This window comes from Lithobates pipiens, unplaced genomic scaffold, assembly GCF_037356315.1.
Source record: "Lithobates pipiens isolate NorthernLeopardFrog02 unplaced genomic scaffold, aLitPip1_a1.2 Scaffold_1, whole genome shotgun sequence".
Lineage (NCBI taxonomy): Eukaryota > Metazoa > Chordata > Amphibia > Anura > Ranidae > Lithobates > Lithobates pipiens.
Window position 1 is genome coordinate 100,463,410 of NW_027507685.1, and position 288,358 is coordinate 100,751,767.

At 46.7% G+C, this 288,358-nt stretch overlaps 2 long non-coding RNA genes across 2 annotated transcripts in view; one reads left to right on the plus strand and one right to left on the minus strand.

Annotated features, from left to right (window-relative positions):
• LOC143988270 (uncharacterized) overlaps positions 1 to 6,817 on the plus strand; it is an 89,938-nt gene extending 83,121 nt beyond the window's left edge. Inside the window, exons 2-3 of the long non-coding RNA XR_013276810.1 lie at positions 4,248 to 4,367; positions 6,592 to 6,817. This is a non-coding gene — a long non-coding RNA (uncharacterized LOC143988270). The remainder of the gene's footprint in view (positions 1 to 4,247; positions 4,368 to 6,591) is intronic.
• Positions 6,818 to 72,854: 66,037 nt separating this feature from the next.
• Positions 72,855 to 180,355, minus strand: LOC143958524 (uncharacterized). Its single transcript, XR_013270138.1, has 3 exons — positions 180,156 to 180,355; positions 106,782 to 106,830; positions 72,855 to 73,194 (listed from the first exon to the last, which is right to left on the minus strand). It is a non-coding gene; the product is annotated as an uncharacterized LOC143958524 (long non-coding RNA).
• Between the last annotated feature and the right edge of the window lie 108,003 nt (positions 180,356 to 288,358).

Consider the following 288,358-nt stretch of genomic DNA (forward strand, 5'->3'; position numbering starts at 1 on the left):
CCGTCTGTGAAACTTGGACAAAAGATATAAAGTATCACAGTTTGGTTAAAGGCTAGGTTCACATTGCTGCAATGTACGAGATCAAATGTGATTTGCACCGCACTGCAGTGCAAATCACATGTGATCTCTGTGTGATGCGATTTCAGCCATACATATAGTATGGCTGAATTCGCATCGCATCCGGCCCAAACTTGTACATGGGCCTTTTTTTAGTCCAAAGCCGAATCGGATCACATGGGTCTTCACACCATGTGGTCCGATTCCTGTCCGAGTTTAAAGATTGCACTGTGAAATGAGAACTAATTTGGAGGTGTCAATAAAACTTTACACTGATACTCCCAGCAGGTCACATAGGGCAGTGCGAACTGCGCATGCGATGCGTGAAACCACAGTAGATTTGCAGCGTTCGCACATCGCAGCAGTCTGAACACAGCCTAACTAAAAAAAAGTCATTTTAAGGATGTATTAAACTAGGATCTTGTAATAACCAGCTAATAATTGTACACCACTTCAAACCAATGTTTCATATTCAAATTTCTGAACTCAAATATCACTATGCTTAAAAGTATCTTTTTTTTTTTTTTTTTTTCATTCTCATATGGAAACAAAGACTCAGACAAGAGGCGGAGCAGCCCAGGACCCCCCGACCTCGCCAGCCTGATTGGGCACTTAGCCCCAGCCCCGCGTCGGTATTGGAGCTGCCCAGCCCAGTGTCCGAGAGGGAGCAGCCAAGCTCGGTATTCTCCGCTGGACCAAGCTCCGTAGCTCCACTGGATGAGCCGAGCCCAGGGCTAGATGTGGAGGAGGAAGAGCTGGTGGAGTTACACACCCCACAAAGTGAGTGTCTGACAACCCAGCTTAAGGTAAACAATTAATGGCTGTATATTTTAACCAATTTTTTATCTACACATGTTTTTAGGTGATGATCTGGTTGTGGTAGGAGAAGCCGCGGAGCCATTTTCAGCGGACAGTGCCCAGAGGCTAATTGGTGACATCATGGCCTGGAATGGGCAGATTGACCGGATGGAGAACCAGATTCTCAACATCCAAAGAGAACTGGTCACTATGAGGCAGGGAATGAAGAACATGATCGATGTTTTAGGGAGAATCTAAGCCCCTTTTCCCTAAAACCCAATCGATCATGTTCTTCATTCCCTTGGAAAAACGTTTTTAATGTTTTAAAAACAGAGTTTTTAGAGGCCAAATTTTGAAGATGCACACGGTGTGTCAACATGTGCTATGTGCCATCAGAGGATCACAATGGACGCATTTGGTGTTTGCAAACTTCCTCATTCTAGTATGTGAGAGGAAGGGATTGCACACACCAAACACGTCCATTGATCACTCATGATGGTACATAGCACATGTTGACATTACCAATTTTTGGTGTGCATCTTCAAAATTTGGCTTTACCCCTTGTTTTCTGTAAATAGTTAAAAATTTGATTTTATGTATTTTTTTATAATTTTATTGTATATATATATATATATATATATATATACATATATATAGATATATCTATATATTTATATGTTTCCAAAAAAAAAAAAAAAAAATTACAAAAAAAAAATCTAAAAAAGAGGCACTGGTTGGAATGTGCACTATTAAAAATTCCAAAAAAAAGATGTGTGTGTGTGTGTGTGTGTCTACTTCTTTCAATACTCAATACCAGTTTGGGAAGTCATTTTGTGTTTTCTGTCACAAAGGGCCTTATTTCCTATTGTCAAAAACCACTTTGCTATACAAATGCACTAGGACAGGAATATGCAATTAGTGGAAATCCAGCTGTTGCAGAACTACAAGTCCCATGAAGCATAGCAAGACTGACAGCCACAAGCATGAGACCCAGAGGCATGATTGACTTGTAGTTTTGCACCAGCTGGAGGTTGGCCAATTGCATATCCCTGAATTAGGACAATGTAGGAGACAAGCAACGTGAAAAGCAAACAAGAACCAAACTTAAAAATTTGAACAGACAATACATATTTCACGAAAAATACATTTTTATTGGTCAGCTGGCATTGGAATAGCCCCCCTACCATTAAAATAGCTGACATAGCGGTCACGCAGCTCACGTGCTGTTTGGGGGGCTAAGCCAGGAAGGGCATGATCCAGCCCTGTCAGTTCTGGAAATATTAGTCCGGCCTCAGGCCCAATAGGCTGCAGGTACTGGTTACCTGAAAATGTACGTAGAAAATTGTGCAGAATGCAGCAGCACAGAATCACATAGTTCAGTTTATATTCTGCAAGGTTGATCGCTGTCAGTAACAGACGGAACCGGCTGGCCATAATGCCAAAGGCACTCTCCACAACCCTTCTTGCTCTGGCCAGCCGGTAATTAAAAACCCTCCTCTCCGGGGTGAGGGTCCTTTGGGGGAAGGGTTTCATAAGATGTTCACTCAGACCGAACGCTTCATCAGCCAGAAACACAAACGGTAGACCCTCCACATTCTCGGCATCTGGTGGCAAGTCCAGGCCACCAGTGATAAGACGGTGTCAGAACTCGGTCTGCCTAAAGACTCCTCCGTCAGACATCCGGCCGTTCTTCCCCACATCCACATAAAGAAAGTCACATTGTGCCGACACCACCGCCATTAGCAACACACTATGGAACCCCTTATAATTCCAATAGTAGGACCCCGAATGGGGTGGGGGCACAATCCTCACATGTTTCCCGTCGATCGCCCCTCCGCAGTTGGGAAAGTCCCAACGGGCAGCGAATTGGGAAGCCACAGTCTGCCATTCCTGTGGCGTGGAAGGACACTGGGGAGTCAAACACAGGGAAAAAAAAAATAGTCATTAAATAAAAACAATTCATAACAACTAAAACACCAAGCCCCAATATAGCACGAACTCATTCCCGAGTACGTCCACTCTCCATGGCTTTGAAACGGTCGGCTGGACAGACAAGCTCAACTGAACGCACTGAAGAACAGCCAGACCTATGAAGAACGACCTGAAACCCAGAAACGAGCGGACCAGAAGCGCCTAATAACAGGTACAACTGATCCACGCGTACCGAAAGACAGATATAAACCTCACAGGTAGACTGCGCCGCAGTGAACGGACAAATTAAGCTGAAGTCTGAAAAGCGCGAATCATCTCTAACCAAACTTCTACTAACGCAAAGTCAGCGGAAGGAGCCCAAAGGGTGCTTTGCTGTGTCTTGGACTTCCTATTTCTAGTCCCGTCGTACGTGACGTACGTCATCGCGCACGCTTTCAGCGGACTGTTCGTTCATCGTGTGTGGTCAAGTCCGTTCATGCTAATTTTGAGCGGACTGTTTGTCAAACTGTTTGACGAACAAAGTTGGGCGAACAGTCCGCCCGTGTGTACGCGGCCTGAGAGTAATCTGAGAGGTATGTATCAAATTCAGTCTATAAATGCTGTAATCTGTGGAACCTTTAAGTGAAACTTTTTATGTGTATTAAGCTTTAAGTACCATATCTTGGTATAAGGATATTTTGAAGAACATTCCTCAAGACTTTTATAGAAAACACAAGGATTACTAATAGTTTACAAACGTCTTATGTCCATTTTTGCTCTGTATATGATTATCAACTACTGGAAACCTAGTTTCTGCTAAGACCTTTGTACTTACTGAAGCCGTTCCTCAAACTAGCCTGGTTACATAGTAGGTAGAGTAGATCTCTGTGGCCTGGGTCGGAAAGGTTGCCACAAGTTATATTCCTAATTGGTTGTCGTGCAACAAAATCATACGTTGCTATAATATAAAGGTACAAAAAGTCTTGGTAAAACCAACTGGAATTGGATTAGATGGGTGTTCACACCTATGCGATCCGATTCCTGTACCATTTCACAGCGCGCACTGCGAAACTGATCTGGGGTGTCATTAACTTTGACACCCACAGAGGATCGCTGGTTCTCCCATTGTGTGAAACCAGCCTCACAGCAAGGGAGTCTCCCCGCTGTCAAAATAAAATGAGAGCGGGGAGGGTTCCTGCATCCACATAGTGTGTGGATGGAGGAATCTGATTCTTTATATATTTTTTTTCCATTTAAGCTGCTGATTTAACAGAACCATTGACAGCTTTGGACATTCAGGGGTAAGTGACCCTGAAACACATTGAAGCCAGGTTTAACTAGAACAACCATACAGCAAGCATTTTAGGTTCATAGTGAATGTCTGTATTGCATGAGATGGTTTAGATTAGACCTCAGATTTCATTATCTCCAAATACACAGGCATGACTCTAATGTAAATGTTCTTTTCCATGACTACTTAGAAGGCCACAAACACTCAAAGTAAGATGGGAAGGCCACAAACACTCGAAGCAAGATGGGAAGGCCACGAACACTCAAAGCAAGATGGAATCCCTTTTCTTTTCCTGCAGTATTGGCATATGGTGGGTACCATGGCTTGGGTTAGCCACACAATTTTGTGGACCCAAAAAGAATACTTGGTTATGCAGGGTTAGGAAGTAGAGAGAATCTATAGCTCAATCATCTTTTGTTATGAGTTTTCATTATAACTCATTGCTTGGGTTTAACTACTCAATTTTGTGGACCCAAAAATGAACATACTTGGTTTTCTTGCTTTGCTGAGTTAGGAAGGAGATGGTCTATAGCGGAGTTTCGCCACTCAGCGGACCCAAAGCTTTACTAAATATTTCACCACTATAGTCTATAGCTAAGTAATGAATTTTTATCATAGTTCTTAAGTAGCAGATTGGAGGCAGCTAATAACAGAGACGGTTTGGAAGGAAAAGGTAGTATATGTAAGGAGAGGGAATTTTAGGGAATTCAAACGAATGTGGAAACCATGGTTGGATAGGCTGGGACACCCAGCATAAGGGATGAGGATGGGGGGGAGGAGGGAGAGAGAGAGTTTTAGCAAAAGGTGTTAAGAAGACAGAGATACTAGGAGAACTACGATCACAGTCTGTGCATGAGGGACCCTTTGTTTTTTTCCTGTTATGTCCTTGAAGGGGAGGGGGTGGGGGGGGAGAGAGAATTGTCAATTTGTAAAATTGAGTATTTAAATGTATAAAGTTTGTTTATGGAAAAATTATTATGAAAATAAATAAAGATTATGTAAATTAAAAAAAAATAGTTCTTAAGTTTTGGGTTCAGAGGTTCTTGTTCAGTCTGAAGTCTCTTGCTCCTTGGTTGTGGGTTATTGTGGCGTTCAGGGGCTTTGATGGAGTAGGACAGGGCTATGCAACACTGCTTCACCCGAGTCTCTGCTTCATTAACTCGCATCTTCTGCTTTACCCTGAAGGTCTCCAGTTTCAAGGAGTTTGTTTCTGCAGGGCTGAGCAGGGATGTCACTCTGATCCCTCTTGGGAATGTCTACAGGGAGCCCCCGCTCTCTGGAAGTAAAGGGTCATCCGTTGTAAGACTGTCTTAAATTCCTATTGTGAGCTGTAGTTGGGCATCTGGACTGGTTGTCAGGCTGTCCTGTAGTAGCGGGCTTGGGGACTGAGTCAATCTCAGTCCTTGCTGGATTGGGGGAGGAGAAGGCCGGGGCTAGTGTGTATTCAGTCTCCTTATCCACTACTCCCGGTGCATCCTGGCATTTGGTCTAGAAGCTTAATTATGGCTTACAGTGAGAATGGTGGATTCTCTTATAACTGTTCATCCTTTCCTCCTGGAAATACGGAGTCTTGCTTTTGGAATGATTCTTAGTTTTTCTTGGTTGGAATATGAGGGCACCATATTACAGTCAACAAACTCCTCGGCCAGGCCAAAATCAACGCTCCCTATTCTTGGGTCAGGCTTAAGGTATGGAGTCGGGATGTCTTATCCCCTAAGGGGAAAAGATATGACAAATATCGTTCCCACGCAATAATAGGTTTAATCTTCCCGAGTTTCGTTTATTGCAATAAGTTTGCAAGTTCACGCCAGTCTGAAAGTACTTGTGTATTGTCTTGAGTATTGGCGTTGGGAAGCTAGTTGTTGGGTAATTTGGACAGGGTATAATCCCCAATCCTCATTAAATTGGTAGGTACAATGGCGGGTGTGGTGATGTGACTCGTGTACATCTTGCGGCATGTATGCGTTCCTTGATTATCTGATAGCGAGCAGAATGTAGATAGGACCCCCTCCCAAAGCCCACTGTAGCTTTGTTTGTATAGAAATCTGGTAATTCCCCACTTGCTGCTCATTAATACTCACCTTGGAGCAGTGTAGAATGTGGTTGCAAATGATTTTCCATTGATTGCAGGCTTGGTGGTCCCAACAGAGCAGCGCTCGTATGTAATCCACTTAGTAAATTGTTTCTTTACTAGTAGAGTGGTGATATGAAATGCAAATGATGTGTATTGAAGCTCACTTGAGCATTGTTTGTATAAAATGCCATTCATTCCCCTTTGCTGCTCATTCATATGCCCACCCTGGAGCAGTGTAGAATGCATTGCAAATGATTTCTCCCCTTGTGCATATGCTCTTTGTGGTCCCAACAGAGCTGAGTTTATAGGCAATGCACATAGTGATTTGGCTGCTTTACTGGAGCAGTCTTGTTTTATATAAAAGATAATTTGGCTGCCAGAGTGGAATTATGCTTTAAGGATTGCTTATCGATGTCTCATCTCTAACCCTTTATCACTTCTCTTTTTTTTTTTTTTTTAGCTCCTGCCTACGTTTAAGTTTGCTTAACTGGACTTCCAGCAGGGTTGATGTGCCAGCAAGGTCGAGATGAACTGCAATCAACCCAAAGACTTCCTTCCCAATTTTGATCTGTTATGCACATGAAGATGGAGCCTCTTTCTGATCACTTTAAGGAATGTTCTCTACTGTTTATAATATGGAATCATACATGGCTAAAAAAAAGTTGACCTGATTTTCAAACCTAAAATGTCTTCCCAGCTTTTCGTGTTTAATCCAAATTGCACTAGTCGGTATTGTTTGTACTTGTTTGCTGAATGTTGTGTTTCACCTGTCACCCTGCCCAAGCCTGTGGGGGTTGAACTTGGATGGGGAATTATGGGATGCCCAGGAGTTTTCAGTGCCACTTGCTTGGGACCTCTATATATACCCAAGTCTTCTCTCCAGCACAAACTTGCTTAAGACCTCTTATGCCTCACTCCTCCAGTATTTCACTTGCTGCAGACCATTACCCCTCCAGACTAGCATCGCATTGGTTAGGCCTGACACTAACTAGGTCTCGAACTGCCTTGTGGGCATGGACCTTGGGCCCCCTGTAGTGTAGAAATAGTTTAGGTGCTAACTGTCCTCTGCTCAACTACCAATCCCAGATGACTCTCAAGGCCCTTCCAGCCAGCCTGGCTGCAGTGACCTCTTTCCACTGCCCATCCCTCTTGTCTGGTTTTGCACCCATCTGAAACGGCATTCTCCCCAGTCCTGCCGACTGTGCTCCACTCACCAACCCTCCTTCCTGCGACCACTTGTCCTCCATGGAGTCTCTTAGCAGTGCTCTCTCCTGCTGTCTTCTCCTTCCTCTATCTAAAGCATAAAAAACAGTAAACACTGCGCTATCCCAAAATTAACAAAAAAAGCTGCTAACACGCCAAAAGGATATTTAAAGGTGAAAACATATAAATTCAATATAATAGTGTAGCGCTGGAAATTTAAACGAAGTGACCTTGTCTGCCACTAGGGATGAGCTTCGTGTTCGAGTCGAACATACGTTCGACTCGAACATCGACTGTTCGCCCGTTCGGCGAAGTCCGAACGTTTTGGTACGTTCGCGCCAAATTCGTGTGGCGCTTACGGCCCACAATGCACTGCGATGGCGCAGTGCATTGCTGGCTCATGATTGGCCAAGCATGCACTGTGACCCCGCATGCTTGGCCAATCACAGCGCCGGCAGCGAGGAGAGCCATGATTGGGCACAGGCAGGATGCCTGTGGCCAATCATAGCTCAGGCTGTGTAGTGCACGCCCCACACTATATAAGGCCCTCAGCGCGGCGGCCTTGTGTAGTGTGTTGGCATCTGAAGCAGTGGGTGTTCTGTGTACCTTCAACACAGTACACACCGATCGTTTTCGGCCGATTTTCGATCTTGCTGTTGTGTAGTGGTTGTTGTCTGTGTGCCCTGACCGCAGTATACACCGCTATATTCACCTCACCTATATAGCTAGTGATCTATCTTTTATAATAGAGCTTGCAGTCAGTAGTGTTAGGAGCTTGTGCGTGCTGTCTGTGTGCTCTGTACCCAGTACATAACGCTATATCCACCTTCATAGCTCTTCTCTATTTGAGCCCACTTGCCATCTGCAGGAGTTATTGGAAGTTGTGTGTGCTTCCAGCACAGCACAGTATACATCTGTATATACCCCTTTATCTCTGGTGTTCTATAATAAAGGCATCTGCAGGAGTAAGTGGGTGTTCTGTGTACCTTTAACACAGTACACACCGATCGTTTTCGGACGATTTTCGATCTTGCTGTTGTGTAGTGGTTGTTGTCTGCTTGCCCTGACCGCAGTATACACCGCTATATTCACCTCACCTATATAGCTAGTAATCTATCTTTTATAATAGAGCTTGCAGTCAGTAGTGTTAGGAGCTTGTGCGTGCTGTCTGCGTGCTCTGTACCCAGTACATAACGCTATATCCACCTACATAGCTCTTCTCTATTTGAGTCCACTTGCCATCTGCAGGAGTTATTGGAAGTTGTGTGTGCCTCCAGCACAGCACAGTATACATCTGTATATACCCCTTTATCTCTGGTGTTCTATAATAAAGGCATCTGCAGGAGTTAGTGGGTGTTGTGTACCTCTAGCACAATATACACTACCCAACTGCTTTTTTACCCAACTCCCTTCAGGCCATTACCATGTCTGGAAGGCCAGCAAGGAGAGGCAGACAGGCGTGAGCCGATAAAAGAGGGCAAGCAGGCTCTGTGTCTAGAGACAACAGTGCTGGTCGTGGACGCGGTGCATTGTCATCAGCACGTGGCCATGGGACGCGCTTGTCCTTCTTTTCGGCAGCTGGACATGTAGAGCCGCAACATGCCAACGACTTGGTAGAGTGGATGACCAAGCCCTCTTCATCCTCCTCATCCTCTCTCACCCAGTCTCGGGGTACTAGCAAAGCAGCTGCCAACGCATCGTCTTCCCTCCTCTCAATGTCATCATCAGTGACTCCTTCCCTAGACCCACCACGTCCTCCTGAGGAGTCTCCTGAACTCTTTGAGCACAGTGTTGGGTACATGCTCCAGGAGGATGCCCAGTGTTTTGTAGCCTCTGATGATGACACTCAGCTAGAGGAAGGCAGTAGCGTGAATGCAGAGAGAGGGGATGCTCAAGAAGGACAGCAATCTGGCAGTCATGTTCCACAAGCTGCAGCATACTGCCAGGTTTGCTACAGCGATGAAGAGGGAGGGGATGATGAGGGCACTGACTCCACATGGGTGCCTGGTAGGAGAGAGGAGGAGGAGGAGGCACATGTCCAACGAGGTAGGATGCCCTCCGGGGGCCAGCTTAGGGGCAGCACACCGACTGAATCACACCGCAGAGCTCCGCCTGTGCAGGGCGCTGCCTCTGCACGTTATTCGAAAAGTTCTTTGGTGTGGGCCTTTTTTGAGATGAGTGCATCAGATCGCACCGCTGCTATTTGCAACATATGTCTCAAGCGTATTTCGCGTGGCCAAAACATCAGCCGCTTGGGCACCACATGCTTGACCAGACATATGTTGACCTGCCATGCAGCTCGTTGGCAAGCGTACCTCAAAGACCCACACCAAAGAACAAAGCGGCCCTCTCCTTGCTCCTCAACAGCTGGCATCTCCAACCCCACTAGACCTTCAGTCCTCTCTGAAACCTGCTCTGAGATGAATGAAGGTGTAGAATTAGGTGTGTCACAGCCAAGTGCTTCCGGGCACTCTGCTAGCAGTACACCCACGTCCGATTATAGCAGGCAAATGTCCCTGCCCCAGCTGCTGGACCGGCGAAAGAAGTTCACTCCCAGCCATCCACATGCCCAGCGGTTGAATGCTAGCTTGGCTAAATTGCTAGCACTTCAACTGCTGCCTTTTCAGTTGGTAGACTCGGCCCCCTTCCGTGAGTTTGAACAATGTGCGGTTCCTCAGTGGCAGGTCCACAAATGCCACTTTTTCTCACGGAAGGCGATTCCGGCTCTCTACCGGCATGTGGAAGGCAATGTCCTTGCCTCGCTGGACAGGGCGGTCAGCGGTAAGGTGCATATTACCGCTGACTCATGGTCCAGCAGGCATGGACAGGGACGTTACCTGTCTTTCACGGCCCATTGGGTCACTCTTCCGGCAGCTGGGAAGGATGCAGGACAAGGTGCAGTAGTGTTGGAGGTTGTTCCGCCACCACGCCTCCAAAATGCTACTATTGGTTGTGACACACCTCTCTCCTCCACCCCCTCCTCTTCTTCTTCCTCCATGGCCTCTTCCAGTGCTCTGTCCTCAGAACCAGCGGTGCTCCGTAGGCGTTCCAGGGGCTACGCAAGTACGCAGGCAAAACGATGCCATGCCGTGCTTGCGCTGGTTTGTTTGGGGGACAGGAGCCACACTGGGGCGGATGTTTTGTCAGCTCTGCAGGGGCAGGCCGAGAGGTGGTTGACGCCACGCCAGCTTAAGCCAGGAATGGTGGTTTGCGACAATGGCACCAACCTCCTCCCTGCCCTCCGACAGGGACAACTGACCCATGTGCCCTGTGTAGCTCACGTCCTTAACCTGGTGGTGCAGCGGTTCTTGGGCAGGTACCCCGGCTTACAGGATGTCCTGAAGCAGGCCAGGAAAGTCTGTGTGCATTTCCGCCGATCATTTAATGCCTGTGCTCGGCTGGCTGAGCTCCAAAAGGAGTTGAACCTGCCCAAGAACCGCCTTATATGTGACATGCCCACCAGGTGGAACTCAAAGTTGGCCATGCTGCAGCGGCTGCACACGCAGCAGAGGGCCATCAATGAGTACCTGTGCGACTACGGCACCAGGACAGGGTCAGGGGAGCTTGGTTTTTTCTCACCACGCCAGTGGGGCATGATCAGGGATGCATGCACTGTCCTGTCACCGTTTGAGGAGGCCACAAGGATGGTGAGCAGTGGCAGTGCATGCATCAGTGACACTGTACCTCTTTTCCACCTCTTGGAGCATACGCTGCGTGGAATAATGGACAGGGCACTTGAGGCAGAACAGAGGCAGGAAGAGGAGGACTTCCTTGCCTCTCAAGGCCCCCTTTATCCAGACAGTGTTCCTGCTGTGCCACCCATCACACAGGAAGAGGATGAGGAGGAGGAAGAGGAGGAGGAGAATTATTGTGTCAGCATGGAGGTGGAGGCTGGCACTCAACATCATCAGCAGCAGCAGCAGTCTTGTAGGGATGATTTACAGTCCCAAGAAACACGTGGACTTGTAGGTGGCTGGGAGGAGGTAGCTGCGGATCATGTTGTCCTTAGTGACCCAGAGGACTCCGGACCGAATGCCTCAGCTAACCTACGCTGCATGGCCTCCCTGATCCTGCAAAGCCTGCGGAAGGATCCTCGTATTCTTCGGATCAAGGAGAGGGACCATTACTGGCTGGCCACTCTCCTTGATCCACTGTACAAGGGTAAGGTTGCCGACCTTATCTTGCCATCGCAGAGGGAGCAGAGGATGAGACATCTCCGGGAGGCCTTGCAGAAAGGTCTGTGCAACGCGTTCCCAGAGACTGGGAGGTTACAAACTCCTGGTCCTGGACAACGTGTTGCTGAGGCATCGGTCAGAAGGAGCGGTGGAGAAGGTGGCCGTCTGACTGATGCTTTCAGACAATTTTTTAGTCCGCAGCCCCAAGGTATGATTGGTTCCAGCAACCATCGCCAGCGTCTGATTTACATGGTGCAGGAATACCTAGGGGCAAGGTCAGACTTGGACACCTTTCCCACCGAAAATTCTCTGGCTTACTGGGTCTTGAGGATGGATCACTGGCCAGAGCTTGCACAGTATGCAATTGAGCTACTGGCCTGTCCTGCATCCAGCGTTCTTTCGGAACGCACCTTCAGTGCTGCTGGTGGCTTTGTTACCGATCACAGGGTGCGCCTGTCCACCGAATCAGTTGATCAACTGACCTTCATCAAGATGAATCAGTCTTGGATCACCCACAGCTACCAAGCACCTGAAGCTGATGTAACCGAATAATTTTTTTTGAAATATCACATCCCTTCAAGACTGCCTATGCTGATGCTGAGTGACTGTCCTGTTATGTTGATTGTCTATCCTCTTCCTCCTCCGCTGATATGTTGGAAGAACATTTCTGGTTCTGGGTGATGCCATCAGCCCAATTTTTCTGCCCCTGTTTAACAGGGGCGTTTAATTACAATTTTTAATGCAATGCTTTGCAGCAGGGCTAATTCCTGCACTAAAACTACAGTATATGGGCGAGGTTGCAGTGTGGTGGCACCAGCACCAGTGCCTAAGGCCCAATTTTTCTGCCCCTGTTTAACAGGGGCGTTTAATTACAATTTTCGATGCAATGCTTTGAAGCCGGGCTAATTCCTGCACTAAAACTAGAGTATATGGGAGAGGTTGCAGTGTCGTGGCACCAGCACCAGTGCCTAAGGCCCAATTTTTCTGCCCCTGTTTAACAGGGACATGTAATTACAATTCTTGATATAATATTTCACAGGAGGGCCCATTCCTGCGCCCACCCAGAGTAACTATGAGGACTTATAGTGTTGTGGCACCAGCACCACAACCACCAAAGGTCAATTTTTCTACCACTGTTCAACAATGGCATGTAATTACAATTCTTGATATAATCGTTCACAGCAGGGTGCTCCAGCGCCCACCAAGAGTCACTTTGAGGGCTTACAATGTTGTGGCAAAACCAACACCTTGTTCCGCCATTTCTGCAGAGCATATAGGGCAGGCCCCTACTTTCAAACATCCAACTTACAAACATCTCCTACTTGCAAATGGAAGGAGACAACAGCAAGTGAGATGAAAAAAGATGTACGACAAAACAAATTATACAGGGGTGATAACCCTTCCCTATGTTTTCCAAAAAGCTTAAAAATCATTTTTTTGACTGGAGCTACACTTTAAAAATGTACCAGTTGAAAATTACAAACAGATTCAACTTAACACAACAAACCTACACAGTCCCTGTCTTGTTTGCACCGCCTGTATACTGCTGTTCTGAGTATATAGGGCCTGGGGGCCACACGCATGTCCTTTTTTTAATATGGGTACGGGGTTTCCCTTAATAAGCGTACAAGACCCAAAGGGACTGGTAATGGGCAGGGAGGGTTACCCATGCCATTTTTCTCAATGATTTTCAACCATATTGCAGGAACCAGATATAACATTAAAACCGCAAGCAGTTTTAAATAATGTTATTTCCGTTAAATGTCATTTTGTGCAGGGACTGTTCTAAACACGGGAAACACGTGGCACTTCACAGGCATACTACAGACACCCCCCAGGCACCATATTTAAAGGAATATTTCACACTTTTTTTCACTTTAATCGTCATTAAAATCAGTGCTCCCGCCAAAATGGCCATTTTTAAAAACATTTTAGGCATTGACCCATGTCCCCTGGGGCAGGAGCCAGGTCCCCAAACCCTTTTTAGGACAGCATCTTGCATATGAGCCATTAAAATTAGCACTTTTAATTTCGAACGATTGAGTCCCATAGACTTCAATGGGGTTCTAAAGTTCGTACGAATTTGGGGTCCGTTCGAAAGTTCTGGTGCGAACCGAACCGGGGGGTGTTCGGCTCATCCCTAATCAGGAGTAGTTCAACGTCTAAAACCAAACTAGTAATTCCAGGCGGAATCCCCAAAGGGTCCAAAGAAATAGCAGGAATTGCATGAAAGTAACCTATAACGCCCTTAATACCACTTTCAAAAAGGATCCTTTTGCCTCATAAACCCTCTGAGATATTGGCTGAGAAGAATGTCCAGAAGCCTTACCAGCATGCTTCTGATGTTTGCTCATTTTAGATGGCAGCTTTGTTGGCAATTAATAAGGAAAGAGGACTTTGGGCAGGTTCTGGGAGCTGGAACTCCTGAGACAGTTCTGGTAGGAGGTGGGTATGGGGTGGAACCAAGGGACAGTGCTCAGAGGAGCGTGGGGAGCAGAGATGGGGCTGACCTGAAAGTGGGGAGAGCCTGCACCTATTTTGAGTTTTGGTTTTGTGTGATTGTTTTTTTCCAAATAATTTTCATTGAAGAGTACAAAACAGAAAAATAAAGATTAACATACTCTGGCCCAGTCCAGGCCAAGTTGCGATGGGTTACAACATACAAATCAAATATTGTGAGCTATGTATCGAGCTAGTACAATACAAACTAAATTAACAAAGTAAGAGTCCACATCTTTGTAATCATATCAGCAAGCATAGACATGTGTCACAAAAAATATATCGCAACTTAGGCTGACCTTACATAAACCGTATCGACCCTATTTACTAGAGGGTGGTTTAAAAGCTTAATAAAATAAGAGAGAAGAAAGAGCAAGTAAAAGAATAGGAATAAGAAAGGGAATAGGGAGTTCAAAGAGTGAGGTTTGAGAAGTTGGACTCGAGAGAACAGGGGTGAGATATGGGTGTCCCCACATAGACCTATGCTTCACCCAATGACTTTTCTCGCGGTGGCGAGCCAAGCAGACCAGTTTAGCAGATATTTCTTTCTAGAACCGTCCCTAAATGCTATGATTTTCTCGTATTCTGAGATAACATTCACCTTCATAATCACTTCCGAGATGTTCGGGATATCTTTTGATTTCCAATTACATACAATCAGTGTTCTGGCTGCGAAAATGATATGCATTGCTATAGTTCTCATAGATACCGGGTAATCGGAGATACCAATACTTAGTAATGCTTTTTCAGGGGAGGGCCTGGTCTTAACGCCTATGATTTTAGCAATTAAATGAAATACCTCAGTCCAGAAGTTCCGCAGGCGCGGACACTGCCACCACATATGTAGCAGCGTCCCCACCTGGCCACAACCCCTCCAACACTCGCTGGACTTCTCGTCTGAAAATTTAGCAATAATATAAGGAGTAAAATGCCATCTCGCTGTAATCTTCGCAGCCAGTTCCTCATAGTTTGAACATCTAGAGAACCTGGCATTGTTACTAAAGGCCTGTAACCATTGTTGCTCAGTGAATTTCTGACCCATGTCTTTTTCCCATTTCTCCAAATGGCCGAACCGGGAAAAAGAGGACTTATCATTAAGTAGGTTGTACATAATAGAAATGCCCTTCCGTCTAGGTTTGGACGAGTTTAGGAAATCCCACACTTCTGCAACAAATTGAGTGCCGGACATTCCCTTTTCCCGGAACCAAGACCGGAATTGGCAATATGTCAAAAACTCGGTCTGGGGTATGTTGTACTTGTTTTGAATGACCTGGAATGGCATGAAGCGATTAGCCTCTATAAGGTCCTGCACATTAGAAATCCCGCTTTTACGCCACACATTTAGGGAAATGTTCGGAATCAACCAAGGGATAGACTCTAAGGGGATAGGAACCAAGGTGAAAGTGCACGCACAATGGCATGAAGTAAGAAGGTCCTTCCAGGCTCGCAAAGAAGCCTTCATGGTAGGATGGTCAGTATGGATGTGGAATTGATCGCAGTTAAAGGCTATCAAAAGGGAACAAAGCGACCCATGAGGTATCTCTGCCAATTCTAGTTGACACCAAGGTTTTGGTTCCTGGGTGGAAAACCATTCCTGGAGCTGGTCCAAGACTGCTGCTGTGGCGTAGTCCCGTAACACAGGCACGCCTAGGCCCCCCACATTTTTCTTTTTACTTTGTAGGGTGGCAGGAAATCTAGCTCTCTTCCCCGCCCAAATGAAAGTTACCACTTGCTTCTGTAGGGCCTTAAAGAAGTGATCTGGGATTGGAATTGGGAGTGCCCTGAACATATAAGTTAGCTTGGGGAGTAGCAGCATTTTGTATGCCGCTAAACGCCCATGCCACGAGATATAATATTTTTTAAGTCTATTGATGTCAGATTGGAGTGACTCTAATAAAGGGGGGAAGTTAGCCTGAAATAACCGATCCGTTGTAGGAGTTAAATTAGTGCCTAGATATTTTATGGAGTCGGAGGCCCACGGGTATGGGAGAGCATCTCGAATACGTGCTTTAAGACTATCATTTATACCGATTCCTAGGATGCATGACTTCTGCTCATTTATTTTGTAATAGGAAGCTTCCCCAAATTTCACAATGATATCGTGCGCTGTCATGACAGATTTGAGGGGATCGGAGAGCGTCAAAATGACATCATCCGCAAACAGTGATAGTTTGTGTTGCGTTGCCTGGGACATGATGCCCTGCACATCCATATGTTGTCTAATTGTTTCGGCAAAGGGCTCCATTACTAGAGCAAATATAATGGGAGAGAGTGGGCAACCTTGTCTAGTGCCATTGGATATATGAAATTGTTTAGAAAACATACCCTCGGTATACACGTAGGCAGACGGAGAAGAGTACAGTGCTAGTATGGCCTGGTGAATCTGACCCGCCAAGCCAAACTGCTGGAGAACCTTGGTCAAATATCCCCAGTGAATCCTATCGAAGGCCTTCTCTGCATCCAAGGAAAGGAGCAGAGACCCGGCGCCTTGTTATGGGGCATACTGCATATAATTTTTTTGATTTCTGGGATCGTGCAGGGAGAGTTTAGCGTCTCCAAATCGCTTTGGGGGATTTTTGGGAGATTAAGCGTCCGTAAAAACTCAGAGATCGATCTATCGGAAGGTTGGAATGTGTCCGGGTCATTTTTAAGGTTATACAGAGACTCGTAATAGTCGCTGAAGGCATCCGCAATTTCTTTAGGATTATGCACTATACGCTTCGTGATAGGGTTAACCATGCAACCTATCTTTTTTTGTGCTATCCTTTCACGAAGCTGGTCCGCCAGCAGTTTCCCTGCCTTGTTGCTATATCTGTAGCTTTGAGCTTTGAGGAAACGAAGGCGGTTCTCCTGCTGGGAGACCAACATTGCACGCAGCTCTTGTCTAGTAGTGAACAGGTCTTCTCTAGTTTTTTGAGTAGTATATTGTTTGTTTACTGACTCTAAGTTCTTTATTTTCTCCAATAAACCATTGAGCCGTTCCGTCCTTTGCCTCTTAACCTTAGCGCTTAGTTGAATTAATATTCCCCTCATAAACGCTTTATGCGCATTCCAGAGGGTGAAGGGGTCCGACACCGACGGAGCACTACTTTGAAAAAATTCCGACATTACTGTCTTTAAATATTTTGTATTCTCAGGTTGGGAAATGATGGATACCTCATTTCGCCACCTGTTTGCTCTCATGACAGCGTCTCGCCCCCCCACCCGAACCGAGATAGGCGCATGATCTGACCACGTTATGGTATGAATCTCAGATTTCACAATTTTCTGCAGCAAAAATTTGTCAACATGGATTCTATCAATACGCGAGTAGGAGTGGTGTACATTTGAGAAAAAAGTATAGTCTCTTTCTGACGCGTGCTGACACCGCCAGACGTCAAAAAGGTCCACCGCAGAGAAGAGTTTGGATAAGTTTGGCCTACGGGACTTTCGGTTTTGTGGGTTAGAAATATCCAACTCACTGTGCATGATTGCATTGAAGTCCCCACACATAACAACATGACCCTTTTGCATGGAAGCTACCTTTTGCAGAATTTTCTGCAGAAAGCCACGTTGGTTGGAGTTTGGAAGATATACATTTATCAGGGTGTATGTTACTCTGGCAATCTCACAAACTAGAATAATGTACCTGCCCGATTGATCCAAATAGGAGTCTATGAGACTGAAGTGAATGGAATTCTTAATCGCGATGGCCACACCGGCTTTCTTCTTTGGACCGTTGGCCATGAATACCTGCGGAAACTTGCGGTTAGTGAAGGAAGGGTGATTCCCTGCCATAAAGTGGGACTCCTGAAAGCACATTATGTCACATTTCAGTCTAGCTGCTTCCTTCCACGCAATTTGGCATTTAAATGGGCTATTAAGCCCCTTGACATTGAGGGACGAAATTGTGAAAGCCATATTGATAACTGAACAGTTCAGACTCCAACTCTTGCCAGGACAGGTGGGGCCCTCCTATGAGAGGATACAGACAGGAGATCCACTAGTAAATCTGTAGCTGTAAGTGGGAAGGTTCAAACCTGTGCTCTCGGTCAACGTATAAGCAACACCACAGTTAGGTACTGTGGTAGTGTAGTAGCTGAGTAGGTTGAAATAACAAAAAATGAAAAGAAAATGAAAGAAAAAAGAAAGAAAAAGATGGCGATTCTCCACAGAATCTGTACTGGCGATATATCGCTAGAACCTGGGGGTAAAGGCGGATTTCTTTGAAATCTACAATTAGTAACGGAAAAAAAAACACGCTACTAATGTCAAATACAAAAAACAATCAAAAAAAAAAAAACCAGCAGACCGTTTCTCGAACTGGAAGGCGATTTTAGTATGTCTGTCATGTTAAATACTCAGTTCGTTTCAGCATCTGAGCTCGTACGGGTAGAGAGAGGTGATCCCCTCCTGATGGGGCCTGTGTTCGGTGGTAGTAGAAGTTGCCATTCTTCTAGTAACTGGATACCTTCTGCGACTCTAGCCACTATGTGCGACTTCCCTTCGTACGTAATGAGGAGTTTCGCTGGGTACAGCCACCTATATGGGATTCGGTGGTTATTCAATGGTTTAGTTATAGTGGCAAGTTGTCTACGCTGCTGCATAGTGTAAGCCGAGAGGTCGGCGAAGAAGGATAATTCTTTAAATTCGGTAGGTAATTCCTCCCTTTTCCTGGTTGCACGCATGAATCTCTCTTTGATGTGGTAGAAGTGTATCCGAACGATCGTATCCCTAGGTAGGTGCGCCGGAACACTCTATGGTCTAGGCAGTCTGTGAATACGATCTACCACCAACTCCTCTACTGATGATTCTGGGAGTGCAGCTTTCATCAAGTTGAGAAAAAATTCTCTCAGCTCCTGCGGTAAGATTGACTCTGGTATCCCACAAATTCTTACGTTGTTGCGCCTTGAGCGGTCCTCGAGGTCCGCTAATTTCGCTTTAATGGCCATCATATCCTCATCTCTGTCGTTGTGTGCGTCCACAAGCTCATTAAAGGTTTGGGCAAATTCCCCCATTTTTGTTTCAACATGAGAGACTCTGTTAGTGACTGCCTGCACTTCTGATTTAAATTGCTGAGTAATGGCCATAATGTCTGCATGCAATGTGGAGCGCAATGACACTAACATGTCCTTTAAGGTGGTATCCATCACTGGTTGATTTAACGTGGGAAACTCAGTTATAGAGTCCTGCAGCTCTCTTGTGTCATCCAAGGATGAATTGAAAGCACGCACCTCCTCTGTATCTGTCCCGTGTACCTCCTTCCTCGGTTTGCTTTTTGCTGGGCTTGTGGATGCAGAGGTGGATATAGAGTGCGACGCGGACACCGCTGCTTGTGGATCGCCCTGGTCTGAGTGCCGGTCCGACCATGTTCGATGCTGCTGCGGGCCTCGTGCGCGGCCGCCATCTTGGACAGGGAGCTGGCGCTGCTGGACAAAAAAATCCAGCATTTTGCCCGGTTTCATATGGCCTTTTCTCTTCTTAGAAGGCATCCTGAATGGTTCCCGCAGGTGCTGGGATGATTTGATGCTAAAAACGAGGGCTGCCGTCGCTGTAAATCGCCTTACCAGCTCGGATCACGGCGGAGCTACTCTTTCAAGCGTCCATCTGCTCCGCTCGTCGGCCACGCCCCCTTGTGTGATTGTTTTAAGAATATTTCAGAAATATTACAATGCTGTGAAAAGTATTTGCCCCCTCTCTGTTTTGTTTTTGTTTTTTTGCATATTTGTCACACTTAAATGAATCAGATCATCAAACAAATTTTATTATTACTCAAAGATAACCCAAGTAAATACAAAATTTAGTTTTTAAATGATGGTTTCATTTATTAAGGCAAAAAATCTGTCCATACTTTCCTGGCTTTATGTGAAAAAGTAATTTCCCTCTAAACCTATTAATTGTTGTGCTATCCTTGGCAGCAACAACTGCAATCAAGCATTTGCGATAACTGGCAATTAGTCATGGACGAACTTCCAACGGAACATTTCGTGAATGCGAACCGCGAACGTGGCCAAAAGTTTGCAAACCATAAGGGTTGCGGCGGACCCCATTGACTTTAATGGCAGGCAAACCTTAAAAACCTCCAGATCATATTTTCAGCCACAAAATACTTACTAGCTGTGCACACATAGTCCCACAACATGGACACTGACATATCAAAAGTATTAAGTGAATCTGGGATTGACAACGACAAGCATTCTTTTTTTATCTATGAAATTTTTCAGGAGAGCATGAAGGCCATGGAGGAGAGGCAAGGTCAGACCAGGCTATGAAGGGGGTGCAGGAGATGATCAGTGTCACAGTCAGGGTAGCGCAGTCCTGTGCCAGTGTCCCAGTGTGCCAACCTGTGCTTGAGTCCCTCCCTCTGCCCGGCCCTTACCCCGACCTATGCAGGGCTCCACTGCGGTGGTCCAGAGGTGCCAGTCCAGTGCTGATCTTCAGCCATGGTGCTGGCACTGCCTGCTAATTGGCTTCTCCGCTGCTATCTCCCTCACTGTCTGAAACCAGCACCGCGATAGAGACTGAGCACTGACACCAGCACCGTGATAGAGAGCACTGACATCAGCACCGAGATAGAGAGCACTGACACCAGCACCATGATAGAAAGCACTGAGACCACACCAGCACCATGATAGAGAGCACGGGCATATAGTACGTTGTGCTTTTTTGTACAAGGAAGTGAGCCAAAGGTAGAAAAAAGGTCCGTGTGCTAGATTATATAAATCGTTTATAGAGTTATGCATATACATGGTCTACTTGTCACATGTGTTGAATTCCTCCGAGATCTATGCCTCATTAATTTTTATAAATGTGAGGTAGTCAACACTGTCGTGAGCTAGGCGAGTGCGCTTATCGGTCACGATTCCCCCTGCTGCGCTGAACGTCATTTCGGACAGGACACTGGATGAGGGGCAAGCCAACAGTTCCATTGCAAATTGGGCAAGCTCTGGCCAGAGGTCAAGCCTGCCCACCCAGTAGTCCAGGGGTTTATCACTTCTCAGAGGGTCCACATCGGCCGTTAACTCGATGTAGTCGGACACCTGTCAGTCTAGGCATTCCCTGATGCTGGATCCAGATGAGACCTGTCGATGGGTCGGCTGAAAGAATGATCTCATATCAGAAGTGACCAACACATCTTCAAACCGCCATCTTCTTGCAGGTGCTGTTGGATTGGTACCCGCAACTTTTTCTCTGGGAGTGGGAATTCCTCTGCCAGCACACGCAAAAGCAGAATGCAGCATTTCTCTAAGCAAGGCCTGTAAGTGCTCCATTCTGACAGCCCTCTGTGATGGTGGTAACATTTCCACCATTTTGTGTTTGCACCGGGGGTCTAAGTACGTTGCCACCCAGTACTGGTCCTTGACCTTTATGCTGTTTATACGGGGGTCCCTGTTAAAACACTAGAGCATGAAGGCCCCCATTTGCACTAAACTGGAAGCGGTGTGGTAGCCTGGCTCCTGCTCATCATCCAGGATAATGTCATCCTCCTCGTTCTCCTCTCCCCATCCACGCACAACAACAGGGATCCCAGAAAGGTTTAAAGCATGCTCTTCTTGCTCCTCCTCATCCACCTCGGCACCATCCTCCTCTGACTCCTCTTCAGACTCCTGTTGTTGACTTGTCTCAGATAGAGTAGGCCCCCTGGGAATTCATCCAGTATTGTGACTTCCTCATCTTCCTGCTCCTCCACAGCTTGATCAATGACATGACGCAATGCACGCTCCATAAAGAAGGCATAAGGTATGATGTCACTGATGGCGCCATGGCTGCGACTGACCAGTTTGGTGATCTCATCAAATGGCCACAGAAGTGTGCATGCGTCGCGCACGAGCAGCCACTGGTGCGGTGAAAAAAAACCAAGCTCCCCAGAACCTGTTCTGCCGCCGAGTTTGTACAGGTAGTCGTTAACTGCACGTTTCTGCTGGAGCAGCCTATTAAGCATATAGAAGGTTGAGTTCCATCACGTCGGGCAATCGCAAATAAGACATCTGACCGGCAGATTGTGTTGCCGCTGAATGTCAGCAAGGTGAGCCATGGCCGTGTAAGATCTTCTGAAATGGGCCGAGATTTTCCTTGCCTGCCGCAAGATGTCCTGGACCCCAGGGTATTTGACAATGAATCGCTGCACAACCAAGTTTAAGACGTGTGCCATGCATGGCACGTGTGTAATTTTGCCCTGTTTCAATGCACTAAGCAGATTGGCACCATTGTCACACACCACTTTACCAACTGTCAAATTGAGCGGTGTTAGACACTGATCTGCCTGTGAAAGCAAAACTGAAAGGAGTGCAGGGCCAGTGTAGATCTTGGCTTCCAGGCACAACAGACGCAGCACAGCATGGCAACATCTCACCTGGCATGTCGAATAGGTTCTGGGGATCTTGGGCGGCGCAGCGGAAGAGACGCTAGCAGCGGAAAAGGAGGAGTCAGCCGAGGAGGAGAGGGAGGATGGAGTAGGAGGAGGAGAAGAAGAGCCAGGCCTGCATGCAATCCGTGGCGGTAATACCAAATCTACACGGGTGCCACGGGTTACATGCTTGACGGCTGTCAGAAGGTTCACCCAGTGGACAGTAAAAGTTATATACCTTCCCTGCCCGTGTTTGCTAGACCACATGTCTGTGGTCAGATGTATCTGGGCACCGACACTGTGTGCCAGAGATACATTCACTTGCCGCTGAACATGGCCATATAGCTCTGGGATGCCCTTCTGTGAGAAATACTTCCTTCCTGGGACCTTTCATTGTGGTGTTCCAATGGCCACAAATTTTTGAAAGGCCTCCGAGTCCACCAGTTTATATGGCAGTAGTTGGTGGGCTATCAGTTCTGACAAGCCAGTGGTCAACTGTTGGGCAAGAGGGTTATCCGTCGTCATAATTTTTTTACGCTCGAACATTTGGCCCATGGAAGCCTGCCTTTTTCCAGAAAAACGTGAGGACGGCATGATGGAAGGTGGAGTGGAGGACAATTGTGAGGAGAGAGAGAAGGAGAAGTAGAAGAGGCTGGATGGTGAGAGCCTGGAGTGTGGCTTTGTGGGTTCCGTTGCTCCCACTGGGCTCGGTGATGGCATCCTGATCCCTAGGGGAGTGTTGGGCATACCGCGACTTATGCGTTGACTGCAAAGGCTGCAGATGGCAACACCATTGTCAGCAGCAGACACGTTAAAAAATGCCCACACTGCGGAGCCATGTGCCGGAGTCCTGGGAGTGCCAGATGTGACTGTACTGACTGTTGATGCCTCGCTCCTGATACATTAGCAGTCTGCTTTGTCCCTCCTGTGCAATGTAAGTTCCGCCTGCTTCTCCTCCCTATCTGCTGGTCCATATCTCCCTCTGAACTCCCCTCCTCTTCCTCTCTTGTGGGCACCCACGTGACATCACTAGACACGTCATCATCAATGTCAACTTCCCCACCGCTATAATTAGAGATCTCGGAGTAGGCAGCAACACCAGGGACCAAACTCCTCCTTGGGCTGATCTGGGTACTGTCGCCAGACTGCTGAGTGGCGGTTGTTGCTACCTCCTCTTCCTTATCCAATGCCAAGAGTGGCTGCACATCGGAAATGTCTTGTGATGGATCAGAAAATAATTCCTGTGACTCAAGCGGAGGGTATATGGTGGTGTTGGTGGTAGTGTCTTTGGGGGTGCACACAGCAGAGAGTGAAGAAGAGGGTGCAGATCGAGAGGATGAGGAGGGTGCAGAAGAGTAAGCCGCTCAACCAAGTCTCGTGCGTCCTTTGACGTAATCGCACGCACCTTCTGCAATTTGCCACTGCCCTACCCCTACCACCCCTGCGGAAGGGCCTGCCTCTTCCTCTGCCTGTCATTTTTTAAATGACCCTGTAACAAAAGTCTCTAGAGAAGTGCAGTATGTATGTGGAAGAAGGTATATAACACCCCGCTTCAATCTGTCGCTTTGGGGGGCCACTGGTCTATCACACCAGTTATAATATTTTTTTCTAATTGCGTTTGTCACTCTTTGTAGTATCGCTGCAGAAACGCTCAGCAGTCACAATGCTGCACAGTGGAAATGCACTATACTATGCTTTATATATTTGAAAGTATTTTGTACGTATATTACACCCCTATATACTACACACCAAATAGTACACCTATACCAGTCCTTAAAAGGACCTTTGTGGACCTAATAGTAGCTAGCTAGTAGCTAGTGAATTGCAGACTGTCCCTGCTCCAAACACCAAACTGTCCCTCCCTACACTGAGAAAAGACAGCTGCAGAATCGATCAGAACTCAGCAGCACAGCAGTGCAGTATAATATGTTTTCTATATTTGAAAGAAAGTATATTATACGTGTATTATAACCCTATATACTGTACACCTATACCAGTCCTTAAAAGGACCTTTGTGGATCTAGTAGCTAGTGAATTGCAGACTGTCCCTGCTCCAAACACCAAACTGTCCCTCCCTACACTGATAAAAGACAGCTGCAGAATTGGTCAGCACTCAGCAGCACAGCAGTGCACCATAATATACTTTCTATATTTGAAAGAAAGTATATTATAAGTGTATTACAACCCTATATACTGTACACCTATACCAGTCCTCAAAAGGAATTTTGTGGACCTAATAGTAATAGCTAGTGATTAGACTGACTGTCCCTGCTCCACAAAGAATCCTTTCCCTACACTGACAAAAGACAGAATGTAAAAAGGCTGCCAGAGCAGGTCTATTTATAAGGTAGGTGGTATGTCCAATTGTCCATGTGCTGAAATGTCTCAATTGGCTGTCCTGTACCCCATGATGGATTTGTCAAAGTTCTTCACAATGTAAACGCATATGTCCGCCCTGAACAGCGACAGAAGTCCGCCGGTTTGGCGAATCGCGAACGAGCAAAGTTCGCCATGAACCGACCGCCGGGCGAACCGCAAGGCCATCTCTACTGGCATTGAGTCTTTCATATTGCTGTGGAGTAATTTTGGCCCACTTTTTGCAGAATTGTTTTCATTCAACCACATTGGAGGGTTTTCCAGTATGAACGGCCTGTGTAAGTTCATGATACACCATCTCAATTGGATTTATGTACGGGCTTTGATTAGGCCACTCCAAAACCCAAATTTAGCCTTGTTTGAACCATTTGGAGGTGGACTTGCTGTTATGTTTCGGATCGTTGTCCTGCTGCATAACCCAAGTGCACTTGAGCTGGAGGTCACAAACTGATGGCTGGACATTCCCCTTTAGTATTTTCTGGTAGAACTCAGAATTCATGGTTCCCTCAATTATGGTACCTCTGAGTGTCATGAACTTTTTGTATTGGGCGCTCCTTAAATACCCACCCTAAGGCATGGAAATCAATGAGAATCTCTCTGTGTATGGCCAGTTTTAAGCACAGCAGGGTAGGAAGGTGCTATTTGTATTTTGCCCCCCCCCCCCACCCCCCAAAAAAAATACAAAGGCTTTGCGTGGGGGAGCGGATGCAGATACAAAATGGAAATGCATAAATTAATTTGGTATGCCTGTGTTAGGTGTGCTAAGTTCTTGGTATTGTGCAACAAAGTATGTCAAAGGAAAAATGAAAACAGAACTACGCAAATGAGTAATAACGATGAGTAATAATGATGAATAATAATAATTATAGCCTGTCCTTCTGATAGGAACATGTAAACTTATAAAGAACAAATACAAATAACGAAGAATGAGACTTTTCTGGTGCCTGGATACAATTTCCTCTCCACCTTAAAGTGCAATAACATTTAATTTAGTCATTTGTACTTCTGCAATTTTAGAAAGTTGCATCAAAAACTCTTCATTATTACATACATAATGGATATTTTTTACAGGTGCAGCTCATAAAATTTGAATATCATCAAAAAGTTAATTTGTTTCAGTGATTCAATTCAAAAATTGAAACTTGTATATTATATATAGATTCATTACGTGGAGAGCATTTCCTCCTTTTAATTTTGATGATTATTGCTTACAGCTAGTGAAAACCCAAAATTCAATCTCTCAGAAAATTTGAATATTACATAAGATACTTTTATTACATAAAAATCCAGAAATGTTGGCTTAGTAAAAAGTATGTCCGTGTACAGTATAATATGCACTCAACACTTGGTCAGGGCTCCTTTCTGCATCAATGCAACGTGGCACAGAGGCGATCAACCTGTGGCACTTCTGAGGGGATATGGAAGACCAGGTTGCTTGAATGGAGGCCTTCAACTCGTCTGCATTGTTGGGTCTGGTGTTTCTCATCTTCCTGTTGACAATACCCCACAGATTCCCTATGGGGTTTGGGTCAGGTGCATTTGCTGGCCAATCAAGCACAGTGATCCCATGATCATGTGACCAGGTGTTGGTACTTTTGGCGGTGTGGGCAGGTGCCAAGTCCTGCCGGAAAATGAAATCAGCATCTCCATAAAGCTGGTCAACACAGAAAAGCATGAAGTGTTCTAGAATTTCCTGCTAAAGGGTTGCGTTGACTTTGGACTTTGGAAAACAGAGTGGATCAACACCAGAAGATGACATGGCTCCTCAAATGATCAGAATGTGGAACTTCACACTGGACCTCATGCAACTTGGCAGGCAGAATAGTCAGCTCATGCATGTGCCTGGGCACCCATAGGACCTTTGCATGCACCTTGGAACGTCAACTGTGTTATGGCCAGTATTTCCCTCACAAATAGATCCTTCTGTGACAATAGATCCCCCAGCAGCCTGCAACAATAGACCTGGGGATACCCTTTGTGATTACATACTATACATTCAATGCTGGAAGTGCCACAACTCCATTCCCCCATGTGACAGACAAAACTGGGGCAGAGGCTTTTGGAGAGAACTCGGGGCAAGCCTCCTAACCATAGATTACTGCCCATGGAGAGAGCAGATCATCCTCTAATGATGGACAACAATATGATGACCGCTGAGGTTTGGATTTATTCCCTGAATAAGGACAAGAAATCTCCCCTTGTGAAATGGATGAAATGGTCAGAGGGAATATGGTGTCCTTCCTGCAGAGTGGGTGGGAGAGGCTCCTTCACTTGGGACGGAAATATTTATCAACAAGATCCCTCAAGAGATCTATGAAAATAACTGAATTCCACTTTATCAGGCTGTTGGAAGTTGTTTTGTCTTCTGGTGACTCGTCTAGTGGACAAATTACACAAGTTTGTGTCTTTCTCATTGTGTGCCTCCTGGGTGTGAATTCCCATTGTTAATTGAGTTAATTAAGTCACCTATTGTTTCTGTCTGTTGGCTAATTTGGCTAAAGCCTCATACACACTCTTATGCCGCGTACACAAAATCGGAAATTCCGGCCAGAAAAATACAGATGAGAGCAAAATGCGACCGTGTGTATGCTCCATCGGAATTTAGCTGTCCGAATTTCCGCCAGCCAAAAATTGATAGCATGTTCTCAATTTTCCAGACGGAAAAACTTTCTATTGGTAATTCCGATCGTGTGTATGCAATTCCGACATGCCAAAAATCACGCATGCTCAGATTCAACTACGAGACAGAAGCTTTTGGCTACTGGCTATTGAACTTCTTCCCTTTTCTAGTCCCGTCGTACCTATTGTACGTCACTGCGTTATAAACGATCGGAATTTGATGTGACCATGTGTAGGCAAGACAGCTTGAGCCAAATTTCGTAGGGAAAACCATCAGAGCTTTTTCCGACGAAATTTCGATCGTGTGTACGCGGCATTCGATTTTCGGATGAAGGAACGTACGTCTGTTTTTTGTGGCATGCTAGTCTCGTGTCGAAAGTGAAGAGGTTACTCACAATATGAAAATTTTCGCACAACAGAATACAATGCCAGAAGTGACGTAATGTGTTGGATAGTTTTGTATGTATTCATAAGGTTATGAGCATGCATAGTCCTGCTCTTAAAAAAAATTTTGAACAAAAACCCTACTAATGAAATGCTGACGAAAAAGCGAAATCGGCTGTCGAAAAGCATCATACTAACGATCTGAAAATCGACAGACAGCTCATCTTACAAATTTTTCCATCCGACTTTCATATTGTGTGTACGGCCCTTAATGCTTGGAGTGACTGACCTACTTTTCAAGTATACACACTATATTACCAAAAGTATTGGAACACCTGCCTTTACATGAACTTTAATGGCATCCCAGTCTTAGTCCGTAGGATTCAATATTGAGTTGGCCCATCCTTTACAGCTATAACAACTTAAACTCTTCTGGGAAGGCCGTCCACAAGGTTTAGGAGTGTTTCTATGGGGATGTTTGACCATTCTTCCAGAAGAGCATTTGTGAGGTAAGGCACTGATGTTGGAGGAGAAGACCTGGCTCGCAGTCTCCGCTCTCATTCATCCTAAAGGTGTTCTATCGGGTTGAGGTCAGGACTTGCTCATCCATGTCTTTATGGACCTTGCTTTGTGCACTGGTCCATATCATTTGATGGAGGGGAGGATTATGGTGTGGGGTTGTTTTGCAGGGGTTGGGATTGGCACCTTAGTTCCAGTGAAGGGAACTCTAAGGCCCCTTTCACACTGAACTGCCAACTGCTTTCGAAGAGCTTTTCAGGCGCTTCTGAAGAGCTTTCCGTAAATTTCAATGGAGAGGGGCGTTTTTTCACCGCCCTGCCAGCCCACTGCCCCAGTGTGAATGCATTCATTGATTTTAATGGAAACAGTTTTTCGTGAGATTTTCAGGTGCTTTTTTTTTTTTTTTTTTTAGCAAGAAAGCGTCTGAAAAGCGCCTCAGTGTGAAAGGTGTCTTAAGGCGTCAGTATATCAAGACATTTTGGACAATTTCATGCCCCCAACTTTGTGCGAACAGTTAGGGGATGGCCCCTTCCAGTTCCAACATGACTGCTCACCGGTGCACAAAGCAAGGTCCATAAAGACATGGGCTGAGTGACCTCAACCCGATAGAACACCTTTAGGATGAATGAAAGCAGCGACTGCGAGACAGAACTTCGAATCCAACATCAATGCCTGACCTCACAAATGTGCTTCTGGAAGAATGGTCAAACATTCCCATTGGCACAGTTCTAAACCTTGTGGACAGCCTTCCCAGAAGGGTTGAAGCTGTTATAGCTGCAAAGGGTGGACCAACTCAATATTGAACCTACGGACTAAGACTGGGATGCCATCGAAGTTCATGTGCGTGTAAAGGCAGGAGTCCCAATACTTTTGACAATATAATGTAATCAATGTACTTCACCTTTCCTTTCAGTGGTCATACGTTTATGACTAGATAGTTAAATACATTAAACTTTTGGCTGCAAAACCCAGAAAGGGCATTATTGTTACATTTTCCCACGGGAGGGTTGTGATCTATGCTTTAAAATTTACTTTCCAGGAAAGAGCAAATTGGTCATCTCCGGTGGCCTGAAGCCTGAAGATGACCTTCCAATAGCTCCAGGAGTCGGGAAGTGAAGTTATTTTCCATAAGAGTTATACAGTGAGGCCCGGAACGAACAAAAAGAGAAACAAAATAGTGCAGGGCCGGGCATGACTATGTGGAATAGGGAGACAACAAAGGGTTAAAAAGTGTGAGAGGTCTTAAGGGGGAGGATTTAAGAAATAAAGGAATCTGAGGGGGAGGAGAGTTTATTTAAAGGGGAGGCGGGGACTTCCGGGAACAGTCAGTGAGAGAGACAGAAGGAGGCCGTTTTACACGTGCTGCTCCTCTGTCAGAGCTTTACGGAGGTCGCTTTTATCACGGCGCGGTGGCGGGCTGCAGCGGCAAGCGGGGGGATAGAGTGGCGTCCAAGCGGCGGTGCAGTATGGGGATCGTGCGGAGGGGGCAGCGCCACGGAGGGAGGGTCGTTTCTGCGCTCGGAGGCCCGGTACACAAGGCATTTCTCGCCCCTGCTCCTCTCCCCCAGCGGCGAGCAGCGCTACCTCGGTGCCCCCCCCTCTTTAGCGGTCCATCGACCCCACCGGCGAGGAGCACACGGGGGTTTAGCCCCCATGAGGTACGGAAAAAATCCTTGTCACTGGGGGAGCGAGGGGGGTGGAGCTGTGGGCTGTAATGGCGCCCGTTCCCTGGCAGCGTGCGTAGGCCGGTGGAGATTGCGTTCCCCCCCTTCAACAGTGCCAGCCAGGGGCGAGAGCCAGCGGGGGAGGTGCTGGGTTACTCTGCGGCTCCACGGGGCCTGTGGGAAGCGCAGAATGGAGGAGGACGGCGGGGCGGCCCACCTGGAGATAGGCAAGCGTGGGGCATGTGCTGCGGTGGACGGATCCACCGAAAGGGAGAGGCCCACTGTGCAGCTGGGAATCTACGGCCCCCAGGCATGCTGCACCTGGGAGGCTGCTTCCACCTATGGGCCCAGCTCATGAGGTGAGGTCGGGGGAGGAACGGTCCAGTTTGGAGGAAGAGGAGCAGCCTTGGGATCTCGCATCGTTGGAGTGGCAGGAGCAGCGGCTGTGGGACCCTACCCGTCAGCTAGGTAAGATGGTACATTGTCTCACGTCGAGTTTATTGATGCTCTTTGTCAGTTGCTGGAAGTGGGGAAATGGGGGTGCTATGCTGCGGGCACGTACGGATGCAGCGGTTGTCCCCGGGGCGTCAGGCATTTTCGCCTGGCACTTTTGGGACAGTGGGGAAACTGCACAGTTGTTGGGGGGTTGGTAGGACCTGTTTGGGGGCCCCCGCGGGTAACCCCATGGGTTGCCGGGGGAAAAGAGCATACGGGGCGTGGGCCCCCCCCCTCGGCCTTGACAAGGCCCCCTGCCAGGCATCCTGGTGGGCAGGCTGGTGCAATGTGAGGGGTGCAGGGGGGGCCCGGGTAGGTTATGATTGCAGAGGCCACGTAGGGGGTTTCCCTATGCTCCGAGGGGCTGTTGGGAGCCCATTTACGGCGGGGATTCGGATCCAGCGCGGTGGGGGTGAGTATGGGGAGTTCTTCTCTTGCTGCACCTTGGAGATTTTGGGACGTTGTGCCTTGGCTGCAGGCGTTTGCTATGTTGGCGAGCGAGCGGTCAAGGGACAACAGGCACGTTGCTCGGCTCTTGCCGGTTACACTGCGGCCATTGGGGGGGGGCACATTAGGTTTCGGAGGGGGTCCGCTGGGCTGAACTATGGTACTTCCTTTACACAGGAGGGGGGTGGTTCGTCGATCTCTCTGGTGGGATGGCGGGATATCGGCCTATGTGGGCGCTTGGGGTTTTAGGCGTGGGACCCCCCGAGGCAGTTTTTCTTCAAGGGGGTGGGGGCTGGGGAGACACCCGCCTCGGTATTTCTATGGGAGCTACGGTGGATTGGGGGGTTACGGCTGTTCTAGGCAGGAGGGCATCTGCTGTGGGGGTTCTTATCCCCTGTCCCGGTGTTTTTCAGAGAAGTTGCGTGTGTCGAGGAGTTGCGAACAAGGGGGATGGTGACGGTGGGGAGAAGGGGAAGTATGCAGCCTTTTCCAACATAGGTACCCTGATTGGGGGGGGCGGCTAGGCTGTTGGCTGATGGGTGTGTAGAAGATTTCTTGGGCTGCCGTGTTCCCTGGCGGGGGTGCCGTTTATGGTGCAGTATTTACGGTCTGCTCCGAAACAAATCTGGGGCCCTGGTTATGATAATAAAAAAATAAAAATAAAACGAAAATAATATGGTGGGATTTGGTTTGTTCACCAATGGGGGTGGTCCCTGAGGAGGAATCAAAGGAGGTTCGTCTTATGCCCCAATTCTCGTTTCCCAGCTGGGATTCGGTTACTGTGGCGAGGGACACCGAAGCTGGTACGGCGTCTGATTCTTCCTTGACGTTGCTGACAGGTGGGTTAGCGCTATGAGACAGGAACATTCGGGGCTTAGCCTGACATCGAGGTAGCTTTTCATTGTTCTTCGGGGATGCTGGGGCAGGGGACCGTTACAGGAAAGGAGGTCTGGCCAGGGGTTGCTCCATGCCTTGCAAGCAGTTTCATACGTTAGTCACGGGGGAGTGGGTGGTTGAGAATATGTTGGGCCTGTTTCCGTCATCCGCTATTGGATGCCTTTCTGGGTGTGGGGATACCGACCTCGAAAGGGGGGTGCGATTCTCCTGTCTATGTTACGGCACTTTGCAGGTGGGTTCGGCGTGCCATGGGTGGCGGTTATATATACTGAGGGTTCGAGGGCAGATATTAATTTTCTGGGGCATCAGGGTTGCCCCGGATCCTCGAGTGGAGGTGGTCGGGATTGAGATTCGGGGATGTCGGGTCAGCGGGGTTTGATTGGGGTTATTACAGTCTTTACTGGGCGGGTTTTACTTTTGCAGGTCGCAGCAGTCCGCGTGCGGGGATTTCTGCCGACGGCTGTCGGTGGCAACAGCTAGGGTGCAGGCCCAGGCCCGATTTATAAGGTTTTTCTAAGGAATACAAAGGGGACCGGACTGTTGGGCGCACGTGTGGGAGGAGTATCAGGGGCGATCGATTTGGGCTGGACCGGGGAGTAAGCTGATATTGATTGGTTTGCAGGGTCCAGGCTATGGAGTTGTGGGGGAGACGTGTAGGAACTTGAAGAGTGGGTGGCAGTTTGGCACTGTGTGCGGTACAGGTTGTCTACAGCATACCCACGTCCTAACAGGTGGTGGTACGGTTGCTGCACCATTTCGTATGGGCATTGCATGCAGTTGACCACTGTTATGTATGCTGTACGCCTCCTGGGAAGTGTCCATACTCGGTTTGATTTCCTGTCTCGGTTTTAGTGGGCCGAGTTCGGGAGCTAGCTCCATCTGCAGAGCAGGGGGGGTCCCCGGGGTGTGAGTGGGTCGGCCGGGTGGCTTGCAACGCGGTAAGGAGTGCGTGGATGGTTTTTGTATGGCTTGCTGGGGGCTGTGTTGGTTGGGTCGGAGGTCAGACTGTGGGTGGGGTATTTCCTTCCATGCACATGAAGGTATGGGGGGGCGGTGTCCGCCGTTAGGCGGCAAATGGCTGGTTTGGCTTTGTTAATCCACTCTCGGGGGGCCAGATGGACGTCACGGATGGAGTGTTGGGAGCCACACGGGTTTACAGGGCTTCAGTGGTGTCACAAGCATGTGGACCCTTGGCTGCCATTTGCTTTGCGTTCTTTGGGACATGGGGGCCATTGGGGTTCCATGTGTTTCTTGACTTAAGGGATACATTTTTATACAGCTGTTTTACATAGCGTTTTTGGCGCCATTCGAGTGGGGGGGGGGGGTGTTGGTGGGCCCCTGCAGGCGGAGTAGAGGGTTTTTTTTTTACGGCTCTAGAGGTGGATACCGGGGAGGGTAGTGGTTACGTTGTGCAGGTCTAGGTCAGACCGGAGGGAAAGGGATGAGTGTGCAGCTGTTTACGTTGCCTGGTTCCCAGGTTTGCCCTGGGAGGGTGGTGATGGACTCTTTGAGTGTTCAGTTTGTAGGGGGGTGGGCCATTATAGTTGCGCAAGGGGGGTTCCGGTGTATCCACGTTCCAGTCGTGGTAGTTTATCGGAAAAGCCTTAGGGCGGTGGGGTTGGACTGTATGGGCGACCACAGGGGTGCCAGGGGTGGGGCTGAATGAGGTGGCGGTAATGAGGATTGCACGGTGAGAAGGTAGGTATTTCCGCACTGGCGTTTGCCTACATATTGTTACACACTTGGGAGTGGGCGTGGTACGGGGTTGGAGGTAGCTATCTAATAGTTGGCTTTGCTTTAGTTGTGGAATGTGTTCCATGTTGGTGTTACCCTGGTTTTGTCCATTTCTGTCCTTTCAGATGAAGTGCAAATCTGCCTTGTCTGGATATAGGGGCATCTCTATGTCTGTGGGTGCTACATTTGTTTGTCGTGCTGTCCTTTCAGATGAAGTGCACATACGCCTTGTCTGGATGTGGGGGCATCCCTATGTCTGTTGGTGCTACCCTTGTTTGTCGTACTGCCCTTTCAGATGCAGTGCACATACGCCTGGTCTGGTTATGGCGGCATCCCTATGTCTGTTGGTGCTACCCCTTTGTTTGTCGTTCTGTCCTTTCAGATGAAGTGCGCATACGCCTTGTCTGGATATGGCGGCATCCCTAGGTCTGTTGGTGCTACCCTGTTGTTTGTCGTTCTGTCCTTTCAGATGAAGTGCACATACGCCTTGTCTGGTCGTGGGGGCATCCCTGTGTCTTTGGTGATACCCTTGTTTGTTGTTCTGTCCTTTCAGATGAAGTGCGCATACGCCTTGTCTGGATATTGAGGCATCCCTAGGTTGTTGGGGGGCCAGGTGGGCGGAGGATAGATCAGATGGCAGGCGGCTGGGTGTTTCTCGGGTGGAGGTGTGTATCCACTGGATGGGGACCCCTGGGATGGTGTGGAACAGGGTGGTACCGGAGGTGCAACATTAAGCTTGGCTCGGTCAGGCAACTGGGCGTTCTGGTTCTCCGGGTGGGAGAGGATGTTTAGGGGTCAGTCTCATCGGGGGGGTAAGCTCGACTGTTAAGTCAGAAGGTGGCACTCCGGTCACCCTTTCCCTGCCGGGTTCATGGGTGGTCCAACATTGTTGCCCGGACTACAAGATTTGGGCATTATCAGTGGCAAAGTATAATAAAGCCTGTATGTGGTGTAAAAGGTTGTGGGTGAGTGGTTTCATGTAAGGGGGTTTGGGCTGTTATACACATTGAGTTGGAGCCTGAGGTGGGTATGTTTTCCGGGGGGCGAGGGGATTCACCTCTCAGCTGGGGGTATTGACCGGTGGGCGCTGGGTCTTTAGGAGGAGATTCAGCGGGCCCTGCGGGTGTGGAGGGGCCCTTAAGGGTAAGGGGTTATCCTTGCGGGCTGTGGCGGTGTCTTTGGTCTTTGATGGTGGCAAAATCATACGTGATGGAAGTGGTGGGGGGCTCATCGGTAGTATGTGCCCCTCTGGTTTATTCCAGTGGAACGGTGTCTGCTGGAATACGGTAATGGTTGCACTGCGGGAAGGGGGTTGTCTCCAAACTGATCATTCGGCTGGAGGCCTGTTATGGTGAAAAAGGTCCCGCAGTGTAGTGGTGGAAAGTGTTAAGTTTGGGGTACCATCATTGACCAATAGACTGTGATTTAAAAAGTTGTCGTTACAAAGGTTATATGATAAAATCTGAAAATATTTAACATTTGGTTAATAATAAAAAGGCTGCTATGGCCATTTTTATACTCCAAACTCCTGTGTGGTCTCATTATTTTATGGGGGGTAAAAGAAAAGGGGATTGGGGTAGTATGTGTGGTCCAAGGACAGTAAAAGAAGGTTGGGGATATCTAGACTACACTAGTCATGAGCTACAGGATATGTTTTAATATACTCATTAGCTGCACCAAAGCCCAACGCAATGTTACATCACTTTGTTTTTAGACACATTCTAAGTTCAGGTTTATGCACATAATATTTTTTCTTCTCTTGGCATGTAACCAATCATACGTTAGTCATGTTGTTTTAGCCTGAGTGAGGAAGAACTCTACAGACCATAAAAAGATTAGGTGTGAACTTTTATGATTAACCACCTGAATACCATTCCTTAATTCCCTTTCATTACCAGGTCATCTATCAGTTTTCAGTCTTGTCATCGTTTGACTAACAATTACTGAGTCATGCAACACTATACACAAATACACTCACTGGCCACTTGCTAGTACCAGGTTGGACCCCCTTTGGCCTTCATCCTTTGTGGAATAGATACAACAAGGTGTTGGAAACGTTCCTCAGAGATTTTGGTCCATAGTGACATGATGGCATGATGGCATGATGACATGATTGCTGCAGATTTGTCAGCTGGACATCAATGATGCCAATCTCCCACATCCCAAAGATGCTCTATTGGGATGATATGTGGTGAGTGTGGAGGCCATTGGAGGACAGTGACCTCATTGTCCAGTGGTGAGATGATTGGAGCTCTGTGACATGGTGCATTATCCTGCTGGAAGGAGCCATCAGAAGATGGGAACACTGTAGTCATAAAGGGATGGGCATGGTCAGCAACAGTACTCAGGTAGGCCGTGGTGTTTAAACCATGCTCAATTGGTACTAAGGGGCCCAAAGTGTGCCAAGAAAATATCCCCCACACCATTACACACCCACCACCACCAGCCTGAACTGGTGATACAAGAAGGCAGGATGGATCCATGCTTTTGTGTTGTTTACACCAAATTCTGACCCTACCATCTGAATGTCGCAACTGAAATCGAGAGAAGGAAGTGTCACCAGCACACCAGGATCTCCAAAGTTGGGTCCAAAATTTGAATCACTTAGTATCAAAAAAATAAATACAAGCAACGTTTTAGAGCCACGCAGGACCCCTTCATCAGGCATGGGGGTCCTGCATGGCTCTGAAACGTTGCTTCTATTTATTTTTTTGATGCTATGTGATTAAAATTTTGGACCCGATTTTGGAGATCCTGGTGTGCTGGTGACACTTCCTTCTCATGATTGCAGTCAGTTCCATCTGTTGGTCATTTCAGCACCCAATTTAAGACACAGCCGTTTTTGCATGTACATGTGCATTGGGAGTACTGCATTAGAGCAACTGAAATCGAGGCTCATCAGACCATGCAACGCTTTTTACGATCTTCTATTGTTCAAGTTTGGTGAGCCTGTGCAAGGATACGGCGTGTGGACTGGTGCGAGGTTGAGGCTAACTTATACATGTTAACCACATAGAAAAATTGCCACGCAACCCTATCCAGTCTAAGTATCCTGTGCGAATTGTGGCCTCAGTTTCCTGTTCTTAGATGACAGGAGTGGCACCCGCTGTGGTCTTCTGCTGCTGTAGCCCATTTTTTTCAAGGTTGGATGTGTTGTGAGTTCAGAGATGGTATTCTGCATACCTTGGGTGTAACGAGTGGTTATTTGAGTTACTGTTGCTTTTCTATCATCTGGAACCAGTCTGCCCATTGGACCTCCGACATCAACAAGGCATTTTCCTCCACACAACTGCTGCTCACTGGATATGTCCTCTTTTTCCCCACCATCCTCTGTAAACCCAAGAGATGGTTATGCGTGAGAATCCCAGAAATACTCAGACCAGGTCTGGCACCAACAACCATGCCGTGTTCAAAGTCACTTAAAGCGGGAGTCCACCGGGACTCCACATTTTTTTCTTTTTTTAAAAGCCAGCAGCTACAAATACTGCAGCTGCTGACTTTTAAAATAGTGACACTTACCTGTCCAGCGCGCCCGCGATGTCGGCACCCGAAGCCGATCGCTAGGTCGTCTGTCAGGTCCTGCCGCCGCCATCTTGGGTATGGGAATCAGGAAATGGAGCCTTTCGGCTTCATTTCCCGGTTCCCTACTGCGCATGCGCGAATTGCGCTGCGCAATAAGGACGCTCCCCGCTGCCTCTGGGAGCTGTGTGTTTCCCAGCAGGCAGCGGGGCACTTGCGGGAAGGGGCGGGCACTTGCGGAAAGGGGCGTAAGTTATGCCCCTTTCCGCAGAGAGCTGTCCCGGAAGTGGGTGCAGTTACCTGGATTATCCAGGTAACTGCACCCCCCTCCCCCCTGAAAGGTGCCGATTGTGGCACCGGAGGGGGGGAGGGTTCCGATGAGCGGAAGGTCCACTTTAGGGTGGACCTCCGCTTTAAATCCCCTTTCTTCCCCATTCTGATGTTCTGTTTGAACTTCAGCAAGTCGCCTTCACCACGTTTAGGATTTTGGTGGGCCTTTTTTATGGAAATAAATAAAAGGAAAGAGCAAACAATTTTTCTGTAAAAACAAATTAAATATTTTAAACAAACCGCTCATTCACCCCCTGTATACGCAAGAGAACCCATTTAAATTAGCCCTTTATTTTTTTTTTTACAATTCGTTTTAAAAAATGTTTATTTGTTGCAATTTTTAAAACTTTTTAATTACTTTTTTTTTTTCAAAGTGCTTTTGGGTGGGGGAGGAAGCAGTGGGCAGTGTCTGTAGTTTTTTATTTATATTTTACATTTAATATTCATTTATTTTAAAATGAAGCGGTGCACAGCAATTTTTTTTTAATATTATAAACTATATATTTTGCTATTAAATTATATTTCTAATCATATGAAATTAATAACAAGAGTCCCCCTTTACATCAGAGTCCGCAGAGTTCCCTTTCACTGTAAGGGGGGACTCTGCAGACTCTGGTGGAAAGGAGAACTCTGGGGAATCTGACATAAGGGATCCTCTGGGAACCCGGATTTAAGGAGGAAAACTGAGAACTCTGATGTATGGAGAGGAAACACTGTGGCCTCTGGTGTAAAGGGGAAATCTGATGTAAGGGGTGCTCTGAGAACCCTGATATACCTTAATGTACTCTCTCAGAGTCAGGAGAGAGAAGGGGGGAGACTTCAGTCACAGACTGGGATGGATGGTGAGCTCACTCACCCCTTGGCAATCAGTACCTCTCATCCAGATGTATCTGAGGCTGCTGGACTTCAAATTTCCAGCCCCCACTTTCCTTTTCTGAAGTACAGCACCAGGGATTGGAGTGTGGGCAGACACAGAGGGGTAGGGGGTGGGGGTGAGAGGTGCAGATCGACCCCTCTCTCCTCTCCTGTCTGTGTGTGTGTTTGGGGGGTTGTTAGTGCTGGCTTTGGGCAGCGTGAAACAATGTAACAGTCACTCTCAGGTTAGACAACTGCAGCCAGCAACCCTGCTGGGAATCCATAGTCCAGTCTGAATAATGTGTCCGGGTTTCAGGCAGCTTGAAACCCGGACACATGGTTCCAAACCCGAACTGTCAGGGTGAATCCTGGACAGGTGGCAACCCTACATCACGGGCACCCTGGACAGGTAAGTGTGCTTATGTGCTTTGTGAAAAGTCAGCAGCTATAGGGTTTCAAATGTTTATTACCTCTGTAAGAACATTTAATTTGAAACCTATCATGAGCCTTGATTGGCCCAGCTACACAGTCCCGTCACCAGTAGTGGGAGGAGCTTGATAGGGCTAGCACCTCATTGGCTGGAATTTCATTTCCCATGCTTCAGTTTGGTGAACTCATTTATTCAGGCATGTTTTCTGGTTTCTAAATAAATAAAATAAATAAATAAAATAAATAAAATAAAACTCCTACGTACCAGCTACACTTTCCCAGCTGCTAGCAAAAACAAAGTGAAAAATTGCCTCCTTCTCAATATATAAATAATTGCTTTGCTATTGAAATACTTGAAAAAACATATAACCTGTGATAACGTCCCAAGCGTTTGTAGCACCCTCTACTAGAGATGGCCTTGCGGTTCACCCGGCGATCGGTTTGTGGCGAATTTTGGTCGTTCGCAATTCGCCAAACCGGCAGACTTCTGGCGCTGTTCGCGTGGCAGACATATGCGTTTACATTGTGAAGAACTTTGACCAATGACACATCCATCATGGGGTATAGGACAGCCAATTGAGACATTTCAGCACATGGAGAATTGGACATTCCCCCTACCTTATAAATAGACCTGATCTGGCAGCCATTTTACATTCTGTCTTTTATCAGTGTAGGGAAAGGACACTGTGTGGAGCAGGGACAGTCAGTTTAATCACTAGCTAGCTATTACTATTAGGTCCACAAAAGTCCTTTTAAGGACTGGTATAGGTGTATAGTATATAGGGTTGTAATACACCTATAATATACTTTCTTTCAAATATAGAAAGTATATTATGGTGCACCGCTGACTGCTGTGCAGCTGAGTGCTGACCAATTTTGCAGCTGTCTTTTATCAGTGTAGGGACTGAGGGACAGTTTGGTGTTTTGGAGCAGGGACAGTCTGCAAATCACTAGCTACTAGGTCCACAAAGGTCCTATTTAGGACTGGTATAGGTGTATAGTATATACTGTAGGGTTGTACACATATAATATACTTTCTTTCAAATATAGAAAGCATATTATAGTGCACTGCACTGCTGTGCTGCTGACCGATTCTGCAGCTGTCGTTTCTCAGTGTAGGGAGGGACAGTTTGGTGTTTGGAGCAGGGACAGTCTGCAATTCACTAGCTACTAGCTAGCTACTATTAGATCCACAAAGGTCCTTTTAAAGACTGATATAGGTGTACTATTTGGTGTGCAGTATATAGGGGTGTAATACATGTGCAGCATTGTGACTGCTGAGTGGTTCAGCAGTGATACTACAAAGAGTGACAAACGCAATTAAAAAAAAAGTATTATAACTGGTGTGATAGACCAGTGGCCCCCCAAAACGACAGATTGAAGCTGGGTGTTATATAGCTTCTTCCACATACATACTGCACTTCTCTAGAGACTTTTGTTACAGGGTCATTTAAATAATGATAGGCAGAAGAAGAGGCAGGCCCTTCCGCAGGGGTGGTAGGGGTAGGGCAGGAGCAACAGGTTTGAGCCAAAGTGGGAAATTGCAGAAAGTGCGTTTGATTACGTCAAAGGACGCACCAGACTTGGTTGAGTGGCTCACTCAGCCTTACTCTTCTGCACCCTCCTCATCCTCTCGATCTGCACACTCTTCTTCACTCTCTGCTGTGTGCACTCCCAAAGACACTACCACCAACACCACCACCACCACCATATACCCTCCGCTTGAGTCACAGGAATTATTTTCCGATCCATCACAAGACATTGCTGATGCACAGCCACTCTTGGCATTGGATCAGGAAGAGGAGGTAGCAACAACCGCCACTCAGCAGTCTGACGACAGTACCCAGTTCAGCCCAAGGAGAAGGTTGGTCCCCGGTGTTGCTGCCTACTCCGAGATCTCTAATTATAGCGGGGGGGAAGGTGACGTCGATGATGACGTGTCTAGTGATGTCAGGTGGGTGCCCACAAGAGAGGAAGAGGAGGGGAGTTCAGAGGGAGATATGGACCAGCAGATAGGGAGGAGAAGCAGGTGGAACTTACATTGCACAGGAGGGACAACCCAGACTGCTAATGTATCAGGAGCGAGGCATCAACCATGTACGGTCACATCTGGCGCTCCCAGGACGCCGGCATATGGCTCTGCAGTGTGGGCTTTTTTTAACGTGTCCACTGCTGACAATAGTGTTGCTGTCTGCAATCTTTTGCAGTCAAAGCATACGTCGCGGTAACTTACTTACTTACCTAGGGACGACTGCCTTAAGAAGGCACATGAGCTTCCATCACCGAGCCCAGTGGGAGTATCGGAACCCACAAAGCCACACTCCAGGCTCTCACCGTCCAGCCTCGTCTTCTACTTCTCCTTCTCCTCTCTCCTCACAATTGTCCTACACTCCACCTTTCATCATGCTGTCCTCAAGTTTTTCTGGAAAAAGGCAGGCTTCCGCAGGCCAAATGTTCGAGCGTAAAAAAATGATGACGCCAGATAACCCTCTTGCCCAAAGGTTGACCGCTGGCTTGTCAGAACTTATAGCCCACCAACTACTGCCATATAAACTGGTGGACTCAGAGGCCTTTCGAAAATTTGTGGCCATTGGAACACCACAATGGAAGGTCCCAGGAAGGAAGTATTTCTCACAGAAGGGCATCCCAGAGCTATATGGCACATTTAGCAGCAAGTGAATGTATCTCTGGCACACAGTGTCGGTGCCAAGATACATCTGACCACAGACACATGGTCTAGCAAACACGGGCAGGGAAGGTATATAACTTTTACTGCCCACTGGGTGAACCTTCTGACGGCCGTCAAGCATGTAACCCGTAGCACCCGTGTAGATTTGGTTTTACCGCCACGGATTGCATGCAGGCCTGCCTCTTCTTCTCCTCCTCCTACTCCATCCTCCACCCTCTCCTCCTCGGCTGACTCCTCCTTTTCTGCTGCTAGCGTCTCTTCCGCTGCGCCGCCCAATATCCCCAGAACCTATTCGACATGCCAGGTGAGACGTTGCCATGCTGTGCTGCGTCTGTTGTGCCTGGAAGCCAAGAGCCACACTGGCCCTGCACTCCTTTCAGCTTTGCATTCACAGGCAGATCAGTGGCTAACACCGCTCAATTTGACAGTTGGTAAAGTAGTGTGTGACAACGGTGCCAATCTGCTTAGCACATTGAAACAGGGCAAAATTACACATGTGCCATGCATGGCACACGTCTTAAACTTGGTCGTGCAGGGATTCGTTGTCAAATACCCTGGGGTCTAGGACATCTTGTGGCAGGCAAGGAAAATCTTGGCATATTTCAGAAGGCCATGGCTCGCCTTGCTGATATTCAGCGGCAACACAATCTGCCAGTCAGACGTCTTATTTGTGATTGCCCGACGCAATGGAACTCAACCTTCTATATGCTTGATAGGCTGCTCCAGCAGAAATGTGCAGTTAATGACTACCTGTACGAACCCTGCGGCAGAACAGCTTCTGGGGAGCTTTCTATTTTTTCACCACGCCAGTGGCTGCTCATGCGCGACGCATGCAGACTTCTGCAGCCATTTGATGTCAAACTGGTCAGTAGCAGCCATGGCGCTATCAGTGACATCGTACCTTATGCCTTCTTTATGGAGCGTGCATTGCGTTGTGTCATTGATCAAGCCATGGAGGAGCCGGAGCAGGAAGATGAGGAAGTCACAATGCTGGATGAATTCCCGGGGGGGCTACTCTATCTGAGACAAGTCAACAACAGGAGTCTGAAGAGGAGTCAGAGGAGGATGGTGCCGGGGCGGATGAGGAGGAGCAAGGACAGCATGCTTTAAACCTTTCTGGGATCCCTGTTGTTGTGCGTGGATGGGGAGAGGAGAGCGAGGAGGACGACATTATCCTGGATGATGAGCAGGAGCCAGGCCACCACGCCGCTTCCAGTTTAGTACAAATGGGGGCCTTCATGCTCCAGTGTTTTAACCGGGACCCCCGTATAAGAAGCATAAAGGTCAAGGACCAGTACTGGGTGGCAATGTACTTAGACCCCCGGTACAAACACAAAATGGCGGAAATGTTACCACCATCACAGGGGGCTGTCAGAATGGAGCACTTACAGACCTTGCTTAGAGAAATGCTGCATTCTGCTTTTGCGTACGCTGGCAGAGGAGGAATTCCCACTCCCAGAGAAAAAGTTGCGGGTACCAATCCAACAGCACCTGCAAGAAGAGGGCGGTTTGAAGATGTGTTGGTGACTTCTGATATGAGGCCATTCTTTCAGCCGACCCATCGACAGGTGTCATCCGGATCCAGCATCAGGGAACGCCTAGACCGACAGGTGTCTGACTACATCGGGTTAACGGCCGATGTGGATGCTCTGAGGAGTGATGAACCCCTGGACTACTGGTTGGGCAGGCTTGACCTCTGGCCAGAGCTTGCCCAATTTGCACTGGAACTGTTGGCTTGCCCCTCATCCAGTGTCCTGTCAGAAGGGACGTTCAGCGCAGCAGGGGGTTTTGTGACCGATAAGCGCACTCGCCTAGCTCACAACAGTGTTGACTACCTCACATTTATAAAAATGAATGAGGCATGGATCTCGGCAGAATTCAACACATGTGACCAGTAGACCATGTATATGCATAACTCCATAAATTATTTATTTAATCTAGCACATGGACCTTTTTTCTACCTTTGGCTCACTTCCTTGTACAAAAAAAGCACACCGTACTATATGCCCATACCCTCCTGTTTGAAGAGGTTGAGCGGTGCCATATTTTTGGGTCCTGCAGCAAGTTGTTGGTATCAGTGCTGGTGTCAGTGCTCTCTATCTCGGTGCTGGTATGGTGTCAGTGCTCTCTATCTCTGTGCTGGTGTCAGTGCTCTCTCTCTATCTCGGTGCTGGTGTCAATGCTCTCTATCACGGTGCTTGTGTCAATGCTCTCTATCTCGGTGCTGGTGTCAGTGCTCTCTATCTCGGTGCTGGTGTCAGTGCTCTCTATCTCGGTGCTGGTGTCAGTGCTCTCTATCTTGGTGCTGGTGTCAGTACTCTCTATCTCTGTGCTGGTGTGGTCTCAGTGCTCTCTATCACGGTGCTGGTGTCGCTACTCTCACGGTGCTGGTGTCAGTGCTCTCTGTCTCGGTGCTGGTGTGGTCTCAGTGCTCTCTATCATGGTGCTGGTGTCAGTGCTCTCACAGTGCTGGTGTCAGTGCTCTCTATCACGGTGCTGGTGTCAGTGCTCTCTGTCTCGGTGCTGGTGTCAGTGCTCTCTATCTCAGTGCTGGTGTGGTCTCAGTGCTCTCTATCACGGTGCTGGTGTCAGTGTTCTCACGATGCTGGTGTCAGTGCTCTCAAGGGAGATAGCAGCAGAGAAGCTAATCAGCAGGCAGTGCCAGCACCATGGCTGATGATCAGCACTGGACTGGCACCTCTGGACCACCGCAGTGGAGCCCTGCATAGGTGGGGGTAAGGGCCGGGCAGAGGGATGGGCTCAAGCACAGGTTGGCACACTGGGACACTGGCACAGGACTGCGCTGCCCTGACTGTGGCACTGATCATCTCCTGCACCCCCTTCATAGCCTGCCCTGACCTTGCCTCTCCTCCATGGCCTTCATGTGCTCCTGCATTGTCAAAATTTCTTATATAAAAAAGAATGCTTGTCGTTGTCGATCCCAGATTCACTTAATACTTTTGTTATGTCAGTGTCCATGTTGTGGGACTATGTGTGCACAGCTAGTAAGTAGGAGGAGGGAAAGAGAGGTGGAGCTTTCTCAGGTGTCTCAGGGAGCCCTGACCAATCCCCATTTAGGATTGTCAGGGGGGCAGGCCTCCTTGATATATTTCCAGGGTCCGCCCAGCTAGGGAGGAGTTTCGGGTGGAATAACTAAGGATGGAGTGCCAGTAGGTTTGCCACCTTTTCTTCAAGCCAAAGCCGAACACTTTTGCTTGCAGCATAGGGCAATTTCTTTCTTTTGCAGTAAACACTATAGGATTATAAAAGATGCCAAACCTGCCCCCAAACGGCTGACATGCAGCAGCTATATTTGTGTATGACTATGTCGGTTACTTGGGGAGCCACAGCCTGGTCAGGTGGACTGAAACCTGGACACATGATTCAAAACTCAAACTGTCCGAGTGAATCCTGGACAGGTGGCAAGTGTTAGGCTGTTGGGACCTTTGAGGGCAGTCTGGAGGACGGGTATGACCTAGGGCCTGGGACTTCGGTCCAGGAAGGATCCCTTCAAGAAGGATCTGGACAGGAGGCACATAGAGGAGTCAGAGAGGACAGCAGGAGCTAGTACTGCTGGGCAAGTGTTCTGGAGGGAACCACCAGAGTGTGTGTGGCCAGGAGGGCCAGTGAGTGACTGGCACAGTCGGGAAGACTGGGGAAGCACATCTAGGGTTGTCACCTCTTCTTTAAGCCGAACCCAAGCACTGTATCGGCCTGGGACACCTTTTGGGTGCCCCAAGGAGATTAGTAATGCGCTGTGCATAGCGCACCACAGTGAACAATGGGTGCTGCCAAATTGCACTTGCTGACATCATCACCCTGCCCCCCGTGATGCCGAACCTGACCTCAGACAGCCAACCGCAGCTCCCGGGATGGCAACAGTTTTGTGTGTGACTATCTTGGTTACATGGGAAGCCACAGCCGGTCTGAATAATGTGTCCGGGCTTACTGGAGTAACCAAGTGTATATTGCTGTCCCAACTGACTGATGTACAATCAACCAATTGCTTGTTCTACTGGGCGTCCCATATTTTCCCATCCCTATGCAAGTTCAAATTCCTCAATAAAAATACAAAAAAAAAAAAAACAAGCACATGGACTGTTCATTGTCTCCAAGCTGGTTGGGAAGTGAATGCCGGTGTGGGCAGGGTGATACAACTTTCAGCAGCCCCTACTGGGGTACCGCTACACGTTCATGTGACAACAAAGTCTCTCAATATTTATTATCAAAGTCCATTCTCCACCAAACGTATACGAAGTGTTGATATGTCAAAGTGGATATTCAAACATTCTTACACGTAGACATTTTTCAAAAGTGTATGCAATGCTCCAAATAAAAGAAATTACTCTCATGACCAAAAGTGCAAAGGTAACACTTTCACCATCCACTCCTTTTGGACACACTCTCACTTTGCAAACCCGATCCTCAAAACAGAGATCAAATGGCGCCTTCTTAAATTTAGACCTTCTAGGTAGGTAGGTGCTAGAGATAGACCGTGGTTGGGATAGGTACATTTAGGCAGGCCTGGCTGGCAGCTTTGATCTGATCTGGGCTGCGAGTGGCTCAGGGTAGTGCTGAGGTGACTCACAGGTGGCATCAATGGGACCTCCTACTTCTTTCTAGAATGTTCCAGTGTTTTTCTAGAAAGAGAGGCTGGAGGGGGAGGTGGAGCCACCTGGGGTATTCTAAGGAGCCCTGACCAATCCCCAATCTTGGGTTGGCGGGGGGCAGGCCTGCTTAAATACCCAGCGTCATCCCAGCTGTAAAGGAATTGTTCGGATGGAAGAGATGGAGTGCTAGGCTGTCGCGGGCCTTGGAACTTCCCAGTCTGGGGGGGTGACCTTGGGTCCGGGCTTGGTTGTGAACGGGGCCCTCCGCAAAATCTTTGAGGTGTCCTGGACAGGAGGAGCAAGAGAAGACAGCAAGAGATAGTACTGCAAGTCTTCAGGGAGAGGAACAACTGGTCGCAGCCAGGAGGGCTGGTAAGTGACATGCACAGGCCTGAGAGGACTGGGAGAATGCAGTCTAGGATGGGTGCAGAACCAGAGAAGTGGACTGTGGTGTCATGGGCAGTGAAGAAGGGCAACTGCAGCCAGGAGGGCTAGCAGGACTTGAAGATGGGTTACTGGGCTCAGTAGCCGCATGTAGGACAGCTAGCATAGGAACATTCTGATTTTTGCTACACTATATGGGGCCGCAGTCTCTGCCTGCAAAGATCAATTGTTAAAACCTGGCTGAGACAGTGTCAGGCCTACCCACTTTGTGCTAGCTGTGCCTGAAACGTCCAAGAGTGAACATTAGAGAGGAAGCAATGTGCAGGTGGAGAAATGGAGTGTATATACTGGAGTGTATATAGTTGTCCCAAGCAAGTTCTTCTAATTTTAGTGCGTATCCCATACTTCTCTTACCCCAACCAAGTGCAATCCCCTCAAATAATACATAAAACAAAGTACATGGACTGTTCTATGTCTCGGAGTATCTGAGAGGTGAATGCTGGGCTGGGCAGGGTGACAGGTGGACCACAATATTCAGGAGCTCCTACGGGGGTACCTCTACATAAATATCATCCAGGTGGATGATAGGTGGACCAAACTCTGCACTCTCAACCAGCTCCTCAGGTCCTTCCCTTAATGTTCCCCTATGGATCAGTGGTATGGAAATTCAATGCTACTCTGCTGTCAGTTCCAGTAATGTCTCCTCTCTATTTCCTCCTGACTCAGTGGGAAGTCGATCAATGTTCCCCAATGGATCGGTGGTGTGAAAATTCAATGCTCCTTTGTTGCCAGTTGCAGCAATGTTTCCTCTCTACTTCCTCGGCCAACGTTCAACCAATGGATCAGTGCTAGAGAAATTCAATGTATCTCTGCTATTAGTTCCAGCAATGTTTGCTCTCTACTGTGTTCAAACTCAGTCAGTAAGTTGGTCAATGTTTCCCAATCGATCGGTTATATAGAAATTCAATGCTTCTCTGCTGTCAGGTCCAGCAATGTTTTCTCTCTGCTTCCCCCTGACTCAGTTGTAAGTCAGTTAATGTTCACCAATAGATCGGTTGTATGGAAATTCAATGCTCCTCTGATGCCAGTTCCAGCAATGTCTCCTCTCAACTTGCTCCCCACTTGCTGACCAGTTGAAAGTTGGTCAATGTTCAGCAGTGAATTGGTGGTATGGAAGTTCAATGCTTCTCTGCAGCCATACCAGCAATGTCTCCTCTCTACTTCCTCCAGACTCAGTCGGAAGTAGAGAGGAGACATTACTGGAACTGACAGAAGAGGAGCATTGAATTTTGGTACCACTAATTCATAGGGGAACATTGAACTCCCAACTCAGTATGAATTTGGTCAATGTTTCCCAATGGACCGGCCATATGGAAATTCAATGCTCCTCTGCTGCCAATTTCAGCAATGTCTCCTCTCTACTTCCTCCCCACTCAGTTGGAAGTCGGTCAATGTTCCGCAATGAATTGGTGGTATGGAAGTTCAATGCTTCTCTGCTGCCATACCAGCAATATCTCCTCTTTACTTATTCCAGACTCAGTCGGAAGTAGAGAGGAGACATTACTGGAACTGGCAGAAGAGGAGCATTGAATTTTGATAACACTAATTCTTAGGGGAACATTGACTGTTTAAGAGAAGAACCTGGGGAGCTGGTTGAGCGTGCAGATTTTGGTCCACCTACATTGGCCTGGATGATTTTTAACAAAGCACAGTTCCAAGCTCCCTTACATTAGAGTTCCCCTTATATCAGATTCCCCATCATAGCCCCCTTTACACCAGAGTCCTCATTACATTGAAATTCCCCCTTACATCAGAGTCCATCTTACATTGGATTTGGCAAGTGAGCTGTAAAATAAAATATATTTTTACAAGTTGGGGTTTACTTTAAAATTCAAAGTAAACTCAAGTCCACCATTACATCAGAATACCCATCAAAGTCTTCCATTACACCAGAGCCCCCCTCCCCCTTACATCAGTGTCCCCTTCAAAGTTCTCCCTTGTATCAGAGTTTACAAGGGCAGAGAAAATCTAGCAGGGGGGCCAAAATTGCAATCCTGACCTTAATTCTACTTGGAACTTACACTTTCAGATATTTTTGAAAACAGTAATTTAGAGGAACTTTGAGAGGCTGTGATAATGGTGGAATGTGACGCTCACCCACCCTTTTCATCACAGGGCTTCTGGAATTACTCAATAGTCTGGTTGCATTTATCTTGTATGCAACTTCCCGTTGGCGAGGATATCTATGTAGGCAACCACTGCAGAGGAAGGAACGTACAAGCTGGTATTCTGTGTGTATAGATGGGATACACTGAGATGACTCAAGAGTCGTCGTTCAGATTTCCCGTAACTGTTCGTGTCCTGACATTTTTTTGCTTTCTGTTGTTAAAACAAATGTAATTTCTAAGATTTCTGTAATGAATAAAAAATTTTAGATTAGAGAATGCGGAAAAAATCCTCAAAATACTTTCCTCAAAAATGTCCATTTTGCAATAAAGTTTTTAGGGAAATAAAAAAACAAACATGGCGATTGCGAGTTTTTGGTTGGCTCTAATTTTTTTTGTGAAATAATAAAAAAAAAAAAGATGGTGGTTGTGTGTTTTTGGTTGGCTCCCATTTTTTTTTGTGGGAAAGACCAAGACTTGACCCAAATCCAGAGTTCAGACAATCAGTCCCATAATGTGACAATGACAACACAAAGTTGGAAATCAAGTGGTTATAAATTCCCCTGCCCAACTTTACTGCATGTAAAGCTATTTGCAATCACTTACTTGTAGGTGGCTTTAATAATGTCACAAACTGCGCTGTTTAGGAGATATTGCAGATATCTGTTTCAGTCACGTCACTCACGCATGTGCATTTTGTCCCTCGTTTTACAGCACACTCAACAAGATGTCAGTCTATTCATCTACCCTGTTTCCCCGAAAATAAGACCTAGTGTGATTGTCAGTGATGGCTGCAATATAAGCCCTACCCCCAAATAAGCCCTAGTTAAATATAAACAAAGAAAATGCGGCGCACATAACAAAAAATATAAACGCATTTAAAGTAACGCATTCATGTGTAAACGTCCAAAACAGGTACTGAAAGTTCAGTGAATCCACAACAGATCTCCCTCCACCTCATTCAGCAGATATAAGGATAGTAGGGGTCCCATCACCATCACCCAACACGACAGACCCTTACCATCAGTGCAACGATAATGCACAAAATGAGGACAGACATTACAATTTGGTACAAGAGGAATCAGAGGGCCTGGCTCGTTAGAGCTTACAATCTAAAAAGGAAGAGTCAGTTGATACACAAGGTAATAGCTGTGGGGGATGAGCTGATGGAGGAAGTAAAACAGTGTTGGTTAGAAGTAGGATATGCTGCTTTGAAGAGAAGGGTTTTCAGGGGACGTCTAAAGATGGATAGATTAGGGGACAGTCAGACAGATTGGGGTAGGGAGTTCCAAAAGTTGGGAGAAGCTCTGGAGAAATTCTGGAGGGGAGCATGGGAGGAGGTGGCAATGGAGCTAGAGAGCAAGGAGGTCTTGAGATGACCGAAGAGAGCGGCTTGGTTGGTATTTTGGGACTAGGTTAGTGATGTAGCTGGGGGCAGAGTTATGGATGGCTTTGCAACTTATTGTTAGTACTTTGAATTTTATTCGTTGGGTGAGTGGAAGCCAGTGGAGGGATTGGCAGACAGGGGTAAAGGACACCAAATGGTTGGTAAGGTGGATGAGTCTGGCAGCGGCATTCACTTTGGACTGAAGGGGGATAGTCTATGTAGAGTCTATGTAGTCTATGTAGCAGAGCTTCACGGCATCACAATCCCACGAGATCCTGGTGGTCTTGAAACACTCCATGTGACCAGCTACATCACAGGGGGTTGTGAACAAGGACATTCATGTTTAACACTGGGGGGAAATTTGTGTGTGTGCTCTTATTGGCTTGACGTTGCCATGGTAATGGTCTACTAAAATGAGGCTTGGTTACTCTTTGCTGAGCAAGCCCGAGATTCCGGCTTGTCCTGGGAGAAAAGGGCGGAATTATAGATGAGGCTGGAATTGGAAGGCAACCACAAACATGGCGGCGGCTTAGGCAGGAACAGAGAAAAAATAAACCAAGCTGCAGAAACAGTAAGAAAGATCCTAAAATTATTTGTGGTGCCTGTCTGTTGATTCTCTAGGGGGGGTCTCGATCCCATATCCACCATCGGGGATATCGGGGTAGGTATTGGCATGTATGGAATTCACCAGTAATGGGGAGGTGCTCATAGCGATGCCATGCTTTCACTATCATCAACTGTATTCTTATACATATTTAGCACTTTCTTTGTCTTTTCTATTTTGGAATCTACATATTTGTACAATAATAACACCATTTCTCCTGAAGAAGCCAATGTTTTGGCAAAACTAGTCGGGATCTGTAACTTATATTGGCCATCCACATTCTGGCCTGTTTTCTTCTTATGTATATTTTCCTGTCTTGTAAATAAAATTTAAATCTTTTTATGTAGTCTCTGTAACGACTATCTTTCTTCTTTATCACCACTTTCCCCTTCTCCATTCTTTCTCAAATCCTTTATTGATATTTGGGATGAGGCGCCTTACATTTTGAGGAATTTACAGCCATACTCCATTTTATCCTAGAATGCTAATTCTTATCCTGCTGATTTTATAAATGTTATACTTGGTGGCCATATGATTACTGGGAATATTTTTGAATATTTGAATATTAAATATTGAATATTTTTATTCATCATGTATCACCCTCTATTTCCCCCTTTCTGTGTTCTTATTAATTTCTTATTATCATTCATTCTTTTTTCCCCCTTTTTTCAGTTATATAGTATATCCCCCACTGGATCTAAATTTCTCTTATATCTGAAACGCCCCCCACCCCATGCTTTGAAATTATTCATTTTAAGTGAGTACTTATTTTTTATTCTTATTTTTTCTTTATTTTTATTTTTTGCGTCATCATCTTGGGACCTCATTGCCATCTAGTTGCCAGACCCCCTTTTTTTATATGGTAAACTTTATAAATATACTTTATATATATTTTATATACTTATTTTTCCTCCCTTTTGTTAATTTTTTGACCCATTCGCAGTCGGGTCACTGTGTGTCTTCTGATGCGGCACATGGGAGGTCTGGTGCGGTAGGTTCACCTTCCTCAGGGGTGGGCATTGGCAAGAGATGTATACCTTTATATTCTATGACTTATGTTTTGTATATTTTGTGCTTATTTCATTCACTTTTGTATTTCTGTAGAGTTTTATGTATTTCGTATATCCCCTGATGAAGCTAATAGGCGAAACATGTCGGGCTAATATACGAAAAGGCAACCTATTCGCCAAAACCACCTTCACTATGAAATTTTGATTATCTGTGAACAAAGTGGCCCTGTTCTGTTTTAACTTTATTCTCATTTAAATAAAGGGTTTCTATTATTATCTGTAAGCACCACAACAATCCCCCTTCTCCCTCTTCACTCTATTAATTAATTTAGATGAACTTTGAGAGGCTGTGATAATTGTGGAACCCGTATCATCACAGGGCTTCTGGAAGGACTCAACAGTCTGGCTGAATTTATCTTGTATGCAACTTCCCGTTGACGGGGATATCTATGAAGGGAACCACTGCAGAGGAGGGAACGTGCAAGCTGGTGTTCTCCGTGTATAGATGGGATACACCGAGATGACTCAAGAGTTGTTCAGATTTCCTGTAACAGTTTGTGTTGTGACATGTTTTACTTTCTGTTCTTAAAACAAATGCCATTCCTAAGATTTCTGTCATGAATTACAACTTTTGATTAGGGAATGTCGCAAATCTTTCACTTTTATATTTTTCCGCAAAAAAAACTTTCCTCAAAAATGTCCATTATGCAATAAAGTTTTTAGGGAAATGAAAAGAAACAAACATGGCGTTTGTGTGTTTTTTTCTGTTTCTGAATTTGGTAGGTAGGAGAAAGGTGGAATTCTTTGAATCAGCACTGAAGGTGAGTCAAAAAGACCTGGGGTGGTATGTTGTATCAGTAAAAAAATGATCACTTTATGGTGATGGTAGATTAGTATTTCTCAACCAGGGGTCCATGAGACTCTAGGGTTTCTCCAGAGGTTGCTAGGGGTTCCATGGAGCTCTAGGGTTCCTCCAGAGGTTTCTGGGGGTTCTGTGAAACTTAATGGTTCCTCCAGAGGTGGTTACTTGTATGCGTTCCTGCCAATGATCACCAATGTAAGTGGGTTTTTCCTCCACAGACCACTAATCAAAGGGTACAAAACAGATTATAGCGCGCACATTCAAAAAATCATTAAAAACACCTGAACATATTCGAAGAAAAAAAAATACAGGGGTTTGGTCACACTATATGATAAGCCCACTTACTATGACAAAGTACCCCGAATTAGTGGGTCCTAACCAAGTAATAGAGTAAAAGATCCTGCGTCTCAATCATGGGAGCCAAACTCCTCTATGGAGGGGTGCTCCAGCCCCAAAAAAAACAACATCAGGCTACTTTGTCGCAGTAAGTGGGCTTAGCAGTATATGACCATATAGTGTGACCAAACCCCCGTATTTTTTTTTATATGTTCAGGTGTTTTTAACTGGCCAGATAAACGTAATTCTTGAATGTGTGCGCTATAATCTGTTTTGTACTGTTTGATGGTCTTGTAGCAGCACCATCTTGAATCTAAACGCATTCTAGGGTGTGCCCCCCCAGTATGTTTTTGCACTCATCTAAGGGGCCCCGTCTTTACTGACCACCAATTTAATGGAATACTTCATTGACCATCAGTGTACGTTGACCAACAATGTACGGGGGCATTTCACTGACCACCAGTGTAAATGGACACATTGACCACCATTGGAAATGGGCACCACACTGACCACCAATGTAAAGTGGCACAATGCTGACCACCAGTATCAATGGGCACATCCCTGACCACCAATGTAAGGGGGCACTTTTCCAATGGCCACCAATGTAAGGTGGCACTTTGATGGTGACCATCAATGGGAAGGAGCACTACAGTTTTTGAGTCTGCACTTCCTTTCCTGCCATTACTATTATTTGTAATGAAAATCATTATGTCATACAGAGCCGCCCTGGGCGTTAATTACACAAAGTATGCCACATTCCTATACTTTTGCCTGAAGCAGGGGCTTTGCCCATGAAGCATGTAAACTATTACCTGTATTTAAAGCATCCATTGCAACTTGGATTTTTATGTTTTTACGCATCTTTTTGCCAATTACCTTTTGTAAGTACAAGATAGAGTTTATATTTATTACATTCTTAAAGCTAAACTGCAGGCAAACAGCTAGAAACACAGATTTAGGTGCTGTTCCATAAGCTATAGCCTCGAGATTTATAAAGCCCTGCCACAGAGCATAGAACAGGACAGTACAAATACCCCTAAAATGACTCTTTTTTGAGAAGTAGACAATCTGAGGTATTTAGAAAGAGGAATAGTGATTTTTTTTTTTTTAAGTTGCATTTTTTTGTCCAAATTTTTTTGAAAATTGAGAAATTCAATAAAATAGTTTTATTAAATTTTTTTCAATTTTTGTTTAAAACACTGGCATTACAGGGTCGTCATATGACTGGTGTGGTGGTGATCAGGGACACTGACTGATGGCAGTATGTAAAAAAAAAAAAAAAAAAAAAATATATATATATATATATATATATATCCAATGGTTGTCGCCACACAAAAATCAGGGATGAAAAATGGGCCTAGGTGCACAGCAAATACTGTAGTACATATAAACCAAAAAAGAGAGCGGCACTCGCATGATGGTGGTTTGATTCAACATTTTTGCGCGAGGCACAAGCTCCTGAAGAAGACGAGCTTGGGCCTCGTCGAAACGCCAAATTAAACTGTTATTGTCTGTTCACTTTTCAACACCCGCGAGTGACACTCTCTCTTTTTGGTTTATATATATATCTAATGTTTTAAATGAAATCGCCATTGTGCATTCACTTTTCGAGACCCACGAGTGACGCTCTTTTATATAAATATAAAATAAATATAAATATAATAATAAATATATTTATTTATTTATTTAAAATGTATATAATGTTTTATTATTGGTATATACATATATATATATATATATATATATATATATATATATATATATATATAGATATATATATATATATAGATATATATATATATAGATATATATATATATTTTTATTAAAATTAATATAATGTTTTATTCAATTTTTTAAAACACTTTATCTTTTATTTTAACGTTTGTTATCCTTTTTTTTTTTTTGGGCATCTTGTCATCAGAGTAGTTCCATAGTGACACTGTACTACTACTGGGTTTTGTTTTGTATCTTTTATTATTAATGTTATTGCTTATACAATGATGATCAGGGTATAAGCAATAATTTCAGCTGTCATGAATGGGTTAACATTCAGGAACAGCTTGCCTATGGTTGTGATCTGTGATTGGCTACAGCTATTAACATGGTACAGGTAGCCAAGTACCATGTGATAGTTGTGGACCAATCCCAGATCACAACGGTAAGCAAGCTTATGAATGGAAATCAAATCCTAACAGTTTGTTTACATTGTTATCATGTGATCACTATGACCAATCATACGGTACCCAGTAATTATAATCTGCGGGACACAGCGGTCACAGGAGCAGAGCTGCACACCACTAACCCGCGACAGGCTGGGCGACGTAAATGTACTGCATGTGGGCTGTAAGTGGTTAAATAAAGCCGACTATCATGATAAGCAAGTCTGGATATTTTCAACTGAAATTAGAAAAAATAAAATAAAATAACGCTTAGGTATAATTTGAATGAAAATAAAGGTAACCAAAAATTCTAATAAAATTCTTAGCCCTTGTACACACGGTCGGAGATTCCGACGGAATGTGTCCTATTGGACCGTTTTGGCAGATATTACGACTGTGTGTGGTCTCCATTGGACTGTTTCCGTCGGAATATCCGATGGACCAACTTTTCCAACTTGCCGGTAAAATTTTCCGACAAAATGCTCCGATCGGACATACTCCGATCATGTGTAGCCTACTCCGACGGACAAAGTGCCACGCATGCTCAGATCAAATTCCTAGACCAAAGCTATTGGCTACTAGCCTGAACGTAGTCCCGTCGTAATGAAATAACGTCATCACGTTCTGTACAATCGGATTTTCCGACAACTTTGTCCGACCGTGTGTATGCAACAGTTTCGGACAAAATCCGTCGGACAAAATCCAACGGATTTGGTTGTGAGAATGTCCGAACGTGTGTACAAGGGCTTAGAAAAGAAAATAATGAATAATTTGAATGAAAATAATGGTAACCAAAAATCCTTGTAAAATTCTTAGAAAAGAAAATAATGTATAATTAGAATGAAAATAATGGTAACCAAAAATTCTAATAAAATACTTAGAAAAGAAAATAATGTATAATTTGAATGAAAATAATGGTAACCAAAAATTCTAATAAAATTCTTAGAAAAGAAAATAATGGTAACCAGGCATTATGAATAAAAAAACGATAATGACATAGAACTATAAATTAAATATCATAAAATATAAAAAAATACAATAAAAAATGGTAATCAGGTACTATTTTAATGAAAACAGAATAAAAAAAAAAAAAAGACTAAAAACAACTTTTAAATAGTTGTAAACATGTTCAGGTTTATAAAATAATTTAGTGATTGGGTTTACAATTACTAAATAAAAATAGCTTCAAACAAATATCGAGAAATGTTCTTATAAATAGATAGATTAAAAAAAACAAACAAACACACAAATCTTTTTTTTTAATATATTAACACAGGATCGATCTATAATAGGTCGGTGTTCAAATAAATAACAGATATAATTATTTACATGTGTGACATACAAAATGAATGAGGTCAATTTAAATGAGCTGTAAGAGGTCCATGAATAAAATATTTGCCTTTACGGATATGACAAACATCAAAGATTAAGGACAAAAATGGCTGACATTGGCTGGCAAGCATTAAGGACAAAAATATGTGTACTTCCAATATCGTCATCGCCACCTAGTGGCCATAATGTGTTTTTGTCCCTAGAAATACCCCTATCAGGGGAAAAAAAAGTACTGTGACCACTAGATGGCACTGGCAATCTTGAAACTGCACATATTGGAGGAAGTACAGCAATTTTATTTTTGAATGTGTGTTTTTCACATCCATACAACAAATGCTTTATACATAGACCCCTTAGTGACACCGACTAGTTTGACCATGTGTAGCAAGGCCCATATTTCATGGAGCACCTTGCAGTGTTTAAAATATTGCATCGTTTTAGAATGATTATTTTCAAATTTTATTGAACAAAAAATGTATGATGACAACAAATAAATTTTTTTTTATGGCCAGTAGTATGAAAACAGGCAAATAAACTATAACTGTGTAGCTTTTATCAAGTTGCCTATTTGCTTAGGGCACTAAACCCTTCTATGGATTTTCTTAAAGAATATATCCAGCCAAAATGTTTTTGAAGTTCTGAATGAAGTTGAGATGTATACTATATGGTCAAAAGTAGCCCCTACGAATGATGGAGTTCAGGTGTTTACAGCGACAGCTACTCTTAATACTACAGCATACAAAGACATTGTAGACAATTGTGGTCTTCAGGCCTTGTGGTAACAGTTTGGTGGTGGCCCTTTTCTGTTCCAGCATGACTATGCCTGTGTACAAAGCCAGCTACATAAAGACGTGGTTTACTCAGGTTGGTGTGGAGGAACTTGAGTGGCCTTCAAAGATCTCTGACCTCAACCCCACTTAACACTTTGTGGGATTGGAATGCCAATTGCGAGCATTCAAGGAACTTGATCAGCCTTTAAATATCCCTGGTCTTAACCCTGCTAAATATTTTTGGGACTGGAATGCCAATTGTGAGCCAAAAAACTTGATCGGCCTTTAAAGATCCCTGGTCTTAACCCTACTAAATATTTTAGGGACTGGAATGCCAATTGTGAGCCAAGTAACTCGATGGGCATTTAAAGATCCGTGATCTTAACCCTACTAAATATTTTTGGGACTGGAATGCCAATTGTGAGCCAAGGAACTTGATGGGCCTTTAAAGATCCCTGGTCTTAACCCTACTAAATATTTTTGGGACTGGAATGCCAATTGTGAGCAAAGGAACTTGATCAGCCATTAAAGATCCCTGGTCTTAACCCTGCTAAATATTTTTGGGACTGGAATTGCAATTGTGAGCCAAAGAACTTCATTTGGCCTTTAAAGATCCCTGATCTTAACCTTGCTAAATATTTTTGGGACTGCAATGCCAATTGTGAGTAAAGGAGCTTGAGTGACCTTCACAGATCCCTAATCTCAACCCTACTTAAGTATGGAGTTCAGGTGTTTACAGTGACAGCTACTCTTAATATTACAGCATACAAATACATTGTACCTTGTGGTAACAGTTTGGTGGTGGCCCTTTTCTGTTCCAGCATGACTATGCCTGTGTACAAAGCCAGCTACATAAAGACATGGTTTACTCAGGTTCGTGTGGGGGAACTTGAGTGGCCTTCAAAGATCTTTGACCTCAACCCTACTTAACACTTTGTGGGATTGGAATGCCAATTGCATGGGATTAGAATGCCAATTTGCCAGCCAAAGGACTTGAGTGGCCTTCAAAGATCCCTAATCTCAATCCTACTTAACACAGGATTACAGAGCAGATTGGAGCTGTCTTCTCATCCCACCAGGCCACCAGCACAAATAGGTAAACAATAAACCTCTGACATAGGTTTTAACCCTTCATCATGCTGTTGTAATTATGTAAAAACAAGATTATATTTGGATATTGATTTAATTACAATTTCTGCAGTGAAAATCGCTACCAATTGCATAACTCTCCAAGTTATTATTTAAAGCAATGGCCCGATCTTCATAAACCCTGAATAAAACGTTAAGTGGGGTTAGAATTTCAATTTTCGTTTACAATTTAAAATTTTTTGTTTAAAATTCTAAACAGAAATGAAAGATACTTAAACTTATCCTACAATAAAAATACAGTTCAAACAGATAATGATCAGGCAATCAATAAATAGAAAAAATAATATATACATATATATATATATATATATATATATATATATATATATATATATATATATATATATATATATATATATATATATATATATATATATATATATATATATATATACAAAAAAAGTTGTTATTGTATCAAACTATTTAATGAATGTTTTGCCCATCCATATAGAGAAGGGTGACCGGTGACTAAAGGAGTGCCATGACAAAAACAATTGTAGTTGTAGTTGGGTTGGAATCCAGAACTGAAACTATAGAACAGGGGTCACCAAACTGTCCCCCCCCCTGTGGGCTGGATGTGGCCCTTTGCTTGCCCTTATCCAGCCCCGCCCTTGGGGCCCTATTCATCCCACTGATACCAATGATGGGGCACTATTCCTCCCACTGATACCAATGATAGGACACTATTCCTCCCACTGATACCAATGATAGGACACTATTCCTCCCACTGATACCAATGATAGGACACTATTCCTCCCACTGATACCAATGATGGGGTACTATTCCTCCCACTGACATCAATGATTGGACACTATTTCCTCCCACTGATACCAATGATGGGGCATTATTCCTCCCACTGACATCAATGATGGGACACTATTCCTCCCTCTGATGCCAATGATGGGGCACTATTCCTCCCACTGATACCAATGATGGGACACTATTCCTACCACTGATACCAATGATGGGGCACTATTCCTCCCACTGATACCAATGATAGGGCACTATTCCTCCCACTGACATCAATGATTGGACACTATTCCTCCCACTGATACCAATGATGGGACACTATTCCTCCCACTGATACCAATGACGGGGCACAATTTCTCCCACTGATACCAATGATGGGACACTATTCCTCTCACTGATACCAATGATGGGGCACTATTCCTCCCACTGATACCAATGATGGGACACTATTCCTCCCACTGACACCAATGATGGGACACTATTCCTCCTACTGGTGCCAATGACGGGGCACTATTCCTCCCACTGATACCAATAATGGGGCACTATTCCTCCCACTGACATCAGTGATTGGACACTATTCTTCGCACTGATTCCAATGATGGGGCACTATTCCTTCCACTGACATCAATGATTGGACACTATTCCTCCCTCTGATGCCAATGATGGGGCACTATTCCTCCCACTGATACCAATGATGGGGCACTATTTCTCCTACTAGTACCAATGATGGGACACTAGTCCTCCCACTGATACCAATGATGGGGCACTATTCCTCCCACTGACATCAATGATGGGGCACTATTCCTCCCACTGACATCAATGATTGGGCACTATTCCTCCCACTGATACCAATGATGGGGCATTATTCCTCCCACTGATACCAATGATGGGGCACTATTTCTCCCACTAATACCAATAATGGAGCACTATTCCTCCCACTGATACCAATGATGGTACACTATTCCTCCTACTGGTGCCAATGACAGGGCACTGTTCCTCCCACTGATACCAATGATGGGGCACTATTCCTCCTACTGGTGCCAATGACGGGACACTATTCCTCCCACTGATACCAATGATGGGGCACTATTCCTCCCACTGATACCAATGAAGGGGCACTATTCCTCCCACTGATACCAATGTTGGGGCACTATTATTAATTATTGTTTACTCCTACCGATGCCAGAGCATTTTCTAACCCCACTGATCCCCCTAAAGTTTGAAGGTCAGCAAACTGGCCCTTTTTTTTAGAAAGTCTGGAGACCCCTGCTATAGAGGAACTAACAGTAGATGGCTATATAAAAAAAGAAGGCTTTACAAGGGGACTTTTTTCTAATTTTTGTTTACTTGCTGTGTTGCACAAATCCCAGCCGCTGGGTTACCAGTATTTCTAACATGCTGACTGCCAGTATGCCAGTATGAATGAATTTTTCTCAACCTAAGAGCAGCTTTAATGCCCATCTCTGAGCAAAACTGGAACTCCCCCCCCCCATGCCTCCTGCTGACCTCACTCCAACTCATTCACAAAATAAGAACTAAAAAAAATCCTAAGCACTTATTAACTTCCCTAAATACACCCTATTGTGACCTTTTGCGACTCCTCGTCTGGAATTGCAGAAAGACCGGTGACTACCAATGCACCCTAAGCCCATGGCCAATTGGTCTTGTGGTCACCGGAGTTTCTAGGACCCTGTGAGGACCCCACCAATGGACCCACATGACCAAGAAGGTGGTCAACCAAAGAAGAACCCTCCCATTTCGCTTTTCACAATAGAGAAGAATTGAAACCCAGTGTGTAATGTGACCCCCGGATTGAACTTTTTTTGGGCCATTCAGATATTTTCCTTAATAACTGGTGATTAGCTACAATTTCAATGACCTGTGTGTCACCTATCCAGAGTATTTTGAATGCGTTATTCTAATAGATCAAATCTAAAAGAAAAATACCAAACGCTCCAAAGACATCCTGGTAGGTTAATTAGATAGATCCTGTCTAAAATTGGCCCTTGTATGTATGAATGTAATGGTGCCCCTGATGACCTCATATGTGACGAAACATTGTTAGACCATTAAAAAAATAAAAAAAAATAAAAATAAAAAGAATCTGAAAAAAGTAAAAAAAACTATAAAAAAGTTACAATTATATTATTAGAATTAATATAACAAACCTATTTAATTGGCCCTTGTATATATGCATGTAATGGTGCCCTTGATGACGTCATATGTAACTAAACTTCACCGGCCATTAAAAAAACAAATAAAAAAATGTTTTAAGAAAAAAAAAAACTGTAAAAAAGTTGTAATTATATTATTATAATTAATATAACGAACCTATTTAATTGGCCCTTGTATGTATGAATGTAATGGTGCCCCTGATGACGTCATATGTAATGAAACACAGTTGGCCGCTAAAAAAAACAAATAAATAAAAATAAAAAGAATCTATAAAAAAGTTTTAAAAAAACTGTAAAAAAGTTGCAATGATATTATTAGAATTAATATAACAAATCTATTTAATTGGCCCTTGTATGTATGAATGTAATGGTGCCCCTGATGACATCATATGTGACGGAACGTCGTCAGCGATTAAAAAAATATATATATATATATATATATATATATATATATATATATATATATATATTTCCCCCCTCAAGAACATGTCCCAACATTATTATTTTTTTTTTTAAATCTTGCTCCTGTAGTGAGAAATAGCTTTTATTACTCCATGTGATGTCAGCCTCAGGCTTGTAACATTTCTGCAAGGGCAGCTTCTGGGAGCTCTATTCCTATTCATGTAGGCAAACCCCCAGAACTATATCTCCCAAGAGTTCCTGGGCAGGTTCTTGTCAGGAAAAACGTTTTTTTTTTTTTTCAAGGAAATAAACCAATGTATGCATGTGGACAGAGAGAGGTGGTGTTCTGTAGTCCAGCAGGCAGGACTGACTAAGCCGGTTGGGATTTCAGTGCAGCAGAGGAATAGCAATAGATATTTTTCTGTTTTTGCAGCTTTTTTCAAAAGTAATTTTTTTTAGCCCCGACTTTACAGAAGAATTTCATGATTTTTTTTTCCTCATGCAGTGGGGCTGTACTCGCTCTCCATGGGTTAACTGCTCGTTTTTCTCTAGGGGGTAAGGAGAACTGAGAAATAGTCACCTAATCTGCCGATCCCCCAAGCAAAAGACCGGTCCCTGACGCTCCTGCCCCACCCTGCATTCTAGCGGTCTTGGAAATGGACTGTTCCTGATTTTTTCACGCACATGGACCAGCCCTGGATTTGAGGATGGCAGGAATAGTCCACCGCTAGACATGGGGAAGCGATGTTTTCTGGATGATCGAAGGATCAGGTAAGTTTGGCCTTTTGGTGCACCCCTGGACAAAAGGAGCAGTTAACCCATTCAGTCTCAGGAATAAAAAAAATTAATGAAGTCAGGGCCATTTTTAACACAGGGCAAAAGGGGCAGCTGCCCCAGGTCCGGTCATTGTTGTGGGGCCCAAAACATCTGCCTCTTTTGCCCTGCACTGCCCCCCAAATAGTTGATAAGTGGAGTCGGAAGGGCCCAAGAATATGTTTGCTCAGGGTCCAATAAATATTAAAGACGGCCCTGACACTGCCATCTTTATCACAGGGCAAAAGGGGCAGCTGCCTTGGGCCCAGTCATTGTTGTGGGGCCCAAAACAGCTGCCTCTTGAGCCCCTGCACTGCCCCCAAAATAGTTGATAAGTGGATTTGAGAGGGCCCAAGAATATGTTTACCAAGGTCCAATAAATATTAAAGATGGGCCTGACAGGGCCATCTTTATCACAGGGCAAAAAAGGCAGTAGCCCCGAGCCAAGTCATTGTTGTGGGGCCAAAAACAGCTGCCCTTTGAGCCCTGCACTGCCCCTAAATAGTTGATATATGCATTTGGGAGAGCCCAAGAATATGTTTTCCAGGGTCCAATAAATATTAAAGATGGCCCTGACACTGCCATCTTTATCACAGGGCAAAAGGGGCAGCTGCCCCATAGCCATAGCTGCCTCTTGAGCCCTGCACTGGCCTAAAATAGTTGATAATTTTCTTGTTAAAAAAAAAAAAATAGTTGATAAGTGGATTTGGAAGGGCCCAAGAATATGTCTGCCAGGATCCAATAAATATTAAAGACGACCCTGATGGGGCCACCTTTAACACAGGGCAAAAGGGGCAGCTTCCCCGGGCCCAGTCATTGTTGTGGAGCCCAAAACAGTTGCCTCTTGAGCCCTGCACTGCCCCCAAATAGTTGATAAGTGGAGTCGGAAGGGCTCAAGAATATGTTTGCTCAGGGTCCAATAAATATTAAAGATTGTGCTGACAGAGCCATCTTTAACACAGGGCAAAAGGGGCAGCTGCCCCGGGCCTGGTCATTGTTATGGGACCAAAAACAGCTGCCTCTTGAGCCCTGCACTGCCCCCAAATATTTGATGAGTGGAGTCGGAAGGGCTCAAGAATATGTTTGCTCAGGGTCCAATAAATATTAAAGACGGCCCTGTCACTGCCATCTTTATCACAGGGCAAAATGGGTAGCTGCCTCGGGCCCAGTCATTGTTGTGGGCCCAAAACTGCTGCTTCTTGAGCCCCTGCACTGCCCCCAAAATAGTTGATAAGTGGATTCGAGAGGGCCCAAGAATATGTTTACCAAGGTCCAATAAATATAAAAGATAGATCTGACAGGGCCCACAAAATAGTCAATAAGTGCAGTCGGGATAGTTTGCTTAGGGCTCAATCAATATTAAAGACGGCCTGAAGTTCTACTTTATACTTTTTTTCAGGGTTTATTATAAAACTTAAAGTCTAAATATAATTTTTACTTTATGAATCATCCAATATCTTAAATGCCCCGAACACACTGCTGTCCACCGACAGGCCATCATCGCTGAGCCAGTGTGGGTGGCTCGTATGGACTGAGATGTTGTCATAAGCTTTGAGTTTGATCTGGAGGCTGAAGTGTTGGTTGGTGAACATCTTACATGGATTGGTTTCGTTTGGTTTTGTATCGTTTTGCCTCCATAGAGTCTGCATCGTTAGGTGTTCTTCTTTTCCGTTCAAAACCAGGTAAGTCCTTAAGTCTTCATTTTTCTCTAAACATTCCCGGACAACAAATTGGAGCTGGCAGTTGACGAAATACAGACCTTTAGTCAAAATAGTAAGCTTTCCATCTTGGTACTTCATTCCTTTGCTGGACCTGTCGTTTTTCCATAACAAGGTGGAAGATGCGCCGGGCCACACTAAAGAGCATAAGAAATAAAAAAATTTATAAAAATAAATAAAAAATCACAAATCAAGATGTAGCTACTGGGCAAAATTTGAATTGTCACATGCATCTTCCACTAAGTCTCCATTTATAAATATAGATCCAAGACATGCGCAATTCGTTTTGTTCCAAATTTGTTTTTTATTGAATTTTTGACAAATGTGTTCAGAAATATCCAAATTAACGAAAACCAGTTTAACAAATTTTTTCTGAATATTCGAAAATTTGTCAAATCGAAAATGAAAAAATGTGTAAATTTGCAAATTTGGAAAATCGGAAATTCAAAAATCTGAAAATTTGAAAATCGAATATGAAGATTCAAAAGAACGAAAATCCAGCGCAGCGATCGGTGGTGTGATGAGTGACTCTGATGGAGGCTCTTTACCACATGATCCGCTGTGACCAATCACAGCTGATCACGGTGTAAACAGGAAAAGCCATGTATCTGCTTTTCCTCTCTGCGCACTGACAGACACGAGTAAAGGAGAGCCGATCGGCTGCTCTCCTGACGGGGGGTGGAGGGGTCTGCACTAATTGATTATCAGTGCAGCCCCCCCGAGGATGCCCACCCAGGACCACCGGGGATGCCCACCCATGACCACCAGGTAAGCCCACTAGAGCCCACCAGGGATGGCAGTCATTGCCTATTAAGGATGGCAATTGTGCCCATAAGTGATGCCTGCCAGCGCCTCTGATCAGTGCCACCTATCAGTGCTGCATATAAGTGCATCCTCATCAGTGTCACCTCATCCGTGCCACCTCATCAGTGCCACCTCATCCAATCGGCTGCTTTCCTGACAGGGGGGGTCTGCACTGATTGATTATCAGTGCAGCCCCCCCCCCAGGATGCCCACCCAGGACCACCAGGGATGCCCACCCATGACCACCAGGTAAGCCCACTAAAGCCCACCAGGGATGGCAGTCATTGGCTATTAGGGATGTCGCTCGTGCCCATCAGTGATGCCTGCCAGCACCTCTGATCAGTGCCACCTATCAGTGCCCATCAGTGCTGCATATAAGTGCCACATCATCTATGCCACCTCATCAGTGCCACCTCATCCGATTGGCTGCTTTCCTGACAGGGGGGGTCTGTACTGATTGATTATCAGTGCAGCCCCCCCCCCCCCCGAGGATGCCCACCAAGGACCACCAGGGATGCCCACCCATGACCACCAGGTAAGCCCACTAGAGCCCACCAGGGATGACAGTCATTGCCTATTAGGGGTGACTCGCGTGCCCATCAGTGATGCCTGCCAGTGCCTCTGATCAGTGACACCTATCAGTGCCCATCAGTGCTGCATATAAGTGCCACCCCATTAGTGCCACTTCATCCGTGCCACCTCATTCGTGCCCAGTTATGTAATCAGAGTCTCAGCTATAATGCACTGCAGGACATGGTCACACAATGACATCATCAAGTACAATGGAGGGCCATCAGCACTGCATTTTACAGGAGGACAGCGAGGGACCACTCAGAAGCCAAAGTGGAGGAGACTGCCGGAGACAGCCAAAGTGTTTCCTCCATCTATCCAACCAATCCCTCAAAGCCTCATCTATAAACTTCTGGACATGGTCACACAATGACGACATCAAGTGGAGGAGAGTGCCGGAGACAGTCAAAGGGATTCCTCCATCTATCCAAGCAATCCTCAAAGCCTCGTCTATAAACTACTTGACTTGGTCCCACAATGACATCATCAAGTACAATGGAGGGCCTTCAGCACTGCATTTTATACGAGGACATTGAGGGACCACCCAGAAGCCAAAGTGGAGGAGAGTGCCGGAGACAGCCGAAGGGATTCCTCCATCTATCCTACCAACCCTCAAAGCCTCATCTATAAACTTCTGGACATGGTCCAATAATGACGCAATCAGGTGGAGGAGAGTGCCGAAGCCTGGTGCAGTGCTCCCTCCAGTTCTGTAACCAGCCCCTGAGAGCCTCATCTATAAGGCAAGGCAGGACGTGTTCACACAATGACATCACTGCAAGAGTATTTTTTTTGTAATTTCTTGATTTGAGCAAATCTAAATGCCCGGTACTTACGTTTGAGCTGCGCATGCGCTGTCGTCTGGTAGAGAGGCGCTGTACTGTTACCTGAAATGCAACAAAGATTTGTAAATCAGACGGAAGCAAACTCACAAATAAAAATAAAGAAATGCTGAACTAAATCTAGAAGGCAACCCAAAAAAATGTGATCCATGTACATTTCACCTTGTTTTATCCCTTTACCGATCCTGGGGGTACAGAATACACGATGACCTGTCCAGAAATGTCAAGAAATGGTGTCAGCCCTGCCCAGTTATGTTTTGTTAATCACTTCCCACCCATATGACATCCTGGACTTAAAGTGGTGATATCTTTCTTTTCAGCTGGAGGTTCCCTACAATGTAAAAGCCATCCTAGCAGCTGATTAGGATCTAGCATTGAGGGAGGGGTCTTTTGTTGCTAACTGCTGGAGGGTCTATTGATGGTGGCTGCTGGGGGGTTGTTGCTGGTGGGGGATCAATTGCTACTGATGGGGTATTTTTTTATTGGTGGTCTATTGATGCGGGGGGGGGGGGAGTCTATTGTTACTGGGATGGACCTGCTGTTGAAAAAAGGATCTATTGTTGCTGACTGCTCTGAGATCTATTGTTGCTGTTGGGGTATATATTGTTGCTAGTAGGGTATATTATTGTGGGGGAGGGGGCTATTGTTTGCTGGTGGTGGATCTATTGTTGCTGGTAGGGTATTTTATTGTGGGGGGGGGGGTCTATTGATGCTGGTGAGAGGTCTATTGTTGCTGGTGGAAGATCTATTGTTGGTGGTGGGGGATCTATAGTTGCTGGTGGGAGATCTATTGTTGCTGGTGGAAGGTCTATTGTTGCTGTTAGGGTATATTGTTGTGGTAGGGGGGTCTACTGTCCCTGGTGGGAGATCTATTGTTGCTGGTAGGATATATTGTTGTGGCTGGGGGTCTTTTGTTGATGGGAAGATCTATTGTTGATGGTGGGGGATCTCTGTTGCTGGTGGGAGATATATCGATTCTGGTGGGAAAACCATTGTTGATGGTGGGGGATCTATAGTAGCTGGTGGGAGATCCATTGTTCATGGTGGGGGATCTATAGTTGCTGGTGGGTGGTCTATTGTTGCTGGTGGGATGTCTTTTGTTGCTGGTAGGATATATTGTTGTGGTAGGGGGTCAATTGTTGCTGGTGGGAGGTCTATTGTTGCTGGTAGGGTATATTGTTGTGGGAGGGGGGTCTATTGTTTCTGGGGAGGTCTATTTTTGCTGGTGGGGATCTATTGTTGTTGTGGGGGACTATTGTAGCTGGTATGGTATATTGTTGTGGGAGGTCTATTGTTGCAGGGGAGGTCTATTGTTGCTGGTGGGTGATATGTTGTTGCTGGTGGGGGATCTATTGTTGCTGGTGAGAGATCTATTGTTGCTAGTGGGAGGTCTATTGTTGCTTGTGGGAGGTCTATTGTTGCTGGTGGGAGGTCTATTGTTGCTGGTAGGATATATGGATATATTGTTGTGGGGGGTCTAGTGTTGCTGGTGGGAGATCTATTGTTGCTGGTAGGGGATCTATTGTTGCTGGTAGGGTATATTATTGTTGGGGGTCTATTGTTGCTGGTGGGGGATCTATTGTTGCTGGTAGGGTATATTATTGTTGGGGGGGTCTATTGTTGCTGGGGAGATATATTGTTGATGGTGGGGGATATATAGTTGCTGGTGGGAGATCTATTGTTGCTGGTAGGGGATCTATTGTTGCTAGTAGGGTATATTGTTGTGGAAGGGGGGTCTATTGTTGATGGGGAGGTCTATTTTTGCTGGTGGGAGATCTATTGTTGTTGTGGGGGACTATTGTAGCTGGTATGGTTTATTGTTGTGGGGGGTCTATTGTTGCAGGGGAGGTCTATTGTTGCTGGTGGGGGATATATTGTTGCTGGTGGGGGATCTATTGTTGCTGGTGAGAGATCTATTGTTGCTAGTAGGGTATATTATTGTGGGGGGAGGGGCTATTGTTGCTGGTGGGAGGTCTATTGTTGCTGGTGGGAGGTCTATTGTTGCTGGTAGGATATATGGATATATTGTTGTGGGGGGGGGGGGGGTCTATTGTTGCTGGTGGAAGATCTATTGTTGCTGGTAGGGGATCTATTATTGCTGGTAGGGTATATTGTTGCTGGTGGGGGATCTATTGTTGCTGGTGGGGGATCTATTGTTGCTGGTAGGGTATATTGTTGTTGGGGGGGGGGTCTATTGTTGCTGGGGAGATATATTGTTGATGGTGGGGATCTATAGTTGCTGGTGGGAGATCTATTGTTGCTGGTAGGGGATATATTGTTGCTAGTAGGGCATATTGTTGTTTGGGGGGTCTATTGTTGCTGGTGGGGGAATATATTGTTGCTGGTAGGGTATATTGTTGTTGGGGGTTCTATTGTTGCTGGTGGGGGATATATTGTTGCTGGTAGGGTATATTGTTGTGGGGGGTCTATTGTTGAATGTGGGGGATCTGTTGGTGCTGGTAGGGTATATTGTTGTGGGGGGGTCTATTTTTGATGGTGGGGGATCTATTGTTGCTGGTGGGGATCTATTGTTGCTGGTTGGGTATTTGTTGTAGGGGGTCTATTGTTGCTGGTGGAGGAATCTATTGTTGCTGGTAGGGTATATTGTTGTGGGGGATCTATTGTTACTGGTGGGGGATATATTGTTGCTGGTGGGGGATCTATTGTTGCTGGGGAGATCTATTGCAGCTGCAGGGGATCTGCTTTACTGCTTTTCTTGTTATCATTAACAGATTTTCACACAAGGATAGGCGGGTCTGTATTCTCTAAAGGGGGCGGTACTAGTAGGTGGGTAGGGGGCGGAGCCAAGGGATGGTGCACAGAGGTGGCAGAGACAAGGGGTGTCTCTGAAAGGGAAGACGTCATCCACTTATTCCCGGAGAAGAAAGTCCAGGTTATAAACAGGCTTCTGTTGCCGTCTAATCACCGGTCAAAGCGATCTGTGGTCGGATTGCTTTTCAGAGGCAGGACACTGATAGACAATGGTGTAAATGTAGCCTTAATAATAACCTTCTGTAAGACACTGAGCGCCGTATCCGGCACCTCCAATACCACCTCCCATCGCTCTGTACCCACCCCATGGCGGGGATCATTGTTCACTGTTCTGAGGGATGTTATATGACCAGAACTCGGGGGCGTGCAACGCGCCAATCGGTGGTGCGGTGAGTCGGTTGAATACACTGCATCTCTGATCCCGATAAACAGCCTATGACGGAGGCTCTTTACCATGTGATCAGCTGTGTCCAATTACAGCTGATCACAGTGCAAATAGGTGTAAATAGTGCCCATTAAAGGAGCCTGTCAGTGCCCATCAGTGGCGGTTGGTGCTCACAATTTTCTTTCAGGGGGGGAGGGGGGTTCGCAAACAAACTGAAAAATTCTGAAAAAACCCCCCATCGATCGCAGCCTCACTGTGCCCATCAAACGCAGCCAGTGTGCCCCATCAAATACACCTACTGTGCCCCTCTTATGCAGCCACTGTGCCCATCAACTGCGGCCACTGTGCCCATCAAACGCAGCCATTGTGCCCATCAAATGCAGCCAGTGTGCCCCATAAAATACACTTACTGTGCCCATCAAATGCAACCACTGTGCCCATCAAACACAACCTCTGTGCCCATCAATTGCCAGCACTGTGTCCATCAAATGCAGCCACTGTGCCCAAACGCAGCCAGTGTGCCCCATCAAATACACCTACTGTGCCCGTCTTATGCAGCCACTGTCCCCATCAATTGCCACCACTGTGCCCATCAAATGCAGCCGCTGTGCCCATCAAATGCAGCCACTGTGCCATATCAAATGCTCCCACTGCCTCATCAGTCCGCATCAGTGCGCATCAGTGCTGCCTTATCAGTGCCCATCAGTGCCACCTCATCAGTGCCCATCAGTGCCGCCTCATCAGTTCGCATCAGTGCCGCCTCATCAGTGCTCATCAGTGCCACCTTATCAGTGCCCATCAGTGCCACCTCATCAGTGCCCATCAGTGCCGCCTCATCAGCGCCCATCATTGCTGCCTATCAGAGCCCATCAGAGCCCATCGGTGCCGCTTCATCAGTGCGTATCAGTGTCGCCTCATCAGCGCCCATCAGTGCCGCCTCACTAGTGCCGCCTCATCAGTGTGCATCAGTACCACTTCATCAGTGCCCATCAGTGCCGCCTCATCAGTGCGCATCAGTGCCACCTCATCAGTGCGCATCAGTGCCACCTCATCAGTGCTGCCTCATCAGTGCCCATCAGTGCTGCCTCATCAGTGCCCATCAGTGCCGCCTCATCAGTGTCGCCTCATCAGTGTCACTTTATCAGTGCCCATCAGTGCTGCCTCATCAGTGCGCATCAGTGCCACCTCATCAGTGCACATCAGTGCTGCCTCATCAGTGCAGCATCATCAGTGCCCATCAGTGCCGCCTCATCAATGCCCATCAGTGCCGCCTCATCCGTGGCCATCGGTACCGCCTCATCAGTGCCCATCAGTGCCACCTCATCAGTGTGCATCATTGCCACCTCATCAGTGCCGCCTCATCAGTGCCCATCAGTGCCACCTCACCAGTGCCCATCAGTGCCGCTTCATCAGTGCCGCCTCATCAGTGCCGCCTCATTAGTGCCACCTCATCAGTGTGCATTAGTGCCACCTCATCAGTGCCCATCAGTGCTGCCTCATCAGTGCCCATCAGTGCGCATCAGTGCCACCTCATCAGCGCCCATCAGTGAAGGAGAAAAATCATTTATTTACAAAAAAATTTAACAGGAACCAAGAAAAATGTTTCATTTTTTTCAGAATTCAGAATTTTTTCATTTGTTTAGCAAAAAATAACCCCCCCCCCCTCCCCCGGGGTGATTAATTATCACTAAAAGAAAGCTCTGTTTGTGAGAAAACAATGATACAAATGTCATCTGCATGACCGCGTAATTGTCATTCAAAATATGATAGCAATGAAAGATGAAAATTGGTGCCGGGGCAGGAAGAGGGGTAAAGTGCCCGGTATTGAAGGGGTTACAATGAATGTTCTGCTGGACTTTCCTATATAAGGTTTTCTATCTGTCCGATATCTCAGGGTCTGTGCTGATCCAACATTTAGGTATTGTGTCACTTCACTCTTCCGTTCCATGTGAACGCCATCAGGAAAAAGAACCATTAGAAACTAACAAGCGTCTATTACCTGTAATGAACATCGCCCTCTGCTGGACGCAGATGGGGAAGCACAGAGATTTTTTTTTTTTTTTTTGCAGGAAACTAATTGTTTTCTTTTTTGTTTTGTTTTTTGCAGGAAACTGTTTTTTGTTTTTGTTTTTTGCAGGAAACTGTAATTTTTTTTTTTTTTTTACAGGAAATGGTAATCTTTTTTTTCTTTTTGCAGGGAACTTTAATAATTTTATTTTATTTTTTTGCAGGAAACTGTAATTGTTTTTATTATTATTATTTTTTGCAGGAAACTGTAATTTTTTTTTTCACAGGAAACTGTAATTGTTTATTTTCTTTTTGCAGGAAACTGTAATAGTTTTTTTTTTCTTTTTGTAGGAAACTGTAATTGATTTTTTTTTTTTTGCAGGAAAATAAAAAAAAAAATTATTTTTTTTGCAGTAAACTCTAATTGTTTTTATTTTTAATTTTTTGCAGGAAACGGTAACAGTTTTTTTTTTTTGCAGGAAACTGTTTTTTTTTTTGCAGGAAACTAATTGTTTTTATTTTTTATTTTTGCGGGAAACTAATTGCTTTATTGTTTTTTTCAGGAAACTGTAATTTTTTATTTTTTTTTGCAGGAAACTGTAATTGTTTTTTTTTTCTTTAGCAGGAAACTGTAATTGTTTTTTTTTTTGCAGGAAACTGATTGTTTTTTTATTTTGTTTTTGTTTTTTGCAGGAAACTGTAATTGTTTTTTTTTTTTGCTTTTGTCATCTATGAAAAGATCTGTAAGGTGAAGCAGGAAGCCATTAGTCCTCCTCCGATATTTGGCTGGCAGAAACAAAACAAATTGGTAATTTCAGCTAGCTGCTGAAATACTGTAAATGAACTCGGTGGCCTTGTGCATGGCGCACAAGGCCACCAAGTTCATTTACAGTATTTCAGCAGCTAGCTGAATTACTTTTGCACACATGTAAAAATCTTAATTTTTTGGAAATAAAATTACTTAACCCCCCCAGATCATTATATATTATCGGCCCTGTAGAATGAAAATGGTGATAATTTTTATGTCACATACTATTTGCGCGACTGTTTATTAAACTCAAATTTTCAGGAAAAAAAATATATAATAATATCAATTTCAGTGCAAAAACACTCAATATAAGACCCATTTTTTGGTTAAAAATATAAAAAATGGCATTGCATCGAATAAATAGATACTAAACATTCCGTTAAGCAGTCTTTAAGTTGCGTGCACCTGCAATATCTCCAACAACTGTAAATATTATTTTTACCATTATGGGTTTTGTTTTTTTTGTCCATTTTATTTTATTTTTGTTCATTTCAGTGTCGCAAAAACCCCCAAAAATTTGTAAAATTGAAAAAAAAATTTTTTCTCATTTTTGTTTTTTTGCGACACTGAAATAAACAAAAATAAAATAAAATGGACAAAAACCCCCCATAATAGTAAAAATAATATTTACATTGAATTTTTTTTTTCTGTGTGTGAATGAGTAGTGGTACTCATTCATTTGAACGGGGGGGGGGGGGGGGCAGAATCTAATATCTGTGGCCTAATAAGGTCCAGGACTTCTCAGACTGCATTCTCAGATATGGGTCTGGTGTGCTTTTTTTTTTCTTTTTCTTCTTTTTTTTTGCAGGGTTCTGCCTTAAAATCCATACAGACCCAAAGAGGGTCCCACAATAAAAGGAAGTGCCGGAGCAAAAACTTTCATGCCTGGAACGCCACGGATTATTTAATGAAAGCTGCTGATTTTAAAATACTGAAAAAAAGTTTTTGAAAACACATTACCATTGCCATGGGTTATATGAGATTTTAGTCATTGGGATTAGATTCCTTTTAAAGATATATGTTTTTCAAAATCATAATACAGATACTTGCCAAACATGGTCCATATGGAGCCCTCATGAAAATTTGGCAGACCTGGAGAAAAAAAAAAATCAAAGTAAATTTAATTAATTAATAAATAAATAAATAAATCTAAGAAAAAAAAATGTTATTACATTTTTTTTTTTTACTGCCCACTAAAAAAAAAAAAAGAAAAATAATTCCACATGGATAATGATATATAGACTAAGGACATTAAAAAATACGGATTGACAGATATTGTAAAAAATATGTAGCATATTGAATACCCGAATTATTATTATTATCATACAGGATTTATAATATTATTATTATTATAATACAGGATTTATATAGCGCCAACAGGTAGCGCAGTGCAAAACATGAGGGCAGACATTACAATTACAATAAAATTCAATACAGGATATTGTCAAGGGGTACAGAAAACAGTGAGGCCTCTATTCACACGGGTTCTTCCAGAAAGAGAAAAAAAAAATGGAAAATTTTGGGAATGCAAATTTTGTAGCAAAGAGCAAAATGCAGGTTCTTCTAGTAAGATTAGAAAAAATAATTGTAAACTTTGGGAATGCCAATCTTTTAGCAAAGAGAAAAATGCAGGTTCTTCCAATAAGATTAAAAAAAAATAGTACATTTTGGGAATGCAAATTTTGTAGCAAAGAGCAAAATGCAGGTTCTTCCAGTATGATTAGAAAAAAAAAATAGTAAATTTTGGGAATGCCAATTTTTTAGCAAAGAGAAAAATGCAGGTTCTTCCAATAAGATAAAAAAAAAAAAAAAGTACATTCTGGGAATGCAAATTTTGTAGCAAAGAACAAAAGAGCAAAATGCAGGTTCTTCCAGTAAGATAAAAAAATAAAAAAATTTAAATTTTGGGAATGCCAATTTTGTAGCAAAGAGCAAGATGCATGTTTTTTCAAAATGTTTAAAAAAATAAATTTGGCACATTTTGGGAATGCAAATTTTTTATTTATATTCCCAAAATTTGGCAAATTTTCCTTTTTAAATTTGAGGATGCTCCTTGGCACCTTACAAGGCAAAATTAAAATTAAAAAGAAAAAAGGTAAAACATTTTTTGTGCAATTATATTTTTTAGCAGATTTTTTTATCTTTTTTTTATATTTTATTATTTTAATCACAATTAGTTACAAAAATATATTTTTCCTCGTAAGTTAGGGCACGACCAGTTGACGCTTCTCCTCTGACTCTTTTCCTAGCCGTTGCCTTTGCTAAGCCGCCTAATATGAGCCTTTCGCCGCCCGCTCAAGATCCTACTCTACTCCCAAGGTAAGGACCTACGTCCAGGTAAGTCTAAAAAAAAAAAAAAAAGAGTGCACTGAGGATGGTACTTTTTGTATTTCAGTCCTGTACGCCAGAAGACGTCTAAGAGGACCTCAAGGCGATATGAAGATGACGACGACTCTAGTCACAGTAGAGACAGGTCGCCCAGACGTGGGAATTACAGAAGTGGCAGGAAAGCTTCGGCCAAGAAGCGCCGTCATTTGCGCTCCCCGAGACCTAGACCCACTAGATGTCAGGCCTGTGGAGGCACCCCACTTCCGCACAAACTGATTTGTCGAAATTGCCTTAGAGACTAGAGAGTCTGAGGGCCTGTAAGTGGCGGATCTCCTTAAAAAGGCAGTAAAGGACTCCCTTGCGGAATTGGTTGCTACAATGCCGACGCAACAACCAGCATCCCCTCCTCAGGAGCCGATGGCTGAGGCCTCCATTCCCGGGCCATCCACGAGTGGAATTTTTCGTCCGATGCCTGCATCTTCCTCTAAGCATCAAGATGAGATGGCCATTTCAGAGGAATCTTCTTATGACCTAGATGCCTCCGGCTTTGCCTTCGCCATGGTCCAGATCTCCTTCTTCCCTCTTATGGAAGAGATCAAGGAAGTGATCGAGAAAGAATGGGGGAGGACAGAAAAGAAATTTTCCACCAATCGCTTGGGAAAATTATACCCTCTCTCTGAGGCGGATTCCGCAATGCTGGAGGGCTCTCCAGTGGTCAATGCCGCAGTGGTAAGGCTGGCAAAGAATGTCACTTTCCCCCTGGAAGATTCAACTTCCTTCAAGGACCCTCTGGACAGAAGGATGGACCTTGACCTTAAGAAGGCTTATCAGATGGCAGGCAATGCCTGTAAACCTGCAATAGCCCTGACATCAGTGTCTAACGCATTACGCGTCTGGACGGATAATATAGAGTCGGCAATCCAACAGGACATCCCAAAGGAAGATATAATCAAGGCCTTAGATGAGCTGAAGCTCTCAGCGGACTTTATTGGGGAGGCCGCCATTGACTTAATTCGTTGCTCCGCAAGGGCAATGCTCCATTCAGTAATGGCCAAACGGGCCCTGTGGTTGAAACCGTGGGCAGCGGACATTGCCTCGAAGCAGAACTGGTGCAAGATACCTTTTGACGGTAAAGCCTTGTTTGGGGAAAAGCTAGACAAGGCCATCTCTCGGGTCACTGGCGGAAAATCAGGCCTACTTCCCCAAGACAGGCGATCCAGACGCTTCAGGTCATTCGCACCCAGGTTCCAATACTCCAAAAATAAGGACTACTGACAGTCCAGGCAAGGGGAAGGCTTCAGGCACAATTGGAAAAGCACACAGTCTACGTTTCTCAAGACCCGGAGACAGAGGCCAGTGCCTACCCCACAGGATTCAACAAAATCCTTTTGACACCAGGCCAGCCCAAGTGATCCCTGTTGGGGCCAGGTTAAAACAGTTCTCAAAGATCTGGGAACAAAAGTGCAGGGATCCTTGGGTAGTTGCCACGGTCAAACACGGCCATTTCTGGTCTTTTCTAGACAAACCTCCCAAGGACTTTTTCTCCCCAATAAGGGTATCAAGGTCCCCTCAAAAAGCGAAAGCGCTAAAGCGATTTCTTCTCTCCCTGCAGGAGCAACGAGCAGTAGTTCCAGTGCCTCCATCCGAGAGATTTTCGGGTTTTTACTCCACCCTGTTTCTAGTCCCCAAGAGAAACGGAGGGTGGAGACCCGTGATAGACCTAAAAAGACTAAATCGCTATATTTTTCTAGAAAAATTCAAGATGGAGTCACTACAGACGATTATTCGTGTAGTCCAACCAGGGGACTGGATGTTGTCAATAGACCTGCAGGACGCATACCTGCATATACCCATACTCCCTCCATTCCAGAAGTATCTGAGATTCGCGGTGGGGCAGGTACATCTCCAATTTCAGAGCCTTCCATTTGGCCTCTGCACTTCACCAAGAGTCTTCACAAAGACCCTGATTGCCATCATAGCCCCTCTGAGAGAACTGGGGCTTCGGGTATATCACTACCTGGACGACCTTCTACTCCTGGCGAAGGACCCAGCCCAGTTAGTGGAGCACAGGAGCATCCTCTTGACAACACTAACGGAATTCGGATGGAAGATAAACCAGGAGAAAAGTCACCTTTCTCCAATCCAGGAGATGGTCTATTTGGGAGCTCTGTTTAACACAAAGAATGGAACAGTGTCTCTCCCACCGCAGAAGGCATCTTCCATTATTCAACAAATGAAGAAAGTGAGCACGAGATCCTACCTGACAGCCTCAAACTGCTTGAGCCTGATAGATCGGATGTCGTCATGTATCCCTATGGTCCCCTGGGCCCACTGGCATTTGAGACATTTTCAGCTGGAGTTCCTAAGACTGTGGAACAGACGATATCTATCCCAACCCATACACCTGACGACCCTGATGCTCAGGAGTCTACATTGGTGGATGAAGAAACAGACGCTTCTGAAATCACGCCCGCTAGGGCATGTCGACTGGATCATAATTACTACCGATACCAGTGCAGCTGGTTGGGGAGCACATTCCAACCAGACCTCAGTACAAGGAAGATGGTCCTTCCATGCAGCAGGCATGGTGTCGAATGTCCTGGAGCTCAGAGCAGCCTACCTTGCACTACTAGCCCTAGAGTTCGAGATTTCGGGGAAACCAGTTCTCCTCAGGATGGACAACAAGGCCGCGGTATCCTATGTGCACCGACAAGGGGGGACGCGCAGCAGGTCCCTCCTGAACGAGGTGGAACCCATATTCCTCTGGGCGGAAAGGAATTTGAAGGACCTAAGGGCAGTCTATCTGCCCGGTCATCTCAACTCAAGGGCAGACAGCCTTTCCCGCAGGTTCGCGGATACCAACGTGTGGTGCCTACACCCGGAAATCTTCAACTGGATAGTGAACCAGTGGGGTCCCCTCGAGCTAGACCTCTTTGCGACAGCATTCAACACCAAGCTTCCAAGGTTTATCTCGAAGTTTCCTCACCCCCAGACGGAGGCAACAGATGCCCTCTCAGCCCCTTGGGCATGCAATCGGGCCTATGCCTTCCCTCCGCGGCCCCTCATTCCGAGATTCCTGTCAAGACTTGTGAGGGAAACATCAACGGTGATAGCGGTCCTACCATATTAGCCAAAAAGGCCTTGGTTCCCCACGGCACCCGACCTCCAGTCAAGGTTTCAATAATACCTCTCCTCCTGTCGCAAGGATGTCACACCCATCCAGATCCCCGCAGGCTGGACCTTCACATCTGGCAGCTGAAAAGAAAAGGTTCCAATCCCTAGGGTGCTCCGACAAAGTGATCGCAACCCTGCTCAAAGCAAGAAAACCGTCCACGAACGACATATACGATAAAGTGTGGAACAAGTTCAGGGCCTTCATGCTTGACAGAAGCTGTGATCCAGGTTCCCCATCATCCTCTCAAATTGTTGAGTTCTTGCAGACAGGCCTGGACCTAGGTCTTGCATTAGGTACATTAAAGGTGCATGTATCAGCGATCTCAGCAGCAACCAGTAGAAGATGGGCAGAGGATCCATTGTTAATCCAGTTCTTCAAAGCTGTCAGAAAGATCCGACCACCAACCAAACAATCTTTTCCCACTTGGGACCTTGCCGTCATCCTGGAGTCCTTGGCCAATCCACCCTTTGCCCCTTCGGACTCGGCATCGCTCTGGAATCTAACCTTGAAGTTAGCCTTCCTGATAGCTATAACCTCTGGCAGACGAGTTTCGGAAGCTCCAAGCTTTAGGAGCAGATCACGATCACATTATATTTTACCCAGACAGAGTGGAACTCAGAACAGTACGAGGGTTTATTCCCAAGGTCGCATCATCCTTGAACATGTAGGAACCTTGGGCACTCCCAACATTTTCAGAACAGGACTCCGGTTCTCTTCATGAGCTAGACATCGCCTCCACTTTGAAATGCTATCTGCAGGCCACAGCATCATTCCGGGCTTCCATCAGACTGTTTATAATTCCCTGGGGTAAAAACAAAGAAAAGGAGGCATCAGCTAGAACGATTGCCTCATGGATCATTAAACTCATCCACAAGGTGTACAGGACGAAGGGACTGGATCCCCCTTCGGCGGTCAGGGCGCACTCCACCAGAGCGGTTTCTGCTTCTTGGGCGGCAAGAGCGAATGTGTCGATCGAAACTATTTGTCGGGCAGCGACTTGGTCGTCCCAACATACATTTCTGAAACATTACAGGGTGGACCCAGAAGCTCTCTCTTCGGTGGAGTTTGGCAGACAGGCAGTCACTTCGGCCTTCGCTTCTTCTAAATAATAATTTCTTTAAAATAAACCTCTAAGCATTATCCCACCCATCTCAGCTAGTTATTTGTCACAGGTATGCTGCCATGGAGGCACCAGGAAAACAGAAAATTGTACCATACTTACCGTAATTTTCTTTTCTTGGTGCCTATCCATGGCAGCATACAATCCCACCCTCGGTATTCTATATTACGGAGAATGCGGGGGCTGTACTAACCTTTTCTTTTATAATATTCACTAGTCCTGAGGGAGGAGCCAAGGCGGAGCTTGTCACAGGTATGCTGCCATGGATAGGCACCAGGAAAAGAAAATTACGGTAAGTATGGTACAATTTTCTGTTTTCCTGACAGACTTCATGGCAGCCTACATGGGGTTTAATCCCGCCCCCTCATACCTCATAGGACCCCTTCTCCCATAAATCTTTTATCTGGGCCAGAGACCGTGCTCCTTTTTTGTCCTCCTCCTAGGATCAAGAGGAAGTCTTACCTTTTCATGAAGTTTTCCTTAACTTCTTGAGATTCACTTTATAGCCGAATGACGGCTACAGAGCGGACCTGCTTTGCCGGGACGACATCTATTGACGTCGTCCCGTGCACGAGCGGCCTGCGCGCCCTGTGATCAGTGAGTCTTTGAGACTCGCCTGATCACGGATTGGAGCAAGGGGTCGATCCCGACCCCTTACCACGTGATCAGCTGTCAGCCAATGACAGCTGATCATGTGATCACAACACAGCCGGTAATCGGCTATTTTTCCTCCTCACGCTGATAGCGCGAGGAGAAAAAAAAAGCCGATCACCGGCGGCCGTGATCGGGACATCAGTCCCGATCACAGTGAGCTGGGGACATCTCATTAGTGCCCACCTGCCCCCTGCCAGTGCCACCAAAAATATGCCAAAAAGTGCCACCCATCAGTGCCCATAGTGCCACCCATCAGTGCCCACAGTGCCACCTATCAGTGCCCACAGTGCCACCTATCAGTGCCCACAATATGCCTCGCACACACAGTGCTGCACCTCAGTGCCACATATCTGTGCCCATCAGTGTTATGTACTAGTGCTCATCAGTGCCGCCCATCAGTGCCCAGCAGTGCCACCTATCAGTGCCACCTATCAGTGCCCATCAGTCCCATCTATCAGTGGTATCTCTCAGTGCCCATCCGTGCCACCCATCCATGCCATCTTATCTGTGCTCATCTTTGCCTATCTGTGCCCATCAGTACTGCCTTATTTGTGCCTATCGGTGCCACCTTATCTGTGCCTATTAGTGCCGCCTTATCTGTGCCTATTAGTGCCGTCTTAACTGTGCCTATCAGTGCCCACCAGCGCCACCTTTCAGTGCCCACCAGCGCCGCCTATCAGTGCCCACCAGTGCCGCCTCATCAGCGAATTTCAACGAAGGAGAAAAATTACCTGTTTGCAAAATTTTATAACAAACTATTAAACATGATTTTTTATTTTGCATCTTTTTTTGTTTGTTTAGCAAAAAATAAAGCTTCCAGCTGTAATTAAATACCACCAAAAGAAAGCTCTATTTGTGGGAAAAAAATGATAAAAATTTCATTTGGGTACAGTATTGTATGGCCGCACAACTGTCATTCAAAGTGCATCAGCGCTCAAAGCTGAAAATTGGTCTGGGCAGGAGGGGGGCTTAAGTGCCCAGTAAGCAAGTGGTTAATCCAGGCCTGGCGGTGTGCACGGCAATACATTAGTGGTTAGCGGCGATCCTCTCTGAAGTCCAGCAATCCTAGTTATTAGCAGGTGAAAGTGGGCGATATGATGCGATGCCATGAAGATCTTACTAACCTGGCCATTGGCAGGGAAGCAGCAATATAGCCAAACGTCCCAGCTATTAGCGGGAGGCCTTGTAAACGCCCCTGTCCAGCGGTGGGTTGAGCGAGCAGCTTCCCAGTCTCAGGTTCTGGTCTGGATCATGCGGTAATGTCCAAAGATATTTGTTTCAGTTTCAAACTGCCTTGGCATGGATCTGTCACCGCCCTCCTGTGGCCAACCCTTGCGCTGCAGGTAGGATTTCGTTATTTTCTGCCTGTGATGCTTGGGTTCCAAGCATCACAAAGTCCCAAGTCTCAACCTTCCTTTAAAATTGACCTGATACTGGGATGGAGGCGCTAACCCATACCTCATTTCCCAAACCGTTCCTTCTAGTGATGCTTGGGTTTGCTCATTCAGGAGCTCTTAACCCTTTCTTTTTCACTCAGCCCTTCTAGGTCTGGACACCAAAGCACAGCAAAGACTGTCCTAGGTCTCAACGTCGTCACTCCTCTTCAAGTTCCCTTTAGATCTAGGCACCACAGAGAGGAGTCTAAAACCACCTTTGGGCGACACTCTCACTGTCTCTCCAGCCGCTCTGTGAAGAAAGCCTGCTGGGTATGCAGGGATCAAGGTTCCTGAAGGCCAATCGCTCAGCGAGCGATGCTTTTCTAAAGCTGCAAGAGAAAGAGAGGGTGGAGACCAACAAGTGGAAGCACTGTTTAGAAAGGTGTTCCATGAAGTGAATAAAGCGTACTCTGGTCATACCCATAACCCTGCTGACGACACTATGTCAGTCCCTATTAGGAATCATCTTGAGGCTCCATGCCAATGATTCTCAACCAGGGTTCCTCCAGAGGTTGCTAGGGGTTCCTTCAGCATTGGGACATTTATGTCTCTCAGATAAGCTTCCAACGACACCATTGATCTTTTTAGCTATCTGTAAGGAGGTAATTTTTCCCAATGACCACAAGTGTAAGGACCATTCTTCCCATTGACCATCACACTTCACAGCCTAGCCATTCCTCAATTAAAGCCTCGGACAATGTGATGGAGGTAGATGACCCTGGTGCAGGTTTTGAATTTGCCCTAGTACCACAGCTGGTCAAAGCTGCCAAAGAAGCTTTGAGATGGGAAGAGCCAGTGGAGGCACCCTCCAACCAGAGGAAATAGTTTTCTTAAACACCTCAAAAAAAGAACGCCCCAATTTCCTCTTTTTGTGTGTACTCGGCGCAATAGTTACCGTTGAATGGGGTGTCATTGAAAGGAAGAATTGCCTATTAACAAAGGTCTCAAAAATGTACCCATTTAAAAGCAAGGATGTAAAACACTTGGAGTTGGCTCCTCTCATTGACACAGCCCTAATGAGGTTGGTGAGGCACGTCACACTCCCATTGGAGGATACTGTTTCCTTTAGGGATGGCTCTTTCTAAAGTGCTGGAAGTCTGGGTGGATGACGTAGATGCTTCTCTGAGTGGCCAGGAGCTCACCTATTCATGAGCTAAGGCTGGAGGTGGCTTTTCTGGGTGCGGCTTCCCTAGACATAATTCGCCTGGTTGCTCAGATCATGCTGTCATCTGTCGCGGCTAAGCGTGCCTTGTGGCCAGAAGAGAAACAGCTCAGGCAAGGTTCAGATAGAGCAAGGGATGTTCGCCGCTAGAGGCCTGGCCGTGAGTCCAGGAAGACCTGGAAGAAAAAACAGCCTTCAGGCCAGAAGTTTTCAAAAGGGTCATCTTCTGGTGGACAAGAAGCCCCTAAGTCTTTATGATATTGCACCTGCCCAGACAGAGCGAGTCGGCATCCTTGCCTCTCTTGGAAGAGAAAAAGCTCATTCTCCTGTCTTATGCAGACTCTCTTGTGGCTCAAGGCACTGCAATTCCAGTTCCAGCGGAGTAAAGGTTTCAAGGGGTCCACTCGCCTCTCTTCATGGTGTTGAAGGAAAACATCTCCTGGAAGCCAGTTGTAGAGCTAACCCACTTGAATTATTTTATCAAGAAGTTCAAGATGGAGACACTACTCACGATCAGTCAAGCAATCCAACCAGGCAATTGGCTTGTGTCTATAGACCTGAAGGATGCATACTTCCGTGTTCCGATAGCGTCAGAATTCCCGAAATACTTTTGCTTTACTGTCGATCAAATCCATATGCAGTTCATCTGTCTCCCCTTTGGGCTTAGGACATTGCCTTGTGTGTTTTTAAAACTATTGTTGGCTGTTGTGGCTCTGATCAGGACCAGAGGTATCTGTCTGTATCACTATCTAGATGACCTGCTGTTGTTATCTCGGGACAGGGAGCAGTTGCTAATCCACAGATCCCGAGTCATCTCCACTCTACTCGAGTTTGGTTGGCTTCTGATTCTGGAAAAGAGCCACCTGGATCCTACGCAGTCCCTGGTATTCCTTGGTGCACACTTCAACACTATCAAGAGCACCATCTTGTTACCCCTGGAAAAATCCCAGTGACCTGGGACAGAGTTCGGCTTGCAATGTTGTCCTCTCAAAGATCGTTGGCACCATGGTGGCAACAACACCCATGGTAAAGTGGGCTTCGTGGAAAATGCTGCCCTTACAAAAGGGCTTCCTCCAGCAGTGGAACCCAGGGCTTCAGGATCACTCTATCCGAATAACCTCATCCATGTGGGAGAGCTTTCCTTGGTGGCTACAAAAGAGGAACTTCCTCAATTGTCACTCCATAGAGGCGATTCAGTTCGCATTGTGCGCTATATAAGTATTTCATTCATTCATTCATTCCATTGCACCTGTGTCGTGGGTCACCATCACTATAGATGCCAACAACAGGGGCTGGGGTGCTCTCTGCCTGACAGAAGTAGCCCAAGGCATATGGAATTTTCCCTCTCACAGGATAGTCTCCAAAGTTCTGGAACTCCGGGCAGCGTTCTGCACTTCTGCAGGCCTTTCACCACTTAACAGCAGGAGCCTCAGTCCTCCTAAGACTGGACAACACGATGGCAGTTGCATACATCAAGAGACAGGGGGGTACTCGCAGTCTCTCCCTGTCGAAGGAAGTAGAGCCCATCATGATCTGGGCCCAGAAAAATCAGGCCAACCTGAAAGCTGGAGTCCGGAACGTTCAGGCAGATTTTCTGTCAAGAGTTTCTCTGGACGAGTGGACTTTCCCCCCCCCAAAGTCTTCAGGTGGGTCCTGTCCCTGGGAGTCATAGACTTGTTTGCCTCCCTGTGCAACTTCAGACTAGAGAGATAGTACACGAAGTGTCGGTGTCCCCAGGCTTTCGGGTAGATGCTGTGACAGACCCTTGGCGGTTCCATAGGGCCTATGCCTTTCCCCCGGTTCCTATCATTCTCTGGTTTCTGCCGAGGCTCAGAATGGAAGAAGTAGAGATAGCAGCGTACTGGCCAAACAGGCCATGGTTTACACTGCTGATGCAACTCAACTTCCGGGATCCAGTTCCTCTACCCTCCAGATCAGATCTCCTATCACAAGGGGCAATTCTACATCCATGCCCCGCCCATCTACATCTGATGATCTGGTTCTTGAGAGGGGAAGATTGGAGGCCCTAGGCCAGTGATGGTGAACCTTGGCACTCCAGATGTTTTAGAACTACATTTCCCATGATGCTCAGGCACTCTGCAGTGTAGTTGAGCATCATGGGAAATGTAGTTCCAAAATATCTGGAGTGCCAAGGTTCGCCATCACTGCCCTAGGCTGTCCAAGTAGGGCCAGCTCCACATTATTAAATGCCAGAAGAGCAGGCACCAACAGGGTCTACCCAAAGGATTTGGAAAAAGTTTGCAGACTACAGCTCTTCCACTACAGGTTCTTATAATAACCCAAAGATACAGGATATCCTGGGCATCCTACAATCGGTCTTGGATCTCTCATTGTCAGTCAGCTCGCTGCGAGTCCAAGTCTCTGCATTCTCTGCATTTGCGGGTGTTTTTCCTGGGCTAGACATCCTCTTACTCAGTCGTTTTTAAGAGAGGCAATAAGGCTCAGACCAAAACAAGTTTCTCTAATTGGGATCTTCCCCTTGTCCTGGATTTTTTTTCAGGTAGAGAGTTGGAACATGAAGATCAGTCCTCTATCAAATGACTCTCTCTAAAAGTTGCCTTCTTGGTGGCTATAACATCGGCCAAGAGGGTCTCTGAAATCAGCTCTCTGCAATTTATTTTTCTTTCTTTTTCATGATTGAGTAGTTTTAATTCCTATATTGGGTTCAAACTCCAAAGGGGCATCTGTGTTTCATGACAATCAGGAGATTGCTCTTCCAACATTCAGATCTACCGAGGATTCCAGTTTTCATCCCTTAGATGTTGGAAAAGCTCTGAGTCAGTATCTTGAAGCTACAGCTTCTTTCCGTCAGACTGACCACCTATTCGTTCCTTTTTCATGGGAAAAATAAGGGAAGGCGTGCCTCTTCCAGATCTAGCACAGCATGGATTGTTCAGGTCATTCGATGGGCTTACAAAGCCAAGGGCTTGGCGCCTCCAGAAGCGGTGACTGCTCACTCAAGTTCACTCTAGAAGTGTGTCTTCATCATTGGCGGCGTCACGTCACGTGGCTCCAGAAGTTATTTGCAAGGCGGCTTTGTGGTCTTCAATGAACATGTTCATGGCGCACTACTGCACAGAGCCAGCCTCGTTATCTTCTGTTAAATTTGGTTTACGTATCTTGTCTGTTGATGGTGCCAATTAAACCTTTTTTCTTTTGTCCAGCACTCTGCCCACCCGGGTGTGTATGGCTATTTATTTCCCACACATAGGATGCCATGGAGTCTGTCAGGAAGACGGACAATTTATATCAAATACTTACTGTAATTTTCCTTTCCTGATGGACTCCGTGGCAGCACGAGTTCCCTCCCAGTGTCTGAAGTAGGCTAAATTATGGAACACGGCCTCTTGCCCGGAGCAAAGATTTATGGGAGAGGGGTCCTATGAGGTATGATGGGGTGGGATTAACCCACACGTATGCTGCCATGGAGTCCATCAGGAAAGGAAAATTACGGTAAGTGTTTGATAGAAATTTTCAGTTGTATATCCTTATTTTTACTTTTAGCACATCTCTATATTTTCACATATAGACACGACACATACGGGAAGAAAACCACACAGGGCAAGTTTTGGACTTTAAAACCAGATTTGTGGTTAGAGTTCATCACCGGTGTACCCCACTTGTAAGTACACAATGGGGGTTTATTTACTAAAGTTGGAAAGTGCAAAATCAGTCTCACTTCTGTATAGAAACCAAACCAAAGCAAATATAAGCAAATATAAATACAATACAATATAAAGCTAATATTATTATTAACAATATTATTATTATTGTTCTTCTTCTTCTTCTTATTATTATTATTATTAATCAACAATAATAATGCTCATAATAATGCAACATATTTATATTATTATTATGATTATTATGAATATTTTTATAAATAATAATAATATAATTAATAAAAATTAATAATTATTATTATTATGAATAATAATAATAATAATAATAAGAAGAAGAATATAATTATTGTTAATAATAATATTATTATTATTATTATCATTATTATTAACAATAATTATATTCTTCTTCTTATTATTATTATTATTAATAATAATAATAATAATATCAATTTAAAACAAATACATTCATAAGACTCCAAAGACATGCAGGTAGGTTAATTGTCTTCTTTCCAAAATTGGCCCTAGTATATGAATGGGGACCTTGGATTGTTGGCTCCTTGAGGGTAGGGACTAGGGATGAGCTTTGTGTTGGAGTCGAACGTATGTTCGACTTGAACATTGGCTGTTCGCACGTTTGGCGAATACCGAACGTTATGAGCCGTTTGTGCAAAATTCGTGTGGCGCTCACGGCCCACAATGCACTGCGCCATCACAGTGCATTGCTGGCTCATGATTGGCCAAGCATGCACTGTGACCCCACATGCTTGGCCAATCACAGCGCCAGCAGTGAAGAGAGCAAGATGCCTATGGCCAATTACAGCTCAGAGGGGTTTAGTACACGCCCCACACTATATACACAGCACAGTGGCCTAGTGTAGTGTGTTCCGGCATGCAGGAAAAGAGCTAGATAGGCAGGGACAGTGTGTTCTTTTCTCAGGCATCTGCAGGAGTTAGTGGGTGTTGTGTGCCTCCAGCGCAGTATACACCTGTATCTACCCTTTATTGCTGGTGTTCTCTCATACAGGCATCTGCAGTAGTCAGTGGGTGTTGTGTGCCTACAGCACAGCACAGTATACACCTGCATCTACCCTTTATTGTTGGTGTTCTCTCATAAAGGCATCTGCAGTAGTTAGTGGGTGTTGTGTGCCTACAGCATAGCACAGTATTTACCTGTATCTACCCTTTATTGCTGGTGTTCTCTCATACAGGCATCTGCAGTAGTTAGTGGGTGTTGTGTGCCTTCAGCACAGTATACACCTGTATCTACCCTTTATTGCTGGTGTTTTATCATACAGGCATCTGCAGTAGTTAGTGGGTGATGTGTGCCTCCAGCACAGCACAGTATACACCTGTATCTACCCTTTATTGCTGGTGTTCTCTCATAAATGTATCTGCAGTAGTTAGTGGGTGTTGTGTGCCTACAGCACAGCACAGTATACACTTGTATCTGCCCTTTATTGCAGATGTTCTCTCATAAAGGCATCTGCAGTAGTTAGTGGGTGTTGTGTGCCTACAGCACAGCACAGTATACACCTGTATCTGCCCTTTATTGCTGGTGTTCTCTCATTCAGGCATCTGCAGTAGTTAGTAGGTGTTGTGTGCCTCCAGCACAGCACAGTATACACCTGTATCTACCCTTTATTGCTGGTGTTCTCTCATATAGGCATCTGCAGTAGTTAGTGGGTGTTGTGTGCCTCCAGCACAGTATACATCTGTATCTACCCTTTATTGCTGGTGTTCTCTCATACAGGCATCTGCAGTAGTTAGTGGGTGTTGTGTGCCTCCAGCACAGCACAGTATACACCTGTATCTACCCTTTATTGCTGGTGTTCTCTCATATAGGCATCTGCAGTAGTTAGTAGGTGTTGTGTGCCTCCAGCACACAACAGTATACACCTGTATCTACCCTTTATTGCTGGTGTTCTCTCATATAGACATCTGCAGTAGCTGGTGGGTGTTGTGTGCCTTCAGCACAGTATACACCTGTATCTACCCTTTATTGCTGGTGTTTTATCATACAGGCATCTGCAGTAGTTAGTGGGTGTTGTGTGCCTCCAGCACAGCACAGTATACACCTGTATCTACCCTTTATTGCTGGTGTTCTCTCATAAATGTATCTGCAGTAGTTAGTGGGTGTTGTGTGCCCACAGCACAGCACAGTATACACTTGTATCTGCCCTTTATTGCAGATGTTCTGTCATAAAGGCATCTGCAGTAGTTAGTGGGTGTTGTGTGCCTACAGCACAGCACAGTATACACCTGTATCTGCCCTTTATTGCTGGTGTTCTCTCATTCAGGCATCTGCAGTAGTTAGTAGGTGTTGTGTGCCTCCAGCACAGCACAGTATACACCTGTATCTACCCTTTATTGCTGGTGTTCTCTCATATAGGCATCTGCAGTAGTTAGTGGGTGTTGTGTGCCTCCAGCACAGTATACATCTGTATCTACCCTTTATTGCTGGTGTTCTCTCATACAGGCATCTGCAGTAGTTAGTGGGTGTTGTGTGCCTCCAGCACAGCACAGTATACACCTGTATCTACCCTTTATTGCTGGTGTTCTCTCATATAGGCATCTGCAGTAGTTAGTAGGTGTTGTGTGCCTCCAGCACACAACAGTATACACCTGTATCTACCCTTTATTGCTGGTGTTCTCTCATATAGACATCTGCAGTAGTTAGTGGGTGTTGTGTGCCTAAAGCACAGCACAGTATAAACCTGTATCTACCCTTTATTGCTGGTGTTCTATCATACAGGCATCTGCAGTAGTTAGTGGGTGTTGTGTGCCTCCAGCACAGCACAGTATACACCTGTATATACCCTTTATTGCTGGTGTTCTCTCATAAATGCTTCTGCAGTAATTAGTGGGTGTTGTGTGCCTACAGCACAGCACAGTATGCACCTGTGTCTGCCCTTTATTGCTGGTGTTCTCTCATATAGGCATCTGCAGTAGTTAGTGGGTGTTGTGTGCCTACAGCACAGCACAGTATACACCTGTATATACCCTTTATTGCTGGTGTTCTCTCATATAGGCATCTGCAGTAGTTAGTAGGTGTTGTGTGCCTCCAGCACAGCAAGTATACACCTGTATCTACCCTTTATTGCTGGTGTTTTCTCATACAGGCATCTGCAGGAGTTAGTGGGTGTTGTGTGCCTACAGCACAGCACAGTATAAACCTGTATCTACCCTTTATTGATGGTGTTTTTTCATACAGGCATCTGCAGTAGTTAGTAGGTGTTGTGTGCCTCCAGCACAGCACAGTATACACCTGTATCTGTCCTTTATTGCTGGTGTTCTCTCATAAAGACATCTGCAGTAGTTAGTGGGTGTTGTGTGCCTACAGCACAGTATACACCTGTATCTACCCTTTATTGCTGGTGTTCTCTCATGCAGGCATCTGCAGTAGTTAGTGGGTGTTGTGTGCCTCCAGCACAGCACAGTATACACCTGTATCTACCCTTTATTGTTGGTGTTCTCTAATACAGGCATATGTAGGAGTTAGTGGGTGTTGTGTGCCTACAGCACAGCACAGTGTAAACCTGTATCTACCCTTTATTGCTGGTGTTCTCTCATACAGACATCTGCAGTAGTTAGTGGGTGTTGTGTGCCTCCAGAACAGCACAGTATATACCTGTATCTACCCCTTATTGCTGGTGTTCTCTCATAAAGGCATCTGCAGTAGTTAGTGGGTGTTGTGTGCCTCCAGCACAGTATACACCTGTATCTACCCTTTATTGCTGGTTTTCTCTCATACAGGCATCTGCAGTAGTTAGTGGGTGTTGTGTGCCTCCAGCACAGCACAGTATACACCTGTATCTACCCTTTATTGCTGGTGTTCTCTCATATAGGCATCTGCAGTAGTTAGAAGGTGTTGTGTGCCTCCAGCACACAACAGTATACACCTGTATCTACCCTTTATTGCTGGTGTTCTCTCATATAGGCATCTGCAGTAGTTAGTGGGTGTTGTGTGCCTAAAGCACAGCACAGCAGAGTATACACCTGTATCTACACTTTATTGCTGGTGTTTTCTCATACAGGCATCTGCAGTAGTTAGTGGGTGTTGTGTGCCTAAAGCACAGCACAGTATAAACCTGTATCTACCCTTTATTGCTGGTGTTCTATCATACAGGCATCTGCAGTAGTTAGTGGGTGTTGTGTGCCTCCAGCACAGCACAGAATACACCTGTATCTACCCTTTATTGCTGGTGTTCTCTCATAAATGCTTCTGCAGTAATTAGTGGGTGTTGTGTGCCTACAGCACAGCACAGTATGCACCTGTATCTGCCCTTTATTGCTGGTGTTCTCTCATAAAGGCATCTGCAGTAGTTAGTGGGTGTTGTGTGCCTACAGCGCAGCACAGTATACACCTGTATATACCCTTTATTGCTGGTGTTCTCTCATATAGGCATCTGCAGTAGTTAGTAGGTGTTGTGTGCCTCCAGCACAGCAAGTATACACCTGTATCTACCCTTTATTGCTGGTGTTTTCTCATACAGGCATCTGCAGGAGTTAGTAGGTGTTGTGTGCCTACAGCACAGCACAGTATCAACCTGTATCTACCCTTTATTGCTGGTGTTTTCTCATACAGGCATCTGCAGTAGTTAGTAGGTGTTGTGTGCCTCCAGCACAGCACAGTATACACCTGTATCTGCCCTTTATTGCTGGTGTTCTCTCATAAAGGCATCTGCAGTAGTTAGTGGGTGTTGTGTGCTTATAGCACAGTATACACCTGTAGCTACCCTTTATTGCTGGTGTTCTCTCATGCAGGCATCTGCAGTAGTTAGTGGGTGTTGTGTGCCTCCAGCACAGCACAGTATACACCTGTATCTACCCTTTATTGCTGGTGTTCTCTAATACAGGCATCTGTAGGAGTTAGTGGGTGTTGTGTGCCTACAGCACAGCACAGTGTAAACCTGTATCTACCCTTTATTGCTGGTGTTCTCTCATACAGACATCTGCAGTAGTTAGTGGGTGTTGTGTGCCTACAGCACAGCACAGTATAAACCTGTATCTACCCCTTATTGCGGGTGTTCTCTCATAAAGGCATCTGCAGTAGTTAGTGGGTGTTGTGTGCCTACAGCACAGCACAGTATACACCTGTATCTACCCTTTATTGCTGGTGTTCTCTCATAAAGGCATCTGCAGTAGTTAGTGGGTGTTGTGTACCTAAAGCACAGCACACTATACACCTGTATCTACCCTTTATTGCTGGTGTTCTCTCATAAAGGCATCTGCAGGAGTTAGTGGGTGTTGTGTGCCTACAGCACAGTATACACCTGTATCTACCCTTTATTGTTGGTGTTCTCTCATACAGGCATCTGTAGTAGTTAGTGGGTGTTGTGTGGCTTCAGCAAAGTATACACCTGTATCTACCCTTTATTGCTGGTGTTCTCTCATACAGGCATCTGCAGGAGTTAGTGGGTGTTGTGTGCCTCCAGCACAATATACACTACCCAATTGCTGGTTTTCCCATCTCCCTGCAGCCCATTAATATGTCTGGAAGGCCAAAAGGAGAGGCAGACAGTCACGAGCCAATAAAAGAGGGCAAGCAGGCTGTGTGTCTAGAGACAACAGTGCTCGTCGTGGACGCGGTGCATCGTCATCAGCACGTGGCCATTGTCCTTGACGTGTTGAGCTGCATCATGCCGAAGACTTGGTAGAGTGGATGATCAAGCCCTCTTCATCCTCCTCATCCTCTCTCACCCAGGCTCAGTGTACTCGCAAAGCAGCTGCCAACACGTCCTCTTCCCTCGTCTCAATGTCATCATCAGTCACTCCTTCCCTAGACTCACCATGTCCTCCTGTGGAGTCCCCCGAACTGTTTGAGCACAGTGTTGGGTACATGCTCCAGGAGGATGCCCAGCGTTTTGAAGGCTCTGATGATGATACCCAGCTAGAGGAAGGCAGTAGCGTGAGCGCAGAGAGAGGGGATGCTCAAGAAGGACAGCAATCTGGCAGTCATGTTCCACCAGCTGTAGCATGCTGCCAGGTTTGCTCCAGTGATGAAGAGGGCGGGGATGAAGAGTTCACTGACTCCATGTGGGTGCCTGATAGGAGAGAGGAGGAGGAGGAGGGGAAGGAGACACATCTCCAATGAGGCAGGATGCCCTCAGTGGGCCAGCTTAGGGGCAGCACACGACTGAATCACACAGCAGAGCACCGTCTGTGCAGGCCACTGCCTCTGCGTGTTATTCAAAAAGTTCTTTGGTGTGGGCCTTTTTTGAGACGAGTGCATCAGATCGCACCTCTGCTATTTGCAACATATGTCTCAATCGTATCTTGCATAGCCAAAACATCAGCCGCTTGGGCACCACATGCTTGACCAGACATATGTACACCCACGTCCGATTGTAGCAGGCATATTTCCCTGCCCCAGCTGATCAAAAGAAGTTCACTCCCAGCCATCCACATGCCCAGCGGCTGAATGCTACCTTGGCTAAATTGCTAGCACTTCAACTGCTGCCTTTTCAGTTGGTAGACTTGGCTCCCTTCCGTGAGTTTGTGCAATGTGCGGTTCCTCAGTGGCAGGTCCCCAAACACCACTTTCTCCAAAAGGTGTTGAACCTGCCCAAGAACCGCTTATATGTGACATGCCCACCAGGTGAAACTCAACGTTGGCCATGCTGCAGCGGCTGCACACGCAGCAGAGGGCCATCAATGAGTACCTGTGCGACTACAGCAAAAGGACAGGGTCAGGGGAGCTCTGTTTTTTCTTACCACCCCAGTGGGGCATGATCAGGGATGCATGCACTGTCCTGTCACCATTTGAGGAGGCCAAGAGGATGGTGAGCAGTGACAGTGCATGCATCAGTGACACTGTACCTCTTGTCCACCTCTTGGAGCATACGCTGCATGGAATAATGGAGAGGACACTTGAGGCACAACAGAGGCAGGAAGAGGAGGACTTTCTTGCCTCTCAAGGCCCCCTTTATCCAGACAGTGTTCCTGCTGTCCCACCCATCACACAGGAAGAGGACGAGGAGGAGGAGGCTTGTGTCAGCATGGAGGTGGAGCCTGGCACTCAGCAGCAGCAGCAGCAGCAACAGTCTTTTAGGGATGATTTCCAGTCCCAAGAAACACGTGGACTTGTACGTGGCTGGGAGGAGGTGGCTGCGGATCATGTTGTCCTTAGTGACCCAGAGGACTCCGGACTGAATGCCTCAGATAACCTACGCTGCATGGCCTCCCTGATCCTGCAAAGCCTGCGGAAGGATCCTCGTATTCTTCGGATAAAGGAGGGGGACCATTACTGGCTGGCCACTCTCCTTGATCCATGGTACAAGGGTAAGGTTGCGGGCTTTATCTTGCCATCGCAGAGGGAGCAGAGGATGAGACATCTCCGGGAGGCCTTGCAGAAAGGTCTGTGCAACGCGTTCCCAGAGACTGAGAGGTTACAAACTCCTTGTCCTGGACAACGTGTTGCTGAGGCTTCGGTCAGTCACAGAAGGAGTGGTGGAGAAGGTGGCCATCTGACTGATGCGTTCAGACAATTTTTTAGACCGCAGCCCCAAGGTATGATCGGTTCCAGCAACCATCGCCAGCGTCTGATTTACATGGTGACTTGGACACCTTTCCCACCGAAAATCCTCTGGCTTACTGGGTCTTGAGGATGGATCACTGACCAGAGCTTGCACAGTATGTAATTGAGCTACTGGCCTGTCCTGCATCCAACGTTTTTTCGGAACGCACCTTCAGTGCTGCTGGTGGCTTTGTAACCGATCACAGGGTGCACCTGTCCACCGACTTGGTTGATTGACTGACCTTCATAAAGATGAATCAGTCTTGGATCACCACCAGCTACCAAGCACCTGAAGCTGATGTAACCGAATAATTTTTTTTTGAAATGTCAGATCCCTTCAAGACTGCCCATGCTGATGCTGAGTGACTGTCCTATAATGTTGACTGACTATCCTCTTTCTCCTCAATGATCCCGCTGATATCTTGGAAGAACATTTTTGGTTCTGGGTGATGCCACCAGCCCAATTTTTCAGCCCAGGTTTAAAAGGGGCGTGTAATTACAATTTTTGATGCAATGCTTTGCAGCAGGGCTCATTCCTGCACTCCAAATAGAGTATATGGGAGAGGTTGCAGTGTTGTGGCACCAGCACCAGTGCCTAAGGCCCCATTTTTCAGCCCCTGTTTAACAGGGGCATGCAATCAGGGCCGTCTTTAATATAAATTGAACCCTGGGCAAAAATTTTCTTGGGCCCCCCCCCCCACCCCCATGCAATTTCCCTTTCCACCTAATCTGAGACATACAATAACTAGCAGCTTGACTTAAGATCAGTTTTCCGTATCAGATCAGGCAGCAATTGCGATTGGTTGCCAGCAGTTACAGCATATCATTACTGCTTACTGACTAGTTGCTGGAGGTTACAGCACACATTACGGCTCACTGATTAGTTGCTAGAGGTTACAGCACATCACCTCCTCACAGCAGGGAAGCATGATATACATAGGAATGCCGCCTTTATTTACATATCAATGCCACCAGTCGCAGCTATTTACTCAGTATTGTCACCGCTATTTACATAGGAATGCTGGTTATTTACATGTAAACACAGGGTCTGCAGGTGAGTCATCTGCACAAAACAATAGGGCAGAGCTGGGCAGCATTAGTACCAGCAATTCACACTGAGATATTGGGACACAGCACAGGAATAAAACTTCAAGTGACAAGGGAATTTAAACCTGGATAGTTGGCAAGTATGAGGCAGCTGTTTTGGGCCCCACAGCAATGACAGGGCCCAGGGCAGCTGCCCCCTTTGCCCTGCCTTAAAGACGGCCCTGCATGTAATACAATTTTTGATGCAATGCTTTGCAGCAGGGCTCATTCCTGCACTCCAACTAGAGTATCTGGGAAAGATTGCAGTGTCGTGGCACCAGTAAGCAGTGCCTAAGGCCCAATTTTTCAGCCCCTGTTTAACAGCATCATGTAATTACAATTCTTGATATAATATTTCACTGCAGGGCCCGTTTCTGCGCCCACTGAGAGTAACTGTGAGGACTTATAGTGTTGTGGCACCAGCACCACCACCACAACCACCAAAGGCCCAAATTTTCTACCACTGTTGAACAATGGCATGTAATTACAATTCTTGATATAATTGTTCACAGCAGGGTGCTCCAGCTCCCACCAAGAGTCACTTTGAGGGCTTACAGTGTTGTGGCAACACCAACACCTTAGGCCCCCATTCCTGCAGAGCATATAGGGCAGGCCCCTACTTTCATACATCCAAGTTACAAACGTCTCCTACTTGCGAATGGAAGGAGACAACAGGAAGTGAGATGAAAAAAGACGAATGACAAACAAAAATTATACAGGGGTGATAACCCTTCCCTATGTTTTCCAAAAAGCTTAAAAATAGATTTTTTGACTGGAGTTACACTTTAAAAATGTACCAGTTCAAAAATTACAAACAGATTCTACTTAACACAACAAACCTACATAGTCCCTGTCTTGTTTGCACTGCCTGTATACTGCTGTTCTCAGTATATAGGGCCTGGGGGTCGCACGCCTTTCCTTTTTTTTTTTGGTAATGGGCAGGGGGGCTACCCATGCCATTTTTCTCAATGATTTTCATCCGTATTGCCGGAACCAGACATTACATTAAAACCGCAAGCAGTTTTAAATTACTTTTTTCCGTTAAATGTCATTTTGTGCAGGGACTGTTCTAAACACGCGAAAAATGTGGCACTTCACAGGCATACTGTAGACACCACCCAGGCACAATGTTTAAAGGAATGTTGCACTTTTTTTTTCAAAAAGTGGACCTTCCGCCAGGGGCGTAACTATAGGGGGTGCAGCAGTCGCGACCGCAACCGGGCCCTGTGATACAGGGGGCCCATGCAGCCCCCTCTACATATGGCCGGCAGCAGTATAGGCAGCTAGGGGTACCAGTGCACCGTGCACACGGGTGACTAGCAGAGCTCCATGCTCAACTATCGCACTGGCTGCTCATTTAGTTGTGCATTCCCCGCATGACCTGTGTCCTCAGCCGGCTCCTCAGAGTACCTCTCTCCTGCTCCATGCATTGCCGCTCAGTCCGATGTCTGTTCTCCCCAACCAGAGTCATCCTCCCTCCCCTAACTTCATCTGCCCTGGAGAAAAGGACCTCATCTCTTCTGGGGACGGTTGCCCCATCCTGCCTAGGGACAGTCCCCCAATGGGGCACCTAAAAATTAAAAAAATAATAATAAAAAAAACTACTGATACCAGTGGTGGAACTACAGGGCTCACAAAGGTCATACCTGTGACCATGCCCTGGAGTTCCACCGCCGGACTCTGAGGGAAGGGCCCTGGCTGGGGTTCAGGGGGGCCCTTCATGGTTTCTTGCATCGGGGCCCTGAAGGTTCTAGTTACGCCACTGCCTTCCGCTCATTGGAACCCTCCCCCCCTCCGGCGCCACAATTGGCACCTTTCAGGGGGGAGGGGGGTGCAGGTACCTGTACAGTACAGGTATCTGCACCCACTTCCGGTGTAGATTCTGCAGAAGGTACGCCCCTTTCCGCAGGTCCCTCGCTGCCTGCTGGGAAACACACGGATCCCAGAGACAGCGGGGACCATCCTTATTGCGCAGCGCGACTCGCGCATGCGCAGTAGGGAACCGGGAAATTAAGCCCAAAGGCTCCACTTCCTGATTCCCATACCCAAGATGGCGGCAGCAGCACCCGAGAGACGATCGAGACATCGGCTTCGGGTGCCGACATCGCGGGCGCGCTGGGCGGGTAAGTGTCATTATTTTAAAAGTCAGCAGCTGCAGTATTTGTAGCTGCTGGCTTTAAAAAAAAAAAAACGGCGGACTCCCGGTGGACTCCCGCTTTAAAATCAGTTCTCCCGAAAAAACTGCAGTTTTTTAAAACATTTTAGGCATTGACCCATGTCCCCTAGGGAAGGAGCCTGGTCCCCAAACCCTTTTTAGGACAAGATCTTGCATATTAGCCATTAAAATTAGCATTTTTTATTTCGAACGTTCGAGACCCATAGACTTCAATGGGGTTCTAAAGTTTGTACAAATTTTTGGTCCGTTCGAAAGTTCTGGGGGGGGGGGGGGGGGGTTTGGCTCATCCCTAGTAGGGATGTGAGTGTGCAATGTACAGGGATAGGGACAATTGTAGACACTCACTCAGATTGAACTGGATGGACTGGTGTCTTTATTCAACCTTACTAACTATGTAACTATGCATAACAAATGCTACGAAAAAGTGAATTATTATTTATAATTATAAACAAATTAAAGCTAATATTATTATTATTAACAATATTATTATTAATTTTGTTATTATTATTGTTGTTGTTCTTCTTCTTCGTCTTCTTAATAATAATAATAATAATAATATTAACACAAATAATATAATTATTATTATAAATAATAATAATAATAATAATAATTTTATCAGTAATAAAAAAATATATATAATATATACATAATAAGAAAAAGATGAACAACTAAAAACAGAAACATCAAAAACATTCAGACCAGATGGACCACTTCATCTTTTTTTTTTCAGGGGTCCTTCTTATATGTTGTGGTGTAAATTTGGGTCATGATTGGAAAATCCCCTTCTGCATATTCATCATTGTTGCGGTGTGACACTGTACATGCCACCAAACATAGGTGATCTCCCCAACAGTAGGAACACGCAGACTCGAGAAATAATTCTGCTGACAAAGATGTTGCCTTCTTTACAGAACCTTCTTCTGCAGAGGTGGAGATTCTCGATGAGCCAAACTAAACCAAAATGTTGAGCAAAGTGAAAAGAGCAGTGGGTGGTAGCAATCCATAAATCACATTGGATGATATTTATGAGTAACATCAGTCCTTGCTTTCACCACCTCTCCGTTTCCTCATACCGTGACTGCTGGTGGTGATGCTGCAATTCAATGGTACAAGGACTAAAAAAAAGAAGGGGGAGTGGGGGTGCCCCATCATGTTTCTGCACTTGCATTTTTCTTTTATTGTTCCTTTTGAACTGTTTGTTAGTCATCTGAGACCAACTTTCATTTCTCGTTTTCTTTCTTCTTCTTTTTTGTCAAATCAGTTCACTAAATATTCCAAACACCCATTAAATATATATAAAAAAATATATAGAACTACAAGCACAGATAACATTTACAGTGCCTTGAAAAACAGTTGTACTGTGAAGCCCTCAGAGGCTTTTTAGAGAACCTTAGTGAACAAACAGCATTGTGAAGGCCAAGGAACACACCAGACAGGTCAGGGATGAAGGTGTGGAGAAGTATAAAGCAGGGTTAGGTTATAAAAAAAAAATCTCCCAAGCTTTGATCATCTTACGGAGCTCTGTTCAATCCATCATCCGAAAATGGAAAGAGTATGGGACAACTGCAAACCTACCAAGACATGGCCGTACACCTAAACTGACCGGCCAGGCAAGGAGAGCATTCATCAGAGATGCAACCAAGAGGTCCATGGGAACTCTGGAGGAGCTGCAGAGATCCACAGCTCAGGCAGGAGAATCTGTTCACAGGACAACTATTAGTCGTGCTCTCCACAAATCTGCCCTTTATGGAAGAGTGACAAGAAGAAAGACATTGGTGAAACAAAGCCATACGAAGTCCTGTTTGTAGTTTGTGAGAAGCCTTGTGGGGGACACTGCAAACATGTGGAAGAAGGTGCTCTGGTCAGATGAGACCAAAATTGAACTTCTTGGCCTAAAAGCAAAACTCTATGTGCGGCGGGAAATCTAACACTGCACATCACCCTGAGACACCAACCCCACCGTGAAACATGGTGGTGGCGGCAACATGTGGTGGGGATGCTTTTCTTCAGCAAGGACAGGGAAGCTGGTCAGAGTTGATGGGAAGATGGATGGGGCCAAATACAGGACAATCTTAGAATAAAACCTGTTAGGGCCTGCAAAAGAATTGAGACTGGGGCGGAGGTTCACCTTCCAGCAGGACAATGACCCTAAACATACAGCCAGAGTTACAATGGAATGGTTTAGATCAAAGTATATTCATGTGTTAGAATGGCCCAGTCACCGTCCAGACCTAAATCCAATTGAGAATCTGTGGCAAGACTTGAAAATTGCTGATCACAGACACTCTCCATCCAATCTGACAGAGCTTGAGACGTTTTGCAAAGAAGAAAGGGCAAAAATGTCCCTCTCTAGATGTGCAAAGCTGGTAGAGACATCCTCAAAAAGACTTGCAGCCATAATTGCTGTGAAAGGTGGTTCTACAAAGTATTGACTCCGGTGAAATGGTTTTCAAAATATTTTACAAATAAATATGTGAAAAGTCTGGGGGGGGGGGGGGGGCATTTGTATGCCCCCCCCCCCCCCCCAATATTTATTTGTAAAATATTTTGAAAACCATTTATCATTTTCCTTCCACTTCACAATTATGTGCCATTTTGTGTTGGCCTATCAGATACAATCCCAATAAAATACATTTACGTTTTAGGTTGTAACGTGACAAAATATGGGGAATTTCAAGGGGTATGAATATTTTTTCAAGGCACTGTTGTAATTGTACCTTCACTTCTACAATAGTACCCTAACCCAGCCTTTCTCAATTTTTAAACCACAATAGAACCCTTGAAATAATCTTTTGGTCTCAGGGAACCCCTGCTAAAAAAAATTCTTTATCTACATCTCATGATACAATAATGTGATGGTCATTGGAAGAATGCTTCTTATATGGTGGTCATTGGGAGCCACCCCGCCTTACAGATGTCTACAAAGATCATTAGTTGTTATTGGTCATTGGAAATTGATCATTGGCCAAGGAACCCCTAGCAAACCTCTGGAGGAACCGTAGGGTTCCATGAAACCCCTAGTCGAGAGAGGCTACCCTATAGCAGAAACCCTGGAAATGTAGCTCTGTATTTGGCCCACTGACTTTCAAAATAACAGTTTTTTTCCCCAGACCTAGTTCACACTGCCCTGAAAAATTCCACAACCGAAAATCTAGAATTTTGATGTATCATTTTATTTATTTGGAATAATCTTTTCCCCATGAAATTTCTTAGCAATTCCTGTAAATGTATATCCAACTATGACAGTGCTTAGACCCTGTCACTGTGTTAGTATGATTAGTGATCACCTAGGGCAGTGATTCTCAACCAGGGTTCCGTAGAACCCTAGGGTTCTTCAAGAGGTTGCTAGGGGTTCCTTCAGCATTGGGCCATTTCTACCTCTCAGATAAATTCCCACCAACACCATTGATTTTTTTAGCTATCTGTAAGGAGGTAATTCTTTCCAATGACCACAAGTGTAAGGACCATTCTTCCCACTGACCATCACACTAATGTATCATGAGTTGCATATTTCTGATTTTTTAGCAGGGGTTCCCCCGAGACTGGAGAACTTTTTCAAGGGTTCCTCTGTGTTGAAAAGGTTGAGAAAGGCTGACCTAGGGCTCTTATGGATGCAGGCTGAAAAATGTCGGTTCTGAGTAGGGAAAACTGTCTTATCAGTTTTCTCTTGGTTTTGTAACCCCCAGATTGAATTCTGGAGTCCAGAGGCTTGAAAGAGCTTTGGGGGGATAGAAACATCTAACCCTGGGTCCAAGCTTTACTGGAGACTAGAAGGCTGTGCTTGCAGGTGGACACAGCCCTCTTAACCAAGGGCCTGACAGTAGTTCAGGGCCCCACTTGGGAGACAGGAGGTCCCCTACCCAGAGGCCAGGGAGTGGGCCAAGAGCTTTGGAAGGGACCCTGTTTTACTGGAAACCAGCAGGCTGTGTGCAAGTGCACACAGCCCTTATAACTAAGGGTCTGACATTGGTTTACATCAGAGGCTCCCCCCTCACATCAGAGACCCAACTTCACTTCAGAGGTGCTCTTCCTGTCAGAGGTCCCCCTTTACGACAGAGCCCCCATCACAACAAAGTCCCCCCAACAAATCAGAGGCCCAACACCACCACAGAGACCTCATATCATAGAGTCAGAGGTCCTTTTTACATCAGCGTCCTCCCTTCAGCTCAAAGTCCCCCGTCACATCAGAGATCCCCCTTCCCGCCACAGTCCCCTATCTGTTTAGAGTTTCCCTCTTCACATCAGAGTCCCTCATCACATCAAATTCCTCCTTATACATTAGAGGCTCCCCAACATCTCAGAGCCCTCTCCATACATGATAATCCCCAATAACATCAGTATACCCCCCCATGACAGAGTTTTCCATCACCATAGAGTCCAGGGCAACCTGGGTCTTGTTGTCACAGCACCCAGGGGAAACTCAAAATCCCCACTATAAATAAGAGGCCCAACACCACCACAGAAAACCCCTATCATAGAGTCAGAGGTCCCTTTTACAGCAACATCCACCCTTCAGAACAAAGTCCCTCATCAATTTAAAGTCCCCCTTATACATTAGAGGCCCCCACCAACAGAGTTCCCCTATCGCAGAGTCAGAGGCCCCTATCATATCAAAGTCCCCCCTTGACATCAGAGTGCCCTGTTCTGTTAGAGGTCCCCCCTTCATGTCAGAGTGCCCCATCATCTCAAAGTCCCTCCATACACTAGAGGCTCCCCCATAGCCACAGAGACCCCATCATAGAGTCAGAGACCCCCCCCATTACATTAGAGTCCACCCTTCACGTCACAGTCCCCCATCCATTCTTAGGTCCCCTCTTCACATCAGAGTCCATCATCACATCAAATTATACATTGGAGACTCCCCAACACCACAGAGCCCAACCTCTCCATACATCATTGTACCCCCATGACAGTGTCCCCCATCACCATAGAGTCCCCTGATTGCAGAGCCCTCATCCACCTTCGATACAGGGCAAATTGGGTCTTATTCTTGCAGCACCCAGGAGAAACTCAAGAATCAGTGATCTACACTGCCAGCCTAAATTTGGATGACTTCAGAGTGCCCCATTCTGTTGCGCCATCACGTCAAAGTTTCTTCCTACATTAGAGGATCTTCCATCGCCACCAGAGACCCCCATCACAGAGTGAGAGACCCCCCCCAGTCACATCAGAATCCCTCATCACATCAAATTCCTTCTTATACATTAGAGACTCCCCAACACCACAGTCCCCCCCATACATGAGAACCCCCAATCACATCAGTGTATCCTTATGACAAAGTCCCCCATCACCATGGAGTCCCCTCATCACAGAGCCCTTGCATCCATATTTGATCCAGGGCAAACTGGATCTTGTTCTCGCAGCACCCAGAGGAGACTCAAATGGAACCTTAGTCGAGAATCAGTGATCTACACTACTGGCATACCTTTGGATGACAATCATAATATAAAAAATGACCAAAAAAAACAGGGTTCCCACGCCAACAGGGCCCCTAAAAAAATGGGTAGCACCTGGTCTTCTGTACAGGGCCCAGGCCACATACCCTATATTGCCAAAAGTATTGGGACACCTGCCTTTACACGTACATGAACTTTAATGGCATCTCAGTCTTAGTCCGTAGAGTTGGCCCACCCTTTTGCAGCTATAACATCTTCAACTCTTCTGGGAAGGCTGTCCACAAGGTTTAGGAGTGTGTCTATGGGAATATTTGACCATTCTTCCAGACAAGCATTTGTGAGGTCAGGCACTGATGTTGGACCAGAAGGCCTGGCTCACAGGCTCCTCTCTAATTCATCCCAAAGGTATTCTATTGAGTTGAGGTCAGGACTTTGTGTAGGCCAGTCAAGTTCCTCCACCCCAAACTCGCTCATCCTTGTCTTTATGGACCTGCTTTGTGCACTGGTCCAAATCATTTAGTAGAGGGGGGATTATGGTGTTGGGTTGTTTTTCAGGTTTTGGACTTGGCCCCTTACTTCCAGTGAAGGGAACTCTTAAGGCATCAGCACATGAACTTTAATGGCATCCCAGTCTTAGTCCATAGGGTTCAATATTGAGTTGGCCCACCCTTTTGCAGATATAACAGCTTCAACTCTTCTGGGAAGGCCATCCACAAGGTTTAGGAGTGTGTCTATGGGAATGTTTGACCATTCTTCCAGAAGAGCATTTGTGAGGTCAGGCACTGATATTGTACGAGAAGGCCTGGCTCGCAGTCTCCTCTCTAATTCATCCCAAAGGTGTTCTATCGGGTTGAGGTCAGGACAGTCAAGTTCCTCCACCCCAAACTCACTCATTCATGTGCTTTATGGACCTTGCTTTGTGCACTTGTGTGCGGTCATGTTGGAACAGGAAGGGGCCATCCCCAAACCAAAATAAAGGGCTTATTCTCACGGGTATTCTGGTTGAATGAATGAGTTGTTTGTTAATGCGGCTCGAGCCACCTGTTAGGCTTGGTTCACTGTTCCTATCAGCTAGGCCGTACGGGGGCCCCCATAATTTCTAAGAGCAGCCCTGAGTGCCAACAACCCACTTTCTCAAAGAGTAACCACTTGAGGACAGAGCAAGGATAGCGGCTATTCATTCCAAAGCTGCCCCAGTACTATTTTCATTTTTGGCCTTGGTGGTTTATGCTGGTCCCAGTAGCTTTCTCCAGCACCCAGTACATACAGTCACCCTGCTGTTAACATGTACGGAAGCTTGTGGTTTTGATTGTAAAGACATGGAAAGAGCAAAAATGACGCAGATGATGAAATATTTAAAATAATTCATCTTACGTGTATTAAATAAATAATTAATGACTTCAGGACACAAGCAGCGTTACTGTGAAGCGGCAATAAAGGAAGTTGGCCAAAGTTTCTGTACATCACCAGCCTGAATTGGGGGAAGTGAAACTGGAAGCTGGCACGGTGCCTTAAACACATGGTCGCACCAAACTTACTTTCAGACGGCAGCTGATGAAGGGGCCTCCCCCTGAGTGTCGAAGATCTGGCAGCACCACTAAGGTTGTTCCCTTTGTAGTAGAGACATCAACCACATCTATTATATTCAACTCATCTGAAGGTTTTGGAGTTAAAGTGGTAAAGGCTCAAGGGTTCTTACCAAGGGAAAAAGGTTTCTGTTTGCAGCAGCCCCCCCCTTACCTTATACTTACCTGAGCCCCAAATCAATTCAACAATGTGCATGAGAGTAGCAGCTCTCTTCCTCCTCATTGGAGGACAGCAGTGGGAGCCATTGGCCCTCACTTCATCCCCTTCCCCTTATCTCCTCCCCCTCCTCTCCATAACTCCCTCTTATCAACTTATCTCCCCCTCCTCATCTCCATAACCCCCCTCATCTCTTCCCCCTCCTTCTTATCTCATCCTGTTACCCAGGGGTCAAGTCCTGGGGAAAAAAGTGTGGGAACTCCCACCCAAGATCCACTCCCCCACCAAAAAGAAAAAAATAAAATAAGATCATATGCACGAACACTTCAAAAATGGTATTTTTCATCCAACTTTCGTATTGTGTGTATGAAGCTTAACTGTTAGTACATAAAAAAAATCCTCAATAAACATAAATACGGTAATTCTCTGAATCAGCATTCATTCAGTGCTTCCAGGCAAATGTGAACATCATGTTCTGATCTTTATTGGGTAATTTTGTTTTGTATATAGAGTGTTTATGTGGGGAGTTTACACTTTTCATTGAACAGAGTTTGGATAACACAGGGTTAAACGGAAAGGTCATAAATTAACTGCACATTATCTGGACAGAATGCTTAGGGAGATAGTGATGTGTTCCTGCTTAGGAGATGTATGTTAGCTTGGGGGGCTACAAACTCTGCAGGGCTCCAACACACACTCGCTGCTATTCCAACCCTTCACATATTTCCACATAAACTTCCCTCCTGGCATTAAACTTTGTATTGTGCTCAGCTTACCACCCCAAACTGATGTTCCTCCCTCAGCTCACCTCTCTCCCTGCATGTCCTGTGAGCGGAATAGCTGATCTACCTGTCAGCTAGCTGTGATTGACAGGTGGATCGAAGCGGAAGCTGTCATGGGGCCCCCTACTGGCAATGCCTGAATGGTCAGGTGTGCGGCACTTACTATTGCGAGCTGCTGGTGTAGCACCTGCCCACAGCTCGCTAATGGGAACTGAGTTCCTGTTGTGGAAAAAGTACAGGAACTCCGTTCCCAATGCGTTCCCGCAGGACTTGAGCACTGCTGTTACCCCTCATTTTCTTCCCATCCTCCTCATCTCCTCCCTCCCGCCTCACCTCCATACCCCCTCTTCCTCATCACCTCATCTCCTCCCCTTTCTCATCTTAATAACTTCTCCCCTTCATTTCCATCTCCTCCCCCTTCTCCTCTACATAACCCCTCCCTGTCATCACCTCATTCCCCTCCCCATCTCCAGAACCCCTCCCCCTCATCACCTCATCTCCTTCCCCCTCCTCATCTCCATAACCCCTCTTCTGCATCACCTCATCTCCTCCCCCTTATCATTTCCATAACCCCTCTTCCACATCACCTCATCTCCTCCTCTTTCTCATCCCAATAACTCCCCCCCCCTCATTTCCTTCCCCTCCCCTTAATCTTCTCCCCCTTCTCCTCCCCATAACCCCTCCCTCTCATCACTTTATCTCATCTCCCTCCTCATCTCCATAACTCCTCCCTGTGATCACCTCATCCCCTCTCCATCTCCATAACCTCTCTCCCTCATCATCTCATCTCCTCCCCCTCTCCTCATCTCCATAACCCTTCTTCCGCATCACCTCATCTCCTACCCTTTCTACTTCCATAACTTCTTCCTCTCTCCTTAATCTCCTCCCCCTTCTCCTCTCCATAGCCCCCATATCTCCTCCCTCCCTCCCTATCTCCATAACCCCCTCTTCCCCATCTCCTCCCCTTTCTCATCTCCATAATTCCTCCCCTTCACCTCCTCTTAATCTCCTCCACCTACTCCTCTCCATAACCCCCTCATCTCCACCCTCCCTCCTCATCTCCATAACACTTCTTCCTCATCTCCTCCCCTTTTTTTTGTCTCCATAACCCCTCCCCCTCATTTCCCCTTCCCTCCACTTAATCTCCTCCCTCTTCTCCTCTCCATAACCCCTCCCCCTCATCACCTCATCTCCTTCCCCATCTCGATAACCCCTTCCCCTCATCACCTCCCCCCTCCTCATCTTCATAACTCCTCCCCCTCAGTCCTTCACCTCCCCTCAATCTTCTCTCCCTTCACCTCTCCATAACCCTCTCATCTCTCTCCTCCCTCCCTCCTCATCTCCATAACCCCTTCCCCTCATCACCGCCCCCACCTCATCTCCATAACTCCTCGCCCTCATTTCCTTCATCCCCTCAGTCTTTTCCCCCCTTATCTCCATAACCCCCTCATCTCCTACCTCATCTCCATAAACCCTTCCCCTCATCACCTCCCCCCCCCTCCTCATCTCCATGTCCTCATTTCCTACACCTCCCCTCAATCTTCCCCCCTTCTCATCGCCATAACCTTCTCATCTCCTCCCTCCTTCCTCATCTCCATAACCCCTTCCCCTCATTTTCTCCCCCCTTCTCCTCTCCATAACTCCTCGTCCTCATTTCCTTCACCTCCCCTCAATCTCCCCCTTTCTTCTCTCCATAACCCCTTTCCCTCATCACCTCACCCCCCTCCCCTTCCTCATCTCCATAACTTCATAACTCCTTCCCTTCCTCTGAATCTCCTCTCCCCTCCTTATCTCCACAACTCCCCCATGGAACACAGCCTACGCATTTCCAGGTCAAAAGGGGGTCTGCCCTGGAAACATGCAAGCTGTGCCCCAATGCGCATGTGCACTTCCTGTGCACCATATTGGAAACGCGTAAGCTGTGATCTGTGCGCATGTGCACTTCCTGCGCATCTGTTGGATATGATAGGTGGACTTGTTTGTTATTATGCCAAATTGTTAATAGTTTCATAGTTAGTAAGGTTGAATAAAGACACCAATCCATCCAGTTCAACCTTAGTGAGTGTCTACAATTATCCCTATCCCTGCACACTCACATTGGTCCCTACCCTCAAGGAGCCCACAATCCAAGGTCCCCATTCACATACTAGGCCAATTTTGGACAGAAGGCAATTAACCTGCAATTTGCCTGCATTTCTTTGGAGTGTGGGAGGAAACCGGAGTACCCGGAGGAAACCCATGCAGGCACAGGGAGAACATGCAAACTCCAGGCAGGTACTGTTGTGGTTGGGATTTGAGCCAGCGACCCTTCTTACTGCTAGGTGAGAGTGCTAACCACTACACCACTGTGCCACTCATAGTGAAAACTATTTATTAAAAGAAACCAAAAGAATGGACACAAATATCGATTTCCTTGCCCTGGGCTATAAAACGAGCATGAAAAAAAAAAAAAAAAACAACTTACCCTGTCTTTGTGTTTGATGTTTGGCTTCAGCTGATTTTTCGTTGGATTTCTGAAAAACAGCAGATTAGAGTCATTAGTGTATTAGTTATTACATTGCAGCTTACCAGTTCTTAGATGTGATGGCTGCAGTAGTTTTCTTTTTTAGCCTTTCTTTCTTTAATTCTTTTAAAGTCCAACTCTATCAAAAAACATTGTATTTTAGGTCTCTAGGGATAGCATAGAAATAGTCAGGTGGGTGGAATGAAATCATTTGCACAGGGCTGCATATATGTAGCCCCTTGGTGTTAAGGCCCACCCGCCGAGAGGCTGCATATATGCGTACTGTTGGCGCCAAGTGGTCAAATAACCTCTGCCTGATCCAAGATGGTTGCAAGATTACAACATGGGGCAGCAGCATCCAATCAGATCACTTCCCGAGTGACCCAGAAGACCATAGAGGAATCCTGTTCATCTTGACCTTCCCTCCAACTGCAGTGCCGCTGTGGAATAGTGCCACCTGCAGTGGAGAAAGTAGATTGCACCTACCTGAAAAACATAGCCCAGCCCAAATCAGTGGAAGGTCCCATTGGGTTTGAAGGAAAGGAACTTTTTTTTTTTGGGTGGAGTCAGCAGAGAAGTGGTCGTTGTTAAAATGGTCTTCACATTGGAACTGCCTAATGGCTCATGAGTACCCTTTGACTGAAGAGGCTGAAAAGTTAACGAGGACGAAGTGCCCTATTTATAGTTTTTCTCTGTGGAGTTTAAGTTTACCTTCTACTGGACCTACTACTGATTTGGGCTGGGCTCTGTTCCAGCAGCAAGGGTTTTGCAGGCAGGTGCAGTCTACTTTCTCCACTGCGGGTGGTGATATTCTGCTGCAGCACTGCAGTTGGAGAGAAAGTCAAGAAGAACATGGTTCCTCTATGGTTTTATGGGTCACTGGGGAGGCGATCTAATTGGATGCTGCTGCCCCATGTTGGGAGTCAAGCAACCATCTTGGATCAGGTAGAGCTTATTTGACCCCTTGGTCATACAGTATATGCTGGCTCTTGGCTGGTGGGCCAAGTCAAGAGGAACATGGTTCCTCTATGGTTTTCTGGGTCACTGGGGAAGCGATCCAATTGGATGCTGCTGCCCCATGTTGTGAGTCAAGCAACCATCTTGGATCAGGTAGAGCTTATTTGACCCCTTGGTCATATATGCTGGTTCTTGGTTGGTGCGCCAAGTCAAGAGGAACATGGTCCCTCTATGGTTTTCTGGGTCACTGGGGAAGTGATCCAATTGGATGCTGCTGCCCCATGTTGTAATCTCAAGCAACCATCTTGGATCAGGTAGAGCTTATTTGACCCCTTGGTCATATATGCTGGCTCTTGGGTGGTGGGACAAGTCAAGCGGAACATGGTTCCTCTATGGTTTTCAGGGTCACTGGGGAAGCGATCCAATTGGATGTTGCTGCCTCATGTTGTGAGCCAAGAAACCATCGTGGATCAGGTAGAGCTTATTTGACCCCTTGGTCATATATGCTGGCTCTTGGCTGGTGGGCCAAGTTAAGAGGAACATGGTTCCTCTATGGTTTTCTGGGTCACTGGGGAAGCGATCAAATTGGATGCTACTGCCCCATGTTGTAATCTCAAGCAGCTATCTTGGATCAGGTAGAGCTTATTTGATCCCTTGGTCATATATGCTGGCTCTCTTGGGTGGTGGGACAAGTCAAGCGGAACTTGGTTCCTCTATGGTTTTCTGGGTCACTGGGGAAGCTATCCAATTGGATGCTGCTGCCCCATGTTGTGACTCAAGCAACCATCTTGGATCAGGCAAAGCTTATTTGACCCCTTGGTCATATATGCTGGCTCTTGGCTGGTGGGCCTTAACGCCAAGAGGCGGCATATATGTGTAAACAACTTATCGTGCTGAGAGTGTGCTCCCTGCAAGCTCACAGCATGGTAACCAGCGGGGATCGATAAGCTTCCCGGGGCACACTCGTGATCAGGAGCTTTCCAATCACGTGACCGCTGTGACAGCCAATCACAACGGTCACATGACCAAATGTCTGCCTCCGCCTCAACAATATTTAGAACTCTTAAAGGGCCTGGGGGGCTGTTGGCAGATGGGGTTTCCAGGCTTGGCACATATTTTTGCAAGTGAGTAGAGTCCATACACTGGTGTGCTGCCTGGTAGAGACAGAACTAACTACAGGGAAAGGCGTCTGACCAGGAGAGAAAGCATAGGGCTGGCAACGTCTCTGGATATCTTCCGATTCGGGCGAGATGGCCAGGCCGCCGTCTGCCCCTCCTAACAGGAGCTGTCAGTTCAACTGAAACCTGCTCTCTCTACATGCTTCTGGATCTTGGAATGTTCCCGGTTGGGTTGACTTTATTTATTGTGAACTACCGTATTTATCAGCGTATGACACGCACTTTTTTCCCCTTAAAATCAGGGGAAAATCGCGGGTGCGTGTTATACGCCGATCCTCTGCGATTTCTGTGTGATTTTTTGGGCACTGGGCGGCTTTCAGCCGCCTTTGGCCCTTCTCGCTGCTTTTGGCCGCCTTCGGCCCTTCTCGGCAGCTTTCGGCCACCTTCGGCCTTTCCTCTGCGGCTTTCGGCGGTCTTCGGCCCTTCTCGACAGACGAAAACCGCCAAGAAGGGCCCCGAGCGGCCGAAAGCCGCTGAGTATGGCCGAAGGTGACCAAAAGCCACCCAGTACGGCCGCATGCGGCCGAGAACTACCGGGCGCCACCAAGATACACAGGACATCTCGGCGGCTTTTTAAAAAAAATAAAAGCTGACAATGATGCACAAAGCTGCAATGATGGACAGGCTGCATGACAAGGCTGCAATGATGGACAGGCTGCATGACAAGGTTGCAATGACGGACAGGCTGCATGACAAGGCTGCAATGACGGACAGGCTGCATGACAAGTCTGCAATGATGGACAGGCATGAAAAGGCTGCAATGATGGACAGGCTGCATGACAAGGCTGCAATGATGGACAGGCTGCATGACAAGGCTGCAAATGACACTGATAAGGCTGCACTGATGGGCATTTAAATGTAAGTTTTTTTCCCTTAAATTTCCCTCCTAAAGGTTTTTTTCCTTAAAATTCCCTCCTAAACTTGGGGTGCGTGTTATACGCCGGCACATGTTATACGCCAATAAATACAGTAACTTTGCATTATTTCAATAAAAGTTCTTTCATCCATCGCATTTGCCTCCACAACACCCTGCGCCCCACTTACAGCTTGGCATGTCTGATGTCCACTTTGTCAAAAGAAAAATGGTTAAGTGAGTGCTGGATTTCACACTCATGGGCTTTGCCTGGTATTATTTGGAACCAAGGGTTCCCTGTATTGTTCACAGATGAGCCTATGGGCTATGGTGGTATCCTGGAAGAAGGATCTCCCCTTCGGTGACCTTGCCTGTTGAAGGTGTGTTTTGTAATTTGAAAGAATAGCCACTTACCACTGAGAAGAACCCTGTAATGACAGAAGTTGTGTTTCCCAGCCCTGACACTAGCAGACCCAGGGCCATCTTTAATATTAATTGGACCCTGGGCAAACAATTTCTTGCCCCCCCCCCCCATGGCCCCCCTGCATCAGATCAGGCAGCCATTGCGATTGGTTGCCATCAGTACAGCATATAATTACTGCTTACTGACTGGTTGCTAGAGGTTACAGCACACATTATGGCTCACTGATTAGTTGCTAGAGGTTACAGCAAATGCTTTCTGCTTATTAGTTGGTTGCTAGAGATTACTTTACAGTAATACTGCTCACTCATTAGTGCCCATCAATGGTGCCCATCAGTGCAGCCTAATTAGTGCCCATCAGTGCAGCCTCATCTGTGAATTTCAATGAAGGAGTAAAATTACCTGTTTGAATTTTTTTATAACAGACTATGAAAGTTTTTTTTTTTCCAAAATGTCTGCCTTTTTTTGGTTGCTAGAGGTTACAGCACTACATCTCCTCACTGCAGGGGAGGCATGATATACATATGAATGCCGCCCTTATTTACATATCAATGCCGCCTGCCGCAGCTATTTACGTATGAATGCTGGTTATTTACATGTAAACACAGGGTCTGCAGGTGTGTCATCTGCACACAACAATAGGGCAGAGCTGGGCAGCAATAGTAGCAGCACTTCACACTGAGATATCGGAACACAGCACAGGACTAAAACGACAAAAAGGACAAGGGAATTTGAACTGGAATAGTTGGCAAGTATGAGGCAGCTGCTTTGGGCCCCACAACCATGACAGGGTCCAGGGCAGCTGCCCATTTTCCCTGCCTTAAAGACGGCCCTGAGCAGACCTTCCATATGGTTTCACTCGGACTTAATTAACGCTTTATGACCAGTCCCACAAAGCATCTCGCATGAAGGACAGGCCACTCAGAGGCCAGGTTGTTTAGCCAGCTCCCAGTCCAGGTGGAAAAAGCTACAGCTTTGCAGTCGCTTGGATCAATTCCAACCCACGGCTCCGACTCTGTAGAGGTTCCAGCACTTATTCAGCTGATTAGGAATACACTTCACTTTACACATTCTGCGACCTTGCTTTGTAGATGGTTCTAGGTTTGATATATAGATGAGGATACCATTTCTTGGGACCATGTAACCGTAGCCCACGCATCCTAGTGAGTGAGCCCATGTAACCTACCGGCCATTCCATTGCTAAGGCCACCATCATCCAACCACCACCGACTCCTGTCCCAGACTGGCTGCTATAACACTTCCAGGTATCTGAAGAGCTTTCTCTGTCTCCAGTAGCCCACTCGTGTGCCAATATAACGAGGCTTACTTACTGACTTTTTTTTAGTTGTTCTCCTGGAGATGATCCGAAGTGTTGGTTCATGTACTGGTAACTACATTATTGATAGACATATAAATCATCCAAACTTCACATTTCCAGTTTTCAGTTTTTGGCATGGCTATTAAGTACCCTATTAGGCATCCTGCGACCCTATAAGCTGTGGTGCTATATGTTTTTGTGCTGTTCTCAATAACTTGAAGCTCACCCTTTATCTGTCGATGTGTTTGGTCTCCCAGTCCCATTGACATCCAAGCACTCCAGATGTTTTGGAACTACATTTCCCATGATGCTCAACTACACTGGATTTGCTTGGCTTGAGAGCATGTGTGTTGAGGATAATTCAGCAAACTGGTTAAGATGGGAATGGAAAGAAGGGGGTGAAGTTCTTCTTTAATTAGTTAATGTGATCCAGGACAAGGATAAAGGAGCAGGAGCAGCCATTTGCATTCTCCAGATTGAGAAAGGAGGTTTATGAAAGGGGCTTTTGCAAAAGCACCACTACAACAAATATATATAAAAATACAATCTTAAGACACTAATAAAATACATGAAACAGTAAATGCAAAATTTGCACAGGGTGATAGGATGTTCTTCATACAAGGGAAAAGCTCTAGATCCCAAAAATCATGGGTACACCTACACGTTTAGACTCAAGGGTCTTCGTCTGGGGGTTTCCAAGAGCAACAGAATGAACAACTGTTACATATGGCAGAGAACACATGCATGCAAAAGCACCAGGATCCCTCCAAAGCCTCCACAAGTGAGAAACAATTCAAAGGACATAAACTTAAATTTCACATTTGTGTGCCTGTAGTCACATAGATAAGGGAAATTACCACCATTCTGCAGCAAAGAGTGGGGAGATGAATCAAGAGTACATGGCCGTGGGGGGAAACCCCCTCACAACCTCCCTGGTACAGTTGTTGATGCTTATACCAGATATAGTATTGTATAAACTTGTAGAGTAGCCAAAAGATATTCCAAGGAACGTCTCTAATACCAAGGAGTAGGAAACAAACATTCTCCTGGACTACAAGCGTAGTGAAGGGTTCAGCAATCTACTTACCGGAATGTGGCACCATCATGGCTACCAAACTGGGCATTCTCCAGATTGGTGGTGGGCAATTAGAACTCCCTTTTACCAGACTGCGGCTTTCAGTCTTCTCTGACAACTACTGATGTCACATCGTGCTGCCACATATGCCACTACACCTTTCTTGTACCAACTGCCCACAACAGCCACAAAGAAATACACACCATGCATGGGCAGCCATCCACTCCCAGCTGTTTGAAAGCAAGCAAATGGCAAAGCTTGCATAGTGCATCCTCCGTGCCAACCATGGGTCAACCATGGGCCAACCATGGCCCACCAGGGCCCAGAGGAGCATGCATGGCCAAATACCTAACTACATCATGCTTTAGCAGCGGGGGGGGGAGGAGGGTAATAGTTCTACATCTTTTTCCTGGACATTTGGTGAGCCTGTCCTGGTACTGCTGTGAGCAACAATCCTCCCAATTCTTTTTTTTTATTCAATCAATGTGCTGTTATTCTCTGTAGGTAGATGGAATTGGTTGCATCTACAATGTCTTCTTTATGGGTGATCTTTAGAAGATTTTCCGTACAGTAGTACAATTTTTGTGTGATTTTGTTTTTGCAGCGCGGTTGCTTTTCTGTGAAAAGTATGGGCACTGGTATCTCAATGCCGAGGGGTTTTTTTTTTTTTTACACCGCCAGGAACACTAATAAATTCAGTTTCTAGGGCATTGGGGTGATGTCACAGTTTCGGTGGTTCGGGTCATAATTCAGTCAGCTTCTGCAGTGTGTGTGCAGTATTGTGGTTTCCTCTGTTTTCATCTTTTTTCCAACTATACGACGGGGTGTGAAGTCAGACGTCTTTTGCCGGAACAAGTTTGTATACATGTCTGTACTTGTTATTTACCTCCATGCATAAGATAAAAAACCGTCTCAGAATTGAACGCGGGCGACTGGGAAACTGTTGCTTGATGGTTCCCTTACTAGTGTAACCAGAACTGCACCTAAAAGATATACTGTTTCGGTTACAAATGAAAAAGTAAATCTGAAAATATTAAAAGACTGCATGATCTCTGAGCTAATTAGCGTCAACAAATACCGATGTAGTACCCTCGTAACTAGGATGTTAGGTACCATCTAGTGGTAGTTAGCTAATTGTTTAGTACAGACTGTTTGAGGTTTCACAGGTTGGGAGTTTGATTACCTCCCTCTGGCTCTAGGAGATGCTTCTAGAGCTTAGGGTGGGAAGATGTAAATTCCTGGCCTGGATATTTAGTAGGGCCTAGCCAATCCCTGAGGAGGTATGCCCAGATGGTGGCTGTGTTACTGCTAAATAGGCTGGAACCCTGGAGAGTCCGTTCTTTTCTTCCCCTGGAGCTCAAGGAAAGAGGGAATGCTTGCCTCTGGACCCTCCTTCCTTGAATAGAATCTGGGCTAGTCTGCAGGAGGTCATATGATCTTTGCTAGGATCTGTAAGTAGAGCCATATTTCAAAGTACATTGTCTGAGGGTCCTACATCTGTTATAAGCTAGACCAGTGAAGGCAAACCTCGGCACCCCAGATGTTTTGGAACTACATTTCCCATGATGCTCATCTACACTGCAGAGTGCATGAGCATCATGGGAAATGTAGTTCCAAAACATCTGGGGTGCCATGGTTCACCATCACTGAGCTAGACCATTTCAGCCTAATTTTTGCTAAACCTATCCAGCAATCCCTCTGGGACTGCTTTTTGAGCCTGTGTGCATGAGATGCTGCAGTGTGCCTGTCTACCTACACTGATTATCGAAAAGAACCTGTGGAAAGTTACAGCAGCTCCTACGGAGGGTAATACTACATCAGCGAGTTGAAATATGTTGTCCGTACCCTGGACAGTGATTGAGCCCTTACGTCGCCAGTAATGTAACCTCTGAAACAGGCAATCATAGTGATTGTGTGAGCAGGAAGTCAGCCCCGCCTACCGGTGTTAAGTCTTAGTCAGGGACGGGAAAGGGTTAGCCATGTTAGCCCCCCTCCCATGCAGTTGGCAGCAAGATCCAAAATGTTGTTGGTACCAAGCACATTGATCGAGCCCTCCTGCCAGAAACCCAAAAATATGACTACTGTGACAGCCAATCATAGTGATCATGTGATCAAAAAGTCCGTCCTCCCGGGTCTTCAGACTTAATCAGGGGTGGGAAGGGGTTAGCCACGCTAGTCCTCCCATGCAGTTGGCAGCAAGATCCAAGATGTTGGATCAAGCCCTCCTGCTAGCCCCCAATAATATGACTACTGTGTCAGCCAATCGTGGTGATCACATGATCAGGAAGTTTGCCCTGCCTATAGTGTTAAAGTGGAAGTAAACTCCCCTATCGTTTTCAGCCAAGGAAGCTGCCATCTTTGCCTCTGTTTAATCTTCAACTGCTATGGTGCTGCACATGTGATTCGTTATGACACCAGCCATTGGATGGTTTGATAGTTTGGCTGAGAGCACAGCCAATGTGCAGTTAGCATTCCCGGCATGCCTTTTTTTTTTAACTGTTTAAATCGATGGGTTTACTTCCACTTTAAGACTTAGTCAAAGGGCTGGCAGGAAAGGTCAGGAAGGGGTTAGCTTTTAGGTGGCATTGACAATATTGTTTCTACGGCAAATGTGGTAATACAGCGAGTGAAAATATTTTAGTCAGCAGTTTCAGTACTCCAAAAACATTCACTTGTTTCATTGCCATTCAATTTTTGAAGCAACATTGACAAAAGAGCCATTGTTATCATTTAGGATGAATTGTGACACTCAAAGTGTAGGGATGACCTTAGTTTCAGCTTTGGGAGAGGTCCGGACCCATGTTTGGCTGCGGCTGGAAGTCAACTTAGTGCCATGCCAGTGAGCTGCTGCTCGTACACCAAGGGGCAGGGATGCTTGTGACATCATAGACCTAATATGGCCATATGGCCAGAGTACCTCCATGGCAAAGTCTACTAGCCCATCAAAGTCTCCCATACCTACATAGTCCCCCATCACACAGTCCCTCCATCAGACGTTCCCAATCACATAGTGCTCTTTTCACTCTTCACATTAAAGCAAAAAGTGAATTCCCTCAATCGATGCTCAACTATTCCCTGAAAAGTTCTACCCCTTTACACTGGTCCCTATGTACTGACTACGCTGTCCGCTCTCCTGCTAACTCTCTTTGATTTAGGCATACTTTATATTCAGATGTAGAAGCTGATTTACTAAGAATTTTGTAAATCCTTTTGTACATTTTCCAAAGGATTTAGTAAATTATTCACACAATAAATTGCCCAAATGTTTGCTTCAAATACCAACCAAGTGAAGTGAATGAAATGAAATAAGTAAATATGGATTTTCTTTCCAAGCGATTGGCTAATTAAAGTGAATCTTCACATATGTTTTTGTGCAAACATTCATAATTCTTTAGCGAATAAACCTCACAGTTGAGTGGATTGGGGTTGTGCTCTGACTGAATGACAATCACCTTGGGAGTGGGGCATGTTACTAAGGGCAGACATGTGAATTTGAATTTATCTATCTCTCTCTCTCTCTCTCTCTCTCTCTCTCTCTCTCTATATATATATATATATATATATATATATATATATTTATTTTTTATTTTTTATTCTGTACTGTATGATCATTATAGAAATTATTAAAGTTACCTTTGACTTATGCTTGGTTTGAGTGTTCTTATAGATGTCTAATCTATAATACTGAACTGAGAATTTAAGTCGCAGCACATCTTAGCTATTCCTTTTGGATTGTGTACAGCTGACACGAAAATGGTGGATTGTAGGTTACTGAGGTTCTAGGGTTCTGGGGTGCCACCGTGACACATGTTGGCATGTTAATAATGGTGGAGTGTGGTAGAAAAACGGTTGTAAAAAAAAAAGGTTTCAGGGCAGTGTTCAGTTGGGTAATGATGGATGGTAGGTTGTTGAGGTTCTGGGGTGTCAGCATGACAGGTGGTCATCTTGAACTCATTGCTCATCATTGGTTTGGCATTCTATTAGATCAGGGATATGCAATTAGCGCACCTCCAGCTGTTGCAGAACTACAACTCCCATGAGGGATAGCAAGACTGACAGCCACAAGCATGACACCCAGAGGCAGAGGCATGATGGGACTTGTAGTTTTGCAACAGTTGGAGGTCCACAAATTGCTTATCCCTGTTCTAGATGTACCAGCACATCTTGGATATTGTCTTTGAGTGGTGTACTGTTGATGGGGCAATGGTAGAGGGTAGGTTGGTGAGGTTCCAGGGTTCTGGGGTTCCACCATGACAGATGTTGGAAGGGTCACGAGGGTGGGGTGTGGGAAGAAAAAGGTTGGTTAGGGAAGGGTTTCAGGGCAGTGTTTGTACAGTTGACAGGGAAATGGCTCATGGTAGGATGGTGAGGTTCCAGGGTTCTGGGGTGTCAGCATGACAGACCAATGGGCTTCTTGATTTACAATTGACTATATTGAACTAATATTGAACTATTGAGAATTTAAGTCCCAGCACATTCCCTTTGGGTGTTGTACAGTTGATGAGCCAATGCTGGATGGTACATTGGTGAGGTTCCTGGTTTTGTGGTGCCAGCATGACATATGGCTCGTCATCATTGGTTTGGCCTTGTTCTAGATCAGACTTTCTCAACCTTTTCAACACAGAGGAACCCTTGAAATAGTTCTCTGCTCTCGGGGGAACCCCTGCTAAATTTTAGAAATCTACAACTCATGATACACTAGGTGTGATGGTGAATGGAAAGAATGGTCCTTACACTTGTGGTCATTGGGAAGAATAACCTCCTTACAGATAGCTAAAAAGATCAATGGTGTCAGTGGGAACTTATCTGAGAGGCAGAAATTGCCCAATGCTGAAGGAACCCCTAGCAATCTTTGGAGGAACCCTGGTTGAGAATCACTGTTCTAGATGTCTAATTGCTCTTGGTCATTCAGTGAAGGGTACCCTTTCCTACAAGAGCAGCTTTACCAGAGCCAGTGAGCTCCATGGATTACGACTGGCTTTCTTTTTGAATTTTGACCTGTTGAGAATTTAGGTCCCAACACATGTTGGATATTCCCTTTGAGTGGTGTACAGTTATAGGGACAATAATGAACGATAGGTTGGTGAGGTTCTAGGGTTCTAAGGTGCCAGCATGACAGATTTTGCAAATGTCATGAGGGTGGGGTGGGGAAAGAGAAAGGTTGGTTAGACAATGGTTCCAGGGCAGTATCATCATGTCAAGATGGAAAAGTTTAAGAGAGGGAGAAGTTTGTGGGTAAAACAAAGGTAGGCAATTGTTAGAGAAGCAACAGCACCTGTTGTATGATCTGCATGCAGCCCTCAGCACCAGCTCAAATGCCTCATCAGTTGACATGCAATGCATTACAGATGACTTAGAAGGGTCTGGATGATTCTGTAAGCTCGTTTGACCACAGCTGGCCACACATAGAGACAGTTTGTAATATCACCTACTTTTAACAAAAGCTGGCAACTCCAAACTCAGCTCACCCCAGCAGCTGAGCACTTGGATGGCAGTGTCTATGTAGTAAAATTTGAAGATGATTTGCTCCACAGTGCCTCCAGCTACATAGGTCAACGTGGGCTTATTTTAAAGCTCGTGTACCATTGGCCAAGCATGTGTTAATACTTGAACTTCCATAGGGTGGCCACAAGTTCCATTTAAGTGAGAATGGATTCAACTTCAAAAATTTTGACTTGTCACCAGAACAAGATGTAAGTGGAAATCGCCCATTGCTTACAAACGTTCCAGTGAAAACTAAGATGGGGATTCCCCTCACTTAGAGGAAATTTCTTCTGATTTCCTGTTGCACCCCTGGGAGAGGAAGTGAAGGGAAATATCGTTTCGTCAGTCACACAAAGCAAAAATGACTTGAAAGGGGATTTAACCCTTCCCTACCCTGTCTTTTTATTTTAATTTTTTTTCATTTCTTCCCTTTAAGTGAATCGGCCTTTTCCACAGATCTTACAAATATCACTGACTTCTTCACACTTTCTTCTGTAGTGCAGCAATCCATGATGTGTAAATGACTTGCATTCTTATGTTATTTCGTTCTTATGTTATTTAGTAACCTGCGTTATACCCACTTCCTGGCCTCATTTGCATTCTCATAATGAGTTTCATAATGCATTTTTCAAAGCTTTCGGACACAACAGCTGAACTGTCTATTGTGCAGGAAGGAAATAAAATGAATATCTGTGCTTTATTCTCGAAGCGTTTGTCTGATTCCAATAATCCTAAATACCAATCCAGACATCGTTTACACTCACAAATCAAGATGAGCCTAGACATTGATTGCTTTCAACACAGTCATAGTCCTGGCCAATGCTAGCTGAATGTGAGCTGATGACATCAAATGACTGTGCTGTATGGCAGAGCTGTGTAAATCCCAGGGCCGGATGGACAGAAATACAAATTTTTGCTCCCATGTACAGTATATTGTCAAAAGTATTGGGACGCCGGCCTTTACACCTACATGAACTTTAATGGTATCCCAGTCTTAGTCCGTAGTGTTCAATGTTGAGTTGGCCCACCCTTTGCAGCTATAACAGCTTCAACTCTTCTGGGAAAGCCGCCCACAAGGTTTAGGAGTGTGTCTATGGGAATGTGTGACCATTCTTCCAGAAACGCATTTGTGAGGTCAGGCGACGAGAAGGCCTGGCTCGCAGTCTCCGCTCTAATTTATCCTAAAGGTGTTCTATTGGGCTGAGGTCAGGACAGTCAAGTTCCTCCACCCCAAACTCTCTCATCCATGTGTTTAATGGACCTTGCTTTGGGAACTGGTGTGCAATCATGTTGGAACAGGAGGGTTCAGACCCAAACCCAAAGAAGCCTATGGGACCAAAATTAGAAAAATCTAAAATCCCCATTTTGAAGGCGTTATTGGTCACAGGAGCAGTGATGCTTAAATTGAAATAATACAAATAATAAATTAATTTAAATATAGTAACTGGGGGGGGGGTCCCCTCAGTCTGCCTGTAAAGTGGCGCATCTGTACCATGTATAGAACCTGCTTCAGCATAACTGACATAACTGACATTTATAAAGAAACAAAATTACAAAACGATAAGCCTCTTCTGGCAGACCCCCACAACCACTGCCCAGGGTTGTCGGGAAAAGGCCCTTATCCCCATCAACGTGGGGGAAAAGGTGCTTTGGGATGGGGGCAGTGCACACCCTAATGCAATGCCATAGGTGTGTTATATACATAGTAACTTCAATACCAGGCATTCGGCATGGGTGGATTGAAGTGAAAATAATCCCAATAAGACTGCGCTGTAACCAATAAAAAAGCCAAGCACACAACTGATTGGGATTTAAAAAAAAGTCAAACTGACGATTTATCTAGTTTTGGTAGGCTTGTGCACAGACAGGGCCGCTGATAGGCCAGTACAACTGGCCCTGTTGTACCGGGCCCGACCAGCAGGGGGGCCCGGGCAACCTTAACAGATAAGCAATTTAATGTAAAAAAAAAAATCATCCGCGATCAGAGTCCACCTCCGACAATCACTATACCGCCATACAGAACACAACACCGCCCTATACTCCTGCCACCCACCCCCCACGCATTACATTTTATTTTTTTATTTTTTGCTGATAGACATGTTCGTGATTAGGTGGAGGCAGGGGAAGGATTATTTCTTGTATTTTGGGCGCGAAAGAATACCTATTCTGCACCCGCTCCTCATCCTGGCCAGCGTGTCCTCTGTAGTGGCAGAGCGTGCTGCCCCCCCTGGTGGTGCTGCGGAGTGATACCTCTCTCCGCATGAGAATTAGCAGAAGTAGCACTGGCAGTGAGGTAACAGGCGAGCAGCAGCGGAAGACGGAAGAAGTCATTGGCAGAGGCATCCCATCTAACTAGTTCGTGGACCCTCAAGTCCAGGCAGCAGCAAGATCACGGAGGAAGTGACTCCTGGGGCCCAGCTAACAATTATACAGGTGTGTGCTTGGTTGGGGGGGGTAGGGGCTTCAAGATCTACTACTACTGCAGCAGCATCTATATATTATGGCATTGGCGGCATGGGTGACACTGTCTGCAGGTATCACATGCGTTATGGCAGGTATCACATGCGTTATGGCAGGTATCACATGCGTTATGGCAGGTATCACATGCATTATGGCAGGTATCACATGCGTTATGGCAGGTATCAAATGCGTTATGGCAGGTATCACATGCGTTATGGCAGGTATCACATGCGTTATGGCAGGTATTACATGCGTTATGGCAGGTATCACATGCGTTATGGCATCGGTGGCACTGTCTGCAGCAGAATATCGTATTGGTGGCATGGTATGGGTAGCATTGTCTTTGCAGTACATTATGGCATTGGCATGTCCCTCTGTCAAGTCGCTGATTGCCACCATTACTAGTAAAAATAAATAAAAAATACATAAATACATCAGATTGTAGATGCTATAACTTTTGCGCAAACCAATCAATAAACACTTTTTTTCGATTTTTTTTTTTTTTACAAAAAATATGTTGCAGAATACATATTGGCCTAAAATATTGAAGAAATTTGATTTACATTTTTTTATTGGATAAGTTTTATTGTAGTAAAAAATATATTTTTTGTTTTTATTTTTTGTTTAGAAAAGCAAAAAGTAAAAAACGCAGAGGTGACCAAATACCACTAAAAGAAATCTCTATTTGTGAGGGGAAAAATTACATTTTATTTAAGTACAGAGTCGCATGACCAAGCAATTGTCAGTTAAAATAATAAAGTGCTGTATCGCAAAAAATTGCCTGGTCATGAAGGGGGGTAAATCTTCCAGAGGGCAAGTGGCCTTCCAGGGTTGCTGTGAGAAAAATAAATATCACTTGTAGACAAACCTGCACTGTGTTTTAAGGTGGGGTCTGGGGAGGGGCCAGGGGAGGGGCCAGGGGAGGGGCTGAAGAAGGGACCAGGGGCGGGATCGGGGTGGAGCTGAAGGGGGCCCCACTAATTGGGCTGTACGGGGCCCCATGATTTCTATCAGCGGCCCTGTGCACAGATATAGCAAAACACTTTCTATTTACACTGTGATCAGCTGTGATTGGACACAGCTGATCACATGGTAACGAGCCTACATCATAGGCTCTTTATCATGATCGGTAATGCGGTATGTCTGAGGGACACACCGCACCACGGATCACCGCACTCCCCTCAGAATGGGAAAGTCACCGCCTGGCCATCAATCTGCTATAGGCTGTGTGGGAAGTGGTTAAAAACAAACCATATAACCACAGCTGATCCAGAGGAAGGCAAAAAAAAACCCTTATAAAGCATGGTCCAATTTGATCCAACAGGGAAAAAATTCAGAATGAGCCCCATTGGTTAAATAGGTCCATACTGGGTTAAAAGGGGGAAGTTCCTCAAGACCACAACTGTGTTATTTGAGTTCGAACAAAAGTTCAACCAAAAGACAAAAATAAAATTAAAAACCAACTCTATAACCACAGCTGATCCAGAGGAAAGCAAAAAAAAAAAAAAAGCCCTTATAAAGCATAGTCCAATTCATCCATACCGGGTTCAGAGGTGGAAGTTCCTCAAGTCCACAACTATGCCAGTTGATTTCTACCAAAAGACAAACATTTAAAAAAAAAACGCCCTATACATACAGCTGATCCAGAGGAAGGAAAAAAAACCCTTAAAAATCATGGTCCAATTTGCTCCAACAGGAAAAAAAAAATCAGAATGAGCCCCATAGAAATAAGTATGTCCACATTAGATTAAAAGGTGGAAGCTCCTCGAGTTCACAACGATGTAATTTGAGTTCAACCAAAAGCCAAAAATAAAATATAAAATCAACTATACAACCCCAGCTGATTCAGAGAAGGGCAAACAAAAAAAAGCCCTTATAAAGCATAGTCCAATTCGTCCATACCGGGTTCAGAGGTGGAGGTTCCTCAAGTACACAACTATGTCAGTTGATTTCTACCAAAAGACAAACATATTTAAAAAAAAACAACTCTATACATACAGCTGATCAGAGGAAGGAAACAAAAACCTTAAAAATCATGGTCCAATTTGCTCCAACAGGGAAGAAAATGAGACCCATAGAAATAAATATGTCCACACTAGATTAAAAGATGGAAGCTCCTCGAGCCCATAATGATGTCATTTGAGCTCAACCAAAATACAAAAACAAAATCTAAAATCAACTATACAACCACAGCTGATCCAGAGGAAGGCAAACAAAAAAAAACGTATAAAGCAAGGCCCAATATGTCCATACCTGGTTAAAAGGTAGACGTTCCTCAAGATCAACATCAATGTCATTCGAGTTCAACCAAAAGACAAACATATATTAAAAAACAAGACCGTACGTACTGCTGATCACGAAAAAGGCAAAAGAAAGCCCCTTATAAGGCATGGTCCAATTTGCTCCAACAGGCAAAAAACAAAATCAGAATGAGCCATAGAAAAAATATGTCCATATCGTGTTAAAAGGTGGAAGTTCCTCAAGTTCAAAACAATGTAATTTGAGTTTAACCGAAAGACAAAAATAAATGAAAAAAACAACTCTATAACCATAGCTGATCCAGAGGAAGGAATAAAAAAGCCCTTATAAAGCATGGTCCAATTTGCTCCGACAAGAGAAAAAAAAAAATCAGAATGAGCCCCATAGGAAAAATATGCTCATACCGGGTTAAGAGGTAGACGTTTCTCAAGTCCATAGCAATGCTAATGTAGCAATAATCAGCAAATATAAATACTAGAACAAACATGTGAGTAATCACTCCTGTTCTGTATGCCCAAGGGATTGTGAAGCCCCACAGAGTTGGCAATTAAATTGAATAATAATAAAAATAAGTTTTAAGTGTAAGAAATGTAATTCTTTATTTTTAACAACAATTCCTCTTTGTGATTAATTCTGTTTTTATTTTTATTTTTTAATTCTCTGCAGTCTCATCATGGCGAGGATTACATTTATCATAATTTGTTTTCCCTTCTTTTAATAGAATTTAAAATACAATTAAAACAAAATCTAATAAAAAAGAAAAAAAAACTTTTAAGAAGTCACAGCAGGGAGAATTAAATATGCTTATGCTTGTTTTAAGCCGACGTTTGCTTTAAATCAACGGGGAAACAGCATGTGGTTTAGCGGGTTTGGGTATTCGCTTGCATGCGAGAAGAAATTTGAATGCGAATGATGAATCAAGAAAAAATTGGGAAGTGATCCAATGCGAGAAAATTATCACATGCAGCAGCTTCCCTTTTCACAGTTGAACGCGTGTATCCTTTTATTTGTTCATATATGCCAACCATGTTCCACCAAGATTTCATAGAACCCTAGGGTTCCTCCAAAGGTTGCTAGGGGTTTCTTGAGCAATGGGCAATTTCTGACTCTCCGATCAATAACTATAGGCACCAATGATCTTAGTTGTAATAAGAAAGGCAATTGGCAGGGTCCTGATGACCAGTATCGTTGGTCAATTCAGGTGACAGGTTACCGGCTCACCTAATAGGGTTGTGTTCCTTATCAAAATAGGAGAAGTAGTCAACAAATGATCTTAGCCATCTATAAGAAGGGAAGGGCTTTGGTTGACAGAACTTTGGACTCTGGTAGTAACTCCGTGTCTTGTTTTTTCCTCCTGCCTCTTTGGAGGTCCCTTGGATGGAGCAAATGGGACAGTTCCATCCCCTGGGACACTCCTTGGTATTACTTTAACGTGACCAGATTTTTAAAAGGAAATCCGGGGACATATTTTTTTCTTTTTTATTGGCAAATGGTATACTATTTTATAGGCATATTTTCCTCAAATTATATATGCAGTCAGAAGTGTAGTGTGGGTTGTCAGCGCCCGGGACAAGGCACAAAATGTGCACCCCTGCCAGACTTTAGGCACTCCCTGAGTCCCTTCCACTAGTACAGTAGTACTGACCAACTTGATTCCTACACTGACCTACCTGCCCACTGAACTAACCTACCTGGTTTCCTACCCTGACCACTACACTGACCTACCTGACCACTACACTGACCTACCTTATGCCTACACTGGCCTACCTTATCCCTACATTGACCTACCTGATTCCTACACTGACCACTACACTATCATACTTGATTCCTACACTATCCTCTACACTAACCTACCTGATTCCTAGACTGACCAACCCGATTCCTATACTGACTACTACACTGACCTACCTGAGTTCTATACTGACCACTACACTGACCTACCTGATTCCTGCACTACTCACAACACCCCCCCCCCCCTACATGAACAGCGTAGATTGGTTGATTTTGCTCACCTCTCCATGACCTCTATGATAATATATCAGAGCAGGGCTCTCCCCAGCACCAGGTACTGTTCCCAACACCCAGCTGCTCCTCAGTATCCCCTGCCAAGAGCTTCTGCAATAGCCACCGTATGCTCTGCACTGCCCCTCCCCTTTGCTGTTCTCACACACACACGGGCCACCCTCACCAGAGGGATCATGCCTAGGGACTACAGGAGTCCCTGGGCAGGGGGGGCAACACAGCACACTTGGGGGGCACAGTAATAATTGTGCGCCCCCCAAATGTTTCACCCAGGGCGAGAGTAACAGATGCCCCCCTCCATACCACTGCAATCTGGGGACAGACTGGCTCCGGGGACAGTGTCCTCAATCCGGGGATGTCTGGTCACCCTATATTACTTGGATACTTTTAAGTTTGTAGTCAGAGTATTCACTTGGAAATGCGATAATCCTAACTACCAAGACCTGAGGTGTGCCTGGGCCTGCTGGTCAGTATGCCTAAAAGAGGGCATACCCTGAATGAATATGAATGAAATGAGTGATGAAATAATAAAAGTATGGGGGAACGGGTGGGTCGGGACCCGGACACGATCCGACGAAGGATCTCATGGAGGAGGAGGAGGGATATATGTACCCTCAGACTCCTCCTACAAATCCAGGCTAGCCTGCGGCCAGCCTTCTAACTTGTAGTCAGAGTCTTCACTTGGAAATGCGATAATCCTAACTACCAAGACCTGAGGTGTGCCTTGGCCTGCTGGTCAGTATGCCTAAAAGAGGGCAAAAAGAGACACAAAGTAGGTGGGATACGAAAGCTTCAATGAAGGGGCCAGCATAGCCATCCAACCAGGAAATAGCGAAAGCCTGGATGACTACAAAGGGGGGTTACGTATGCAACAGCTAAACAGGAGGAACTCAGGCGCCCCATGTACATGATGATGAAAGAAGGGACCCACAAAATGCCCCCGATCTCAATGAATATCCAGAAAGGGGTCTAGGAAATGAGCCCAATATGGAAGGTATACCTGGAGATGAGAACGAACTATTCGTGGCGTGAATGTGAACCTAATGACAACCACCCTAGTGTATGCAGTAAGCGAGCCCGAGCAACCTGTAGCGCCAATACAGGTAATTAAAAACGAACACTCAGGGCTGATGTACCCACAGACCATGGTGGGTAGTAGTAAAGGTGTAATAGTGAACGTGCATGTATGACGTATGGTATGCGGGCGAGAAGATTGTGGGATGACAATCAATTAAAAATGAAACCTCAGCCCGTATGGATCCGTAGACGTGACAGACCCTGGATGTGAGCTCTAGCTAACAGAAATTATACAACAGGCATTCTACGAAAGAAAGGTTATGACAGAAAACAGACAGGTAGCAAACTGAAACCCTCAGGGCTAGTGTACCCACAGACCGTGGTGGGTAGTCGTACAGATTTAATGAAATGAACGTGCATCGTATGGTATATGAGTGAAAAGATAGTGGTCAACCATTAAAGGAACCCACAGCCCGTATGGATCCGTAGACGTGACAGATCCTGGCTGTGAGCACTAGCTGACAGGAATGCTATGAACTAAAAGCTACGACAGGATAATACTATGAAAGAAAGCTAACCAGGAAAATCGCTATGAATGAAAACTACACAGGAAAAAAATTGATTATGACAGAAAATCGATGACTCAATGGCACATGGGTTAGCAATGGTTACTGTAATTACTGGAAAACATCTTGCAGGCAAGCCTACAGTCATTGTCAGCCCTGTTGAATGCAGACACACTTATTGATACACTTCTTACCCAAGTGTACTGGCATGACCATCTCTAACTATGTTTTACTAACATTCCCTACAAGATAAGATAAATTGATTGCTCAGTGAAGTTGCAATCACAGACAGCAGTACTCAGGATGACATACAACCTTACTCATAACTCAAGCTCTGCCAAGAGAAGCACGGAATAAGGACTAACAGTACTAAGGAGTGCTGGGCATGACAGGGTGACTGAGGGACTCACAGGGTTAACATTTGTAGGTGGAGCTGTGGAAAGTTAGAATGAAGAAGTTGTTTGGAAAAGGGGAGGGGCCATATAAAAGGGAGGGGAGGAGCCCAAGGGATCATTCGGAGCCTAGTGAGATACAGAGGAGGCAGTTTTTCCCACCCTCCCGCCCTAATGTTATGTGTTTATCTTGGTGTGCCGTTGTTGCTGGTTTTTCGTTCTTTTACAGGTTTCGTTGGCTGTCACGACAGCTGGAAGATCTTCCCAGTGGGAGCGGTGTGTTCTGGTGGTTTCTGGCGGTAGACGATTACTCAGAAGGGATCTGAGGGTGTGGGGGGCTCATCGAAAGATCGGCCCCTCTGGGTATTCCTGAACGATGGATGGAATACGGCTATGTTCACTGGCGGAAGTTGTCTTCGACCGGTCACAGGTGGAGGCCTTTGGAAAAGTTGGTCAGGTGTACCGCAGTGAGTTGGTATTGGTTTAAGCGGGGGCCTCGTCAGAGATCACCAGAATGGGCATTTAATGTTGTTGATGTTAATAAAGTTATTTATATATATTTATATATATTTTCATATATATACAAGTTATTGGAGTGAGTTTTAATTTAAGTTTAATAAAGGCTGTTGTGGCCAGTTTACTCCAACTTATGGTGTGGTCTCGTTTCTAATGGGGGGAAGGTATTTGGTAAAAGGTAAAATAGAAGGGGAACATTCAGGCTACACTAGTCATGACTGAAGTACAAATACTTAAAAGACCTCCTGGATCCCACACACAGCGCAGGTGCACCAGCCAACATGCGTTTAGCTCCTGATAACAAACACAGCACAGGCACCCTGCTTGTTTATGCAGCTGCCATGATCATGCTGGGACTTGTAGCTCTCTCTACTATCAACATCTGTTGCTGCTTGGATCAGGTCTATACCATGATTGACCCCCTACGTTGAGCTCTCCATGCAAGCTGCACCTAATGCGCCAATCTTGGTAATACCCGAGGGTGCTGGGACGACAGGCCGCAGCGATGTCAATTTGTAGGGAGAGAGGAGCAAGCAGCTGCCCTCATCCCCCGCAGCGATAACACCGGGAGAAACGGGCGGGCGGCCCCCACATGGAGGCAGCTGTGTATGGGGAGAGGAGCAAGCGGGTGGCCAATTACCCCCCCAGGGTGAACACCAGGAGAAGCTGGCGGGAGGCCCCTGTGGAACCAGCTGTACATGGGGAGAGGAGCAGAAAATGTATATCATTCTGCTCTGTAAAGTGTATGAACCCCAATTCAGAATGCACTGCTAGGTAATACAACATAGGCCGCGTACACACGGGCGGACTGTTGGCTCAACTTTGTCCGCTGAACAGTGTTTCAGCGGACAGTCCGCTCGTGTGTGGGGCTTCAGCGGACAGTTTCAGCGGACAGTTTGACGAACAAAGTTTTTCGGAAATTCCGAAAAACTGTCCGCTGAAACTTGGTTTGAGCGAACAGTCCGCCCGTGTGTAGGCTACTTTCGAAATGAGCAAACTGTTCCCGCTCGGAGGGAAGTCTGCTCATTTCGAGCGCGTGTGCAGGTAGGCGGGGCCCGCGACGGAGACGTCGTGGGCTCCGCCGCCTGGAATGGACTTAAAGGGGAACACCAACGCCGAAAAAAATCGGCGTGGGGGTCCCCCCAAAGTCCACAACAGACCCTTGTCCGAGCACGCTACCCGGCCGGCCAGGAAAGGGGGGCGAGCGAGCACGCCCCCCCTCCCGAGCCGTATCAGGCCGCGTGCCCTCAACATGGGGGGTGCCTTGGGGAAGGGGGGGCCGCGCGCCCCCCCCACCCCAAAGCACCTTGTCCCCATGTTGATGAGGACAAGGGCCTCTTCCCGACAACCCTGGCCGTTGGTTGTCGGGGTCTGCGGGCGGGGGGCTTATCGGAATCCGGGAGCCCCCTTTAATAAGGGGGCCCCCGGATACCGGCCCCCCACCCTATGTGAATGAGTATGGGGTACAATGTACCCCTACCCATTCACCTGTAAAATAAAAGTACCCAAAAAAAAACGACACACGAGATAAAATATTTTATTGCACAGCTCCGGGGGTCTTCCGTCTTCGGGGGTCTTCTCGCCGGACTCCTCCGCTATCTTCTTGTAGCTCTTTTGCTAGCGGAGGAGTCCGGCTTTCTTCCTCCCCGCCGCCGGCCTCTTCTCCCGACTTCGGGGGTCTTGTCCCCCTCTTCGGTTCTTCTGCCGGGCCACCGCGCCTTCTTATAGCTCTTTTGCAGGCGGGGGCCCGGTCTTCTATCACCGCTGTCGCCGCTGTCGCCGCTGTCGCCGCCGCCTTCCGTTCTTGTTCTTCTTCTTGTTCTTCTCCAGGAGATGTTGACACGTCGCTCTCTCCGGCCGGAATGCCAGAGCCGCGCTGAGCGGCCACTTATATAGTGACAATGGGGCGGTGTCACATGGTATATGTCACATGGGTTGGTCACATGGGTTGATGTCACATGGGGACTATGACATCGTAAGGGGGCGGGGTCACCATGTGACCAACCCATGTGACATATACCATGTGACACCGCCCCATTGTCACTATATAAGTGGCCGCTCAGTGCGGCTCTGGCATTCCGGCCGGAGAGAGCGACGTGTCAACATCTCCTGGAGAAGAACAAGAAGAAGAACAAGAACGGAAGGCGGCGGCGACAGCGGCGACAGAAGACCGGGCCACCGCCTGCAAAAGAGCTATAAGAAGGCGCGGTGGCCCGGCAGAAGAACGGAAGGCGGCGACAGAAGAACGGAAGGCGGCGACAGAAGACCGGGCCACCGCCTGCAAAAGAGCTATAAGAAGGCGCGGTGGCCCGGCAGAAGAACCGAAGAGGGGGACAAGACCCCCGAAGACGGAAGACCCCCGGAGCTGTGCAATAAAATATTTTATCTCGTGTGTTGTTTTTTTTTGGGTACTTTTATTTTACAGGTGAATGGGTAGGGGTACATTGTACCCCATACTCATTCACATAGGGTGGGGGGCCGGTATCCGGGGGCCCCCTTATTAAAGGGGGCTCCCGGATTCCGATAAGCCCCCCGCCCGCAGACCCCGACAACCAACGGCCAGGGTTGTCGGGAAGAGGCCCTTGTCCTCATCAACATGGGGACAAGGTGCTTTGGGGTGGGGGGACTGCGCGGCCCCCCCTTCCCCAAGGCACCCCCCATGTTGAGGGCACGCGGCCTGGTACGGCTCAGGAGGGGGGGCGCGCTCGCTCGCCCCCCTTTCCTGGCCGGCCGGGTAGCGTGCTCGGACAAGGGTCTGTTGTGGACTTTGGGGGGACCCCCACGCCGATTTTTTTCGGCGTTGGGGTTCCCCTTTAAGTCCATTGCAGGCGGCGGAGCCCGCGACGTCTCCGTCGCGGGCCCCGCCTACCTGCACACGCGCTCAAAATGAGCGGACTGTTGCCTCGTGTGTGGGCGAGTCCGCTCATTTCAAAAGTTGCGCGGACTTAGTACGACGAACAAAGTTTGCCGTATTTGTCCGCTCAAAAAGTGCCGTGTGTGGGCGTGTTCGTTCATTCAAAAGTTTGAGCAGACTGTTTGACGAACTTAGTTTCGGCAGACAGTCCCCGCGTGTGTACGCCGCCATAGACTCTTCCTGGGCTGCCTATGATGCTGCATCCTGATAATGCCATGCTATGGGTGGATATGGGTGATGTTGGGTACAGAATGTTTAAGAACACCCAAACAGCATCCACAGACAAAGGTTAATCATATGATAACACAGGTCCATCATGTATTGTGGCTGCTAGCTGTATTGGAGGTATCCATGGTGCTGTAGTCTATAATAAGGCACATGATCTCCCAGTGAGCATGATCATGCCACCATAATATGACTTGTAGTTACATGTGGCACCATGGACTGAAAATGCAATTATATGGGCTGTATCAGATGTATGACCCCCCCCTATACAGCATATGATCCCCTCCTGCAGCATGCACTGACACCCCGATACTGTATGATAATACATCATGAATGAGCCCCCCATCCCCTCATTATATCTGAGCTCTCCAGCTGTGCAGCCAGATCTACCCTGGGGTGAAAGAAAGGTGGGTGGCCAGGCGGGCGGAGTGAGTATCACCCTGCTTGACTGATACACCCCCCCCCTGAACCCCAGGAGAAGCGGACGGGCGGCCCCCTGTTGAATCAGCTGTTCATGGGGAGAAGAGAGAGGACAGGTGCCAACCCCCCGATCATCAGCGAAAGCAGGAGGCCTCCCCACGAGGCCTCCAGATAGAATAAAAGGAGGGCAGGCAGTGACCTGGGGGATATCCCGGGAAAAACATTGCCCCCCCCCACCCCCCTCGTGAGCACAGGCAGGCGGCCCCCTCGTGATGACCAGACCTGTGAGGGGAGATAAGCTGGCAGGCGGAGGATCCCATCCCCCTCCCGGCGTCAACACTGGGAGAAGGGAGCAGGCGGCCCCCTCATGATGCCGGATTGTATGGGGAAAGAAGAGCAGGCGGCTGACGGTCGATCAACCCCCCCTCCCCCCGGTAAACAACACCGTGAAAAGAGAGCGGGCGCCCCCCTCGCGATACCGGATACCCTTTAGGATGAAGGTGGGTGGGTGATCTCCTCTATGGTGCACCCAGAGAAGAACCACCACCATCACTGTTGCCGCCGAATGTAGCCCAGCAGGAACCCGGAAATGACGTAGGTCGGCGTGATCTCATGGAGGAGGAGGAGGGATATATGTACCCTCAGACTCCTACTACAAATACAGGCTAGCCTGTGGCCAGCCTTCTAACTTATCAAGGAGCATAGGGCTGCATGGAGTTAAGCCCGACTTGTGGAAGCCAAAAACTATCCACAAGTTGATTAGAGCAACGGACATTGTTGAGACTGTTCCAGGCCTCCCTTCAGCCACTTGCAAAGTGATCTGGAGAAATGTTTCTTCAAAGAGACTCACCAACAGGCACAAAGATCTGGCATGGATGGCAATCCAAGGGGGGGTTGCAACTCAGGACATTCATGCATGCCAGAAACCTGTGCAGATACAGGCACTGCCCTTTTTGTATCACCTAAGAGGAAACTGCTTTGCATGTGTTCTGGAAGTGCCCCTTTGCACAGGGCCCGTTGAAGGCCTTGAAACCTGAACTTAAAGACTTTGTGCCACAGACTGCCATCACACACTTTGGTGTACTGAACGTACTCTTTTGTGGAACTCATTCACAGGAGGACATTGACAGCGCCTAGTGGGTGCTGTGTTGCTTTATCCACCAGCGGGAGAGATGTCCATCGAGGACTGTCATAGACTGGTCCACAGTCTGCTCAGAGACTTACTTGATGGACTTGAAGGAGGAAGAGGAGGGCTGAAGATCCCCCCGTGTATCCTTGTCAGTTTGATAAAGTTTCGGGCCTGTGAATTCTTTTTCCCCCCTCCCCTATCCCCCCTTCCCACCCCCATCATACCTGTTGCCTGTGGAAATGCAATTTGCCTGAAACATTATATGACTTGCTATCTAGTAAGGCGGCGTACACACGCGGGGACTGTCTGCCGAAACTAAGTTCGTCAAACAGTCCGCTCAAACTTTTGAATGAACGAACACGCCCACACACGGCACTTTTTGAGCGGACAAATACGGCAAACTTTGTTCGTTGTACTAAGTCCGCGCAACTTTTGAAATGAGCGGACTCGCCCACACACGAGGCAACAGTCCGCTCATTTCGAGCGCGTGTGCAGGTAGGCGGGGCCTGGAATGGACTTAAAGGGGAACCCCAACGCCAAAAAAAATCGGCGTGGGGGTCCCCCCCCAAAGTCCACAACAGACCCTTGTCCAAGCACGCTACCCGGCCGGCCAGGAAAGGTCACATGGGTTGGTCACATGGTGACCCCGCCCCCTTACGATGTCATAGTCCCCATGTGACATCAACCCATGTGACCAACCCATGTGACATATACCATGTGACACCGCCCCATTGTCACTATATAAGTGGCCGCTCAGCGCGGCTCTGGCATTCCGGCCGGAGAGAGCGACGTGTCAACATCTCCTGGAGAAGAACAAGAAGAACAAGAAGAAGAAGAAGAAGAACGGAAGGCGGCGGCGACAGCGGCGACAGAAGACCGGGCCACCGCCTGCAAAAGAGCTATAAGAAGGCGCGGTGGCCCGGCAGAAGAACCGAAGAGGGGGACAAGACCCCCGAAGTCGGGAGAAGAGGCCGGCGGCGGGGAGGAAGAAAGCCGGACTCCTCCGCTAGCAAAAGAGCTACAAGAAGATAGCGGAGGAGTCCGGCGAGAAGACCCCCGAAGACGGAAGACCCCCGGAGCTGTGCAATAAAATATTTTATCTCGTGTGTTGTGTTTTTTTTTTGGGGTACTTTTATTTTACAGGTGAATGGGTAGGGGTACATTGTACCCCATACTCATTCACATAGGGTGGGGGGCCGGTATCCGGGGCCCCCTTATTAAAGGGGGCTCCCGGATTCCGATAAGCCCCCCGCCCGCAGACCCCGACAACCAACAGCCAGGGTTGTCGGGAAGAGGCCCTTGTCCTCATCAACATGGGGACAAGGTGCTTTGGGGTGGGGGGGCCGCGAGGCCCCCCCTTCCCCAAGGCACCCCCCATGTTGAGGGCACGCGGCCTGGTACGGCTCAGGAGGGGGGGCTCGCTCGCCCCCTTTCCTGGCCGGCCGGGTAGCGTGCTCGGACAAGGGTCTGTTGTGGACTTTGGGGGGGACCCCCACGCCGATTTTTTTCGGCGTTGGGGTTCCCCTTTAAGTCCATTCCAGGCGGCGGAGCCCGCGACGTCTCCGTCGCGGGCCCCGCCTACCTGCACACGCGCTCGAAATGAGCAGACTTCCCTCCAAGCGGGAACAGTTTGCTCATTTCGAAAGTGGCCTACACACGGGCGGACTGTTCGCTCAAACCAAGTTTCAGCGGACAGTTTTTCGGAATTTCCGAAAAACTTTGTTCGTCAAACTGTCCGCTGAAACTGTCCGCTGAAGCCCCACACACGAGCGGACTGTCCGCTGAAACACTGTTCAGCGGACAAAGTTGAGCCAACAGTCCGCCCGTGTGTACGCGGCCTAACTTGTTTTTTTTTAGTTAATGCTTTCGAGGTAATGCAGCGTCATGCATGACTTGAGGTTTCAGGGTATTGGTACTCTGCACAACAGGTGAGGCATCATACCGCAGGATGAATGTAATTTATTTGGATGCTTGGAACTGTATTGTTATGTAGTGTATTTATGCGCTGTTTCGCAGTGCAGAGTGGAATTTACCCCGTTGTAGTATTTGTTTTTTGTATATTTTTATGCAAAATAAAGTACGGTATACATTTTCAATCAAAAATTCTTCCTAAGGAGTACCCATGTAAGGGACATTCTTCCCACTGGCCACCAGTGTAATGGGGCCCTTCTCCGATGGCCACCATTGTATAACGATCCTTCTTCTACTGATTTCCAATCTAAGGTGGCTTTTTCACTGATCACCAATGCAGGGTAGACTTTCACTGACCATCAATGTAAGGAGGCAATTTCTGCCTCTCAGATCAGTAACTGCAGACACCAATGATCTTTTTAGATATCTGTAAAGGGGGTAGGGGCATTCTTCCCACTGATCACCAATATAAGTGATATTTTTCCCCACTGATCACCAATATAAGGGACATTCTTCACACTGATCACTAATGTAATAGGGCCCTTTTCCAAAGGCCAGCAATCTATAAGGGTCCTTCCATTGACCAACAATCTAAGGTGTCTTCTCCACTAACTCCCAATGTAGGGTAGGCTTTCATTGACCACCAATGTAGGGTAGGCTTTCGCTGACCACCAGAGTAGGGTAGGCTTTCGCTGACCACAAGTAGTGATGGACGAACTTCCGACGGGATGTTTCACGAATGCGAACCGCAAATGTGGCCAAAAGTTCGTGAACCGCAAGGTTCGCGGCAGACTCCATTGACTTTAATGGCAGGCGAACCTTAAAACCCTCCAGGTCATATTTTCAGCCACAAAATACTTACTAGCTGTGCACACATAGTCCCACAACATGGACACTGACATAACAAAAGTATTAAGTGAATCTGGGATCGACAACGACAAGCATTCTTTTTTTATCTGTGAAAGTTTGACAATTCAGGAGCGCATGAAGGCCATGGAGGAGAGGCAAGGTCAGGGCAGGCTTTGAAGGTGGTGCAGGAGATGATCAGTGCCACAGTCAGGGCAGTGCAGTGCTGTGCCAGTGTCCCAGTGTGCCAACCAGTGCCGATCCTCAGCCATGGTGCTGGCGCTGACTGCTGATTGGCTTCTCCGCTGCTATCTCTCTCACTGTCTGAAACCAGCACTGCGATAGAGACTGGGCACTGACAACAGCACCGTGATAGAGAGCACTGACACCAGCACCGAGATAGAGAGCACTGACACCAGCACCGTGATAGAGAGCATTGAGACCACACCAGCACCGAGATAGAGAGCACTGACACCAGCACTGAGATAGAGAGAGAGCACTGTCACCAGCACCGAGATAGAGAGAGAGAGCACTGCCACCAGCACCGAGATAGTGAGCACTAACACCAGCACCGTAATAGAGAGCACTGAGACCACACCAGCACCAAGATAGAGAGCACTAACACCACACCAGCACCGAGATAGAGAGAGAGCACTGACACCACACCAGCACCGTCATAGAGAGCACTAACACCACACCAGCACAGAGATAGAGAGCACTGACACCAGCACTGATACAAGCAACTCGCTGCAGGACCCAAAAAATATGACACCGTTCAACCTCTTCAAACAAGAGGGTATGGGCATATAGTACGGTGTGCTTTTTTGTACAAGGAAGTGAGCCAACGGTAGAAAAATAATAATAGCTAGCTAGTAGCTAGTGAATAGCAGACTGTCCCTGCTCCAAAAACCAAACTGTCCCTCCCTACGCTGAGAAACGACAGCTGCAGAATCGGTCAGCAGCACTGCATGCAGTGCACTATAATATGCTTTCCATATTTCCAAGAAAGTATATTATACGTGTATTACAACCCTATATAATGCACACCTATACCAGTCCTTAAAAGGACCTTTGTGGATCTAGTAGTAGCTAGCTAGCAGCTAGTGAATTGCAGACTGTCCCTGCTCCAAAAACCAAACTGTCCCTCCCTACACTGAGAAATGACAGCTGCAGAATCGGTCAGCAGCACTGCATGCAGTGCACTATAATATACTTTCTATATTTGCAAGAAAGTAGATTATACGTGTATTACAACCCTATATAATGTACACCTATACCAGTCCTTAAAAGGACCTTTGTGGACCTAGTAGTAGCTAGCTAGCATCTAGTGAATTGCAGACTGTCCCTGCTCCAAAAACCAAACTGTCCCTCCCTACACTGAGAAACGACAGCTGCAGAATCGGTCAGCAGCACTGCATGCAGTGCACTATAATATGCTTTCTATATTTCCAAGAAAGTATAATATATGTGTATTACATTCCTATATAATGTACACCTATACCAGTCCTTAAAAGGACCTTTGTGGACCTAGTAGTAGCTAGCTAGTAGCTAGTGAATTGCAGACTGTCCCTGCTCCAAACACCAAACTGTCCCTCCCTACACTGAGAAAGGACAGCTGCAGAATCGGTCAGCAGCACTGAATGCAGTGCACTATAATATGCTTTCTATATTTGAAAGAAAGTATATTATACGTGTATTACAACCCTATATACTGTACACATATACCAGCCCTTAAAAGGACCTTTGTGGCCCTAGTAGCTAGTGAATTGCAGACTGTCCCTGCTCCAAACACCAAACTGTCCCTCCCTACACGGAGAAAAGACAGCTGCAGAATCAGTCAGCACTCAGCAGCACAGCAGTGCAGTATAATATGCTTTCTATATTTGAAAGAGAGTATAGTATATGTGTATTTCAACCCTAGATAATGTACACCTATACCAGTCCTTGAAAGGACCTTTGTGGACCTAGTAGTAGCTAGCTAGCATCTAGTGAATTGCAGACTGTCCCTGCTCCAAAAACCAAACTGTCCCTCCCTACACTGAGAAACGACAGCTGCAGAATCGGTCAGCAGCACTGCATGCAGTGCACTATAATATGCTTTCTATATTTCCAAGAAAGTATAATATATGTGTATTACATTCCTATATAATGTACACCTATACCAGTCCTTAAAAGGACCTTTGTGGACCTAGTAGTAGCTAGCTAGTAGCTAGTGAATTGCAGACTGTCCCTGCTCCAAACACCAAACTGTCCCTCCCTACACTGAGAAAGGACAGCTGCAGAATCGGTCAGCAGCACTGAATGCAGTGCACTATAATATGCTTTCTATATTTGAAAGAAAGTATATTATACGTGTATTACAACCCTATATACTGTACACCTATACCAGCCCTTAAAAGGACCTTTGTGGCCCTAGTAGCTAGTGAATTGCAGACTGTCCCTGCTCCAAACACCAAACTGTCCCTCCCTACACGGAGAAAAGACAGCTGCAGAATCAGTCAGCACTCAGCAGCACAGCAGTGCAGTATAATATGCTTTCTATATTTGAAAGAGAGTATAGTATATGTGTATTTCAACCCTAGATAATGTACACCTATACCAGTCCTTGAAAGGACCTTTGTGGACCTAGTAGTAGCTAGCTAGTAGCTACTGAATTGCAGACTGTCCCTGCTCCAAACACTAAACTGTCCCTCCCTACACTGAGAAAAGACAGCTGCAGAATCGGTCAGCACTCAGCAGCACAGCAGTGCAGTATAATATGCTTTCTATATTTGAAAGAAAGTATATTATACGTGTATTACAACCCTATATACTGTACACCTATACCATTCTTTAAAAGGACGTTTGTGGACCTAATAATAATAGCAAGTGATTAAACTGACTGTCCCTGCTCCACACAGCATCCTTTCCCTACACTGACAAAAGACAGAATGTAAAATGGCCGCCAGATCAGGTCTATTTATAAGGTAGGGGGTATGTCCATGTGCTGAAATGCCTCAATTGCCTGTCTTCTGGATGGATGGATGTGCCATGGGTCAAAGTTCTTCACAATGTAAACGCATATGTCCGCCGCGAACAGTGCGAGAAGTCCGCCGGTTTGGCGAATCGCGAACAAGCAAAGTTCACCGCGAACCGACTGCCGGGGAAACCGCAAGGCCATCTCTAACCACAAGAGTAGGGTAGGCTTTCACTAACCCCCAATCTAGGGTAGGCTTTCACTAACCACCAATGTAAGGAGGCAATTCCTGCCTATCAGATAAAGAACTACAGACACAAAGGATCTTTTTTAGATATCTGTAAAGGGGGTGGGACATTCTTCCCACTGACCACTAGTGATGGACGAACTTCCGACGGGACGTTTCGCGAACGCGAAACGCGAACGGACACAAACGTTCGCGAAAACGACCGTTCGCCGCGGGCTCCATTGACTTCAATGGGAGGCGAATTTCGCAAACCTTTAGGTCGAATTTGCGGCCACGGGGTAATTATTAGGGGGTAGCACGTAGTCCCACCACCTGGACAATAGCATAATACATGTATGAGGTGAATTTGGGATCGATAACTACAAGCATTTTTTTTTTATTTGGGAAATTGTTCTGACAATTCAGGACTATGGAGCTAATGAAGGCAATGGAGGAGAGGGAAGGTCAGGGACCAGGGTAGGCAAACAAGAGGGTGCAGGAGATACAGAGCACTGACAGCAGCACCGTAATACAGAGCACTGACATCAGCACCGTGACATACAGCGCTGACAGCAGCTCCGTGACATACAGCGCTGACAGCAGCTCCGTGACATACAGCGCTGACAGCAGCTCCGTGACATACAGCGCTGACAGCAGCTCCGTGACATACAGCGCTGACAGCAGCTCCGTGACATACAGCGCTGACAGCAGCACCGTGACATACAGCGCTGACAGCAGCTCCGTGACATACAGCGCTGACAGCAGCTCCGTGACATACAGCGCTGACAGCAGCTCCGTGACATACAGCACTGACAGCAGCTCCGTGACATACAGCGCTGACAGCAGCTCCGTGACATACAGCGCTGACAGCAGCACCGTGACATACAGCGCTGACAGCAGCTCCGTGACATACAGCGCTGACAGCAGCTCCGTGACATACAGCGCTGACAGCAGCTCCGTGACATACAGCGCTGACAGCAGCTCCGTGACATACAGCGCTGACAGCAGCTCCGTGACATACAGCGCTGACAGCAGCTCCGTGACATACAGCGCTGACAGCAGCTCCGTGACATACAGCGCTGACAGCAGCTCCGTGACATACAGCGCTGACAGCAGCTCCGTGACATACAGCGCTGACAGCAGCTCCGTGACATACAGCGCTGACAGCAGCTCCGTGACATACAGCGCTGACAGCAGCTCCGTGACATACAGCGCTGACAGCAGCACCGTGACATACAGCGCTGACAGCAGCTCCGTGACATACAGCGCTGACAGCAGCTCCGTGACATACAGCGCTGACAGCAGCTCCGTGACATACAGCACTGACAGCAGCTCCGTGACATACAGCGCTGACAGCAGCTCCGTGACATACAGCGCTGACAGCAGCACCGTGACATACAGCGCTGACAGCAGCTCCGTGACATACAGCGCTGACAGCAGCTCCGTGACATACAGCGCTGACAGCAGCTCCGTGACATACAGCGCTGACAGCAGCTCCGTGACATACAGCGCTGACAGCAGCTCCGTGACATACAGCGCTGACAGCAGCTCCGTGACATACAGCGCTGACAGCAGCTCCGTGACATACAGCGCTGACAGCAGCTCCGTGACATACAGCGCTGACAGCAGCTCCGTGACATACAGCGCTGACAGCAGCTCCGTGACATACAGCGCTGACAGCAGCTCCGTGACATACAGCGCTGACAGCAGCTCCGTGACATACAGCGCTGACAGCAGCTCCGTGACATACAGCGCTGACAGCAGCTCCGTGACATACAGCGCTGACAGCAGCTCCGTGACATACAGCGCTGACAGCAGCACCGTGACATACAGCGCTGACAGCAGCTCCGTGACATACAGCGCTGACAGCAGCTCCGTGACATACAGCGCTGACAGCAGCTCCGTGACATACAGCACTGACAGCAGCTCCGTGACATACAGCGCTGACAGCAGCTCCGTGACATACAGCGCTGACAGCAGCACCGTGACATACAGCGCTGACAGCAGCTCCGTGACATACAGCGCTGACAGCAGCTCCGTGACATACAGCGCTGACAGCAGCTCCGTGACATACAGCGCTGACAGCAGCTCCGTGACATACAGCGCTGACAGCAGCTCCGTGACATACAGCGCTGACAGCAGCTCCGTGACATACAGCGCTGACAGCAGCTCCGTGACATACAGCGCTGACAGCAGCTCCGTGACATACAGCGCTGACAGCAGCTCCGTGACATACAGCGCTGACAGCAGCTCCGTGACATACAGCGCTGACAGCAGCACCGTAAGCAGCCCCAGGAGGAAGTCAGCACAGCACAGGGATGGTGTGATCCCCTCATAATAAGAACCCCCAGGAGGAAGTCAGCACAGCACAGGGATGGTGGGAGCCCCTCATAATAAGAACACCCAGGAGGAAGTCAGCACAGCACAGGGATGGTGGGAACCCCTCATAATAAGCAGCCCCAGTAGAAATATGACACCGCTCAACCTCTTCAAAGAGGAGGGTAGGGGCATATAGTACGGTGTGCTTTTTTGGGTCAGGGAAGTGAGCCAAATGAATTAAGAAGGTCTGTGTGCTTGATTCCAAAAATTGTTTATAGACATATACATGGTCTACTGATCACATGTGTTGAATTCCTCCGAGATCCATGCCTCATTCATTTTTAGAAATGTGAGGTAGTTAACACTGTGGTGAGCTAGGCGAGTACGCTTATCGGTCACAATCCCCCCTGCTGCGCTGAACGTCCTTTCGGACAGGACACTGGATGAGGGGCAAGCCAACAGTTCGATTGCAAATTGGGCAAGCTCTGGCCAGAGGTCAAGCCTGCCCACCCAGTAGTCTAGGGGTTCATCACTCCTCAGAGCGTCCACATCGGCCGTTAACCCAATGTAGTCGGACACCTGACGGTCTAGGCGTTCCCTGATGCTGGATCCGGATGACACCTGTCGATGGGTCGGCTGAAAGAATGACCTCATATCCGAAGTCACCAACACATCTTCAAACCGGCCTCTTCTTGCAGGCGCTGTTGGATTGGTACCCGCAAATCCTTCTCTGGGAGTGGGAATTGCTCCTCTGCCAGCGCACGCAAAAGCAGAATGCAGCATTTCTCGAAGCAAGGCCTGGAAGTGCTGCATTCTGACAGCCCTCTGCGACGGCGGTAACATTTCCGCCATTTTGTGTTTGTACCGGGGGTCTAAGTACGTTGCCACCCAGTACTGGTCCTTGACCCTCATGCTTTTTATACGGGGGTCCCTATTAAAACACTGGAGCATGAAGGCCCCCATTTGCACTAAAGTGGAAGCGGTGTGGTGGCCTGGCTCCTGCTCATCATCCAGGATAATGTCGTCCTCTTCATTCTCCTCTCCCCATCCTCGCACAACAGGGATCCCAGAAAGGTTTAAAGCATGCTCTTCTTGCTCCTGCTCATCCGCCCCGGCACCATCCTCCTCTGACTCCTCATCAGACTCCTGTTGTTGACTTGTCTCAGATAGAGTAGCCCCCCCTGGGAATTCATCCAGCATTGCGACTTCCTCATCTTCCCGCTCCTGCTCCTCCACAGCCTGATCAATGACACGACGCAATGCACGCTCCAGAAAGAAGGCATAAGGTACCATGTCACTGATGGCGCCATGGCTGCGACTGACCAGTTTGGTGATCTCCTCAAATGGCCGCAGAAGTCTGCATGTGTCGCGCATGAGCAGCCACTGGCGCGGTGAAAAAAAACCCAGCTCCCCAGAACCGTTTCTTTCGCAGAGTTCATACAGGTAGACGTTAACTGCACGTTTCTGCTGGAGCAGCCTATCAAGCATATAGAAGGTTGAGTTCCATCGCGTCGGGCAATCGCAAATAAGACGTCTGACCGGCAGATGGTGTCGCCGCTGAATGTCAGCAAGGCGAGCCATGGCCGTGTAAGATCTTCTGAAATGGGCCGAGATTTTCCTTGCCTGCCGCAAGATGTCCTGGACCCCAGGGTATTTGACAAGGAATCGCTGCACGACCAAGTTTAAGACGTGTGCCATGCACGGCACGTGCGTGATTTTGCCCTGTTTCAATGCGCTAAGCAGATTGGCACCGTTGTCACACACCACTTTACCAACTGTCAAATTGAGCGGTGTTAGCCACTCATCTGCCTGTGAACGCAAAGCTGAAAGGAGTGCCGGGCCAGTGTGGCTCTTTGCTTCCAGGCACAACAGACGCAGCACGGCATGGCAACGTCTCACCTGGCATGTGGAATAGGTTCTGGGGAGCTTGGGCGGTGCAGTGGAAGAGACGCTAGCAGCGGAAAAGGAGGAGGCAGCTGAGGAGGAGAGGGAGGAGGATGGAGTAGGAGGAGGAGAAGAAGAGTCAGGCCTGCATGCAATCCGTGGCGGTAAAACCAAATCTACACGGGTGCCACGGGTTACATGCTTGACGGCCGTCAGAAGGTTCACCCAGTGGGCAGTAAAACTGATATACCTTCCCTGCCCGTGTTTGCTAGACCACGTGTCTGTGGTCAGATGTATCTTGGCACCGACACTGTGTGCCAGAGATACATTCACTTGCCGCTGAACATGGCCATATAGCTCTGGGATGCCCTTCTCTGAGAAATACTTCCTTCCTGGGACCTTCCATTGTGGTGTTCCAATGGCCACAAATTTGCGAAAGGCCTCCGAGTCCACCAGTTTATATGGCAGTAGTTGGCGGGCTATGAGTTCTGACAAGCCAGCCGCCAACCGTTGGGCAAGAGGGTTATCCGGCGTCATCATTTTTTTACGCTCAAACATTAGGCCCACGGAAGCCTGCCTTTTTGCAGAAAAATGTGAGCTTGGCGTGATGGAAGGTGGAGTGGAGGACAATTGTGAGGAGAGAGGAGAAGGAGAAGTAGAAGACGAGGCTGGACGGTGAGAGCCTGCAGTGTGGCTTTGTGTGTTCCGTTGCTCCCACTGGGCTCGGTGATGGCTGCTCATGTGCCTTCTTAAGGCGGTCGTCCCTAGGTGAGTATTGGGCTTACCGCGACTAACGCGTTGACTGCAAAGATTGCAGATGGCAACGCTATTGTCAGCAGCGGACACGTTAAAAAAAGCCCACACTGCGGAGCCATGTGCCGGTGTCCTGGGAGCGCCAGATGTGACCGTACATGGTCGATGACTCGCTCCTGATACATTTGCAGTCTGCTTTGTCCCTGCTGTGCAATGTAAGTCATTGCTGCTTCTCCTCCCTATCTGCTGGTCCATATCTCCCTCTGAACTCCCCTCCTCTTCCTCTCTTGTGGGCACCCACGTGACATCACTAGACACGTCATCATCAACGTCACCTTCCCCACCGCTATAAGTAGAGTAGGCAGCAACACCGGGGACCAACCTCCTCCTTGGGCTGATCTGGGTACTGGCGTCAGACTGCTGAGTAGCGCTTGTTGCTACCTCCTCTTCCTGATCCAATACCAAGAGTGGCTGCGCATCAGAAATGTCCTCTTGATATGGATCGGAAAATAATTCCAGTGACTCAAGCGGAAGGTATGTGGTGGTGGTGGTGGTGGTCGTGTTGTTGGTGGTAGTGTCTTTGGGGGTGCACATAGCAGAGAGTGAAGAAGAGGGTGCAGATCGAGAGGATGAGGAGGGTGCAGAAGAGTAAGGCTGAGCGAGCCACTCAACCAAGTCTGGTGCATCCTTTAAAGTAATTGAACGCACCTTCTGCAACTTCCCACTTTGGCTCAAGCCTGTTGCTCCTGCCCTACCCCTACCACCCCTGCGGAAGGGCCTGCCTCTTCCTCTGCATGTCATTTTTTAAATGACCCTGTGACAAAACTCTTAGTCCCTATACCGCTGAAGGACTGCTGCAGTATAGGTGAGCGGTCAGCAGTGGTGCACGTCAACCCTATCTATTGTGGACCTATAGCGGTCCTTACAGAACAGCAGACTGTACCGCACTCAAGCCTATGTACCGTAGCACCCTATACCAAGTTACCAGTCCTTATAAGAACTTTTGTGGACCAAGCAGGTTGTGTATTAGTGTTTAGCAGACTGTACGTCAGTCCCTATACCGCTGAAGGACTGCTGCAGTATAGGGCAGCGGTCAGCAGTGGTGCACGTCAACCCTATCTATTGTGGACCGATAGCGGTCCTTACAGAACAGCAGACTGTACCGCACTCAAGCCTATGTACCGTAGCACCCTATACCAAGTTACCAGTCCTTATAAGAACTTTTGTGGACCAAGCAGGTTGTGTGTTAGTGTTTAGCAGACTGTGCGTCAGTCCCTATACCGCTGAAGGACTGCTGCAGTATAGGGCAGCGGTCAGCAGTAGTGCACGGCAACCCTATGTATTGTGGACCGATAGCGGTCCTTACAGAACAGCAGACTGTAACGCACTCAGGCCTATGTACCGTAGCACCCTATACCAAGTTACCAGTCCTTATAAGAACTTTTGTGGACCAAGCAGGTTGTGTGTTAGTGATTAGCAGACTGTACGTCAGTCCCTATACCAATGAAGGACTGCTGCAGTATAGGGCAGCGGTCAGCAGTAGTGCACGGCAACCCTATGTATTGTGGACCGATAGCGGTCCTTACAGAACAGCAGACTGTAACGCACTCAGGCCTATGTACCGTAGCACCCTATACCAAGTTACCAGTCCTTATAAAAACTTTTGTGGACCAAGCAGGTTGTGTGTTAGTGTTTAGCAGACTGTGCGTCAGTCCCTATACCGCTGAAGGACTGCTGCAGTATAGGGCAGCGGTCAGCAGTGGTGCACGTCAACCCTATCTATTGTGGACCGATAGCGGTCCTTACAGAACAGCAGACTGTACCGCACTCAAGCCTATGTACCGTAGCACCCTATACCAAGTTACCAGTCCTTATAAGAACTTTTGTGGAACAAGCAGGTTGTGTGTTAGTGATTAGCAGACTGTACGTCAGTCCCTATACCAATGAAGGACTGCTGCAGTATAGGGCAGCGGTCAGCAGTAGTGCACGGCAACCCTATGTATTGTGGACCGATAGCGGTCCTTACAGAACAGCAGACTGTACTGCACTCAGGCCTATGTACCGTAGCACCCTATACCAAGTTACCAGTCCTTATAAAAACTTTTGTGGACCAAGCAGGTTGTGTGTTAGTGTTTAGCAGACTGTGCGTCAGTCCCTATACCGCTGAAGGACTGCTGCAGTATAGGGCAGCGGTCAGCAGTAGTGCACGGCAACCCTATGTATTGTGGACCGATAGCGGTCCTTACAGAACAGCAGACTGTACTGCACTCAGGCCTATGTACCGTAGCACCCTATACCAAGTTACCAGTCCTTATAAGAACTTTTGTGGACCAAGCAGGTTGTGTGTTAGTGATTAGCAGACTGTACGTCAGTCCCTATACCAATGAAGGACTGCTGCAGTATAGGGCAGCGGTCAGCAGTAGTGCACGGCAACCCTATGTATTGTGGACCGATAGCGGTCCTTACAGAACAGCAGACTGTAACGCACTCAGGCCTATGTACCGTAGCACCCTATACCAAGTTACCAGTCCTTATAAAAACTTTTGTGGACCAAGCAGGTTGTGTGTTAGTGTTTAGCAGACTGTGCGTCAGTCCCTATACCGCTGAAGGACTGCTGCAGTATAGGGCAGCGGTCAGCAGTAGTGCACGGCAACCCTATGTATTGTGGACCGATAGCGGTCCTTACAGAACAGCAGACTGTAACGCACTCAGGCCTATGTACCGTAGCACCCTATACCAAGTTACCAGTCCTTATAAGAACTTTTGTGGACCAAGCAGGTTGTGTGTTAGTGATTAGCAGACTGTACGTCAGTCCCTATACCAATGAAGGACTGCTGCAGTATAGGGCAGCGGTCAGCAGTAGTGCACGGCAACCCTATGTATTGTGGACCGATAGCGGTCCTTACAGAACAGCAGACTGTAACGCACTCAGGCCTATGTACCGTAGCACCCTATACCAAGTTACCAGTCCTTATAAGAACTTTTGTGGAACAAGCAGGTTGTGTGTTAGTGATTAGCAGACTGTACGTCAGTCCCTATACCAATGAAGGACTGCTGCAGTATAGGGCAGCGGTCAGCAGTAGTGCACGGCAACCCTATGTATTGTGGACCGATAGCGGTCCTTACAGAACAGCAGACTGTAACGCACTCAGGCCTATGTACCGTAGCACCCTATACCAAGTTACCAGTCCTTATAAGAACTTTTGTGGACCAAGCAGGTTGTGTGTTAGTGATTAGCAGACTGTACGTCAGTCCCTATACCAATGAAGGACTGCTGCAGTATAGGGCAGCGGTCAGCAGTAGTGCACGGCAACCCTATGTATTGTGGACCGATAGCGGTCCTTACAGAACAGCAGACTGTACTGCACTCAGGCCTATGTACCGTAGCACCCTATACCAAGTTACCAGTCCTTATAAAAACTTTTGTGGACCAAGCAGGTTGTGTGTTAGTGTTTAGCAGACTGTGCGTCAGTCCCTATACCGCTGAAGGACTGCTGCAGTATAGGGCAGCGGTCAGCAGTAGTGCACGGCAACCCTATGTATTGTGGACCGATAGCGGTCCTTACAGAACAGCAGACTGTAACGCACTCAGGCCTATGTACCGTAGCACCCTATACCAAGTTACCAGTCCTTATAAGAACTTTTGTGGACCAAGCAGGTTGTGTGTTAGTGATTAGCAGACTGTACGTCAGTCCCTATACCAATGAAGGACTGCTGCAGTATAGGGCAGCGGTCAGCAGTAGTGCACGGCAACCCTATGTATTGTGGACCGATAGCGGTCCTTACAGAACAGCAGACTGTACCGCACCCAAGCCTATGTACCGTAGCACCCTAGACAGACCAAGTTACCAGTCCTGATAAAGAGCTTTGTGGAACAAGTGAGTTGTGAATGATTAGCAGACTGCAGCAGAAGGGCAGCAGTCAAGTATAATATTCTTTCTATATTTGGAAGAAAGAATATTATACGTGTACAAGCCTATTACCGTACCACTGATACCAGTCCTGAAAAGAACCTTTGTGGAACTAATAGTAACAGCAAGTCTTTAAAATTATCCTCACTGCCTGACACACTGCTTCCTGCCTGTCCCTATACAAATTGGCAAAAAAGAGTAGGCTGGAACGATTAGCTGGAACAGCTCTTTTGTGGACCTGATAGTAACAGCTAATGATGATGATGATGATGATGATGAAGAAAGACTAATCTGGCTGAGCTGTCCCTAAAATAGCAGCATACAGCGCTCTGTCCCTTTATCTAAACTGACAAAAGAAACTCAGGCTGCTGACCTAACACCTATACCAGTCCTGAAAAGAACTTTTGTGTACCAAATAGCTAGCGTTTTCTCTGTCCCTACTCCACACAGGATCCTTTCCCTACAGTGACAGAAGAAAGAATGTAAAATGGCCACCGGATCGGGTGTATTTATAGGTTAGGGGGAATGTCCAAGTGTCCATGAGCTGTCATGTCTCAATTGGTTGTCCTGTAACACATGATAAACGTGTCACGAAAGGTTAAAGTTCTTGTATACATTAAACACGTAAGTCCGCCGGGGCGAACGACGGAAAAAGGCGTTCGAACCCGCGGACGGCGAAAGTCGGAAATTCGCCGCGAAACGACCGCCGGGCGAACCGTTCGGCCATCACTACTGACCACCAGTGTCATGGGGCCCTTCTTCAATGGCCAGCAATGTATAAGGTTCTTTTTTCCACTCATCACGAATCTAAGGTGGCTTCTCCTCTGACCCCCAGTGTAGGGTAGGCTTTCATTGACCACTAATGTAGGGTAGGCTTTCGCTGACCACCAGAGTAGGGTAGGCTTTCACTAACCCCCAATCTAGGGTAGGCTTTCACTGACCACCAATGATATTTTTTTAGATATCTGTAGGGGGAGGGACATTGTTTCTACTGACCACTGATGTAAGGGGCATTCTTTCCACTGATCACCAGTGTTATGGGGCATTTTCCACTGGCCGGCAATGCATAAGGGTCCTTTTCTTTATTGACCACCAACCTAAGGTGGATTCCCCACTGACCTCCAATGTAGGGTCGGCTTTCACTGATCACCAATGTAGGGTCGGCTTTTACTGATCACCAATGTAGGGTCGGCTTTCACTGACCATCATCAGTGTAGGGTAGGCTTTCACTGACCATCAATGTAGGGTAGGCTTTCACTGACCTCCAATGTAGGGTAGGCTTTCAGTGATCATCAATGTAGGGTAGGCCTTCACTGACCTCCAATGTAGGGTCGGCTTTCACTGAGCACCAACGTAGGGTAGGCTTTCACTGACCTCCGATGTAGGGTAGGCTTACCCTGACCTCAAATGTAGGGTAGGCTTTCACTGACCTCCAATGTAGGGTAGGCTTTCACTGATCACCAATGTAGAGTAGGCTTTTACTGACCACCAGTATAGAGTAGGCTTTCAATGACCACCCCAGGTAAGAAGGCACTTTTCTGACTATCAATATCAGAGGCATTACTCCACTTACAACCAATCTAAAGGGAACAAAACAATTGTCAATGACTGTGTTTCTTTCTTGACCATTACCATAATTATTTATTTTCATTATTGAAAATAATGTAGAATAGAGCAGCCCTGGGGGTGTCAAATATGCCAAGCATGCTGCATTTGTTATTTGTTTTTTTATTTATTTCTATATTTTTATGCCGTTGTACCATGCCACGATACTCAACACATCATGAGCTGTAAATATAGTAACTATTAGCAAACGTTCCCTGAGACCTGAACGTCATTTTGAGGGCTCCTCCATGTTAAAAAGGTTGAGAAAGGCTGATATATGCAGGAAAAAGTATTTCCAAGTATTCCCGGCGGACATGGCAATGCATGATTTGGCCATAGGCACCTAGCCTGAGAAATTGTTGGGAAATAGATACAAACTGTCAACGCTCAAGTGATGAAAGGCTATCACCCCGCTGTAGAGAAACGTCTATTAAAAATACATTCAAATGTTTCCTTCTGTAGTAAATAATGATATCCAAGGGTGTACAATGCTCACCAGACTGGGAATATCTGCACAACACTACAAAACAGATAGAAAATGTACCGGCATCCTGTGATACCTTCAATAAACCTTCATTGTAATATAATATGCACTTGACATGTACTTGACAAGTCAGCATAAATATAGTACAAAATCCATCCAAGGTAAGACCTGTGGCTCCATAAAAGATCAATATTCATCTCTTATGGCACCACACAGTCTTAACTTCAAGCGTGCCCACTGGGCAACGCGTTTCAAGGGTGAACCTTTTTAATTAGAGTTCATTGACCTTGAAGCATTGACTATGCATTGACATACAGGACCAACTAAAAACCATACCTTTATATCTAGATAGTAAAGTAGTTCTCACCTCGGAGAATGATATTAGTTCCACTTGAAATCAAGAGCAATGAAGGGTGACAATGCTGATCCTATATAACAGTGGTCTTCAAAACCGTGGCCCTTTGCTTGTCTTTATATGGCCCTTGGGGCATTATTCCCTCCACTGTCAGCAACCGAAAGAGGATGGGGTTTTTGAGGTATCATATAAGTCCCGCAAAAACACATATACTTTATTCATAAAAAAGTTAAAATCCATAGATACATAATTGTTCGCAGATACATATACACAGCCAACTATGGGATTCCAAATGCACTTATGTCTTGGCTTCTTCAGAAAGTATTAAAGTGCAACGGTACAACTATAAAGAGAATAAATGTAATTAATAAATGGTGGGGCATAGTTTCTGCTATTGACACCGACAATGGGGCACTATTCCTCCTACTCACACCAATGATGGGGCACTATTCCTCCCACTGATACCAATGATGGGGCACTATTCCTCCCACTAACACCAATGATCGGGCACTATTCCTCCCACTGACACCAATGATGGGGCACTATTCCTTCCACTGATACCAATGATGGGACACTATTCCTACAGTATAGGGGAGCAGGAAGGAACAGCACAGGAGGTAGGAGGATACAGTACAGGGGGAGCATAAGGGCACAGTGCAGGAGGTAGGAGGATACAGTACAGGTGGTAGATAGGTGGACACAATACAGGGGGTAGGGGGATACAGTACAGGGGGAGCGGGAGGGCACAGTACAGGGGGTAGGAGGATACAGTACAGGGGGAGCGGGAGGGCACAGCACAGGGGGTAGGAAGATACAGTACAGGGGAAGCATAAGGGCACAGAGCAGGGGTTAGGGGGATTCAGTACAGGTGGTAGGTAAGTGGACACAGTACAGGGGGTAGGGGGATACAGTACAGGGGGAGCGGGAGGGCACAGTACAGGGGGTAGGAGGATACAGTACAGGGGGAGCAGGAGGGCACAGTACAGGGGGTAGGAGGATACAGTACAGGGAGAGCAGGATCGCACAGTACAGGGGGTAGGTAATTGGAAACAGTACAGGGGCAGTAATGAATGTTACTGATATGGTCTGCTCAAGCAGAGCTGCTCAGGGAAGCTGCTCTCACAGATCCCACCTATTTTGTCAGGCTGTCACTGGGCTAAATCTACACTGGAATGACAAACCCCCCTCTACCTTCCCCTGCAGAGTTTTTTGCTCTCTAGTGAGTCCCGCAGCTAGCATCGACAAGGGGGAGGTAGGCATAGGGACGGCATGACATGTGCTGGACTGCACAGTCGCCGTTTTAAGGGGGGTGTATGGCCGCTTTAATGGTTAGGGGTGGGCGGAGCCAGGGGTGGAGCCACGGCATCTATTACGTGCTAGCAGGGACAATGCTAGCAGTTGGAGAGCGGAGGAGGAAGCAATCCCCACCCACCCTCCCTGGTTTTAGTACGGGGCTTCGGTCTCGGGTGACAGTGTGTTTCATTGGGCGGTTCTGGGGGCTTTAGATGAGGAAGTGAGGTACAGGTAAAAGGCCTGTTGTACCCATCCATGGGATGGGGGTGGTTGTATGTACTTCCAGGTTACAAGGGTTTAACCTGGAAGGGTTTAAAACGGGTAGGTCACTGCTACAGTTGGTTATAGCCTCCGAGACAGGGGTTGCCGTCTGGAGGTCAAGAGGTCACAGCTGAAGTTGTTGGCAGTGACCATTTTATGTTGTGATGTTACGTACCCATGACCCCTTGGAAAGGCTGGGAAAGTTTTACCGTATTTAAATGTTGGTATTTATTAAAGATTATATTTTTGTTAATAAAGTTTAGGCCTGATGGCCATTTACTCCAAAATCTGTCCAGTCATTTGTTAAGAGGGACAAGGTTTGGAGGGGGGGCGGGTAAGCTGGGTTATGAAGGTTCTGAGGTAATATAGAAATATAACACTGGGTTGAGTCCTACAAATGTCATGTGGCACTGTGCAGGGGTTAAGGAAGGACCCTGAGGTGGAACATCTTATTACTGCTGCTGCTTGTGTGGGTGGGATGTGTACTGCACCAATCACATGGGAGGAATAGTAGAGGAGGGTCAGCAGGGATTGGTGCAGCACACATCCCACCCACCCAAACAGCAGCAATAGTAAGATGCTCTGCCTCAGGGTTCCTTCTTAGCTCCTGAGAAAATGGGAGCCAGGATGGAGCTGGGAACCATGGGGTAGGGGAGTAGGAGGAGTGTTGAAAAAGGGGGGAGTGAGTAGGAGATGGGGAATGGGTAAAGGAGAACTGGAGTGGTCAATGGAAAAAGAAAGATGGAGGGAAGGAAAGAAATAAATAAAAAAATAATAATAATAAAATGAAAGAAAGAAAGAGGAGGATGAAGGGAGAAAGAAATAAAGATGAAGAAAGAAAGAAAGAAAGAAAGAAAGAAAGAAAGAAAGAAAGAAAGAAAGAAAGAAAGAAAGAAAGAAAGAAAGATTAACGGAGAAATAAAGAAAGGATGAAGGGAGATAGATAGAGACAGAGAGAGAAAGATAGATAGATAGATAGATAGATAGATAGATAGATAGATAGATAGATAGATAGATAGATAGATAGATAGATAGATAGATAAAGGAAGAAAGATAGAAAAAAAGAAAGAAAGATAAAGGGAGAGAAAGAGAAAGAAAGAAAAGAAAGAAAGATAGACAGATACATAAAGGAAGAAAGATAGATAGATAGATAAAGAAAGAAAGAAAGAGAAAGACAGACAGCTAGAGGGGGGAGAGAGTAAGATAGATAGATAGATAGATAGATAGATAGATAGATAGATAGATAGATAGATAGATAGATAGATAGATAGATAGATAGATAGGTAGATAGATAGAGAGAGAAAGATAGATAGATAGATAGATAGATAGATAGATAGATAGATAGATAGATAGATAGATAGATAGATAGATAGATAGATAGATAAAGGGAGAGAGAAAGATAGTTGGATAGATAGATAGATAGATAGATAGATAGATAGATAGATAGATAGATAGATAGATAGATAGATAGATAGATAGATAGATAGAGAAAGATAGATAGAGAAAGATAGATAGATAGATAGATAGATAGATAGATAGATAGATAGATAGATAGATAGATAGATAGATAGATAGATAGATAGATAGATAGATGGAGAGAGAAAGATAGATAGATAGATAGATAGATAGATAGATAGATAGATAGATAGATAGATAGATAGATAGATAAAGGGAGAGAGAAAGATAGATAGATAGATAGATAGATAGATAGATAGATAGATAGATAGATAGATAGATAGATAGATAAAGGGAGAGAGAAAGATAGATAGATAGATAGATAGATAGATAGATAGATAGATAGATAGATAGATAGATAGATAAAGGGAGAGAGAAAGATAGATAGATAGATAGATAGATAGATAGATAGATAGATAGATAGATAGATAGAGAAAGATAGATAGATAGATAGATAGATAGATAGATAGATAAAGGGAGAGAGAAAGATAGATAGATAGATAGATAGATAGATAGATAGATAGATAGATAGATAGATAGATAGAGGGATAGAGAAAGATAGATAGATAGAAAAAAGTATTGTAGGAAAAATAGGGTGGGACTTTGAATGAAGCATAGCTGCAAGGTAGGTATGTAAGGGCATATCTGAAATTCATTGGCTAGGTATAAGATTTGAGGGTAAACGATAATAACATGGGTAACAATAATATGAATTGATTATATTTCATATATGTGTATACACAAGTACATATTATAACAAGATTTACAATGATAATCAACATCTCAAAAAAATGCATGATTAAAAAAGACAGAAATAATCTTCAATAGATTGAAGCATGAGACATTATAAATAAAGTCAGGGAGAATTTCAGACACATGCTTGCAAATGGTAGCATAAAAGCGCTCTACGCGTTTCGTGGAGTTCATCCACTCATCAGGAGAAGTTCCAAGGTTAAAATTATCTACAAAGAGATAAGTGAATGCATGAAGATCAGACAAAATCAGCACAAAGGGCAAAGGAACAGAGAGAGGGAGGGAGACTCAGCTCCCCCAAACACTCTTACTTACAATAAGATTATTTCTTAGGAAAGAAACTGTTGACAAATAGAGGTGCTGTGAAAAACAAATCTCCACCGGAGCTGAGGCAAAAATCTCAACGACCACAGCGCACCACAGTTGATTGGGAGTGACACATCTAGGGCCCTGTAATCCCAGAATAACCATATATAAAAAGTTTTTCCAAAGAACCTCTGTAGAGGAATAGATTAAATAAGTGTATAATTATATCTGTACAGGGACAAGTGAAATGAAGTTACAGTCCACGAGGTAGTGAAGCCAGTGAATAAAATCATTAAGATGAAAGGAGGCATATAGCTAAGCCAAGTAGGTTGGATATAATTGGTGTGAATGATGAATAAAGAGATATATAGTGTGAACAGTGAAAAACAAAAAATAATCCAAAAAATCTATAATTACCATAACTGAGGTGAGTGAGTGTCAAACAGGATACATTAAAATTGTGAGGAACATAGTTCAACCAGCGTGTGTCAACTAGTGGTACGGGATAGCCGCAGAGACCACCTACGTCACGCTGCAAGATGTAATGTTACTCATGTTATTATCGTTTACCCTCAAATCTTATACCTAGCCAATGAATTTCAGATATGTCCTTACCAGTGGCGGCTGGTGAAGTTTTAAGATGGGGGGGCTAGACCACGCCCACCCCTTTGACCCATCCCACTTCTCATAAGCCCCACCCATTATAGAATCCACCAACTCCGTCCCCTGTAGTACATCATATACAAGGCTCTACATTATACACAGGGCTCTATACTTCATATACCAGGCTCTACATTATAGACAGGGCTCTGTACATCATATACCAGGCTCTACATTATACACCAGGTTCTAATGACACATCAATATGTCTGACAGCCCAGCCACACTCCTCGTTCACCAGAGAAAAAAAAACAGGAAACACAAAAAAGGTGCTCGGGAAACAGCAATAGGCAGAGGTCACCGCAGACAATGAAGTACAAGAAAGCCTAATAAAATAAAACAAATACAGTCATCACATTTAGTGACTGCAATAATGCAATATCTTACATGTTTGCCTTTGGTGGTGGGATCAGAGGGATGGTGATGATCAGAGACAGAGGGATGGAGGTGGGGTGGGGAGTTGGATCAGTGGTGGGTGGGATGGGATCAGGGACAGAGGGATGGATCAGGGACAGAGGGGTGGTGGGATGGATCAGGGACAGGGGGATGGTGGGTGGGATGGATCATGGACAGAGGTATGGGTGGGTGGGATGGATCAGGGACAGAGGGATGGGTGGATGGATCAGGGACAGAAGGATGGTGGGATGGATCAGGGACAGAGGGATGGGTGGGTGGGATGGATCGGGGACAGAGGGATGGATGGGTGGGATGGATCAGGGACAGAAGGATGGTGGGATGGATCAGGGACAGAGAGATGTTGGGTAGGATGGATCAGGGACATAGATATGGTTGGTGGGATGGATCAGGGACAGAGAGATGGTGGGTGGGATGGACCAGGGACAGAAGGATGGTGGGATGGATCAGGGACAGAGAGATGGTGGGTGGGATGGATCAGGGACAGAGAGATGGTTGGTGGGATGGATCAGGGACAGAGAGATGGTGGGTGGGATGGACCAGGGACAGAGAGATGGTAGGTGGGATGAATCAGGGACAGAAGGACGGTGGGATGGATCAGGGACAGAGAGATGGTGGGTGGGATGGATCAGGGACAGAGATATGGTTGGTGGGATGGATCAGGGACAGAGAGATGGTGGGTGGGATGGACCAGGGACAGAGAGATGGTAGGTGGGATGGATCAGGGACAGAAGGAGGGTGGGATGGATCAGGGACAGAGAGATGGTGGGTGGGATGGATCAGGGACAGAGATATGGTTGGTGGGATGGATCAGGGACAGAGAGATGGTGGGTGGGATGGACCAGGGACAGAGAGATGGTAGGTGGGATGGATCAGGGACAGAAGGACGGTGGGATGGATCAGGGACAGAGAGATGGTGGGTGGGATGGATCAGGGACAGAGATATGGTTGGTGGGATGGATCAGGGACAGGGGGATGGTGGGTGGGATGGATCAGGGACAGAGAGATGGTGGGTGGGATGGATCAGGGACAGAAGGATGGTGGGTGGGTGGGATGGATCAGGGATCAGGGACAGAGAGCTGGTGGGTGGGATGAATCAGGTACAGAGGGATGGTGGTGGGTGGGATGGATCAGGGATCAGGGACAGAGAGCTGGTGGGTGGGATGAATCAGGGACAGAGGGATGGTGGGTGGGATGGATCAGGGATCAGGGACAGAGAGATGGTGGGTGGGATGAATCAGGGACAGAGGGATGGATCAGGGATCAGGGACAGAGAGATGGTGGGTGGGATGAATCAGGGACAGAGGGATGGTGGGTGGGTGGGATGGATCAGGGACAGAGAGATGGTGGGTGGGATGAATCAGGGATAGAGGGATGGTGGGTGGGTGGGATGGATCAGGGATCAGGGACAGAGAGATGGTGGGTGGGATGAATCAGGGACAGAGGGATGGGTGGGTGGGGGGAGGCTTCATATGGGCAGAGTGTTTCACAAGAGCCTCCACTGACACTGCCAAACCGAGACACAGCAACACCAGTGGAGATAATAGAAGCATTGTGACGATCAGCACTTGATAAACACACAGGCTGTGTGAAACCTCCCCCTCCATCCATCCTGTAGAAATAAGGAGACCGGCCTTGTGTGATCGTCAGTGATTCTAATATCTCCACTGGTGTTGCTGTGCCTCGTTTGGCTGTCAGTGGAATCATTCAGCTCTGCCCCCCTCCTGTGGATTTCCAGCATCTACCTTGTTGTTTCATAGCGCAGGAGTTCACTCCTCTGCTCCTCCGCTAGTGATGGACGAACTTCCGACGGGACGTTTCGCGAACGCGAAATGCGAACGGACCCAAACGTTCGCGAAACCGACCGTTCGCCGCGGGCCCCATTGACTTCAATGGGAGGCGAACTTTGCAAACCTTCATGTCGAATTTGCGGCCACGTGGTAATTATTAGGGGGTAAAACGTAGTCCCACCATCTGGACAATGACATAATACATGTATGAGGTGAATTTGGGATCGATAACTACAAGCATTTTTATTTTATTTGGGAAATTGTTCTAACAATTCAGGACTATGGAGCTAATGAAGGCAATGGAGGAGAGGGAAGGTCAGGGACCAGGGTAGGCAAAGAAGAGGGTGCAGGAGATGATCACCAGCAGCGTGACATACCGGAATGACACATGCACCGTGATAGAGGCATCTGACAGCAGCACCGTAATACAGAGCACTGACAGCAGCACCGTGACATACAGCGCTGACAGCAGCACCGTGACATACAGCGCTGACAGCAGCACCGTGACATACAGCGCTGACAGCAGCACCGTGACATACAGCGCTGACAGCAGCACCGTGACATACAGCGCTGACAGCAGCACCGTGACATACAGCGCTGACAGCAGCACCGTGACATACAGCGCTGACAGCAGCACCGTGACATACAGCGCTGACAGCAGCACCGTGACATACAGCGCTGACAGCAGCACCGTGACATACAGCGCTGACAGCAGCACCGTGACATACAGCGCTGACAGCAGCACCGTGACATACAGCACTGACAGCAGCACCGTAAGCAGCCCCAGGAGGAAGTCAGCACAGCACAGGGATGGTGTGATCCCCTCATAATAAGAACCCCCAGGAGGAAGTCAGCACAGCACAGGGATAGTGTGATCCCTTCATAATAAGAACCCCCAGGAGGAAGTCAGCACAGCACAGGGATATCATAAGCAGCCCCAGTAGAAATATGACACCGCTCAACCTCTTCAAAGAGGAGGGTAGGGGCATATAGTACGGTGTGCTTTTTTGGGTCAAGGAAGTGAGCCAAATGAATTAAGAAGGTCTGTGTGCTTGATTAAAAAAATAGTTTATAGACATATACATGGTCTACTGGTCACATGTGTTGAATTCCTCCGAGATCCATGCCTCATTCATTTTTAGAAATGTGAGGTAGTTAACACTGTGGTGAGCTAGGCGAGTACGCTTATCGGTCACAATCCCCCCTGCTGCGCTGAACGTCCTTTCGGACAGGACACTGGATGAGGGGCAAGCCAACAGTTCGATTGCAAATTGGGCAAGCTCTGGCCAGAGGTCAAGCCTGCCCACCCAGTAGTCTAGGGGTTCATCACTCCTCAGAGCGTCCACATCGGCCGTTAACCCAATGTAGTCGGACACCTGACGGTCTAGGCGTTCCCTGATGCTGGATCCGGATGACACCTGTCGATGGGTCGGCTGAAAGAATGACCTCATATCCGAAGTCACCAACACATCTTCAAACCGGCCTCTTCTTGCAGGCGCTGTTGGATTGGTACCCGCAAATCCTTCTCTGGGAGTGGGAATTGCTCCTCTGCCAGCGCACGCAAAAGCAGAATGCAGCATTTCTCGAAGCAAGGCCTGGAAGTGCTGCATTCTGACAGCCCTCTGCGACGGCGGTAACATTTCCGCCATTTTGTGTTTGTACCGGGGGTCTAAGTACGTTGCCACCCAGTACTGGTCCTTGACCCTCATGCTTTTTATACGGGGGTCCCTATTAAAACACTGGAGCATGAAGGCCCCCATTTGCACTAAAGTGGAAGCGGTGTGGTGGCCTGGCTCCTGCTCATCATCCAGGATAATGTCGTCCTCTTCATTCTCCTCTCCCCATCCTCGCACAACAGGGATCCCAGAAAGGTTTAAAGCATGCTCTTCTTGCTCCTGCTCATCCGCCCCGGCACCATCCTCCTCTGACTCCTCATCAGACTCCTGTTGTTGACTTGTCTCAGATAGAGTAGCCCCCCCTGGGAATTCATCCAGCATTGCGACTTCCTCATCTTCCCGCTCCTGCTCCTCCACAGCCTGATCAATGACACGACGCAATGCACGCTCCAGAAAGAAGGCATAAGGTACCATGTCACTGATGGCGCCATGGCTGCGACTGACCAGTTTGGTGATCTCCTCAAATGGCCGCAGAAGTCTGCATGTGTCGCGCATGAGCAGCCACTGGCGCGGTGAAAAAAAACCCAGCTCCCCAGAACCGTTTCTTTCGCAGAGTTCATACAGGTAGACGTTAACTGCACGTTTCTGCTGGAGCAGCCTATCAAGCATATAGAAGGTTGAGTTCCATCGCGTCGGGCAATCGCAAATAAGACGTCTGACCGGCAGATGGTGTCGCCGCTGAATGTCAGCAAGGCGAGCCATGGCCGTGTAAGATCTTCTGAAATGGGCCGAGATTTTCCTTGCCTGCCGCAAGATGTCCTGGACCCCAGGGTATTTGACAAGGAATCGCTGCACGACCAAGTTTAAGACGTGTGCCATGCACGGCACGTGCGTGATTTTGCCCTGTTTCAATGCGCTAAGCAGATTGGCACCGTTGTCACACACCACTTTACCAACTGTCAAATTGAGCGGTGTTAGCCACTCATCTGCCTGTGAACGCAAAGCTGAAAGGAGTGCCGGGCCAGTGTGGCTCTTTGCTTCCAGGCACAACAGACGCAGCACGGCATGGCAACGTCTCACCTGGCATGTGGAATAGGTTCTGGGGAGCTTGGGCGGTGCAGTGGAAGAGACGCTAGCAGCGGAAAAGGAGGAGGCAGCTGAGGAGGAGAGGGAGGAGGATGGAGTAGGAGGAGGAGAAGAAGAGTCAGGCCTGCATGCAATCCGTGGCGGTAAAACCAAATCTACACGGGTGCCACGGGTTACATGCTTGACGGCCGTCAGAAGGTTCACCCAGTGGGCAGTAAAACTGATATACCTTCCCTGCCCGTGTTTGCTAGACCACGTGTCTGTGGTCAGATGTATCTTGGCACCGACACTGTGTGCCAGAGATACATTCACTTGCCGCTGAACATGGCCATATAGCTCTGGGATGCCCTTCTCTGAGAAATACTTCCTTCCTGGGACCTTCCATTGTGGTGTTCCAATGGCCACAAATTTGCGAAAGGCCTCCGAGTCCACCAGTTTATATGGCAGTAGTTGGCGGGCTATGAGTTCTGACAAGCCAGCCGCCAACCGTTGGGCAAGAGGGTTATCCGGCATCATCATTTTTTTACGCTCAAACATTAGGCCCACGGAAGCCTGCCTTTTTGCAGAAAAATGTGAGCTTGGCGTGATGGAAGGTGGAGTGGAGGACAATTGTGAGGAGAGAGGAGAAGGAGAAGTAGAAGACGAGGCTGGACGGTGAGAGCCTGCAGTGTGGCTTTGTGTGTTCCGTTGCTCCCACTGGGCTCGGTGATGGCTGCTCATGTGCCTTCTTAAGGCGGTCGTCCCTAGGTGAGTATTGGGCTTACCGCGACTAACGCGTTGACTGCAAAGATTGCAGATGGCAACGCTATTGTCAGCAGCGGACACGTTAAAAAAAGCCCACACTGCGGAGCCATGTGCCGGTGTCCTGGGAGCGCCAGATGTGACCGTACATGGTCGATGACTCGCTCCTGATACATTTGCAGTCTGCTTTGTCCCTGCTGTGCAATGTAAGTCATTGCTGCTTCTCCTCCCTATCTGCTGGTCCATATCTCCCTCTGAACTCCCCTCCTCTTCCTCTCTTGTGGGCACCCACGTGACATCACTAGACACGTCATCATCAACGTCACCTTCCCCACCGCTATAAGTAGAGATCTCGGAGTAGGCAGCAACACCGGGGACCAACCTCCTCCTTGGGCTGATCTGGGTACTGGCGTCAGACTGCTGAGTAGCGCTTGTTGCTACCTCCTCTTCCTGATCCAATACCAAGAGTGGCTGCGCATCAGAAATGTCCTCTTGATATGGATCGGAAAATAATTCCAGTGACTCAAGCGGAAGGTATGTGGTGGTGGTGGTGGTGGTCGTGTTGTTGGTGGTAGTGTCTTTGGGGGTGCACATAGCAGAGAGTGAAGAAGAGGGTGCAGATCGAGAGGATGAGGAGGGTGCAGAAGAGTAAGGCTGAGCGAGCCACTCAACCAAGTCTGGTGCATCCTTTAAAGTAATTGAACGCACCTTCTGCAACTTCCCACTTTGGCTCAAGCCTGTTGCTCCTGCCCTACCCCTACCACCCCTGCGGAAGGGCCTGCCTCTTCCTCTGCATGTCATTTTTTAAATGACCCTGTGACAAAACTCTTAGTCCCTATACCGCTGAAGGACTGCTGCAGTATAGGTGAGCGGTCAGCAGTGGTGCACGTCAACCCTATCTATTGTGGACCTATAGCGGTCCTTACAGAACAGCAGACTGTACCGCACTCAAGCCTATGTACCGTAGCACCCTATACCAAGTTACCAGTCCTTATAAGAACTTTTGTGGACCAAGCAGGTTGTGTATTAGTGTTTAGCAGACTGTACGTCAGTCCCTATACCGCTGAAGGACTGCTGCAGTATAGGGCAGCGGTCAGCAGTGGTGCACGTCAACCCTATCTATTGTGGACCGATAGCGGTCCTTACAGAACAGCAGACTGTACCGCACTCAAGCCTATGTACCGTAGCACCCTATACCAAGTTACCAGTCCTTATAAGAACTTTTGTGGACCAAGCAGGTTGTGTATTAGTGTTTAGCAGACTGTACGTCAGTCCCTATACCGCTGAAGGACTGCTGCAGTATAGGGCAGCGGTCAGCAGTGGTGCACGTCAACCCTATCTATTGTGGACCGATAGCGGTCCTTACAGAACAGCAGACTGTACCACACTCAAGCCTATGTACCGTAGCACCCTATACCAAGTTACCAGTCCTTATAAGAACTTTTGTGGACCAAGCAGGTTGTGTATTAGTGTTTAGCAGACTGTACGTCAGTCCCTATACCGCTGAAGGACTGCTGCAGTATAGGGCAGCGGTCAGCAGTGGTGCACGTCAACCCTATCTATTGTGGACCGATAGCGGTCCTTACAGAACAGCAGACTGTACCGCACTCAAGCCTATGTACCGTAGCACCCTATACCAAGTTACCAGTCCTTATAAGAACTTTTGTGGACCAAGCAGGTTGTGTATTAGTGTTTAGCAGACTGTACGTCAGTCCCTATACCGCTGAAGGACTGCTGCAGTATAGGGCAGCGGTCAGCAGTGGTGCACGTCAACCCTATCTATTGTGGACCGATAGCGGTCCTTACAGAACAGCAGACTGTACCGCACTCAAGCCTATGTACCGTAGCACCCTATACCAAGTTACCAGTCCTTATAAGAACTTTTGTGGACCAAGCAGGTTGTGTATTAGTGTTTAGCAGACTGTACGTCAGTCCCTATACCGCTGAAGGACTGCTGCAGTATAGGGCAGCGGTCAGCAGTGGTGCACGTCAACCCTATCTATTGTGGACCGATAGCGGTCCTTACAGAACAGCAGACTGTACCGCACTCAAGCCTATGTACCGTAGCACCCTATACCAAGTTACCAGTCCTTATAAGAACTTTTGTGGACCAAGCAGGTTGTGTATTAGTGTTTAGCAGACTGTACGTCAGTCCCTATACCGCTGAAGGACTGCTGCAGTATAGGGCAGCGGTCAGCAGTGGTGCACGTCAACCCTATCTATTGTGGACCGATAGCGGTCCTTACAGAACAGCAGACTGTACCGCACTCAAGCCTATGTACCGTAGCACCCTATACCAAGTTACCAGTCCTTATAAGAACTTTTGTGGACCAAGCAGGTTGTGTATTAGTGTTTAGCAGACTGTACGTCAGTCCCTATACCGCTGAAGGACTGCTGCAGTATAGGGCAGCGGTCAGCAGTGGTGCACGTCAACCCTATCTATTGTGGACCGATAGCGGTCCTTACAGAACAGCAGACTGTACCGCACTCAAGCCTATGTACCGTAGCACCCTATACCAAGTTACCAGTCCTTATAAGAACTTTTGTGGACCAAGCAGGTTGTGTATTAGTGTTTAGCAGACTGTACGTCAGTCCCTATACCGCTGAAGGACTGCTGCAGTATAGGGCAGCGGTCAGCAGTGGTGCACGTCAACCCTATCTATTGTGGACCGATAGCGGTCCTTACAGAACAGCAGACTGTACCGCACTCAAGCCTATGTACCGTAGCACCCTATACCAAGTTACCAGTCCTTATAAGAACTTTTGTGGACCAAGCAGGTTGTGTATTAGTGTTTAGCAGACTGTACGTCAGTCCCTATACCGCTGAAGGACTGCTGCAGTATAGGGCAGCGGTCAGCAGTGGTGCACGTCAACCCTATCTATTGTGGACCGATAGCGGTCCTTACAGAACAGCAGACTGTACCGCACTCAAGCCTATGTACCGTAGCACCCTATACCAAGTTACCAGTCCTTATAAGAACTTTTGTGGAACAAGTGAGTTGTGAATGTTTAGCAGACTGCAGCAGAAGGGCAGCAGTCAAGTATAATATCCTTTCTATATTTGGAAGAAAGAATATTATACATGTACAAGCCTATTACTGTACCACTGATACCAGTCCTGAAAAGAACCTTTGTGGAACTAATAATAACAGCAAGTCTTTAAAATTACCCTCACTGCCTGACAACACTGCTTCCTTCCTGTCCCTATACAAATTGGCAAAAAAAGAGAACGATTAGTGGTTACTGGAACAGCTCTTTTGTGGACCTTGATAGTAACAGCTAATGATGATGATGATGATGATGATGATGAAAGACTAATCTGGCTGTCCCTGTAGCATACACCGTCCTTTCCCTTTCTCTAAACTAACAAAAGACACTCAGGCTGCTGCAAGAATCAGCAGCACAGCAAACCTATCAACACCTAACACCTATACCAGTCCTGAAAAGAACTTTTGTGTACCAAATAGCTAGTGGTTTATCTCTCCCTACTCCACACAGGAACCTGTCCCTATCTTAACAGAAGAAAGAATGTAAAATGGCCACCGGATCGGGTGTATTTATAGGTTAGGGGGAATGTACAAGTGTCCATGTGCTGTCATGTCTCAATTGGCTGTCCTGTATCACATGATAAACGTGTCACCAAAGGTTAAAGTTCTTGTATACATTAAACACGTAAGTCCGCCGCGGCGAACGACGGAAAAAGGCGTTCGAACGTGCGGACCGCGAATGTCGGAAATTCGCCGCGAAACGACCGCCGGGCGAACCGTTCGGCCATCACTATCCTCCGCTCGGCGCACTGGTCTGACACAGGGGAAGACCGGAAGTGACAGACTAACTAGTCTGTCACTCAAAGCCAATAGCATAGTAAACCTATGGGCGCCGGGCGGATGCAGATCGGCACTTTTAATTGCGCCACAAGGCGGGTTAAAACCTCGCAAATGAAGCGACGCGTCTGCAATCTTGTGATTGCGTTGACGTGGCGCTAAACATAGTGCACTGTGTCCAGCGCTGCACTGTGTCCGGCGCTCGTACACAGTGCACTTAAGGACTTTTTTTCATTTTTTTTTTAAAGGGCCATTTAAAAAAATATATATATTTTTGTTTTTCAATTTTTTTTTTTGTGACTGCCTGGAGGGGGGGCGGCACCCGGGCGCCCCCTATGGGTGGGCCACCACTGGTCCTTACATACCTACCTTGCAGCTATGCTTCATTCAAAGTCCCACCCTATTTTTCCTACAATACTTGATCAGGGATGGAGGTAGATGAATCTATACATTCTTTGCCTCATATAAAGTCCCAATTTCCCCTTCCCCCCTCTTTATGTCTAGATATTAGGGATGGAAGCATATTACTGCGGTAGCATTCAATTATTACCTTTAGTATTTTTGACTGCATTTGTGATCGGGTCAGCACCCTGGGTTTTTTATTGTATACATTATATACTTTTTTCTGTTTTGGCTGCTGATGTACATCTCTAGTTCCGGAGCTGTAATGCGCCCTGGGGCCCTCCCTCTTCCCTCCGCCCTTTTGGACACAGCGTCGGGGCGGGTCCTCCATCGCATCGACGCCATGGCCCGTGCGCATGACGTCACTTGTTGGCGCCATGTGGCGGCTTGCCGAGTGTCCATCTGCGTTCATTAGGAGGTGGTTTGGGCGCCGGCTGCCGAACGCTATCAGCTGTTCGGACGCTGACACCGCCACCCCTCAGATCTTGCAGCGTGACGTAGGTGGTCTCTGCGGCTATACCATACCACTAGTTGACACACGCCGGTTGAACTATGTTCCTCACAATTTTAATGTATCCTGTTTGACACTCACTCACCTCAGTTATGGTAATTATAGATTTTTTGGATTATTTTTTGTTTTTCACTGTTCACACTATATCTCTTTATTCATCATTCACACCAATTATATCCAACCTACTTGGCTTAGCTATATGCCTCCTTTCATCTTAATGATTTTATTCACTGGCTTCACTACCTCGTGGACTGTAACTTCATTTCACTTGTCCCTGTACAGATATAATTATACACTTATTTAATCTATTCCTCTACAGAGGTTCTTTGGAAAAACTTTTTATATATGGTTATTCTAGGATTACAGGGCCCTAGATGTGTCACTCCCAATCAACTGTGGTGCGCTGTGGTCGTTGAGATTTTTGCCTCAGCTCCGGTGGAGATTTGTTTTTCACAGCACCTCTATTTGTCAACAGTTTCTTTCCTAAGAAATAATCTTATTGTAAGTAAGAGTGTTTGGGGGAGCTGAGTCTCCCTCCCTCTCTCTGTTCCTTTGCCCTTTGTGCTGATTTTGTCTGATCTTCATGCATTCACTTATCTTTTTGTAGATAATTTTAACCTTGGAACTTCTCCTGATGAGGGGATGAACTCCACGAAACGCGTAGAGCGCTTTTATGCTACCATTTGCAAGCATGTGTCTGAAATTCTCCCTGACTATTTATAATGTCTCATGCTTCAATCTATTGAAGATTATTTCTGTCTTTTTTAATCATGCATTTTTTTGAGATGTTGATTATCATTGTAAATCTTGTTATAATATGTACTTGTGTATACACATATATGAAATATAATCAATTCATATTATTGTTACCCATGTTATTATCGTTTACTCTCAAATCTTATACCTAGCCAATGAATTTCAGATATGTCCTTACATACCTACCTTGCAGCTATGCTTCATTCAAAGTCCCACCCTATTTTTCCTACAATACTTGATCAGGGATGGAGGTAGATGAATCTATACATTCTTTGCCTCATATAAAGTCCCAATTTCCCCTTCCCCCCTCTTTATGTATAGATAGAAAAAACAAAAGATAGATAGATAAACGGAGAGAGAAAGAAAGAAAGGGTGAAGGGAGAAAGAAAGATAGATAGATAGATAGATAGATAGATAGATAGATAGATAGATAGATAGATAGATAGATAGATAGATAGATAGATAGATAGATAGATAGATAAAGGGAGAGATGAAAGAAAGAAAGAAAGAAAGAAAGAGAAAGGAAGATATATAGATAGATAGATAAAGGAAGAGATATATAGATAGATAGATAGATAGATAGATAGATAGATAGATAGATAGATAGATAGATAGATAGATAGATAGATAAAGGGAGAGATGAAAGAAAGAAAGAAAGAAAGAAAGAGAAAGGAAGATATATAGATAGATAGATAAAGGAAGAGATATATAGATAGATAGATAGATAGATAGATAGATAGATAGATAGATAGATAGATAGATAGATAGATAGATAGATAGATAGAAAGGAAGAAGGATGAAGAGAGATAGAAGGGCACCCCTACATCAGTTTACAGTGCACTCACTCAGAGGCAGGAGTGGCTGGATGGATGGATGGATCAGACTCCATATTTCCTTTAAGTTTGCTGGGCTTGAATCTTCCCGCCCACATCCCCTTCTCTTAGGCAGTAGAACAGTGTCTGTCGGGGAGAGTGTGCGGACAGAGGAGGAGAGGACAGAGCAGAGGAAGGAGTAGAAGCAGCTCTCTCCTCTGACTGGCTGTGCGGGCAGCAGGGGGAGAAGTGTCAGAGCTGGCTGTGATACGCCCAGCTCTCTCTCTGGAGCTCTCAGTGAGCTCCGATCACCCGCTGATCTGTCCCGCTCGTGGCCAGTTTTCTCTGTGCCACTGGGAGGACTCAGCGCTGTGCTGGTGGCAGGGATCTCTGCTGTTATAAGGGGCGACTCTGTTATAAGGTAAACTACGCGGCAGCAAGGCCCCTCTGATTGCAGGGCCTAAGGCAACCGCCTAATTTGCCTAATTAGAGAGCCGCCTCTGACAGTCCATTACCAAAACATGCTTAGAAAACTATTTACATAAAGCAGCAGAGAGGGCCTAAGAGGCACAACCCATCACCTATGTACGCAGCCATTTATCAAAAATGAATCATAAGTTAGAAAATCTAGGGTGATAAGAGACAGACAGCCACACCTGGGAAAGAGACTCCTGGCAGTCAGGGAGGCTTGAAACCCCTCCACGCCTTCAACCAAGCCCCCTGACTCCGCTTGTCTCTCTCAAGCACCCGAATCTTCTCCACCTCATGCAGAATGTCATACACCACCACCTCAACAGGAAGGATTTTATGCCGAATGCTGACCTGACACCGTGCATTCCAGGTGAAATAACGGACTACTAGGCTACCTAGAAAAAGTGTAACCAAACAAAAAACCCCACCAGTATTGAATGCTCTGTGCGTCCACTCAGCATAATCCAGCCTGGAGAGGAAAGGAACACCGAGGGCCCGCCCCACCTGTTTGTACACCTCTATGTTAAAGGGGCAATGAAGCAGAAAATGGTCCATAGTCTCCTCCTCATCTGCACACTCCTCCCGAGGACAGCTACGATCCACCCCACTGCGGAATTTCAAATTGCCCCGAACATAGAGCCTCCCATGGAAGCACAACCAGGCCAGATCCCTAAATTTAGGGGGTACTCTGTCCAAATTAATCAATCTTAACCCTGCCCTCAAAACTGGGCCTGGGCAATCCCTTAAGGCCAGTGGGTCATGAAAGACTTTGCTCAAGACTCAACTCATAAGGAGATCTTCAGCCGACAATCGCCACTGCCGCAGTAACTTCAGGCACGGAGCAACATAGGCTGGTAGCTGACCATGATGACCCCTGAGATTCTTCACTTGGCCACCTTCTTCCCAAAGACGTAGAAAAGGCCTAAACCAAGATCTAAATATGCCTTTCCATCCAGGAGGTTCCACTGCAAGCATATTACCAATGTTAAATTTGAGAAATAGCAGTGAAAAGAAAAGAACTGGGTTGACCATACCTAAGCCACCCTCCCTCCTGGATAGATAGGTGACATTCCTCTTGATGGGGTTTAGTCTGTTCCCCCACAGCATCTGGAAGAACACACTACTGACCCTAGCATAGAGAGACACTGGCAAGATGCAGACAAAGCTGACATACAAGAAGATCGGAATCAGGTAAATCTTAATCAGGTCAACCCTTTCCCTCAAAGATAACTTCCATCTCTTCCAGCTGACCACCTTAGCATTGGCAATTTCCAGTCTGCCTTCCCAGTTTTTGAGGCCATAATCGCAGGGTCCAAATTCAATGCCTAGAATCTTAATTCTTTCCTGGGGCACTGGAAAGGTGTCCGGAAGATCAAACCCCTCTCCTTCCGTTCCCATCCAAAAAACGTCACTCTTTTCCTGATTGATCTTGGAGCCTGATGCTTCATAATACCGTGATGTCAGAGAGACCACCTCCTCTGCTTCATCTGCCCGAAGTGACAATCACCGATACATCGTCCACATAGGCAACAACCCTCAAAGGCGGCTCACCCGGGAGCCCCACTAGCACCCCACACAACATGCCGCTCTCTAGCCGCCTGATGAAGGGGTCGATTGCAAACACATAGAGCAGGGGACTCAGAGGACAACCCAGGCACCAACCTCAAAGGACTGCCCAACCCAACCATTAACAGTAGGAAAGCTTTCTGCCCCCTTATACAAGACCTTTAACCAATCGACAAAACCACCTGGCAGACCATACTTACTAAGGAGCAACCACATGTACTCATGGTTAACACGATCAAAAGCCTTTGCCTGATCCAATGTCAGCAAATACTTTCCCCAGCCTGCAGCCCTGCACCACTCAAAGGCCTCCCGGACAGCTAAAACCGCTGTGAAGGTGCTTCTACCCTGGACCGAACAGTGCTGATGGCGAGAAAGCAAAGATTCTGCTACTGACGATAGGCGCCAGAAAAGAATCTTTGCCAGTATCTTTCTATCGACATTTGGAAGGCTGATGGGGTGCCAATTCTCAATCATCGAAGGATATTTACCCTTTGAAAGAAGAATCACAGCCGAGTGACTCATGGAAGGGGAAAGCACCCCCTCAGCAAGGCAACTGTTAAAAACCTCTATCAAATGTGGGGCCAGATCAATTGCCCTCATCACCTCTTCAACTGTGATCTCCTCTGTCAAATTCATCAATGGAACATCTCCACCATTTAGAACTGGAGTAGAGTCCAAAAAGCTGTCCATCTTGTCACGGTCAAGCTCTTTCCTCCCAAGAAGGTCAGCATAAAAGGATCTCACGACTTCCAGGATCCCTGACCTGGACTTTGTCAAGGAACCTGTACTGTCCTTAAGGCCAACAACCGTTTTAACAGCTACACCTTGTTTGCAGTTCTGGTAAGGGTCAGGTGAGTGGTACTTCCCATAGTCCCTCTCCAGAACCAAAGAGGCATGCCGGTCATATTGACACTTCCTGAGGAGGAGTTTCACTTCTGAGATTGCCCCAGGATCTCCTCCTCTCGAGACAAGAATATGCAGCTTCCTCCGTAAACGTTGGTAGGTCATGTATTTATTAAACAGTTTTCTATTGGCTAGGCCCCTGAAGAATCCAGCGATCCTATTTTTGGTCAGCTCCCACCACTCAGCCTTACTGCTACAAAAGTCCAGGATGGTCACCTGAGCCTGAAAGAATTCCTCAAAGGATTGTCTAACATGTTCTTCCTTGAATAGAGTCAAATTCAATCTCCAGATGCCCTTGCCCCTCTGAGGGGCGTCTGAAGCATTCAGGACCACAGATAGCATACAGTGATCAGAGAACTCTACTGCCTGCACCACTGGGGGTGAGAAAGCAGAGGTCTCCTTCAAAAAAAAACTATCTATCCTACTCTGACTACTACCTCGATGAAAGGTGAACCCGGTGTCATCCGGGAGGTGCTTAATGTGCACATCCACAAGACCAGCATCCCTAACCATAGTATTTAAAAAAAACGCTATCATATCCCAGCCTGTCCTTGTAGTCCTTCCTGTCCTTGGGTCTAGTTATTGTATTAAAGTGGAAGTAAACTCCCCTATCGTTTTCAGCCAAGGAAGCTGCCATCTTTGCCTCTGTTTAATCTTCAACTGCTATGGTGCTGCACATGTGATTCGTTATGACACCAGCCATTGGATGGTTTGATAGTTTGGCATCCCCCAATCTCCACCTCAGTAACCCGCCGGACATTTACCATGCTGGTTTTAAACAACACAGACACACTGCCGTAAGGCTCGGCCTCAAGAGACCAGTAAGATGAACCATACCTCCACTCTCTCTTGGCCATATGAATATCTGCCAAGGAGGTGAGCTTAGTCTCTTGAAAAAATAAAATTTCAGCGTCTAATTGGCTGAACAAAAAGAAGGCCATGGAACGAGCTCTTACTGACTTAATGCTGGCAACATTTATTGTCACCACTTTTAACGGAGGGGGAATCGCTATTTGGGTTATTGGGTGGATTACTTCTTAGCTCCCCTCTGCTGCTCATCACCAGAAGCCTCTCTCTTTCTTGAGGCAGCCTCAAACTCCATTTCAGAATCAGAACTTCGCTCCGAAGAAGCTCCAGATGAAGAAATATACCATTCAGAGGTCCTATGATGGTTGGAGACAGGCAATGGAGCCCGTTCCGTCCTCACCACCTGCTTCCACTTCCCAACCTTCCTTCTCTCCTCCAGGTACTGCAGGTCAGCTTCAGAGATACCATAATCTCTTGTTTTTTTCTTTGGAGTCTTCACAGAAGACTCCTTTACAGAGGAAGAAGCGACCTTATGGGGTACCCGCTACCACTCCTGGTGGGGGAGGTGTTCCCTTTGAGACAGACTTAGAAGGGGTAGACACCGGGGGATAACTGACACAGGGGGCACAGATTTGGAAGGTTCTGACACAAGAGGAGAGGATACAGTAGGCTGGGGGGACACAGAGACAGATACAGAAGGAATACTTACAGACACAGGAGGGGTGGCCACAGGAACTGGAGAGGGATCTTGAGCAGGACCAGGGGAGTCAGTCACCACAGAAGAGGATGGTACACCAGGAGCCTCACCCTCTCTTTCCTGTCCAGCCTAGACAAGTCATCCATTACCTCCTTCTCCATATTGTGCCAGGCTTCAGGACATGCTGTAGGGATGGCCAAGGCGCAGGCACAGGTTGCACCTGATCATATCGGTGCAGTCCTTGGCCATGTGACCCTGACCCCGACACACTGAACATATCAAGGCTGAACAGGAGGAGCTCAAATGCCCCTTTTCTCCACAGTGGTGATACAGCTTCGGCTGACCAGGGTAGAAAATAGTATTCCTATCCCTCCCTATAAAAGCTGAGGAGGGCAGGTGACGGACAACATTCCCATCCCTGGCCAACCTGACTGTTACTGACCAACCCTCAGTCCAGATGTTACGCTCATCAAGGGTTTTTCTGGGCTTAATCAAAACCTCCCCATAGTTCCGCAACCAAACCTCTAAATCCCGAGCTGGGACGCTCTCATTGGTCAGAATGATGGTGATTTTTTTTACTGTTGACCTCTGAGAGATCGCAACTGGGGCCAGACCTTCCCATTCAGGTCTTGACCTGCACGAGCTTCATATCGCTCCCAGAACAGGTCAAGACCCTCTGGCCTGGTGAAGCTAACCATATAATCCCTCATCCCAGAGACATGTATAAAGGCATACAGGTCATTTGCCCCAAAACCCATTTCTAATTGAGATCCACCACCGCACGCCGCGCTGGAGGGACTGCACCACCTTCCCATTTCAGAATCACTACATTACGTCTGGGACCCCCAGCAGAAGCCAGAGACCCAAGACCAGATCCCGGGGTGCCCAAAGTGGTAGGCTGTAGGGAAAAACCCCGCTTTGGGGTGGAGCTACCAGGAGCAGAGCGTACCACCTGAGGAAATGTAGGTTTATCAGGGGCAAGGCCCCACACTGAAGTCACATTAGTCTGTACATTATTATTAGCATTATCAACAGTTTGAAGTGAATTAGCAGAATCCGCAGCAGGACGATTGTCCATCACACTGGTGCTGGGGTAATTGTTATCAGTCACAGAAACGTTCACTCTTCCATCAGGAAAGGTCACAATCACTGCTGCAGTACCAGCTGTCTCCCGATGCTGCGCTGTAGAGTCCTCAGCAGCAGTGGGGCAAACAGCTTTGGACTCTGCTAAAGAAGGGTTAATGGGCTCTGCTGACACCTGTAGGTCATCCACAGAAATTACACTTTGTTAAATGTAAGTCTTGCTGCATTGCAGCATCATCAGGCACAACATGGCCGCACACAGGATTAACAGCATCAGCAGGCACAACATGGTTGCAAACAGCATTAGCAGTCTGACTGTCATTAGGCACATTGTCAGCATCTGTGAAAGGCACAAACACAGTCTCATCCACAACATGTGGCTTTGCTGGCTTTACATTATCAGGTACATCATCCGCAATGTCCTCCTCATTAAACGCCAACTGATCCCCCGCATAGGAGACTCCATGACCTGGATGGCCCTCAGCATGCCTCCTAAATCCTGGGAAGGCATGGGGCTGCTTACCTCTCCCTGGGGGGCAGGGGGGCGGAATTGGGGGTCTCCTCCTCCACCTCCATCCTTGTCATCCTTTCAAACCTCCTGTAGTTACCAAACTTCTCCTTGAAGGGCCCATCTCTGCCTTTCATCATGGCCACGATGGTCTCCTGGTGGTCCACACGGACTTTGGCCAACTGAATCTCCGGATCCATGGATCCTCGCTTCTGGCTGTGTAAGCCCTCACGTTGCCTTCTCAGATGCATCAGCTCCGCTCGTAGCTTGTAAAGCTTATCCCTCTCCCTATTCAGGACCTTTATCCCGGCCACCACTCGCTCCCAAATGGCTTGCGAGCCTTCGTCCTCACCAGGGGCAGAGAGATCGGCTTGTCCACAGGAAGGCATGTCACCCAACGGCCCTGAAGATGGCTGAGAACCTCCAGCAGGAGAGGCCCTGCTGGCCTCCATGGCTTCCCCAGAAAGGGACCAGGAGAGCTGGGATAGATTTCCCCACCATTCCCCTCTCACACCGATCAGCTGGAGGAGCTCCAGAGACACCTTCCTCCTGACACACCTGTGCTCCAGTGATGGGTGGGGCACTATTCCTCCCACTGACACCAGTGTTGGGGCACTATTCCTCCCACTGACACCAATAATTGGACACTATTCCTCCAACTAGTTTGAATAATGGGGCACTATTCCTCCTACTGATACCAATGATAGGGCACTATTCCTCCCACTGATACCAATGAGGGGGTACTATTCCCCCCACTAATACCAATGACGGGACACTATTCCTCCCACTGATACCAATGATGGGATACTAATCCTCCCAGTGACATCAATGATGGGACACTATTCCTCCCACTGACACCAATGATGGGACACTATTCCTCCCACTGATACCAATGATGGGGCACTATTACTCCCACTGATACCAATGATGGGACACAATTCCTCCCACTTATACCACTGATGAGCACTATTCCTTCCACTGATGCCAGTGATGGGATACTATTCCTCCAACTGACACCAATGATGGGGTACTATTCTTCTCATTGATACCAATGATGGGACACTATTCCTTCCACTGATACCAATGATGGGACACTATTCCTTCCACTGATACCAATGATGAGGCATTGTTTACTCCCACTGACACCAGGACATTTTACAGAATACAAAATACCTTATTAATCTCAAAGGGAAATTGGGAAATTGTCACAACACAGACACACTTAACAAAGACAACACACAATTACAACAATAAGCTCAACAAGATGCAAAAACACAACAAAATTACCAATAACAGCCATTAACATCAAATAACAAAATTAAAACTACACTACAAATAAAACATCCATCCAATTAAAATACAACATAGAATAAATAACACAGATTGAAATAACAGTCAAACTACCAAATACAAATAAAACACTGCTTTCTCTAACACCACCCCAGATAATAATCAACACAATACCCAATATACTATAAAAACAACACAAAATCCTGATCATAAACCAAAAGTAAATTTTCACCTCCAGCCCTTGCAGAAAAGAAATAGATATCTTGATCGACACAGGCAAAAATGATTTCCTGTGTGCATTGTGGGTGTAATAATCTGCCACTGATGGTACTCCACAGACTGACCAGCGTATTGTGGAGTGGGTGGGAGGATTTGTCCAAGATAGAATGTAACTTGAACAACATTCTCCTCTCCAACACTGTTGACAAAGACTCCAATTCCAATCCAACAACATCACTGCCTTGCAAATCAGTTTGTTGGGTCTGTTGGTGTCGGATACCCCAAGCCTGCTTCCCCAGCATGCCACTGCATACAGGAGAGCGCCGGCCACCACAGACTCATAAAACATCTTCAGCATCGTCTGGCAGATGTTAAAGGACCTCAGTCTCCTCAAAAAGTAGAGTGAATCTTCCTAGAGAGCATTTCAGTGTTCTTGCTCCAGTCCAGCTTATTATCTATATGCACCCTCCAGATACTTGTAACTCTCTACTACCTCCACATCCACTCCTCGGATGGAGATTGGGGTCACTGGTGGCTTCCTCTTTCTGAAATCCACAACCAACTCCTTTTGTCTTTGTCACATTTAGATACAGATGATTGACCTCACACCATATAACAAAGTTCTCCACCACAGTTCTATACTCAGTCTCTTCCCCATTCCTGATACATCCCACCACCGCAGAGTCATCTGAAAAATTCTAAAGATGGCAAGACTCTGTCTGGTAGCTGAAATCAGTGGTTTAGACAGTAAGAAGAAAGGGGAGAGAGAACTGTCCCCTGGGGAACCCCAATATTGCCGATCATCTGACACACCGTCTTGCAAACGCACATACTGTGGTCTTCCTGTCAGGTAGTCTACAACAAGGGAATCATCAAACTGTATTGCTGCTAGCTTCTCGCCCAAAAAGATCCAGCCTGACAGTAAACGGCCGTCTTTAATATTGACTGGACCATGGGCAAAAAAATTTCTTGGGCCCCCTTTTACATGCAATTTCACTCTCCACCCACTTTGAGACATACAATAAATAGCAGCTAGACTCAAAATCAGTTTACTGAATCAGATCAGGCAGCAATTGCAATTGGTTGCCAGAGGTTACAGTGTATCATTACCACTCATTGACTGGCTGCTAGAGGTCACAGCACACATTATGGCTCACTGTTTATTTTCTAGAGGTTACAGCACATGACTTCTGCTTGTTGATTGGTTGCTAGAGATTACTGTGTATCAATACTGCTCACTGATTGATTGCTAGAGGCTACTGGACATCTATACCACTCACTAATTGGTTGCTAGAGGTCACCTCACTATATTACTGCTCACTGATTGGTTCCTAGAAGTTAATGTATATCCTTACTACTCAGTGATTGGATGCAAGAGGTTAGTGCACAGCATTACTGCTCACTGATTGGTTGCTAAAGGTTACAGCACATCATCTTCTCACTGCCTGCACACCATGGAGTGGGGAGCTGAGGGGATCCATCAATAGACATAAAAATTCTGGGGATCCTTGGATTCCTGGGATCAGTGGCAATGCTGGGGGGAGGGGGGGGGGTGGGTGGTGATCTGTGGCAATGCTGGGGGGTTGATGGGATCAGATGGGGGGATGGGATTAGTCAGAAGCCATTATGCTGTGGCAAATTCTGAATCATGTAGAGCAGTGTAGAGCAGTGGTCAACCCTGTCTTCAGGACCCACTAACAGGCCAGGTTTTATGTATTGGGGAGATGCAGACTAGAATACTGCAATCACTGAGCAGAAAATTATATTGCCTGTGATGTATTTCAGTTATGTTGCAAACCTGGCCTGTTAGTGGGCCCTGAGGACAGGGTTGATTACCACTGATGTAGAACAAAGCTGGACATCTTTGGCAAGTGGGGGATTCTACCAATGTAACAGGGAATTTACAATGGCAACCAATGTGAAGGGGGATTTACACTGACCATCAATGTGAGGGGGAATTTACATTGACCACCACGTAACGGGGAATTTTACACCACCCACCAATGTAATTAGAGCATTTAAACCAACCACCAGTGTAAGGGGAATATATAATGACCTGACCTCCATGTAAGGGAGAATTTGCACCACCCAACTATTGTTGAGGAGATTTGCACCACCACTGTAAAGTGGCACCAACCACCAATGTTAGGGGGGAATTACACTGACCCCCATTGTAAAGGGGGTTTACACTGACCACCAATGTAAGGGCAATTCTGCACTTACCACCAGTGTAAAAAGAAGTGTACACTGATCATCAATGTTATGAATAATTTACACTGACAACCAATGTAATGGGGGATTTTACATCAACAGCCAATAAAAGGGGATTTCTACACTGGCCACCAATGTAAGGGGGATTTCCACTCACCGCCAATTTAAAGGGGGCTTCTACATGGACCACCGATCTAAGGGAGGATTCGAAACTGACCACAAATGCAAGTTTGGATTTTTTTTAAGAGGAGTTTCTACACTGGCCACCAATGTAATGGGGATTTACACTGACAACTAATGTAAGAGGACTATTCACAGTAACCCCCACTGTAAAGAGGGATTTGCACTGACCACCAATGTAAGGGGGGGCATCACACTGGTCACTAGTGTGAATTAAAGGATAGTACACCAAGCCCCAATATAATGAAAAGATTTACACTGAACACCAATGTAAGTGAGACATTTAGCCGGCGTTCACATTTGTGTGTGCTGGGAATACATGCAAAATTGCTTTCCGGATACCACAGAAATATGCTGCCCTTTAGCAGATACACAGCAGTGCCATTAATTGTTAATGACCCTCATGCATCGGGTGAGATGTGCATATGCACATGCACCAAAATACAGGGTGCCGTGACACCATGTTATTTTGAAGAAGGGTTCCCCCTCCAATTTGCTTACCTTTGCAGAACAGGCTGATGTTGGGCTTAATGGCTATACTTGTGTACGCAGCACTTTCAAGCATGCTAATTTACCTCCCCAGTGGGCAGCATTCAGCCGAAGGGATGGTAGATATGACCTCAGCGGGGGCATGATATACATATGAATGCCACCTCTATTTACATATTAATGCCACGGCTCCGCTACTATTTATATATTAACGCTGCCGCTATTTACATATCAATGAAGGTCGTAAATACATGTAAACAAACACAGGGTCTGCAGGTGAGTCACCTGTACATGAAAAAAGGACAGAACTGGGCAGCAGCAACAGAACTTTACACTGAGATATCGGGACACAGCATGGGACTAAAACTTTAATGGATAAGGGAATTTAAACTGGGATAGTTGGCAAGCATGAGGCAGCTGCTTTGGGCCCCACAACCATGATGGGACCCAGGGAAGATGTCCCTTTTGCCCTGCCTTAAAAACAGTCCTGCTGATAGTATGAAAAGCACTGGAGAAGTAAAGAACCCCTGCTTATGTGACCAAAATAGCTGCCTCCCTGCCCAGTGTATTACTGGCAGGATCACCAGCTGGAAATAAAGAAAAATCATCAGAAAAGAAGAATCTCTCCAGTGGCACACAGACAACAAAAAAAAACTTGACAGAAGGTCCAACCCTTCCCAATTCCACCCAAAACAAATCTTTTGTTATGTAAATGCCGCTCAAAAATAACAGGATAAAAAGGAATAGCCCATTAAAAGATAAATTAACAAAATCAACATTTGCCGCAATATTCAGCTCCAATACAGACATTTCTCCTGCAGTACTTTTTTCTGCCACTAGGTGTCCTCAGTCTGACAGCCATCATCATCATTCAACCCACTTCTTCTGGGCTCAGGTCATCCTGGACCCAGGAAAACCTGTGACTGGACAGTGAAAGGAAAAAAGCCCAGTGATAAGCTCATCTCTACGCTACACACTGCTCTCCACCCCTCCTATCAGCATGCTTATTGTCCACCCATAAATTGATTGGTTCCTTTTGTTGCTTCTTCCTCTCAAACTACAGCCCTGCTATACAAAGAGTGCAAGAAGCCTAAATATGAAGAGGAAACAGCTTCCTCTCCAACATTGTATATAGCTATCTATCTTTTTGATACCATTCTAGTTTAGGGCAGTGGTGGTCAACTGAAAAAATTATAGAGGGCCTCAAGTTTGGCCCAGGACACCGCCAGAGGGCCACACAATAGCACATCAATGCCCGAAATTTTTTATCCTGCTGCATTTTGTGCAGCGTATTGCAATGCACATTGTAGAAGTTGGAGTACAAAAATCCATAGCATTGGTGTCAATGAATGCCATAGCATACCCCAACATTGGTATCAGTGGATCCCATAATATACCCAAACATTGGTATCAGTGGATCCCATAGTATACCCAAACATTGGCATCAGTGGATCCCATAGTATACCCAAACATTGGTATCAGTGGATCCCATAGTATACCCCAACATTGGTATCAGTGGATCCCATAGTATACCCAAACATTGGTATCAGTGGATACCATAGTATACCCAAACATTGGTATCAGTGGATCCCATAGTATACCCAAACATTGGTGTCAGTGGATGCCATAGTAGACCCAAACATTGGTGTCAGTGGATACCATAGTAGACCCAAACATTAGTGTCAGTGAACGCAATTTTAACCCCCAACATTGGGGTCATTGAATGTGTAATAATCCTCAATATAGGTCTCAGTACATGCAATAACCCCCAGGACTGGTGTCAGTGATCACAATATTATCCCCCAGCATTGGTGTCAGGCCCATTGGACGTGTGTTGGGCACCAGGGGTTTAGGGTATAAATCTCGAAAACAAAAGGAAATACTTGAGCTATCTATATATGTTGGTCCTGCAGCCTTTTTTGCAGTGTATCACAATGCATACTGAAGAGACTGGAGTACAATAACCCCCAGCATTGGTGTCTGAGGATGCAATAATAACCCCCAGCATTGGTATCAATGGATGCAATAATAACCCCCAACATTGGTGTCAGAAGACGCAATAATAATCCCCAACATTGGTGTCAGTAAATGCAATGAACTCCAACATTGATGTCAGTGATCGTAATAATAGCTCCCCAGAACTGGTATCAGTGGACACAATAACCCCCAACTGTGGTGTCAGTGAATGCAATAATAGCCTTGGTGTCAGAGAACTCCATCATAGCCCCCAGCATTGGTGTCTGCCCCATGGACTGTGTGTTGGGGTTTATGGAATGGACACAACTCAATCTATCTATAAATGTTGATCTTGCAGCATTTTTTGCAGTGTATCGCAATACATACTGAAGAAACTGGAGTACAATAACTCCCAGCATTGATGTCAGTGGACGCAATAATAAATCCCAACATCGCTGTCAGTGGACGCAATAATGACCCCTACCATTGGTGTCAGAAGACGCAATAGTAACCCCCAACATTGGTATCAGGGAACACAGTAATAATTCCCAACATTGTTGTCAGTGGATGCAATAATGACCCCCACCATTGTTGTCAGACGACGCAATAATAACTCCCAACATTAGTATCAGTGAACACAGTAATAATTCCCAACATGGGTATCAGTGAACTTAATAATAACTCCTAAAATCGGTGTCAGTAGACGCAATAGTAACTCCCAACATTGGTGTCAGTGAACACAATAATAACTCCCAACATTGGTATCAGTGAACACAATAATAACCCCCAACATTGGTATCAGTGAACACAATAAAAAACCCCAACATTAGAGTCAGCGAACGCAATAATAACCCCCAACACTGGTGTCAGCGAACGCAACAATAACCCCCAACATTGGTATCATTGAACTCAAAATTAACCCCAACATTGATATCGGTAAACACAATTATAACCCCCAACATTGGTATCAGTGAATGCAATAATAACTCCCAACACTGGTGTCAGTAGAGGCAATAATAACCCCCAACATTGGTATCAGAGAATGTATATAATAACCCCCAATGTTGACATCAGAGAATCTAATAATAACCTCCAACATTGGTATAAGTGGACGCAATAACCCCCAACATTGGTGTCAGTGAATGTAATAATAACCCCGACATTGGTATAAGAGAACAAAATAATAACCCCCAACATTGGCAACAGAGAACGTAATAATAACCCCCAGCATTGGTATCATATCCCCAACAATGGTATCAGTGAACGCAATAACCCCCAACATTGGTGTCAGTGGATGCAATAATAACCCCCAGCATTGGTGCCAAGCCTGCCAGCCATGTATTGGGTACCAGGGTATCTATCTATCTATCTATCTATCTATCTATCTATCTATCTATCTATCTATCTATCTATCTATCTATCTATTATTCTCTATTATGTGTGATGGTACCCTTTTGAACACTATCTGCCCCTTGGTACTATTATAAGAAGCTCTTTTCTTTTCTTTTTTTTTTTCTTTCTTGGTACTTTTTTGAGTAGGTCAATGTATTACTGATAACCCTTATTGTGTATAATTGTCTTCTGAAACAACCCATCATGATTGTAGACAACTACAAATTAGTTCAAATATTTGCTAAATATCCAAACTGTTAAGATCTGTGTATACAATAGGAGCCACATGGCCCTATCAGAAGGACTCCCCTGGGTTTGTGTCCCACCGGTTGAGAGCAGGTGATTGAAGCAACCTTGAGACCTCCATCAAACTGTACAAATACAGAAACTAATAGAATGACATAAGCTGTGAAATGAGGACACTTACCATTCGGTCGCCTAGTAAAAGCACCAGTGTGGTTGCTGTACAGACTAGACAGAGTGCACAGGCAGTGCTGCTGATATAGCACAAGGTTTTTTTAATGGCACGCAGCTCACGGGTAGCAAGATCTTGTGGTTCCATCATTTTCAGCTTCTGAACGTTTTCTGAGTTGCAGGAACTGTTTTGCAATACATACAGCTATTCTAGTCTCATCATATAAACTCCCACACTGCATGTTATCTACCCAGATCTTCTGTCTGCTAGGAAGAAATCAAAGCATCTTTTCCTTGCTTGGTTTCTCCCCACTGTTTCTCAAAACTCGTTTAATGTTAATATAAGAGAAAAGGTTTAAACCCCAAATTAAAATTACCTAACTTACGCATCCAATGACTAAGCATAACCGAAAGCAGGACAATTACATAGAATGGAAACCGGCAAGCACGTACATATCGGTTGTTAAAATTTGATCATTTTTTTCCACGTTGTTCCCTGTACTTTTTTTTTTTTTTGCCTGTCTGTATTTAAAGTACAATTTTACCATTATATATTGGGGTATGTACAGGGTAGGGTTTGTGGACACCTGACCATCACACCTATATGGGCTTGGTGGGCATTCAATTCCAAAACCATGGCCATTAATATAAGGTTGACCTCTTCTTTGAGGCAAAAGAATCTATGTTCTTCTGGGAAGGCTTTCAACTACAAATTGGAGTGTGTCTGTGGGAATTTGGCCCCTTTAGCCCTTTGTGAGGTCAGGTGTGGATGTTGGATAAGAAACCCCATCTAGCAATCATTATTTCACGTACTTCATTCTGAAGGGATTTAGTATGGTTGAGCTCAGGGTTCTGTGTAAGAAACTCCAGTTCCTCCAAACCAAAATGGTCAATCCATGTCTTTATGGACAGTCCATGTACTGATCTGTAATGGAGAGACCTGGCTTGGAGTTCCAATTCTTCCAAATGGTGTTCAGTAGGGTAGAAGTCAGGGCTCTGTGTGAATCACTTGAGTTCTTCCACACCAAACTGGTCAATCCATAACTCTTTGCTCACATCAGGTACTGATATGTAATGGGACTACCTGGCTTGGAGTTCCAATTCACCCAAATGGTGAATTGGAACTCCAATTCACCTCCAAAGGGTTGAGGGCATGGCTCTGTGTTATCAACTCAAGTTCCCCCATACCAGACTTGTTAATCCATGTCTTTATGGTCAGGCCAGGTACTGTAGTGTAATGGGAAGACCTGGCTCAGAGTTCCAATTCATCCAAATAGTAATCAGTAGGGTTGAGGTCATGACTCTGTGTCAGCAACTCAAGTTCCTCCACACCAAACGTGTTAATCCATGTCTTTATGGTCAGGCCAGGTACTGTTGTGTAATGGGAAGACCTGGCTCAGAGTTCCAATTCATCCACACTGTATTCAGTAGGGTTGAGGTCATGGTTCTTTGTCGGCAACTTAAGTTCCTCCCCACTAAACTTGTTAATCCCTGTCTTGTCATTGTTAATCAATGTCATGGTCAGTTCAGGTACTGTTGTGTAATGGTAAGACCTGGCCAAATTTCTAATTCATCCAAATGATGTTCAGTAGGGTTGGGGTCAGGGCTCTGTATAAGCCACTAAAGTTCCTCCAAACCAAATTGGTCAACCAAGTCTTTACAGTCAGGTCAGCTGCTGTTGTGTAATGGGAAAACTCGGCTCAGAGTTCCAATTCATCCAAATGGTAATCATTAGGGTTGAGTTCATGACTCTGTCTCAGCAACTCAAGTTTCTCCACACCATACTTGTTAATCCATGTCTAAATGGTCAGGTCAGGTTCTGTAGTGTAATGGGAAAACCTGGCTCAGAGTTCCAGTTAATCCAAATGGCATTCAGTAAGAATGAGATCATGGCTCTGTGTCGGCAACTCAAGTTCCTCCACACCAAACTTGTTAATCCATGTCTTTATGGTCAGGCCAGGTACTGTAGTGTAATGGGAGGACCTGGCTCAGAGTTCCAATTCATCCAAATGGTAATCAGTAGGGTTGAGGTCATAACTCTGTGTCAGCAACTCAAATTCCTCCACACCAAACGTGTTAATCCATGTCTTTATGGTCAGGCCAGGCAATGTTGTGTAATGGGAAGACCTGGCTCAGAGTTCCAATTCATCCACATTGTATTCAGTAGGGTTGCGGTCATGGTTCTTTGTCGGCAACTCAAGTTCCTCCCCACTAAATTTGTTAATCCCTGTCTTGTCATTGTTAATCCACGTCATGGTCAGGTCAGGTACTGTTGTGTAATGGTAAGACCTGGTCAAATTTCCAATTCATCCAAATGATGTTCAGTAGGGTTGGGGTCAGGGCTCTGTATAAGCCACTGGAGTTCCCCCAAACCAAATTGGTCAATCCAAGTCTTTACAGTCAAGTCAGTTACTGTTGTGTAATAGGAAGACCTGGTTTGGAGTTCCAATTCATCCAAATGGTAATCAGTAGGATGGAGGTCATGACTCTGTGTCAACAACTCAAGTTTCTCCACACCATACTTGTTAATCCATGTCTTTATGGTCAGGTCAGGTATTGTAATGTAATGGGAAAACCCAGCTCAGAGTTCCAGTTAATTCAAATGGCATTCAGTAAGAATGAGATCATGGCTCTGTGTCAGCAACTCAAGTTTCTCCACACCAACTTGTTATTCCATGTCTTTATGCTCAGGCCAGGTACTGTTGTGTAATGGGAAGACCTGGCTCAGAGTTCCAATCCATCCACGTATTGTATGTATTATTCAGTAGGGTTGTGGTCATGGTTCTTTGTCGGCAACTCAAGTTCCATCACACCAAACTTGTTAATCCGTGTCTTGTCATTGTTAATCCACGTCATGGTCCGGTCAGGTACTGTTGTGTAATGGTAAGACCTGGTCAAATTTCCAATTCATCCAAATGGTGTTCAGTAGGGTTGCGGTCAGGCCCTGTATAAGCCACTGGATTTCCTCCAAACCAGATTGGTCAATCCCAGTCTTTACAGTCAGGTCAGGTACTGTTGTGTAATGGGAAGACCTGGCTCAGAGTTCCAATTCATCCAAATGGTGTTAGCAGGGTTGAGGTCAGAGCTCTGTGTAGGCCACTTCCTCCACACCAAACTGGTCAATCTATGTGTTTATGGTCAGGTCTGGGACTGATGTGTAATAAGCTCAGACTTCCAATTCATCCAAATAGTGTTCAGTAGGGTTGGGGTCTGCTCTATTTGTAAGCTGCTAAAATTTCTTTATACCAAACTCATCAAGCCATGTTTTATGGAGCTCACTTTGTACCCAGGAGCACAGTCATGCTGAAACAGAAATGGGCCTACCCCTTACTATTGTGACAAGGTTGGAGGAGCACAATAAATGTCTTTGTATGCTGAAGTGTTACCAGTTCCCCTTACTGGAAATACAGTTTAGTCACATACCATATTATGCAACAAATCCCTTGTCTAAACCTATTTCTATATCGTACTGTTTCTTGATCTGCTTTGACTACCAGTGAGTCAGTCATATCAAATCCACCCAGCTGGCAGCCCATCAGTCCATTCTGCAGCATAAAAATTCTCCACAAAATGCAAATTACACCAAAATTACGGGCTCTTATGCTTCTTCTTGTGGAGTAATGTACTCCTTCCTCACTATCCTATATCCTGCATGTATATGTCTCTACAAAAAGGATGCAGATGGAAATATAGGTGAAAGAAAGAGTCTTTTGTGACAGTTTTTTTTCTGCTATGGCAAAATGTTCCCATGCATTGTATATTATATATATATATATATATATATATATATATATATATATATATATACACAGTATCTCCCAAAAGTGAGTACACCCCTCACATATTTGTAAATCTTTTCTTCTATCTTTTCATGTGACAACACTGCAGAAATGATACTTGTCTACAATGTAAAGTAGTGAGTGTACAGCTTGTATAACAGTGTAAATTTGCTGTCCCCTCGAAATAATTCAACACACAGCCATTAATGTCTAAATCGCTGGCAACAAAAGTGAGTACACCCCTAAGTGAAAATGTCCAAATTAGGCCCAAAGTTTTAATATTTTGTGGCCACCATTATTTTCCAGCACTGCCTTAAACCTCTTGGGCATGGAGGTCACCAGAGCTTCACAGGTTGCCACTGGAGTCCTCTTCCACTCCTTCATGATGACATCACAGAGCTGGTGGATGTTGGAGACCTTGCGCTCCTCCACCTTACATTTGAGGATGTCCCACAGATGCTCAATAGGGTTTAAGTCTGGAGACATGCTTGGCCAGTCCATCACCTTCACCCTCAGCTTCTTTAGCAAAGGCAAGGGTCCTCTTGGAGGTGAATTTGGGGTTGTCTCCAAAGGCAAGGGATCATGTTCTGCTTCAGTATGTCACAGTACATGTTGGCATTCATGGTTCCCTCAATGAACTGTAGCTCCCCAGTGTCGGTAGCACTCATGCAGCCCCAGACCATGACACTCCCACCACCATGCTTGACAGTAGGCAAGGCATACTTGTCTTTGTACTCCTCACCTGGTTCCCACCATACATACTTGACACCATCTGAACCAAATAAGTTTATCTTGGTGTCATCAGACCACAGGAGATGGTTCCAGTAATCCATGTCCTTAGTCTGCTGGTCTTCAGAAAACATTTTGCAGGCTTTCTTGTGCATCATCTTTAGAAGAGGCTTCCTTATGGGGCGACAGCCATGCAGACTAATTTGATGCAATGTGCTGCGTATGGTCTGAGCACTGACAGGCTGACCTCCCACCCCTACAACCTCTGCAGCAATGCTGGCAGCACTCATATGTCTATTTCCCAAAGACAACCTCTAGATATGACGCTGAGCATGTGCACTCAACTTCTTTGGTCGACCATGGTGAGGCCTGTTCTGAGTGGAACCTGTCCTGTCAAACAGCTGTATGGTCTTGGCCACCATGCTGCAGCTCAGTTTCAGGGTCTTGACAATCTTCTTATAGCCTAGGCCATCTTCATATAGAGCAACAATTATTTTTTTAGATCCTCAGAGAGTTCTTTGCCATGAAGTGCCATGTTGAACTTCCTGTGACCAGTATGAGAGAGTGAGAGCGATAACACCAAATGTAACACACCTGCTCCCTATTCACACCTGAGACCTTGTAATACTAATGAGTCACATGACGCCGAGGAGGGAAAATGGCTAATTGGGCCCAATTTGGGGTGTACTCACTTTTGTTGCCAGCAGTTTAGATATTAATGGCTGTGTGTTGAGTAATTTTGAGGGGACAGCAAATTTACACTGTTATACAAGCTGTACACTCACTACTTTACATTGTAGACAAGTGTAATTTCCCCAGTGTTGTCACATGAAAAGATAGAATAAAATATTTACAAAAATGTGAGGGGTGTACTCAGTTTTGTGACATACTGTATATATATATATATATATATATTTATATATATATATATATATATATATATATATATATATATATATATATAATTTTTTTTTAATGATTTTTATTGTTATCTCAGGGAATGTAAATATCCACTATGATTGCAATAGGTAGTGACAGGTACTCTTTTTTGAAAAAATTAGGGTCTATCAGACCCTAGATCTCTCCTCTGTCCTCAAAGCATCTGACCACACCAAGATCGGTGTGATAAAATGCTTTCCCAATTTCCTAATGGCGCTGTTTACATCCCACAAAATCTAAGTCATGAAATGCTCGTAGCTTCCGGTGTCTTAGGCCATAGAGATGATTGGAGCCATTCTGGTCTCTGATCAGCTCTATGGTCAGCTGGCAGAACCACCGGCTGCATTCTCAGGTTCCCTGTTGGCACAGGAGAGCCTGAGAAAACCATGGAAGATGGTGCGGGGGGGGGGGGACATTCCCTCCCACTGCTTGTAAAAGTAGTCTAGAGGCTAATTAGCCGCTAGGATTGCTTTTACATAAAAGCCGACCGCTGGCTGAAAAGAATGATACCAAGATGATACCTAAACCTGCAGGCATCATTCTGGTAAAAGCACTCAAAGTCCAGCAACATACCAGTATGTTGCTGGAACTGGTTGGGCATATATTGTAATTTGTTTTTTCATGCAGCCTGTGGGCTGAACGAAAAAAAAATATTGATCGGTGGGTATACCCACTATTAGAATACCTCCCTTCATCCACCCACTTCTAATGGTGGGCATACATGCACGATTTATATATGCCGAAGCATGGGGGCATCCTTCCGCAAAAGGTAGGAGCAGATCGCTCCTCCACCCCTTATGCCCCCATGCTTCGGCATATATGCTCTTTTTTAACTGTGGTGGTGAAACCACCTCCGACAGTGCTGGAGTCGCGGCTTTATGTATCGTGGGAGCAAAACGCTGTTGCTGTCAAGATAAATAAATCCGCGCTGCAGCAGAATGGCGTACCTGCTAAGCAAATGATGGTTAACAATAAAACAAAGTAACATTACAGTATAACAGTAGGACTTACCATACCTGCAAAGCAAATACAAAAAAAAAAAATAGCAAAAAATAACACATTTAACACAATCTGTGCCTAAAATATATATATGCCGAAGCATGGGGGCATCCTCCCGCAAAAGGTAGGAGCAGATCGCTCCTCCACCTCTTATGCCCCCATGCTTCGGCATATATGCTCCTTTTTAACTGTGGTGGTGAAATCACCTCCGACAGTGCTGGAGTCGCGGCTTTACGTATCGTGGGAGCAAACGCTGTTGCTGTCAAGATAAATAAATCCACGCTACAGCTGAATGGCGTACCTGAAAACAAAAAATGGTTAACAATAAAACATTGCAGAATAGAATACAGTACAAAGGAGCAGAACAATAGAGAGAGAATAGAGAGAGAGAGAGAACAATAAAACGACAACTATTTTTGTTTTTTTTATTTTATATATATTTTTTTTGTTTTTTTTACTTTTTTTTTTTTAAACACTTTTTTATGTAACTTTAACAGTTCTGTTGTAACGGTTCCAGCGGTTTGGGTCTCTCAAAATGCGATGGCATCTTGGGAGACCCTGTGAACGTGTGCCTAGCCTGTGCAATGCTGTACCCTACTCTAAAACTCAACTAGTTCATGGTAGCGTTCAAAACATTCACCAATGCAAAGACCAGGATTGTCAGGACAGTGGGGACAATAATGACGGGTGTCACGCCTATATCCGCGCTTTCTGCAGACACGACATTTTCTTTGGAGGGCTCGTTGGGTAGGGGTACTCGGGAGGACATAAGGATAATGCCTCTCATGCAGCCGGCTTACTGCATCTGGTTGGGGGATGTGAGGTGGAGCACCGCCTGGATACAGAAGGGCTCTGACGATATCCTCCTGGAATTTAAGGAAGGATCTAGTCCGTCCTGAAGCTTTGTGTAGCACATAAGCATTTAGCATAGTCAATTGGAATAAATAAACAGACACTTTTTTGTACCAGCGTCTGGCCTTACGGGCAACTAGATACGGCGCCAACAACTGGTCATTGAGGTCCACCCCTCCCATGTTAAGGTTATATTTGTGGACACAGAGGGGTTTCTCCACAATACCAGTCGCCGTAGGAATTTGGACCGTCGTGTCTGCATGAAGGGAGGTAAGAACGAAAACATTCTTATTATCCCTCCACTTCATAGCGAGCAAATTATTACTGCGCAAGCAGGCTCTCTCCCCCCCGCCTAAGACGGGACTCTACAAGCCGCTGGGGAAAGCCCCGGCGATTAGGTCGCACGGTGCCACATGCTCCAATCTGCTGATCAAACAAGTGACTAAACAGTGGCACGCTTGTGTAATAATTGTCCACGTACAAGGGGTACCCCTTTCCGAATAAGGGTGACACCATGTCTCACACTATCTTGCCAGCGCTTCCTATGTAGTCAGGGCAGTTCTCCGGCTCTACGTGACTATCTTTACCCTCATAAACCATAAAACTATGTGTATAGCCTGTGGCCCTGTCACAGAGCTTATACATCTTGACCCCGTATCTGGAACGCTTGTTGGGAACGTATTGTTTGAATGACTAGCGACCAGAAAACTTAATCAGGGACTCATCAACGCAGACAACTTGATGGGGAGTAAACAAGTCTGCAAAACGTTGGTTGAAGTGGTTTATGAGGGGCCGAATTTTGTAGAGCCGATCGTATTCAGGGTCTCCACGAGGACGACAGAGTTCATTGTCGCTGAAGTGCATGAACCGCAAAATCTGCTCGTATCATGCCCTGGACATGGAAGCAGAGAACACGCGCATATGGTGAATTGGGTCAGTGGACCAATATGACCGCAACTCACTCTTTTTGGTTATGCCCATGTTGAGGGAGAGGCCCAGAAAGATTTTAAATTCGGAAACCGTAACTGGTTTCCATTGTCTGGCAAGGATGGACTGGGGAAGAGTGGCAATGTGTTGACCAGCGTACAAATTGATTTGGTCCACAATAGATCTATAGAGATCTTCGGTGAAAAACAGTGAGTAAAAGTCAAGTGTCGTAAAATCAACTGTTTCCACGTTAATGCCAGGTTGGCCAGTGAATGGGGGAAGTACGGGTTCTGCAGAAGTGGTGGGCACCCAATTAGGATTGGCGAATTCTGCAGGAAGGGCACTATGGGTACGACGGGCCTGTCTTTGTCTTTGTCTTGGTGGCAGCGGGACACTACTTGTGCTTGCCACCTCCCCAGCTTGAACTGCACTTATGGGACTCGCCACGTCACCATGTGCTACTGCAGTGCTGGATGTACGTCCAGGATGTACTAAGCCGCTGGTGCTTGCCAGTTCACCAGAAGGATGAGCGGCTCTAGTACGTCTCTGCTCCATACGAGTGACCTGCGGTTCCTCCACCTGAACAACAGAATACATTCAGGATCGGGTACACCTGCCCTTAACAGGGACCTCATCTCCGTCGCCAGAGCTATCTGTCATGGAGCCGCTGTCCTCTACAGGATCGTATTCTGAGCCTGAATCTGACAGATGTGTGACGTCCTCTTCACTATCTGTCATGCTCAGAAACGTGTAGGCCTCTTCACTAGTGTACCTTCGCTTTGCCATTTTGGGCTCTAAATTTAGGGGTACACTAGTGAGACTCACAGGTAAAAAAGCACCTAGGCTGTCAGCGACTGTATCAAAACGCTACAAAAAAACTGTTATCGATCGCAGGGATCAAGCCTGACTCTGCGAATGCTGCAGTTATGTGTGTTGTGTTTTGTAAGTGACAGTGATCGATCGATACTGCACTTGGGTGGGCTGGGCTGGGCTTGGCGGAGGGGCTAAACGCAGGTGCTAGCAGGTATCTGGGCTGATCCCACTAACAATGCGTTTTGGGAAACCTAAAATGCTGGCAACGCTAATATAGATCTGATCAGATACTATATTACTAAGGGAGGTGTATGCTTTGCGCGTGAGTGTTAGCGGTACTGGCACTAACCTGACGCTGCCTGGGGCGACGCAGACCTTATCTGACCCTCAAACTTATATCACCCGCCGGGTGATCAGGGGGTTAAACCTTTATTAGGTAATAAATGGCGGGTGCCCTGAAACTTTAAAAAAATAACTAACCAACCAGCGTCACCTGTAACAGTTATATGGTGATCACTGGTGAAAGAGTTAACTAGGGGGCAATCAGGGGGCTTTATGCGGTAGTATATGGGGGTCCCTGACGCTATAAAAAGCTGCGGCGAACCTAAATACTTACCTGCCTAACTAGCGTCACCTGTGACACTAATACAGCGATCAGAAAAACGATCGCTTACTTGTGACACTGGCGACGGGGGGTGATCACGGGGTTAAACCTTTATTGGTGGGGTTAGGGGGGTAGCCTAGAGCTAAAGGGGGCTAACCCTAACTGCCCTAACAGTTATTACAGTCACAAATGACACCAATGCAAAAATAAAAAATAAAAAATGCAATTGGTGTCACTGTGACTGGGGGTGCAGGGGTGATTGGGGGGGTGATTGGGGGGGTGATCGGGGGGTGAATGTGTGCCTGGCGTGTTCTATTGTACGTGTGGTGTGTTGGTGCAACTCACCGATCCTCTCTCCTCGGTGCCGGAACGAAAAAGACTGACACGAGGAAAGATTACATCACTTCCTCTGCCTGTGTTTACATTACAGGAGAGGAAGTCATGTCACGCTGCACTTCCATTCGTCAGGAGCGATCGTGAGGGGGTGGCAGTGAATGAATGGCCGCCCCCTCATCCCGGATCACTCCTGAACGTATTCCAACCACCGCTGGCACCGGGGGGGGGCCCGATCGGGCCCCCCACCCGCGGGAAGGCAGGGACGTACAGGTACGCCCATATGCCTGCCCGTGCCATTCTGTCGACGTACATCGTCGTGCGGCGGTCGGCAACTGGTTAATGAGAGATGCTACTGGAGAGGGTGTATCTGGGGGGGAGAGGACGGCACACAGCACAGACAGGTCTGGGGGAATTAACCTCCATGGTTTTGGTTTATAAATAGTTTTTTTAGTTTGTATTTTGTTTTACCATGCCACATGTTGATGGATGATACGAACCATAACTACTACGAGCACATGGTAAATTATAAAAAAAAAAATGCTATACGTACTAACATATCTTTCACTACGGACTGTACAACCTTGAAAATAGTACATACTGATGATGACTTGTTGATTATGGTTGAGAATGTATTTAGTAAATGATGCCTTCTTTTTTATGCATGTACACTTGGCAAATAAAAACTGCGTTAAATGGAAGATAATGCACTGAAATATATGGCGTTAAACTTGCAGTAATGCACTGAACCATACTGCATTAAACTTGCAGTAACGCACTGAAAAATACTGCGTTTAGCATGCATTAACGCACAGAAATGTACTGCGTTAAATGGCACGTAAGATGCTGAAATATACGGCATTAATCTTGCAGTAACGCACTGAACTGTACGGAGTTAAACTTACAGTAACAAACAGAAATGTACACCTGTAAATGGCACATAACACACTGAAATATATGGCGTTAAACTTGCAGTAACGCACTGAAAAATACTGTGTTAAGCACTGAAATATTCGGCATTAAACTTACAATAAAGCACTGAACTGTACTGCATTAAACGGAAAATAATGCACTGAAATATACGGTGGTAAACTTGCAGTAACGCACTGAACTGTACAGCATTAAACGGAACAAAATGCACTGATATATACAACGTTAAACTTCCAGTAGCACACTGAACTGTACGGAGTTAAACTTGTAGTAATGCACTGAAATATACTCCTGTAAATGGCACATAACGCACTGAAATATACGGCATTAAACTTACAATAAACACTGAACTGTACTGCGTTAAACAGAAAATAATGCACTGCAATATACGGTGGTAAACTTGTAGTAACGCACTAAATTGTACAGCGTTAAATGGAAGATAATGCACTAAAATATACAACGTTGCAGTAGCACACTGAACTGTTCAGCATTAAACTTGTAGTAATGCACTGAAATAAGCTACGTTTAGTGTGCAGTAACGCACAGAAATGTACTGCTTTAAACAGCACGCTACACATTGAGATATACAGAGTTAAACTTGCAGTAACACACTGAACTGTATGGCATTAAACTTGCAGTTAAGCAATGAAATATACTGTGTTAAACGGTCACTACATGCACTGACTGAACCATCTCTACATTGACAATAACCTAAAGATGAATTGTTGCACTACATTCACACTGATTGAACTATCCCTACATTTACACTAAACTGATATTGTTTTGGTGTTTTGGTGTCTTTGCATGTATGAATTGCACGGGTGTTACCCACATGTGGTTACAATTTCATGTCAAGAGCACCTTTATTTATATATTTACCTAGAAAAATGGTGACACCAATATATATATATATATATATATATAGAAAGGCCAGTATGGTGGCCTGAAATTATGGGAGGAGCCCGGTGGAATATATAACCAGCCGTCCGCCCGTCTTCCTCGTCGGTTCCGGTGCGCGATACCTGATACGTCAGATATCAAGGGCCGACTATCCTAGACCAGACGCAGTGAGCCCGTTCGTGAGTTCCCGCGTTGTTCGTCTCCGTCTTGACCGTCTTCCCGTTCATCAGCGTCCGTGGGTTTCGCCGTCGGAGTGTCGTCTTACCCATCGAATTTGTCGTTACACGTCGGGCCGGCTGTCGCAGGTAGGGCTTCGGCACCCCCTTTTCGGTTCATGTGTTACGATGTCCCATCAACATTCCCTGAACTCACGAACCGCTCGGATGTTTTACTGTGGCTCTCGTACTCATGTCACTGTTTCTACTTTCGATGTAGTCGTTATCACCTTCGGTCGATCACGCCACGTCAGGCGATTCATTCGCAGGTACGACATTCGAAACCGTTCGACTCCCCGAGCATTTCTATTAGTATCGGTCGAATCGTTCGACTCACAGCCGACTGCTTGTTACGACAAAGCAAGCAGTCCGCACGTATCGGTTGGTCTGCTCCAGTTCGAATATATCTCATCATTCATGCAGTTGTGTTATGTATCTCATTTCATCTAATTTCAAATCATTTCAGTCCCACTCATTTCTACCGTTGCAAATCATTTCTGTCACTAGCCGCGCTCCGGCGCGAATCCTGTCGCACCTCTGGTGCACGATTCGCTTTGAAGTGCCCCAGGGTTCGGCCTCATTTCTGTACATGCTCCAGAGACTGAGTCACTCGCAGGTTCACGCACGGTCCCTGATTCTTGTCTTTGTCATGGCATACCATTTCTGTCACTTATTACGCTCCAATTCGAATCCTGTCGCATTTTTCTATGCACCGATTCGTCCTGGTGTGCCCAGCTGCTACGCCTCATTTCGGTACATGCTCCAGAGACGGATTCTTTTTTCGTAACCTGCAGTCCAGTCGTTGAATCCGGTCTCTGTCATGGGATATCATTTCTGTCACTTATTACACTCCAATTCTAATCCTGTCGCATTCTTTTATGCACCGATTCGTTCTGGTGTGCCCAGCTGCTACGCCTCATTTCAGTACATGCTCCAGAGACGGATTCTTTGTTGTAACCATCAGTCCAGTCGTTGAATCTTGTCTCTGTCATGGCATATCATTTCTGTCACTTATTACGCTCCAATTCGAATCCTGTCGCATTCCTTATGCACCGATTCGTTCTGGTGTGCCCAGCTGCTACGCCTCATTTCAGTACATGCTCCAAAGACAGGATTCATCTGTTTGGCTCAAGGGCTCGTCCTCTGATTCTTGTCTTTGTCATGGGTTTTTCATTTCATTTCACCTATCACGTTCCAGGACGAATAGTCACATCTGTGTACCAAATTCGTCTCGGCGTGCCCCAGGAATGGCCTCATTTCAGTACATGCTCCAGAATCCGTTTCGTGCTCGGTCGCAAGTTGTGGCATGGCGATCCGGATCTCTGTCATGGCAGGTTCTCTCATTTCACTGTCACATACCGCTTCCCGGCTCGGGTCCAGTTGATTCTTCAATGTTTGGATGCCTGCCGGGGGCCTTGCTCCTCGGCCTCATTTCATTATAGATTGCCTCAAAAGGGAAAACACAGCTTTGTTTAGGCGTGTCTCGCTGTTTTCTCCACATACAAGCGTAGACTTCTTGCAATCGTTGCAAACACACATCCAAGCGTAGACTTCTCGCAATCGTTGCAAGCACGCATCCAGACATAGACTTCTCGCAATCATTACAAGCACGCATTCGAGCATAGACCTCTTGCACTTATTACTAGCACGCATTCGAGCATAGACCTCTTGCAATCGTTGCAAGCACGCATTCGAGCATAGACCTCTTGCAATCATTGCAAGCACGCATTCGAGCATAGACCTCTTGCACTCATTACAAGCACGCATTCGGGCATAGACCTCTTGCAATCGCTGCAAGCACGCATTCGAGCATAGACCTCTCGCAATCATTACAAGCACGCATTCGAGCATAGACCTCTTGCTCTCATTACAAGCACGCATTCAGGCATAGACCTCTTGCAATCGCTGCAAGCACGCATTCGAGCATAGACCTCTCGCGATCATTACAAGCACGCATTCGAGCATAGACCTCTTACACTCATTACAAGCATGCATTCAAGCATAGACCTCTTGCAATCGTTGCATGCACGCATTCGAGCATAGACCTCTGGCGATCATTGCAAGCACGCATTCGAGCATAGACCTCTTGCACTCATTACGAGCACGCATTCGTGCATAGTCCTCTTGCAATCATGGCAAGCACGCATTCGAGCATAGACCTCTTGCAATCGTTGCAAGCAGGTGTCCAGGCACAACTTGTTGCAATCATTGCTGGCAGGCACTTCTGGCTTGCTCAATAGATTGCTTTAGGGAAAACCTGGATACCTTCCTAAATGTACGTTGTATTACGGGGTACGTTGGAAGGCTAGCCGCAGGTTAGCCTGAATTTGTAGGAGGAGTCTGAGGGCTTTAAATCCCCTCCTCCTCCATCAGAGCCTTCGTCGGCTCATTTCTGGGTTCCCACCCACCCATTCCCCCATATTTTCATAATTTCATACATTCATTCAGGGTATGCCCTCTTTTAGGCATACTGTCCAGCCAGGCCAAGGCACACCTCAGGCCTTGGTAGTTGGGGTTATCGTATTTCCGTATGAAGACTCTGACTACAATTATATTTATAGGTATAGTTGATCCAGGGAGAAAATCCGATTGCCTCTCGAGGGGTCAGGAAGGAATTTTTTCCCCGGCTGTAGCAAATTGGCCTATGCTCTGTTGGGGTTTTTTTTTTGCCTTCCTCTGGATCAGCTGCGGGCGTAGATTTGGGTGTGTCGGGTTGTGTGATACCTTATTTATTTTGATTTGGTTGGACCGGATGGACTTCTGTCTTTTCCGGCCTGGCTACCCATGAAGCCTACCATAATTCCTTGCAGTCGTTGCAGGCACGAGTCCTGGCACAACTCCTTGCATTAGTTGCAGGCACGCATCCTAGCATAACATCTTGCAGTCGTGGCAAGCACGCATCCTGGATAACATCTTGCAATCATCGCAAGCACGCATCCAAACATGCATTCAAGCACAACTCCTGTAGTCTTCGCAGTGCACATGCGGTAACACGAATTGCTCACAGTCACTACGTATACATCTCCAGTGACAAACTCCCGGGCAATTGTCGCAAGCACATGTTTAAACACAACTTTTAGTCATGCCAAGGCTCGCGACTTAGCATAACTTCTTGCAATCATTCGTTGGCAAGCACGTTCTCAGTGGCACACAAACTGGCTACACGTCATTTTCAGCAGCACTTAATTGGCCACTCGTCTTCTGTGGCTTTTCTTACAAACCACTCACTGTTGTCTGTCTATCCGTCTCTTCCTTAGGACAGTTGAGTTCAGCTTCTGTCCCGCACCAGGATCATGTTGTCACACGCAACTGGCTTCTTCCTGTAGCACGCCCAGGGTATTTCTAGCCAGCGTTCAGCATTTCTTATCCTTACAGTGCACGGAGAGCCATCTGTCGTTACGGCCCATACAGCAAGATCCCCACCACGAGGCATCCAGAGGCATCAGCCCATAGCCAACAGCAAACGCTCGCCATCACAACTGCCATCTTTAGGGGCATATTATATCCTCGCATATTCTCCAGTCTAGTCGTCCAAAAGACACCTACAGTCCCTACACGGCATGTTGAGTTCGCTATGCGCATCATCCCTCAGGGTCGCGCCTTGTGTCACGCCTATTGGTCTTACTGTCCCTCTCACAGGATCCAGAGCAAGTCCTCAGCCTGGATCCCGCGGCAATAGCAGTCCTTGCTATGCGGGAGGAATTCCTATCGTCTGGGAATGGCGTCTCCCTGTTCATTCCCTCCGTGTCTTCCCTTTCACCCCAGGTGATGACCGACGCAGCGGCCTCCACGGGCTTGCGGCTGTTTTTTGGCCACCTCCGGCTCGCAGCTCCCCGGCCTCCCCAGTTACTGGCAATTCCTGGCTGCGCCAAGGCGTCCTCTCTGTTGATTATGTCCTTCCTACGTCAACTGGTCCAGCTCTTGTTGTTGTTTCAGTTCAACATCCATTGTTCCTTTATCCACGGTAAGTTCAATCAGGCAGCGGACGCCCTCTCCCGCTTTAACCTTGTCTCTTTTCCGATCAGGTACCCGGAGCCGGACCAACATCAGCAGCTATCCCGGACTGGTCTCAACTAACCCTGGATTAGCCCCTCACCTCCTAGCGGCTACCCAACATATCGATCACTCCCTTTCCCGCAATACCCTCAAGGCCTATCAGTCAGCCTGGAGGGCCTTTAACCGCTTCATCACGTATCACAGCACAGTGACGTCCCGTGTCAAGCAAGTCGTAGCCTTCATTTCCTACTGCCACTCGCAGTTGGTGTTATCCGTTAATACGATCCGGCTATACCTGACCGGTGTACAACATTTCACGTCCCTCCAGGACCCTACCGTACCCTCCTTATTTTCTTACCACACCGTTCGGGCTGTTATGCGCAGTGTCCAGAAGCGCCAGCCGATGGCCGGCACCAAACCACCGCCTTTCACAGGAGACGTTCTAGAACTATGTCAGATATCCTGGCCACTTCACCTTTCGGTCTCCACATGAGTGGCATTTACAAGCAGCCATACACCTGGCCTTCTACGGCTTCTTACGGCCAAGCCAGTTTACTTGTAGTAGCCTCACAGCACGCATGCTGTACAAGCACCACCTGGTCCGATACGAAGACCATTTCATCTTACACTTAGCAGTCTCCAAGACGCAGCAGCTTGGCTCGGGTATGGACATACACTTCTATAAAACCAACAACCGCTGGTGCCCGGTCACTGTTCTCATCCGCTTGTTGCCTCTTTTGGCCAACCAACCAGGAACTGGCCCGCTTCTGCCTTTTCACACGAAACCTCTCAACGCAGCCCAGTTCATGGAGCATGTCAGGATACTCCTGGGCATCCTTCACCTCAATCCTGCTCACTACTCTGGACATTCATTCCGTATCGAAGCAGCTTCTACGGCCTCCCGCCAAGGGGTCCCGGTCCATGTTATCAAGAAATTGGGTAGATGGAAGTCCTCCTGTTTTGCCCGTTACATACCCAATCTGCAAATAGAGATGGCCCAGGCCTTTGTCAAACTCACCCAGTGACAGTCTTGATTCAATAAAGTGCAACCCCTACCTGGATGTTTTGCCCCCTTATTTTGGCATACCGTACGTTAGACCAGGGCACACTTTCAGGTCCATTTCAAGTAAGCGAGTTTATGTTAACCTTGTTTGTCATCCTTATCCGTATCGGTCTGAGGGCTCTGGACCATAAATAGAAAGGCCAGTATGGTGGCCTGAAATTATGGGAGGAGCCCGGTGGAATATATAACCAGCCGTCCGCCCGTCTTCCTCGTCGGTTCCGGTGCGCGATACCCGCCCACCCATCCCCTTTATCAGGGCATTTCTCTAAGCATACTCCTCAAGTGAGTACTCATTTCACCCATTTCATATTCATTTAATTTTAAGGTATGCCCCCTTATTTTGGCATACCGTACGTTAGACCAGGGCACACTTTCAGGTCCATTTCAAGTAAGCGAGTTTATGTTAACCTTGTTTGTCATCCTTATCCGTATCGGTCTGAGGGCTCTGGACCATAAATATATATATATATATATATACAGTATATATAGATAGATAGATAGATAGATAGATAGATAGATAGATAGATAGATAGATAGATAGATACATGTATTGCCCACAAGGTAACCCAGGGATTGGATGGAGGGTTTTAACCTTTAAAAAAAATAGGATGGTTTTTAAGCTCCGGAAAGGGTAGGGTGGGTGGTGTTGAATCCTCAGAATTGTGCTGATCTTCTGTGGGCAGCTCTCATAAAGCAGAAGTACTCCGAGAGCCACTTTGGACAGAAACTGAATGAAGAGGTCAAAACAGAAGTGCTACAGCAGAATGCAATGCCCAATATACTTTATTGACTTTAGACTTTTGGCTATTAGGCCAATTAAAATGTAAGTCCAGGTATAACCCAAATTCACTCCTAAACCTCCTCCTACCCTTTTAGATCATGCTATAGCGTTGTTCTTATTCTTTTGTTTTGTTCCAATAAAGCGAAGCAGATTTTATTACTACCTATCACCATTTTTACAGGGACAGCTCAGTTCCTACTGATGCAGACTTTGTCCCCAGAACTACATCTCCCAAGAGTGCTTTCCTTAAACTCAAGATGTGGACAGGCTCTTGGGAGACAAGGCATTAGCATTGTTTTGCTGGGAAGTTATTGAATGTAGAGTGGGACAAAAAAAAGGTTAGGGATAGGTGGACCTCTGTAGTCCAGCAAGCAGGGAAGGAAACAGCGGTTGGAATTTTAAAAGCATGTGCTGTAGGTATTTCTTCCCCTGACATGTAATTTAATTGTACAAAGATAGACTAATGCCCCGTACACACAATCGGACATTGATCGGACACCCGAGTACCTGTCCCAGCCCATCTGAGTACCCGAGCACCTGCCCCAGCCCATCTGAGTACCCAAGTACCTGAGTACCTGTCCCAGCCCATCTGAGTACCCGAGTACCTGTCCCAGCCCATCTGAGTACCTGAGTACCTGTCACAGCCCATCTAAATACCTGAGTACCTGTCACAGCCCATCTGAGTACCCGAGTACCTGTCACAACCCATCTGAGTACCTGCGTACCTGTCACAGTCCATCTGAGTACCTGTCACAGTCCATCTGTGTACCCGAGTACCTGAGTACCTGTCAATGCCCATCTGAGTACCTGAGTACCTGTCACAGCCCATCTGAGTACCTGAGTACCTGTCACAGTTCATCTGAGTACCTGAGTACCTGTCACGGTCTATCTGAGTACCTGTCACAGTTCATCTGAGTACCCGAGTACCTGTCACCAGCCCGTCGGAGTACCCAAGTACCTGTCACCAGCCCGTCGGAGTAACAGAGTACCTGTCACCAGCCCGTCGGAGTAACAGAGTACCTGTCACCAGCCCATCGGAGTAACGGAGTACCTGTCACCAGCCCGTTGGAGTAACAGAGTACCTGTCACCAGCCAGTCAGAGTACCTAAATTTAAACTTATTTGCAGCCCATGCCTCATAGAATACACATTGGGGTGTTTGCTTTCCAAAATGGGGTCATTTTGTGGGTAATTGCACTGTCCTGGTGCTCCAGGACCTTCAAAAGTGTGATAGGTAGGAACGAAATGAGATGTGTAATTTATGCTCCTAGAACGCCTGAAGGTAACTGTCACGATCGTTCCACCATCCCGATCGTACATAGGAGACTTACCCGCAGGTTTCCTGTACAAGAGGATCGTCGGTGCCCTCGGACGCGGGTTTGCGCACACGAACGCACGCGAGTGCATGTAGTCCCTAACAGGCGCACGCGGGTGCGCGTTGATACGAGCGAGCGCTCGCGGGTGCGCGATAATCCGATCGGGCGTACGCGGGTACGCGGGGTCACGAACGGGAGCACGGTCACCCGCGGGGGTACGCAAACGTACCGTGCGACCGTTCCTGGCGCCCAACAGGCTATTTAAGGGATCAGCTTCTGCTCCACGGTGCTGTCCTGTCTACAGCGTTCCTGTGACTTCTGCTACCAGTTCCTGTGTGTTCCTGATACTGTACCCGGCCTGTTCCTTGACCTTGTCTGTTTGCTGCCTGCCTCCGACCCTTTGCCTGATTGACCACGCTTCTGCCTTCTGCTCTGTACCTCTGCTGTCCGATAGTTGCCGACCCGGCTCGCCTCTGACCACGCCTGCCTGTCCTCCCGAGTGCCAGCACCAACTACCCCTGTGGTTCCTGCTTGACTACCTGTGCCAGCTGTTCCTGCAGTTCCTGTCCGGCTTCCAGCGCTAGTTGCACCTACCGTTCCAGTCAGCTGCCTGTTCCGGCTGTGCCTGCCATCTGCTATCCGGCCTGGCACTTGTGTCCTCCGGACTCCTGAATCCCTGTCTCCACCTCCAGGGGCTCTCGAGCCGGAGGCTTATGAGGCGCCGCTCCCTGCACGTTTGGGCTCTCCAACCAGGTACGTGACAGTACAGGACAGCCATGACCGAGCCCTCGCAGGGAGCCTCCCCAATGGATGAGCTTTGCCGCCACCTAGCCGGCCTCACCCAGGCCGTGAAGAACTTGCAAGAAGGCTACGGCCGTCTGGAAGAACAGGTCCAGGCCCTATCTGCCGCAGCCCCAGCTGTCCCTGGACCTTCAGTTCCGCCTTCAGTGGTAATGATGCCGCCTGAACCAAGGGTCCCTACGCCAGACCGTTTTTCCAGCAACCGAAACAAGTTCAGGGCCTTTCGGAACTCCTGTGAGCTCTTCTTCGCTCTTCAACCCCGGACCTTTTCCCTCGAGGCAACAAAAGTGGGGTTCGTCATCTCTCTATTAACCGATGAGCCTCAAGCCTGGGCACACCGTCTCCTAGAATGTAAAGACCCTTCTCTGGACTCTTTAAACGCCTTCTTCCAAGCAATGTCTCGGCTGTATGAGGACCCCCAGCTTGCTGCTACCGCAGAAGCTGCCCTGCACGTGCTCCAACAAGGTCGCAGGCCAGTGGAGGATTATGTGTCTGAGTTTAGACGCTGGAGTGCCGACACGGAGTGGAATAACTCAGCCCTCCGCTACCAGTTCCGCATGGGACTTTCAGAATGATTAAAAGATGAACTGTGTCAGGGAAATAGCCGCAGTCTCATAAGATACGTCCGTGTTAACGCGCGTCGGCGCCTACGCAAGCGCAAAGTAGTTACTAGACGTACGACCGACGCGACGCCTAACCGGGCGGGCTTACGCGGCGATGCCACGAATACGCAACGCACTAGACGTAGACGTACGATCGCTCCGACGCGCCCGCGACGTGACCCGGTCAGGCGGCCTATTTAAACGTTCGCCTGACACTCCTGCATTGCTGGATTATCGTCAGCTCTCCTGTGAACCTGTACCTGTGCTCCCTGTTATCCGATCTTCTGTGTACCGACCCGGCCTGTTTGACCCGTTCCTGTTGTTCTCCTGGCTCCGACTCCTGGCTTGTACCTGACGCTCCAGATCTGCTTCCTGCACCCGACCTCGGCTTGTTTGACCATTCTCTGGATTTCCGCTGCCTACTCTCGGATCTCCTAAGCACGGTTGTCCATCCAGGCTTATCCATCTGCTACCTGGTCTCTACTATTGCTACCTGGCAACCTGTGCTACTGTGGGCACTACATCCCTGTGCCAACTTCAGGGTTGTACTGCGCTCGGCCGCAAGGGGAGCCCTCTCAGCATCTCGGCCTCATCCTAGATTCTGACAGTATAATCCAGCCATGACAGAGGTCGACAGAGGTGACTCCCCATTAGAGGCCGTCCTACAAGAACTCTCGGCCCTTGCTCCAGCTACACGGGGTACCTGATAGTATTGTATCAGACAGAGGGGTACAATTCACCTCTAAATTTTGGAAGGAACTGTGTAAATTGCTCTCAATTAAGATTTGTTTATCATCTGCCTATCACCCACAGAGTAATGGACAAACCGAAAGAACCAATCAAACACTAGAGCAATACCTGCGATGCTTCTGCTCCTTCTCCCAGGACGATTGGGTTTCCTTGCTACCTTGTGCGGAATTCGCCTATAATAACTCTGTGCACGCCTCCACCAACCAGTCACCCTTCTGGGCAAACTACGGATTCCACCCTTCATTTCTGCCTAACACCATCCCTGAGTCATCCGTCCCGGCAGTTCAAGACCGAGTAAATTTCATTCACTCGAACTATCTAATACTTCAAGACACCATGAGAAGGGCCCAGGAGGAATACAAGAAGCAGTATGATAAAAGGAAGAGAATCAACCCCATCTTTAAGACAGGGGATAAGGTGTGGCTTTCAGCGACAAATCTTAGACTGCCTCTTCCTTCCCGGAAACTGGGACCTAAATTTCTGGGTCCTTTTGAAATCAAACGGGAGATTAACCCCGTAGCCTTTGAACTTGTTTTGCCTGATTCGTTTAAGATCCATCCTATATTTCATGTTTCCCTCCTTAAACCTGTTACCCTTAGTCCATTTTCAGGAAGAGAAGAAATGCCTCCGCCTCCAGTTCGAGTTGGTGAAGAAACCGAATACGAGGTTGAGTCCATCCTCGACTGTCGTCGGAGAGGTAGGACCATCCAGTTTTTAATTAAATGGAAGGGGTATCCTGTTGAAGAGAACTCATGGGAGCCTGCCGATCATGTACATGCTCCTGAACTTTTACGTAGGTTCCGTACCCGGTATCCTGAAAAGTGGGCTCGGTTGGGCATCCGGAGGCTGCCCCTTGGGGGGGGGCACTGTCAGGGAAATAGCCGCAGTCTCATAAGATACGTCCGTGTTAACGCGCGTCGGCGCCTACGCAAGCGCAAAGTAGTTACTAGACGTACGACCGACGCGACGCCTAACCGGGCGGGCTTACGCGGCGATGCCACGAATACGCAACGCACTAGACGTAGACGTACGATCGCTCCGACGCGCCCGCGACGTGACCCGGTCAGGCGGCCTATTTAAACGTTCGCCTGACACTCCTGCATTGCTGGATTATCGTCAGCTCTCCTGTGAACCTGTACCTGTGCTCCCTGTTATCCGATCTTCTGTGTACCGACCCGGCCTGTTTGACCCGTTCCTGTTGTTCTCCTGGCTCCGACTCCTGGCTTGTACCTGACGCTCCAGATCTGCTTCCTGCACCCGACCTCGGCTTGTTTGACCATTCTCTGGATTTCCGCTGCCTACTCTCGGATCTCCTAAGCACGGTTGTCCATCCAGGCTTATCCATCTGCTACCTGGTCTCTACTATTGCTACCTGGCAACCTGTGCTACTGTGGGCACTACATCCCTGTGCCAACTTCAGGGTTGTACTGCGCTCGGCCGCAAGGGGAGCCCTCTCAGCATCTCGGCCTCATCCTAGATTCTGACAGTATAATCCAGCCATGACAGAGGTCGACAGAGGTGACTCCCCATTAGAGGCCGTCCTACAAGAACTCTCGGCCCTTGCTCCAGCTATTCAAGAGCTCCGAGAGAAACATCACCGGCTGGAGGAGCGCCTGCAACACCCGCCTGAACCACCCACCTGCTCTGGTCAAGTTCCGGCGTCTACAATTTCAGCGGTCCTAGAACCACGAGTCCCGGCTCCAGAACATTTCTTCGGGGACCGAAGAAAATTCAGATCCTTCAGAAACTCCTGTTTCCTCTACTTCTCCCTGCAACCTCAGACCTTTGCTTCAGAGGCAACCAAGGTGGGATTCACCATTTCCTTACTGAGGGACGACCCCCAGACATGGGCCCACGGCCTGTTGGAACAATGCAGCCCTTATGTGAATACTCTGGACTTATTCTTTGAAGCCATGGCCCGCCTGTATGATGACCCTTTCCGGACGGCTACAGCTGAGTCAGCTTTGCATGCTCTTCGCCAGGGTGGGCGACCTGTAGAGGACTATTCAGTGGAGTTCCGTACCTGGAGCTCTGACTCCGGCTGGAATGAGGCGGCCCTCAAATTTCAATATCGTATGGGGTTGTCCGAAGCTCTTAAGGATGAGTTGGCCAGACTAAAGATTCCCACTACACTCGAAGAACTCATCCTACTCGCCACCCAGCTTGACAGGCGTCTACGGGAACGTCAGCTAGAACGCTCCCGAACCACTTGCTCCATCCAGGCCCCACCTCCAGTTCGCCCAGCAGTATTCCCCGTTCCGAGGGGCATTCCCCGTCCCGCTTTAACCTCTGAAGAGAGACTGCTCCGCCGTCAGGCACACCTCTGCTTCTACTGTGGGAAATCAGGACATTTTATTAGCAACTGCCCTACAAGGCCGAGTAAACCAGCCTCAAACACTCCCTCTCACCTTCAGGTAGCAATGACAGCTTCTGCCCACATCACTCTTCCAGTCACGTTGATGGTGGCGGGCAGCAGGATCCCTCTACAAGCAATCATTGATTCCGGAGCCTGTAGTTGCTTTCTGGACTTAACCTTGGCCAGGAGTCTGGCTCTCCCACTGAATCGCAAGGAACAGAGCCTGACCGTCCGTTTGGCCGATGGCTCCTTACCTAGTTCAGGTCATGTCACCCAGGAAACTAGTCCCATCCTGACAATCACCGATTCGGGTCACCAAGAATTCCTTAAATTCGACATTCTGAGCTCCCCGATGTTCCCTGTTATCCTAGGGATCCCTTGGCTACAGGCTCACAACCCCCAGATCGATTGGCTCACAAGGGCGGTTTTCTTCACATCTGTCTACTGCCAGCAGCACTGTCTGGACTTCATCCCTCACGAATTGCCCGGCTGTCTGACCATACAACCCACATCTAGTCCGGCTTCTCGCATACCAACAATCTACCAGGATTTCAGAGACGTTTTTGATAGGAGGAAAGCCGATACTCTACCTCCTCACCGCCCCTATGACTGCCCCATTGAATTACTACCTGGGGCCCCCATTCCTTTTGGTCGGATATTTCCCCTTTCGGAGACAGAATTGGAGGCTCTACGACAGTACATCGACGAAAACCTGGCCAAGGGATTCATTCGTCCCTCTTCATCCCCTGCCGGAGCAGGTATCTTCTTTGTGGAGAAGAAAGATAAGACCCTAAGGCCATGTGTGGACTATCGGGAATTAAATAATATTACCCTCAAGAATCGGTATCCTCTTCCGCTTATCCCTGAACTTCTCCAGAGATTCCGTACCTCTCGTATTTTTACAAAACTTGACCTACGTGGGGCTTATAATCTTGTCCGTATCCGGGAGGGGGACGAGTGGAAGACCGCGTTCAGAACAAGATTTGGTCATTTCGAATATCTGGTCATGCCCTTTGGACTATGTAACGCCCCGGCAACCTTTCAACATTTTATCAATGATATTTTTCGGGAGTACCTTGACCACTTTGTTGTCGCCTACCTTGACGACATCCTGATTTTTTCACCCTCACTAGAGCTTCACAGAGTACATGTTAGGGAAGTACTAAGTATTCTTAGAACTCACGGGTTATACGCCAAAGCCGAGAAGTGTGACTTTGAGAAGGAATCTATCCATTTCTTGGGACTCATTATTTCCACGGGGGGAATTGCCATGGACCCGCAGAAGGTGAAATCCATTTTGGAATGGCCCGCTCCTGCTGACAAGAAGGGTGTACAGAGGTTTATTGGCTTCGCAAACTTTTACCGAAGGTTTATACGGGGCTTCTCCACCATCGTAGCCCCCATCACCTTGACTACTCGCCAGCACACCAAGTTCCATTGGTCCCCAGCAGCCCAGTCCGCTTTTGAGCAGCTCAAGACCCTATTTACCTCTGCGCCCATCCTGCAACACCCAGATCCCACCTTACCCTTCGTACTAGAGGTTGATGCCTCGGAGGTGGCCACCGGGGCGATCTTATCCCAACGCCAAGGTCCCAAGGCCTTACTGCACCCTGTAGCCTTCTTCTCTCGGAAGATGAGTCCCCCAGAGAAGAACTATGATGTAGGGGACCGGGAACTTCTAGCGATCAAGACCGCTCTTGAAGAATGGAGGTACCTCCTAGAGGGTGCCGCTCACCCCATTTTAATTTTCACAGATCACAAGAACTTGGAGTATCTCCGTACGGCCAGACGCCTAAGACCCCGACAGGCCCGGTGGGCTTTGTTCTTTTCAAGATTCCATTTCCATATCACCTACCGCCCGGGATCTAAAAACAGCAAAGCGGATGCCTTATCTAGGATGTTCCCCGATACCCCCGAGGGGGCCCCACCTAGTACAATTTTGTCCTCCCAGAATTTCTTGTTAATACAACCAGACCTGAAATCTTCTATTGAACTGGCTACTAGACAGTGCACGGAGACCGAAGCTTCTGCCCTGAGGAGTCAAGGAGGGCTTCTATGGCACCAGGACAAGGTTTTTGTTCCCCAGCAGGCCAGGTTACTAGTATTGAAGACCTTCCACGATCACCCACTTGCAGGCCACTTTGGAGTGCGGAAGACGACGGACCTTGTACGGCGGTCCCTATGGTGGCCTACCTTAAAAGCGGACTGTAAGGCATACGTAGATTCCTGCACCACCTGCCAGCGCAACAAAGGACCTAACATCAGACCCTGGGGTCTACTAAGACCACTGCCAGTCCCGGAAAAACCATGGAGAGAAATTTCCATGGATTTTATTGTGGAACTACCTCCCTCTGAAGGGTTTACGGCCATCTTGGTGGTCGTGGACCGCCTGTCCAAGATGGCACACTTCTTGCCGCTTAAGGGGACTCCCTCTGCCCTAGATACAGCAAAAACTTTTATTAAAGAGATTGTCCGGCTACACGGGGTACCTGATAGTATTGTATCAGACAGAGGGGTACAATTCACCTCTAAATTTTGGAAGGAACTGTGTAAATTGCTCTCAATTAAGATTTGTTTATCATCTGCCTATCACCCACAGAGTAATGGACAAACCGAAAGAACCAATCAAACACTAGAGCAATACCTGCGATGCTTCTGCTCCTTCTCCCAGGACGATTGGGTTTCCTTGCTACCTTGTGCGGAATTCGCCTATAATAACTCTGTGCACGCCTCCACCAACCAGTCACCCTTCTGGGCAAACTACGGATTCCACCCTTCATTTCTGCCTAACACCATCCCTGAGTCATCCGTCCCGGCAGTTCAAGACCGAGTAAATTTCATTCACTCGAACTATCTAATACTTCAAGACACCATGAGAAGGGCCCAGGAGGAATACAAGAAGCAGTATGATAAAAGGAAGAGAATCAACCCCATCTTTAAGACAGGGGATAAGGTGTGGCTTTCAGCGACAAATCTTAGACTGCCTCTTCCTTCCCGGAAACTGGGACCTAAATTTCTGGGTCCTTTTGAAATCAAACGGGAGATTAACCCCGTAGCCTTTGAACTTGTTTTGCCTGATTCGTTTAAGATCCATCCTATATTTCATGTTTCCCTCCTTAAACCTGTTACCCTTAGTCCATTTTCAGGAAGAGAAGAAATGCCTCCGCCTCCAGTTCGAGTTGGTGAAGAAACCGAATACGAGGTTGAGTCCATCCTCGACTGTCGTCGGAGAGGTAGGACCATCCAGTTTTTAATTAAATGGAAGGGGTATCCTGTTGAAGAGAACTCATGGGAGCCTGCCGATCATGTACATGCTCCTGAACTTTTACGTAGGTTCCGTACCCGGTATCCTGAAAAGTGGGCTCGGTTGGGCATCCGGAGGCTGCCCCTTGGGGGGGGGCACTGTCAGGGAAATAGCCGCAGTCTCATAAGATACGTCCGTGTTAACGCGCGTCGGCGCCTACGCAAGCGCAAAGTAGTTACTAGACGTACGACCGACGCGACGCCTAACCGGGCGGGCTTACGCGGCGATGCCACGAATACGCAACGCACTAGACGTAGACGTACGATCGCTCCGACGCGCCCGCGACGTGACCCGGTCAGGCGGCCTATTTAAACGTTCGCCTGACACTCCTGCATTGCTGGATTATCGTCAGCTCTCCTGTGAACCTGTACCTGTGCTCCCTGTTATCCGATCTTCTGTGTACCGACCCGGCCTGTTTGACCCGTTCCTGTTGTTCTCCTGGCTCCGACTCCTGGCTTGTACCTGACGCTCCAGATCTGCTTCCTGCACCCGACCTCGGCTTGTTTGACCATTCTCTGGATTTCCGCTGCCTACTCTCGGATCTCCTAAGCACGGTTGTCCATCCAGGCTTATCCATCTGCTACCTGGTCTCTACTATTGCTACCTGGCAACCTGTGCTACTGTGGGCACTACATCCCTGTGCCAACTTCAGGGTTGTACTGCGCTCGGCCGCAAGGGGAGCCCTCTCAGCATCTCGGCCTCATCCTAGATTCTGACAAACTGGCTCGCGTGGGAATCCCTGAAACCCTTGAAGCGCTCATCGATCTCTCAGTCCAGATCGATAGGCGCCTAAGAGAACGTCGTCTAGAGCGTTCCTCTTCTACTTCTCGCCCAGTCTGGATGTTGCCACGGGTTCCTAGTCCTAACCCTCCGGTCCCTTCTGTTCCTGCCCCGTCTTCTCCGGACTCGTCAGAACCTATGCAATTGGGTCTACTTCGCCCATCTCTGACGCCTGAAGAGCGCCAATGCCGAAGAGCCGGTAACCTTTGCCTCTACTGTGGAGAATCGGGACATTATGTTCGCACTTGCCCTGCCAAGTCGCGTAAGTGCCTTCTTATACCCCCTGCCTCTCCTTCTACCCTGCCAAGTACCAGTACCATCTCTCATCTGGCTGTGCCTCTTCTTTTACAGTGCTCAGGAAAGACTATCAGCGTCAACGCGATTATTGATTCTGGGGCCTGCAGCGGCTTTATGGACTTGTCCTTTGCCTTAAAGAACAACATTCCCCTTCGGCCTAGGGTAAAGGGACTTTCAATCTACTTGGCCGATGGTTCCACTCTAAAGTCCGGACCTGTGACCCAGGAGACGTTCCCTCTTCATGCCATCATCACCGGAGCCCACCAGGAGCTCCTGTGTCTGGACATTATCAAGTCTCCACTTTTTCCCGTTATCCTTGGCATGCCCTGGTTGAAGGCTCACAACCCTCTGATAAATTGGTTCACTGGAGGAGTAGAGTTTCCGTCTGCCTATTGCCGTCAGCACTGCCTCCCAGTCGCCAATACGGTCCCTTCTTCACTGCTCTGCTTGGAAACAGACACCGAAATCCGACAGGCTGTGCCCGAGGCTTATCACCAATTTGTGGATGTGTTTAGTAAAAAGGGCGCTGAGACTTTACCTCCCCACAGACCTTATGATTGCCCTATCGAATTGCTCCCGGGGGCAGAGATCCCCTTCGGAAGGATCTTCCCCTTATCCGAGACCGAGCTGGGAACCCTGAAAACCTACCTGGACGATAACTTAAAGAAGGGTTTTATCAGGCCATCCACTTCCCCGGCAGGTGCAGGGATTTTCTTCGTCCAGAAGAAGGACCACTCCTTACGGCCATGTGTGGACTACCGAGCACTCAACAAAGTCACAATTAAAAACCGATACCCTCTACCGTTAGTGCCCGAACTGTTTCAGAGACTGGGGTCGACCGAGGTATTCTCCAAACTAGACCTATGGGGTGCTTACAACCTCGTACGCATTCGTGAAGGCGATGAATGGAAGACCGCCTTTCGTACTCGCTTCGGGCACTACGAATATCTAGTTATGCCCTTTGGACTCTGTAATGCCCCTGCTACGTTCCAACATTTTGTAAATGATGTCTTCAGAGATTACCTAGACCTGTTTGTGATTGTATACCTCGATGATATTTTAATCTTTTCTTCCTCTTTAGCCGAACATCGGGAACATGTGAAGAAGGTCCTGGCTCGACTCCGCCTCCATGGTCTGTACGCCAAACCAGAAAAGGGTGTTTTTGAACAGCTAAGTATTCAATTCCTTGGACTATTCATTTCAGTAAAGGGAATAGAGATGGATCCCCAGAAGATCTCAGCTATCTTAGACTGGCCCGCTCCCTCTGACAGAAAAGGGGTCCAACGGTTTGTAGGGTTCGCTAATTTTTACAGAAAATTCATCAGAGGATTTTCCTCCATCATCTCCCCCATCACCGAACTGACCAAACAGGGTCAAAAATTTCAATGGACTCCTAAGGCACAAGAAGCCTTCAAAACCCTAAAAGACCTGTTCGTCTCTGCCTCAATCCTAAGACACCCCGATGCTGCGCTGCCTTATATCCTGGAGGTGGATGCTTCGGAAGTGGCCGTTGGGGCAGTGCTCTCCCAGAGACAGGGACCTAAGTCACTTTTGCACCCGGTGGCCTTCTTCTCCCGCAAACTTTCGGAAGCAGAGCGGAACTATGACGTCGGCGACCGAGAACTGCTGGCAATCAAAGCAGCATTGGAGGAATGGCGCTACCTCCTCGAAGGCGCTTCCCACCCAATCCTGGTCTATACTGATCACAAAAATCTAGAGTATCTTAAATCGGCCAAGCGACTGAAACCAATACAGGCTCGGTGGGCACTCTTCTTTTCTAGATTTGTGTTCCACATCACGTACAGGCCCGGATCAAAGAATGTGAAACCCGATGCTCTCTCTCGGATGTACAATGAATCAGTGGAGCTCCCTACTCCTGATACCATTCTCCCCCCAGGAAACTTTCTTCTGCTTCAGGAGAGTCTACTTTCCCGAATTAAGCAGGCCTCCAGCGATCCCGCTCTTCCACCTGACATCTCTTTAACCCCCAGAGATGGTCTTCTCTGGCATCAGGACAGAATCTACGTTCCCCAAGAAATACGTACCGCAGTTCTCAGCTCCTGCCACGACCACCCACTGGCCGGCCACTTTGGGGTGTTCAAAACCACGGACTTGCTCCAACGCACGTTTTGGTGGCCAAAAATGAAAAAGCACTGCAGGGAATATGTGGAGGCATGCACCACATGTATCAGGAATAAGGGTAGCAAATCAAAGGTGAGACCGTTGCCCATCCCAGGTAGACCTTGGAAGATGCTATCCATGGACTTCATCGTGGAACTACCTCCCTCTGAAGACTTCTCCACAATCTTGGTGGTGGTAGATAGGTTTACCAAGATGGCCCACTTTTTACCTATGAAGGGGACCCCGTCGGCCACGGAGTTGGCTAGGATCTTTATTAAAGAAGTGGTAAGGCTCCACGGTATCCCTGCTGACATCACCTCTGATAGGGGGGTACAGTTTACGTCCAGGTTTTGGAAAGCCCTCTGTGGGGCCCTGCGAATTGAGCTTCGCTTTTCTTCGGCCTATCACCCGCAAACCAACGGCCAGACCGAGAGAACCAACCAAACACTAGAGCAATATCTGCGGTGTTTCTCTTCCTTCTCCCAGGATGACTGGGCATCGCTCTTGCCATTAGCAGAGTTTGCATACAACAATTCCATCCATTCGGCTACCAAACAGTCCCCGTTCTTTGCAAACTTTGGTTTCCATCCGCTTTCTCTACCCGGTAATCTCCCTGAATGTTCAGTGCCGGCGGTACAGGAAGACCTTAATTTCTTCAAGAGCAACAATAAGATCCTTCAGGAAACTCTGGCCAAGACTCAGGAACATTATAAAGAGGTCTTTGACAGGAAGAGAAGAGGGGAGCTCGACCTCCAGGTCGGGGACCAGGTCTTGTTGTCTACGCTGAATCTGAAGTTAGCTTGCCCATCCAGGAAACTGGGCCCGAAGTTCGTGGGTCCATTTCCTATTGTAAGGAAGCTAAATGACGTGGCCTTTGAGCTGAAACTCCCGGAGTCGTTTCGGATCCATCCGGTCTTTCACGCCTCGTTACTCAAACCTGCGGTTCCGGACCCCTTTGCCGATCGGAGTGCCAACCCCCCAGAATCTGTGATGATTGATGGGGAATTAGAATTTGAGGTCGAGTTCATCCTGGACTGCAGGAGAAGACGGAATCAAACTCAGTTCCTGGTTAAGTGGAAGGGTTATGGCCCTGAGGAGAATTCATGGGAACCAGAGTACAACCTGCATGCAAAGAGACTGATCCTTGCTTTCAAGAGGTCTCATCCGGATAAGATGACACGATTGGGCATCCGGAGGTTGCCCCTTGGGGGGGGGCAATGTCACGATCGTTCCACCATCCCGATCGTACATAGGAGACTTACCCGCAGGTTTCCTGTACAAGAGGATCGTCGGTGCCCTCGGATGCGGGTTGGCGCACACGAACGCACACGAGTGCATGTAGTCCCTAACAGGCGCACGCGGGTGCGCGTTGATACGAGCGAGCGCACGCGGGTGCGCGATAATCCGATCGGGCGTACGCGGGTACGCGGGGTCACGAACGGGAGCACGGTCACCCACGGGGGTACGCAAACGTACCGTGCGACCGTTCCTGGCGCCCAACAGGCTATTTAAGGGATCAGCTTCTGCTCCACGTTGCTGTCCTGTCTACAGCGTTCCTGTGACTTCTGCTACCAGTTCCTGTGTGTTCCTGATACTGTACCCGGCCTGTTCCTTGACCTTGTCAGTTTGCTGCCTGCCTCCGACCCTTTGCCTGATTGACCACGCTTCTGCCTTCTGCTCTGTACCTCTGCTGTCCGATAGTTGCCGACCCAGCTCGCCTCTGACCACGCCTGCCTGTCCTCCCGAGTGCCAGCACCAACTACCCCTGTGGTTCCTGCTTGACTACCTGTGCCAGCTGTTCCTGCAGTTCCTGTCCAGCTTCCAGCGCTAGTTGCACCTACCGTTCCAGTCAGCTGCCTGTTCCGGCTGTGCCTGCCATCTGCTATCCGGCCTGGCACTTGTGTCCTCCGGACTCCTGAATCCCTGTCTCCACCTCCAGGGGCTCTCGAGCCGGAGGCTTACGAGGCGCCGCTCCCTGAACGTTTGGGCTCTCCAACCAGGTACGTGACAGTAACACTTCCATGTTCGACCTCTGTATATCGCCAGACTGTGTAAAAGTCTCACACATTTGGTATCGCAATACTCAGGAGCAGGGGCGTCCCTAGAGCATTCGGAACCCAGGGCCCATCCTATATCTGGCACCCCCCCCCCCCCAACTGTAAAAACACCCACAAAAAACACCCTCCTCTGCCAAGATCAGTTTTTTTTAATTATGCTTTCTTTTTTAAATGGCGCTGGTGGCTACCGAGTAAACCGGAAGTGACACTGTGCTGTCGCTTCCAGTTTTCTACATCGGAGACCTGATCAAAGGCAAATTCGGCTTTGTTCGGGTCTCTGGCCAGCTGGCTGGTGGCTCAGGTCTGCGGATGGGATGGGAGACCTGGGCGGAGCTGTGGGGGGATGGGGACGTCCCCTCCCGCTCCTTGTAATAACAGCCGATGCTATTCATCCATGGTAGCCAGTGACAATAGACAGGACAGGACAGAGCTGTCAGGTGTGAGCAGATGCCACATTTTTGGACAGATCGTGCCGAGGTCAGGAAAGTGGAGAGCTGGACTGGAGCTGCTATGAGGGAGACATCAGAGTGAGACGGGGAGACAGCTGACAATACAAAGTATGGCCCATACTTTGCATTATCTACTGTCCTCAGGGACAGATCTGATCCAGAGATTCCACTGTATGGTGATCTCTGGATCAGATCTGTCCCTGGGGACAGCATTGGCATTGATGATTTGATTCAGATTTGGGAACTGACCTGCTGACAAGGCGTGTTGCTTGCTGGACCGTGGATGGGATCTGAGGGCTGCAGGGAAGATGGCAAGATGCTGCTGTGACCTGCTGCTTGCTGGATGGATCTGATGGCTGCAAGATGTGGGTGTAAGTCCCCCCTCTATCAGATCAGCTCATCTACTCTATACCTGGTTTGTGAACACAGCAAAACCACCCCCCCCCTTACCAGGTAAGATTACAGCTCAGCTACTATAGGTGGGTGGTGGTCACACAGCAATATACAGCACACACCTGCATTCTGCAACCTGTATACGGCACACGCCTGCATTCTGCAACTTGTATACAGCACATGCCTGGATTCTGCAACCTGTACATAACACACGCCTGGATTCTGCAACCTGTATACAGCACACGCCTGCATTCTGCAACCTGTACACAGCACACGCCTGCATTCTGCAACCTGTACACAGCACACGTCTGCATTCTGCAACCTGTACATAGCACACGCCTGCATTCTGCAACCTGTACATAGCACACGCCTGCATTCTGCAATCTGTATATAGCAAATGCCTGCATTTTGCAACCTGTATATAGCACACGCATGGATTCTGCAACCTATACATAGCAAAAATCTGGAGTCTACAACCTGTACATGGGTACATGGCACATGCCTGCATTCTGCATCCCCCCCCCCATCAGGTAAGCTACACTATACCTGGGTGGTGGTGGACACAGCAACCCCCCCCTCCTTCCCCTTCTATGACAGGCCAGCACAGTTAAGGATGACAGGACAGACACACTGCTCCAGCGTCTTCTCACAACCCACACACCCCATCACCAGCTCACCTCGGCTCTTAGCTTCAGCTGGGGAGGTTTACACTCCGGAAGATGATGTGGACACAGTGTGTAACAGCAGCCACCCCCACGCTGAATGATGACACACTCAGCTCGGCTGCTCAGCAGTGGTGGGTGGAGCTAGCAGGTGAAAACAGAAACTAGACCATACTATTTCGGCCGCAGTGCTGGGGGTGTTCCAGCTCACAAAAAACATAGCAGCCAGAGCCAGGGATTCCCTTCAGGATTCTGTCAGACAGTGTCAATTTGTGGCACCTGGGGCGGAACCCCCCCCCCCCCCCGACCACCGCTTGGTACTCCCCTGCTCAGGAGGAGTAGCAGAATGTGTTTTGGGGTGTAATTTTTGCTATATACATGCTATGTGTTAGAAATATCTTATAAATTGACAACTTTGTGTAAAAAAAAAAATTGAATTTTTATATACAGCTTACCTGTAAAATCCTTTTTTTGAGAGTACATCCCGGGACACAGGAGCTTCATTACATAGTGGGTTATATAGGCACCTCTGGTGATTGGACACTGGTTAACCCCAATTAAGGAGAATTCCTCCCCTATATAACCCCTCCCATATGGGAGGCACCTCAGTTTTGTAGCAAAGCAATAAGAAACCACGTAAAAAACCCAAGAGGGGAGGGAGCCCTGTGTCCCGTGATGTACTCTCAAGAAAAGGATTTTACAGGTAAGCTGTATATAAAAATCCAATTTTCTTGATCACAGGACACAGGAGCTTCATTACATAGTGGGATGTCCCAAAGCAATGCTCAGATTGAGGGGAGGGAGACACAGATCATAATTATAGACCGCCAGGGACCGGAGGACCTAAACTGCAGCCTGCAGTACACTGCGCCCGAAGGCGATATCCTCTTGCCCTCTGACATCCACCTGATAGAATCTGGTGAATGTGTGGACTGATGACCAAGTTGCAGCCTTACAGATCTGAGCCAGGGAGGCCTGGTGATGCACTGCCCAAGAAGCACTTACAGCCCTAGTAGAGTGCGCTTTCACTGGAAAAGGAGGGATTTTCCCTTTAACACTATAGGCCTGAGAAATAATCTGTCTAATCCACCTTGAGAGAGTGGATTTTGATGCCGCCTGGCCCTTCCTAGGGCCTTCCGGCAAAATAAACAAGCAATCAGTTTTCCTTATCCAAGCAGTTGCTTGAATTTATATACTGATTGCCCTAACCACATCCAAAGTGTGCAAAGATTCTTCCTCTGTGGACTGGGGGTTCGGAAAAAAGGATGGTAGGATTACGTCTTGATTCAAATGGAATCCCGAAACCACCTTAGGTAGAAAGGACCTGTTGGGACGCATGACCACCCGGTCCTTATTAATAATTAGATACGGCTCTTTGTTGGAAAGAGCTGCTAGCTCTGATACTCTTCTAGCCGTGGATATGGCTACCAAGAAAACCAATTTTTTAGTCAGGAGAACTAATGAAGCCAGATGCAAAGGTTCAAATGGTTGCCCCTGCAAAGCCGAGAGAACCAAATTCAGATCTCATGGGCATACTGGAGGTTTGACTGGCTGTCTTATCCGCATGGCCCCCTGGATGAAAGCCTGCACCAGGGAATGCGATGCAAGTGACTTCTGAAAAAACACTGACAGGGCCGAAATCTGCACCTTGATAGTGCTTACGGCCAAATTCATTTCTAGGCCTGACTGGAGAAAGGCCAAGATCCTGCTAATGACATACTTTCTAGGATGCCATTTCCTGAGTTCACACCAGGAAACATATGCCCTCCAGATTTTGTAATAAATAAGCCTGGAGGCCGGCTTTCTGGCATTGACCAGAGTAGAAAGGACTGGCCCCGAAAGGCCACGGTCTCTCAGAATGTGGGTCTCAGCAGCCAAACCGTCAAATTTAGACTGTGTAAAGCAGGATGGTAAATTGGACCCTGTGAGAGCAGATCTGGCTGGAGAGGGAGGATCCATGGCCTGCCTACTGCCAACTTCATGATCTCTGCGTACCACGGTCGCCTGGGCCAAGCCGGGGCCACTAAAAGGACCGATTTTGTCTCCCTCTTGACTCTTCCCAGGAACCGAGACAGAAGCGGTCTCGGGGGGAATGCATAGATCAGATTGTACTGAACCCAGGGAACTGTCAGAGCATCTGACCCCTGAGCAAGTGCATCTCTTGTCCTTGACACAAAATTGTCCAGTTTCCTGTTGAACCTGGATGCAAACAGATCTACGTCTGGAGTACCCCACCTGTGACATATGTTCCGAAACACGTCGGGGTGGAGAGCCCATTCTCCTGGGCACAACTGCTGGCGGCTCAGAAAATCCGCCTGCCAATTTTCCACTCCTGGAATGAAGACTGCAGAAAGGCATGGAACATGCTTTTCTGCCCAGACAAGTATGCGATTCACCTCTTTTTGCGCAACCAGACTCCTGATACCGCCCCGGTGATTGATATAAGCCACTTCTGTGGCATTGTCGGACTGAACCCGAACAGGGAGACCTCGTAGTCTGTAAGACCACTTTATGAGAGCCATATAAACTGCCCGGATCTCCAAGACATTTATGGGCAATAGCCTCTCGATCGCAGACCATTTCCCCTGCGAGCACGTCTCCTCCAATACTGCTCCCCAGCCTGTCAGGCTGGCATCTGTCATGATAATCTTCCATGGAAGAGGAAGAAAAGTTTTGCCCTTCAGAAAATTCTTGGTTTGTAACCACCAGACGAGACTCTTGCGTGTCCCTGGGGATAGACGCATAGGAAGATCCAAGGATTGGGGCTTCCTCTTCCAAGCCGCAAGGATGCATCCTTGCAGAGGCCTTGAGTGGAACTGGGCAAATGGGATGGCCTCGAAGGAGGCGACCATTTTCCTTAACAGTCTCATGCACAATCGAATGGGGGATGATCTCCTGCCCAGAATTAGGCGCACCAGATCCCCAATGGCCAAGGCTTTTGGCCTTGGAAGAAACACCTTGCCCTGAGCGGTGTGGTTCAGGAACGCTACTGTTTTCTCCATGAGAAGTAAATCGTCTAGATAAGCCATGACGGCTATACCCTGAGCTCTTAGGTTTGCCAAGAGAGGGTCCAGAATCTTTGTGAAGACTCGAGGGGCTGTAGCAAGCCCGAACGGCAAGGCCACAAATTGAAAATGGCGCCGCTCTACCGCGAACCTTAGAAATTTTTGGTGTGAGGGAAAAATTGGCACATGGAAATATGCATCTTTGATGTCTATTGATGCCATAAACTCTCCCCCTTGCAGAGAGGAGACCACAGTGCGGATTGACTGCATTCGGAAAGGACCGGATGCGTAAAAAACGGTTTAGATCCTTGAGATCTAGGATAGGTCTGACACTTCCATTTGGCTTTGGAACGGTGAAGAGATTCGAGTAAAACCCTGAACCTTATTCTTTTGGGTCCACTTCTACTATCACCCCCTGGGATAGTAAGTGATCTAAGGCCAGAAATCCCTGGGGATCCTTGACCTTAGGAAACGAGAAGGTGGAATCTCCTGAAACTCTAGCCTGTAGCCCAGAGATACCGAAGAGATCACCCACTTGTCTCGGATCTCTTCCCGCCAGGCTTCTGCAAACTGCAGGGGCCTTCCCCCCACTCAGCCGAGCAGGGGCGCCCCTTCACAAGTAAGCTTTTGAGCTCTGCTTGGCAGGCTTTCGCCCCCAAGTCTTTTTCTGCCCCTGGGCTCGGCCCTGAACCTTTCCTGTAGAGGAGGGTTGAGAAGGCCGTCGCCACTGCTTAGAGCTTGATGCTCCGGGAGAAAGAGAACACCTAAATGACGGACGTTTGCTATTTTTGACTGGAAGGAGAGTAGATTTACTCCCTGAAATCTTTTGGATGAATTTGTCTAATTCTTCTCCCAACAGACGGTCCCCTTTAAACCGGAACCCAATCAAATGCTTCTTGCATGACAGCTCAGCTGCCCAATTCTTTAGCCATAGGGCCCTTCGCATTTGTACCAACATGAGAGACAAACGTGATGCTTGTTGGACAGAATCCAAAATCGCATCAATCATGAAACACAGAATATGAGGTATTTCTGCATAATTTTCTACTTCCTCACTGAGAAGGAGTCCAAGCATCTGCTTAACCTGTTCCTTGAGGAACTGACACAACCCCACGGCTGCGACTGTAGGTTGCACTACAGCGCTAGTCATGGAAAAGGAGGCTTTTAATAAAGTTTCCAGCTTCTTATCAGTTGGATCTTTAAATACCTGCGCATTATCCAAAGGACAAGTCAGGTTTTTATTCACGCAAGAAACAGCCGCATCAACAGATGGGACCCTCCACTTCTTGGTGAAACTTTCCTCCAGAGGATAATGCATAGAAAACCTTTTAGGAGGAGCAAACAGTTTATCGGGATGTCCCCAATCCTCATACAACAATTCATCCATTAAGGGATGAATTGGGAAGGAATAGGCAGTCTGTGGGGCTTTCCTGACTCCCAGGGAAGAAACAGAGGACGTAGAGACTTCAGCAGCAGGCATTCTGAATGTGGTATGCACCAATTCAGTATAATACTGCACCTGTTTTCTGAGCACCTGGGTGGAGGGGACTCTCTCCTCTTCCTCTGCTTCATCCGACTGCTCATGATCCCTGTCCCAAGATAGGGATCTCTCCTCATTGTCAGAAGAATCATCTGAGAGAGGAATTTCAGCAGAGGGAGGGGATCTACCCCTTTTCCTGCTATCTTTCAGGGAAGCAGAAATAAAATTCATTATTCTCCCTTCAAAACCCTCCAATGTAGCCCTAAGGGAGTCCTCAGTGACATAAACCGGGGCTGGGACATTAGGAGAGGCTGCAAAACCTGACAGGGGCACTGACTCGTCCTGAGAGGCTGGCCCCAGTCTTGCAGGGGGGGATGGTAACTTAAAGGCACTTTTAGAACCCCTGGACCTAGGCGGTGATTTACCAGGGCTCTTGTTACCTCCCCCCAAGACCCTCTTACGAGGAGACATAGTCCTAAGCTGTAAAGCAGAGGTACTAGTACAAAGTGCAATCACTGTTGTGCTTAAAGTCTCACAATAATTATATATGCTTAAACTGCACAACCTGATGCTGAGTAGGTGTCTAAGGTTTGCCTGGATCCAATCCCTTCGGATGCTTACTGCCCACAGCTCCTGTGTCTCACACTTACAGCCCCCTGACGCTCTGGGCTTTTTAAAAACTGCCGCCTGGCGCCTGCGCAGTACCACGCCGTGCACACTGACGTGCACGGCTCACAACCACACTCCCCCCTCCTCCATTAGGCCAGGGACGCGCCCGGCGCACATGCAAGCGCGCGCATGCGTGCACGCGGACCGCAGAATCCGGGGGGAAAGGAAAACTCCATCGGAGCTGCGTGGGACCTCCAGACTATGTGGGACCCCTGTATTACCTCTATTGTGGCAGGGACTGCAGTGGAGACGTAAGACAGCTGGAGAACCAGGCTTCACTGAGCGTGTGTACTGAAAAGGCATGTAAGTATGCATCAGGCTGCTCTTACTCCCTCTAGTGGTGGAAACCAGGTAAGTCATACAACTACTCAAAATGAAGAAATCCATCATATATATATATATATATATATATATATATATATATATATATATATATATATATATATATATATATATATATATATATATAGGATTAACTTCCCTTACCTGTCCCCGCCGCAGGAATTGCTGAAACAGGCAAATTCCAGTCTTCACCCATCACGGCGGGCAGTGTTAGCCAACCTTCAGGTTTATCTGGGGCTCTTTCTCTGAAGAGCCTCCTACCTGGACCATGTAAAAGACTCTGCCAGAAACGTTCGTGCGCTCTGTGTAAACTGTACACCAAGTCTGGTTTTCCCAGAGCCCAGTCTTCCAATAGGAGAGGACTTACAGGCCAAACCTCGTTTCTTCGGCTGACGAGGCCCGGGTACCATACCATCTTGGGAGTCAAATATCGGCCCAAGATATGGATCCGGTTTGTTGTAGTCCTTAGGCCCCCGCAGGGACCTGCACAGAGCTAAAGTTTTACGTGACCAACCACCATAGACACTGGCGAAAAAACTGAGGTGCCTCCCATATGGGAGGGGTTATATAGGGGAGGAATTCTCCTTAATTGGGGTCAACCAGTGTCCAATCACCAGAGGTGCCTATATAACCCACTTTGTAATGAAGCTCCTGTGTCCCGTGATGTATGATCAAGAAACCCAGTTTATCAAGTAGGGAGAACATGTAGTTCCAATCGAATGCCTTTTTTGTATCGAGTGAGGCTATCACTCAGGTACCAATATTAGCATGGGAAATTTGCATATTCACATAGAGTCTCCTGGGGTTCATTTGAGTACAACGGCCTGGGATAAAACCTGTTTGATCGGAGTTGATCAGTTTGAGGATCACCCATTGCAATCTACAGGCCAAAATTTTGGCCAGTATTTTGGCATCAGTATTGATCAAAGAGATTGGTCTATACGATTCACATTCTTGCGGGTCCTTGCCGGGCTTTGGGATCAAAACGATCAAAGCTTTGCGCATGGATTCCGGCAAGATACCCTCTTTTTCTGCAGCCACAAACACTTTTAGAGGGCGAGGGACTAAACTCTCCTTATGAAGCTGATACCATTCCGCCTAAAAACCATCCAGTCCGGATGACTTACCCGGCCTGAAGGAGGAAATGGCATTAGCTATTTCCTCTGAGGTGATAGAATGCTCTAGGTTAGCACTATCCTCTAGGGGCAGCACTGGGAGAGCTACTGTATATCTTCCAAATAAGAGGAGAGGTCTCGGTCTGTACAGTTGGATTGGGATTGATAGAGGTCGCAGTAAAAATTCAAAAACGTGTTTAGGATATCCTGCGGATCAGTCACTAAGTCGCCCGCTGGGTGTCTGAGACTCAATACAGATGTTGGAGCATATAGAGGTCTTGCCAAAAAGGCTAGCAAGCGGCCACCTTTGTCCCCAAATTCAAAAAAGGAGTGGGTTTGCCGGAGCTGTTTCTTTGTGGTCTGATCCATCAGAAGCAACCTAAACTGTCTCGTCAGGTCCTGCCAGACTTTATAAGTGTCAGGGGATGGGTCCTGTATGTATGACTGTTCTGCAAGAGCAATGTTACATTCTAGCCATTTCACATCACAATCCAGGGCCTTTGCGAAGTCTTTCGTCTCTTTAGCAAAAATTCCTCTCATGGTAGCTTTAAAGGCCTCCCATTGTGTGTGTATCGTGGTCACAGTACCATTCTCCCTCCAATAGTCCCCCATAGCTTCTGTGCATTTCAGCGTCACATATTCCTCCTGCAGCCACTGTGTTTGCAGTCACCATTGTCATCTCCCAGTAGGGATATTTAGGTTCAATGTGACCTCCAAAGGCGAATGGTCCAACAGCGCCCTGGGAAGGTACCTAACCCCGGAGATAATGGGGAGACCTTCTATTGAGGATAAAAGCATGTCAATTCTAGTGAACGTCTTATGAGTCTCCGAGTGGCAGGAGTATGCACTGACCCCCAGGTTTTTGTAGCGCCACAAATCCATGAGGGTATAACTGTCCAGCCAGGATGCAAGGGTATGACGTGAGCCAGATGCACACCCGTGCCTGTCCAGAACCCCATCCGACACCACATTAAAATCTCCCATCAACAGCAGTGGACCTTGTGCTATCAGTACAGCTTCATTTAGAATACTGTCCAATATTTGGAAGGAGAATGGCGGTGGAACATACACATATACCAGAGTCAAACACACATTAAACATTTGAAACACTAATATAGCATATCTGCCATTGGGGTCTGACTTAACCTATATAATATGTGCCACTGCTTTTTTTGGAACTAATATAGCCACTCCTCGGGAGTACGTGGAATATTCAGCATGTATGACTCTCATAATGTTGGCTTTTTTAGAGCCATAACCTTAGAACCTTGGAGATGTGTTTCCTGTAGCAGGATCATATGAGGTTTATAGCCTCGTATAAAATCAAAGACAAGGGAGCGCTTTACCTTTTAGTTCATACCACAGACATTCCATGATAGTATACTTATTTCACGTACCATGTATTGTATGTACCGTGCATGTACGTACCATGCATTACCTATCCAGGTCTTGGCCAACTTTTCCAACCTGAGGGGATAGAAACTGCATACAGCACCAACTGGCACAACAAAACTACCCATCCCATCCCACCCTGCACACAACCCAAACATGTCATGCGCCTATACCCCATAACCACAGCTATATCGACCTCAGGGGGTCATAGGTCGTATTCAACTAAATAGAACACAAAACATCAAAATAAAAAAAATAAAAAGGGGGGGGGCAAAAAGAGGGGGAAGAGGGGGGAGGGAGGCTCCCAAGATACGGGAAAAAGGGGGAAGGGGCAAAAACAGAATGTTTCCCTTTTGTTGGGTGAAAGTTGCTCTATTTTCTTCGCCCACTGTCCCCTACCAGGAGAACCCCACGAAGGGAACGAATCCTAGCATAATATAGTTCCGGGCACAGTCAGGGAGGTGACCTTTACTATCAAAAAAAAAAAGAAAATAAAAAGGAAGAAGAAGAAAAAAAAACATTCAAATGAGGGGGAAAAAAATAGAGAGAAAAAAAAAGGAATCCCAACGTGGAGGCGGTTCGTCGAGGTATCAGATAGAACCGCACAGGACTAGCTACTTTATAATTGCAGTGTCACAACATAAAGAAAGCAATAATCTTCAGCCTCCGGGATAATCGCAGGAGTAGATGTCACGCTGTTGCAGGTTAGGTCAAAGAATTCAGGCAATTCTGTCAGCTTCCAGCTTCAGGGCTCGGGCGCCCCCTAGCATCCAGCCAGCACGATGCTTCAGTAGGGGAGTTAAAGAAGGAGACTTTACCCCCATCTACGACTCTCAGATTCGCTGGGTAAAGCATGCTATAAGCCAATTGTAGATCTCTGAGCCTCTTCTTGACATGCACAAAGCTGGCTCTTTGCTTCTGTGTAACCACAGAAAAGTCAGGATATATAGAGATTCTGTTTCCATTGTATTGCAGGTTTCCTATTGTGCGCACGGCACGCAGGATGCTTTCACAGTCTCTAAAGTGCAGGATACGGGCTATCATAGGGCGTGGGTGGGTGCCAGGAGGGGGGGGGGGGTTCGATGGCACCCTATGAGCCCTCTCTATGGCAAACAGGCGCAAAAAAGTAGTTTCCGCCATATTATCCTTAAGCCATAACTCAAGAAAGTCCTCAGGTTGTTTGCCCTCAGCCTTTTCAGGGAAACCTACAAGGCGGATATTGTTCCTCCTCTGGTGGTCTTTCATGTCCCCCAGCTTATCAGTATGAGCATTCACTTCATATTGAACATCCTGCACCCTATGTTCCAATGGACACACAACATCTTCCTGGTCACTAATTCGCTGTTCAGCTTCGGTGGCCCTTTCTCTAATGTTCTGCACATCATTCTTTAGGAAAGACATTTCAGCTCTTATGCCATCAATATGTTCAGTTAGTGCGGCCTTACATGTGCATATAGCCTCCATAATCTGCTTCAGGGAGGGCTCACCCACCCCCTCTGTATTGACCATACCGTCTAGATCTTCCCTTGGTAGCCTGTCTTTGGAGGGACCCCTGTGTGGTCCCTCGGCTCTAGGGGGTAGCGGGCTCACCTTGTCAGGATGTAAGGAGAATCGCCCAGTGCCGCTCTGCTGTGTGTTACTAGGGCGTTGTTCGTCCTCCTCATGGCCGCCGCCATCTTGAGAGCCCCATGCAAACTGAGAGAGGCACTCAGTGGGAGATTCCAGAGGTGTGCGCCCGTATTTTACCATGCAGCTGTGTTCCGCCAGGTCACGGTAGTGTAACGGAGGCTGTATGGAGCAGGATCGGTGTCAGTGACACTCAGGATGGTCAAAGGATCCGTTGTCCTGCACGGAGCTCCGACGCAGCGCTGCTCACATGCCGGTTGCTAGCTCCGCCCCGGAATACTGCAAGTTTAACGCTGTATATTTCAGTACGTTACATTCCATTTAATGGAGCACTTTTCTGTTTGTTAGTGCAAGTTTAACGCCGTATAATTCAGTGCTTTACTGCAAGTTTAATGCGGTAAATTTCAGTGTGTTATCTTCCACTTAACGCAGTACAGTTCAGTGCGTTACTACAAGTTTAACACCATATATTTCAGTGCGTTATCTTACGTTTAACGCAGTACAGTTCAGTAAGTTACTGCAAGATTAACACTGTATATTTCAGTGCGTAACCTGCCGTTTAACCCATTAAATTTCTGTGTTTTAGTGCATGCTTAATGCAGTATAGTTCAGTGTGTTACTGCAAGTTTAAAGCCATGCAGTTCAGTGCGTTACTGCAAGTATACCCTGTGTCCCCAAAAATAAGACCTAGAGTGATTGTCGGTGATGGCTGCAATATAACCCTTACCCCCCAAATAAGCCCTACCCTGAAAATAAGACCTACAAGGAATTTAACTAGGGCTTATTTGGGGGGTAGGGCTTATATTGCAGCCATCAGCGACAATCACGCTAGGTCTTATTTTCGGGGAAACAGGGTAACACTGTATATTTCAGTGCATCGGTGCAGTTTTACTGCAGTATAATATAGCAGTAGAGTGTGTCTGTGTAGTAGTGAGTGCTCAAGTTAAAGTGAACCAAACTAGGGGTCCTGGCTTGCAGATGAAAGCCTGAAATCTCTCCTCTGCAAAACTACCCAGCAACGAGCGACTCCTAAAGAACAAATCAAGGGCAAAATCAATCTGCACAGCTCCCAGGATCTCCCGCTACCTCCGGGTACGATGTCAAAGCACAGAAAGCAGCTCAAAGGTAACAAAGGTAACAAACTTCTTCCCCATAACAGACATGAGCCGCAAGTAAGATGGCACCGATGGCCTCTTCAAGCAAGCAGGGTGGCTCCTCTCCCCACACGCTGGCTTTACTCTCACACAGCAGCAGCACTTGTTCTCCTCTCCAGCTGCGGACGGTGAGTCATCTCCCCCTGCTTCTCACTCCACAGCCAGCCCAGCTAAATCAAAGCCCTGCAAGGATGAAACAGATATCAGCCAGCCCAGTAATCCCCCCTTCCCTGATCCCCAGAAACCTACGGCAATAGACACATTCCCTGCCACAGACCAACCAATCAATCTATGAGCTGACAATGAAGAATATGCTCATTTCACTGAAGCACACTCTATATACAGATCTGTCTGCCTCAGTATCCTCCTTATCTACTGTAGTACAAACACAAGACCATTGCTTACTACATGCAGAAACTAAAATATCAGATCTCTATATTGCACACAATGAGCTGATTGATGTATATACTGAACATGATGATGAACTACACGTAATTAAACTTAAACTGGCAGATTTAGAGAACCGCTCCCATCGGAACAATATAAAATTCTGCAACACCCCAGAGTCAATACAGCAACCTGACCTGGTCCAATATCTACAGGCGCTGATGAGGTCCATAGTACCAGATCTGGCTGACCAAGATTTGGAAATAGATCAGGCACATAGACTTGCAAAACCACCTCACCTTCCCGGATCAAAGCCCAGAGATGTACTCTTTTTCATTGCAAAAGAGAAAGTGGTGTCTGCTGCAAAGCACTCATCTACCCTCCCAGAACCATTTGACACAATCAAACTGTACGCAGATCTCTCAAAAACAACAATGGATACCTGTGACAATTGGCTACTATCACAAAACCATTACAGAACCACCACATTCCCTAGGGGCTTCCCTGTCAAATTGCTAATAACCTACCAAAGCAAAATGTATACCATGAAATCACTTGCTGGGGGGCCTCAAACTCCTAAGAGACTGGTGTCTCATCCCTGGGGAAACCGCACCCTCTGACAACCCCTCATCCTCACAAATGGACACGGATTGGTCTCATAGTTTCATAGTTAGTAAGGTTGAATAAAGACACCAGTCCATCCAGTTCAACCTGAGTGAGTGTCTACCCCTATCTCTGTACATTGCACGCTCACATTGGTCCCTACCCTCAAGGAGCCCACAATCTAAGGTCCCCATTCATATATTAGGGCCAATTTTGAACAGAAGCCAATTAACCTACCTGCATGTCTTTGGAGTGTGGGAGGAAACCGGAGTACCCGGAGGAAACCCACACAGGCACAGGGAGAACATGCAAACTCCAGGCAGGTAGTGTCGTGGTTGGGATTTGAACCAGCAACCCTTTTTACTGCTAGGTGAGAGTGCTAACCACTACACCACTGTGCCACACCAATGGTCCCTTCAGGATGCCTAACAAAATCTGATTGCCCTCCAACTTCCACCTTTCTATCTGGCTCGGTAGTAGCGGGTTAATCTGTAGAAGCCAATTTTAGTTCTCGCGGACCCGTCTGTGACGGCTACCATTGAGAATCACTATTCTCCCCCAGTTAACACCAGCAGTAGTTACTGCACATTGAGCTCACTTGAGAAAGAGCTCCCATTTTGTTTACTCATTCTATACCCCTGGGCTCACCAGCCCCTCATAGAGACTACTAATAATCTGAATTGCATGAATATCTTACTCACCTTGAGTCCACAGTTGCAGCCTCTCAAAACCAGTGAACCTACTACTAAAACTGCTCACACAACTCCTGGCTATTCCCTAGTACACCAAAGATTCAGACTAGTATAACTGCCTGAAGCACAACATGCCCATCAAGATTGTCTCACTAAATGTCAGAGGCTTAAACAGCTCATAAAAAAGAACTGCAAAAGGAAACTTACAAAACAGCAAGCTGACATAGTCTTTGTACCAGAGACGCACTTTGCTTCAGCCCTGACAACCCTGACAATCAAAATGAAAGGAAATGACCAACTCTTTCTTGCCTCCGGCCCAAAAAAGAAAAACAGTATCCTAACATCGATTAACAACAGCCTCCAGTTCAAACTTCGCCAATCTTATGAAGACCCCCAAGGTCGCTATCTAATTTTGATTTGTGATATAGGAAGTCCACCTACACCCTGGTCAATATATATGGACCAAATACTAAACAAATCAGTTTCCACAAACGCCTATATAAAAAACTTGGTAATTTACAAAGAGGATGCCTTATCTTAAGGGGGCAACGTCAACATAGTCGGGGACTCCTCCATGGACACCTCTATGCACAAACAACTGCAACGAGTTAGGTGTGTCACAGCCAAGTGCTTCCGGGAACTCTGCTAGCGGTACACCCACGTCCGATTATAGCAGGCAAATGTCCCTGCCCCAGCTGCTGGACCAGCGAAAGAAGTTCACTCCCAGCCATCCACATGCCCAGCGGTTTAATGCTAGCTTGGCTAAATTGCTAGCACTTCAACTGCTGCCTTTTCAGTTGGTAGACACGGCCCCCTTCCATGAGTTTGTACAATGTGCGGTTCCTCAGTGGCAGGTCCCCAAACGCCACTTTTTCTCACGGAAGGCGATTCCGGCTCTCTACCGGCATGTGGAAGGCAATGTCCTTGCCTCGCTGGACAGGGCGGTCAGCGGTAAGGTGCATATTACCGCTGACTCATGGTCCAGCAGGCATGGACAGGGACGTTACCTGTCTTTCACGGCCCATTGGGTCACTCTTCTGGCAGCTGGGAAGGATGCAGGACAAGGTGCAGTAGTGTTGGAGGTTGTTCCGCCACCACGCCTCCAAAATGCTACTATTGGTTGTGACACACCTCTCTCCTCCACCCCCTCTTCTTCTTCTTCCTCCATGGCTTCTTCCAGTGCTCTGTCCTCAGAACCAGCGGTGCTCCGTAGGCGTTCCAGGGGCTACGCAAGTACGCAGGCAAAACGATGCCATGCCGTGCTTGCGCTGGTTTGTTTGGGGGACAGGAGCCACACTGGGGCGGATGTTTTGTCAGCTCTGCAGGGGCAGGCCGAGAGGTGGTTGACGCCACGCCAGCTTAAGCCAGGAATGGTGGTTTGCGACAATGGCACCAACCTCCTCTCCACCCTCCGACAGGGACAACTGACCCATGTGCCCTGTGTAGCTCATGTCCTTAACCTGGTGGTGCAGCGGTTCTTGGGCAGGTACCCCGGCTTACAGGATGTCCTGAAGCAGGCCAGGAAAGTCTGTGTGCATTTCCGCCGATCATTTAATGCCTGTGCTCGGCTGGCTGAGCTCCAAAAGGAGTTGAACCGGCCCAAGAACCACCTTATATGTGACATGCCCACCAGATGGAACTCAACATTGGCCATGCTGCAGCGGCTGCACACGCAGCAGAGGGCCATCAATGAGTACCTGTGTGACTACGGCACCAGAACAGGGTCAGGGGAGCTTGGTTTTTTCTCACCACGCCAGTGGGGCATGATCAGGGATGCATGCACTGTCCTGTCACCGTTTGAGGAGGCCACAAGGATGGTGAGCAGTGACAGTGCATGCATCAGTGACACTGTACCTCTTGTCCACCTCTTGGAGCATACGCTGCGTGGAATAATGGACAGAGCACTTGAGGCAGAACAGAGGCAGGAAGAGGAGGACTTCCTTGCCTCTCAAGGCCCCCTTTATCCAGACAGTGTTCCTGCTGTGCCACCCATCACACAGGAAGAGGATGAGGAGGAGGAAGAGGAGGAGGAGGATGATTGTGTCAGCATGGAGGTGGAGGCTAGCACTCAGCATCAGCATCAGCAGCAGCAGCAGCAGTCTTGTAGGGATGATTTACAGTCCCAAGAAACACGTGGACTTGTACGTGGCTGGGAGTAGGTAGCTGCGGATCATGTTGTCCTTAGTGACCCAGAGGACTCCGGACCGAATGCCTCAGCTAACCTACGCTGCATGGCCTCCCCGATCCTGCAAAGCCTGCGGAAGGATCCTCGTATTCTTCGGATCAAGGAGAGGGACCATTACTGGCTGGCCACTCTCCTTGATCCACGGTACAAGGGTAAGGTTGCCGACCTTATCTTGCCATCGCAGAGGGAGCAGAGGATGAGACATCTCCAGGAGGCCTTGCAGAAAGGTCTGTGCAATGCGTTCCCAGAGACTGGGAGGCTACAAACTCCTGGTCCTGGACAACGTGTTGCTGAGGCATCGGTCAGAAGGAGCGGTGGAGAAGGTGGCCGTCTGACTGATGCTTTCAGACAATTTTTTAGTCCGCAGCCCCAAGGTATGATCGGTTCCAGCAACCATCGCCAGCGTCTGATTTACATGGTGCAGGAATACCTAGGGGCAAGGTCAGACTTGGACACCTTTCCCACCGAAAATCCTCTGGCTTACTGGGTCTTGAGGATGGATCACTGGCCAGAGCTTGCACAGTATGCAATTGAGCTACTGGCCTGTCCTGCATCCAGCGTTCTTTTGGAACGCACCTTCAGTGCTGCTGGTGGCTTTGTTATCGATCACAGGGTGCGCCTGTCCACCGAATCAGTTGATCGACTGACCTTCATCAAGATGAATCAGTCTTGGATCACCCACAGCTACCAAGCACCTGAAGCTGATGTAACAGAATAATTTTTTTTGAAATATCACATCCCTTCAAGACTGCCTATGCTGATGCTGAGTGACTGTCCTGTTGATTGTCTATCCTCTTCCTCCTCCGCTGATATGTTGGAAGAACATTTCTGGTTCTGGTTGATGCCATCAGCCCAATTTTTCTGCCCCTGTTTAACAGGGGCGTTTAAGTACAATTTTTGATGCAATGCTTTGCAGCAGGGCTAATTCCTGCAATGAAACAAGAGTATATGGGAGAGGTTGCAGTGTGGTGGCACCAGCACCAGTGCCTAAGGCCCAATTTTTCTGCCCCTGTTTAACAGGGGCGTTTAATTACAATTTTTGATGCAATGCTTTGCAGCAGGGCTAATTCCTGCAATAAAACTAGAGTATATGGCAGAGGTTGCAGTGTGGTGGCACCAGCACCAGTGCCTAAGGCCCAATTTTTCTGCTCCTGTTTAACAGGGGCGTTTAAGTACAATTTTTGATGCAATGCTTTGCAGCAGGGCTAATTCCTGCAATAAAACTAGAGTATATGGCAGAGGTTGCAGTGTGGTGGCACCAGCACCAGTGCCTAAGGCCCAATATTTCTGTCCCTGTTTAACAGGGGCGTTTAATTACAATTTTTGATGCAATGCTTTGCAGCAGGTCTAATTCCTGCAATAAAACTAGAGTATATGGCAGAGGTTGCAGTGTGGTGGCACCAGCACCAGTGCCTAAGGCCCAATTTTTCTGCCCCTGTTTAACAGGGGCGTTTAATTACAATTTTTGATGCAATGCTTTGCAGCAGGGCTAATTCCTGCAATAAAACTAGAGTATATGGCAGAGGTTGCAGTGTGGTGGCACCAGCACCAGTGCCTAAGGCCCAATTTTTCTGCCCCTGTTTAACAGGGGCGTTTAAGTACAATTTTTGATGCAATGCTTTGCAGCAGGGCTAATTCCTGCAATAAAACTAGAGTATATGGGAGAGGTTGCAGTGTGGTGGCACCAGCAGCAGTGCCTAAGGCCAAATTTTTCTGCCCCTGTTTAACAGGGACATGTAATTACAATTCTTGATATAATATTTCACAGGAGGGCCCCTTCCTGTGCCCATCCAGAGTAACGGTGAGGACTTATAGTGTTGTGGCACCAGCACCACAACCACCAAAGGTCAATTTTTCTACCACTGTTCAACAATGGCATGTAATTACAATTCTTGATATAATCGTTCACAGCAGGGTGCTCCAGCGCCCACCAAGAGACACTTTGAGGGCTTACAATGTTGTGGCAAAACCAACACCTTGTTCCGCCATTTCTGCAGAGCATATAGGGCAGGCCCCTACTTTCAAACATCCAATTTACAAACATCTCCTACTTGCAAACGGAAGGAGACAACAGCAAGTGAGATGAAAAAAGATGGACGACAAAACAAATTATACAGGGGTGATAACCCTTCCCTATGTTTTCCAAAAAGCTTAAAAATAGTTTTTTTGACTGGAGCTACACTTTAAAAATGTACCAGTTGAAAATTACAAACAGATTCAACTTAACACAACAAACCTACACAGTCCCTGTCATGTTTGCACCGCCTGTATACTGCTGTTCTGAGTATATAGGGCCTGGGGGCCACACACATTTCCTTTTTTTAATATGGGTATGGGGTTCCCCTTAATATGCGTACAAGACCTAAAGGGGCTGGTAATGGGCAGAGAGGGCTACCCATGCCATTTTTCTCAATAATTTTCAACCATATTGCAGGAACCAGATATAGCATTAAAACCGCAAGCAGTTTTAAATGGTGTTATTTCCGTTTAATGTCATTTTGTGCAGGGACTGTTCTAAACACGGGAAACACATGGCACTTCACAGGCATACTACAGACACCCCCCAGGCACCATATTTAAAGGAATATTTCACTTTTTTTTTCACTTTAATCGTCATTAAAATCAGTGCTCCCGCCAAAACGGCCATTTTTAAAAACATTTTAGGCATTGACCCATGTCCCCTGGGGCAGGAGCCAGGTCCCCAAATCCTTTTTAGGACAGTATCTTGCATATTAGCCGTTAAAATTAGCACTTTTCATTTCGAACGTTCGAGTCCCATAGACTTCAATGGGGTTCTAAAGTTCGTTCGAATTTGGGGTCTGTTCGAAAGTTCTGGTGCGAACCGAACCGGGGGGTGTTCGGCTCATCCCTATTAAATACACTAATGCCCCGAACAAACGATCGAAAATTCCAGCAGCAAAAATCCGATGAGAGCTTTTGGACGTGTGTATGCTCCATCTGACTTTTGCTGGCGGAATTTCGGCAAGCAAAAGATTGAAAACATGTTCTCAATTTTTCGGTCAGAAAAAGATCTAATCGCAAATTACGATGGTCTGTACAAATTCCAATGCACAAAATTCTTATGCATGCTTGGAAACAGTTGACGCATGCTCGGAAGCTTTGAACTTCATTTTCATTTTCTTGGCTCGTCCTAGTGTTGTACGTCACCCCGTTCTTGGCGTTCTTGGCAGTTGAAAGTTCAGGGAACGTTTGTGTGACCGTGTGTATGCAAGACAGCTTGAGAGGAATCCCATGGGAATTACGCCGGAAAAACCATCAGAGCCTTTTCCGACCAAAATTCCAATTGTGTGTACGTGGCATAAGGCCAACCATTACGTGCTTGGTAAGAAACCCGGAGCTTTATTGGCTCGAACAGTCAAAGCGCACCGTTTGAAATCTGAAATTTCCTCTCTCCTCCACTCCCCCTCCAGACAACTCCTAATGGACTTGCAAGACATTGCAAATGCCTTTAATAAGTATTACCGTATATACTCGAGTATAAGCCGAGTTTTTCAGTCCACTTTTTGGGCTGAAAAAGGCCGCCTCGGCTTATACTCGAGTCACTGAAAATTTGCCCGAGCTGGAGGAGAAAAAGGGGCGGGGCCATGTCGCTGGCTGACGCTGGTGAATGGCCTGTCAGTTTGCCGGTCAGCACAATCCCCTCATCTTTCGATTCCCTTCGTTATATTTTTTTTTTTTCCTTCGATGTGCTCTATGTCTGCAGCGGGGAGGGGACTCTTTCCTCTGTTTCGGGCGCGGAGGAATACAGCCTCTGCACCCGCTCCGCAGACCGCACATCGTTACTGCAGTGGGGGGACTCTTTCTTTTATTTCGGGCGCGGAGGAATCTCTGCACGCGCTCCGCACACCACACAGTATTAGCATAGGATACTGTGTGCTGCGGAGTGATATGCCCAATCCCCTCTCTCTCTCTCTACACAGGACTACCATAGAAAGAAGCAGAGAGAGCAGGGGCCGGGCAATCCAGTGTATGGAAGTAAAGGTGAGGTGAATTCACGAGGCATACGATAAATTATGGAAAAAAAAAAACCTGCTTTTGTCTCATACTGTGTCATACTGTCATACTGTAGATACTGTAGATTAGAATCCTGTAATTTTTTTGTACCGTAATTGTTTTTTTTAAATCTTTAAAAAAAAATTTAAAATCTTAAGCAATTTTGTACGGTACTTAAAGGCTGGGTTCACACTGCAGAGGTTACGAGAACCGGATGTGATTCGCACTGCACTGCAGTGCAAATCACATGCGGTCTCTGTGCGATGCGAGTTCAGCCATACAGATAGTATGGCTGAATTGGCATCGCACGTGGCCCAAACTCACACAGGACCCTTTTTTTGGTCCGCAGCAGAATCGGATCGCATGGGTGTTCACACCATGCGATCCGATTCCTGTCCGAGTTTGCAGATCGCACTGCGATATGCGAACTGATCTGGGGGTGTCATTAACATTTCATTGACACTCCCAGCAGTTCGCATAGGGCAGTGTGAAGTGCCGCTGGGAGGTATGCGATGCGGGAACCCGCCGCGGATTTGCGGTGTTCCCGCATCGCTGCAGTGTGAACCCAGCCTTTTTAAACATAATTTTAATAATTGCACTTTAGGCTGGGTTCACACTGCAGCGGGAACGCCGTGAATCCGCAGTGTTTTCCCGCATCGCATACCTCCCAGCGGCACTTCACACTGCACTATGCGAACTGCTGGGAGTGTCAATGAAATGTTAATGACACCCCCAGATCAGTTCGCATATCGCAGTGCGATCTGCAAACTCGGACAGGAATCGGATCGCATGGTGTGAACACCCATGCGATCCGATTCTGCTGCGGACCAAAAAAGGGTCCTGTGTGAGTTTGGGCCACGTGCGATGCCAATTCAGCCATACTATCTGTATGGATGAACTCGCATCGCACAGAGACCGCATGTGATTTGCACTGCAGTGGACCACATCTGAAGAAATCGTGGCGAGGCGCCGCAAAAAAAATGTGTCTAATGTGTTATCCAGAGCATTATTACAATGGCTACTGTATATTTATTGGGCAGGCTGTATACCGGTATGTGTCTAATGTGTTATCCAGAGCATTATTACAATGGCTACTGTATATTTATTGGGCAGGCTGTATACCGGTATGTGTCTAATGTGTTATCCAGAGCATTATTACAATGGCTACTGTATATTTATTGGGCAGGCTGTATACCGGTATGTGTCTAATGTGTTATCCAGAGCATTATTACAATGGCTACTGTATATTTATTGGGCAGGCTGTATACCGGTATGTGTCTAATGTGTTATCCAGAGCATTATTACAATGGCTACTGTATATTTATTGGGCAGGCTGTATACCGGTATGTGTCTAATGTGTTATCCAGAGCATTATTACAATGGCTACTGTATATTTATTGGGCAGGCTGTATACCGGTATGTGTCTAATGTGTTATCCAGAGCATTATTACAATGGCTACTGTATATTTATTGGGCAGGCTGTATACCGGTATGTGTCTAATGTGTTATCCAGAGCATTATTACAATGGCTACTGTATATTTATTGGGCAGGCTGTATACCGGTATGTGTCTAATGTGTTATCCAGAGCATTATTACAATGGCTACTGTATATTTAATGGACACAGGCAGGCTGGACGGTATATTTAATGGACACAGGCAGGCTGGACGGTATATTTAATGGACACAGGCAGGCTGGACGGTATATTTAATGGACACAGGCAGGCTGGACGGTATATTTAATGGACACAGGCAGGCTGGACGGTATATTTAATGGACACAGGCAGGCTGGACGGTATATTTAATGGACACAGGCAGGCTGGACGGTATATTTAATGGACACAGGCAGGCTGTATATTTAATGGGCACAGGCAGGACACTGGTAGAATGTACGGTACCGTATATTATGAGCCCTAACACAGGCTGCTCTATGTAAACAGTCATGTCATCACTTTCTGTAATATCAGCCTGCATTAGGCCTCAAAAGGTACCCAAACAAGTCTTTTTTTTTTTTATCCTGTTAGAAATGGATCCCAACACTTCTACCGGTAATCCTGGACCAAAAGAAAAACGCAGGTCATTCGAAGCTGGTTTCAAACTTAAGGTTGTGTCAAGAGCAGAAGAAAGCAATAACAGTATTGCAAGTAGGGAATTTTGTGTTGATGAAAAACAAGTGAGGGAATGGCGGAAAAAGAAAGCTGACTTGGAAAAGATTCCAAAGGCAAAAAAAGCTCAACGTGGTTTAACAACTTCATATGGGGCTCTAGAGACTGAATTGCATAAATGGGTTATGGAGTGTCGTCAAAATGGTTACTGCGTAACACGCATGGGAATTCGCTTACGTGCCCTTCAGATGGCTAAAGATGACAAATTAAAAGCACCAGGCATTGAAAAATTTGTTGCGTCAGCAGGATGGTGTACCCGCTTCATGAATAGGTTTGGCCTATGTTTGCGGCAAAGAACAAAGATTTCACAGAAGTTGCCAAAAGACCTTGATGAAAAAGTGATGTCATTCCATTCATTCATCATAAAACAAAGAAGGATCCATAACTATGACCTGGGAGATATTGGAAATATGGATGAAACACCGATGACCTTTGATCTTCCAAGCAACAGAACTGTGGCAAGTTTGGGAGACAAAACTATTTTTCTCAGAACCACAGGAAATGAAAAAAATCATTTCACAGTTGTTCTGTCATGTTTGGCTAATGGAACAAAGCTGCGGCCTGTCATTATTTTTAAAAGAAAGACCTTGCCTAAAAAGGTCAAATTCCCACCACGAATTACAGTGCGCGCACATGTGAAAGGCTGGATGGATGAAGACGGAACAAAAAAATGGCTGGAAGAAATTTGGAAAGAACGACCAGGAGCAGCCTTAAAGAAAAAACCATCATTGCTAGTTTGGGATATGTTCAGAGCCCACACATCTGATGGCATAAAAGAAATGGCAAAATCTTCTCAAGTTACTTTGGCCGTTATTCCAGGTGGGCTTACATCTGTATTGCAACCGCTAGATGTGTGTTTAAATAAACCTTTTAAAGACCGTGTGAGAAAGATGTGGCATGAATGGATGTCATCTGGTCAAGCCCGACTGACAAAAGGTGGAAATCTGATGAAGCCCGACATAGAATTGATAGCAAAGTGGGTTCGTGATGCATGGGAAGAGATTCCGGAGGACATGGTGCAACGCGCCTTCAAGAAATGTGGCATTAGTAATGCTATGGATGGCAGTGAAGACAGCGCTTTGTATGAGAACGACAGCAGTGATAGTGATGACTGCGAACTCAGTGATGATGACAATGTCTACGCTGATAATCTCACACCAGCTAATGCTGAAGCTCTGTTTGGACATACAGATGATGAGGAATCCAGTTTTGAAGGATTTTAACTCTTGTGTTTTAGCTTGGTTGCTGAATGAGCTAAGGTTTTTGTACTTTTAAAGTTATTGTTGATACCATATTGTTTTATTGACCCTCTTTACACTTTTATATTTTTTTACAGAGATAGTTTACTGTTTTTCTTTGAAATAAATATTCAAAAACATTATTGGTATCTATTTTTATTTTTGAAATTTACCGGTAGCTGCTGCATTTCCCACCCTAGGCTTATACTCGAGTCAATAACTTTTTCCAGTTTTTTGTGGTAAAAGTAGGTGCCTCGGCTTATATTCGGGTCGGCCTATACTCGAGTATATACGGTACTCATCCCTATACAACTTAAAAAATGACCCCTTGGTGCATCAACCATCTAAATCTCTTATCCAAGAATTTTTAAATTCTATAATCCTACCCACTATCTCAGCCTCCCAACTTGAGTCTCTGTCTCAGCCCTCCTCCATAGAGGAAATAACTGGCGCCATCAAAGAATTACCCCTTCATAAATCACCCAGAGAAGATGGGATTTCAAATTAATTCTATAAGTAATTCAATGACATCCTCACACACCAATTAATGACCCTCTTCAACTATGTCGGGGCCTCTGGTTCTTTACCAACAGACTTGTTACGTTCAACTATTATTACTATACCGAAACCAGACAAAGTTCCCTCATCAACTGCAGATTACAGGCCAATATCTCTCCTAAACACTGACATAAAAATACTAGCCAAAGTCCTTGCCAAAAGATTAATGAAATACCTCTCATCTTTAGTGCCCCCCGACCAAGCCAGGTTTATCCCAGGCCGCCAGGCACTGGATGACACAAGAAGGGTAATGAACTTCATACACCACGCTATTCAAACACAAACACCTTCTCTGCTTCTTTCCCTAGATGCAGAGAAGGCGTTTGATAGAATACATTGGGGTTTTCTAAAAGAGGTCCTTGCCAAATTTGGAATCATGGGATGGTTCCAAAATACTATACTTTCTCTCTACTCCAACCCCTCAACAAGAATACTCACAGGAGGAGCTCTATCCACCCCACTCACCATATCGAACGGCACATGCCAGGGATGTCCGCTCTCACCACTTATTTTTGCCCTGCTAATGGAACCCCAAGCGACCAAAATTAGAAACGATACACAATTTTCAGGAATTAAAAGTGATACCACAGATCATAAAATAAGCTTATTCGCAGATGATGTGATACTAATGATTACTAATCCAACACAATCCCTCCAGAAGATACAAGAAACTATCCTCCAATTCAGCAAGGTCTCCTTTTATAAGCTTAATATATCAAAATCTGTAATAATGCCCTTATGCCTCCCCACACAATTGTAATCCCATCTTAGAAACATCACTCCATTCACATGGGTAAACAACTCTATTCCCTATCTGGGAATACAAATTGCACTCACTCTAAGCCCTTGTACACACGGTCGGAGATTCCGTGGGAATGTGTCCGATCGGAGCGTTTTGTCGGATATTCCGACTGTGTGTGGTATGCATCAGACTGTTTCCGTCGGAATATCCGTTGGACCAAATTTTCCAACTTGCTGGAAATATTTTCCGACAAACTGCTCCGATCGGATATACTCCGATCATGTGTAGCCTACTCCGACGGACAAGGTGCCATGCATGCTCACATTCAAATTGCGACATGGAATCGCTCGTTCAGGTAAAACTACTGCTCATAATTGATATAGCACATTCGTCACGCTGCAATGTTAAAAAATCTTTCATGAAGCGCAATCTCTTGTTCTTTACAATGCTGCAAGAAGGAACTTCTTTTGATGCTCATAGTCACACACACTTCTCCCGAACGTATTTCATGACTCTTTTTTAACCATTTCGGCAATACAATTTTTGTTTTCGCCATATCTACACAATTTTAGATTTTGTTTATTCTTTTTTGGATGCTTTTTTTTTTATTTACTAAAAATCTCCTTTAAAGACAGTTTGCTCATTTCTCCTTTTTTTTAGGTGTTTTTTGTGTGTAAACTTACCACAACAACATTATTGTATTTTTTATCTTTGGTTTTTCGTTTTTAATCTACAGGAGCTTGTTTAGTGTTGGTACCCCTTGTTATTCATTTCACTTTGTATTTTTGAAATGTACCTGCCTGCTCACAAATAAACTGGCCTTTTGGAAGGAAAACACATACACAAGTATTTCATCAAACAAAAAAAACGTTTATTTTGGTTGCAATAAAATAAAAAGAGGAACGCAGCGCTGGAGAAACTTGTTTCTTTGGCGCAGCCTTTGGCCCCCAGGGCAGACATGAACTAATTAGAATAAGAAAAATTGGTGGCCTGAGGAGTACATATCTCAGGGAGTGAAGTCTGGTCCCGAAGACCTAGAGAACAGGAAATTCAGATGCCATTTATGTCCCCAGGATGTGGTTCTTCAAGAGGCTGCATCTTCTGACAGACCAGACTGAACCCAGGCCATCACTCTCTGGTCTTCCTTAGGCACTTCCCTCCAGGCATCCTTCGAGGCTGTGGCTGGGCTCCTGTAGTTGGGGCAGGAGGAGGAGAAGGAGGGTGTTGGTCGACCTCCTGGCTGCCACTTGCCACAGCCTCCCCCCGACTGAGGTCTTCCTGTGTATGAAAAGGGGACATAGTTTTAGTTTTTTGCTCATCAATCACACCATTTTGTGCTCCTGGCTTTTGCAAATTGAATGTTACCAAATAGAACAGACTATCATTCTAAGCCCAGCATTTTTCTTTCCCGACCCAATCATTTTGGTCACTACTGTCTCTTGATATGTAAACCTCTTTGTTAAATCACAACTTACTGATCAATAAGAACATCTAGTTAACATCATTAAATGTAACACAAGAAATATGTTCAACAATGCAATACCTGTCTCAAGCTGGGCCCCACCACATGTTGCTGCCTGGAAGAGCCAGGTTGGACGTTGGAAGCCTCAGCTGGGGGTGAAGGATGCCTTGAAGGAAGACTGGAGAGTGGTGGCCTGAGTGGTGGCCTGGGTACCCCCTGGTCTACCAGAAAATGCAGCCTGTGGAAGTAAACCATCCTGGGGTAATAAACGGCATCTGGATCTCCTGATCTCAAGGACTCCAGGTGCTTCTTTCTCTCCCTGAGATATGTAATCTTCATGTCCCCAATTTTCATATTCATATAGGCCATGTCTGCCGTGGGGACCATGATCCGCACCAAAGAAAGACGTTTCTCCAGCGCTGCGTTTCTCTTTCTTATGTCGTAATAAAACTCGTTGTGGATCTGCCACAGGCAGGGCATCTCCCTGTACATTTGGAGGAATAGCCCAATAAAATTGGGGTTTTGGAATGGATCCATCTTGTCTGCATAACACAACACAAGACAAACCCTCAAATACTAATAATGCCATTAAAAACCCTCCTAATCTTGTCCCAACATAAGCCTGGATAAAAGCAGTCTAGTCTAGTGATGCACCAAGTTAAAAATGTTACCTTAGTTTGCATGATTGTCGCGTCCGCGCCTCACTCTCTTCCCAGATCGTACGGACGATACGCGCGTGTTGCGTTTTATATACAGTGCACATGCATGAAACTAAGCCCGCCCCTGACGTTCTTTCTAGACTATTCCCCGCCCCTTCGCTTTCGGCGCAGTGGGGAAAGCACATGGCGGAGAGAACGCAGGTGCGCAATCAAAGTTCCACTAACGAGGAGGAGGGTGAGGAAAGCCCGGAGCCTGAAACGTCCCGATCCAGGAAGAGAAGATTTAAGGCCTCAAATATGTCTTTTGGAGAGATGTTAGAGATGGTGGACATATTGAACAGGACCGACTATGATGGGAAGTATAGACCTTACCCAAACCCAAATATCAGAAAGGCCAAGATCATGACTAAAGTTGTGAAGAGTCTTCAGAAGAATTTTGGGGTACGCCGATCCAAGGATCAACTGAGAAAACGCTGGTCAGACCTGAAACTGAGGGAGCACGAGCAGTACAGAAGGATCAAGCGTGTTCTTAAAAAAAGTAAGTAGTTGTCATGTGTTCATATGATTATTCTAGCTTGCATACTGCTCCATGTGCTTTGATTTCATGTTGTGCATTTTAAAATGGCCACTTTCAAGTTCATGGTTTCATTCGTTCGTAAGAAACATCGTTCTGCAGTTAAAGTATTCCAGCTTAACAAAGTGTCCCCAATAATGTTCTCACCTTGGAACTCGGCCAAAAAAAAACACAATTGTACAACACTTCCAAGCAATCTTTCATATTCATATCTCTGCCCTCTGTGTGCAAATTTTATTTTTTTTACATTCTCATAGGGGAGAGAAGACTCGGCAAGTATGAGGACACCAGGGACCACACCCCTCCCAAAGAAGGGCAACTTCGAAAACCAGAAACAGAGGAGCAGAAGGAGGAGGAGGAAGGAGAGATCGTTGAGGTTTGGCAAATTGTCACCACAACAGGTGAGTGTCGGAGAACACAGCTTCCGGTAAGCTCATCAATGTATGTCACCATATTTTTATTACATGGTGTGTTTTTTTGCTTTGTTTTGTAGGTGATGTGGAAGAAGATTCCCGTTTTACCAGTGAAAGTGCCCAGATCCTGATTGGGGAGATAATGGGGTGCAATCGGGATTTGGAAAATATACAGCAAAACATCAATGATGTTAAAAATAAAATGAAGTTTGATGATTATGTTTTGGGGAGAGTGTGAAACAGAAAAAAATAGATAGGGTTTTAGTTTTGCTATTTTAAAACACAACTTTTGTATTTATCGAAATTACAAATTTGGAAGATGCACAGAGTGTGTAAACATGTACTATCTCCCATCATGGGTGATCAATGTACGTGTTTTGTGTAAAGTGGCTGAGATGAAGGGGTTGCAGCCCCAAAGCATGTACATTGATCCCCCATGATGGGAGATAGCACATGTTGACACACTGTGTGCATCTTCCAAATTTGGATTTTCCAGGGGTGACACCCCATGTGATGAAGGCAATATCAGCCCCGTTTGTACATACTCATGTCTGATATTGTCTTCACTTTTCAAAGTTGAACTTTGTAAGTTCCTGTGTTCTGTATTTTACGCTTTGATACATGCCTGTTTACACAAAAACACCAAGTAAACAAAAATTAGCTGAAAGTCTGTTTTTGATACACACAATTTCTTGTTTTGTTGTAAAAACCATTTTGAAACGCACATGTGAATGTGCTTGGTTTAAAAAGTTAAATTATCAACAATGTGTGGCTTCCTTTTTCATTGCGCCAAACATGTATTTGGAGTAAAATTTTAGTTTGCGGTGAGAATGGGTGTTATTTACTAAAGGCAACTCCACTTTGCACTCCAAGTGCAGTTTCAGGTGTACTTTTGCAGTGCACTTGTAGTGCATAGTGGATGTGCCTTTAGTAAAAAACACCCACAGTGATGTGTAAATTTGGACAATCATGCCATTTTCCTGCCATGGTGCTGAAAATGAGCACGATTGTGGTCAGTAATGCACTACATACATTAGTTACCAAAAACAAGGTGTGTGTGTAGCAGACCCACAACATAATAAGCTTATTTGAAGAAGAGACTGTCCCCTCATCTCGCTCAGAACTTGGGTTTGCACTGTTGTTGAAAAAGGCACAACTTGAAAAAACATAAATATACCTAGGAGACACCTAAAACCAAGTGTGGCAGCACGCAGGTAAAGTCACTTGGTTGTATCCAGGATGGGAAATATGTGTGCCCTAGATTCAGGCTTTATGCAGACTTTTACAATTAGAGGGGAAGAGTTAATGAGCCCAGCTGAAGTAAGTGGGCTCATTAAGACCTCTACAAAAAAACCCCAGCATGCTTAGGGAGATGCTCCATCCTGGAACCAGTTTTGTGTTTGTATAGACTGGGGAGTGTGATACCTGTTCTGTGCAGTGAGTTAACGCCTGTGTGGCAAACCTCTACAACAGAGACAGGGACTGGTGCAGCACAAGGCTGCACTCAGTTGTTAGACAGGGAGTCTAAGTGTGTAATTAGAGGTCAAGCTGACCAGGATTTTTTTTCATGTTTTATTTTGGTTTGGCTGTTATATGTTTCACTGCATGTAGCATAAATAAACTGCATCTTTTATTTTTTTGCACCTACAACGCTGTCTGCTGTGCCTAATTTTGTGTTGTGAACCCATCCAGGGGGTCACACACACCCGCTGCCGAGCTAACCCCATCACACCAAGCCAAGCAGTAAATGAAGGAGTTTCAAAGAAACATTTATTTTGAAAATGCCTCTCAGACATTGTCTGGCATATCAATGGCCCCCCTACCCACAAAGTAGTCCATGTATTGGGTTCTAACCTCCCGGGCGCTTTGGGGGGGGCAAGCCAGGATGAGCAGGTTCAAGGCCCGTGAGGTTATCTTCATTTTCCAGCAAGTCTGCTTCTTGTTGCCCAACTGAGACCGCATAGTTCGTAGAAACTTTTTAAAGAAAATTGTGCAGAACACAGCACGCCAGCACTATGTGATTGAGTTTGTATTCCGCCATGTGAATAGGCATAAGAAAAAGGCGGAACCGGCTGGCCAGTATACCAAAAGTGTTCTCCACCACTCTTCAGGCTCTGGACAGGCGGAAATTAAAAATTCTCTGGTCTGGGGTGAGGGTCCTCATCGGGAAAGGCCGCATCAGATGGTTCGCCAGGGCAAACGCCTCATCCGCGACGAAGGCGAATGGGAGTCCTTCCTGATTCTCCTCTGGGGGTGGCAAGCCCAGACTGCCACTCTGGAGACACCAGTAGAACTCCGTCCGTGCGTCATGCATCCATTTTGCCCCACGTCCACATACAAAAACTGATATGTCGCAGACACCACCGTCAACATCACGATACTATTAAACCCCTTTTAGTTAAAATAGTACGACCCTGAGTTGGGTGGTGGGATGATGCAGACGTGCTTCCCATCTATTGCTCCTCCACAATTGGGAAAGTCCCAACGACTGGCAAAGTGGGAGGCCACAGACTGCCATTCCTGTGGCGTTGAAGGACACTGTGGAGTGAAACAAGAACCAAAATTAGTAATTTGACAAATCAACATAGCAAGCAGATTAGACACCAACATTTTTGGCCAGGATTAGTATAACATTTTGGGAACAGAGTATTTAAAGCCTAAAGTATAAGGTCCCCTTATGAGAGTCGGTTAGGTGAATTCATCCATAAATGTGGTCATCAAAAAGGTAGGTATAGTGTCTATTGGGTTTGGTAAAGTCATCAGAGAGAGGTTTGCTATCAGCTGAGCTAGCAGTTGGGGGGAGGGGGGTTCCTAATGAGTTTGGCACATCCCCAAAAATTTTAAAAAGTGACTCTGCATGAATTGAAGCACACACATAATATTTGTAGACATTTTAGGGGGTGTTTAGGGGAAAGCAATACTATGGAGCTGACAAAAGACATTGGTAAGTGACTAGACTATAGTTTTATGGGCCAAGAAGAGCATGGTGGGGAAGTTAGTGAGGCACATATGCCTGAGGACAAAGGGACAGAGCATATGAATTAGAGCATATTGCAATGATGGTAATTAGGGAATGAGGAAAGAAATGCAAGACATTAGCAATCATGAAATACATAGAATGTGATGTTAAAGGATAAAACTTACCTTCATATAGTCCTTGTCTGTAGAGAACTTGAGGTCCTGAAGGCTTCTCCCAGTCGTCAAGTAGCGCAATGTGGCGATGAGCCTCTGCTCCGGAGTGATGTATCCTGCCTGGTAATATGAGGGGTCAGCAAAGCCGGCAGACGGTGAAAAACGGGGTCCGTCTTCCGGAGATAATTCCTGAAATCATCAGGATTATTCTCCAGGATCTCACGGAGCAAAGGCATGTGCGAGAACAGGTCACGCTGGCGCAACCAATTCTTGGTCCACAAACGCCTCCCCTCCCTGTTCATGGACCAGGCTTGTGTCAAAGTAACAACCCCAACACGAAGCCCCTGCACAGCACAAACTCTACGCCGAGTACGTAGATGAAACATGTCAAAATGGTTGGCTCATCAGAACGGACAACAGAAAGCACAGATAAACAGCAAGATCTGAAAGAACGACCTGAATAGCAGAAGCAAGCAGACAATAAGAAATTCCTTTCAAAGCGTACTATACCAAGATATAGTCCACAATGAGAAACAAATACTTAATGACTGCACGCACTGATTATCAGATACGCACACACAAGCACAAACCGAAGAGCAGTAGCAATCTGAATCACTAATCTGAAAAGCGCAAATCGTCTCTCACCAAACTTCTACTAACACGAGATCAGCAGAAGGAGCCCAAAGGGTGCCGGACTTGGTGCTGAACTTCCCTTTTCTAGTGCCGCCGTACACGGCTTACGTCACCGCGTTCTTGGCAACCGCAAATTCAGACAACTTGGTCTGACCGTGTGTATGCAACATCACTTCCGGACTGGGTCCGGAATTAATCCGTCGGAATAACTCAATTGTTTACACTTAACTACCATACCTTTCTCCAACAACTCCCTCAACTACTTCACTCACTACACTCAACAGTCCTTCCAAAATAGGCAGGATCACTAATAATACTACCAAAACTCCTGTACCTATTTCGCAAGCTGATAATACCCCTCCCTCAATCCTTCTTAACCTCCATCGAAAGGCAAATATCAAAATTTATATGGGAAAAAAGACCTCCTAGATGCGTCAACTATATCTTAACCAGACCGAACACAAAGGGAGGAGTGGGCCTCCCCCACATCAGCAGTTACTACCATGCCTCCATCTTAGACCAAATATACTATTGGTGGCACCCAACACCTGAAAAAACCTGGTCAAACATGGAAACTTTATCCCCCAGAACAAACACCCTCTAGATTTCCTCCTCCTAACAGCAGCAGGATGCCCTCCTCCTATCCATGCCACAGCCCAATCAGTTACAGCTTCTATACCAGGGATATGCAATTAACTGACCTCCAGCTGTTGTAAAACTACAAGTCCCATCATGCCTCTGCCTCTGGGTGTCATGCTTGTGGCTGTCAGAGTCTTGCTATGCCTCATGGGACTTGTAGTTCTGCAACAGCTGGAGGTTCACTAATTGCATATCCCTGTTCTATACTAACATGGAAAAAACCTTATCCAAACAAACCCCCAGCCCTCTTACCCGCTGTATACCTATCCCTCTTAAAGCCCTAACCAAACATCTCACAGACCTCAATCTCTCCACATGGCACAAAACCACAAATATTCTCGACCTTACCAATCACAAATCATTTGAAAACCTCCAACAGGAATTTAATCTCCCACATTCAGAACTGTACATCTATATGAGAATCTCCCACTTTCGCAAATCCTCAAAACTGCCCTATGCGACCACGCTGCCGGAACCAATGTTCCAATTTTATACATGATCCCCAAACCCCAAAAAAGGAATAACCTTGTTTTACACCTCACTAAACGATGATCATCCTTATTCACAAATTGCTACCTTAACCAAATGGGCTGAGGAGCTGAGGGCCCATATTACCCCTGATATGTGGCAACGAGCCTTTAGGTTCACCTCCACGGCATCTCATTGTTCCAACAATTGGGAGACCTACCAAAAAACCCTACACAGCTGGTATCTAACACCCTACCAGCTATCGAAGATATACCCAGGAAGCCCACCATGTTGTTGGAGGAGCTGCTGGAGCATAGGTTCTATAGCCTACATACTTTGGTACTGTAAATCCCTCACCTCATTTTGGAGACAAATATTCACATTGATCTCTTCTATCTCTGGCTTGCCTTCTAATCCTACCCCTTCATTAGCGCTGCTTCATGTAGGGTTAGAAAAATACCCTTCAAATACCAGAACTGTCATGACACATCTTCTGCTAGCAGCTAAGCTAAATATCACAAGGTTATGGAAAACCGCAGAAATGCCCTCCATATCTAAAACAATTGCAGATCTCAATCAACATTGTGAACTGGAAAAGGTGATAGCTACAAAAAATTTGCAACTAAATAAATTTTCTGTACAGTGGTTCCCCTGGTTGACACATCCAAAATGTAAAGTTCACACGTGAATTGCTGTGTAATAGACTGTTTTGAAGCATATTTTCTATACTGTTCTGAAAATTCCTCATTTGATGTGCTGGTGACCCTCTCCTTTTTAACCTTACTTCCTCCATTCCCCAGTTCCCCCTCCCATATCCCCCCTCCCCCATTCTGCCCTTCCTATCTCCCATTCCCTCTCCGCCTGCTTCGCAAACTAAATATAAAAGTTAAAGCAAATGTATCATTGCATATATTAACAAACATAACCATATAGGTTGCTTACTGAGATTGAGCTAGACTCACCTAAGCTAGGCAGAACCTCCGTTTGTATCTTTGTACTAAAAACTCAATAAAAACCTATTGAAAGTAAAGTGCACCAAACACTACTTTCCATTGATTAAAGTGCATCCACATACACATTTCCACATCTATATTACATTGTGTTAATAAGCATACATTGTGTTAATAAGCCCCCCTCCATCGTGTCTGGGAGGACAACAAGGAGAGGCAGATGTTCCCATGGCACTGTGAAGGGGCCAGCAGCGTATGTGTCTACAGGCAAAGGTGGACATGGTCAGTCCCCAGGCAGGGCATAATTTCCTCTGTTTAGTGATGTTGCCATGCTATCCAGCCACAGCATGCAGAGGAGGTGGTGGACTGGCTTTCTAAACCATCCTCATCCTTCATCACCCAAGCAGAGACTGGTGCAAAGTCCACTGCAGCTACCAGAGTGGTTAAACCTGCTCCCTTGCCCATAGCTATTCCTGCCATAGCCCCAGCATCAGGCATGGAGGAGTCAGCTGAGTTATTTGAAGACATCGTCAGCCACTCACTTGCTCCTTGACAATGTACATCCATTACTGGATTCAGATGTTGGTTCTGAGGTTGAGGTTGAGGAAGGCAGGAACATGAGCCTGCAGAGAGGGGAGAACACTTAGTACACAAATTGACAGTTGTGTTCCTCCAACCGCAGCGTATTGCAAAGTTGTGATGGAGGAAAGGATGATGATGAGGTCACCAACATGACTTCGATGCCAGATAGAGCAGGGGAGGAAAGTGAGGGTGTTGCACAACCCCAACAAGGCAGCCATCATGGAAGAGTAGAGAGCAGCCACCCTATTCCATCACATTGTGGAGCTGTTATCTGCCGGCCCACTTCCTGTAGCTCAGGTGTCTGGACCTTTTTTAGCACATGTGCAACTGATCACACTGTTGCAATTTGGAAACTTTATCTCAATCACATCAAGTGTGGCAAAAACACCAGCCATTTGGGTACCACATGCTTGACAAGGCATTTAATCTCCCACCACTCAGCCCGTTGGCAAGAGCACCGGAAAGCCACACAAAAGGGGGGCCAAATCTGTTCCTCCTCCTTACTCACCTCAGTCTGCCCCGCTATACATCATGGCCTCTCAGCAGCCTCCACTGACAGTGATGATGGTATAGTACAGGGTGTCCCAGGTCCTTGCAGCACATCTGCCGGCAGCACACCCCCAGCTGTAGATTATAGCCGGCAAATTTCTCTGACCCATCTGCTGCAGTCAAAAAAAATAATACAGTCACTGCCACCCACAAGCAGAGCTTCTAAATGCTAGCTTGTCAAAACTTCTGGCTCTACAACTTCTGCCTTTCTGTCTAGTGGATTCTGCCCCCTTCCATGAATTTGCAGAATGTACTGTACTACAATGGCAGGTTCCCAGTCTCTATTTCTTTCCACGTAAGGCTAATTCCAGCTCCATACTCTCACATAGAAGGCAATGTTGTGACATCATTGGGCAAGGCAGTCAGCTGTAAATCCATGTTACTGCTGACACGTGGTTCAGCAAGCATGGTCAGGGACTATATATTTAATTTACAGCGCAATGGGTAACTCTGCTTGCAAATCAGAAGGATGCAGGACATGGCTCAGTGCTGCAGCTTGTTGTGTCCCCACGTCTCCATATAGCTAGTGGTGATGATGCCAGATTTGTCAGCTCTACCCTCTCCTCCTCCACCTCAGCCTCCATGCCCTCCTCTGATGAATTGTCCTATGAACCACAAGTACCCCTTAAGCGTTCAAGCGCCTATTCAATAAGTCAGGATAAAAAGTGCCATGCAGTGCTTCAGCGTGTGTGTCTAGGGGACAAGAACCACACTGAAGCAGAGATTCTTACAGCTCTGCAGGGACAGGCTCAGAGGTGGTTCACGCCATACCAGTTGGAGCCAGGAATGGTGGTGTTTGATAATGGCACAAACCTCCTGTCCACCCTTAGACAGGGAAAGTTGACACATGTGCCATGCCTGGCACATGTTCTCAGTATGGTGGTGCAGCATTTCCTAAATAGGTACCCGGGGTTGGAGAATCTGCTAAAGCAGGCCAGAAGAGTCTGTAGGCATTTCAGGCGTCATACACAGCCAGTGCTCGGTTGGCTGAAATTCGGCGGGAATTCCACCTGCCCATAAACCTCCTGATTTGTGACATGCCCACTAGGTGGAACTGGACTTTGCAATGCTGCAGTGGCTGCACATGCAGCAGAGGGCCGTCAACGAGTACCTGTGTGAGTATAGCACAATGGCAGGTTCAGGCCGGCTCAGCTATTTTTCCCCACCAAATGGCTGCTCTTAAAGAATGCATGCACTGTGCTGTCACCATTTGAGGAGGCCACAAGGATGGTGAGCCATGACAAAGCATGCATCATTTCCTCTCTAGGTCCACTTTATACAGACATCATTGTTTCTATGCCACATAACACACAAGAAGAGAGTAGTACGTGCATGGGAGGAGGCAGTTCCAGATACTATAATCCTCAGTGACCCAGAGAAGTCTGCTTTTCATGCCTCCACATATTTTCAGTGCATAGGCAGCCACATGCTTCAAAGCCTGCGAAAGAACCCAAGAATACGTGCTGTAAAGGAGGATAACTATTGGTTGGCAACCCTCCTAGACCACTGTTACAAGGGGAAAGTCTCAGAACTCATCCCGTCCCCACAGAGAGTGCAGAAGATTAAATCTCTTAAGGACACCTTAAAGAGGAGTTTATCTAATGCTTTCCTCGACTCTGGTAGATTACGGTGTTCGAAAAACATAGTTTTGAGGCTTCTATTGGTCAAGAGAGGAGCTTTGGAGAATTGGACCGCCTAAGTGATGCATTTCACTAATTTGTTAGTCCTCGCCACCCAGGGCTCTCCACAGCCCTGCATTCAGTGTGCTTGATGAATGGGCATTCACTGCTGCTGGAGGGTTTGTTACTGATAATAGAATGCATCTGTCCACAGACTTGGTGGACCGCCTGACATTTATCAAAATGAATCAGTCCTGGATTACCAGCAGCTGTGAAGCCCCTGATGCCAATGTCACTGATTAAGTGTTTTTGGGATGTGGAATCTCTGCAGGACCTCTAGGCTGCCTAGCATTGTGGATGTTGGTTTCTTTGGGAACAATTTTTTTGGTGTAGGTTTCATGGGCACAATTAACACCCAAAAAAAACCCCAATTTTTTTGCACCTGTTTGACAGGCGCTTATTATTAAATTTTTTTACAGCTCGATCAATTATTGCTTTCATCAAGAGTACCGCTTTAAGATTACGGTGTGAAGGCGCCACCAACACGCAAAGACCAATTTTTCCACACTTGTTTGACAAGTGCATGTCATTGCAATTTTTGACAGCAAGGCCAATTCTTACTTTCATCAAGAGTACTATTTAAGGTTATGGTGTTTGGGCACCACTGACACCCAAAGACCAATTTTTCCACATCTGTCACTTCTATCCAAAGTTTGTGGAAGAGACACTAGAATTTGTCCAAAAACTCTCTAAAGTTGTTCCTAGTGCACTACATTGTAGCCTCATCATACAGACTGGCTCAGCAAACAGTTGCTTACAAAATAAAGAAAGTTTGCAGGGAAAATGTAATTTTTTTGAGGCTTTAATAATGCCATTCTTTCTGCAGCAGCTTCTATACACAGTACATAGGCGCCACTTTACAGGTAGACTATGGGAACCCCCAAGACACTATATTGAAAGGAATTTCACTTTCAGCATCAATAAATCTGTGCTCATTTAAAAACTATGTCTTTTACAAACTTTTTTTCATTAATACATGTCCCCCTAGGGCAGTACCCGAATGAGTGCATTACTTATTGCGAACCTTCTAATTTCAGGTCTTTCTGAAGCTCTCCACAAGTGGTCCTTGACTCTTGGACAACTCTTCTCATATTACTTTTCACTCCTCTGTCAGAAATCCTGCAAGGAGCACCTGGTTGTGGCCAGTTTATGGTGAAATTATGTTCTTTGCACTTCCAGATTATGGCCCCAACAGTGCTCACTGGAACATTCAGAAGTTTAGAAATCCTTCTGTAAACAATGCCATCAGTATGATTTTGCAACAAAAAGGTTGCAAAGCTCTTTGCTTTTACCCATCATGAGATGTTTCTTGTGTGACACCTTGGTAATGAGACACCTTTTTATAGGCCATCAGTTGAGACTGAACCGGCTGATATTAATTTGCACTAACAAGGGGCAGGATTGCTTTCTAATTACTGATAGATTTCAGCTGGTGTCTTGGCTTTCCATGCTTTTTTGCACCTCCTTTTCTTCATGTGTTCAATACTTTTTCACTGTGTCATTCCATTTTATTACATAGAACTTCTTTTATGAATGTATTTGTTTTGATGTCTTTATATGTATGTATTGCATGGGTTGTTACCGACATGTGGTGAAGATTTCATATAAATAGCCCCTTTAGAAATATATTTACCTAGAAAAATAGTAATGTGCTCAATACTTATTATACCCACTGTATATATATTTATGGTCCAGAGCCCTCTGACCGATACGGATAAGGATGACAAATAAGGTTAACATACACTCGCTTACTTGAAATGGACCTGAAAGTGTGCCCTGGTCTGACGTACGGTATACCAAAATAAGGGGGCATACCTTAGATAGAGAAGTGGGTGATAAATGAAATGAATATGAATGGAGTGAAATGAGTACTCTCATGAGGAGTATAATGCTTGAGAAATGCCCTGAAAAAAGGGGATGGGTGGGTGGGTATCGCGCACCGGAACCGACGAGGAGGATAGGCGAACAGGCTGGTTATATACTCCACCGGGCTCCTCCCATAATTTCAGGCCACCATACTGGCCTTTCTATTTATGGTCCAGAGCCCTCTGACCAATACGGATAAGGATGACAAACAAGGTTAACATACACTCGCTTACTTGAAATGGACCTGAAAGTGTGCCCTGGTCTGACGTACGGTATACCAAAATAAGGGGGCAAAACATTCAGGTAGGGGTTGCATTTTATTGATTCAAGTTTGTTACTGGGTGAGCTCGACAAAGGCCTGGGCCATCTCCACTAGCGGATTGGGTATGTAGCGGGCGAAACAGGTGGACCTCCATCTGCCCAACTTCTTGATAATGTGGTCCGGGACCCCTTGGCGGGATGCTGTTGAAGCTGCTCCGATACGGAATGAATGTCCGGAGTAGTGAGTAGGATAGAGGTGAAGGATACCCAGGAGTATCCTGAGATGTTCCATAAAGCGGGCAGCGTTCAGAGGCTTAGTGTGAAATGGCAGAAGCGTACTAGTTCCTGGTTGATCAGCCAAAAGGGTCAACAAGCGGGCGAGAATGGCGACCGGGTACCAGCGGTTGTTGGACTTATAGAAGTGTATGTCCGTACCCGAGCCAAGCTGCTGTGTCTTGGAGACTGCTAAGTGTAAGACGAAATGGTCTTTGAATCGGACCAGGTGGTGCTTGCACAGCATGCGTGCCGTGAGGCTACTACCAGTAAACTCGCTCGGCCGTAAGAAGCCGTAGAAGGCCGGGTGTATGGCTGCTTGTAAATGACACTAATGTGGAGACCGAAAAGGTGAAGTGGCCAGGATATCTGACATATTTCTAAAACGTCTCCTGTGATAGGCAGTCGTTTGGTGCCGGCCATCGGCTGGTGCTTCTGGATACCGCGCATAACAGCCTGAACGGCGTGGTAAAATAAGGAGGGTACGGTAGGGTCCTGGAGGGAGGTGAAATGTTATACCGGTCAGGTATAGCTGGATCGTATTAAAGGATAACGCCAACTGCGAGTGGCAGTAGGAAATGAAGGCTATGACTTGCTTGACACGGGACGTCTCTGTGCTGTGATACGTGATTAAGCGGTTAAAGGCCCTCCAGGCTGATTGATAGGCCTTGAGGGTATTGCGGGAAAGGGAGTGATCAATGAGTTGGGTAGCCGCTAGGAGGTGAGGGGCTAATCCAGGGTCAGTCGAGACCAGTCCGGGAAAGCTGCTGATGTTGGTCCGGCTCTGGGTACCTGATCGAAAACGAGACAAGGTTAAAGCGGGAGAGGGCGTCCGCTGCCTGATTGAATTTACCGGGGATAAAGGAACAGCGGATGTTGAACTGAAACAACAACAAGAGCTGGACCAGTCGACGTAGGAAGGACATAATCAACAGAGAGGACGCCTTGGCGCAGCCAGGAATTGCCAGTAACTGGGGAGGCCAGGGAGCTGCGAGCCAGAGGTGGCCAAAAACAGCCGCAAGCCCGTGGAGGCCACTGCGTCGGTCATCACCTGGGGAGAAAGGGAAGACACGGAGGGAATGAACAGGGAGACGCCATTCCCAGACGATAGGAATTCCTCCCGCATAGCAAGGACTGCTATTACCGCGGGATCCAGGCTGAGGGCTTGCTCTGGATCCTGTGAGAGGGACAGTAAGACCAACAGGCGTGACACAAAGGCGCGACCCTGAGGGATGATGCGCATAGGGAAACTCGACATGCCGTGTAGGGACTGTAGGTGTCTTTTGGATGACTAGACTGGGGAATATGCGAGGATATTATATGCCCCTAAAGATGGTAGTTGTGATGGGCGAGCGTTTGCCGTTGGCAATGGGCTGATGCCTCTGGATGCCTCGTAGTGGGGATCTTGCTGTACGGGCCGAATGACAGATGGCTCTCCGTGCACTGTAAGGATAAGAAATGCTGAACGCTGGCTAGAAATAGCCTGGGCGTGCTACAGGAAGAAGCCAGTTGCGTGTGTCAACATGATCCTGGTGCGGGACGGAAGTTGAACTCAACTGTCCTAAGGAAGAGACGGGTAGGCAGACAACAGTGAGTGGTTTGTAAGAAAAGCCACAAGAGACGAGTGGCCAATTAAGTGCTGCTGAAAATGACGTGTAGCCGGTTCGTGTGCCACTGAGAACGTGCTTGCCAACGAATGATTGCAAGAAGTTATGCTAAGTCGCGAGCCTTGGCATGACCAAAAGTGTGTTAAACGTGTGCTTGCGACAATTGCCCGGGAGTCTGTCACTGGAGATGTGTACGTAGTGACTGTGAGCCATTCGTGTTACCGCATGTGCACTGCGAAGACTGCAGGAGTTGTGCTTGAATGTATGTTTGGACGCGTGCTTGCGATGATTGCAAGATGTTACCCAGGATGCGTGCTTGCTATGATTGCCAGATGTTATGCTAGGATGCGTGCCTGCAACTAATGCAAGGAGTTATGCCAGGACTCGTGCTTGCAACGACTGTAAGGAATTATGGTAGGTCACATGGGTAGCCAGGCCGGAAAGACAGAAGTCCATCCAGTCCCACCACAAATCAAAATAAAATAAGGTATCACACAACCTGACACACCCAATTCTACGCCCGCAGCTGATCCAGAGGAAGGCAAAAAAACCCCAACAGAGCATAGCCCAATCTGCTTACAGCAGGGGAAAAAATTCCTTCCTGACCCCTCGAGAGGCAATCGGACTTTTCCCTGGATCAACTATACCTATAAATATAAGTACCCCGTAATACAACGTACCTTTAGGAAGGTATCCAGGCTTTCCCCAAAGCAATCTATCGAGCAGCCAGAAGTGCCTGCCAACAATGATTGCCATGAGTTGTGCCTGGACATCTGCTTGCAACGATTGCAAGAGGTCTATGCTCGAATGCGTGCTTGCCATGATTGCAAGAGGTCTACGCTCGAGTGCGTGCTTGTAATGAGTGCAAGAGGTCTATGCTCAAATGCGTGCTTGCGATGATCGCAAGAGGTCTATGCTCGAATGCGTGCTTGCAATGATTGCAAGAGGTCTATGCTCGAATGCATGCTTGCAATGAGTGCCAGAGGTCTATGCTCGAATGTGTGCTTGCAATGATTGCGAGAAGTCTATGTCTGGATGCGTGCTTGCCATGATTGCAAGAAGTCTACGCTTGGATGTGTGTTTGCAACGATTGCAAGAAGTCTACGCTTGTATGTGGAGAAAACAGCGAGACACGCCTAAATGAAGCTGTGTTTCCCTTCCGAGGCAACTTATAATGAAATGAGGCCGAGGAGCAAGGCCCCCGGTAGGCGTCCAAACATTGAAGAATCAACTGGACCCAAACCGGGAAGCGGTATGTGACAGTGAAATGAGAGAACCTGCCATGACAGAGATCCAGATCGCCATGCCACAACTTGCGACCGAGCACGAAACGGATTCTGGAGCATGTACTGAAATGAGGCCATTCCTGGGGCACGCCGAGACGAATTTGGTACACAGATGTGACTATTCGTACCGGAACGTGATAGGTGAAATGAAATGAAAACCCATGACAAAGACAAGAATTAGAGGACGAGCCCATGAACCAAACAGATGAATCCTGTCTTTGGAGCATGTACTGAAATGAGGCGTAGCAGCTGGGCACACCAGAACGAATCAGTGCATAAAAAACAAAATGCGACAGGATTCGAATTGGAGCGTAATAAGTGACAGAAATGATATGCCATGACAGAGACAAGATTCAACGACTGGACTGATGGTTACAACAAAGAATCCGTCTCTGGAGCATGTACTGAAATGAGGCGTAGCAGCTGGGCACACCGGGACGAATCGGTGCATAAATAAATGCAACAGGATTCGAATCGGAGCGTAATAAGTGACAGAAATGATATCCCATGACAGAGACAAGATTCAACGACTGGACTGATGGTAACAACAAAGAATCCGACTCTGGAGCATGTACTGAAATGAGGCGTAGCAGCTGGGCACACCAGAACGAATCGGTGCATGAAAATGCGACAGGATTTGAACTGGAGTGTAATAAGTGACAGAAATGATATCCCATGACAGAGACAGGATTCAACGACTGGACTGTAGGTTACAAAGAATCCGTCTCTGGAGCATGTACCGAAATGAGGCGTAGCAGCTGGGCACACCAGGACGAATCGGTGCATAGAAGAATGCGACAGGATTAGAATTGGAGCGTAATAAGTGACAGAAATGGTATGCCATGACAAAGACAAGAATCAGGGACCGTGCGTGAACCTGCGAGTGACTCAGTCTCTGGAGCATGTACAGAAATGAGGCCGAACCCTGGGGCACTTCAAAGCGAATCGGTGCACCAGAGGTGCGACAAGATTCGCGCCGGAGCGCGGCTAGTGACAGAAATGATTTGAAACGGTAGAAATGAGTGGGACTGAAATGACTTGAAATGAGATGAAATGAGATACATAACACAACTGCATGAATGATGAGATATGTTCGAACTGGAGCAGACCAACCGATACGTGCGGACTGCTTGCTTTGTCGTAACAAGCAGTCGGCTGTGAGTCGAACGATTCGACCGATACTAATAAAAATGCTCGGGGAGTCGAACAGTTTCGAATGTCGTACCTGCGAACGAATCGCCTGACGTGGCGTGATCGACCGAAGGTGATAACGACTACATCGAAAGTAGAAACAGTGACATGAGTACGAGAGCCACAGTAAAACATTCGAGCGGTTCGTGAGTTCCGGGAATGTTTGATGGGACATTGTAATACATGAACTGAAAAAAGGGGGTGCCGAAGCCCTACCTGCGACAGCCGGCCCGACGTGTAACGACAAATTCGATGGGTAAGACGACACTCCGACGGCGAGACCCACGGACGCTGATGAACGGGAAGATGGTCAAGACGGAGACGAACAACGCGGGAACTCACGAACGGGCTCACTGCGTCTGGTCTAGGATAGTCGGCCCTTGATATCTGACGTATCAGGTATCGCGCACCGGAACCGACGAGGAGGATAGGCGAACGGGCTGGTTATATACTCCACCGGGCTCCTCCCATAATTTCAGGCCACCATACTGGCCTTTCTATATATATATAAAATAAAGTGTATAATATATAATTTTTTTTATTTTTAATGGGCTTCCTCAGGCGGCAAAGGTGGACAGTTATGACTTGTGAGTGCAGCTTAGTGTAGTAGTATTTTTTGCCCAAGATGGAAAGATGGCTCATCTCTGGGGGGAGGGGGTCCATGACAGCCTGGGGTCACGCTGGCTGTCGTTCATTTTAAATAACTGAGGACATCTACTGGTAGAAAGTAATTACTATGAGGCACAATACTATGCATTCAAGAGAGTGTTGCAGCAAAAGCTGTTTTTTTTTTTTTATTATTATTATTTCTCTTTTATTTATTTATGGTCTAGTCAAAGTTCATTGTGTCATTTTAATTAATTAAATAATTTATTTAGCTGGCGTTAATCCTTAGGACAACAATTAATACCAAAGCGATAGGCTGTGGACTCCTCTTCTCACAGGTTCACATTTAATAATAATAGGGAATGGGGGTGTACATAACGTACAAAGTAATTACCATAAATATTTAAATATCGGCCACTTGCATTTGAAAAATAAAATGTGAATAAGGCAATTATTCTGTGTTTTCTGGACTTTTTTTCGGTGCTATTTTAAAAACAATGCCCTTGAAGAATTCGTTGTATAGACTTCCCAGTGCCATTAAATTGCAGGTCTCATAAATCAAGCCTCAAGCATTGCTCCAGGCTGATGAAATTTCAATGATATGATCTATCAGGAGAGACCACTTGTCAATCACCAAGGCAAATATAGCCCTCACGGCCCCGTGGATAGCACAGCTGTCACATTGATTCATATCAGAACAGTAAGTCTAAGTTCTCTATAGTAGGATGAGCTGATTACTTTTTTTTTGTTGGCAGCTCATTCACATAATCCGTTATTTTTGCAGTTAAGACAAAATCCCGTATGATCTCTGCCTTTTTGTTTTTATTAGCAGCTACTAGACTTCATGAAAGATTTCGTATATTTTCACGTAAAGTGTATCTATGCTCAAGAACAAATACATTTTATTACCAAAAGTATTGGGACACGCGCCTTTACACGCTTTAAAGGCATTCCAGTCTTAAGCCCCATACACACAGATTTTCTGCTGTTTTTTGTCTTCAGATTTACCAAAACCATGTAGCGCAAGGGCCTGCCTGATTGCCTACAAATTGAAACTTCTAAGGTTTGACCTCATATTATATGGTTTTGGTTAATCTGAAGACAAAAATCAGCATAAAATCTGATAGTGTGTATAGGGCTTTAGTCGGTAGGGTTCAATATTGAGTTGGCCCACACTTTGCAGCTAAAACAGCTTCAACTCTTCTAGGAAGGCTGTCCACAAGGTTTAGGAGTGAGTCTATGGAGATGGTTCACCATTCTTCCCAGAAGCACATTTGTGAGGTCAGGCACCTTGGACAAGAAGGCCTGGCTCGCAGTCTCTACTCTAATTAATCACCAAAGGTGTTCTATCTGGTTGAGGTCAGGACTTTGTGCAGGCCAGTCAAGTTCCTCCACCCCAAAGTTGCTCATCCGTGTCTTTATGGACCTTGCTTTGTGCACTGGCGTGCAGTCATGATGGAACAGGAAGGGGCCATCTCCAAACTGTTCCCACAAAGTTGGGAGCATGAAATTGTCCAAAATGTCTTGGCATGCTCATGCCTTAAGAGTTCCCTTCACTAGAACTAAGGGGTCAAGCCCAACCCTTGAAAGAACATGGACAACCCAACTGTGTGAGGCAACCAGAACACCTAATAACAACCCTCCCATGGCACAACAAACCCCCTGGAACCTGACAAGTAAAGGACGTAGGACCTAAAGTGTAAGGACGTGGGTGCCGAAATGACAGGACCAAAAGCGCATGATTATAAACCTGATAACACCAACCTAATGAAAGCAGAAGTAAGCCCGAGCAACCTGCAGTGCCAAGACAGGAAATTAAAAACAAACACTTAGGGCTAAGGTACCCACAGACCGTGATGGGTAGTAGTAAAGGTGTAACGGTGAACGTATATGTATGATGTGTGGACTACAGGCGAGAAGATTGTGGGACGACAATCAATTAACATTGAAACCTCAGCCTGTAAGGACCTGTAGACGTGACAGATCCTGGATGTAAGTACCAGCTAACGGAAATGCCGCAAACGAAGGGCAACATGAAACGAGCGACACATGGGAAAACGAAAACATATGGGAAAAACGTAAGAAACATGGGAAAAACATAAGAAACATGGGGACAAACTTAAGAAACACGGGAAAAATGTAAGAAACCTGGGAAGAACGTAGAGAAACACAGGAAATGTAAGAAAACATAAAAGTTGCCTGAGACATATAAATAGCATCAGACACATAAATAGCATCAGACATGTAAAATACAACAGACACGTAAATTGCATCAGACACGTAAATTGCATCAGACACGCAAATTGCATGGGAAAATGTAAAACCTGAGAACCATAACTTCCCTGAAAACCCTATAAGAACTGTAAAATGTGTAAAACGTCAACTGCCTGAGAAATGCAAAACGCATGAGTAATGCAAATTGCAAGAAAACCTGTAAATTGCCGAAAACTGTAAAAATTGCGTAAGAAACCGTAATTTGCAGAAAACTGTAAACTGCGCAAGAAACCATAAATTGCGTGATACGTAAATAGCATTAAACCATAAATCGCACGAGAAAACCATAAATCGCATGAAATGTCAACTGCATCAGACACACCGGGAGAAGTGGGGTCAATGAGTGAAGCTGGCAGGGGACAAAACACCCCTCCCAGCATGAACACTGGGAGAGGAGGTGGGGCAGCTGAAAAAACATGGGGAGAGAGGGGCGGACCAACCCCCCCTCCCCTCGTCAGGCGATCGAAACCTCCCCCCTCGCCCGGCAGAACCACCAGGAGAAGGAGGCGAGCGGGGGAGCCCGCAGCTGACACCTCCCTCTCCCCTCCCCTCTGGCAGAGGCAGCGGGAGAAGGGCTTGTGGAGACCAGCGCTGCAGGCGAACCCCCTGGCAGAACCACACGGAGGAAGCCTGTGCTGAAACCTCCCTTCCCTCTCCCCTTCAGAAGGTGTTGAAGGGGGCGTAGACAGCGATGGTTTGGGTTCTGTCTGGTCGGTCAAAAACCGCAGGCTGTTGTAATACCACAGACTGCAGACATATAGGTCACCTGTTGTCGAGCTCCCTTTTAAATGTACTCTACAGGTTGGAAATTTTGTTCTTGACATAGTTGATGTTTGCCCTGGGGTACAAAGGCTTCACAAACTAAAGCAGCTTCTCCAACGCTGCCTTCCTCAATATTTCATTGGAGTAATCTCAAATCTAGACCTTCCAGAGACAGGGCAGCTCCCACTACAGGTCAATGAATTGTGGTAAAAAATCAGGCATTTATCCGTCATGATAAATGACATGCTGCCGGCAAGACAGAACACAAGACAAACCATAATGCCTGGCTTAACTCATAAGCTGGTCCCAATATTGGCCTCAATTTAAGCAGTATAGGCCCCTAACAACCTATGCCCCAAATTCCAATTGTCCCTTTGTTTTATGGCTCCTTTCGTGTGTTGGTGATCCTGATCATTCGTCCTCCACTCGTTCTGGCTTTATATACACTGCACATGCGTGAAATTCTGCTCTCAGTGTGTCATGATGCTGGGGCGTGACCATCTCTCTTCTGTATGCGACACACAAGGTGGAACATTAGAGAGGGACAACATGGTGGATTTGGTGGATTCCAGGCAGCCCCACGGTGGTCAAGCTCATAGCAGGTACAAAGCAACCCCCATGAGCAAGGGTGAGATGATGGAGTGGGTGCACATACTAAAGAAGCACAATTACAACTAGTGACGGACGAACTTTCGACGGGAAGTTTCGTGAACGTGAACCGTGAACGTGGGCAAAAGTTTGCGAACCGCAAAGTTTGCGGCCGACCCCATTGACTTTAATGGCAGGAGAACCTTAAAAACCTCCAGGTCATATTTTCAACCACAAAAAACTTACTAGCTGTGCACACATAATCCCACAACATGGACATTGACATAACAAAAGTATTAAGTGAATCTGGGATCGACAATGACAAGCATTCTTTTATTATCTGTGAAATTTTGACAATTCAGGAGCGCAAGAAGTCCATGGAGGAGAGGCAAGGTCAGGGCAGGCTATGAAGAGGGTGCAGGAGATGATCAGTGCCACAGTCAGGACAGTGCAGTCCTGTGCCAGTGTCCAAGTGTGCCAACCTGTGCTTGAGCCCCTCCCTCTGCCCGGCCCTTACCCCCACCTATGCAGGGCTCCACTGCGGTGGTCTGGAGGTGCCAGTCCAGTGTTGATCCTCAGCCATGGTGCTGGCACTGCCTGCTGATTGGCTTCTCCACTGCTATCTCCCTCACTGTCTGAAACCAGCACCGCGATAGAGACTGAGCACTGACACCAGCACCGTGATAGAGAGCACTGACACCAGCACCAAGATAGAGAGCACTGACACCAGCACCATGATAGAGAGCACTAACACCAGCACCGTGAGAGCACTGACACCAGCACCGCGATAGAGAGCACTGACACCAGCACCGAGATAGAGAGCACTGACACCACACCAGCACTGTGATAGAGAGTACTGACACCAGCACCGTGATAGAGAGCACTGAGACCACACCAGCACCGAGATAGAGAGCACTGACACCAGCACTGAGATAGAGAGCACTGGCACCACACCAGCACAGTGACAGAGAGCACTGACACCGGCACCGTGATAGAGAGCACTGAGACCACACCAGCACCGAGATAGAGAGCACTGACACCAGCACTGTGATAGAGAGCACTGACACCAGCACCGAGATAGAGAGCACTGACACAACACCAGCACAGTGACAGAGAGCACTGACACCGGCACCGTGATAGAGAGCACTGAGACCACACCAGCACCGAGATAGAGAGAGAGCACTGACACCAGTACCGAGATAGAGAGCACTGACACCAGCACCGAGATAGAAAGAGAGCACTGACACCAGCACCGAGATAGAGAGCACTGACACCAGCATTGATACCAGCAACTCGCTGCGGGACCCAAAAATATGACACAGCTCAACCTCTTCAAACAGGAGGGTACGGGTATATAGTACGGTGTGCTTTTTTTGTACAAGGAAGTGAGCCAAAGGTAGAAAAAAGGTCTGTGTGCTCGATTAAATAAATCGTTTATAGAGTTATGCATATACATGGTCTACTGGTCACATGTGTTGAATTCCTCCGAGATCCATGCCTCATTCATTTTTATAAATGTGAGGTAGTCAACACTGTTGTGAACTAGGCGAGTGCGCTTATCTGTCACGATCCCCCCTGCTGCGCTGAACGTCCTTTCGAACAGGACACTGGACGAGGGGCAAGCCAACAGTTCCATTGCAAATTGGGCAAGCTCTGGCCAGAGGTCAAGCCTGCTCACCCAGTAGTCCAGGGGTTCATCACTTCTCAGAGCATCCACATCGGCCGTTAACCTGATGTAGTCGGACACCTGTTGGTTTAGGCATTCCCTGATGCTGGATCCGGATGACACCTGTAGATGGGTTGGCTGAAAGAATGACCTCATATCAGAAGTCACCAACACACCTTCAAACCACCCTCTTCTTGCAAGAACTGTTGGATTGGTACCCGCAACTCTTTCTCTGAGAGTGGGAATTCCCCCTTTGCCAGCGCATGCAAAAGCAGAATGCAACATTTCTCGAAGCAAGGCCTGGAAGTGCTCCATTCTGACAGCCTCTGTGACGGTATTAACATTTCCGACATTTTGTGTTTGTACTGGGGGTCTAAGTACGTTGCCACCCAGTACTGGTCCTTGACCTTTATGCTTTTTATACGGGGGTCCCTGTTAAAACACTGGAGCATGAAGGCCCCCATTTGCCCCAAACTGGAAGCGGTGTGGTGGCCTGGCTCATGCTCATCATCCAGGATAATCTTGTCCTCCTCGTTCTCCTCTCCCCATCCACACACAACAACAGGGATCCCAGAAAGGTTTAAAGCATGCTCTTCTTGCTCCTCCTCATCCGCCCCAGCACCATCCTCCTCTGACTCCTCTTCAGACTCCTGTTGTTGACTTGTCTCAGATAGAGTAACCCCCTTGGGAATTCATCCAGCATTGTGACTTCCTCATCTTCCTGCTCCTCCATGGCTTGATCAATGACACGACGCAATGCATGCTCCATAAAGAAGGCATAAGGTACAATGCCACTGATGGCGCCATGGCTGCGACTGACCAGTTTGGTGATCTCATCAAATCGCTGCAGATGTCTGCATGCGTCGCGAATGAGCAGCCACTGGCGCGGTGATAGAAAACCAAGCTCCCCAGAACCTGTTCTACCGCAGAATTCGTACAGGTAGTCATTAACTGCACGTTTCTGCTGGAGCAGCCTATCAAGCATATAGAAGGTTAAATTCCATCACGTCGGGCAATCGCAAAAAGACGTCTGACCGGCAGATTGTGTCGCCGCTGAATGTCAGCAAGGCGAGCCATGGCTGTGTAGGATCTTCTGAAATGGGCCGAGATTTTCCTTGCCTGCTGCAAGATGTCCTGGACCCCAGGGTATTTGACAACAATCGCTGGACGACCAAGTTTAAGACGTGTGCCATGCATGGCACGTGTGTATTTTTACCCTGTTTCAATGCGCTAAGCAGATTGGCACCATTGGCACACACCACTTTACCAACTGTCAAATTGAGCGGTGTTAGCCACTGATCGGCCTGTGAATGCAAAGCTGAAAGGAGTGCAGTACCAGTGTGGCTCTTGGCTTCCAGGCACAACAGATGCCGCACAGCATGGCAACGTCTCACCTGGCATGTCGAATAGGTTCTGGGGATCTTGGGTGGCGCAGCGGAAGAGACACTAGCAGCAGAAAAGGAGGAGTCAGCCGAAGAGGAGAGGGAGGAGGATGGAGTAGGAGGAGGAGAAGAGCCAGGCCTGCATGCAATCCGTGGTGGTAAAACCAAATCAACACGGGTGCCACGGGTTATATGCTTGACGGCCGTCAGAAGGTTCACCCAGTGGGCAGTAAAAGTTATATAACTTCCCTGCCCGTGTTTGCTAGACCACGTGTCTGTGGTCAGATGTATCTTTGCACCGACACTGTGTGCCAGAGATACATTCGCTGAACATAGCCATATAGCTCTGGGATGCCCTTCTGTGAGAAATACTTCCTTCCTGGCACCTTCCATTGTGGTGTTCCAATGGCCACACATTTTTGAAAGGCCTCCGAGTCCACCAGTTTATATGGAAGTAGTTGGCGGGCTATCAGATCTGACAAGCGTTGGGCAAGAGGGTTTTCCGGCGTCATCATTTTTTTATGCTTGAACATTTGTCCCACGGAAGCCTGTCTTTTCCAGAAAAACATGAGGACGGCATGATTGAAGGTTGAGTGGAGGACAATTGTGAGGAGAGAGGAGAAGGAGAAGTAGAAGACGAGGCTGGATGGTGAGAGCCTGGAGAGTGGCTTTGTGGGTTCCATTGCTCCCACTGGGCTCGGTGATGGCAGCTCATGTGCCTTCTTAAGGCGGTCGTGCCTAGGTGAGCGTTGGGCTTACCGCGACTTATGCGTTGACTGCAAAGATTGCAGATGGCAACACTATTGTCAGCAGCGGACACGTTAAAAAAAGCCCACACTGTGGAGCCATGTGCCGGTGTCCTGGGAGCGCCAGATGTGACTGTACATGGTTGATGCCTCGCTCCTGATACATTAGCAGTCTGCTTTGTCCCTCCTGTGCAATCTAAGTTTGCCCTGCCTCTCCTCCCTATCTGCTGGTCCATATCTCCCTCTGAACTCCCCTCCTCTTCCTCTCTTGTGGGCACCCATGTGACATCACAAGACACGTCATCATCGACATCACCTTCCCCACCGCTATAATTAGAGATCTCAGAGTAGGCAGCAACACTGGGCACCAACCTCCTCCTTGGGCTGATCTGGGTACTGTCGTCAGACTGCTGAGTGGCGGTTGTTGCTACCTCCTCTTCTTGATCCAATGCCAAGAGTGGCTACGCATCGGCAATGTCTTGTGATGGATCGGAAAATAATTCCTGTGACTCAAGCGGAGGGTATATGGTGGTGGTGTTGGTGGTAGTGTCTTTGGGGGTACACTCAGCAGAGAGTGAAGAAGAGGGTGCAGAAGAGTAAGGCTGAGTGAGCCACTCAACCAAGTCTGGTGCCTCCTTTGACGTAATCGTCCGCATCTTCTGCAATTTGCCACTTTGGCTCAAGCCTGTTGCTCCTGTCCTACCCCTACCACTCCAGCGGAAGGGCCTGCCTCTTCCTCTGCCTGTCATTTTTTAAATGACCCTGTGACAAAAGTCTGTAGAGAAGTGCAGTATGTATGTGGAAGAAGGTATATAACACCCTGCTTCAATCTGTCGTTTTGGGGGGCCACTGGTCTATCACACCAGTTATAATACTTTATGTATCACTGCAGAACCGCTCAGCAGTCACAATGCTGCACAGTGGAAATGCACTATACTATGCTTTCTATATGTGCAAGTATTTTATACGTGTATTACACCCCTATATACTGCACACCAAATAGTACACCTATACCAGTCCTTAAAAGGACCTTTGTGGACCCAATAGTAGCTAGCTAGTGAATTGCAGACTGTCCCTGCTCCAAAAACCAAACTGTCCCTCCCTACAATGAGAATCGGTCAGCAGTCAAGTATAATATGCTTTCTATATTTGAAAGAAAGTATATTATATGTGTAAAACCCTATATACTGTACACCTATACCAGTCCTTAAAAGGACCTTTGTGGACCTAGTAGCTAGTGATTTGCAGACTGTCCCTGCTCCAAACACCAAACTGTCCCTCAGTCTCTACACTGATAAAAGACAGCTGCAGAATCAGACAGTAATCAGCTCAGCAGTCAAGTATAATATGCTTTCTATATTTGAAAGAAAGTATATTATACGTGTACAACCCTGTATACTGTACACCTATACCAGTCCTTAAAAGGACCTTTGTGGACCTAGTAGCTAGTGATTTGCAGACTGTCCCTCAGTCCCTACACTGATAAAAGACAGTTGCAGAATTGGTCAGCAAGCATTGAGCAGCACAGCAGTCAGCAGTGCACCATAATATACTTGAAAGAAAGTATATTCTAAGTGTATTACAACCCTATATACTATACACCTATACCAGTCCTTAAAAGGACTTTTGTGGACCTAATAGTAATAGCTAGTGATTAAACTGACTGTCCCTGCTCCATACAGCGTCCTTTCCCTACAATGACAAAAGACAGAATGTAAAATGGCTGCCAGATCAGGTCTATTTATAAGGTAGGGGGTATGTCCAATTGTCCTGCTGAAATGTCTCAATTGGCTGTCCTGTACCCCAATATGGATGTGTCATCATAGGTCAAAGTTCTTCACAATGTAAATGCATATGTAATGCAACAGCACCAAATGTCCGCCGGTTTGACGAACAAAATTCACCATGAACCGACCATCGGGCGAACCACTAGACCATCCCTAATTACAACTGCAAGCTGCACAATTTCAAAAGGCCCAACAGCCGAAACAACCTAATTTTGGAGAAAATCATTGCTGTTTTGCATTGAAAATTTTTGGTGGAACAATCAAAGGACCAAATCAGAAAACGATGGTCTCATCTCAAACACCATGAACAAGACCAGTTGGAGTACATACATAAGATCATCATAAAAGTAAGCAATATTTGTATCTAACCATTATGGATATGTGAAAATTAGCTGTCGGTATGTATTCTTTATGCAAGTAGCTTTAGAGAATTCTATCTAATGTTTTCTAAAATCTTTGTATGACTTGGTATTCTAAAGATGAAGGTAAATATAAAGCAGATATGAACATGACCAGTGTAGCCCAGATATCCACTCTCTGCTGATATAGCCCCTTTTTACTCCTACTCCTTTTCCCTTAATAATAGACCACACCGTTCTTGTGGAGTAAACTGGCCACAACAGCTTTTATTAAACCAAATAAAACTCCAAATTACTTTAATAAAATAACATATTAACTAATATAAACAACATAGAAACAACATGTTTCACCTGATTGATTGGTCAGTGACGGAGCTAACTCCTTCTCACCATATACCTAGAAATATATATATCCATATATATATATATATATATATATATATATATATATATATATATATATATATATATATATATATACAGTGGTGTGAAAAAGTGTTTGCCCCTTCCTCATTTCCTGTTCCTTTGCATGTTTGTCACACTTAAGTGTTTCAGAACATCAAACCAATTTAAACAATAGTCAAGGACAATACAAGTAAACACAAAATGCAATTTGTAAATGAAGGTGTTTATTATTAAAGGTGAAAAAAAATCCAAACCATCATGGCCCTGTGTGAAAAAGTGATTTCCCCCCTTGTTAAAACATACTATAACTGTGGTTGTCCACACCTGAGTTCAATTTCTCTAGCCACACCCAGGCCTGATTATTGCCACACCTGTTCACAATCAAGGCATCACTTAAATAGGAGCTGCTTGACACAGTAAGGTCCACCAGAAGATCCTTAAAAGCTACACATCATGCCGAGACCCAAAAAAATTCAGGAACAATTGAGAAAGAAAGTAATTGAGATCTATCAGTCTGGAAAGGGTTATAAAGCCATTTCCAAAGCTTTGGGAATCCAGCGAACCACAGTGAGAGCCATTATCCACAAATGGCGAAGCCATGGAACAGTGGTGAACCTTCCCAGGAGTGGCCGGCCGCCCAAAATTACCCCAAGAGTGCAGCGACGACTCATCCAAGAGGTCACAAAAGACCCCACAACAGCGTCCAAGGAACTGCAGGCCTCACTTGCCTCAGTTAAGGTCAGCGTTCATGCCTCCACCATCAGGAAAAGACTGGGCAAAAATGGCCTGCATGGCAGAGTTCCAAGGAGAAAACCACTGCTGAGCAAAAAGAACATCAAAGCTCGTCTCAATTTCTCCACAACACATCTTGATGATCCCCAAGACTTTTGGGACAACATTCTGTGGACCGATGAGACAAAAGTGGAACTCTTTGGAAGGTGTGTGTCCAAGTATATCTGGCGTAGAAGGAACACTGCATTTCATAAAAAGAACATTATACCAACCGTAAAATATGGTGGTGGTAGTGTGATGGTCTGGGGCTGTTTTGCTGCTTCAGGACCTGGAAGACTTGCCGTGATAAAAGGAACTATGAATTCTGCTGTCTACCAAGAGATCCTGAAGGAGAATGTCCGACCATCTGTTCGTGTACTCAAGCTGAAACGAACTTGGGTTCTGCAGCAGGACAATGATCCTAAACACACCAGCAAGTCCACCACCGAATGGCTGAAGAAAAACAAAATGAAGACTTTGGAGTGGCCTAGCCAAAGTCCTGACCTGAATCCTATTGAGATGTTGTGGTATGACCTTAAAAAGACCGTTCATGCTCGAAAACCCTCTAATGTAACTGAATTAGGACAATTCTGCAAAGATGAGTGGGCCAAAATTCCTCCAGGACGCTGTAAAAGCCTCATTGCACGTTATCGCAAACGCTTGGTTGCAGTTGTTGCTGCTAAGGGTGGCCCAACCAGTTATTAGGTTTAGGGGGCAATCACTTTTTCACACAGGGCCATGATGGTTTGGATTTTTTTTCACCTTTAATAATAAACACCTTCATTTACAAATTGCATTTTGTGTTTACTTGTGTTGTCCTTGACTATTGTTTAAATTGGTTTGATGTTCCGAAACACTTAAGTGTGACAAACATGCAAAGGAACAGGAAATGAGGAAGGGGGCAAACACTTTTTCACACCACTGTATACACCAGGGGGTAATGCCCCGGCAGTTTTCCAGGAATATATTAACAATGTCCTCCGAGATTTGTTGCAGTTGTGTGAGGTGATTTATCTTGATGATATCCTCATATTTTTCAAGTCCCTGGAGAGCCACCACACAGATCTCTGTTGTGTGCTTCAGAAACTAAGAGAGAACAATCTCTATTGTAAACTGGAGAAATGTGAGTTCCATCGTGAACAGGTTACATTCTTGGGCTATGTCATTTCCACTGCTGGTTTTTCGATGGACCCAGAGAAACTTTTGGCAGTATTACAGTGGCTTCGACCCATGGGTTTACGTCCTCTGCAGCGTTTCCTGGGCTTTGCCAACTACTATCGGAAGTTTATTCGTAACTTCTAGTCTCTGGTCAAGCCCCTGACTGATATGACTAGAAAGGACGGTAACCCACAGAGTTGGTCTCCAGAGTCCATTAAGGCCTTTGAGACTCTCAAGGCTGCCTTTGTGTCTGCTCCTGTGTTGGCACATCCTGATCCTACCTTGCCTTTTATCCTAGAAGTTGATGCTTCTGAGACTGGAGTTGGCACCCTTCTGTCTCAACGTCCTAACTCTGAGAGCGCTATGCATACATGTGGCTACTTTTCCAAGAAATTGTCACCTGCTGAGTGCAATTATGTTCTTATTCTTACTGACCATAAGAATCTTACATTCTTGTCTGAGGCTAAGCGACTCTCTCCCAGAAGGGCGCAATGGGCTCTTTCTTGTCAAGCTTTAATTACATTGTCTCATTCTTACCCGGTACTAAGAATGTAAGGGCTGATGCCTTGTCACGACAATTTTCCTCCACTTCAAAGTCGGAGTCGGTTCCGGTTCCTATGATTCCTCCTGATCGTATCTTGGCTACGGTTCGCACCAGTCTTGCTTCTCCTTTGGGGGACAAAATTCTTGCTGCTCAGCTCCATGCTCCTCCTGATAAACCTTGTGACCGCTGCTTTGTCCCAGAGAGTCTCTGTACTGCTGTGCTCCAGACTTACCATTCTCCCAAGGCAGATGGCCATCCTGGTAAGAATCAACTCATTTGGGCAATTTCCCAACAATTCTGGTGGCCTAGTCTACGGGCTGATGTTACTGCCTTCGTAGCTGCCTGTCCCGTGTGTGCTCAGAGTAAGAGTCCATGACACCTTCCAGTGGGCCTCCTAAAACCCATACCCAATGGAGAGAGGCCCTGGACTCACCTGTCTATGAATTTCATTGTGAAGTTGCCCAACTCCCAAGGCAACACTGTTATCCTTATGGTGGTTGACCGGTTCTCAAAGATGTGTCATTGTATTCCACTTAAGAAGTTGCCCACCTCTTTCGCTTACATGGGCTACCCAAGGTGATTGTCTCAGACAGGGGCAGTCAGTTTGTCTCCCGGTTCTGACGAGCCTTTTGCGCACCATTGGGAATCCAGCTTGCTTTCTCTTCTGCATATCACCCGCAGTCTAATGGGGGCTGCAGAACGAGCCAATCAGTCCTTGAAGCAATTCCTACATTGCTATATTTCTGACCATCATAACAACTGGTCTGACCTATTACCTTGGGCAGAGTTTGCTCATAACAGTGCCTTGAATTCTGCCTCCCGATTGTCTCCATTTATGGCGAATTATGGTTTCCAACCTTCCATGTTGCCTGACTCGTTTGTTCCGCAGAGTATTCCTGCGTTAGAGGAGCATCTCCGTGGTCTTCGTTCCACTTGGGTACAAGTCCAGGAGGCTTTGCGTCATGCTAATGATAGGTACAGACTCCACGCTGACCGCAGACGCCTGCCTGCGCCTTCCTACCAGGTTGGGGACATGGTCTGGCTGTCATCTCGCAACCTCCAGCTTCGTGCTCCCTCATTGAAGTTTGCACCTCGGTTTATTGGGCCTTTCCGTATCCTTTGCAGGATTAACCCACTGGCTTAAGCGTTGGATCTTCCTCCTAGTATGCACATCCCAAATGTGTTTAATGTCTCCTTATTGAAACCGTTGGTCTGTAACCGATTTACCACCTTGGTGCCATGTCCTAACCCTATTCAGGTTGAGAATAGAGATGGCCTTGCGGTTCGCCCGTCGGTCGGTTCACGGCAAATTTTGCTTGTTCGTGATTCGCCAAACCGTCGGACTTCTGCCGCTGTTCGTGGCGGCCATATTTGTTTACATTGTGAAGAACTTTGACCCATGACACATCCATTATGGGGTACAGGACAGCCAATTGAGAAATTTCTGCACATGGACAATTGGACATACCCCCTACCTTATAAATAGACCTCATCTGGCTGCCATTTTACATTCTGTCTTTTGTCAGTGTAGGGAAAGGACGCTGTGTGGAGCAGGGACAGTCAATTTAATCACTAGCGATTACTATTAGGTCCACAAAAGTCCTTTTAAGGACTGGTATAGGTGTACAGTATATAGGGTTGTAACACACTTAGAATATACTTTCTTTCAAGTATATTATGGTGCACTGCTGACTGCTGTGCTGCTGAGTGCTTGCTGACTGATTCTGCAGCTGTCTTTTATCAGTGTAGGGACTGAGGGACAGTTTGGTGTTTGGAGCAGGGACAGTCTGCAAATCACTAGCTACTAGGTCCACAAAGGTCCTTTTAAGGACTTGTATAGGTGTACAGTATATAGGGTTGTACATGTATAATATACTTTCTTTCAAATATAGAAAGCATATTATACTTGACTGCTTTGCTGCTGAGATGATTGCTGCCCTATTCTGCAGCTGTCTTTTATCAGTGTAGAGACTGAGGGACACTTTAGTATTTGGAGCAGGGACAGGCTTCAGATCACTAGCTACTAGGTCCACAAAGGCCCTTTTAAGGACTGGTATAGGTGTACAGTATATAGGGTTGTACACGTATAATATACTTTCTTTCAAATATAGAAAGCAGCATATTATACTTCACTGCTGAGCTGATTGCTGCCCAATTCTGCACCTGTCTTTTATCAGTGTAGGGAATGAGTTACAGTTTGGTGTTTGAAGCAGGGACAGTCTGCAAATCACTAGCTACTAGGTCCACAAAGGTCCTTTTAAGGACTGGTATAGGTGTACAGTATATAGTGTTGTATCACTTACTGTATAATATACTTTCTTTCAAATATAGAAAGCATATTATAGTGCACTGCATGCAGTGCAGCTTACCGATTCTGCAGCTGTCGCTTCTCAGTGTAGGGAGGGACAGTTTGGTTTTTGGAGCAGGGACAGTCTGCAATTCACTAGCTGCTAGCTAGTTACTATTAGGTCCACAAAGGTCCTTTTAAGGACTGGTATAGGTGTACTATTTGGTTTGCAGTATATAGGGGTGTAATACACGTATAAAATACTTGCACATATAGAAAGCATAGTATAGTGCATTTCCACTGTGCAGCATTGCGAATGCTGAGCGGTTCTGCAGCGATACTATTAAAAATGAATTATTTATTTTATTACAATAATAATAATTTATTATTACAATTAAAAAAAAAAGTATTATAACTGGTGTGATAGATCAGTGGCCCCCAAAAACGACAGATTGAAGCGGGGTGCTATATACCTTCTTCCACATACATACTACACTTCTCTAGAGACTTTTGTCACAGGGTCATTTAAAAAATGACAGGCAGAGGAAGAGGCAGGCCTTTCCTAGGGGTGGTAGGGGTAGGGCGGGTGCAACAGGCTTGAGCCAAAGTGGCAAATTGCAGAAGGTGTGTTCTATTATGTCAAAGGACACACCAGACTTAGTTGAGTGGCTCACTCAGCCTTACTCTTCTGCACCCTCCTCGTCCTCTCACTCTGCACCCTCTTCTTCACTCTCTGCTGTGTGCACCCCCAAAGACACTACCACTGACACCACCACCATATACCCTCTGCTTGAGTCACAGGAATTATTTTCCGATCCATCACAAGACATTGCCGATGCGCAGCCACTCTTGGCATTGGATCAGGAAGAGGAGGTAGCAACAACCGCCACTCAGCAGTCTGACGACTGTACCCAGATCAGCCCAAGGAGGAGGTTGGTCCCTAAGTGTTGCTGCCTAATTCGAGATCTCTAATTATAGCGGTGGGGAAGGTGACGTCGATGATAATGTGTCTAGTGATGTCACGTGGGTGCCCACAAGAGAGGAAGAGGAGGGGAGTTCAGAGGGAGATATGGAGCAGCAGATAGGGAGGAGAATCAGGTGGAACCTAGATCACACAGGAGGGACAAAGCAGAATGCTAATGTATCAGGAATGAGGCATCAATTATGTATGGTCACATCTGGCGCTCCCAGGACACCGGCACATGGCTCCGCAGTGTTGACTTTTTTTAATGTGTCCGCTGCTGACAATGGTGTTGCCATCTGCAACCTTTGCAGTCAACGCATAAGTCGCGGTAAGCTCAACACTCACCTAGGGATGACTGCCTTAAGAAGGCACATGAGCTGCCATCACCGAGCCCAGTGGGAGCAATGGAACCCACAAAGCCACACTCCAGGCTCTCACCGTCCAGCCTCGTCTTCTACTTCTCCTTCTCCCTTTTCCTCACAATTGTCCTCCACTCCACCTTCCATCATGCCGTCCTCACGTTTTTCTGGAAAAAGGCAGGCTTCCGTGGGCCAAATGTTCGAGCGTAAAAAATGATGATGCCTGATAACCCTCTTGCCCAACAGTTGACCGCTGGCTTGTCAGAACTGATAGCCTGCCAACTACTGCTATATCAACTGGTGGACTCTGAGGCCTTTTGAAAATTTGTGGCCATTGGGACACCATACTGGAAGGTCCCAGGAAGGAAGTATTTCTCACAGGAGGGCATCCCAGAGCTATATGTCCATGGCAGTGGTAGTTGGAACAATCATTAATTCACGACTGGTCTACGCAAACTCGCTTTACATAGGATTACCACAATATCAACTTGCGCGATTACAACTGATCCAAAACACGGCGGCAAGGCTGATAACAGGAAAAAAACCCTGGGAATCCATTTCTCCTTCACTGAGGAGCTTACATTGGCTAACCGTAAAAAATCGGATCACGTTCAAGACCCTTTGCCTCACCCACAAATGCGTGCATAGAGAAGCTCCGCAATACCTAATGGAGAAAATAAATCATTACACACCAAACCGCAGTCTTCGATCAGCCAACAAAAACCTCCTCCTCGTGCCCAAAGCCCGGTATAAATCCAAGGGGGATCGGAGATTCGCTGTCCAAGGGCCTCGGCTATGGAATGCTCTACCAATCAACATCCGCCTGGAAGAAAATCACCTGGCTTTTAGGAAAAAAACTCAAGACCTTCCTCTTTTAGCAGATGATCAAAGCTCGCCACAGCGCCTAGAGGCGATTCAGTTCGCATTGTGTGCTATATAAGTATTTCATTCATTCATTCATTCATGTTCAGTGGCAAGTGAATGTATTTCTGGCACACAGTGTCAGTGCCAAGATACATCTGACCACAGACACGTGGTCTAGCAAACACGGGCAGGGAAGGCATATAACTTTTACTGACCACTGGGTGAACCTTCTGACGGCCATCAAGCATGTAACCCGTGGCACCCGTGTAGATTTTTTTTTCCATAATATTTTATTGAGAGATCAAAAAAAAAACACAAAATAAGGTTTACAACATCTTTAGATATATAGACAAAAGTGATACAAAGATATCACAGAAGTGATGGGTTGAAATAATCAGCAATATCATTAGTAGGATACTATCTAGTTCATGTTATTTATAACCAAACACGTCAAAGGCCTGAAGTGTAATTGTCGATGGTCTAGTAAACACTTAGGTCCATCAGTTTCATAGAACTTCTCGTAGATAGTCAGCATGTTCGTTACGTGGATCTGATTGGACAATTGCTGGATCTGAAAGTATTAACCAACTTTGACTAGGTAGTTGCGTCTAAGGGCTAAGTAGTCAAAGTCCGTTACATGACAGTGCTTGGGAGCAGGGAGTTTTGTCAGATGAGAGAGATAATTTGTGGTGTAAACCCAGAGGGGGAGGAGATACAGAGGGTGGGAGGGAAGGAGAGAGGGGGAAAGAGAGAAAAAAAAAAGGGGGGGGGATGGTCAGGGAGGGGGGGGTGAGAGTAAAGTTTGGGGTACCTCACAATCTCTGCCACCAATCCCGGGGGATTGAGATAATGTAGGTAGAGGAATCTAGTCTGAAGATGCTTGGGTGTTCTTTTAGATAATTTGACAAGGGTCCTTCCACTGTCTCCACCCGTTTAGGTGAGGGAGGTCACTTGTCTCATGTTTCGCTGTGGATACTAGGGATGAGCTTCGTGTTCGAGTCGAACATATGTTCGACTCAAACATCGGCTGTTCGCACGTTCGGCGAATTCCAAACGTTATGGGCCGTTCTCGCCAAATTTGTGTGGCGCTCACGGCCCACAATGCACTGCGATGGCGCAGTGCATTGCTGGCTCATGATTGGCCAAGCATGCACTGTGACCCCACATGCTTGGCCAATCACAGCGCCGGCAGTGAGGAGAGCCATGATTGGCCACAGGCAGGATGCCTGTAGCCAATCATATCTCAGGCTGTGTAGTACACGCCCCACACTATATAAGGCCGCCAGCGCGGCAGCCTTGTGTAGTGTGTTGGCGTCTGAAGCAAGTTAGTGGGTGTTCTGTGTACCTTCAACACAGTATACACCGATCGTTATCGGATGATTTTCGTTCTTGCTCTTCTGTAGTGGTTGTTGTCTGCGTGCCCTGACCGCAGTATACACCGCTATATTCACCTATATAGCTAGCGATATATCTATCTTTTATAATAGCAAGCTATCTTGCTCGTTTTAAATAGAGCTTGCAGTCAGCGGTAGGAGCTTGTGCGTGTTGTCTGCGGGCTCTGAACCCAGTACACACCTCTATATCCACCTATATAGCAAACTATCTTGCTCGTTTTAAATAGAGCTTGCAGTCAGCGGTAGGAGCTTGTGCGTGCTGTCTGCGTGCTCTGAACCCAGTACTCACCGCTATATCCACCTATATAGCAAACTATCTTGCTCGTTTTAAATAGAGCTTGCAGTCAGCGGTAGGAGCTTGTGCGTGCTGTCTGCGTGCTCTGAACCCAGTACACACCGCTATATCCACCTATGTAGCAAACTATCTTGCTCGTTTTAAATAGAGCTTGCAGTCAGCGGTAGGAGCTTCTGCGTGCTGTCTGCGTGCTCTGAATCCAGTACACACAGCTATATCCACCTATATAGCAAACTATCTTGCTCGTTTTAAATAGAGCTTGCAGTCAGCGGTAGGAGCTTGTGCGTGCTGTCTGCGTGCTCTGAACCCAGTATACACCGCTATATCCACCTACATAGCTCTTCTCTATTTGAGCCATCTGCCATCTGCAGGAGTTATTGGAAGTTGTGTGTGCCTCCAGCACAATATACACTACCCAATTGCTGTTTTTCCCAACTCCCTTCAGGCCATTACCATGTCTGGAAGGCCAGCAAGGAGAGGCAGACAGGCGTGAGCCGATTAAAGAGGGCAAGCAGGTTCTGTGTCTAGAGACAACAGTGCTGGTCGTGGACGCTGTGCATCGTCATCATCAGCACGTGGCCATGGGACACGCTTGTCCTTCTTTTCGTCAGCTGGACATGTTGAGCCGCAACATGCCAACGACTTGGTAGAGTGGATGACCAAGCCCTCTTCATCCTCCTCATGCTTTCTCACCCAGTCTCAGGGTACTAGCAAAGCAGCTACCAACGCATCGTCTTCCCTCCTCTCAATGTGATCATCAGTGACTCCTTCCCTAGACCCACCACGTCCTCCTGAGGAGTCTCCTGAACTCTTTGAGCACAGTGTTGGGTACATGTTCCAGGAGGATGCCCAGTGTTTTGTAGGCTCTGAGGATGATACTCAGCTAGAGGAAGGCAGTAGCGTGAATGCAGAGAGAGGGGATGCTCAAGAAGGACAGCAATCTGGCAGTCATGTTCCACAAGCTGCAGCATACTGCCAGGTTTGCTCCAGCGATGAAGAGGGAGGGGATGATGAGGGCACTGACTCCACGTGGGTGCCTGGTAGGAGAGAGGAGGAGGAGGAGGCACATGTCCAAAGAGGCATGATGCCCCCTGGGGGACAGCTTAGGGGCAGCACACCGACTGAATCACACCACAGAGCTCCGCCTGTGCAGGGCGCTGCCTCTGCGTGTTTTTCTAAAAGTTCTTTGGTGTGGGCCTTTTTTGAGACGAGTGCATCAGATCGCACCGCTGCTATTTGCAACATATGTCTCAAACGTATCTCGCGTGGCCAAGACATCAGCCGCTTGGGCACCACATGCTTGACCAGACATATGTTGACCTGCCATGCAGCTCATTGGCAAGCGTACCTCAAAGATCCACACCAAAGAACAAAGCGGACCTCTCCTTGCTCCTCATCAGCTGGCATCTCAAACCCCACTAGACCTCCAGTCCTCTCTGAAACCTGCTCTGAGAGGAATGAAGGTGTAGAATTAGGTATGTCACAGCCAAGTGCTTCTGGGCACTCTGCTAGCAGTACACCCACGTCCGATTATAGCAGGCAAATGTCCCTGCCCCAGCTGCTGGACCGGCGAAAGAAGTTCACTCCCAGCCATCCACATGCCCAGCGGTTGAATGCTAGCTTGGATAAATTGCTACCACTTCAACTGCTGCCTTTTCAGTTGGTAGACTCGGCCCCCTTCCGTGAGTTTGTACAATGTGCGGTTCCTCAGTGGCAGGTCCCCAAACGCCACTTTTTCTCATGGAAGGCGATTCCGGCTCTCTACCGGTATGTGGAAGGCAATGTCCTTGCCTCACTGGACAGGGCGGTCAGTGGTAAGGTGCATATTACCGCTGACTCATGGTCCAGCAGGCATGGAAAGGGAAGTTACCTGTCTTTCACGGCCCATTGGGTCACTCTTCTGGCAGCTGGGAAGGATGCAGGACAAGGTGCAGTAGTGTTGGAGGTTTTTCCGCCACCACGCCTCCAAAATGCTACTATTGGTTGTGACACACCTCTCTCCTCCACCCCCTCCTCTTCTTCTTCCTCCATGGCCTCTTCCAGTGCTCTGTCCTCAGAACCAGCGGTGCTCCGTAGGCGTTCCAGGGGCTACGCAAGTACGCAGGCAAAGCGATGCCATGCCGTGCTTGCGCTGGTTTGTTTGGGGGACAGGAGCCACACTGGGGCGGATGTTTTGTCAGCTCTGCAGGGGCAGGCCAAGAGGTGGTTGACGCCATGCCAGCTTAAGCCAGGAATAGTGGTTTGCGACAATGGCACCAACCTCCTCTCCGCCCTCTGACAGGGACAACTGACCCATGTGCCCTGTGTAGCTCACGTCCTTAACCTGGTGGTGCAGCGGTTCTTGGGCAGGTACCCGGGCTTACAGGATGTCCTGAAGCAGGCCAGGAAAGTCTGTGTTCATTTCCGCTGATCATTTAATGCCTGTGCTCGGCTGGCTGAGCTTCAAAAGGAGTTGAACCTGCCCAAGAACCACCTTATATGTGACATGCCCACCAGGTGGAACTCAACGTTGGCCATGCTGCAGCGGCTGCACACGCAGCAGAGGGCCATCAATGAGTACCTGTGCGACTAGGGCACCAGGACAGCGTCAGGGGAGCTCGGTTTTTTCTCACCAGTGGGGCATGATCAGGGATTGCATGCACTGTCCTGTCACCATTTTAGGAGGCCACAAGGATGGTGAGCAGTGACAGTGCATGCATCAGTGACACTGTACCTCTTGTCCACCTCTTGGAGCATACGCTGTGTGGAATAATGGGCACTTGAGGCAGAGCAGAGGCAGGAAGAGGAGGACTTCCTTGCCTCTCAAGGCCCCCTTTATCCAGACAGTGTTCATGCTGTGCCACCCATCACACAGGAAGAGGATGAGGAGGAGGAAGAGGAGGAGGAGGATGATTGTGTCAGCATGGAGGTGGAGGCTGGCACTCAGCATCAGCAGCAGCAGCAGTCTTGTAGGGATGATTTACAGTCCCAAGAAACCCGTGGACTTGTACGTGGCTGGGAGGAGGTAGCTGCGGATCATGTTGTCCTTAGTGACCCAGAGGATTCCGGACCGAATGCCTCAGCTAACCTATGCTGCATGGCCTCCCTGATCCTGCAAAGCCTGCGGAAGGATCCTCGTATTCTTCGGATCAAGGAGAGGGACCATTACTGGCTGGCCACTCTCCTTGATCCACGGTACAAGGGTAAGGTTGCCGACCTTATCTTGCCATCGCAGAGGGAGCAGAGGATGAGACATCTCCGGGAGGCCTTGCAGAAAGGTCTGTGCAACGCGTTCCCAGAGACTGGGAGGTTACAAACTCCTGGTCCTGGACAACGTGTTGCTGAGGCATCGGTCAGAAGGAGCGGTGGAGAAGGTGGCCGTCTGACTGATGCTTTCAGACAATTTTTTAGTCCGCAGCCCCAAGGTATGATCGGTTCCAGCAACCATCGCCAGCGTCTGATTTACATGGTGCAGGAATACCTAGGGGCAAGGTCAGACTTGGACACCTTTCCCACCGAAAATCCTCTGGCTTACTGGGTCTTGAGGATGGATCACTGGCCAGAGCTTGCACAGTATGCAATTGAGCTACTGGCCTGTCCTGCATCCAGCGTTCTTTCGGAACGCACCTTCAGTGCTGCTGGTGGCTTTGTTACTGATCACAGCGTGCGCCTGTCCACCGAATCAGTTGATCAACTGACCTTCATCAAGAGGAATCAGTCTTGGATCACCCACAGCTACCAAGCACCTGAAGCTGATGTAACCGAATAATTTTTTTTAAAATATCACATCCCTTCAAGACTGCCTATTCTGATGCTGAGTGACTGTCCTGTTATGTTGATTGTCTATCCTCTTCCTCCTCCGCTGATATGTTGGAATTTCTGGTTCTGGGTGATGCCATCAGCCCAATTTTTCTGCCCCTGTTTAACAGGGGCGTTTAATTACAATTTCTGATGCAATGCTTTGCAGCAGGGCTAATTCCTGCACTAAAACTAGAGTATATGGGAGAGGTTGCAGTGTCGTGGCACCAGCACCAGTGCCTAAGGCCCAATTTTTCTGCCCCTGTTTAACAGGGGCATTTAATTACAATTTTTGATGCAATGCTTTGCAGTAGGGTAATTCCTGCACTAAAACTAGAGTATATGGGAGAGGTTGCAGTGTCGTGGCACCAGCACCAGTGCCTAAGGCCCAATTTTTCTGCCCCTGTTTAACAGGGACATGTAATTACAATTCTTGATATAATATTTCATAGGAGGGCCCGTTCCTGTGCCCACCCAGAGTAACTGTGAGGACTTATAGTGTTGTGGCACCAGCACCACAACCACCAAAGGTCAATTTTTCTACCACTGTTCAACAATGGCATGTAATTAGAATTCTTGATATAATCGTTCACAGCAGGGCGCTCCAGTGCCCACCAAGAGTCACTTTGAGGGCTTATAATGTTGTGGCAAAACCAACACCTTGTTCCGCCATTTCTGTAGAGCATATAACACAGGCCCCTACTTTCAAACATCCAACTTACAAACATCTCCTACTTGCAAACGGAAGGAGACAACAGCAAGTGAGATGAAAAAAGATGGACGACAAAACAAATTATACAGGGGTGATAACCCTTCCCTATGTTTTCCAAAAAGCTTAAAAATAGTTTTTTTGACTGGAGCTACACTTTAAAAATGTACCAGTTGAAAATTACAAACAGATTCAACTTAACACAACAAACCTACACAGTCCCTGTCTTGTTTGCACCGCCTGTATACTGCTGTTCTGAGTATATAGGGTCTGGGGGCCACACGCATTTTCTTTTTTTAATATGGGTATGGGGTTCCCCTTAATATGCATACAAGACCCAAAGGAGCTGGTAATGGGCAGGGAGGGCTACCCATGCCATTTTTCTCAATGATTTTCAACCATATTGCAGGAACCAGATATAACATTAAAACCTCAAGCAGTTTTAAATTATGTTATTTCCGTTAAATGTCATTTTGTGCAGGGACTGTTCTAAACACGGGAAACACATGGCACTTCACAGGCATACTACAGACACCCCCCAGGCACAATATTTAAAGGAATATTTCACTTTTTTTTTTCACTTTAATCGTCATTAAAATCAGTGCTCCCGCCAAAACGGCCATTTTTAAAAACATTTTAGGCATTGAACCATGTCCCCTGGGGCAGGAGCTAGGTCCCCAAACCCTTTTTAGGACAGCATCTTGCATATTAGCTGTTAAAATTAGCACTTTTAATTTCGAACGTTCGAGTCCCATAGACTTCAATGGGGTTCTAAAGTTCGTACGAATTTGGGGTCCGTTCGAAAGTTCTGGTGCGAACCGAACCGGGTGGTGTTCGGCTCATCCCTAGTGGATACTTTCTAAATAGGGTGAGTAAATCATTGGGGGTCGTCATCATTTTGGGATGTGTTATTGGAAATGGTTTGGCTTGTCAGTAGTTTGTATTGGTCAGTAGTACGGAAATGGGTCCAACAGGCCCATGTACGGGAAAATTTAGTTGGACAGTCCTTGGCTATGGAGATTAATTCCTCCATTTCTGCAATTTTCCCCACACGCTTGAGCCATTCAGGGATGGTTGGGGTATGCGTTGTCCCCCAATGCAGCGTGATACATAGTTTGGCTGCATTCAATAGTGGTGGAATCAGTGTTTTACGATAGTGGTGTGTCGGTATATCCGAATGGTGTAAAAGAAGTTGTGCTGGGGTGTGTTCTAGAGTGTATGAGGAGATTGCGGACGTCAGTTCCCTTACTTGAGTCCAGAATGGTTGGATAAGAGTACAGGACCACCAGATGTGTTCTAAAGTACCTGTAGTTCTGGTACATCTCCAGCATTTCTCCGAAAGGGTAGGGTTATATTTTTTGAGAATTGCTGGGGTTCTGTACCAGCGCATTAATAGTTTATAGTTATTTTCTTAGATTGAGACATTTAGGGAGCCTTTATGTGTTATCTGAGAGATGTGTTCCCATTGCGCTTCTGTCATTTCTATGTGCAGGTCCCTTTCCCAGCTTAGACAGGCTTTGTTCGATTTCATGAAACTATCAGAGGAGAGTATGCGGTATATATTGGAAATCATATGTTGCTGGGGTGCAGATTGGGAACATAGCTGCTCGAATGGTGTCAGTACTCGAGAGACAGAGGCTACGTGATCAGCACTCTTAAGAAAATGTCTGATCTGGAAATATGTCCAAAGCGGAAGGGCATTATTGTCTGTGTTGGTTGGCAGAGAAGAACGTTCTAGGAATGAACCCAATCAGAAAAAATGGTGAGCTAGCACCTCTGTATGTTGCCAGGTTTCTGTAAGGAAGTTGGTAGCCATGCCAGGTGAGAATGCTGGATTAAATTTTACAGGTGTAAGGGCCCAGGATTGGAAGAAATGTGTAACTTTCGGCAAGTTTCCTTGAAACAGCGAAGCATCGGGGCAATTTAGATGGTGTTCAATTAGGTGCTTCGGAATGTGTTCAGGTGCGATCCAAGGAAGGGATCGCAGGGGTAGGGGGGAGAATGTATGCTCTAGAGTCACCCAGTCTTTATAGGGGCCATGTACTGACCAGTCAATAATTCTGGAGAGGTGGCATGTCCAGTAATATTTCTTTAAGTCTGGCAGACCGATGCCTCCCTTTGTTTTAGGTTTCGTCAGTTGCTCGAACGCTATCCTAGGTCTCTTCTGTCAACACAGGGACCTAGTTGTAATTCTTTGGTATAATTGAAAGAAGGTTGGGGGAAGTTTGATGTGTATGGTTTGTAAGATATATAAAACACGGGGGAGGATATTCATCTTTAGAATTGCTGCCCTTTCAAACCAGGAAAAATGGGGGTTGTTCCATTTAGTGAGATCGTGAGTAATGGTTTTGAGGATGGGCTGAAAATTTTTTGAGAAGATATCTGAGAGGCTTGCCGTTAGATGTATTCCAAGATATTTAATGTGATCGTGTTTCCATTGAAAGGGGAAGTTGTTTTTGCATTGTGTTACCATGTCTTGCGAGAGAGAGATATTAAGGGCCTGGGATTTTGCATAATTAATCTTAAAATTGGAAATATTAAGGAAGTGATTCAAATCTTTTAGTAGATTTGGGATTGAAATGTGTGGTTCTTTCAGGAATAGCAATATGTCATCGCCATCTTATAGCTACGATCGCCGATGAGAAAGCCTTTGATACTGTTGTTGTCTCTGAGACATTGAAGGAAGGGTTTGAGGGTAAGGATAAAGAGGATTGGGGATAGTGGGCATCCTTGTCTTGTCCCATTACTGATGGAGAAGGCGTTCAACAGGTGGCTGTTTACACGTACTCTAGCGGTTGGGGTTGTATAAAGGGACATAATGGCATTAAACATACGATCTTGTAGCCCGATATGCCTAAGGACTGCGCTCATGTAGTCCTACGCCAGCCTGTCGAACGCCTTCTCTGCATCTAGCGATAGAAAGAATCCCTCTTGTTTGTGAGTTGTAATCCAATGGTGAATATTCAAAGCTTTTATGGTATTATCCCTGGCCTCTCTTCCAGGTATAAAGCCTGCTTGGTCTTTCCCTATCAGGGACGGCAGAAAGAATAACAGAAGGGAAGCTAAAATTTTGGCGTATATCTTTATGTCGACATTTAATAGGGATATTGGCCTATAATTAGTCACTACTGCAGGGTCTTTTTCTTCTTTTGGGATCACTGTGATGTGGGCTTCTAGTAGCCTGTGAAAGGGGAGAGTGGATGATGTTAAAGAGTTAAAGGTCTTAATCATATGCAGGGCTAGTACGTCTGTAAAGGTTTTGAAATAGGCAGCCGTAAGCCCATCGGGTCCTGGACTTTTGCCATTTTTAAGCTGTTTAATTGCCACTTTAAGTTCTTCTTCCGAAATAGGGTTTTCTAATTGGGAGGTATCCTCTCTATCTATACGTTTGGTGCAAAATTTGTTGAGGAAAGACTGGATTGAGAAGGTCCGACTCTCAGGTACATTATGGTTTGTGGTGTGTTTAGGGAGATTATATAAGTTGGTGTAGTAGGTTTCAAATTGTGCCGCTATATCGTCCGGGAAGACATGCACTTTCCCTTGGGAATCTTTGATGGTCTGGATATGTGTGCGTGCTTTCCTGGTTTGGAGGGCTTTGGCCAGGTATTTACTACACTTATTGCCAAATTCATAGTAGAGCTTTTGGTGTAGGGTAAATTTGCGTTGTGTTTTACGGTTTAGTTCTTCACGCAACAATTTCCTGTGGAGAGTAAGTGCTTGATAAGTTTGTTGCGCTCGTGTGCAATTTCGAGTTGTTTGATTTTGTCAAGGATGTGCGTAATTGTCTGTTGGTGGGCTTTCTGATGGGCTGCTTTAAGGGCAATGAGTTTCCCATGGATAACGCATTTATGGGCTTCCCATTGAGTGATTGGGGCTGTGTCAGGCGTGTCATTTTCAAGAAAAAATGCCTGTATGCAACTACGGACGTTGTTAGCAACCTCTTCTGAGATAAGCAGTGAAGAATCTAGTCGCCAGATGTTTTTGGGGATGTGTTTGTCTGGAAATGTCAAGGTCATTGTGATTGGGTGGTGGTCCGAGAGTAACATTGGTTCAATGGTGGTGGAGGATAGGAAGGGAATGTCTTTCTGGGATAGGAATAAGTACCGTATATACTCGAGTATAAGCCGAGATTTTCAGCCTCTTTTTTGAGGCTGAAAGTGCCCCCCTCGGCTTATACTCGAGTCATCGCTGTCTGTCTGCCCGATCAGCGTGTCGAGCAGACAGACAGCGGCCATTCTAGGATTCAAAGGCCGCGCCTCCGTCTCCGCCTTCGCCTGTGATAGGCGGAACACTGAATTTCCCAGCAGTCTGTGTTCCGCCTATCACGGACGTCCTCTCATCCTCGTCCGTAGTATGAGGATGAGCGGACGTCCATGATAGGCGGACCACTGACTGCTGGGAAATTGAGTGTTCCGCCTATCACGGACATCCGATAGGCGGAACACTCAATTTCCCAGCAGTCAGTGGGAAATTGAGTGTTCCGCCTATCACCGACGGAGGCGCGGCTTTTGAATCCTAGAATGGCCACCGACGAAGAGCTGCGGGACGGGCCGGGACGCAGGCCGGGACGGGACGCAGGCCGGGACGGGACGCAGGCCGGGACGGGACGCAGGCCGGGACGGGACACAGGCCGGGACGGACACAGGCTGGACGGACACAGGCTGGACGGACACAGGCAGGCTGGACACAGGTAGGCTGCACGGACACACACACACACCCACACACACACACACACACACACACACACGGATGCATGGACACACACACACACACACGGATGCATGGACACACACACACACACACACGGATGCATGGACACACACACACACGGATGCATGGACACACACAGGGATGGACGACACACAGGGATGGACAGGCATGTCTCACCCTCGGCTTATACACGAGTCAATAATTTTTTCCAGTTTTTTGGGGGTAAATTGGGGACCTTGGCTTATATTCGGGTCGGCCTATACTCGAGTATATACGGTAATCAATTCTAGAATATTTATTATGTGGGGCAGAAAAGAAGGTAAAGTCTCTGTCATCAGGGTGAAGGGTACGCCATGTATCATGTAAGAGAAGATCTTGTATTTGTAGCCTAATTTGCCGAATGGCTTTATATGGTAGTGAGGCTGTACCTGAGGAGGTATCTAGAATGGGGAAGAGGGCTACGTTGAAGTCCCCTCCCAGGATGGTTAATCCAGAATTGAATTCTGTGAGTAATCTTGAGATTGATCTGAAAAAGGAAACCTGTGCCGTATTGGGGCTGTATATGTTAGCCAAAGTCACGGGTCGTCCTTGGAGTCAGCCCTTTAAAAATACGTATCTGCCTTCTGGGTCTATGAGAAAGTCTACAAGTTGCCAATCAAGGTTTTTGGAGAGTAAAATTGAGACCCCTTTGGTTTTTGCGAGTGGGTTGGTCGCATGATACACAGTTGGAAACATGGTTTGTAAGTTTGGGGATTTTGTTTGTGCGAAAGTGCGTTTCTTGTAGAAATACTACCTTTGCCTTTAGTTTATACATCATGTCAAGCACTTGGCTACGTTTTTCGGGTAAGTGTTGAGGCCCTTTGCATTCAGTGAAATTATTTTAAGCGTGGAGAGTTTTTGGGTTGTTTGTATGGGTGTCATAGTGCGTTATTGTGCAACCTGAGAATTCACAGGGATTTGTAGGATGTCGGGTAGTTACCTCTTCACAAATAAACTGAAGGGATCCGGGGAGAGGCAGGGTCTTAAGTAGTTTTTGTCCTGACAGGGGTGTAGTGGTGGCGCAGGCTGTGAGTTCGAAAGGGAGAGAAGAGGGAGGGGAAGAAGGGAACGGGTAAAAGGGAGGGAGGGGGAAGGGAGAAAAAGAAAGGGAAGGGGAGGAGGGGGAAAAAGAAGGGGAGGAGAAGAGGGAGTCTGGGAGGAATGGGAAGGAACCCAGGTCTTAGAAGACCACGGGGCAATCAGTATTCCGGATTCAGGGAGGTTGTACTTAACCTACCCTGAGGTTAAGATAGTATCCGGTAAAGTGTGACAGGAACACTAAAGTTCCCGTCTTGTGAGGAGGTGGAGGATGTCGGAGCGGAATGGTCACGACTCAATGTCTTCCATCCGCCGAGGTTCATTCTGCTGATTGTAAAAGGGGAGCCCTTGTTACTGGTGTCTGATGTAGTAGCTATAGGGCTAAACTCAGGGAGGCAAAACAAACGGTATGTTCTTAAGGTGGTTCAGCAAATGTATTTTGAATATGCATAAAAAGTTCTAAAATGCAAGACATCACATATTGTTAGAATAACCATAACAAGAATACAAATTTCTCTTTACCCAAAAATAACTTTTCTTACATCTCCAATAAGGGGGAGATGTAAAGAGTCTCTAATAACAGAACAGATCAACATTGTATATAACAAGTTATGTCAACGTATAAAAAGATAACTTTGGTCAAGGTTGTATCAGAGGGCCCTCTTCCTCACACTTAAGTTTGGATGAGTAACGATTAAGTTGCAATCGGCTTTGGCCAGGATCTAGTCTGAGTATGACTGTGTTGGAATGTGGGTGTCACGAACCCAAACGTGTGTCTATTGTTCCAGAAGGTGCAAGGCGAAATAGACTAGAGACATCTGGAGGCGGGGGTGATTAGGCCCAGATGGTGCATGTGCGTGAATTGGGAATTTTAAGATCAGTCGAGCGATTGAGTGTTTGAGGTAACAGCTAATATGCGGGACGGAACCCTCTGGTACAGACCAATCTCGAAATACTCGTGTATCCCCTTTCTCTCACGGGGCATCCAGAGGAGGTATGTAAAGTAGGTCCATGGTTCTTTGCGATGATGGAGTAGGCCTCCATGTGACCTCACCCCCCCCCCCCCCCCCCCTCAAAACCACCCCCTAACAGCCCATGAGAAATGAGTTACAATTATTGAACCGTAGTTAAGGGTAATTCTTGCAGTGGAGAGGCTACAAAGGTTCACATATGAAAGCACTTGTCGAGGAGGGGTATTGGAGGGAAGGGGGACCAGGGAAGGAAAGGGGCAAGTAGAGGAAGCACGGGGAAGGGTGAGAAGCGGCGAAGGGGGAGAGCCCTGGGCAGGGCGAGGGGAAGTATTTGGTGAATAGTTCCAATCCTGAGGTCAGATATACATCTGTCAGAACTGTCCAGTCTCTCAGCTCAGACTGAGGCGTTTTGCTGGGCGGTCTATGGCTAGTCTTAGGGAGACATCTTTCTCCTTGAAGACCGTTGGTTGGTCTCGAACGGATTTACCAAGCAAGAGGGTTCTCAAGCAGAGGCATCAAACATACATTGTAGCCATTTGTTAAAAGTCAAGTAACCTGGGGGTATATTAAATGTCAATCAGGAATCTAGTGTAGGCAGTCACTGGGGAGAAAATAAAAGGGACTACTTAGCTGTAGCCGTATGTGGCAAGATCCTGTCTTCTTGGGTGTCACCGAAGGGAGTTGCAGAAAGGCTCTTGTCATGATGAGGTGCATTCGGTGTTCAGATGCATAGAAGAGTAGAGGAGAGGCCTCTCAGTCAGATCTGTCATGACGGGCTCTTCTATGAACTGGGGAGGCAGTTGGGCTGTTGGGCACCACATTCCGGGAGTCTGAAATGTCGGATTCTCTTGGCGGAGTGATTATGCGGCGTCTGATGTGAAAGTCATCACGTACTGCAATGGCATCAGTGGAAGTTGATCTTCTCATACGTGGCGGACGAAGGGCATGGAAGATTCAGTGTCTCGCAGAAGGCGGGTAGGTCTTCTGGCATGCGTAGATTTGCTGTACGGCCTTGAAAGGAAGCAGAGAGGCAGAAGGGGAACTTCCATCAATATTGGATCCCCTTGGTGCGTAGGAGGTCAAGGAGAGGGCGTAGGTCCCTTCTATTTTGAAGGGTGATCGGCGAGAGGTCTTGGAACAATTTAATGTCCGTTGCTTGATAGGTTAGGGAGCGACGGTCTCTGGCCCTGTGAAGGATTTCCTCCTTCAGTTTAAAGTTGATCAGACAGCATATGACGTCTCTAGGCGGATCTGTGTCTCTGCCTCCGGGTCTTAGAGCTCTATGCAAGCATTCAAAGTCAATGGGTGTTTCAGGTGGTCTACCCAGAAGATCGTTAAATATGGTGATAGTGGCTTTTGCGATTTGCGCATTTTCAATGGATTCAGGGATTCCTCTTAGCCGAATATTGTGGCGGCGGCCACGGTTCTCTAAATCTTCCATTTGCCTTTGGATATCCCTGATCTGTGTAGTTTGGGAGTGGGGTGATGTCTGTAAGTGTTGAATGGCATTGGCATGGAGGGTTGTTGTTTCTTCTAGATCATCCATCCGCACAGCCATCGCCTGGACATCTCTCCTGAGATCAGTGATAGCAGAAGCAAGTGTGGCTTTAATGTCTTCTGCAACAGATCTCAGATCTTGCATGGAGAGTGGCTGAGGGGCACTTGCTTCTGCAGCCATAGGCTGGGGTTGGGCAGCGTTCCTACCTGAGAGGCTGAGGCTGGAGGAACGTGCGGCGTGGGAGTAGGCCCGATCTGAAGCCCGGGGCCTCACGTACCTGAGTCCGGAAGAGTTCCGGGATGCTGCGGCTGTTCTGTGCGCCGGATCCTCTCGGCGAGCGGGACCTGGTTGGGGAAGGATCCCCAGAGTTTTTCCCCATATTCGGCGGCAGATGGCTCGGCTGGGCTTATTAGAAGAATCTCCGTGGACGGGAGCTCAGGCACTAAGCGGCCATTCAGGTCCAGCACCAAGCCACGCCCCCTAGATTTGGTTTTACCGCCACGGACTGCATGCAGGCCTGGCTCTTCTTCTCCTCCTCCTACTCCATCCTCATCCCTCTCCTCGGCTGACTCCTCCTTTTCCGCTACAAGCGTCTCTTCCGCTGTGCCGCACCAAGATCCCCAGAACCATTCCAGGTGAGACGTTGCCATGCTGTGCTGCATCTGTTGTGCCTGGAAGCCAAGAGCCACACTGTCCCTGCACTCCTTTCAGCTTTGCTTTCACAGGCAGATCAGTGGCTAACACCGCTCAATTTGACAGTTGGTAAAGTGGTGTGGGACAACGGTGCCAATCTGCTTAGCGCATTGAAACAGGGCAAAATTGCACACGTTCCATGCATGGCACACGTCTTAAACTTGGTCGTGCAGCGATTCGTTGTCAAATACCCTGGGGTCCAGGACATTTGCGGTAGTCAAGGAAAATCTCGGC